This window comes from Candoia aspera, chromosome 3 (assembly GCF_035149785.1).
Source record: "Candoia aspera isolate rCanAsp1 chromosome 3, rCanAsp1.hap2, whole genome shotgun sequence".
NCBI lineage: Eukaryota > Metazoa > Chordata > Lepidosauria > Squamata > Boidae > Candoia > Candoia aspera.
The window spans coordinates 22553790-22842147 of NC_086155.1; the positions used below are offsets into that span (position 1 = coordinate 22553790).

Here is a 288358-nt window from a genome sequence, read left to right on the forward strand (position 1 = left end):
CCAAGAATCTTATAATCTTGATCGTTCTCCTGTGGATGTACTCCAGTTTGCCAATCACCTTCCTACAATGAGGTACCTAAAATTGGATATTTCAGGTGTGGTCTACTACCACAAAGGATTGAAACAATGACTTCTTTTGATCTTGACACTATACTTTGTTGAGAACTACATTTTCTTTTTTTAAAAAAAATATTTTCAAACAATAATCATTAAAATTAAATATTTTTAAAGAAGCTGATTTGGTTCTCCTTGGAAATGACATTAAATATTGGGAGATACATTGCAAATTAAATTTAATATGTGTAATAATATAATTCATATACCTTTTTCTCAATATTTATATATTATTTTCAAATACTCAAAAGGCTTTACCAATACCAATACTTACAACAATCCTGCAAACTCAATCACTATTATTGTCCACATTGCTAATGAGGTTGGGGTAACAATGAGAAGAGGCTAAGAAGCATCACCCCAAAAGCTTAAACAGCATTAGCCAAATGTGTAAGAATATATCCTTGTGTCACGTTCACTGATTCAATGTAGTTTATACATCGTAACGTTTCACATGCCATGGCGCTGACGCGCGTTTCTGTTTGGGAGGAAGCTGCTGTGAGACCTTGTGCCAAGCTCTGTATGTGAAATCAGTACAATGGAATATGTTTGGGTTATGTTCTCTGTTCAAGGCCTTTTCCCGCAGACCATCAGAAACCGTTAGGAGCACCTGGGATTGTGAACTTGAGAAGATTCTACAGGGGGAGGGATTTCATTTGCACCGAGGGTTTTTAGTTTGAATTTGGCGCGCTTTCATCATTCTCAGCTTTCTCTGTGATCCTGCATACTATTCTTTAATAAATCAGATATCTTTGAATTCCTGTTCATGAGTCTGATAGTGTTTCAGAATAGGCAACCATTACACCTTGTGCATATTTTTCCTAGATAAGTACAAGTGTCAAAAGAAGGAGAGAATATTCCAACTGCAATGGTTGGCACAGAGCAGTGATGATGACATGTCTGCAAGCAACAGACAGCAGAAGCATGATGGAATTTGCCAGGAAAGGAAGCCAGGTCAAAGTTCTTGGAAACAAGCGTTGTTAGAAGTAAGTCCCACTAAATAAATTGGGATTATTTGGTCCAAATAAGCATAAAATTAAGCTGTAAGATGTTTCAAAGGCTCAGGGCAAACCTAAGTCATGGAAACAAAATAGTCCCCAACTCTGTAGGTCTGATGGAACATATAGAAGTTTAAGAGCATGTCATGGACATTGTCACAAAATGGCTGCTATTGTGGGCATAGCTAGTCATAAAACATCAGAAGGTAATCTGGTAAAGTGTTCCTCATTACCTTCCGTAGCCAAAATGTTCTCTACTTCTTAGCATTCAGTTATTTAATTCTTTGTTCAGGATGTGGGCACACTTCCAAATAAAGTATTAGGTTGTAACTACTCACCGTTTTTATTTTCTAAGACTGTCTCAGTATCTACTTACATTATTGGAAAAGGAAGATAATGCTGGAAGCTGATACTTTGCTTTGCAGTATGTGGCACTTTTTAAAATAATAATAATAATAATAGTAATAGTAATAATAATAATTACAAGACAAAGAATTGGAGAAGATCACAAAGTATCAAGATCTGAAAACTGAAGTCAAAAGATTATGGCATAAACCGGCTGTGGTGGTCCCAGTGATTATCAACACACTGGGTACCGTACCAAAAAACGTTGGACGGCACTTAGAAAATCTGCACAATAAAATTTCCATCTGTCAATTACAAAAGGCCACATTCTTGGATCCACACATATACTACACCGATACATTACAATATCCTAGGTTCTTGGGAAGAACTCCATGCAAATGAGGGCTAACACCAGCTAAAGAACTGGCAGTTGTGATTTCACGTTGTTGTGTATATAATAATAACAATAATGGTCAGATGAGATATGGATGTGGCCAGGGACAAACCAGTTCCCTAGCCATAGGCATCCACAGCTAGTCAGGAAATGGGAAAGTAATGACATACACACAGTGTCATTTCAGCATAACCCCCACCTTAACATACATGCATCCCGACGTCTGAGGCAGACCATAAGTCATGGGGTTTGTGTTTTAATGCCATGGTGCACATTTTGTCACGTCCCCCTTGTCTCTCCTCCCACTGCTGCCTGTGCCCCTAGCTTAAAAGACTGAAGGTGGAAAATGGTAGCTTAAAATAAGAACATCTAAAGATGACTAAAGCCTATCTTACTCATGGTTTATAACATGAAGGTAATTCTACGGAGGAGAGCCAGTCTGGTGTAATGGTTAGAGGCACCAGGCAGGCTAGAAATCTGGGGACCATGAGTTCTAGTCCTGCCTTAGGCCCATAACCAGTTGGGTGACTTTGGGCCAGTCCCTCTCTCTCTCAACCCTAGGAAGAAGGCAATGGCAAACCACTTCCAAAAATGTTGCCAAGAAAACTGCATGGACTTGTCCATGTAGTTGCCAGGAGTCAACACTGACTCAAAGGTGCACACATACAGACACAAATCCAAGGAGACATAGCAAAATAAAGAGGTTGCAGGTCATGTTTGTACTGTATGATAGTGGTATCCTTACAAGCATTATGGCACACTAGATAAGAATGCCCTTCCCATGACTTTGATATGGGTTTGCCTCTAGTTTTTTCAACCAGAAACAGGATGAGTATTTCCCTTCAAGCCGCAGGTATGCCTAAAGGACTTATTATTCCTCTACAAATGGGCCACCAACTGTCAGTGCTGGATAAGAGCAGTCATTCTGCAGGTTGGCATCTACAAATGTTGATTAATCAAAAGTAGTTTAATCTTAGTCACAAAGACATGTTTATGCTCAGCCCCCCCCCCCTCCTCCCTGGAGTGGTGGTATCATAAAACTTCCAATGTGAGGGCATGACATAATAATAACGATAGCTCTATTTCACTAATCTGAGAGCTCATATAAAGAAAGGTGTATACTACCTATAGGCCTTTAGGGAAGGAACACCGATCTGTGGGACAGCCACAAACTATTTCTCTTTGCATGCTCTTCTTTTACATACATGAAACACAGTTAAATCAATTAAAATGATAGTCTCAAGAGATCTACGAAAATGTGATAGTACAAAGCATACTGTAAAACCATTACAAATAAGCCCCTAAAATTGGCCAGTTGTGGATGATAAAAAATAATTGAGGTTGTTAAAAATGAAGACTCCCTTGAGACAAGATCAGCTGCTGGGAATTCAATGCACATGTCCATGTAGTTTTCTTGGCAGCAATATAGAAATTTCTTCCAGGGCTGGCTCTAGGCAGTGTTTTATGACTCCAGATCTGAAAGCTATTGGAAAGCAAGGCTAAACAGGTCAGACCACAGTTACTGCTTACACAAGGTTCAGCACAATAGGAAGCCTTTTAGAGTCTGTCCTGTCTAGCCAGCCTGGGTAGCTGAAGTCAGGATCTTGGCTGAGAAGCTACCATCTGCCATTCAGTAGTATGCTATGCAGGTCATCTGCATACTGTTACTGACCCTGAAGTGAGAGGCTGTGATAGTGCATTTGACTACATGGGTCAGTACCAGAAGATGCTGACAACGTTTTGCTAACTAAAGGTAATAATTCCTACACTACAGTATGTGATTATTTATTGGGTAGAAGATAAAATATGTAAACAATTTTAAGATCATAATGTGTACTGTAATTATTATTGAAGATTATGATGATAAACTTTTTAAAACAATAACATCCTTTACCTATGAGCATTATTATTACAGTACCCTTTCATAAAAAAACAAAAAATCCCAGCATCAGCATCAGATGATTCTGATCTCTTTGAGTAAGTCACCAAGTCCCTCTCACCGCCACTGTGGCTTAACCCAGTTTCTCACATGCTGCACTTTTTCTTACCCAGAGTTTCTCAACTCTGCACTTCCAGCAGAGTTAATTTCTTCCCCATTTTTCAGGGGCTCTGAGTGCACACAGGCTATACTTCGTCACAGGATGTCAGTTAGCTTTAATAGAAGAAACACTGGCCAGGAGACGTAATTTTCCTGTCTTGATTAGAGTCAGAAAAGAAAAGAAATGAAATCGATAGAGATTATGGAATCAAAGGGTTGGAAGGGACCTTAGAGGTCTTCTGCTCCAACCCCCTGCCCAGGGCAGGTGTAATGCTATGTGGAAATGACCTTGGGAGAAGAGGTAAAGAGATGCTTCTCAGGGAGCCATCTGATAAAAGGAGAGAGGAGCCCGCAGCTGCATAACAGGCACAGAAAAAAAACTCAGAAATGACCCTTCCTAACTTAACAGGCTGTAAAAAGAGATGGTGGGAGATTTGTACTTTCAGACTTGCAAGATTCTGTTAATGTAGCCTTACAATAAAATAGAATTAGCTCATCTGATCGTGTTTCCTGTCTGGTCTACCTAGGAAGGCTGACATCAGGAATCCTCATACACTACCATCCCTGCAAGTTTCTGCAAATAATCTCAAGAAATTTGGGCTTATTTACCCTGCAAAGTGGCTTTATGCAAACACTGATTCTGACTGTACTAGAAAATCCACAGAAATTAAAGGTTTTGTGAAATGCAGAGAAATGATGCTACCATAAAGGCTGTGGGCATGAAAGGACACACACAAAAGTGTACGATTACCCTGGTTACATATCAGAATACAGAAGTTTAATCTTACATCATTCTCATGCTTTGCAAAAGAAATGTATTTATTCTAGAAGATATATTTTTCTTACAGGAATATGAAAAGAGAAATTTGCTTTCATGCCCTGGTGCATGTAAGCATTCTAGCAGCATCTGTCAGGCTGTCCCAAAAGCAGATTGTTGGACTGGATGGATCTTTTGCTTTGATTCAGCAGGAACAGTTGGTCTGATCTTGCCAGCTCTTGTATATTAGAAGCCAAATTGCTTTTCCTTTCAAGTACTGTTGGAAGGATTACTATTTGTATGAAAGGTCTTCCTTGGTTAGCCCAGACATTTATCTCCCCTTTGTCTTTCTCTGTCTATCTAGTCATTAGAGACAATTTGTTGGGATTTCTTCTTTGCTGACAGCAGTTTAATTGTGTGTACTTTTTGGCACACTAGAAGGTCCTCTCTACAGATACCGTGTGCTTTGGCAAAAGGGGCAGTCTGGGCTGCAGGATATGACACCTGTCAGGGATGCAAAACCTACTAATTCCTGGAATACAGATTGCCCCGGGTGTGTGTGTGTGTGCGCTCATTAGAGCTCTTTCAGTCTGTGCCTGAGACACAGCTTCATTATAGGATGCTTTTCAAGTCAGCTTGCTTTGCAGCAGTGACAGCCAGAGCTGGGCCCCTCGCAAGCCAGGTCATTTCAGTCAAATGGAAACTAAAGTATGTTTAGAAATCTAAATGGATGTGGCAGGATAGGCTTAGAAGCCTTGGTGGCATGCAGCCCCCTGCCTGAACTTCTATTGGGCCATCTCCCAAGAAAGGACATAAATCATAATTTACATACTGTCCCTGCTGGAAGCTTGGGAATTATTTAAAACACCTCAAAGTTATACAAAATGTATAAAATACAAGATAATTGGGTAGAAACAAGCCCAGGAGGATATGGGTAGAGTTAAGTTACAGAGTTCAAAGGATTCTGACAATTTTTTAAAAATCATGTAGAGTGAATGTCTTGGCCAAATGTTAGAAGAGAAAGAGTGAGCACACATATTCAGGCAAACCAGAAGGTCAGACTACAGTGAGGACAGCATATTGCTGAAGAAAGAAAAAGTAATTATAGGGAGTTCAAAGGAAACACATATTCATAATGAACATATGTCTTCTCTGGCTAATAATGGAAAGTAATATATACATCAGGATTTTCCAGCATTGCAGCTGAAAAAATAAAGCTGAAAAAATAGACAATATTGAGAATTAATTATTTAAAAATAAATCTAATTATTCCTGATGGACTATAGAAAGGATTGTTTAAACTATAATTATTCTACATAAAAATAAGGCTTGTTGATGGAAATATTAGCAACGATTCTGCAAGAAATTCTTTTAACATTTTGAGAAAGATATTACCTCATAGAGATTATCAACACCAGTTTGGTGTAATGGTTGCCTATCCCAAACACTCAGACTCACAAGAGGTTGCTAAATGAAATCTGATTTATTAAGGAAATTAAGGCAGATACAGAGAAAGCTGAGAATGACTAAAAGCGCGCCAAATACAAACTAAAAACCCTCGGCTACAAACGTAATCCTTCCCCCCTACCAGCCATAGCAACCATCCCCCTCCCAGGTACTGGTAACCGTTTTCTACACATCCTGGGAAAGCAACCTTGAACACATGAGATAACCCAAATACATTCCGACCCAGCAGCCAACAGATAAAAACTTCCCAAAGAGGAATCTTCCTCCCTTCTGAGATCAAACACGTATCAGGCTAATGACATGCGAAACGTTACGATGTACCCAGCACATTGAAACGGTGAACATGACAGTTGGTTTGTAATAAGGTTGACCTCATCCATGATTGATCACGGGTGAGATTGCTGGTCTGGCATACATATATTACCAAAACCTAGCTTGCTCAAGAGGATGGGGTCCCCTCTCAGAGATTTGCCTGGCTGGGTGTCAGGTGTGACATCAGGGTAGAGGTAGAGGTGTGGTGATTGTCATCTGAGATACTTGGGTGTGAGATCCTGTTTGTTAAGTTGGAGGCTAGGATTCAGTTTGGACATTTGCTATTGTACCAATCTTCTGCTGTGTAGCATCCTCCATGCCTGAGTTCCTTGATTCTGTTGCTGGGTTACTTCCCCAAACCTATGGGGAACCTGCCTTTTCTGGGTATGGGATCTGCAGTAGCTCATGGCCACCATGACAGCTTTGTCCCTCTCCCAGGTCATCCAGGGCACAGCACATAATAGTGGTTACATGCCTGACCTGGTTTTCATGTCAGAGCAAGGGTAGTGTGATCTGGTACTGGAGAAGATTTCTGTTTCTCCCCTGTCATTGTCAGATCACTTTCTGGTGGCCCTGCAGTTCTCTGGTGCTGCCCTTCACTGCACGGAGCCTGGGCTTATTGGATCAGTCCACACCAGATGACTAATGGATCCAGTTGGGTCTGAGAGTGAACTTGGAGTTGTTCCTGAGGGTCTTTTGCATGGTCCAAATGAAGCCCTGGTGGCTGCCTGGAAAGAGAGGGCGGCTGGGGTTCTGGATCAGATAGTACCCAAGCAGCCTATCCTCATGCAGGGTCCCAGAACTCACCTTGGTTTACAAAGGAGTTGAGGGGGATGAAGTAGGTGAAGAGATGCTGGAGGAAGATGAGTGGTGAATCTTACTAAACCTGGGTTAGAACTGCTGTTAGGGCCTATCTTATGGCAGCAAGGGCAGCCAAATGACAATATTTCTCTGCTCTTACTACACCCACTGATAGCCATTCAGAGGCCTTGTTATAGGTGACTCGAGCCCTCCTGGGTGGGAGTGGCTTTGAGGTTTGCCTACAAGGTCACTGTAAGGAACTTGCAAGGCATCTAATGGATAAAGAACCCTAAAGTTCACTCTAAGTTGGACTCCAGCCTTAGAGGAGGTTCTGTGGAGGTTAACAGTTAACTATGGTTTGTTGATTATGCCAGAGTTGACTGAGTCACATAATATTTATTTATTTATTTATTATTTTCTATCTTGCCTTTATTATTTTTACAAATAACTCAAGGCAGCGAACATACCTAATACGCCTTCCTCCTCCTATTTTCCCCACAACAAAAACCCTGTGAGATGGGTTGGGCTGAGAGAGAGGGACTGACCCAAGGTCACCCAGCCAGCTTTCATGCCTAAGATGGGACTAAAACTCACAGTCTCCTGGTTTCTAGCCTGGTGCCTTAACTGCTAGACCAAACTGGCTCTCTATGCAAAGTATTAATATGCAAAGTATTAATATGCAAAGTATTAATCAGCTTTAATTAATCATAGGTTGGAGCTACAACATCCATATCCTTAAGAATTATTGTCAGGGTTCAGAAACATGTTAAGCTATAAACATAGTTTATAAACTATACTGGCTTGATTCACAAAGCATACTAAGACACAAACAATTGTGTTGTGTAAACCCAGTAAATTAGGGATGTCAACATGGATAATTTTTACAAAAAGATGAAGCAAACAATACAATCATTCCAGAACCAGTAGTGAAGCCCTTTCACCTCAATATTATCAATCTGGAGTCAAGGGTGAATAGTAGTGGTGCCGTGAACTAAGAATGTGGAATATAACATAGATTCTCTGTTTGAAAGGCCTTACCTGAGTTTATGCCAGATTTCAACGCTTTCTAAACCTAGATGAAAATGTGTTTTGTCCCTGTTTTCCTGACCAATTTCTGCCTTCCCTAGAGTTAGGGTTTTCTTCCAAATAGACAAGTATAAGGTTGCACTGTTAGTGTATTAATTGGATAGCCTTTGCAGCTTTCCCAACCCCGTAACTCTTAAGAAGCAGAGATACGTGGTAGAAACAAAGCCATGTGTACACAGGGAAAGAGTCATAAATTGCCCGGTTGAGCACTTTTCAGTCTTTAGAACTTTCCCCAAGGGAAGAGTTCAGATGCAGATTTTGCGTCAGATTGCCATCAAAGACTTCTTGGAATTGGCTGTGTTAAATCTGTCTGCCACATGTGTCTGAGTGCAGGTTGTTCGTAAAGGTCACTTTTTGAGTTAACTGCTGCCGAAGCAACTAACATTTCTCAGCTGTTCTTGGCACGGCCTCCAAGGTATGTAGTCTGGGGAATGTCCTCTTATTAGCTTCTTTGGGAAATATCAGAAATATAAGGTTTTCTAGGGCTAAAAAAGAACGAGAAGCTGATTTTATTCCCTTATGTATAATAATATTTAGCCTCTGCATTTTCTTAATATACTTTTTAAATCTTGCTTGCTTTGCATTTTGGCTTAATTTGATTTCGGTTTATGCAGTAGGTTTGCTCAATGAATTGTGTACCTGTGAAATCTGAGGGAAAGCTGATTTGGCAGCATGCTATTAATTAGTATCACTTTAGCAGGCACGTGTGGACATTTCATATCATTTTGGGATAGACTGGGGGTGGGCATACTCCTCCTAAAGCAGCACTGATAAGTAAAATATCTCCAGAGACTTCACAGCTAATCTTAGGGATTTGATAAATTCAGATTAGTCAAATGGTTGTATTCTATTCTTTTCAAGTGTCTCTAGTGTATTTCAGATTTCATTCTCTTACCTTGTTTTCAGTAAAATGAAAAATTAAACAGTGTCTGTGTTTATTTTAGATACATAAAGCGGAGGAAGAAAGAAGGTATCTCCGTACTGATTGCACTGAACAAATAAACACTGGTTTAAAAGTGTGCAAATCCTAAAATGACTCCTTTGTACATGCAGTTATATTTTAGTGGCTTAATTTTCTGGATGATACAGAAATCAAGCGTCTTCATGCTGCCCAATACTACTGACCTTCTTTACCCCTCTGGCAGCCCTGACACCAGACACATTTCTGCCCTTGGAGTACCAAGGATTCGCAGGAAACGCTATATTTCTTCCAGGGAGATGAGTGCCCTTTTGGGCTACCACAATCAAGTGCGGGCACAAGTTTCACCTCCAGCTGCCAACATGGAATATATGGTGAGTTTCATTTGTACTTGCTACTTGTGGGTGGAAACAGCACATTGGTAACTGAGAAACATATAGTTGAATAAATGTGATTGGTGGACAGCTCCTTTGATGTGCAGTGCAAAAGTTCTGTCAGTTCCCCAAAGCTTTATTTTTAAAGTTGGTCAAACTATTTCAGTAACCTAAACAAGACATACCAGTCTATACAAAGTTACTATAAGAACAGTTAGCAAGTTCACACACCTGGTTTTCTGCATTCATTACCAGAGGAGTGTCCTGGTATTTCACTGTAGCTTGGATAACTACCCCTTTTTTTTTCCTGGCAAGATTCCTCTGCTGCAGAATTTTTTCAGAATTCCTCACTGTATCTCGGTGCAGTAGAAAAGCATCATTTCTTGACTTTTGCTTGTCAATCTATAATAAATATTATAACAGCCCTAGGAAGCTTCCTTCCCATAGTGGATATATTAGCTGTCCCAGTGAAAGCAGTTTCTTATGTTGCTATGTCCCTAAATATCTCATGGTCATTTCTGGTTCTGGTATAACTGGTTCATGCAACATACAGAACCTTTGTTTTGGCTTAGAGAATTCCATGAAACCCAGATTAGTCGAATATGAGAACTCCATCAATATACTTTTTTTTTTTTTTTTGAAGTAGTGTTTTGTGGCTAGGGTGGCTAGGTAAGGAAAAAAGCCAAAGACTTTTGCATCTTCACTAGTTGAGTAGCAAGGGAAATTTCTGAAGATACATAAGCTATATCCCATCTTTTTCAGTAATCACCAACCTTATTGTAGGAATTTATGAAATTTTTGTACTATGTAATATGGTAAAACATTATTCAGTTTAAGGTCTTAAAATGAGATCTGGAATTGTATGTTCTACTTTTTGTTTGAATATGCTGTTGATATCTGGCACTGGATTCACGATTATGTGTTTATGAGGTTTGAAGCAGCGATGTAGAATAGCCGTGGAATGAGCTGGAGGTAGAATAAGAGTGTTCTTGCAAAAGGTCCACATTGATTTAAAAGCATATGCATGTGATAAATCAATTGGTGCTCAGGTAATAATTGGAACAATAATTGTAATTGTGGTCACCTCTAATATGGTAGGATGGGCTTGTACTGGGGAGAAAAAAGGGAAAGGTTTGCATTTGTTTACAGTGTAATAAAATGGACTGGGTAAATGAAATGTGTTGCTGTTTGATAATATTTATTTTATTTATTTTATTCATCTAATTTATCCCCGCCCATCTCCTCCCATCGGGGGACTCTGGGCAGTTTACAACAATCGATTAAAACCATAACCATAAATACAGAGAGTAAAATACAGTAATAAATAATATAAATAGAGGTAAAAATAAAGAATCCAAGTGGTGAAGAATCTAAAACAGTCCAAGTGTGGGAGGAGTGGTCTATAGCAGCCATCCCCATGTAGATCTATTCCCCTCTCCACCCCAAGCAAGGCGGCAGAACCAGGTCTTCAGACTCCGCCGAAAGGCCAGCAGCGATGGGGCCAATCTCACCTCTGGGGGCAGCATGTTCCACAGGGTGGGAGCTACTGCAGAGAAGGCCTGCTTCCTGGACCCCGCCAGATGCAATTCTCTTACAGACGGGGTCCGCAGCATGCCCTCTCTGCACAATCGGGTGGGACAGGTTGATGTAATGGGGAAGAGGCGGTCCCTCAGGTAACCTGGCCCCATGCCATGTAGGGCTTTAATAATGACTCAGGCAATTGCCAGTTATGGATCAAGGCACTTCCATTAACACTCAGTAATCTCTGTAACAGGATCTGGGGCATAAAATAAAACTGAGGCTGATATTCCACCTGCTTCCATATAATAACACAGGAGCCAAGTATTCAAACTGGACTCCTTGATCAACTTGCAATTATGATTCTTTTCTTTTTGTGTTTGAACATTTTCTGCCTGCTCAAATGTTTACATTCTTCCCTCCCTCTCTCAAACTCACATATAACCGCTTGAAAGCATTTTCTTGCATAGGATCATGACTTTCATTTTTCATAGATGGGGTGTGAGTGTTCTTGGATAGATGGCATTAGGATTATGTTGTTCAATGCATAACTTCCAGTCAATTGTGACCACTTTTATTACTGTTTCTTATCAAGGAAGCATTAGCCTCATACTCTTCTGGCTTCATTTCTTCCTATAAGGTCATGACACAACCCGATTTCATTGACTGTACATCATTGTGATGTCAATCCTTCCTTATGATCTCCTATACCTGTCTAGGAAGGAGAAATATGTGGAAACAAAGAATGCACTAATTCGGTTAAGAAAACAGCAGCAAACAGGTTAAAAATCTGAATGTTCTCAGTTTTTTTTTCTTTTTAAATGAAGTACAGGTAGCTTTGTTATTTGCTGAGGTTCCATTTCAGCATAAAACTGCAGATAATAACATTGCAAACTATGAGAACATAGTTCTATGGGAATTGGAGCCTAATTCTCTTCTCCCCTGTTACTCCCATGATGATAATCTGTATGATGTACCTACATTTGCTTCTGTGTCTTTATTTACTTATTCACAATTGGATCAGCCCAATTATGAGACTCCATGTGGCTTCCTCACAGTAGCTGGCCTTGTTTTTTAGAGCAAGTCACTTGTTTGTTGATAGAGGGAGTTGTCCTGCTTATGCAAGTGGCTCACACTGGTTTTTCAGCTCCATGTGGGTCTTTCATGATGTTAGTGGAAAGGTTGCTTGCTATGTCACCAGATACAGAAAGTCTACAGATGACTTATGGCTTGCTCCAATCTCTGCATGGTCTACCATGACTGTGAAAGAGCTCCTCAGAGCAGATGAGCAATGTGAGCCATGTGGCATGAATAGGGCAACTCCCTCCATCATCAGTCAAGCAAGTCACTCCAAAGAAGGTCAACTGCTGTGAGGAAGCCACATGGAGCCTTGTTACCAGGCTGACCTATCAAGATCCACTCTGACCAAGTTATGACAAGGAGGGACACAGATACATTGTACATATGACCTAACCATTAAAAACATACTTTATGTGTGCACAAAAGCCTATCTACCATTTGGCACATGTGCAAAGTAACAAAAAGCTAGAAACCATTATTTATTTATTTATTTATTTAATTTATATCACCATTACATGTATACCAAGATCTGATATCTAATTAATCAGAGTTACATGAAACTGTAGATGAAACTGACGGTTACCTGTATCTCTTCTGTATCAATTACGTAAAACTTATGTGAATACCAAGGATGGAAACTTTCACATACTCCTGTTATAATACTTTCCAACAAAATTAGTTCACATATGGTGCTGCAGCTCCCAAATGGCTTACATAACCAAATGAAATCCTTACTTGTCAAGGGTGTTCCAGACATGAATAATTGGAGAGACTGATCATGTCCTTACATATCCTAACAGCTACATGTTTTGCCTTCAGCAAAGGATCGTTACCTTGTTGTGGTGCTGGAGCTTGAGCACCTCAATGATGCCATGAGCTAAACCGTGAAGGGCCACCCAAGACGGGAAGGTCATGACAGAGAGGTCAGACTAAATGCGATCCCTGGGGAAGGTAATGGCAACCCACCTCAGTATTCTTGCCGTGAAAACTAAATGGATCAGTACAACCAGAGATATGTCGGTATACCATCGGAAGATGAGACCCCCAGGTCGGAAGATGGTCAAAATGCTACTGGGGAGGAACAGAGGATGAGCTCAACTAGCCCCAGACGTGATGACGCAGCTAGCTCAAAGCCGAAAGGACGGCTAGCGGCCAACGGTGCTGGTGGTGAACGGCGAATCCGATGTTCTAAGGATCAACACGCCATTGGAACCTGGAATGTAAGATCTATGAGCCAGGGCAAATTGGATGTGGTTATTGGTGAGATGTCAAGATTAAAGATAGACATTCTGGGAGTCAGTGAACTGAAAGGGACTGGAATAGGCCACTTCACATCAAATGACCACCAGATCTACTACTGCGGACAAGAGGACCACAGAAGAAATGGAGTAGCCTTCATAATTAATAGTAAAGTGGCTAAAGCAGTGCTTGGATACAACCCAAAAAATGACAGAATGATCTCAATTCGAATTCAGGGCAAGCCATCTAACATCACAGTGATCCAAATATACGCCCCAACCACAAATGCTGAAGAAGCTGAAGTAGAGCAGTTCTATGAGGATCTGCAGCACCTACTGGACAACACGCCTAAAAGAGATGTTATTTTCATCACAGGAGACTGGAATGCTAAGGTGGGCAGTCAAATGACACCTGGAATTACAGGTAAGTATGGCCTGGGAGAACAAAATGAAGCAGGACATAGGCTGATAGAATTTTGCCAAGACAATTCACTCTGCATAACAAACACTCTCTTCCAACAACCTAAGAGACGGCTTTATACATGGACTTCACCAGATGGACAACACCGAAATCAGATTGATTACATCCTTTGCAGCCAAAGGTGGCGGACATCTGTACAGTCGGTAAAAACAAGACCTGGAGCTGACTGTAGTTCAGATCACGAACTTCTTCTTGCACAATTTAGGATCAGACTAAAGAGATTAGGGAAGACCCACAGATCAGCTAGATATGAGCTCACTAATATTCCTAAGGAATATGCAGTGGAGGTGAAGAATAGATTTAAGGGACTGGACTTAGTAGATAGGGTCCCGGAAGAACTCAGCATTGTTCAGGAGGCGGCAACAAAATACATCCCAAAGAAAGAGAAAACCAAGAAGGCAAAATGGCTGTCTGCTGAGACACTAGAAGTAGCCCAAGAAAGAAGGAAAGCAAAAGGCAACAGTGATAGGAGGAGATATGCCCAATTAAATGCAAAATTCCAGAGGTTAGCCAGAAGAGATAAGGAATTATTTTTAAACAAGCAATGCGCGGAAGTGGAAGAAGACAATAGAATAGGAAGGACAAGAGACCTCTTCCAGAAAATTAGAAACATCGGAGGTAAATTCCAGGCCAAAATGGGCATGATCAAAAACAAAGATGGCAAGGACCTAACAGAAGCAGAAGAGATCAAGAAAAGGTGGCAAGAATATACAGAAGACCTGTATAGGAAAGATAACAATATCGGGGATAGCTTTGACAGTGTGGTCGGTGAGCTAGAGCCAGACATCCTGAAGAGTGAGGTTGAGTGGGCCTTAAGAAGCATTGCTAATAACAAGGCAACAGGAGACGACGGCATCCCAGCTGAACTGTTCAAAATCTTGCAAGATGATGCTGTCAAGGTAATGCATGCTATATGCCAGCAAATTTGGAAAACACAAGAATGGCCATCAGACTGGAAAAAATCAACTTACATCCCCATACCAAAAAAGGGAAACACTAAAGAATGTTCAAACTATAGAACAGTGGCACTCATTTCACATGCCAGTAAGGTAATGCTCAAGATCCTGCAAGGTAGACTTCAGCAGTTCATGGAGCGAGAATTGCCAGATGTACAAGCTGGCTTTAGAAAAGGCAGAGGAACTAGAGACCAAATTGCCAATATCCGCTGGATAATGGAAAAAGCCAGGGAGTTTCAGAAAAACATCTATTTCTGTTTTATTGACTATTCTAAAGCCTTTGACTGTGTGGACCATAACAAATTGTGGCAAGTTCTTAGTGGTATGGGGATACCAAGTCATCTTGTCTGCCTCCTGAAGAATCTGTATAACGACCAAGTAGCAACAGTAAGAACAGACCACGGAACAACAGACTGGTTTAAGATTGGGAAAGGAGTACGGCAGGGCTGTATACTCTCACCCTACCTATTCAACTTGTATGCAGAACACATCATGCGACAAGTTGGGCTTGAGGAATCCAAGGCTGGAGTTAAAATCTCTGGAAGAAACATTAACAATCTCAGATATGCAGATGATACCACTTTGATGGCTGAAAGTGAAGAGGAACTGAGGAGCCTTATGATGAAGGTGAAAGAAGAAAGTGCAAAAGCTGGCTTGCAGCTAAACCTCAAAAAAAAGAAGATTATGGCAACCAGCTTGATTGATAACTGGCAAATAGAGGGAGAAAATGTAGAAGCAGTGAAAGACTTTGTATTCCTAGGTGCAAAGATTACTGCAGATGCTGACTGCAGTCAGGAAATCAGAAGACGCTTAATCCTTGGGAGAAGAGCAATGACAAATCTCGATAAAATAGTTAAGAGCAGAGACATCACACTGACAACAAAGGCCCACATAGTTAAAGCAATGGTGTTCCCTGTAGTAACATATGGCTGCGAGAGCTGGACCATAAGGAAAGCTGAGCGAAGGAAGATCGATGCTTTTGAACTGTGGTGTTGGAGGAAAATTCTGAGAGTGCCTTGGACTGCAAGAAGATCAAACCAGTCCATCCTCCAGGAAATAAAGCCAGACTGCTCCCTTGAGGGAATGATATTAAAGGCAAAACTGAAATACTTTGGCCACATAATGAGAAGACAGGACACCCTGGAGAAGATGCTGATGCTAGGGAGAGTGGAAGGCAAAAGGAAGAGGGGCCGACCAAGGGCAAGATGGATGGATGATATTCTAGAGGTGATGGACTCGTCCCTGGGGGAGCTGGGGGTGTTGACGACCGACAGGAAGCTCTGGCGTGGGCTGGTCCATGAAGTCATGAAGAGTCGGAAGCGACTAAACGAATAAACAACAAAACATGTTTTGCAGTTCTGTAAAGAAAGCCTATTGTCCAGAGCAGTGTTTCTCAACCAGAGTTCCATGGAACTCTAGGATTCTATGAGAGGTAGCTAGGGTATGGGAGATAATGATTTATTAAAAAAATTATTTCAAATTTGGGTAACTTCACATTAAAGAGGTAAGCCTCATTATTTATTTTCAGTTTAAGAACAATGTTAGTGCATATATACAGGCCTACACATGAAACAAATATAATAATTTTGTAACTTCTGGCCTATATTTGAGCCTGAATGTGCAGGGCTCCCCGAGGCCTGAAAAATATTTCAAGGGTTCCTCCAGGGTCAAAAGGTTGAGAAAAGCTGGTCCAGAGTATGTATGCCCATAGTTCTGTGGTACATATTCACAGCCTCTCCACTTTTCCCACATTTGCTGAACAGCCAAAATTATTTTAAATGAGCTATATGACCACCAGTGAAGAATTCAAAAGCTGACTAAATGGTATCCAGATAGCTTTGTGCTACTGTGAACTGCAGGTGGATCCACTTTTCTCTCAAATATAAAGTCTGCTTGCACTAAGAAAGTGAATGTGCTAAACTGATTTCCAGGCATACTAGATTTCTAGATGCTAGATGATTTTAAATAAGTAATACATTAGGGATGTAATTCTCTGCCTTCAGCCTAAAATGAAGCAATTCAAATTGGATTATATTACTAGCTATAACTGATGCTCCGATAGGCAACCTGCTACCTGCAACTCTCAGCTTAATACAGCAGATCCCCAGTTTAAGAATGTCCTTAAGTCAAATGTGTAAATCGTAACAGTTATTTAGCATCAGTTATTCAAATGTTTGTTTTAGTATATGATATATATTGTACCTTTCTATGCATATAAAACACTTAAGAAACACTTCCAAATACATTAAAACAACTTAAACATAATAATACACAAAGTAGTATTGTGTATTTATCCTGAAACATTGTACTTAACTCGAATTGTTAATATAATAGTCTTTATGGCAGTCCATTATTAACTAGGAGTTGTCCGTAAACCGGGACGTTCTTAAACTGGGGACCTGTTTAAGACCAGGAAAGAAGGAGTTTTGAGTCAGCCAACTGCAAATATTTGTCCCTTGCCAAGTTGCATCCAAAGGAATGTGGATTCCAAAAGAGAAAAAAAATGTAAATCATACTTTAGCTAACATTGTTTTCCAGGACATACTTATTTTATGTTTCCTGTACTTTCTTTGTCCTGTGGCATACATTAGTTTAAAACTAAGGCATGGGGATGGATCATCTACATTTTATCTTGAGCAAAATCCAACTGCCTGTTTATGTTGCTTTCTTTGTTGTTCTTGTTTTTCTCACTGTTCATGAGAAGGTATGGGATGAGAGGCTAGCCAGATCTGCAGAAGCATGGGCAAAACAGTGTATATGGGAACATGGACCTCCACAACTGATGACATTTATTGGGCAAAACCTTGCCATTCACTCTGGCAGGTAAGGAGTGTCTTCCAGCTATGCTTGGATGTTTTGTGATGTCAAATGGAGCCAAATCTCTTGCAGAATTCCAGAGAAGTTGCTTCATTAAAAAACAAATCAGATTAACAGTGTGGTCCACCTCTATACAACCCTATATAACTTAATGAATAAATCAACTAGGATCTTCTGATTATGTATTTCTTTGTAATCTCTGTATACATATGGGTGATGTGGCTGCACAGAGCCCACACTGTAGTCTTCCAGAACAGGGTACTCTAAGACCTTTTTGTGGGAAGCATGGCTCTAGCACGCATACTCCTATGCATGCTTCCGCCCGTTTCCTGGTTCTTTTCCTTTCTACAGCCTCATAAACAGCAGTTTGTAAACTCTTCTTTAGTGATCTGTGTGTGTGTGTGTCTGTGCGAGAGAGAGAGAGAGAGAGAGAGAGAGAGCAGGGGTGGCAGGGAGATGGGGGGAATCAGATGGCAAAGGACTTTTTGTTTATTCATTTTCCTCATTAGTCTTTTCTTCTTCATCATAAGATAGGTAGCTATGGCATGTTGCCTTTTCTACTTCTAGGGGAGGGGGGGGAAGCATTTATTTTTAAAAAGAAAGTTTACAAATAAAAGAAAAAGGAATGGTAAATTATAAATGCCTACAGCTATTGTAGAAATGAATCTTAACAATAAAACTATTTTGTTTTAACTATTTTCTGTAAACTCTTTTTTAATTTCTGCTTTGTACTTGTGTTCTGTCAAGCTCTTTACTTTTTCTTCATCTTTTCTCCTTGTTTGTTCCTGGCTGGACTTCTGGACTCTTCTCTTCTTCTTCTTCTTCTTCCTGTTGGAAGTCCTAGCAAATCCAGCATGCCTCATTAGCATATGGATGGTTGCTCTAGGATGCAAACTCTCTGTGCTATTGAGGAAGCTGTTTGTTGCCACTCCCACTTCCTCTCTCCCTTCCTCCTCCTTCCACCTACTGAGGAGGAAGCAAGCATGCTGCTCTCCTCTGCCTCCATCTTGGGCCTAAAGCCATGTGCCTAACCCTTTCTTCCATGCAGCTCTTAGCAGCTATAGGGCTAAGAGATCACTAAGTGTAGTTAAAGAACAGAAGAAACAAGGAACTTCATTTTCCCACCAGAGATGGATGTAACAGAACCAAGAATAAAAGTCAGTAAGATATTCTTTTTACTTTACTTTTAAACCTACTATGTCTAAGCATGTGAATCTTTATGCTTGGGAGGGCTGAATGTGTAAGGTCAATACCCTGTGTTTCTCTGATGTGCTCATTTAAGCTATTTAAGATAATATTCTTTTTCTGTGTGCAGCTCCTCTGCTGTGTTAAACTCTGCTGCAGTTCAGTGGTCCTAGCTGTCCACTAATTGGCTTTACTTCCCAATCTTTGTGCCATCTGAGGGAAACGGCTAGAAGAACTTTTACCTCGTGTCATTCTGAGGGAAGGAAATAATGCCTCTCTCTCCCCTGTTATCTCAGTTGCAGCCTCTTTTCCTGTGGCCTCTTCTCATCAGGGCTATATTTTCGTTTCCCTCTTTACTTTGACTCCTGGCCTTTGGCTCTGTTTATTCAGCCTCTTCTTCGCAAGGCCTGCTGTTGCAGAGCTCCTTGGAAGCCATCTTGTCTTCTCTCCCCCTTCTCACCCCCACCTCCTGTCCAATGCTACTGTCCAATTGGCAGCTGCTATTTGATTGGCAGCTGAGTTGTCCTGACAATGGGGGCAGGCCAAGAAGGGAGGGGGAGGAAGGCACCCAGGGGCTTTTGATCCTTCTCAGATCTGATTCTTTCCAGTTTGTTTGTCTGGTTGTGTTGAAACTGCAGTTGTTAGTACCGGAGGGGGAGATTCTAGAGATACCTATATCTGATCCCCTGAGGGAGAAATGCTGTAGGTATTATGTTCCATGTTTCCAGAAAGATGTGGGAAGATCTGGGGATTTAGAGGGAACTGCCATTTTCCTCTGTCAAACCATTTGGATGTTGGACTCCTTCGTTTCTTTTATGAAAAGAAATGAATAATTCATACACTGTGCATGGTCCTCTGTAGGTACCATTCCGTGGTGGACCTAGTAAAATCTTGGTATTACGAGAAGCAGCACTACTCCTTTCCTTATCCCTATGAATGCAAGCCCAGATGCCCTTCCAAGTGTAATGGTTCTGTCTGCAGCCATTATACCCAGGTAAACATTTATTTTTATTTATGTTTAAATTGTCTACATCACCTTTCAAAACCAAGTTTTCTCACAGCAGTTTATAACACATTGAAATCAGATTAAAATCACAACAGACCACCAACTGGTGTTACAATACAGTATTGTGCCTAAGGATAAAAAAATGACATTTAGATCAGTTTATACAGATCTCTTCATTCACCATATATGTGTGTGCACATATTTAAACATGTTGTAACCATGCAGGCAAGGTTGAATGGATGGATAATTTTCTCATGTGATATTAAGAAAAAGCCTTTTGGTCAGGATTGGTCAACTGCTTGTGGTATTCCACATTACAGAAACATGGTTTGTGATCTTAATAAACTGTTCTCACACAGCAGGGTGTGGATGTAAAAGGGTCTCAGTTTTATTTCCAAAGATCATCCGTTCCTCCCTCCATTGATTCACTGATTCACAATTTGCCCTCCATTTTAAATAAATGAAGTAGATCCACAGATTCAATATTTTTCAAGTTTTTTCCTGTTGAAATGTATTTTTTCCTGTTGAAACAATTCAATCCAAAAGTGTTCCATTTATCCATTAAAAAACCACAAGAATCTGTGACATAGGGGATACATTTTAATCATATCATTATCCACCTTCAACTTTAAGAGAGAAATGTCTGAGCAACAGGTTGATTGCAAAGTGGATGGATAATTAATTATCTCAGTTCAGCCAGAAAATGTTATCCAGATTTTTATAAACACAGCTTTTGCAGATACTTACGTACTTCAGGCATTTATATTTACATCTACACTGAAATAGTCATTTAGACATGCTTAAGAAAGCTGAATGCCATTTTGGATGGATCCTTATTCACGATCCGTAATCAGCTGTGTATCAGGGTCTTATCTATAACCAAAATTAGATTTAGGGCATTATCACTATTCGTTTTATGGTCCTGTTCACACAACATGGCCAATCTGGTGAATTTATTCCATAGACAATTCATTTATCCTTAAGTGCCAGGAGCACACAATCTCAGATTATTTGATCAGTCATCTGACAGTCATGTTTTTAGTCTTCCCAGCTGCTACAAAGAGGCCAGGAGGCTGTCATTTAGTGCTTTGCTTCTTATCATCATCATCATCATCATCATCATCATCATCATCATCATCATCATCATCATCATCATCATATAAAAATCTGTGGTGGTATATTCAGAATCAGCACTACTGTGGACAAGTTCAAATGGGCCTAACTTGTTTCTACCTGTTGGGCCCAGTTAGTGGCTGTAAGACTCCAGCCTAACCGCAGGATTAGGGAGAAGAAACAGGAATGCAAAGACAAACAGCAGCCTCAACAAATACTGGGAAGGTTAGTGATAAGAGGAAATCTAAATCTGTTGTTCTGAGAGAGCAGCACTGTAAGAGACCATGAAAGATTTGAGATCTGACAGCATGTAAATTCTGAACTATCTTTCCTGCTTGCTCAGTAACTGTCTGGTTGGACTGAAACTGTATAAACAATTTATAAATACATACATACATACATACATACATACATTCACATGGCTATCTTTTAAAGGAAAACAATTAAGCTATCATTTCTAGACATGATTTTTCTTTTCTCTGTGAATACCTGGAACCATTTCTATTTAAACTTTCCCCTCCCCCACTTTCATGTACCAAGCAAGGTCATCAGTCTTGCATTTGAAAGATGTACAACCTCTTTTTCAGAAAGAAGACCGTATGAAGAATAGAATTTGGAAGCATAACACACCAAAGGCACTTCCACACAGCACCTTTCCATTCCCGAAACTTGCCAGATTAGTTTAAAGTGAACCTTCCAATCATCTTTACCCCTGCCAAGCTCAGAATGCTGAAAACACAATGAGCCCTACTGACTCCCCAGGAGTTCAGTTCACGTTCTCTATGGTTGTCTGATCATTTGTAAAAATTCTGCACATTTATAATAGGCCGAAACTGCTTGGCTACCAACATGCCTTTTCTCCCATTTGAAAAATCAAGAAATCTGATGCTTTACATGCCCCCTAATCTACCAAAGAGAAGGGAAAAACTCCTGTTAATTTTGTTATGATAAATCAGCAGTCTCCTTCAAAGACCAACTACAGGGGCTGAAACTCAAGAGCTGGGAAGAGAGCAAAGCAGGAGTTCCCTCCAGTGGATAAGCAGGCTGGTCACACGTCCTGAAGAGTTTCATCACAACAAAATCAAAAGTTGCTTTTTTGCACCTTGAGAAACACTGCAGTTAAGCTGGTAATAAATTGACCAGGTACCAAACTCAGCTCATAGGATCTCAGAGGTCCAGAGATTCTTCTGAGGTGACACAGAGTTCTTGTATGGAAGTTTTCTAGGATTCAGTCCCTTGAACAAGTGCACAAATACAGAACTTTTCCTAGTAAGGAGAAATGTGTGGGGGGAAAGGAAGATCTGTTAAATGTTTTTGTATTATGGAATTAGGAGAGGAGTGGGAGCCTATTAGGAAAAAAAGTTGACAATCTCTACTAGGTTTTGATGCTATAGTCCTAGGGAGACACAATTCCTTCTGGGGTCCAGAGCCTGTATGTTACTGTTTTGCAGTACTGCCAAACACCAGCAATGCTTGGCTCATACATGTTTTGAACAGTTCCTTTCTTCCTATCTCTGCTTGCCCAGGAAAAGAATGATGTGTTTGAGATGCTGCTAAATATCCACCAGATGGTAATCTCACATTTCCATAATTTTAAGCATGGGAAGCAAGCATACTTTTTTCCCCTGGTTATCAGTGCTTTTTTTACTGAAGCTTTTAATTATTAGGTTCATCAAAGCTCAGTTAAAGAGATCAGACCTACACCAGCCTTTTCTTATTCGCATCATCCACAGTCAGCATGGCCATTGGCTGTAAATTATGGAAGTTGCTGTGCAACACATCTGGAGAACATCCACCAGGGGAAGGCTGACCTGGAGTATGACCTTTAGCAGATACCATAAAAGGAACATAAGAAAAGTCCAGCTGAGACAGATCAAAGTTCTGTAATGTAGAATCTGTATAGTCCTGATTCCTTTGCCCTTAGCAGACAGCCAAATGCTTCTTGAAAATCACTAAGTGAGGCATGGATATATAAGAAATACATTTCCTTACTGCTTCTCCCTCCCAAAGTAACTGATGGAGATGTATCATCCAGAGAATGTAAAAGTTCCATTTATGGTTAATAACCATTGATAAATAAGCCTTTTACATAATGTGCCTTTTACATAAAGACAAACATCCCATTGTTTCTGGTGAACTCAGAAGTATGTGTCTTCTGTTTTCAGATCTGCCTCTTTCTTGTAATAGCTGTACTAATGTCTTCCTAACAGATGGTGTGGGCTTCTAGCAACAGAATTGGCTGTGCTGTCCACACTTGTACCAACATAAAAGTGTGGGGCAACACATGGCGGCAAGCGGTCTACTTAGTGTGCAATTACGCCATCAAGTAAGTAACCTATTTGAGTGCCATACAAATATATTGGATGATGACCTTCCATAATTATGGGGAATTACAGGTTATCCTACTTCAACATTTCAGTTTCAGGTTGAGGAAAACTGACTTTAAAAAGGACTTATCCCTGACAGACAGCCACATTAGGGTTAGCATTAGGGTTAACATTAGGGTATAAGGGAGAGAAGAATGTGGAACACAAGGCACCAAGGAACTATTCCTGATGAAGTCCATAGTGCCTTCTGACGGCTAGTAGATATTCTTGGAAAAAATGGTAGGTTAAGGTAAGGGAGACATGCATAAACAGACAGACTACAACACTTATACAGAGATATCTGGATCTCTGTGTAGTATGTGAGGGTATGGGGGAAGAAACCAATTTGTAAGGAACTATTTAGAATTGAAAATGGCCAGAAGGAAAAGGTTTAAGCTCTTGTTCCTCCTTGTAATATCATATCCTTTCTAATGTCCTTCTTATTTAAAAATACAGTCCATGGGAATTCTTATAATTTAAGGAGGCATCAGAATAATCTTCCTTTATTTAGCAGAGGCAGAATATGGCCTCATACTGCTTAACAAAACTCTGCACATTAGTGGACTACAGAAAATAAACTCAGCAAATATTACCCAAAGTATCCCATAACTGTTTATCGCTTCTGGCTCATTGCATTTCTGAATGATGTACTATTCTGGATCTGCCTCTGTTAATCTTGCCTGAAAGTCTTTAAGTCTGTCATTCTGGCCCTGAGTAAGATCATTCAGGCCCTGTCCCCACTTGTGTCCAGTCTTTCTTGCATCCCAAGCCAAAATGGCCATGAAGAGCAAGTCCCAGGAGGGGTTCCCAGGATTAGTGACTGGAGGGGAGGGACCATGGCCTAGGCAGCCTAAAGTGGCCCATCAGAGCTGGGCAAATCCCAACCACTGACCATGTTGGCAATCACATCATTGGTGAGGCATGCCAGATTGCATCCGTGGCAAAAATGATATTGAGAAAAAAGGAAAACATTTAAAACTGGAACACTTCAGGATGATTTAAACTGCCTGAACAAAGTGATGGGGATGAGACAAAGGCAATATGAGGGCACGGAATAGGTTCATGCTGCAGTGAAGGGGAAGTTAAGAAAATCCCTTTTACAGGAGTGTGGAAAGGCGTTCAGTTATTCCTAATGCAGAGATACAGCAGCATCTCTAATCCCTGGAGAGAATTTCTGTTGCTTCTTGCTTGAGTTGCTACCCTGCCAGTCCGGATCATGGTGTACAAATTATCCTGTTCAACATTGAGGTGTAGGTATCAGAGAAGGGTTTCTCTGACAGTAAATAATTCTCATACAAACAGCAGGCGATGAAATAAAGCTTTGTAAGGGTCTAAGGTCAATAATAAGAGCCAGTTTGGTGTAGTGGTTAAGGCACCAGGCTAGAAACCAGGAGCCTGAGTTCTAGTCCTACCTTAGGCACAAAACCAGCTGGACGACCTTGGGCCAGTCGCCTTCTCCCAGCCCTAGGAAGAAGGCAATGGCAAACCACTTCTGAAATCTTGCCAAGAAAACTGCAGGGCAGTGTTGAACATCAGGCTTTAGTGACTGTGGTCTTGACAACAGATTTCTTGACATTTCACTGGCAACAGTGGCTGGCATCTTCAGAGGCAAGGTGCTCTGCTTGCCTCTGATGATGCCAGCCATAGTTGCCAGTGAAATGTCAGGAAATTTGTTGTCTAGACCATGATTGCTAAACCCTGAAGCTCAACACTGCCCAACAGATAACAGCTGTGAAAGCCTACACCAGTATAAAACTTCAGGGACTTGACCAGGCAGTCACTAGGAATCAACTCTGACTTGAAGGCACAAAAAAGAAAAAAGAGGTTAATAATATGCACCAATGTAGTATCCAGGAACAGACTATGGCTCATGCACTTTGCCTTTCTTTGTTTGCAGGGGAAATTGGATAGGAGAAGCACCTTACAAACTGGGGAGACCTTGTTCTGCCTGCCCATCTAGTTATGGAAGCACCTGCAGCAACAACATGTGTTATTTGGGACCCAAATCCAATGGAGTTGGTCGGTTCTGAATGTAGCATGTGTACTCTGAGCTCCCCATTATGTTGAAATTATGGAAGGAAGACTCACTGATGGAGATGGTAGAAGATTGGGCCCATATACCACCAATTGTAAAACAGATGTATAATTTTTACTTATGAAATCCTAAATTTCTTTCTCTAGCCATTTCCTCCCCACCCACTATCTTCTATACCTGGGTACAGCTCCAAATATAATTTGACATTCACACGCATGCTCAAGAACCAGCATTTCCCATAATTTTATGTAGGGAATAAATTCTTAGATTTTGTTTACTCTGCATCATTAATCTGCTTTCTTTATTTGTTGTGGGACTATGGCATTGTAAATACCAGAGGAAAGCCAGTTTGACAGGCATCAAGTACCATTTAAACCAAATCCAAGTAACTGTATCTCTAGACATTCCCTGGAAGTATTTAAAGAATCAACAGCAAGAGTTTCTGATTCATTACTGAGAGCCAGCGTAGTGCATATGCTGTTGGACTGAGGAGATAAAGGTTCAAGTCCACACTCAACCATGGAACACATTATTTTTCATTCCAAATTACCTTACAGGGATATTGCTGTTATGTTAAAATGAGGGAGCTCCCTTTCTTTACCACTTTGAGCTCCCTGAGGAAAGGTGTAATATAAATGTAACAATAAGTAACACCACATTTTAGCCACTAGAGGTAATTTTGATGCAAGGTTTGACCATTTTTAAAGTAAATGTAATCATTTACTTCTTCCCCATCAATGTACTTTTGCTTTTTTCTGAATCATGCAGTCAAGTTATAAAGTTTGATTACCTTTCATTCTTATTATAGTCAAAGCTTCTTCAGCTTTTAACTGACAATTGAATAAACTAATTATTTTTATTGCTCTATTAAACTTAATTATCAGTGTGATTTTTGAGTTTTTGAAAGAAACATTTCAATTTCCATTTCATTCTCTTGCAATAATTTTTCTCTTAGGTGTACTGACAAAAATCTACCTTTGATTTGCACATAGTAAATGTTCATGTGTTTCACCAAAATCTGACTCTTAGATCAATTAAGAATACCATCCCAATTATTTCATATATAGAAAGGACATAGTTCTCAGCAGAATCATTAATCTTTTGGGAAGTTTGCTTAATGGATTGCATTAAAAACAGTGCATACATTGTGTTTGCCGCATTCATGTAACATTATTTTGTCTGATTTGATTAAGCATTGTATTTCTTGACTGGCCTAAAGCCTGAGTTATGAGATGATGATTTTTTTTTTAAGACTGTATGATCTTGGAATCAGAGGCCTCTACATTTATGCCAAGCTTGTTAGAAAACTGCTGTGGGTAATTTCTAGTTTAGTTCACATCCCGCACACTCCCAGTCAATCCCTACATCCAGACCAGAGCAAGCACACATTCCACTAAGTTCATCTAACAATGATAAAGCTTGGTGTTTATTTATTAAACACCAGCAAGCATAATAAATATATATTACTGGCAAAAAGGCAAAAGCAGGAGAAAGAGAAACATGAACAATAGGCAAGAATTTACATTATATAACTCTATCAAAGGACATGTATGATTGTGTGAAACAGATGGAAGTATGCCCAAAGGTTTGAATTCCCCATTCATCCTTCAGTAACCAGATTTTTGTTCACAATGTTGTTAATAACTTGACTCTAAATGTTTTAGTATATTTTTCTTTCTTATTTAAAAAAATGTAAATCCTGTTTATCATGTAAGTTATAAAATAGGTATCTTCATTTGTGTTCCATAAAAGCATATATCAAATTGATTTGTACTGAATCAGTCTATCTAGTGCTCAGTTGACTGATCTAATGGTAATAAGTTCCAAAGGTCTCCAGCAAAAGCCTTCCACAGTTCTGCTTTCTGAGAAATATTTTAAACCAGAGATGGCCCTGCCTAACACATTCAGATAGTAAATCAACTTCAATATAAGTCTAAACTACTAACTAACCAGGTCCTAAAAGACAATAGTAAGGGTAAAGGGATTTTTACTGTAGAAATAGCCAGGCATACAACAACAAAATATAACTTGGACCAGCAGCCAAACCAAAATATAACTTGGATCAGCAGCCAAACCAAGAAACCAAGCCTTCCTGAATAGATGCATAGTGGAATGCTGTTAGCAGTGGCATGAGGACCACCATTAGAAATATCTTGCTCTGATAAGTCAGAAGCTCAATGCTGTTCATAGATGGACCATTGGCTGGAGCTTCTTCATTGTTAATGGCCATAGAAGGAAAATACATGGAGCATTCCTGGAGAAATGACAGCCGTTTAGGCTGTGTAATATTAAAAACTCCAACCAGCATTGTGCCCTTGGAGGTCTACAGTATTTATTTATTTATTTATTTATTATTCAAATTTTGCCACCGCCCATCTCCCCCAAAAGGGGGACTCTGGGGGGTTTACAATAAAATCAGTAAAATCAAGATTATAATAATGACAATTAACTTCTATAAAAACAATTACAGATATAAAATGCAATAATAAGTATAAAATCCAAGAGGTTAAAAATTCTGATCAGGTGGGAGGAGCTCTAAGGTGCGAGCCAACCCCATGGATGGTTGCCCACCTGCCTGCCCCATACAAGATGGCAGAACCAGATTTTCAGGGCCCTCCTAAAGGTCGGAAGTGAAGACGCCTGCCTCACTTCTGAGGGCAAGATGTTCCAAAGGGCGGGGGCAACTTCAGAGAAGGCCCATTTCCTGGACCCCCCCAGATGGAATTCTCTTATCAACGGGGTCCGCAACGTGCCCTCTCTGCCTGCTGGGGCAGGTCGATGTTATGGGGATGAGACGGTCCCTCAGGTAACCTGGCCCCATGCCATGTAGGGCTTTAAAGGTCATAACCAACACCTTGAATTGGACCCGGAAGCAAACTGGCACCTGGTGCAGCTCATGCAGTAAAGATGTTATATGTGCCAATCTAGGAGCACCAAAAATAACCCACGCGGCTGCATTCTGGACCAGCTGAAGCTTCCGGATACTCTTCAAGGGTAGCCCCATGTAAAACGCATTGCAGTAGTCAATATGAGAGATGACAAGGCCATGACTGACTGTTCGGAGGGCCTCTCGTTCCAGGAACGGGCGTAACTGGCGCGCAACCCAAAGGCGAGCAAAGGCCCTCCTGGCCACAACTGCCACCTGCTCTGCGAGCAGGAGTCGTGAGTCCAGGAGAACCCCCAGATTACGCACCAGGTCTGTCTGTATCCAATGTAAATGTAAATGATGCAAAATATGACCAGTAGGACCCTAAATTCTTAATATTCTACTCTAGCTTAATACAGCATATGCTTTTATTAACTACAGCCAGTTCTTCAAATGCATGAAATATTACATACACACACACACACGAGCTGATTAGAGCTGATCTGAAGAAGGAGAAAGTATTTTTTCTTGGATCATGTGCATCTGCATATTTTAAGGAGTTGCAGACTGGTACTACTTGCATGACCCTCATACACCAAGCATCTTTTTGCCTTCAAATCCAAGGTGCTGCACACCCTTAGTAGAGAGACAAGGTAGAGAGAAACACACACACTGAGCAAGCAAAGGCCTAGATAAAAAAACTGAAGTTTTTTTTTCTTAACAGACTTGAGTTTTGACCTCCAAAAACTATTTGCCAATTGTTCAGTTTATGTATTCTTTTAGTTTCCTTTTCTTCTTCCATCCTTCACATATTCTTCCCCACTTTAGGAGGGAACGCACACCCTTCCACAATCAAAAGGCAACAGCTGCATACAGTACACGAGGGAGGCACAGGGAAACCTGGAAGGACCCCAAGATTTTCAGAAGTGCAGAGCAATCCAACCCTACTCCCAAATCCAAAACTAGAATACTTGGTAGGCATGGAATCCTAACTAACTATAGGGGGAGAAAAAGAGAAGCAGATGGAAAAGGAAAATAGTGAAAATATTAAACAAGTAGAAAAAAACTATCTCATTTTCTTGAGATATAATTTCAGTGCACCCTGAAAACAATTTTTATACGTTTGTTCCTAGTCGAGGAAAATATGTAGAAAAAAAAAATCCATGATTTCACTTTAAGTCCACTCCAGCAAAAAAAAAAGAAAAAGAAAACAACAAAGACTTTATCTTAATTCTTATTTTGCAAGAATTATTTTTAAAACATGTGGCCCATGCAAATTCCAAAAGAAGTGTAGCTAACAAAGCCTACCTTGTAGCAACAATTCCTTATTTTTTTGATCTAATTTTTGTTCTTCAATCTCTTTCAGCCACAGGCTAAGGATAACATACACATACTCTACTCCAGAAACATAATACAATATTTTATTGCAGAACAACTTGCCTATGTACCATTCAGACTGTAGACAGCCATTGCATCCACTCACATATTCATCGATCAGAAAGGTGCTTTTACAGGACTTCTATTTGTGCTTCCCTACAGAACCCGTGTGTCCTGGCTCACTTGTGAATCATAGAACCATAGAATTGTAGCGTTGAAAGGCCCACAACGACCAGCGTTAGATTTTCATGTGTCTCTTTGCTACCATCTAGTGGTTGTCTGGATTTTTGAAGTCCTGTCTGGAAGCCTTGTGATAAATTTCTGAGTTAGTTGATTGGATCAATAAACTCTTGTTTTGGAGTTTCCACAACATTGTATCCTTCCACTTGACCCTTTTCAGCACACTGAGAATGGGACCAAAGGCCATCTTTTCCATCATCTTATTTCTCTGAATGCTTTTGGGAAGCACCTTCTTAACTGGCAGTAAATCACTTCTACACTCTTCATTGCGACATTCTAGGTAGGGATAAATTTGTTCTGATTCAGTTTCCTCTGGGTTGGGAAGATTACAACTGTCCCATGTCCCGTAAGCTAGCCTACTTTCGTGATGGCTGGGTGATTTATGAAGATGCTATAAGTCAGTATTGTGGAAATCACCAAAGAGAACAAGTTATCCTCTGCCTTGCTCTTATTTTATTTTATCCCAGAAAGAACTGTAAGAAGTACTACTGAGTCTTCCAATAGGAAGAGTTTAGCAACCGCTGTTGAAAAGTCAAATAGGTAGCTAACAGTGGTATATGTGCATTCAGCAGAAGTTCCACCAACACACCAAAAAAAAGAAAGAAAGAAAAGAAAAAAAGGCCAATATGGAGCTGCTAAGATCAGAACTAATACAGAGTAGGGCAGTTCTGCTTGCAGATGCTTCACCTGTTTGGAATCTTTTGAGGTTGATTTTTAAAAAAGTGTTTTGATATAAAATTTTCATTTTTTCAGGTATTTTAAGTTTAGATTGGTTTTGTTGCTCATATTTATGTGTGTGTGTGTGCATGTGTAAAATTTATTGTCGAGGACTCTATTACTACAGTATATTAGTAATATAGTATATATAGTAATATCAGTATATTAGAGTACAGTATACTCTGTGTGTGTGTGTGGTACGCATTTGTACTAGAAGCACAGTTGAAATGCCACACATACATTTTAGAAAAACTAAAATGAAAATGCGCCCGAGCACACTAATGCAAAAGTAACACCAGCCCTCAGTCATGCCCAAACACAATCAGTCACACATACACACCCTGATTTATTTACACACTACATGGAGCCTGGAGCTAGTTCATGCACCACTGTCTGTTCTTTACCTATAAACAAATGCAGCCTGGCCAGAGAAGTGGGCAGCTTATCCCCAGCAACAGTGCAGGGATCTACATTTGTCTGCACACAAAGCCATTGTTCTTCGTGTTTGTTTGGCAAGGGCAATAAAACCTCCCATGCCTCAGCAGCTGTAAAACTGACCTAATTCACACCCCCTCCCATGGGAGTTCCTTCTGCTTCTCTGTCCTGGGCTGCTTCTCTGTTGCCTCTTTGTCAGGAAGAATCCAGAGGAAAGCAATTTCTGGGCCACGGGAATCACCCTGGGGCCAGAGACCAGGTATCAGTGGAAATCCCAAAAGTTTGCCATAGTCATATTTGAGTTTCAAGCTTGGGAGCAGTCACTATAGCTACCGTGGCAGACGGCACCTTGCAAGTTGGTTTCCATACTAGCTTGGTTACTATTTAACATCTCCACCCACATTAGGCTTGATTAAGCGAATCAATAAGATAACAGGCAAGGCAGGTTTCCTCACCCTTCCTCCCTCCCTCCCTCGCCCAGCTTCTTTTCTTGTTATTTTACACTTTCCCATTTTCTTCAGAATTATACTGATGAGAAATGGTCAATGTAAGCACACAGCTAAGTGCTAAGATGGAGGGCCCTCCGTATGGTGAGTACACAGGCTCCTGTCGGCCTATCTTTTCTTGTTTTTGAGGAGAGACACTCAGAGGTTGAGCAAAGCTGTGTACACTGAGGGCCGACAAATCCTGCTGTTTGTTGTTGATCTATGGAGACCTTATGTGCTGGGCCAACATGCATTTCCTGGCTGTCCGTGGTCTCAGTTTCCCTGTGGTTGGCTTCTTCTTAGCCTGTTGGAGAAGCAGGCACTGCTGCCCATGACTTGAGGAAAGAGGGAGCATTACTGGAATTTGTTTTGATTTTGAAGTGAGGATGAGTTTGCAAAACAAAACGTAATGTAGAACCAGCAGGAAAGGAGGTTAGCTTAGCCTGATCTGAGGCTGGAACAAAAGTAGGCTTTTCAAATGCAATGTTGAAGTTTGTACTACGCTCTTGTGTGTGTGTCCTTGCGTAAGAGAGAGAGAGAGAGATCATGTCAAAGCTCTCACAAAACTTTGCAAAGAGGCTAAATGTGGGAATGCAGTTATTCTCAATGAGATTGATTTCTGAGTTGATATATATGGAATGTGCTCATTCAAATGGCGTAAGGTCACACTTACATGGGCTGGATAGTTAATCCCGTATTTATATGTATAACGCATTTGTTGTCCGTGAAGGTGAACAATAACAACTTTTCTGTCTGAGCTATGTACCCACGCGCTAATAGTGCACTTTCTGGTCCTGTTTTGCTCATGGATTTCTTGTGAATTGAACATGTGCAGAAAGGATTCTCCCAATACATGTTGTGTTGCCCATTGCCCTTTATTTACAGCAATGGCAAGTTATAAGCACCTCTTTTATCAACAGAACTAAAAAACACCAAAGTTGCAACCTTTTGGAATAAGGATTTTTTTGTTGTTATGTTATTCATAGTGTTAAATTATGACTTATTGAATAAATCACAGTGGCTACATTCAGACAGCCATTGACTACAAATCACAACATGCTAAGCCTGAATTAATCAAATCGTATTATGGTGTCCTAACAGTCGGGAACCACGCTGAGAAAAGGAATAGGTCTCTAGTGTTTTACTACTGCTACATTAAACAGAAAATCCTAACAAACTGAAGAAGCATGAGAAAAACCCAGACAGATAAACCCCAAAGTCAAGGCGGGTCTGATCTGTGTCTCTTTGAATGGCTGCTTAACTTTTCAGTACTACGCATGAGTTTTCCCCCCTGGATAGGGGCCCCCTCCTGCTCACCATCAGTATTCATGACATATGGCTTAGCAAGTTGTATGAACTTATATTGTGTAAGTGACTGGGGAAAAGAAGTGTTTGGAACTGAATCTCAGAAGCTAGTGAGTTATCTGCTGACCACTAGGACTCTATCCTTGGTTTGGTTCATATAACACTAAAACTATACTTCGCTACAGATAGTGGTCATCTGGATTTTTGTAATCCTACATAGCACATACCAATTTCTATGTGTGCAAAGCACTATTCCAGTCATCCCCAAGCACACACCATAAGATGGATTGTTTGGTTTTGATTTAGCATGCTGTATGAACCAGCCATAATTTACACCTTAGCTGTTGTGTTGACCTAGGTAAAGGTAAAGGTTTCCCTTGACATTAAGTCCAGTCGTGTCCGACTCTAGGGGGCGGTGCTCATCTCCATTTCAAAGCCGAAGAGACGGCGTTTGTCCGTAGACACTTCCATGGTCATGTGGCCAGCATGACTGCACGGAGCGCTGTTACCTGCCCGCTGAAGCGGTACCTATTAATCTACTCACATTTGCATGTTTTCGAACTGCTAGGTTGGCAGGAGCTGGGACTAGCAACGGGAGCTCACCCCGTCATGCGGATTCGAACCGCCGACCTTCCAATCGGCAAGCTCAGCAGCTCAGTGGTTTAACCCGCAGCGCCACCGCGTCCCTTAATTGTGTTGACCTAACCAATTGTAATTAGTTCACACCATGATTAAACAATGGCTTAACATAATATGTGAACTCCATCTTACTGTAAGCCTGGCAGGCTGATCTCCAAGCTTCAAGGGCTGCAATGTTAGATCTGAGTGAGCATCCAGTCATCTTACCTAAAGGCCCACCCTTCTTCTGTGCAATACAGCTCATGTAGGAGGCCTCTGCCCAACACCTGTTGTTGTTTATTTCATACCACCTTTTTTGTATATATATTTATTGTTGCTTTGGATCTTTTCTCACATAGACTTGTTTCTGGTCTTCTAGTTCTGTTCATTTATTGCTTCCTGGGATGTTGACATCAGTCTGACTTTTTCTCCACCTCTATGTTCGTCTCCTGGGTATTTGTAACCACATACTTGCTTCTGAACCATTTAGATGGGTAGGCAGTTTGAAGGGTTCTGCAACAGGGAATGTAACTTTGTAGGATTTCAGGTGTAGAGATAGTGCTATAAACAATAACAGTTACAGGTGGTATGAAGCTGGCTCTGATGGTAAAAGAGAACTTCATAGCTCCATTGGCCAAAGGAAAAGCTGCCCTGCTGTGAGAAGGAGGTATTGTTATAATTGTTTTTCTTCATCAGATCATCAACTGACATATTACACCTTTGTATTGTTCTTTTTAAATTATTTTTAGTAATTTTATTAAAAATTACAATTAAAAAGAGAAAAACTAATACAAACAAAAGAAAAAAGAAAAAATAGAAAGTGAAGAAAAGAAAGAAAAAATAGAAAGAAAAATAGAAAAGAAAGAAAAAATAAGAATATAGTAGAGAAAAAGAAAAGAAATATATAAAGAAGTGACTTCCGCCTTCATCACAAGAGGTATAAACGATTTTAGTAACCTATCACCTTCTCTTAAAATACAACAAATGATCTCTTCTCCCCATATTCCATCTCTTATCTATCGACAAATTCTTAAAGGCCTGTTGTTCAGTCCTGATCAGCAAAAGTCCATTAAAGGTTACCAGAGATAACAACATATCTGTTTTAACCTTGATCAAATAAACCAACTTTATATTCCTTCCTTTTACTTTTAACAATCTTGATCTTTATGCCCTTCAAATAATGTTGTAGAACTTGATTATCCCTTCTCACAAAATTCTTCAAAGCTTTAACAAGTCTTTTTTGTAAATCCAGTATAGGAAGGTTATCCAGGTCACTCTTTTGGTTTGTTATTTGTATATTCTTTTTAATTATTAAGACATCAGCTGGTTTCATTTGTATGTCCAGTGTAGCATCTTTTTCCATATAATTCTTGTAGCCTGTCATTTTTAAATCCACCTTCAGATCAGTCTCAGTCTTATCCAGTAAAATTTGTTCCTCTTCCATAACATCTTTTAAACACAGTCTATCTATAGAGGCAGACACTCTTAAAATTAACTTCTGGGTCCATTGTTCAAAAATATCTTTCAGTATGTCCAATGTTAAAATATTTTGCTCCATTCTGTATTAGTAAGTCAAATTTAAGTGATCAAAAAAGCACAACCCCAAAGGAAAAAATAGATGAGGGGGGAAATGAAGAAAATGTCACCATTTTTTGAAGGTACACGTAACTCATGAGCAACCGGCAAGTTTATGTTGTCATTATTCCATCATTTTGCCCGTGCTTGATTTTCCTGCACACTCTTTTCTCACATGTATCCTGTGATATAAGTCCCTCAGTAGTATTATGATTAAGTGGATATTTGAATCTGGGCCTCCTGCATCATAACCAGCACTTTAAATGCCTCACTGTACTGGCTCTAAAAGGTTTAAAGCTCATTCATATGGATTAGTACACTGTGCTGTTATTGTTGATTGCTATATTGGACCCATAGAGATAAAACAAACCTGCAAGGCGGGTCATGCATAACTTTTAATTTGTGATGGTAGAGGAGAAGGACCAGATTTATCCTATGAAATAGAATCCTGTGCAAATATGAAAATGCAGTACCTTTCCTTGTTTCAATAATACCATTTACCTGGACCACTCTGATCTGACATTGTTTGCCTGTGGCTACTGTATTTAGCCAGTGCTCGCTTTCATGCTGTATCAAAGTTGGCCTTGTCCACATGGAGGGTGGAAAAGGTAAAGATGGTGAGCATATAATCAGTCCTGGGCTTTTTTATGTACATTGTGTAAGACAGGTGTAAATGTGGGGGAGGGCGGGCTTTGATTGCATGATCAATTGATACCATTTTGACCTTTTTGATTCCCATGTGGGAACCCCTGCTGCCATGTGTTGAAAGGATAGTTTTGACAGCACCAGACTATAACCACAGTGAATAACTGCAGTTTACTTCCCAAATTTTGCATGCATTGAATGGATGATATCAACATGCCTACAAGCCATTTAGTCTGGGGTACGTAGGTGGAAGTTAGTCCAGACTGATGAAAAAATACTTTTATTGTAGGTTATAAGGGTCAGCTTTGTCTGATGTAGAGCTCAGTGGGTTTGTGACCAAGTTTCAGAAGTTGAAGGAAAATTAAGATTCTAGTGCAATTGGATAGAAAAAAAATCTCCAATTTTCTGTCAATGCACATGGAACATGCAGTAGATGTAATATACACGACTCTTGAAATGCAGTGGTGTGTCTTGTGTTTTATTATTTTTTCTGTATAATTGCTTCTTAAATCAGCCTGTTCAACCTGGTGCCTTCAAGAGATATAGGTCTACAGCTGCTGTAGAAATAAATTCTTCAGAAAGGTCATTAGAAAAATATGGGAGAAAATTTCTCCCTCATTCTTATAACTCTGGTGAAGTATATATTGTTTGTGAGTATTTGCATATAATATGGAAGGCCCAATGCACAACCCAGTATTAGATGGGGTTGCTAAGCTGAAACCTTTGGCACCTCAACACTGTGTTCACATAACACTCATAACCAGGCAGATGCACTTACATAAGATGCCAAGCTTGGTTAATATTAATCTTGCTAAGATTTTCTTTGGCTTAGCATGTTGTGAGAATCCAGCCTGTTTGGTTAGGTTACTGTTCAATGGATTTTATGAACCCAGAAAATCAAGTTAAGCATGTTGTATGAAGAGACAGCAATAAAAACAAGGGGCCTGGGAAAAGCAGTTCATTTATTTCTTTCCTTAAGGACAACAACAAAAGCAAGAAAAGAAAAAGAAAAGAAAGAAAGGAATTTTCCCAGATAGCACAGAGAAGTGGGGGATTAACCCATCCTCCCCCACTGTCCTGTCAGATCATTTATGCATTTATTTCTAATGTTTTTCTTCATTCTTCATTCAAAATGGCTCACGGAATGGCTTACGTATAAATCAGTAGGGGGTTGGGGGTTAGGAATGATTCCAGCATACCGCCAGCAATTTAAAAGACCTGACACAGGAGAAGGAAAAAGCAAACTCAGCTGCCAGTGCTTCCAGTTAAGAACTAGGTTTTAAATCATGACCACCTAGATACAGTTTGGATGAGAAGTTGGTCTTTCAGTAGGGTGGATCACTTGGCCTATTTCCCCTTTTGTGACAGTTAAGGAAACAGCCAGATGGGGATTATATCCCTTAGCATGGTCTATATTGTTGAGTCCTATGGTTGGGGGTCTATTATCTGCCTTTCTGCAGGAGGTTAAGGTCACAAAGACAACCATGTGAGGTAGGTTGGGCTGAAATAGTGACAGGCTGAAAGCCACCGAATGTGGCTCTGAGATTGAGGGTGGACTTCAACCTAGCTCAGGGTCTTCTTAGTCCTAGTCCAACACCTTAACCACTACACCATACTGGCTGTTTTTTTCCTTGTACTATTTTCCTATGGCTGAAGCAGGACATGTCAGAGGAGCAACATGCTGCATTCAACCAGCTGCAAACTTCTCTGCTCCACAGAGATAAAGTACTTTGATTCAGAGGAGATGAAACTCTTCTGTGCAACACACCACTCAAGATAGGGGAGTGCCTCCATTATCCTCCCTCTTAACCATATTGTCGGGGACGCGGTGGCGCTGCGGGTTAAACCGCTGAGCTGTCGATCGGAAGGTCGGCGGTTCGAAACCGCGCGGCGGGGTGAGCTCCCGTTGCTTGTCCCAGCTTCTGCACACCAAGCAGTTCGAAAACATGCAAATGTGAGTAGATTAATTGGTACCGCTTCGGCGGGAAGGTAACGGCGTTCCGTGAGTCATGCTGGCCACATGACCCGGAAGTGTCCTATGGACAACGCCGGCTCCAAGGCTTTGAAACGGAGATGAGCACCGCCCCCTAGAGTCGGACACGACTGGACTTTACGTCAAGGGAAACCTTTACCTTTACCTTTAACCATATTGTCATGGCAGAGGAAGGCTGTCATACTCCAGAGGAATCCTTGCAGGCCATCGCATTGTAATCACAGCAATAAATAATAATGGAAATACAGTACAATATTGTTATAGTCCAGCATTACATTAATATAAATTCAACCAGTATACTAGTATTGATTCTCACAAACTAAGATCTTACCTTGCAGCCACTCCTAAAAATTGTTGTGCCACAATCCAAAGTAGTAGGGCAATCAGGTGTACTTTGACACTGCACATTGCATGAAGCCAAATGATAGCTTATCAGAATTTGCCACAGCATGTTGTATGAATTGAATCTTGGCATACTGAAATGTAAGGCATGGTTTATGGCTTTGTGTGTTGTGTTAATCCTACAAATTGTGACTTTTTCAATATATCATGGTTAAACAAACCACAGCTTAGCATAACATGCAAACGAGGTCATTAATAGGCTTTACACATTGAATTAAGCTATAATGTGGCTTGCTTGGTTAGAGCTTAGTACACAGTATGAACTACCCACTGGAGTTTTAACCCAAGGTATATGACTTAGCATTATACATGAACCATGGCAACCATGGCTTAGTATGCGTGTGGATGACACCTGTGCATGAAATGTTCCTTGAATGAAACAATATTTTTACACTGATCATTAAGCTTGGTTTTAGTTCCATATGGCAGATGCTACTTCAAGCATCTCACTGATCCGTGAAGATACATGGTAAAGGTGCCATGTCAACTATAGATTGGCTGCCCATCTGTTTTCAAGAAGCAAGCTGGAAAACACTGAGCAACATAGGAGAGAATCACTATGTGGAAAGAAAAAGAAATTCCCATGACCAATTTTTCATTCATTTTCATTCATTTGTTTTTCGTTCACAACACTGCAGTGAAGATCTACTCCTCCTCCTCAAAATATATGCTGTATGTTGAACGACCTCAAATGGAAACAGATTCCTCTAGGAGATGGATCATCTGTTTTAATTTGGGATTAAACCAAGGAAATGTTTCACCCTAGAGAAAATTCTTGCTATAAAGTTGGCTATATGAACCAGACTGCCGAGCCTAGCTGAGTCTACTGAAAGAAAGGGGGGGGGAAGGGGGGGGACATGCTTCAGAGCCAAATACAGATTTTTATTTATTTATATTTTTGCAATACAGGAATATTTATAAAGTTACACAAACATTGGATGATGGAAAATATAGCATGAATTCAGGAAGTCCATACAACAATTTATCAAGATATATCTGGAGAAAGATTAAGGAATTATTCTGTTCAACATGAGCTAATCTTCAGTAGAGTATTTAAGGAATATCTTTTTAAAGGGGACCCTTGCCCTGGGCTCCAAACATGAAGAAGGGCCCATCTGATGTATAAATTAGTTTTAAAATTATCATATGGAGTATTTTTGCAAAACTAATAAATATAATGGAAAGCTATTTCAGATTTCCAAACATACTTCTGATTACTGAGTTATTGACTTCATTGGACAAAGCTAGAGGAGAGCAAGAAATTGATATAGGATGCAGCAGAAAGCAAATGGGAGGAGGGAGTCTTAAAAAGTTGATAAATGTAGGGCTAGATGTATATGAAAAGTGTAGGTATAGATAGTTACCTTGGAATATAAAGAAACAGCAGGAAAGGGCCACATGAAAGTACAGTGTCTATCACCCATTATTTTAACAAGCAAATTACAAAAGAAATGGGTTAATATTTCACTGGCAAAGCATGAGTCCCAACTTCAGTTCTCATCACTTCCAAATGAATGATAACTTGGATTGTCACTTCCATTAAGGGAAGACAGTAGTGTGATATTTGAAAATAAATATAATTCCAGAATATACTTTTAATGTGGAAACACTATGCTTCATTCATGAAGTCTGACAAAGATTCCACATGAAATTATCTATCTGCAATCCTCCATATTTCACTAGCATTTAAGTTCTGTTTTTTTTCTTGCTATAAGAAATCGACTATGGATGGAAAGAACAGAATAGCAACGTAGTCTTTTTTTGTAGGAAAAAGGAAAAGGACAATGTATGACTGAATCCCAGGCAGAGCAACTCCTTGGAAAAGGTGGATGATGAGTTAGCACCTCCTCTTTTTTCAGTAATAGTTACCTGCCATGCGTTTATGGCTCCAGAGCCATCTAAGAAATAAAGAAAATAAAGCTGGCGTGTGTTCTAAACAAGTTGTAAAATGTCCATCACACTGGGATCCTTCCAAAAAGTCCTAAGACAAAAGGAAGGCCCACAACTATACTGGTGAAATTGAATTTTTGATTTGCTAGTGATTTTGGCAAACAAATTATTTGACTTTTTTGCTGAAAAGATTCTGAAATAAGATCCATTTAAAATTTTTTGAAGCATTGTTCTTTCCTTGTGGATTCTCAAGACTGTCTTTGGGTTTGAAAGCTATTTCCAGTGTTTTAATGACGGGGAGCTTAGGTGGTGGGAATGAGTGTTTCCAGCCCAAAAGTAGCCTTTTGGCCTAAGTCCGTCTACTTCAGGAAATCAAATTGAATAAAAAAGGTGCTTCTCCCAGCAACACAAAAATTTGGGGATTAGACATGTCCTTCTCACTTGTCTGCACTGAGCACTGGGTAAATGTTACTAATCCTTCAGCCATTGTCAATAAGGTATTTATAGAGTATCTGTTCCTGGGTAATCCACAGATACATATACAAATGGCACAGGAAGGATGGTGGTTTACAGCACTCATTTAGAGAACTTCAAAACAAATGGTGACCCCATAGAGTTGGGTGTTCTGGAAACTAAGAGTACAACTCCATTATTTCTTAACATAGTCATCTTCTTTAGTACAGTAGTACACAGAAACACTGGGAAAGAACAGGCAAAGGAAAGCAGAGGAGATCATTTACCAGATTCTTCCTTGCCTCTGCATTTTCACAACTTCGGAAATATTGCTCCTGCTCTTTTGGAACATCTGCAGAGTTTCACAGCATATTTTCAGGAAACGTTACAGGTTTGCAGTCAGAAAGCAGGTTCAGCAAAAAATCTTCTACCCCCCTCTTCCCGGCATTAAATCTGGTTCCAACTGACTATTACTGTTATAATGTACATGCAAGATGAGATAAAAGGGAGATGTGTAGCCATCGTACCCTTTCTGTGGTCTTGTAACAGCAGTCTGCTGCCACTAAGACTTCAAAGACTTTCCATTTAATCTAGAGCCAATACTTTGACATCTGTAATTTTGGGAGAGCTTGTTGTAAGCACTGTCACAAAATGCAGGCAACTGGAGTCATTATCCATTCACAAAATGGTTGCCATTATGATGGGCATACATCTTTAATTTGAAGCTCGAGGACGCTAGATGGTTGCATCTACACTGTGTACTCCCACCCCCAAACTCTGCTGCAGCTTTCCTTAATCTGGTACTGTTAAACTATAACTACCATAATCCCCAACCAGTATGACCAGAGATACGCGATTTAGTGTCCTCCACATTTTTTAAGCTACAGCTTCCACAGATTCTTGCTGTTTGACAAAACTGATGGATTAATGGGATTTGTAATTCCAAAACTCTGGAGGATACCAGGTTATCTATCCCTGAATATGACCTTTGGCTATACTGGTTGAGAATGAAAAGTGGGGTTACTATACAGAGTATGAGTGCTAGGCTATGCACACTTCAAAAATAATTAGGAAAAATGCTTCAGATCATGCACAAGCCCAGCAAATCTCTTTTATTCATTAAAACAGCCTGTTATATTTAATCTTCCATACTAGTCTGGAAAAAAGTTGTAGTTGCTTTAAGAGTCAAATTAAAGTGGCCTCTCAAGCTTACTGATTATAGAAAGGCCTCAAATTGTGTCAATCATGCCAAGCTGTGAAATGTGTCAGAAAAATAGGAATCCCAGAACATCTCATTGTCCTCATGAGAAACTTATATAAAGACCTGGAAGTCACAGTATGGACGGAATATGGTGAAACAAACTGGTGCCTGGTTGGCAAAGGAGTAAGACAAAGATGTACACTTTCCCCTTATTTTTCAACCAATATGGTGAATATACTGTATATTAAGGGAAGCTGGATTGGAAGAAGATGAGCATAGTTTTAAAACTGGAAGAAGAAACATCAATAACCTGTGCTATGCTGATGATACTACCCTGATAGCCAAAATGCAAAGGATCTGCAAGATCTAGTAATAAAAGTCAAGGAGGACGGTGAAATATAAAGAAGACCAAACTAATGACAGCAGGTACAACACCCAGCCTTCACAATGAAGATATCAAAGTGGTAAATGGTAGTTAACTTCTTCCTTTTAGGATCAACCATCAACAGTAGATGCAAGCAGCCAAGAAATACACCAGAGACTAGCACTTGGTAGAGCATCCATGAAAGCCTTGAAATGAAATGCCATGTTGTTTCTATACCTACAAAGTTCAGAAATGGTATTCCCTGTGACACTCTAGAAGTGAGAGTTGGACTTTGAAGAAGCAGGATAGAGAGAATATTGATGTCTTTGAATTTTGGTATTGGAGAAGACTCCTGATAATACTGTGGACAGCCAAGAAAAAAAAAAGGATCATTGAACAAATCAACCCAGAGTTTTCACTCAAGGCACAAACGACCAGGCTTAAATTATCCTACTCTGGACGCATTATATGAAGACGTAGCTCTCTGGAGAAGGCTCTAATGCTGAGAAAGATGGAAAGAAATCAATTTTCTCCCAAGAACTTTGTACAACAAATCCTGGCCTTGATTAGTTTTCATTGGAAAAAAATGCATATTTATTTATTTTCTATCTTGCCTTTATTATTTTTATAAATAACTCAAGGGGTGGACATACCTGATACTCCTTCCTCCTCCTATTTTCCCCACAACAACCACCCTGTGAGGTGAGTTGGGCTGAGAGAGAGGGACTGGCCCAAGGTCACCCAGTCAGCTTTCAGTCCTAAAGCTGGACTAGAACTCACAGTCTCCTGGTTTCTAGCCTGTTGCCTTAACCACTAGACCAAACTGGCTCTCATATGAAGAGATGAGCAATTACGTTACCTTCTGAAGAAAAGGATAACTTTATCCCATGTGACAAACCTAAGGATGGAATTAGGTAGGCCACTTCCATACTGTTATGGAGATGGGGCAGCACAAACAAGGTATAAGGCTAGCAGCCATTCTGCTTCCTGAAGTAGTGTTGCTACATACTGTACCTCTTCACTTAGCCAATGTCAACAACGGATCTGAGGAAATAATGCAAAACCAAACACTATGATACTCCTCAGAACGAGATTCATAAAACCTGTGCAAACCAGAATAAGTGGCGTGACACCCTTTTTCCTTGTCCAAATCAATAACCAGGTCTTACTAAATGTATTTGCTGACATTTAAGCGGTTTGTATCGTAGATTGAGCTTCTAATGGAGAGGACTTGGCTTCCTCCTTCCCAAGTCTTGCTTTATATGAGTTCACTAACGGATCCCAGATCTGCTTGACTAGAGATCTGTAAAGATGTGCAATGCATGACTGACTTTCACATCAATTATACCTACAGTATAATTTCTACCCATAGTAAGTACCATATCTCTGTATTAGGTTGTCACTCAGAGCAGAAGAGCCTGGATACCAGAGAGGAAGGAATGCCATAATGCACATCCTTTGTTAAATTTATAAAGTGATTTCATCAATTTTTGAGGGGTTGGGAGACATACTGTGCAAAGTTTCATAATTTTAAAAGACACAGAATCTAAAATAACTCTGCACAAGAAAATCTAACCTCTAAAATCTAAAATCCAAACAATGTGCCCAGCTCATTTTCATATATTCTTGGTTTTGCTTAATTCATTTTGTTTCTGCTTGTGGTGCGTGTGTTTATGATTGTTTAAAAAAAAAAAGCTATGGGGAGCACCAAAGCCAGAATGTTTAATCAGTGTTATTCCTACTCACTCTTTTTAATGGATGGATTGATCTACTTTAATTAATTTTTGAACTGAACTGTTTCCTGAATAATAGGATCAGAATCTTGTCCACCTTTCCCCAAAACACTGTTTGTTACTTTAAAATAGACAATGCCTTACCAATGGTATCATATTTAATAAGTGGTTTAATTCAGACTGTTGTTTTTTTTTCAATTTGAAGCATATATCTTGAACAAACATGCCAGGATTCATTTACTTATCTCAAAATGATTAAAGTAATATTAAATTACAAGGCAAAAAATCAGAAAATTCAAAGTAGAAACACTAAATGGAGCCTTTTTTTCTGCTTAACCCAAAATTGCTTTCAGACCACAAGCCTATCTTTGTCTATTGTAAGTGAGCAAAGTGGAGGATTACTCTCAGGTAGCCAGTCTGGTGTAGTGGTGAAGTCATCAGGCTAGAAACTGGGAGACCATGTTTCTAGTCCTGCCTTTGGCACAAAGCCAGCTGGACGACCATGGGCCAGTCACTTTCTCTCAGCCCTAGGAAGCAGGCAATGGCAAACTACTTCTGAAAAACCTTGCCAAGAAAACTGCTGGGACTTGTCCAGGCAGTCTCCGAGAATCAGACACAACTGAATGGATAAAAAAAAGAAGATATAGCACTGCATGTAGCTTTTACTAGTAGTTAGAAGAAGAAATAAGAAACAAGTCACAAATATAGCTGGTGTTTGTAATAAAAACTCCAAAACAATGCCAAGAAATAAGGGCATTTATCTCTGATTGTGGAATTAGAAAGTAGGGGTGCCCATGAGCTATGATTTCAGTGTCAACCTCAGTAAGCAGCAGTACTTCTTACTGTTGACAATGACAGTGTCAACATTTAGGGAAGTTAGAGCTCTACAGTTCATTTATTATACTTGGCCTCATTTGGGAAAACTCTCTGTTGACATTGGTGTGGTTTCCTTCACTCTCTCTTGCCTTTGCAACACACATCATGGCAGAACTTGAATTCAAAAGTTTTAGCAGTCTCAGTTCAGATCAAACCTGAGCTTTTCCCAATGGACTGGATGATCTCTTATGTTTTTGAAAGGCATAATGAATAAATGGTACACGAAATGAGATTTAATACTTGAAAAAGAATCAGGAAAAACTGCCATGCCAGAAAATAAGGCAATCTTTTTCTTCTGTGTGTTTCAACAGCAGCAGCTGAATCTAGTCACTCTTTCTATACTGATAGGCAATGCGCTCATTTAAGGAAGTGGATATAATCCACTTCAACAGTTCTTATATCTCCAGTTAATAGGACTGAAAGCAGACACAGACCAGGTACAAGAGAGTTTTGTCTGAGAAGTGTAATGGTTGCCTAACCTAACAAAGCCAGACTCACAAGTGAACTTTACGAAATCTGGTTTATTGAAGGATTAGTATGCAAGTACAGAGAAAGCTGAGAATGAGCAAAAGCGCGCCAAATACAAATTAAGAATCCTCGGCTCAAAACGTAAGACCTCCCGCCACCCAGCCGTTCTAACCACCACCACCCCAGGTGCCAGTAACTGTCTTCACCATTCCTGGGAAAGCAACCTTGAGCATTTGAGAAAACCCAAACACATTCCATTCCCTCAACCCAGAGATAACAGTCCGGGCTATGGACGCCTCCCTTCCCTGCAAATCAAACATGCAATCAGTACATGACATGTGAAGTGTTATGACGTACCAGGCACATTGAAACAGTGAACATGACATACCGCCCCCCCAAAAAAAGACTAAGGCGCAGGTTTCAAAGGATAAGCAGAATGAAAGCGTGCCACTAAAAGGGGAGAGCACACATTGCGGGCAGCCACCCACTTAGGGTGGGAAAAATGCTTCCATCGGACAAGGTACTGCAAGGTGCCACGAAGCCAGCGAGAATCCAGGATCTCCTTCACCTCAAAGTGTTGCTGCCCATCAATCACAATTGGCGCGGGAGGAGTAGGCTGGGGATGCCAGCGATCGGAGTGGGTAACGGGTTTGAGCAGGCTGCAATGAAAAACAGGATGTAAACGCCTAAGATTGTGTGGCAGGTCTAACTTAAATGTGACAGGGTTGACAACACCCACAATGGGAAAGGGACCAACAAACTTAGGGGCTAACTTTTTGGAGGGCTGAAGAGATTTGATGTATTTCGTGGATAGGTAAACTTTATCTCCCACCTTAAAAACAGGTTGAGGGGCCCGTCTTTTATCAGCATGCAGCTTATAAGCCGAGTGAGCGTCAGCCAATGCCTGTTGAATCACTGGCCAGGAATCTGCCAAGTGAGCAGCCCAATCTGAAGGAGATGAAGGTGGAACGATGGGTTGAGGGAGGTCAGGAATGGGCATGAAGTCCCTGCCGAACACAGTACTGAAAGGTGTGCATCCTGTGCTCTGATGAACGGAGTTGTTGTATGCCACTTCAGCAAAGGGGAGGAGATCCACCCAATTGTCTTGTTGGTAGTTCACAAATCAGCGGAGAAACTGCTCAAGGGTGGCATTAAGAGCCTCCGTGGCTCCGTCAGTCTCAGGATGCCATGCAGTGGATAAGGCTTGTTTAGTGCCAACCAGTTTTAAAAATGCCCTCCAGAACTGGGAAGTAAACTGTGTTCTGCGATCCGTGACCAAACGGGAGGGGCTCCCCAATTGGGCTCTGTCCAAAGCGTCCCCACGACGTCAGGTGCCTGGGCTGTATCCTGAGGTAAGCGGGAAAGCGCATCGGCCAGGAAGTTTTTCTTTCCTGGGATGAACTTTAACTGGAAATCAAAACGGCTAAAGAACTGAGCCCAACAAACCTGCTTAGGGCTGAGTTTGCGAGGCATGCTAAGGGCTTCTAAATTCTTATGGTCAGTCCACACTTCAGATGGACATTTAGCCCCCTCTAAAAGGTGGCGCCAAGTGTCTAAAGCTGCTTTCACTGCAAAAGCCTCTTTCTCCCAGATGTGCCACCGTCTTTCTGTTTCAGAAAACTTTTGGGACAAGTACGCCCAAGGCTTGAGGCAACCAGCAGCATCAGCTTGCATCAAGAGAGCCCCAATGGAAAAATCAGAAGCATCCACCTGAACCACAAAGGGCTTATCGGGATCAGGATGTTACAGAATAGGTTCAGCAGTGAACAATCTCTTAAGCTTGTCAAACGCCGACTGGCATTGAGGCGTCCAATTGAGCAAAGCCCCCGGGTTTTTCACCCTCCGTGTGTTGCCCCACCCCTTGGTTTTCAATAAATCAGTTAGAGGCAATGCAATCTCAGCGAACCCCTGGATGAACGGGTGATAATAGTTACAGAAGCCAAGGAAACTTTGGAGCTGCCTGCGTGTGCGCGGGCGCTCCCAGTCCAAAATAGCTTGAACTTTGGCAGGGTCCATTTCAACCCCTGCATCCGAAATTCTGTACCCCAAATAGTCAAGTTGTGTCTTATGAAATTCACATTTAGAGAGCTTAGCATACAACTCTGCCTTTCTTAGTTTGCTAAGCACCTGTTTCACCAAACGCTCATGTTCTTCCATTGTTTCAGTGTAAATCAACACATCATCTAAATACACCAAAACCCCCTTGAACAAATGATCATGTAACACCTCATTAATTAGCTGCATAAACACCCCAGGTGCCCCTGCCAACCCAAACGGCAAAACCTTGTACTGGAAGGAACCCAGAGGGCAATTGAAAGCAGTCTTCCATTCATCCCCTTCCCGTATACGGATACGGAAATATGCCTCCCTCAAGTCTAGTTTAGAGAAGATTTTCCCTTTAGACAGATGTGCTAGCATGTCTTTTAAGAGGGGCAGAGGATATTTGTTTAGGATCGAGACCACATTGAGCCCACGGTAATCTGTACATAGTCTCAAAGTCCCATCCTTCTTTGCTCGGAACAAGACAGGGGTGCCAACCGGCGAATTAGCTGGCTCAATAAAACCCCTAGCTAGATTTTTGTCCACAAACTCACGCAATGCTGCCAGCTCCTTTTGCGTCATGGCATAGATTTTCGGTTTGGGCAGCTGCGCATTAGGGACCAACTCTATTGCACAGTCAGTTCTTCGGTGAGGAGGGAGTTGGTCCACCTCCTTTTCCCCAAACACATCTGCAAAACTCTGGTATTGCTCCGGCAGGCCCTCCAGGGGGGCGGCAGCGAGATGCGGGGTCGCTGCCGCCGCCCTCCCCACTGCAGCCTGTGGAGCGTCTTCTTCTATAGGGATTTGATAGAACCCATCCCCAAATGTCAAAGTCCGGTGCACCCAGTTTATGTGTGGGTTTTGTTGGACCAACCAGGGCATCCCCAGAATGACCAACGGCCCTCCCACAGGCGTCACGACAAACGGCAGCCCATCTGCAATGCCACCATACCCGTAAAATGGGTGACTGGCTTCCCCCCCGCCGTAGAACCATCCAACTGGGTAAAAATCATAGGGTGTTTTAGGGGGAACATGGGTAATTCCAGCGCATCCACCACGTCCGGGTGCATCAAGCAGCGGGAACACCCCGAGTCGACCAACACCCATGCTTCGACAGCTCTTGTTCGGGAGCCCAACTTAACTTTCACTGACAACGTAGGAAAGTTTCCACTCACCGAGGGGTAGTCACGCCCTCCCTCTTCCACCTGCCCAGCGGCACCCTTTAGAGCAGGTGGCTGGCGTTTCCCGCTGGCTGGAGCAATTCAGCTCCCCCTCCTCTACAAAATACGGGACTCCTTCTTCGCCCTCAGCTACAGCTGCCTTCATCTTCCTGGGCAAGGTGGGTGACTTTCCCGACGATCTCCCCTGACGCTCCTCAGGTTTCCCTTTCGGGCATGCCACCACCCAGTGGCCCTCCTTCCCACATCGGAGGCACTGCCCTTTTGCGTAGCGGCTCTCCCTCTCCTCCTGCCACGCCGTTCGCCCTGCTCTGGCTGCGGTGCCCATGGGTTTGGCAGCTCTCATCATGGCCATTTGCTTGGGACCTCTCTTGCTTTGAGCAAACTTCGCATGGGCCTGCTCCACATTCCCTGCCAGCTGTATCCAGTCATATAGAGTGGTTGGGTCTGCTCTCCCCAACGACCACCTCAACAATTCGGGTCGCAGACCATCCTTGAACATTTCTATCAGAGTCGTCTGCGACCAATCGTCCACCTTGGCAGCTAAAGCTTGGAACTCTAAGGCATAGTCTGCAACAGACCTTGATCCCTGGATCAACTCCCTCAGGGCCACTTTGGCTTTCTCCTTTGCCAACGGGTCAGCAAAATGTAATTTGAGCGCCCACAAGAATTCCTCGAACTCGTTCAATTCTAGGGCCTTCATTTCAGTCAATTGTACGAACCAATCAGCTGCCCTGCCTTCCAGTTTGGTGGCCACAGCATTTATCTTAGCCCTCGCAGAAGGAAACAGTGTCCCAAACTCTTCCATATAGCTCTTAGCATTTGTCAGGAAAAATGACAACTTCGTGGGGTCCCCATCAAACTTGACCGTAAACTCCCTGTATCTCGTGCCCAGCGGGCTCTTCTTCCTCTCCTTCTGCCCAGCCTTTCGCTTGGCACCCATCGATCTTCCGTCGGGGGGGGGGGGGGGAATCCGAAATCCTGACTTTGGGATGTCTCTTCTCCCCTCTTTCCATTCTCCTTCCTCGGTCGTCCGAATGCCGCGGGGGCGATGGGGACGATCGTCTGGGACTGCTAGATGGTGAACCCACCCGATGTCTCCTCCGACCTCTCATCCTCACACCCGGGGAGGGGGGAGGAGAGGGGGACGACTGTCGGGAATGGTGCTCCCTTCTCTCTCCGACTGGGTCCCACAAAGCCAACAATATTTTCAACACCATTTCTTCTAGGGATTGTAACCTGGCTTCCCACCCTTGTACTTTCACAGGGGTTCCAGAGTCCTCCGACCCTCTCTCACCGGCCATGGCTACATTCGGGGACAGCGGGTACCTCAGCTTCCAAGACGTCCTTGACGTCCCTGGTAGGGGTCCCTGCTCCTCATCCCACATCACCTGTTCAGTCGGCACCTCTTCTGCTTTCTTCACCACTTTGGACTTCACAGCCTTCTGGATTGCAGGACTGGGACTCGAAACCCCCGACAGGTCCTCCAACTCTGGAGTGGGTTCTTTCCCACTTCACTTAGCCGTGGAATCCGGCTCCCCAGCATCTGAATACTCGCTTTCCCCCGAGTAAGGAGTAGGCTCAGTCATCACTAACTTTAGTTCTTCACAGATTGCTCTGGGTAGAGGTTAGCGGTAAGGGTTTAAGATTCTCAGCTTTATGTAATGGTTGCCTAACCTAACAAAGCCAGACTCACAAGAGAACTTTATGAAATCTGGTTTATTGAAGGATTAGTATGCAAGTACAGAGAAAGCTGAGAATGAGCAAAAGCGCGCCAAATACAAATTAAGAACCCTCGGCTCAAAACGTAAGACCTCCCGCCACCCAGCCGTTCTAACCCCCCCCCCCCAGGTGCCAGTAACTGTCTTCACCATTCCTGGGAAAGCAACCTTGAGCATTTGAGAAAACCCAAACACATTCCATTCCCTCAACCCAGAGATAACAGTCCGGGCTATGGACGCCTCCCTTCCCTGCAAATCAAACACGCAATCAGTACATGACATGTGAAGTGTTACAATGTACCAGGCACATTGAAACAGTGAACATGACAGAAGAAAGACAAAACGATACTTGTCCCCATTGCAGGCTCAGAAGACAGCAGGACTGGTAGTAAGATTTGAACATGAATGATGGGAGTAGGAGCTTCTTGGGGGCACAGGCAGGATGTATGACAAATAAAAGTCAAATTGGTGGGAACTCCCACTTTTGTCTTCCCCACATCTGCCATTTGAGACAATTGTCTGATCTACCTATTGGCATGGACAGTGATGGCTTGGGCTCTTGGTGTGGCCCTGTCAAAGTAGACAACAATAGGCTCAAAAGACCAATCTGACAATATATCTCAGCTTCCTAACGATTGACCTAAAAAGTGTATTTTATATTACTCTGTATACTAGTCAAATGAATGTGTTAATTTTAGCCCCAATTGCCCCTTTGATTTCACTACCTGGAAGATCTAGCACCACCATCATGGTTGACAAATGGTTTCTTTCCGTAACATTAACATTTGCTACCTTCATTGAGATTGAATAATAAACATTACAATAGCTTAGGGTGCTTTTGAATGGACCACACAGCCAGTGTCAAAAGCTTCGCCATCACAATTGTGAGTAACACTAGTGTATTCAAAGGGGCTCATTACCAGGTCACTGGACACAGCATTATAGCTGTGCTGTGCAATCCTGTGCATTTCTTCTCAGAAGTAATTTAAATGAATTCAGGAAGGCTTTCTTTCCAGTAACAGTATAAGATTGTAACCTCAGTCTTTTATGATGCCACAAAACTCCTCATCTGAGTCTAAGTCTCACTGAACATAGTATTAGTTCCTTCCAAGTAAACATGCCCAAGATTGCAGTGTTAGGCTGCAATCCCGTATTCTAATATTACTTAATCTGGAGAGGTGCAGCAGCATTAAACTAAAATTCTCATCGTTTCCTGCAAGCAAGTTCATTGACCTGTGGATTAGAGATGAAAAGAGTTGTGGCCCAGCACACCTAGAGATCACCAGAATGAAAAAGGCTTATATAAATCCATGTGTAAATCCCACTGAATTCAGTGGGATGTACTTGAATGTAGACATACACTGAATAATGCTCTTGTATCTTAGGTTTGATATAGCATAGACTTCACTCAGTTGCTGCCCTCTGAACCAAAAATTCCTTGTTGTGTAACACATAGTTAATTACATTCATCTTCACTATATAATGTAGGGCAAATCTCTGTGATATTTAAAAAGGACAAGAGCTAAATCACAGTGGCTTGAGAACAGATTCTGGATTTAATTATACAACTGAACACACACAAATTATGAGTCCACATACTATTCACCCAAGGTCTAATGAAGTATTATTATTTCTAAAAACACTAAAATGCAAAATTATCTTCTAATAACAATATGTAACTTATCCCTAAGATTGTTCTCTGTTCTACTATAACATCGATTTTAATAAGGAATGCAGGAAAAGTACAAAATTATGATATGAATAATGGAATGTATATCCCAGTTAAATTATTGTAATGTATTATTAAACTCAAAATTATAAAATACATAGAAGGACAAATCTTCTGAAGAATTGTCAACATTTTTTCTCCAAAGGTAAATTGTTTCTCACTAATTTTTAAGGGTTCTTAAGAATTCAAGAGGCATATACATGTATACCAATGTTCTGAGCTGCTGGTGGTTGACCAAAAAGGGAATGTTGTGGCTTTAATGGGCACTTAACATTTGGATATGGTGAAAGAGACCAGTGTCAGGTTGAGGATAATTAAACTGCCCAGAGTCCTCCTGGTGGGAGGAGATGGGCGATGACAAATTTGATAAATAAAGAAATCGAAAGTAAAATTGCCAATATCCTAATGCTATTATGCAAAACCGGTACAGGTATATCATACAACCCTGGATAGCACACTTCAAAATAGATGCACTGCAGATGACTATGAAGTAAGTAAGTAAGTAATAGCCAGTTTGGTGTAGTGGTTAAGGCTTCAGGCTAGAAACCAGGAAACCATGAGTTCTAGTCCTGCCTTAAGTGTGAAAGCCAGCTGGGTGACTTCGGGCCAGTCATTCTCTCACAGCCCAACTCATCTCACAGGGTTGTTGCTGTGGGGAAAATAGGAGGAGGAAGGAGTATTAGGTATGTTTGCTGCCTTGAGTTATTTATGAAAATAATAAAGGCACATTAAAAAATATTTTTAAAAAAGTAAGCAGAAGTTTAATTCATAGGAGATTTACCTTAACCACAGGCTTGAAAAAATTGCATATTGTAAATGGCAATCAGAATACAGTAATCAAGGGGTTATAATAACTTCCAAGTAGCCAAGTTACAACCTTTTCTTCCTCCTCCCTCCCTCCCTCCCTTCCTTTCAAAAAAAGATGAGTTGTGACAGAGATACAGAAATATGCATGTGAGGAAAACTGGAGACAGAAACTTTTTTCCTCTTTAATAGTAGGGATGCTCAACTGACAGTCACTCACTCAGGGCTCTCAAGGTACAGGATGCTCCCATTCTGTCACAGGAAACATTAGAATTTGGTGGCAATTTTTACAAGGAGAAACTGTCTCCCAAGCTTTAGAGCAGTGTTTCTCAACCTTGGCAACTTTAAGATGTGTGGACTTCAACTCCCAGAATTCCCCAGCCCCATGCTGGCTGGGGAATTCTGGGAGTTGAAGTCCACACATCTTAAAGTTGCCAAGGTTGAAAAACACTGCTTTAGAGAGAGAGATGTGGTCCTAGAAGCAGAGGCTGTTTATTCCTCAAGCAAAAGGTGTCAGCCATTGTTGTTACAACTAAATATTGTAATAAGTGACGCTTATGTATATTTGCGAGTCATATTTAAAATCCGTATTAGCCTTGGATAACAGCCATCTGAAGGACTACGTTCTTCCATATAAGGCTGTTTATACACTGAGATTAGCAGCTAAGGTCTGCTGCAGCTGTTCCCATCTTTAACGTTTATTTGGGTGTCTCAACTGTGAGATGCCCTCAAACACAGGGCAATTCCACAAGAAGAGTCCAAATGGGCTAGCCTGTTTATTGCTAGCTCAGCTAAGTATATTTGAAACTGCAGTAAAACAATTCTTGTGTTTTCTTGCCCAAAAACCTTGGCTCAATGGAGCTTGTGAGATCTATTTTCTCATTTGCAGGAGTTCCTGTTTCATCATGCCTCCTGGATTTTTCATCTTTCAAGGGGAAAGTGTTTTTTAAATTATTTAATATGAAGTAAACAAACAGAAAACAATGATACATCAAAGATAATAAAGTACAAGAATTAAATTAAATTTTATATTTAAATTATTACATACATTAGATTTCTGGACCTGATTGTTTCCCTAGGTGTATCAAGTACAGGCATGAGTTATAGTTGTTGTTATTAGATGCGGGTAATGTATTTGTTCATAAAAGAACAAAAGCAAGTATTTAGAATGAAAACTTTAATCTGTGCCATTAAATGAAACATACAATGATGAGAATCCCAGAATGCTGTGGGCCAGCTGGAAAAGAAAACAAAACGAAAACCGGAGGGATCAGTAAATGTTCTACTTCATTTTGGAACCCTGACTTGTATGAAGGAGATCAAATGGCAGCAGTTTTGTTGCAGCTCTACTTGATGAGTGAATTAAAGCCTCTGATATATTGAATGATAGCATTTACCAGTTTAAGACTAAATCTTCACACTCTTACCTCTACTGTTTCCCTTGCTTTATTTTGCTTCTTTTTGCTTCTGCTTTTAGGTAAATGTCTTTCAAGATTTGTTCCCAGAAAATGACCTTTCTTGCATGCAACATTCTAGATCAGGAAATTGTCCTTGAGTCAGACATAGACCTAGGAACAAGCTTTATCTTGTTCATGATCTCATAAAAGAGATCTGTCATATTTAAAACTGAAAATTCTTTATCAACAAAACTGGATTTTAATGCTCTTGGTCATCAAATTCCTATCACGTCCAGATCAGCTAAGCCTAGATTAGAAATATCACAACATGCCTATAACTTTTGTGTTTTCATTTCAGATGCTAGCACAGTCATGCAATGTTATAGATAAACTAGACAACCCTGTGACCCATTGGGTCATCTTTTGAAAGAAAGATAATGCAGTCTGATGTGACCAGAATGAACGTTCAATTTTAGGCTTACCATATTTTTTTTACCCCAGTGCTGGAGGGTCCCGTGATCATCTAAGAAGAGAATATATCTTAAATAGAAAAATAATTGTAGTTGCACATGAACTTCATTAATAAGTCAATATTTATTTACCTAAACAGACAGAATGACCACAGGAGGGCAAAAAAGTAGTGGGAGCTAAAGAACTTCCTGCCAGCTTCCCCATTGACTTTACTTGTGGGAAGCTGGCTGGGAGCATTGGAAATCATGATCACATGACCGCAGGGACATGGCAATGGCCACAACTTTGTGAATAAAACTGGTCTGAACATCATGAAAATTTCAATTACATAGGAGAAACGGGTCCCGGATTTTTTGCACATTCTTTAAGTTAGCAGAAATACAGTAGGTACCTTGATTCTAAAATTGTTGTGGTATAATGCATCTTGGGCGAACTTGCAGGTACAAACAAACAGACAAACATCATGAGAGTTTTAATAGTATATAAATGTTATCTGAATTTAGAAAGATCAGGATTAACTTTATCAGAAGTTATTTGAGCTTAACTATATATTAAGCCTATATCATCTTCACTGGACTGAACCTTTGGCAGAAAAAAAAAACTTATTCTGGGCTACCTGTCTGTTTTCTGTTGGCCAGCAGACATCTTTGTACAGTGGAAAGGATGCATTAAGGGGGAAACATTATATAACTTTTATAAGAAAGTCTTCTTGAGGAAATTGAGGGAATAATATGATGAGAGGAAAGCCTAAATTACTTCACTCAATCTTCAGCAAAGTGTCTACAGTGTCCCTCCTCCATTATGGAGAGAGAATAAGTCATATAAGTACTCAAATGGCACAAATCAGGGTCAGAAAAGAAAAGGGTATTGAACTGAGATAAGAAATAAGTGATGAAAGTCCTGAGAATATCTATCTATCTAACTGGAGACATGTTACATAGAAACATACAAAGGAAGTCCTTTAGACCAGTGTTTCTCAACCTCAGCAACTTTCAGATGTGTGGACTTCAACTCCCAGAATTCTCCAGCCAGCTCAGTCAGTACTTTTACAGATTCAGAAAGCCAGTACACAGGAATTTAAATTTCAACACTTTGTTGCCCACTTTAGTTTGTCCCTTTGGATAAAATGAAGGTGGCAAGTTACTTTACCCATACAAGTGAAAAGGTGCAATAGCAAAACCTTCTTCCATCTCCCATTGATTCAGGCTAGCAAAGAGGAACTGCCAGATTGGAACTCAAAGATGTTTTAGCTCCAGAAAAGAATAGATGGAGCAGAAGAGACATGGATCCCCAGCTGCTCAAGATAGGATTGATAGTGTCCTCTGAAGTTTCGGGTTGTGCTTTGTTGTTCACTATCCTGGATAGCCACCTAGTGGCAAAGATAACTTTTAATAGCTTCCTGCCAAGTCCAACTCAAAAGCTCACTCAAAAAGGAGGACAAAATAGCATCTCATCAATTAAGTGTGCAGAGTGCATGTAGCAGCCATCCGATGTTTGCTTTTGATTTTACAAAATCCATAGTTCTCCTCTTTCTGCCTTAATGCCTTTGCCTCCATCTGTGATATACTCTTGCAGAGATATGGGAAAAAGGAGGTAGAGGGCAATAAAATACAAAGGATTCTATTTTGATTGATGCTGCTATTAGCTTTGCCTCTCCTCCCACTCACTCCCATATATGAAGCATTTGCAAAAATTGATACACAAAGAGCAATTGGTTTGGGCAAGGGTCTGACAGGTCATGAAATCTGGACATTCAAATATTGCTTGAGGACTGCCTTATGAAACCCGATCAGGTTTTTATGAAATCTGATTCAGCAGAATTCATTACAGCCTGCAACTTTACTGAATGAACTCCTACTTCCAATCAAATCGCATTGTGACTGGCATTAAGAGATTAGTTTTTCCCCCAGCCACACTTCAGCTGACTTTGTGTTGCTTAGTCAGACCAAATATGGCTCCCTGCTCAGAATCCTTGAGGGGTGGCTGTGCAGAAGCCTCTTTCTGGCCATGAGGCCCCTCTAGTTCTCCTTTCTTCTTCTGGGGAATCAGCAGGTCCATCTGGAACATGAATGGCTATGATCTGCTTCAGGAAACACCAGGTACTGGATAATAGGACTTTAATTTTGATCATTCAGCTTGTTTTGGGAAGGAAAAATAGTGTTTTCAAACTTCCTTGAAGTTTATGCAAGGGAATCAAGCAAGTGGCTTCCTTGCAACCTCTCTGAAGCAGAGTGGGGAACTAATAAAAGCTTCCTAGATCTGAACTGTGCAAGTAAAACCCTTTGTTGGTTACTATCTACATTGCACTTTTCAATTAGTCCTACTGTTCGACACTTACATGTACTGTATAACTTTCAAAAATGCACTTCAGTATTTGAGAGAAAAGCCAGAAGCTCTTCTAAGGGAGTATGTGGACAGTTCCATCCAAGTGGTTAAAGGTTTTCCCCAAAGCCCCCTCCTCTAATGAAAGGATAGCGGGTTTGAAATACATTCATAGCTTTAATTTCTATGAAAAGGAGTAAAACCTAGCACAGTATTTGTGAGGATAAGCATTATGGGTTTCAACTTGATTAGCAGGAAGTTTTGCAGTGCCAGTTTATTGTCTGCTAATTTCTGAGCAAACATTCTCTGAGAAGCCAATATATCACAATAATCTCTTGCTTGACCTTCAGATTTTTCCAAACATTGAAGGTTCCTGGAAATGTGGAGAAGCAACTCTTCATTTTTAACTCTATCCTGCAGAACCTCTCTACCCCATTCATTCCCAAAATAGTTCAGTGTCTTAAAGGTAATAATCTAAGGTATAAATTTAATGAAAGGTGCTATATGGTCAAAAAGGAAGATTCTGCAAGGTTTTTTTAAAAAAAAAAAGCTGTTGAGGAGAACCAAACCCTTATGTGATTAGAATCATATATGCCCTGTTAGAGTGCATTCCTATGGCAGCTGTTTTGGATCTGTACTTTAGCATCTGTAGGGCAAGTATGTGTCAGTATGCACCCAGGCATCTCTAATTTTGAAACATGGTACTAAGGCCTATTACTCTCTCCCCTCCCACCACTGATATCTGATTCCATATCACTTACTGATTCTTGCTATTGAGATGTTTTGCTATATTGCACAATTTCAAATGCAGGAAATAGTCCTAAATGGATAGGGAATATCTCTGTCCTGAGACCCCTTATGAAGAAAATGACACTGCAGAATAATACATCCAGGAATCAACTTCTGTTGCTATGGAATGAGAAGATTGGATTCATTGTTAGCATATCCTTCCAATAAGTCAGTTTCTGACATTTTGAATAATCACAGGACATAGTCCTATATGGACTATGCTACTTCAAATAACATATGAGAGCTTGCTTAGTTTGAAATATTCTGGAAAGTTTTTCCCTGGGGTGTTAAGCTTTATGGAAGAAATATTTTCTTAATGAACTGTAATACAAAAGGGCATCTAAATACATCAGAGAAAAATGCTGAAGATTAAACCTCTACATGGTATGTTAATATGTGATGTAGAAGACTTCTTTCCCACATGGAACAGATATAAACTCTATCTACTAGTTCAAGGGATTACAACTCCAATTTAGCTATATTGCATGATTATCCTATATATAAATTATTTTTGAGATTGGGAAATCACTTTATTAGCATTTCCCTGGTAATGTCCTTTTAATATGTTGGACTATAGCTTCCATTACTCACAACCAGTGTGATATGAGGGGTTATGGAAACTATAGTCTGATACATCCGGAAGTACCAGGTTGTCAACTATATTTTGTTCTCAGCCTTTTTCTCACAACTTTTTGGGATTTCATGGCACAGTCCCATCCAAATGACTTGTTCTCCATTGGAGTTACCTTCATTCAGTTGTAGTTTAGATCTCACCCATGTGATCGCTTAAATGTAAAACAAAATTTTAACAATGTAGCAGGGATGTGTGGGCACTACAGAACATATAGCATCCATTCCACTGGGCATTATAATGTTTGCACAAATAGTTGCTTGAAAAAGACAGCTTCTATATGCATCCACCCTCATGTGCAATATTCAGCTGATAGAAGTCCATGCAAAACTTTGTTTTCCGAGCATCTTTGAATTTGGGCGAAAGCAAAATCCTCAGTGGCACAATCACACAGTTAGCACATGAAGCATTTCAGGTGTGATTTACATAATTATTACTATCCCAATGAATATGTGAAGATCTAATATCTAGAGTTGCTGAGCCTAATATAAAGTTCCCATAATATACCAAAGGTGAAACATTACTGAAATTTTCCCAGATGAAAATGTATTTCTGTGGTCACTTCCTGCAGACAGGAAAAAGAGCTACTACTGATGATCTGAATGCATTTTTGGATCATTTTTCCTCTTCCTTTTTTCAAAATACTTCTTAACTAACAATTCTCTTTAAATGCAATCTAGATTCAGGCCTCACCAGCTATTCCCCCACCTTAATTAACTTACCCAATATCATCAACCCTCAGCATATTTCCATGAAGCCAGCTTTGGGGACACCAGTTCTGCAAGTTAATCATTGTATTGTTTATCAGTTGATGATTGATTTATAAAGATTCATGGCTTCAGCATGCCACCACCCCTGATACAGTTCGTTGAAATGCTCCATTAACTTAAATGATGCATTTTATGTTTATAGCATAATTTAATTATTTTATGACAGAACAGGGTATTAGCTTAAGATGCTTGCTTGGAGAATCAAACAGCAGGAAAAAGCAATATTATTCTCTTTAGATGGTATTACATTAAAGCAGGCTTAGCAATTTTTAATGACCTGGGTGTATTGCAAATTGTTTCGATAGCTGTTCTTTATCTGAGTGAAAGTGAAAAGATCTTAATCTAAACATTTGATTCTAAACCTTAAATTATATATTTTAAAAAAGAAAATTAATGAATTAATAAAATATGGTTGTATTATTAGAGGAGGGGGCATTCTCAGTGCATTACATAAATACATACTGTCTCTCCTTACAGTATTCATTTATATTATGATTTAAACACATACATACCAGCTTACTTTGGAACAGGACTAGCAATTTCAGTGAATTCTAAACTATGCTGTCCTTTTACAGACAACAAAGCAGTTAGTAATGTGTCCATCTCAGTTCCTGTCAGTTCTGAATGGCAAATAAGCTATTCTCCAAAATTAGAAAATAGACGCAGAAATATGGGGACTTGTGGTCATCCAGATATTGTTGATTTAAACTTGCTACAGTCCCAGCTTCCATGATCAGTGGTGAAGGATTCTGGGAACTGCAGTTATGAACATCAGGAAAAATATAGGTTCTCCATTTCCGACATTGTATATAGCTTTGTTCTTTCAGAACTATCTGTATTATATTTTTCTTCTGAGAGTCCTTGAAACTCTTTCAGCACCTTTTCAGTTTTTGACATAACCCAACCATATCTATTCATTTTGGAAAGCCCCAAACTCCTCTTCCCTCCACCCCACAGTTCCCCAAATTCTTTCTTCTCATTCATTTACCCCGACTTTATTTAGGGATCCTCTTTGGTATGAATAAAAAATAAAATCTGAATTTAGGCACTCAGTCTTTCTTATCTAGTCTTAGTGACCAGTCGGCCTATTATATGTTTCAAAATTCAGGAGGGAAAAAAGTTACTTTTAGCTTGAATGTTTGTTAAAGTTATTATTAATTATTTTTAAAAGATCAGTAGTTAAAAAAAAATAGGTCCCTCTTCTGGACAGTATTTTTTTAAACCCAAAGTTGCAAGCTGTAGTGAAAGCCCTGACAGTTAAAGAGGCCTAAAATTGGGCTCAGTTTGAAATGCTTTTGTATCTACTTCAAGAAAAACTGCCAAAGTAAACAGTAATATCAGTGGCTTTCTTGGTCCCTCTATGACCTTAGTTCTTGATGCAGTTGAACTGGCCCAAATGGAACTGGTACATAAAGTGAGGGATCTCCTAGATCTGTACGTCTTGCTGAATGAACAATTGGCAGTTGTGGCGAAGAGAGCTTTCCATAGATACATCTCATGCACCATTTATGCCCTTTCCTGAATCAGGAGTCACTTCTCACAGTCATTGTATGCCTTAGACACTTCTTGTTTGGACTACCAGAACATGGTCTACATAGGGTTGCTCTTGAAGACCACTTGGAAGGTTCAGATGGTCCAGAATGCAGTGGTCCAAATAGTTATGAGCTCATCTCAGTTTGCCCATGTGACACCTCTACTTCACAAGCTGCACTGATTACTGATTGGTTTCCAGGAGTAATTCAAGAGATTGGTTATCATCTATAAAGTCATTCATGCTCAGGGCTTGGATAGCTACAGGACTCCATTTCACCAACTGATTCTCTCCGTCCTATAAGATCTGGCAGGGTTGGCCTGCTACAAGTCCCAATAACAAAATAATGGCATCATGTGGGACTTTGGAGGCATGTCTGTTCTGTTGCTATCTCACCTTTTGGAACAGCAGTCATCCTCTGTTTTCAATGTTTGTATTTATGTACCTATAACCAGCACTTTCACCCCAGAAGCTGTCCAAGCAGCTTACTTAATAATAAAAATCAAACATTCCATGCCTTCAGGGACAGACTGCAGAAGGGAAAGACACAGCACAGAAGTAAAATAGCCTCTGGCAGCAGTTTCATCATTGCCCTTATAATCATGTGAGGAAAAGGGGGTATTCAGAGAATTGCAGATGGCATTTCCATTCCTAGCGTTAGTGGCTCTGTTGTTCTTCCTTAGAGGGCAATTGGGCATGATAATTTCTGCAGGGAAGGAGAAGGGTCCCTGGTCTGTATGGTCCTGGCAACATCACACCTCTTGCGATAAACAGGAACCTTCTAGAAATAACTGGTCTAGACACCCAAGGCTAGATCAATAGATAGTACTCAGGAAATCAGCACTGGAACAAACAACTGTGTGAGACCCCAGTGGCCAATCATATGACACAAAGGGTGGTTGGGGGGCAGGGAATAGCTAAACATATGAAATCTATGCTCCCGTTTCTAAATTCCTATCTTTACTAAAAGCTGTTTTGCTGTACCTGAATGAGGATAGGTTTTTTTTTTAATGTAACTTGGCTGAAGACCTTTCCCCATTTTGTTTTAACGTACAGGCCTCTAAATGTCACACAATAGGGCTGTGTATACTTTGAAAACTATCTGGAAAAAAAGTGTTTTGGACCTCACATAAGTGGAAGAAGAGCACTTGTACACTACTCACTAAAGTAGCCTGAAAAAAAAGATGCCCCTGCTTTAAGGAATCCATTCATTAAAGTTAATGCTAGGTAAAGGTAAAGGTCTCCTTTGACATTAAGTCCAGTTGTGCCTGACTCTAGGGGGCGGTGCTCATCTCCGTTTCAAAGCCGAAGAGCTGGCGTTTGTCCGTAGACACTTCCTCCGTGGTCATGTGGCCGGCATGACTACACGGAACGCTGTTACCTGCCCACCAAAGCGGTACCTATTAATCTACTCACATTTGCATGTTTTCGAACTGCTAGGTTGGCAGGAGCTGGGACTAGCAACGGGAGCTCACCCCGTCACGCGGATTTGAACTGGCGACCTTCCGATCAGCAAGCTCAGCAGCTCAGCGGTTTAACCCGCAGCGCCACCGCGTCCCACTTAAAGTTAATGCTACTTTGTTCTTAATAAATAGCAAAAAGATGCTATCCTTGTGTAGGCTGGAAGCATGTCTTACAAAACATTTTCAAAAAGTGCACAGTCCTATTAGACTAGGGGTTCCTAAACATTTTGCCATCACACCTTAGGTGTGTTACCTAATGTAACCTTAATGTACCCACCTCCCCTAAAAATCCAAACACCAAAATTAACACAAATGAACAATGAAAACAATACAATGAAACTTTGGAAAAGGTGGATTCATTGTAACAATGCACAACTAAAAGGTTCTTCACTCCTCCCCTGGACTATGTCTGACCCTCCCCAAGGGAGGTACACCTCACAGTTTGGGAAACCCTGTATTAGACGATATATTATCTGGTTGTTGCAACCTGGTTGTTAAAAGGGGCTTCAAGACAAGGCTTTTATTGGCAATCGCCCTGCTTCACTCAAGGACTTTTATAGTAGTGCTCTGTGCAGTTCAAAAATATTTTGGAAGAAGAGTTTGTGACTGCACACATGCACAGAGCTTCCCTGTTATTCATTAAGGCAGCCACATCTTTTTTCCAGCTTCCAGGCAAGCCTTCAAAAAGATGCTGCTGCTTTAAGAATTGCATGGAAGCCAAAAACAAGACATGGCTGCTTTAATTAGTGCCAGGGAGGTGCTGTACATACAAACTCCAACACATTCCTTTTTAATAATTTTCAAAGCATGCACAGATGTGTTTTATACCAATCCAGGTATTGTTCACCCATGTTTCCTACATATCTTCCATTAGATTTCTTTCCACGAAAAATACATTAGAAAGGATAAGACCAAATCTCTGCACAATACTTTTGGAACTTTTCATCTGAAGGCACCATAAAAGATTGATTTAAGAATTAAGAAGCCTTTGGTTCAAATTAATTGATTTGATTTGATTTGATTTCCATTGCCACCCAACTCACAAAAGCAGTTCTGGGTGGTTTATAATTCAACAGAAGCATTTAAAGAAAGGCATGAAAAACAAAACACAACAAACACCCAGAACCCAAAAGACAATGAAATAACAAAATAAAGGGAATAACAGAAAAACAAAATAAAGAGAATAACAGAATAATTAAAGACCACCATTGTATGGAACATTCAGAAATCATTCATTCTGGACAGGTTCATCTTTTTATCATGCATTTGCCAGGTCAGAGGCACACATCTTTTGCTGCATCAAAGACTGCATTTGGCTGTTGAGTGGCATGCCAATAACTGCACTCCCCAAAATTGTGGGCTTAGCAATAGACAAAAAGAAGAGTTCATTTTATTTAATTTAATTAAAGCCTTAAAATTGACAATATGATTACTCTTCAGTCATGTATTGAAAGGCTTTCCCATGTGGTACATGAAAAATTAGTTGGCAATGTTTTGAGGTTTCTGGAGACCTCAGGCACATGTATTCAAGATGGCCTTCAATCCTTAGCAACTTGTTACCTTTCAGATACAATAGACTGCATCTCCCCTAATCAACAGCATCATGCTGTCTGGGAATGATAGAAGTCGCAGTCCAACATATCTGGAGAATAATAGCTTGGAGAAAACCAACAAATTACATATTACTAATCTCTTCTCCCTTTCCAGAGAAGTGAGAAATTCAGAGCTAGTGCTAAAGCATTTATTTTCTTTTTAACAAAAGGGAATGTTGGAGACCAGATATATCTTCGTTAATATGCAAGGGTTTTTTTTAAACTCTAAAAGTGGAGCTCTTTGAGAACAAAATGGTAAATAGCAAATAGCATAAAAGGATTACTTTTGAATCAGAGAGCAATAGCTACTCATTTGTCAAGTTATTTCATCCTAGTTAATTCCTGATGAAAATGCTATGCTTGTCTTCCTCTCTATCCAAAATCAGACTCACTCTTTATCTGTTTATAAATGTGTCCAGCTAAAACTCTGACTGCCAGCAGTTGCCCTTCCTCATTCACACAATTTTATAATTGACTTTTACTTGTTTTGCAAAAAATCTTCAATTTTGCTTTCCATAGAAACAAGTAAATAAAATTGGTTGATAACTATACAGTGTATTTTTATTATCATTGCCCTACTACCTGGAAACATATCCATCTCAAACTCTGAAGGATGTTTCATTTCCAAGATTGGAGTGAAATTTTGGGATAAATCATAATTTTGGCTGAAATGCCTTAGCCATTGTATTTTAGTGCCTCCAGATAGTAATGAGTTAAGGTGACGCAGTTTAGGCTTTTTTTTTTAGTCTGTATAGATTTTCCTTGATAAATAAAAGCAAGATGTGATGGTAAAAATATAGGAGAGTTACAAATGGAGGATGCTATAGTCTGGACATCTCTGTAAAGAAAGCAGGGTAAATAAAAAAACTCTGGAAACAGCCAATGGCTCTCCTGAAGGACAGGATTCCTAATATATTAATCATTATGACATCCCAGAGTAATCACTGATTGTGCCATCAGTAAATCACAGTACATGATAATCAAACTTGGGGTGGCAGGGGATGGTTGACTATAAAAAAAATAACAAGTTTTATTTTTGTATTATTATTTTACACTCTACACCTTTCTATCTATTGCAAGTGGCCATGTGAATTTCTGTTAAAACTCTTGATGTCCTGCTAATTTATATCCATGTCAAGTTGGTAATATTGGCTGACTGAGAACTTCCCACAAGACCCAGCCACCTACTAATGTTTTATTAGCACAAAAATCCTGTTGTGGTTAAGATTAAGGGAACCCTGACACCTTGCCTCCAACCTGGGAGCTCTCCAGATGTATGGATCTGGGGCCATCAGAATTCTCTCTCAGCCATACTCCACCTGATACCCAATAGTGAGAGATGGTCCAGACATCTGGAGGACACCAACATTAGGAAAAGCTGCCATGAGGAGATGCTGGTTGGCAAATTGTACTATTATCAGAAAAGAATGTGAAGATCTTTGTGCAGTCTTGATAGCTTTGGAGCTTTGTCTTAAACAGCTGCATTGCACAAATGACATTTATGGGGCCAAGTGAAGGAGTTTTGATTTGTTGGGAGTTTTTTAAACATGAAGATGAAGGGAAAGGGAAGGTTTTACTTATTGGTTTCCTATCTATCTTGCAGTTTTATTAAAGCCATGGGAACCCCATGAACTTTTTTTCCCCTATAGGCATCTTTCTTGAATCTTTTTTTTCCCCTAAAGGCCATCTTCCTTGAATTTTTTTGAGAGGTCTAAAACTATGTGTCTATTAGGGAAATTGAAGTTTTAAAAAAATATGACTTCAAATGTTGCTTTGTAAGAAATTCCTAGCTTTTGGGGTTTAGTATTTTTTTTTTGAATGTTAATCCCAAGTGCAAGAAACAACCTGTAGAAATGTGGATCTAGTGACCCTTTGCAAGGTTTACCCCACAATTGCTGTATCACCACTGTCCCTCAGAAGCCAAATGCTAAACAGCATGGCTAGCCTTGCAACAACTTCTAGTTGTCATTCAAAGGGCCAGAAAGTAACACAGTTTGCAAGCTCTGTGTGACTAGTGGGACAGATTCATACACCATTTGCATCCCTGACCCCTTTATGATCAGCAGTGTGGATGTTCCCTCTGACATCTATTCCTGTTCCTTCCACCAAGTTGGCTAGTAACCCATAAATGTCCTGCACCCTTCTGATTCAGCAGAATTCCACAGGGGTGCTTATTAACACATGGGGGAAGGGGAGGATGGCTCTGTAATTGTTAAGACATGAATTTAGGCAAAAGGCAAATGGGATTTGATGGTGTGGAAAGACAATCTCTGTTTACTAAAGTCTGACAAAATACAAGCTGGGGAGGGAGGGGGTATCATCTCCATTTGGAAATAGCCAAAAAGCAAATATATCCTCAGGTCATGGAAAAGGGGCAGGAACAAAATATTGACTTTATAGGGGGAGGGGGAAAATCTTTCTTTAAAACCCACACACACACTTTAAACTTAGGTGTCTAGGTTCAATGCAGGATCTTCAAGAGCAAACTGGTTGAAAATTTTGCTTGACAGCTTTTGGTGTCATTTCTTGCTGTGGTGAGCAAGTCATGCAGTAAACTATTCTCTGTTAATTTTTTCATCTGAGATAACTTGGCCAAGAAATGATTAGCACAAAAGTAAGTTTGCCCTAATCTGGAGGGAATCGGAAAGGATGAAGAGTGAGAAAGCTGTACTGGAGTTATCTGTTAACTACATCAAGTACCTCCAATTGGAAGATTTCGTTCTTCCTATCTCTTTGGCTTTCAGTACCCTGCCCCCTTCACATTGTCTTTCTTTTTTTAATCTTAAGGTATGGCCCAAAATGACTACTTCAAGCACAATAGATGTTTTCATCTTTCTCCTTTGAAATAGAGCCATGAAGTTACTGCAGGCGTCGGAGATCTTCCTACCTGCTTTGTTACTGGCAATCAGAAGGAATCCTCTTCCCCAATGCTTGACTTTGAAGTCACCCAAGTAGCCAGAATCCATTCTTTCAAGGTGCACAGCAGTTCAGGCCGAGGCGAGCTGATCTGCAATCTCCCTGGTAGTTCCAAACATTGAATGTCAGAGCCTGGGGAAAAGCATAACTAGGTTGTCACTTGGAATGGAGTTTGGTCAGTGGTCGGAGATCTATATTCTCAGATAGGTAGGACTTTGTCCACAAACTGGAATTTGAAATTTCAAAGGGGGGGAAAAAGCAGAAGGGATGGTTTGAGAGATGATTGTGCTGGCGTGGATTCCCCTAGGACTTTAGTTCTTAATCTTGTAACTCAGTGCTGTGCCCGAACGAGCTTACCTATCCCATGGCCTGGTGAATTGAACAGTGATAGGCTGTTCCTCCACACGTACAGTGTTTTGTACATTGAGAATTGTGACCGGACGTGTGCTCATCTCTATGAAAAGAAGAGGAAACCCAAATGATTTTAAAGCAAGGGAGGCCTCATGGTAAGCCATACTCTTAGGCATAGTGAGGTGGCTGCCAGCAGCAGGGGAGGTTGGATGTTCCATAATGCCTGCACCTCTAAATTCATTTGCTGCCTTCAGATGCCATGGGGGATTCTCTGGACTTGCCTTACAATTAAGTCAGGAAGAGTCAGGTTAGCAAACCTGGACAGATGGCAACAACTTCATTATGCCTAAAGCATGCAGCTTTCAAGACCACCTTTGACTTGTGCTGGCCCTGTTTGTGTAACACAAAGTGTTCCTCAGAGCGATGCATGGTGAGATTGCTAGACCATCTACCGACTACCTCTCTCTGTGTTGCTCTGAGGTTCCCCAGCAGGGAGTTAGTGGGGAATTGGCGAGATCATGGCAGGTCACTCTGGTGCCATGACTAGCAAAGGAAGTGGGAAAATCTCAAGGGCCCAGGAGGTGGAATGAAGCAGGAGTTCCTGCCTAAAGAAAGCTGTCTGCCCTGCAGTTCTAGAGTAAACACTGAAAATCTGTCTTTGCAGCTTTTCTTCTGAAGCAGGGAGTGAGCCATTGGTTAGTCATCTCAGCTTCCCAGATCCCACACAAGTCCCAAAAAGTTGTGGAGAAAGGGACATGTATTATTCTTCCCTCAGTGCAGCCCTTGCAAGTACAAGGGGCCTTAATATTTTTTCCTCTCTGAGCACCCCTGAGATGTGGAGTTTAGACCTTTAAAGTTGCTTCTGTCTTGTATTCTGTATCAGAGGATGTCATCAGAATATTCTTTTTTTTAACAAAGTAGCAAATATAAAGACAGACAAGCTTATCTCTTCACACTCTTACCCCTCCCTATAGAAACAGCTCTCCAATTTCATGAGCATTTTATCTTTCAGACATTTTTATCTAGTGCTCTGAAGACTGTACACTCCCAGTTTTCCAATTTTTCAGGCACATCTTTCCTTCATTAAAACAAAATAAGAACAAAAGTATAAGTAGTTGCAATAACTGGGGAAAGATTTTCTCTTCCATAAAACTGAAGTAGGAAATAGCCTACTGCTACCAGGCCATGCCTCTCTGCATAGAACTGCCAAAAGGTTACCTGAAGACAACTATTCTTGAGGACTTCAATTTCTCAGTGCATCTGAGTCATCTTCAGTAGAGGTGAAAGGCTTTATGATTCATTGTCAGTTTCCAAGCATTTAATCCTTCAGTTCCCCTTAAAAAACTCCCTGCCTTACTAGCCTTGTATATACACCTTTTCTTTGCTATTTCTAGTAACTTTAATCCTTTCAGACCTTGTATGAGAGGAAACTATCTTTTTTTTTTTTGGCCTTACCTAGTTAGGAGCTTGTTTGAGTTAAGGTTTGTTTTGCTAAACTGAGCAAAACATGCTGGGTTTATGATATTATACTAGACACTATAGCAAATCCTGTGCATGTTTAACTTGATGTCTGTACACATTTATCTAATCATAGGGATCATCCTATCCAGGTTTGGACTGGCATGAAAGATTCCCTCAATGAGGTTGTTGTTTAGGTTCTTTCTCTACCTTTCTGACCCTCTTATATTCCATTGCTTCTTTCTGTCAAGCAAATGAATTATTGGCTCAGCAGGCTCCTAGCTGAAGAGGAAATACCACGATATGTTCTTTCAAGGAGTAACCATTGTATGTTTAATGGTCACATTCCAGAAGCCTGCTCCATTTCCTCAGAGAAGCTCAAGTTAGAGATGTGCAAGCTAGTGGTCTTCCTCTCAAGTCAACAGTGGACAATCTAGAACAACGAGATTGACAGCCATTAATGTCACCCAATATGAGTTCCTGGAGAGCAACATCAGGGAACAGCTATTGCCTTCATGCACATATCCTGTTTATGGGCATGAAGAGAAACATAGCTCCTGTGAGAAAAGGGGATATTGTAGACTGGGGAATCTTATGGGTTCAGACCGAAGATCTACAGCAGAAATAAAGAACTTCTGTCTATCCAGATGTTGCTGAATTATAACTTCCAGTATCTCACCATTGGTCATGCTGGTTTTGGGGCTTGGTGAAAGCTAAAGTTCAGCAAGTAGAAATTTTTCACCATAGATCTAACCTGGGTTATAGTATGTAATACATTATTATTATTATTATTATTATTATTATTATTATTATTATTTACATTTCTGTCATGCTATTCCCGCAGGTGATAGGTGATCAAGATGGCTTCCATGGGGATCTCTCTGCACTTTATCCCCACCAGAACAACCCCATGAATTAGGTTGGGCTAAGAGAGAATGACTGATTTATTCCCAAAGTTACATAGTGAGTTTCCATGGCTGAGAGTAGACTTGAACTGGCCCCCTTGGGACCTCATCTAACATCTTAACTACCATGCCATAAAACCTCTATGCTTGTATGTTGGAGGAGTACTATCTCTCCTGAGGACATAAGCTGGGATGCAGAAGATAGGTGCATGTTGCTTCTACAAGTAGAGGAATCAAGTCTGGTGGATTGTTATACAGGGATTGTGAAATAGACTAACCACTGACTAAAAGTATTAAGATCAGGTTCATTGATAACTTTATTTATGTTCTTTCCATTGGAAGTTCCATTGCATAGAATTCTCAGCTAGGGCTTGCTTACAAAGCAGCTGGGAGACATGATGAAGTAAGAGCAGAGCCAGTAGAAAAACAGACCATCCATATGTCCAGTGTTGCAAAGCAAATTAAAAAGTCCATCTTTGCTTTATCTCAAATACCTGACAGATAGACAGAAACATACTGGCCCAGCAGCATCTGTGGAGGGGCAATAGCGTCAGTCTAAGGAAAGCAGTGCAACAACACAATCCCCGACCCTTTTCTAAGTATGTTGTGACATCACAGACATCACCCAAAGGGGCAGAGTTTGTGCTGCAACAGTGCTTTCATCCTTCTGATAGAAGTGGGAAATAGTAGGATCCTGTGGATGCTTCTACCCTGGACCAGTTCTTAAAAGGTGCTAACATCATGGGGACAGTCATCTCCAGAGCATGTCCAGGAGTGGTGCAAAGTGGGTGTGCATAGGGACCCTCTACCTGCTCTGGTGACAGGAGGTGACTTTTAGCCCCATCTACAAGTGCTGGGTGTTAAAAAGTAAGGGTGCCTTTCTCAGTACTGTATTTTATGCATTTGTTAGATTTATATCCCATGTTTTGTTCAGGAGTTCAAGGTGACATACATAATGCTCACTTCTCCCATTTTTCCTCACAACAACAACTGCAATAGAAAAGCATTAGTAACACAGATGTGAATTAAATAGTGCAGTGTGAGATACCTTCTGTCTCCAATGCCAGTTCTCAGCACTTAGAAAGATGAGCATGTATTTCTTTGTTCTGTTCTCCATTTGCAAAAGCAGCTGACTCTTGGCTTCATGGCCACTTCTCACACTTCTAGTATTACGCTGTTTCTCCCTTCAACATTTCTTCTGACCTCTATTTAACTCTTCTCTAGTGTTATATATATAGAGAGAGAGCCAATTTGATGTAGTGGTTAAGGCACCAGGCCAGAAACTGGGAGACCGTGAGTTCTAGTCCTGCCGTAGGCACAAAGCCAGCTGGGTGACCTTGGGCCTTGTCCAGGCAAGGGACTTGTCCAGGCAGTCTCCAAGAATCAGACATGACTGAACAGATTTTTTTTTAAGAAGTGTTATATAGAGTCCACGGCTGCTGTCTTTCATGTATTCCTTTTTTAAAAGATTTTTTTATCCAGCCTTATTATTTTTATAAATAACTCAAGGTGGGGAACATACCTAATACTCCTTCCTCCTCCTATTTTTTCCCACAACAACCCTGTGAAGTGGGTTGGGCTGAGATAGAGTGACTGGCCCAGAGTCACCCAGCTGGCTTTCATGCCTAAGGCGGGACTAGAATTCATGATCTCCCGATTTCCAGCCTGGTGCCTTAATCACTAGACCAAACTGGCTCTTTTTGCTTCTGAATTGCCAATTGAAGGGCCAGAGAGTACCCACTAAGATTTATATTAGACATTAAATCATTGGTTGTTCCTGAAGAACAGTTAAAACTGCCTGCAGAAATTTTAATTTACTATCTGCAGTTTAAATCATAGAGGTTGCAAAAGATAAGATGTTTTCATTATGAAAGGAACAGGCCATAATCATTAATTATTACTGGCTCTTTGGTGCAATTCAGCTGATATTCAAAATGATAAGATTGATTTACTATTATTAATCTGGTTTTGCAGAACAGAATTTATAGTACATCATAAAACCCCTCCTCAGTCACAGTAACCAATTCATTGCATAAATGTGGATCTAAGATCTGTAGCTGTAGAATAACTCAAAGTTGTACCATTGCAGAGGATGAATTCATACAATAGAGTCACACAACTCTTTTTAAGCATTTAAGGCACTGGGCTGGAAACTATGAGTTTAGTCTCGCTTTAGGCACAAAGCCAGCTGGGTGACTTTGGGCCAGTCCCTCTCTCTTAGCCCTAGGAAGGAGGTAATGGCAAACCAGTTCCAAAAACCTTGCAAAAAAATGTCAGGGACTCATCCAGGCAGTTGCCAGGAGTCAACACTGACTCAAATGCAACAACAGCAAAAAATAATTAGCAGAGAACTCATCATATTTGTGTCTCACTCTTCATTTAAGGAGCTAAGTTTCCATGCATGGGCTTATCGTATTTTGTTCTTGCAGCAGACATAAGATAAGGTGGGCTTGGGAGAACGTACTTGCCTAATACCATGAAGGCTGGGGCTTGGCAAAAATTTATGCTCAGCTCTCCCTGGTCTGGCATTTTAACTACTACAACACATGGCCTTTTTAGTTCATTTTTAACATCCTACCATGCCCTCCCTCAATATTATTAAATGTGCATTTCCTTAAATTCCACAACATGTACTCATATGTCCATTACCAAGTATCTCATTCTCCAGATACTGAAATATTGGGGATTTACTACATTCCAGAAAAGTTGTATTAAGTAAAATGTACTTTGCCAATCAAATAATTACAGTTGTAGACATAAATCAAGTACAAACCTCATTGAACAGTGTTAGCTGCATTATACTGAAAAGCTGGCAATAATTATAATGGTTAATACTTTGTAAATTAGTACTGTACTTATTAAATATATGTAGATAAAAAGTATGAGTTTGATGTTTTATCTGGTTCAGATGAATTCTTGGAATTTAAAAAAAAAAAGAATTCAAGTGTGATTTCATAACCAAAATGGGCACTGCATAGTGCAGAGAAAAAGCCCAGTTAGAGACCAATAGGTGAAATCTGGCAAGCAAGTTTTAAGAGAATAAAATAGGTCATAGAGAACAAAGCAAAACTTTTAAGACCCAGAAGGTCCCAGTTAAATTAATTGGAAGAAGCTTAGCTGGATTATCCAAAATAGAGATACATTTCTTTGGACAATCAACTTCCTGGAACATAAATTAGTGAAAGCCAGTTCTAATAGAGTACAGATGTATATGATTAAAGATACATTGAATGATTGGGCGTTCTCTCCTTTCAGGCTTTTATTACCTGCTGTGAGTTTTCGATTTAGGACTATGGTCCTATAAGTCCATTATTTTTTCAGCTTTGTTCTAAACTGGTAAGGGACATGAAGTTAAAACATTTACAATACTGCCAATTGGACAAGCTGGCACTATTCTGTAGATCTGATAGACAACCGGCACATCACTGCTATGTCCAGGTCTTTAGGGAGAAAACAGTAGAAAGGCAGCAGATAAAGCTTACGAAAGACCTGTGGGAAGAGGATGTGCCTGCATCAGCCTAAAATGACAATAAGTACCACTTTGATCCCATCCATTTATTGGCTATCTAACTTCACCCCCAATATAGTAAGTGGGGAACTGTAGAAGATTTTGCATACCTTGTGGTTTTTGTCGGCTGCTGCTGGCTTAAGCAGGAAAACACAACATCAGTACTAAGGACAACTTAAGGCTGCTTTTCTTTCATGGGCTCAGGAGAAGATGAAAGGAACATCATAGGAACATGGCAGAAAAACGTTGTAGCCAGGGCATATTGTACCAAGTGCAAGTAGGGAAACACCCTGTGTTGAGTAGTAAAAACATAATCAATATTATTTTGTAGGCTTGGGTATAGATATTTTTGCCAACAAAAGCAAGTGGCAAAAATTGATTAGAACCTCAAAAAGCAGTAGTACCTGGTAGTAACATCCAACTTTTATCAGTCTAGAATTATCACATTGTGCTTGGCAAACTGAAAAACTAAAAGAAAATCCATGATAGGATCTCTTGCTGTCGTTTTTACCATTTAAAAATGGTAGTAGGCCGAGGAAAGTAGTGCTGGAAGTGGAGCATTTTAATTTCTCACCCACACCATACCTGTGATTCAACCTGTCCCCTGAAGAAGCTGCTACCAGCCTAGAGGTGGGAATTTTTTTCTTAGCAGAAGGTTTTAATTTTTTCAGGGAATAAATCTGATACAAGTGGGCAAATCCATATCACAAAAGGTGGGACTGGGAGATAGATAGATAGATTTTAAGATGTGTATCTTTAAATGTGGGAAGTCTATTTTAGGACTTAGGCTACTTATTTGTGTTTGCCATCTGAAAATGGTGGAAAGATTGACAGTGGGGTTGCAAAATGATTAGGAGGTCTGTGTGAAGACTTGGGGCTGCAGGATGCCAACCCCTGTGTAAGTCCTAACCCAGAAAAAAAAAGTTGGAGGGGAGGTGTGGAGAAGCCAGACAGCTTCCTGTGTTATATTGCCCAGATTCAAAGCAGTTGGTCAGCTTGTTCAGAAAAATAATTAAGGAGAAACAATGGATACCAAGCTAATCTGGATCTCTTGCAGCTGTTCTTACATCCTAAACAAGAATCTTAAGCTAATTTGGTCATTCTGCATCAGATGTCACCTGGCCCAAACACTGTGTACTCTTTGAGCTGAGACGATCACCAAGAAAGTCGGGTTTGGGGACCCATGCGCATAGTCAATGCAGCATTTTTGCATTTACGTGCCTGGCACGGAAAGATCTATTGTAGGTAAATGCTGTGGAGAGGAGTTGTTGATAATGAAGTCAGAGCCTGTAAAACATGGTTTTATAGGGAAGTAAAATGAAAGTCCCACATTGTTCCTGTGTATGACAGTATGTAATTTACCATTCTGATGACCTTCATCCAACAGAGAAATGACAGGGCGTGGGAGAAGAGAAGAGGAAGAGCAGGATAGATGGAGGGACGGGACAGCAGCTCCAGAAGGAAGACAGAAATGGCATTCTACATTTCAGAACTAATCCTTGCAGCTTGTGCTATCAATATAGCAATCTTAACAATTACATCTTAGGTACCACACCGCACTGGGGACAGCTGAGTGTAGACTGCAGGGCTTTCTATATGCTTTTTCACCTGTCCTGGAGTAGAAATCAGCAACTATCTGGTGACGAAGCCAGTCATAAACAATCGTCAACAGGGAATAGAGAGGGAGAAAAGCAAAGCAGAAAGAAGTAAGAAGCTGAGTGCAGCAGTGTTCACTAGTGGGTGAGATGATTAACGATTAACCCCCCTTGCCTCCTGCCTCCACCCATCTGGGTAGTATAGGCCTTGAAGTGCAGCAGATTCTTTCAGAGAAATATCTGAAATAAAGGCCAACAGATAGGGGACGCTGGCAAAATCAGTTGGAGAGACTGAGGGGGCCAATAACCTCTGGCTGTGGAATCACTGCAATCTGGCCCGTGTTTGCAGATGATAATGCGCCTTTCCAAAGCCCTGATAGACATGGAGATGGCAGATTACAGTGCAGCCTTAGATCCTGCATACACGACACTGGAGTTTGAGAACATGCAAGTCTTGGCAATGGGCAGCGGTAAGTCCATTTCAGAATGTTGTTCTTCTCTGTCAAAGTTGGGGTTGGGGACATGAAGGTCTCAGAAGTCCATTTTTCTGACAGCAGCAGCAGCAGCCAGGTGGTGTGGAGCAGACATGATCACAGTATGCTTATTTCTTTCCTCCACCTATGGAAAAGCCTGGTGGTGGAGGAGGTTTTGCTCTCTGGCACAAATGTTTTCCCCATAAGATTTTGTTTGCCTGGGAGTCTGCTTGGCTTTGACCAGTTGACATTTCACAGGATGGTTGCGGTATAGGAACCGAAACCATATTATAGTTTCACACTACACCAAATCTGGCTGTGGAAAACATAGGAAACAGCCCCAGAAGGAGGCATGGTTGGGGAGTATACAAGGAAAATAAATGAAATTGGGGGATTGTTCCTGTGTAAGTAGGTTTTAAAAGGAGGAATGCAACACTTAACTTTTTCTTGTTCAAGGAATGGTTGAAGTCCAAGAGCTCATTAGGAAATGAAATTATACTTTTGGTAAAGTTATACCAATGAAAACCCTTCATATTGTCTGTACCATAATAGATTGCAGTTAGAATAAGCAGAATCTGGGATCTGCCACTGTGACCCTATGCATTCATATTTGAGAATAAGACTCCATAAACATAATAGAATTAAATTCTGAATGTGCACACAATTCCACACAGAATTAGGAAATATATGATGAAATATGATTATTATGATTATTACTATTATTACTATTATTTCACATAGTAATGCTTATATCTAGTGCAACCCCCCATAATGGGGGGGTTGCATTATTATATTATTGCAATGTTTATGATCATCTTGGAGTCATTTAAGCTCATATTATTAATGGGAACAAAGGCTTGCAGAATTCTACTTAGTGATTTTGTGTCTGGGGACACATCTAGACCAGATACTTCCTGCCTTGAAGATCAAATGTTTAGATAGGTTCACCGTGCTCCAGTTCCCAGATTTTTTTTGCCAAGGTTGTAAGTAACCTGGTGAGGTGGTTACAGATAGTTTTGAGAAGTTTTGTAGGAAGGAATGGATGAGCACTATAGGCTGCACTTTGGCTTCCTTGACCTAACTTTTCCTTCAGGAGCTGTTATTTTATTCCATTGCTGAAACTTCTAAAATTTTGTTTTTGTTCAGAAGCTAAACAAAAAACAAAAAACTCTTTGGCACATTTACCTCCAGTCTCCAAAACAGCAGACTAAACAATACTGCTAATGTAGTTCTGTAATTCAGAAAATATTTTCTATACTCTTAATATGGACATTTTCACACTTTATGTCGAATTTTACAAGAAGTTGTCATTACCACTTCCATTATGATTAGGTATAAGCTCAGTCTGTTTTCTTGTATTACAAATTTCTAAAGGCTGTGGTCTTTCCCTTGACCCTTTATTTTGGTTGGTACAACACTGCGTACCTTATTGCCTCAATGAGTCTGATAGCTTCGCATGCATTGAAATTCGGAGCATACTAATATTTGGAAAACAACATGCTATGAAATAAAAATGGGCTCATTTATCTTTGATTTTCTTGTTGTTAGAGAGATGTATTCTACATTTTCTGGAAATGGTACCTGATTTCCTCACTGTCATAGAACAAGGTTTTAGGACATTTTAAATCACTGCTTCTCAAACTTTTTTTCCTTCATTACCCAAAACTGCTTATCAGGAAGTCCTTTTTACCCAATGTAGATAAAACACTTCAAGTCAGTTTAATGGGTTATGTGTCATTACCCAAAGAAAAAACACTTTTGCCAATTTTGGGTAATTTACCCAGGTTTTAAAGCAAGCACTATTTTAAATGAAAAGACAGCTATATGCCTGTACATAAACATGGAACTCTGGAAGTTGTCTTAGGGAGAAGCAAGGGAATTCCCAGCGCTTTCTCAAAACTGCAATTCCCAGCATTCTTTGGAGAGTAGGTTTAGTGATAATACCTGGGCAATGAAAATAGAACCAACCTGGGTGAAATTAGGATAAATAGTAACTTGATCTCGTTCAACCACTGGCAAAGAAGTATTTTAAATAAATAAAATAGATAGATGCTGCTGAAGACTAACTCATCCTCCCATTCAATATTTTGTTTGGAATATTGCTCCCAATTCTTTATTCCTATATTTTTCAGGTATTGCTTTGAAGTTAATGTCAAAAAGGTAATAATAAAGAGAGGTGACTAAAGTGAAAGTGATGTTTCTGAACGGTAGTGTGCAGAAAGTAACTTTCCAAACTACTAAAGGTAGTAATGAATGAGCTTGTATTAAGTATGTTCATATATTTTTTTCTGCCTTTAGCTATGGTCAGACTGTTACAGGTTTTGAATAGACGCTTGGGTGTAGTATCTAGGGCCACCACAAAGTGTATTGACATTTGGGTGTGGCTGTTGCTGACACCTGCTGGAAATTGACCAAAGTGAGGAAGAGTCCTCACTCTACATAAATATAGCTTGTGTATACAGGGAGGTACATACACCATGTTCTTCATTTTGTAAAATTTTACTAAACTATTAAAATGCTATTAAATGCAGAAACCTATCACATCCTGAATGCATGTTGCTGCTAAAAAGATAAATGCAATTATAGATGCATATAATTATAAATAATATATGCATCCATTGAAATGTAATTTTCAAGTCAAAGGAAGTAATAGTTCTGCTACTGTCTACATTGGTCAGACTCCATTCTGTTCATTTGTCGTTACTGTGTTTTAAGGAAGATTCGTAGAAACTGCAGAAGGCAAAGTGAATGGCAGATAGATAAATAAAATTAATTCTTATGAGGACAGGCTAAGGAAATTGGATATCTTTAATCTTGAAAATATAAAGGGGGAGATGTTGAGATATAATAATCCTTTCCAAGTTCTTGAAAAAATATCATACCAACATTCATGACTCTTGTCATCCAGGAGCCTGGGACACAGAATAACAGTCTTAAATTATAGAAAGGTGCATTCCAGTTGAATGTTAAGAGAAACTTCATCAGAGTAAAAGAGCTCAACAGTGCAACCAATTACCAAGGCAAATCACTTTGGAAGAATTAAATAAGGCAACAACTTTCACAAGAAATGATCACAAAGCACTGATCTCACCAGGGAGAGTCTGCAATCTATTTATGATACAATGAACTCTTTATCTTGCTTTCTTACCCCTTACCAGTATCATTTAATTACTTGGTACAATTTGTTGTATAGCCGCTTGGTTACACAGGTGACCAAAGAGATGCCAAGTTGGCTATTATCAAATCCTTATCACACCTCTTTGTTCACTGCCTTCTTCATTTTGCAGCTTCATATTTTTCTATCATGGCTTCCTTTTTCTGTTGGAAATGTTTGCTGGACAAGTAGGGTCAATTGGTACAGGGAAGGAGTAGCTACTTAACCCTTTTAACTTTTTATTGTGAAATGTTGTGAAAAATTGTGCAGTAATCAAATGTACACACTTGTCATTGCTAGCAGCAGCACCCATTAGACTACATCACTTGCTATTCTAGAAGAGCAGAAGATAACTTTTATTGATAGGTTCCAATGTGGAATCAAGAAGAAAGTATGTTTGCAGGGAAGTTCTATATTACAAACTCAACATACACAGAGAAACAATCTTCAAGGTGCCCTTCTGCATTTTAAATAAAATACAAATAAGTCACTAAGAAGACAATTCCTCACTTTGTTATGTTTGTTCACTAATGCCAATGCCCTTTACTCTTAAAATGTTGAGTTAGCAAGCATCCTGGCCAGCAGCAACCGAAACACAGTCAAGAAAATCATGGATTAGTTATTGTAAGGATGGAGAAGTCTGAGGTAAAGACCTAATAAAGAACTTTGCATATCCATCGTGGCTTGTGCTGTGAGTTTCTGAAATTAGGCCTTAAAATAAAAACCTCACAGTTATTAATAGTGATATTGCTGATTATATATGGCATCATTAATGTGCATGAGGAAGCAGATTATTTGGACCCTGGGCAATCAGGGATGGATACAGCAGAGAAACTGCATCAGTCACACCTGTGGATGACCTTTGCAGAGGCTGGATTGGGGGAGTGCAATCCTCCTGGTTCTCCTTGATCTCTTGGAGGCTTTCAATATCATTTACCCTAATATTTTTCTGGACCACCTTTGAGGGACTGGAGTAGAGGGCACTGTTCTGTTGTGTTGCTTCTCCTTCCTGAAGGGTTGGTTCCAGAACATTTGGAAGAGTATGGCTGGTACTGATTGTGGTGGCCTAGGCAGTGATGGGTGTATTCCCATATACTCACTTGGCCTTCCTGCTTTGGAAATCAACCTAAATTCTAACATTGCATTTCATGGGAATAGGCTAAACTGTGGAACAGGAAGCCCTGCTTGGAGCTTACCTATGCTATTAGTTTCTCTCTCACCTCTCTCTTCCACCCATACTATCAAAATACAGTAGTGACTCACTTGGCAAGGCTGTTGGAACAATGTGAGTGAAATGTTTTCAATACTCGAAAAGCACTGAATGAATATGTTACATACACAGTGTGACTTTAAGCCTAAAATAAGATCCTTAATGAAGCTTCCAATATAATAATAAAACATTCTATTATACTATAAATGTCAGTTGTAATAACTTCAAGACTGATTAGCATATATATATAATTTAAATTAATTTAAATATAGGTTGGGTCTTGGAACTGGAATAGCCTCAGTCACCTTGTTAGATGATTCCTGCTGGAAACTGGGCAGAAGATGCATGTCTCTTAGTTTTGCTAACCACTTAGCTGCTTTCAGCGCTGTTGACCATGCTGTCCTATATTACTTGGCCAATACAGAATGAGAGTTTCTGATGGGTTTAACTCATAAAGTTATGGTAGGAGACTATTGCTCAATCCCTTGGTGTATGCAGTTCCTCGATACTGTGCTTTTTAGTTTTGACATGGAACTGAGTGGTTCGTTTGAAGTTTCAGAGCGGATTCTATGTTGATGTAACCCAAATCTGTCTCTCTTTTTCAAATGAGGGCAAGGAGATTGCGGAAATGCTAAACAATTATCTGATCACAGTAAAGAACTGCATGGGGGTGAACAAACTGAGGTTCAGTCCAAACAAGATAAAGGGCCTATTAGTCAACAGGCAAGCCATTCCAGGATTTGGCACCACGCCTCTTCTGGGTAGCAGCCTTTGTGTGAACAGACCAAGGTTTAGAACTTGGCACTCTCTTCGCTTTTGGAAAATAAGGTGGAGGCAGCAATAATCAGGGATACTTCTGTTGCTGAAGCAATTGCATCCCTTTCTGGAGAAAGAGAACAGATCTACCTTCAGTGATTCAGACCTTAATTACTACGAGTTTAGATTTTTGTTTGGAAATTACAGCTGCCATAAAATGTGCAGTAGTATTCTCAGTCATGTATTTTACTAGGACTGAAATAATTGCATTGGCTTCCGCTTTATTTCAAAACCTAATTCAGGTGTTGCTTCTTTCCTAAAAATCTGAAATGTCTTGGGAGAAGAGCACGTGTGAATGACCTCTTTCTCCCATACGAAACTGCCCATTTGCAGTTGAGTTGCATATCCCACTACAGTATCTAGAGAGGTGTGGATTTGTACATAACTACAAGGTAAAATGCCAGGGCAGTAAAGAGGAAAAATGTAGACACAAACTTCTTTATTCAGTACAGTTGAATTATAAATAAGCCATGAAGAGCAATAAATATTTCCTCACACAATATTTGCTGATACAAATAAATATTCTTAAAAGTGGCATTCACTATAAAAGTATAAATATGCCTTTTAGTGACAATGGCATTTTTATTGGTTACTCTACTTTAGGGTATTAAAGCTCTCTTTCCTTTTCGTTTCTGTTTTTAACTGATATATTGATTTTTATCTTGTTAGACATTCATTTTAATTGTGCACTACTTTCTCAGCATTGACGAAAAGGATTATGCATAAATATCTTAAGAGATTAGTTAACATATTATTTATGATTGTATTAGGACCTAGTTTGAATCCCAACTCTGCCACTCATTTGTTCCCCTATCTATAGTAGCAGGGATAACGTACCAACTTACCATACAGGGCTGTTTTAAGGAATAAAGCTAAATGAAAGTATAGTAAGCATTTCAAATGCTCTAAAGTACTAGACAGATAATGAGTCCTACCACATAATGATTTTATCAACTCCCTTCTAATGTACACAATCCTGCTCATTAAACAGTGCCTATAGCAAATCACTGGTAACTGTTGCAAGGAATGAAAACCTCCATGTCCTGGTAACCCTTGAAAATATGTCTTTCTGTCTGTCTGTCTGTCTGTCTGTCCACACACCCGTGCACCCTTATTTCAAGATTGAATGGAACACATGCTTGTGGGCAGATATTTTTCTGTCCATTGGAAATGCCTCTCATGCCTCTGCTTCCCAGCTTGCATTTCATGCACACGGCAGCCTGGAGGGGAGCCCCAAAATGGAGTTTTGGTTGCTTGCAAGATTGCCTCTACAGCACAGGATTTGCTTATCTGGTACCATGTTGAAAGGAAGGGCTTTGAAGCTTCTTTGTTTTGGTAATAGTTAACAAACTTCATAGGCTTACTAACTGGTGCCATGGTGAAAGGAAGGCTCCTTTGTTTGGTAATAGTATTAAATTTGAACCTGCCCCTACAAATGATCCCATAGCCTGTCAGGAAGAACGCTTCCGCAAACCACCAAATGCACATGAATACAGGTGGACAAATGCCTAGATCATGTTTTTGGGGCAAGGAATGCTAGAAACTTTTCTTCCCCCCCTCCCCCTTTCTTGAGAAGGAAGGGATGGTACTTCACGGAGTTTGGAAGCTGGAGTAGTTCTCACATCTGAAGTAAGAGCTGATTGGTTTGTGTTCTCTGTGTTCAGCTATTGGCTAGCTGGGGTTGAACAATGATTGGCTGAAGATGCTGTTTGTGAGCTACAGACTTAAAAGCTGTGCTGACTCAAGGGTATATGGTGGCCCTAGGCCACTTTGACTGATAGGGCAACCTCCCATTGATGTGAAGGCTTGCATTTTTAGAATGATTCAGAAGGAGGGCTGGTGCCCTAAGCCAGTGCCTACTTGGCCTTAGTCTAAAGCATATGTTTGCAAGCATATAGATAATACTGGTTTCAATGCATATTTGATTGGCAGATGGTAAATACAAAAAGAGGAAAATGCAGGTTTGATTTAATAAGTCCTAGGACAATGTACTGGCAAACTGAATGGATAAGAGAGCTTCTTAAAGCTTTACTACTGTTGGTTGTGCATGAACTTTCATACCCCTAGTGATTGCTTGCTTCAGTTCGTGTCCTAGTTAGTTCATGATTGCTTCCTGTGTTTCTTCTTGAACAGACACATCCCCATCTGAAGCTACAAACCTTAATGCTTCCAACAACATTGGAGCCAGTGTGTTGTGTGCTATTTGTGGAGATCGTGCTACAGGGAAGCATTATGGAGCATCCAGTTGTGATGGCTGCAAAGGATTCTTCAGAAGAAGTGTCAGGAAGAACCATATGTATTCTTGCAGGTAAGGAAGGCAGAATCACCAGGAATATTTCTAAAGTGATGGGATAATTTGTTAGCATTTAAAGGGTAACAAGGCTCAACTTTGTGAGATGCTCTTTCTTGAATCAAGAACTATATCAAAGAGAAATGAAGGAGGGAAGTAAATACATTTAGCTTGGAAAATAGAAGAAAAAGGAATTGGGAACATTATCATCCTTCAAAAATATTAAGTGTTGTCCTATAAAAAAAGGCCAAAATATTGTTTTTGGCTGTTCTAGAAAGTTAAATCCAGATCCACTGGGCTTCAGGAGGGTAGCTTTTGGTTAGGTGTAAGGAGAAACTTCATAAATAATAGCAGTTTTGATAACAAAACCAACTAGCAACTAAGAAGGGAATTTCTCCCTTGCTCTTATAGAAAAGGCTGAAGAGCCTTATCATGGATAGATTTCATGCATCAAGCAAGGGACTGAGCTACAAGGCCCCACCAACTCTGATTCTGGACTTTATGAGATGAAAAGAACACCCCTGGGTCCCATTCTCTGTTTTTTAACATCCTTTCATTTTAAATGTGGCCTACCCTTTCACTTAGTCCAGAAGGCCTACAAGAGCATCTCAGGTACATCTTTAATTTGGCTAAGAAAGGTCCCTGTCTGGAAAAAGGCAAGATATAGAAGAAATGTAACAAAAAAGAAGGATCTTTTCTGACATTTGGTATATGATGTACAATATCAAAAGGCTGCAATTTGTACCTCATTTCCTACTGTATTCCTGCAGCAAACTCAATTTATTCTGTGTTAAAATTGTAGATTGATTTCTTTTTAACTCATGTCTCTCTCCTTCCCTTTGCAGGTTTAATAGGCAGTGTGTTGTAGACAAGGACAAAAGGAACCAGTGTCGATACTGTAGGCTAAAGAAATGTTTTCGAGCAGGAATGAAGAAAGAAGGTGAGATCATTTCAGGAATCACCAACTGAACTTGCTTTTTCATTGTGTGACTATGTTATAAACAGTTTTTAAGCCTGAATTGTTGATTATCAGATTCCACAGAAGGTAGCCATTTTTTCCCCTGCACATCTGACAGGAACTTTGATGATATATCTGAGAACAAGTATGATACAATAGCTAAGGTGTTGGACTGGAGCTGGGAAGATCTAGGTTCAAATCACCACTTGATCACAGGTTCACTGGATGACTTTCAACCAGTTTCTCAAGCCAGTCTATTTGCTGGGTTATTGAGAAGGTAAAATGAGGTCTCCTATAAGTACTGCCATGTGGTCCAAAAGGAAAGACAAAACTAGACAGCATGGGCGAAGACCTAAGTGTGCCTTAATTGGTGTATCACAGGTAACAATAGACAAGTAATCTGTTTAATTGAGGTAGATGGATTTATAACTGTCACCAGCTGCATTATAATCCCAGTTCTCAAAGCAATTAAGACAATATTGTCATATCATTGGATAAAAATGGTTGTTCTGCACTTCAGCTGGAAATTCAATTTCCCCTTTTCTCTGTCTCCAAGGATACAGATCAGAGAAGAAAGAGTTTTTTCCAGTTTTGCTATCAGATGCCATTGTACCACTGGGAAGGACTACCTGGATACAACACAATTAACAGCTGTTCTTTGCCTCTGAATTATTATCTGGGAAAAAATAGGAATGTAATATTTGGAGGAAAGATATCATTTGGATTTCCAGAAGAAATTGATCATTATTACTGCAATCACAAATCTAACGAAGTACTTCAAACAGTTAGAATATAGTATCCAAAGTAGAGGAGGACAATATTTTTGCACTAAAGATCACATGTAGTATCAAATCACAAATTGAAAGTTCTCATACACATGTATGTGCACCTAGAAGCATAAAGGTTGTCACTGCTGGGATGGTTATGAGGGATCTTGAGAAGACATTGCTGGAAAGCTCTCCCAGTAATCCTAAACTTAATTCTTTTCCTCTTGATTTGCAATTTAGTTGCATTTAGATTGTGGGGAGCAAAACTTCACACCGCTCTCCCTCTTCTGCCCAAGAGTGCTGGTAGTAGCAATGACAGCTACTGGTAGTACAATGGCAGCAGGGAAAGGGGAGGTCTGGGGTGTCCTGGGCACCTGGAATAAGCCACCCACAGCAAAAACAAAACAATAAAACTTCAGAGGCTGCAAATGAGCTTCCATTGTTTACCCCTGGTATAAATGCTAAATATGAATGATGATTTAGAACAGAAACAAGGAAGCATTTCATATACTGTTGACTTATGGAATTTGCTGCCAGACCATGTATTTATGGCTACCATTTTAGATTGCTTTAAAGGCAGGCTCAGGAAGAATGCCCACTGTGTGTTTCCTCCAAGATTAAAGACAGTCTCCCTCCGAATTGCCAGTCACTAGGAGGAAAAAGTGTGGAAGCTGGGCTCCCATTTTCTGACTTTGAGCATCCCTTAGGCCTCTAGTTAGCTGTTGTGAAACAGGATGCTTGCCTTAATATTCTTACCTATATGTGGCTGGGCTATATGTAGCCCAGACACATCTGATGAAATGGATTCTTGTCCACAAAGCTTGTGTGCTAGTGAATGTGTGATCCTCTAAGATGTCACAAAATAGATTATGGTGGCATACATTTTCTGGGATGAGAATTGAGTTTAGTGGGCAACTGTGCTTTTCCAAATGTGCCTCACTGCTCTTTAGGGGAGCTGTCCACCTTGTTCTACAATAAAACCTTGCACTTTTAAGTGGTCATAAGGCTTCGGGTTGGCTTTGCTGCATCCAGTTAACATGGCTAATGCTTAGATGCTGGAGGTGCATAACATTAGTAGCAGAAGAACTCATGGGCACAAGTGTCCCTAAGAATGTGACTCCAGTTTGCCTGAAGTGTAGTGAAATCCTCCTCTCTGTCCAGAGTGCCTGCTTAACTTGTATTTTCCTGTTAATATTCAATAGAAGTTACATTAGGTCCATGACCAGCTAAATACTGAGTAAACATTTAGAATACATCATGCTGTGGCTGAGCTCCAGGGTTCCTGATAACACACAGGCATAACCTTGAGTCCTCCTATTAATAGCTGCTGACTGCAGAGTTTTCATTTCAGTATAGCCTCATTATAACACTATTATTGAGCTGATTGGAAAATAAATCTGAGAGGTACTGCTTGTAACAGTAACAATCAGATATCATTTAAGAGCAATATTCTTGTGATTAGTCCTGGAGAGGAGTGAAAGGTATCTGATTACTAGAGCTGATAACTTGGGGTACTTCTTGGACTTGTTAAGGTGATCTCTTCCAGGGCATTAGCAAATAGCCACAGCCAATCACAAGCCTGATCAGGAAATACTAGAATACATTTTCCCTGGGTGAAAAAAGGAACACTCCAAATGATCAAACTGTTGAAGCACCTTTCCCGCTATAACTGAAGACTGAAATGTTTAAATATTTTTTAACATTGACAAACCCCCGAACAAAAAGAAGATTCAGAGGAGCAATAGTAGAGTTTTTATAATATTTTGTTTAGTATAAGATAAACATTGTTCATTTTTAATTAAAGTATTACCCTGATGTACAACAATAAAAACAGCTTCTCCCTAGCTTCTCAGTGCAATAACAGCTTGGGAAACAGGTGGAAGAATGAAGTTCTTCCTGCACTGCTAAAGTCTCAGCCTCAGCATCATGACATTGGCACCAATCAAGGAAAGCTACATTAGTGAAGCTGAGAGGGAATCTTCTCCCCTTTGGGTGATTGGTCAAGCGGTTAAAATGTAAAAAGAAGTCCATACCCATTCATTACAACTGAACTTACTTTCTTGAAAGTGCACAACAGCATAGAGAATATTCCATACATACAGTTAATTAGATATTATCTTATTTCATTTAATTGCCCAGCTCAAATCTTTGTGATAGTTCAAATCAGCAGCAGCAGCAGCAGCAGCTGCAGCAGCAATCTATGTTCATTGCTTTTTTATGGGGTGAAATCCAACTTTGAATAAAACTTCCATTAAGCCAACTTTTGTTATTTCCCTTCCATCCCTCACTTCCCCATGTCTGCTCTGATAGGACTTCCAACCTTCAGGTGGAAATAGGGGGGTGCCCAAAGGAAAAGAAAATTGCCTCTTTCCCCATTCTTATACATTTAATTTCTTCCCTTGGGAGAGAGACTGCTTGGATTCAAACTCCTATCTCTCAAATGTAGCATATATTATGAAAAGCAAGAGCAAAATGTCGTTCACATTTCTACTGATAATGTAAATGGGTTAGGTATCTTTAATGCTCGGTTTTTATTTCAGCTGTACAAAATGAGCGTGATCGAATCAGTACTCGGCGATCCAGCTATGAAGACAGTAGCCTACCTTCCATTAATGTTTTACTGCAAGCAGAAGTCCTTTCACAACAGGTACTTGTTTCTATTTTGGAAAGAATCAATATAAAAGTGATTAGAAGACCCTCATATTCCATTGTTATTTCAATGCACATCTTAACCTGGAAAGCATGCCTATAAATCTTTAATAGTGCTTTTCCAAGTACATACACGCAGGGTTCTGTCACCAATAAACGTAGTGCAAGCTTTTGAGTATAGGATTTCATGGGTCCCTAACTTTTAGTTATACAGTATTATTTTTGAGAAGAGTGTTAGAGGAGAGAAGAAAGATCAGGAACTTTCCAGACACACACATACTGTTGTTCTCTAACTTACAGTGATGTTTATTGTTGCAATGTTTTTAGATGATAATTTCTTATTATTTCGAATATATATAGTGGCCTTCGCTTAACAAACTATACATATACAGTTCTATACAGATACATCCAAACTGTTAGCCCAGCTGTTAGCTCAGAGGGGCAGAAATGGATCTCAGAGAAAAGCAACAGATATATCTCCTAATGTTCCTGCTTCTGCTTCTGGCATCTTCTCCTCCATGCCACCAGCTTGTCAGCTAGGGTAATTTTGGACCCAGGTTTAGCAATCTTCTGGAAGAGCACTAGCTCTGTGTTCAGACCTAGCCTAAGTAACAGGTTGGAGATTTGGAGTGACTTTGCACCTGCAACCTGTCACTCAGGGAACATGAAAAGAGGCCTATCTCTCCATTTTAAGCTTCTGTTTAAAATTGTCTAACCCTTATGGATTGACTGATTATCTGCCATCAAATTAGTGTCAACTCTTAGCAACCACATAAATAGATTTTATCCATGAAGATTTGTCCCAAATCTGGTCCTCCAATGATGTACCCATCACCACTGTAATTGAGTCCATCCACCTTGCTGCTGGTTGTCCTCTTCTCTTTCCTTGCACTTTTCCCAGCATTAAAGGCTTCTCCAGGAAGCTAGATCTTCAAGTAATGTGTCCGAAGTAAGATAATTTGAACCTGGTCATTTGTGCCTCAAGTGAGAACTCTGAGTTCATTTGTTTCATGATCCACTTGTTTTCTTGGCTGTCCATGGTATTTACAGGAGTTTTCTCCGACATCAAATTTCAAAAGTGTCAACACTCTATCTGGTTCTTCAAAGTCCAACTTTTTTTCCATAGAATGTCACAGGGAATACTACCATTGCCTGTACTATTCTGATCTCTGAAGTATAGACAGATCAAAGGATCTAATCAAGGACATCATGGCTGCTCTACCAAATGTTAGTCTGTGGCGTATTTCTTGACTACTCCTTCCTTTACTGTTGGTGGTTGATTCGAAAAGGCAGAAGCTATCTACCACTTCAATATCTTCATTGTCAATTCTAAGGTCTGACCCATACCACAACACATTGGCGGTTGCCTTTCCTGCTAGCACATGACACTGGGTGGGAGAGGAAATTCAGCTGGTAGAATAGCTGAAAATTCGGTTCTGCCCACTTGGTGAAATAGCTGCCCTTAACTTGTTCCAGATGGCCATGTTAATCAGGACTCAGCAACTAGGGCAGAGCAATTCATGCCAGCATAATCTTATGCAGAATCAAGAATTGGAGGGATGCTCATTAACATAGCTGTGAGGAAAAGCCCTAGATCTGTTATTAATGATGTCATAATGTCATTGCAACCACATTTTACATCACAATGATAAATTAATTACCTCGGTACAAAATGCTGTTCCTTTGCATACTTTCCTTTGCATACTGAAAAAATGCACTCAGACTGTAACCTTAAGGGAAGATGATTAGGTTCTATTTAGTTGTAACCAAATGAGCTGCAGCTATGAATTTACTGCATTAAATGTTAAAAGAAGTCTTGGTAATAAGAGTGTATACTGATAAAAACTACATTCTCACCAATCCAAGTCCCTCACCCAGGACTGATATTTATGTTTGTTAAATTGTTTAGAGGGAAATAGATTTGTGCTGCCTTCAAAAGGATTTTGAGGGTTCCATTAAGCATGGCTTCCTTTCATCTTTCTATTAATAATGTTAGATGGAACTTCTCTCCTTGTTTTGCAGATATCATCACCAATTTCAGGGATTAGTGGCGATATCAGAGGGAAAAAGATTGCAAATATTGCAGATGTGTGTGAGTCCATGAAGCAGCAGTTATTAGTGCTTGTGGAATGGGCCAAATACATCCCAGCCTTCTGTGAGCTTCCCCTGGATGATCAGGTGAGCCACCTCTTTGGACTCTTATTTCTACTTAAAATGTTGCTTCCATTTTCCATTTTGAAAATTATTGTACTGTAACCCTTTTGAGCTACTCATCTGGCCAGCAGACATTATCATCCCACTGTTGTTTGCTGATACACGCTAAGGCTGAATTGGTTGGCAATAACAGCAACAATAACAACAACAACAAATTCCCCCCAACAAGTAAATGCATTGAATTTAATGACATTAAATGGACAGTTACGTTTTTACGGTTGTTGTCCTCTGCACTTTTAATTAAGTAGGCTTCCTTGATCCCAGTGATACCTTCAGTCAGAGGCATATCAGACTAGGCTAGAAGTTTATTGACTTTCAGAATGGATCTATTATTGGATATGATTCTGGCTTTCATAACAGGGCATGGGCATCCTTAGGCACTGGTGCTACAAATGGACATATGCTAGCTGAGCAAAGATATGTATGCTTCCCTTCCACTACCATAGGGGTGGACAACTTGTGGCCCACAGGCTATTTGTTAGCCCAAGTCCCTATTTTGCAGCTCTGACAGCATCTTGGATTGTGGGCAATTTGACCTCTCATTCCAAAACTTTTTTAAAAAATTCGGTTCTGCCCACTTGGTGATATCATTATATAAGAAGCATGCTTTCTGCAAGCTTTGGATGCCAGAATAATTCCTTCCTTCCTTCCTTCCTTCCTTCCTTCCTTCCTTCCTTCCTTCCTTCCTTCCTTCCTTCCTTCCTTCCTTCCTTCCTTCCTTTACAAATGCAGTCCCCCCCCCAAAAAAGATTGCCCTTTGGCCAAAAATGTTAGCAGCATCCTCCAAGCATCCTTCTTGTACATTCCAAAGGGCAGGAAACAAATGTTGTTTGAATTCTCATGTATGTTTTCCTCTTTTAAAATCATTAAAACCCTACCTGCAATAAATCACAACATTGTTCATCTTAAAAATGCTGTCCCTCAAAAATAACAAGCACTTTACCAGTGTTTCCTAGCTAAGGGATACTGAGGTTCATCTTCTAAATGTTCTGCTCGTTATATGTTGAACTGGAGAATCTTGCTGCAGTGCGTTCCTTCCTGGCTCCACTCTACATGGTTCCGTGTTTATGGTTGGATGATAGTCACATATCTGAATTCCTTAGCACCAATTATATTGTAAAAACTCCTTCCATATAGACACACACATATTTGACCAATTCATGCATAATGGAACATGTGCACCCTAATTATTTTTTCCTTGCTACTATTTTTGTTAGAGTCGCTTATTCAGTCCCTTATTTTATTAACATTCATTTAGCATTAGGATACTAAAATCAGACAAATCCACCATACTCTACTTTGTCTCAAACTTAAAACTGAAGCCTTTGGAAAACAGCACTCTCTTCAGCTCTTTCGTTACATGATATTTCTCCATGTTTGTTCAGTGCTTACATGTTGGCCCATCCCCATAAAGACAATCTTCCCCAAATCCTCCAGTTAATGTTTAGAGACTGTTTGCTGAAAAGCTGAAGTCCCAGTCGGACATTAAAAAACATCCATGTCATACAGCGTCTTGGTGTTAACCTTTGTTTCTAAAGACTTTTTTTAAAATAGCTGAGAGACAGGAGATTCAGAACATTCTTGAGGATCATTGAAGGGTATAAAGTGACACAATGCAATCATTAACAACATAGCAAGCAGGATTTTTTCTTTTTAAAAAAAAAAACCTGCCTGTCCCTCACTATAGAAAAAAATTCAAAGTCACTAGAAAAATTAATTATATCAGGGCAGGAATGCTAAATCTATTCCTAATAGATCTGTATGTGAGTAAGTGCTGAATGCAGTGGTCAGACCACACCTGAAGTATTGTGTCTCCAGTTTTGGCCGCCACAGTAGAAGAAAGATGCTGAGGAACTAGAGAAGGTGCAAAGAGCAACAAAGATGGTGAGGAGCCTGGAGGCTAAATCCTATGAAGGTTAAAAGAATTAGGTATGTTTAGCCTAAACAAGAAAAAGGGAAACATGATAGCAGTCTTCCAATACTGAAAGAGTTGTCATAAGGAAGAGGCTGTGGATTTATTATTCACAGTACTTGAAGGTAGGTCAAGAACCAATGAGTGGAAGCTTTATGGAGAGAGACTAAAAATCTAAATAAGGAAAAATTTCCTGACAGTGAGATCTGTTAAGCAGTGGACCAGCCTGCCTCCTAAAGTTATGGATGCTCCATCACTGGAGCTTTTCAAGCAAAGTTTGGACAGCCATTTGTCTGGGATAGTCTGAGGATTCTTGCCCTGCATAGGGGATTACACTATAAGACCTAGAAGGTCCTTCCAGCCCTATGATCACATGATTCTGTGATTGGTTACAAGCAGCTAAATATGGGGACCAGTGTACTTTTACTTGCTTATTAACTAGACATAATGCATCCTTAACTAGGAACAGTGCATCCACCTAATATCTTGGCCAATAGTGACGGTGGAAATAACTGTTCTGGAAAATATTGCACTCAGCAGCATTGGATCTGGCACTGTCACTGAAGGCCAAATGACTCCTGGAATTCAGAATACCTTTTAACTATTTAGGCTGATATTCCAGCTATAATCCTAGCTGGATGCTGCTGCTGCTGCTGCTGCTGCTGCTGCTGATGATGATGATCATCATCATCATCATCATCATCATCATCATCAGCCTTCAAGTCAACGTTGACTCCTAGTGACTGCCTGGACAAGTCCCTGCAGTTTTCTTGGCAAGATTTTCAGAAGGGGTTTGTCACTGCCTCCTTCGGGCTGAGAGAAACTGACTGGCCCAAGGTCACTCCGCTGGCTTTGTGCCTAAGGTGGAACTAGAACTCACGGTCTCCCACTTTCTAGCCTGATGCCTTAACCACTACACCAAACTGGCTCTCATAGCTGGATAAATACAGCTTTACAATAGCTATGTATTCTTTGGTAATTTCCCATATGGACTATTGCAATATATTATGAAGGAGACTGCCTTAAAAATTACGCAGAAACTTCAAGTAGTCCCAAAGAAGACAGTGAGATAGCTTACTGGGACTGCCTGAGATACCAGGAATAAATTCCTCTTGGTAAGAGCAATTCAAGAATGGAACAAACTACACCAAGAGTTAGTGGACTCTTTTCAACTGGAGGTGTTTAAACAAAGGCTGGGATGTAGTGGATTCCTACAATGGACTGGTAGTTGGACTAGATGATTTCCAAGGTTCTACATCCTAGGATTTCTGACTATATTGCATGATTACTTTGCCATCTGCACTGGCTGTCAGTCTACTTCCACTCCAGTTCAAAGTGCTAGTATTAATCCATAAAGCTCTAAACACCTGAAGGAGCATACCCACTCATATTCATTGACCAGGACCTAAGATTCCCACCAGGTACCTCTATCCTATGAGGCAAAACCAGTGGCTATTAGAGAAAGGGCCTTTCTGGATGTGGTGCCCCATCTCTGAAATGCCTTCCCCACAGTCATGCTTGGCACTTACATGATGGTGGTTTTGGCTCCAGACATTTAAAGAGCCATTTTGGAGTTTTAGCACATTAGTGCTTCGTTGCTATTTTATTGTTGCTTGTATTCCTGCTTCTGATTTCTATCAGAACTTAAAGTTTTTTTGCTGCCTTATGTAATTGTCATATAGTTTTACTTTTCAAAATACGTTATTAACTGATTGTTTACCTCTCAAGAAACTCTGCAGATTTTTTTTTTTTTAAATGTAGTCACTCTTTTCCCTCACTGCAGCCAGCTGAGCCTGGGAAGCTGCATGCTCTGAGTAAATAAGAAAGAGCTTCATATTTCTCCCCAAAATGTGCCAGCTGACAGAAACACAGTCGCTTTGGGGGTCATGATTACAAGGGCTCAGCTCATACTGTGTTCTCTCCAATAACATGTTCCTCAAAGGGGAGATGCTTTTCTGTGCTCCTCCTTGGTGGGGACCCCTTAGCTCTCTGGGGTGCCTGCTATGTCTTCCTTTATCAGACAGTAACAATAAATCTTTGTTCCGGCAGGTGGCTTTGCTACGGGCCCATGCAGGGGAACATCTCTTACTGGGGGCAGCCAAACGATCTATGGTGTTCAAAGACATCCTTCTGCTAGGTAAAGAGCTTCACTTACCAGGATACTTCTCCCATTAAAAGTTCAGTAGATTTTTCAATGTGGTGGGTTTTTAAAAATGAAACATTTGTCAGACTTCTTGGAGTGCAATCCTTTATGTTTACTTGAAAATGTCCCACTTGCTAAAAGGGAATTATATCTAGTAAGCCTCTATAGCAGTGTGTCCCAACCTCAGCAACTTCAAGAGGTGTGGACTTCAACTCCCAGAATTCCCCAGCCAGCTGGGAGTTGAAGTCCAACCACTTGGAGTTGGCTGAGGTTGGGAAACACTGGTCTACAAGGTTGTACCTTTCATCATCTGTTTGCTATCAGCTATTGTTTTAATGACAGGCAATGATTTTAAGAGAATAAAATGTGTGTTGAGAGAGGTATTACTTCCTGTTCCCTTGCCCTGTCGTCATCTCTGACTTTACAGTTACTGAAGCAAGATATCTGCTTGTTTATAGAAGTGAAAGAAGGCTATTTGTGTGTTGATTCCTGTTCTGTCTTCTGTTCTTTAAAAACAACAGCCTATCCTCTCTTTCCAGCTAGACATCTATCTGTATGCAACTGGTCTTCCTCACTGTGATGGGAGATCCAGACAATGTTGTCTTTAACTTTTAATCCTTTTGGTTTTTCCTAGTATTTCTTCTAATGAGAAGGTGGATTAATTGAACAATTTCTTTAGATTGCTAATATGGTACTAGGAGGATTAGCAAGCTTTGCATGGGCTGCTGCTAAATAGAGATCATATTTTATTAAAAGCTCCTAATGTTTTCTAATATTTTACTTGCTGTAATAACACTGTTTTAATATTTTACTGATTTTTATACATTTGAATGTATTTTATTAATGTTTAGCCACTTTGTGCAGGTTTTATCTTATTTGTTGCGAGTGATGGTCAAAACAATAAAAATTAAATTAAATTGAATTGCTACTAGGAGCTATCTTATCTCAGAGCTCCAGCATTTAAATATTGTTTTGTGGTGGAATTGAGAACTTGAGAAACCATTTTCTTCAGGAGAGCCATTTATTAGCCAGAAAAGTTGATATGTAACAAATAACATAACACAAACATCCTTAAACTCTAGTTTACAATGGTACTTACATATCAGCAGAACAGTTCTACCACAAGGACTTTATTAGCAATATTTTAAAAAATGATTTGCTACAATTACCTAATTACAGTGGTTTTGGTGGAGAGGAATTAATCCCCTGTTTGTGTGATTGGTTCTCTGATTTTAAGGAGCTAGCATAAGAATAAGAAAATATTTCCATTAGCTTAAAATATTGAACTGGCACTTATTTTTAGGTGGAAAGAAAAAGGATCAGCTGTTGTTATATTGATGGACAGCAAATTATAGAACAAATGTTCTGTATGGCAATGAATGAAGAAATTTGAATGAATTAGAGTTTAAATAATCCCATTTTCCTACAGGAAATGACCATATAATCCCCCGAAACTGCCCAGAATTGTTGGAAATCAGCCGCGTAGCTGTACGAATTCTAGATGAGCTGGTGTTAACATTTCAAGAGCTGCAGATTGATGATAATGAATATGCTTGTCTGAAAGCCATTATCTTCTTTGATCCAGGTAGATGCTGATTTTTGAGTAATTAGAAAAGGAATCTAAGGATACTTCCTTTAAAATTGTAGTCCTCTAGCACTGCTGAGGAATTAATTGCTTCAAACCAAGTCATTAATACTATTCTGTTCTGCTTGCAAATCACAGAGAACTTCCAGCCATGGGGGTTTTAATTATATTTATTTTATTGTGTATTACACTGTTTTACAGTTTTATATTTTTATTTAAGTTTTATTGTAAACCGCCCAGAGTCCCTTTTGGGAGATGGGCGGTGATAAATTTGATTAATAAATAAAAATAATAAATAAATAAATTCTGTTATTTTATTCAGCAATGCCCTTCTCCATGGTCAAAGTTCTTCTAGATCAGCAGTTCTCAAAGTGTAGTCCCCAAGACCCTTTCAGGGGGTTCCAGGAACTCAAATAAATATTTTTAAAATTCTCAGTTTTAATTTCTAATACAGTAAATATTGGTGAGAATAACCCTCATAAACCAAAGCTCTTTGGGGTCCTTAATCATTTTTAAGAATGTAAAAGGGTCCTGAGACCAAAATGTTTGAGAACTGCTGTTCTAGATCAATCTGCCCAATCTGGTGCCCTCCAGGTTTGTTGGACTTCAGTTCCTATAAACCTTTACAGACTGGTTTGGTCATACTGGGTGTCAGAGAAAGGGAACTGAAGCTCCTGCCCAAGGATGAAGACCCTCAGGTTGGGCAAGGTTGTGTTACAATGAATATTCATAAGTAAGGATAATTCAGGAAGTATTTCCACAAACAGCAACCTGGGAATGAGCAACAAAAAGCTTATTATGTGGTCTTTGAATTAAGCATCATACTGTCCTACCATCGGTTTCTAGCTTCACAGGAGAGGGCTTTCCTTTCAGTTGTTTCTTTTCATTATAGCTAACTAGCACTGCTGCACTAGAACAAGTAACAGTGGGAAGAAAACAGTATAGTACAGGTAGTCCTCACTTACTGACCACATTTGGGATTGGCAACTCTGTCGCTAAGCAATGTGGTCATAAAGTGAAATGTTATGTGACCACGCCAGACTTATGTCAGTTTGTCAGTTCTGGCTGCGGTTGTTAAGTGAATCACCATGGGTCATTAAGTGTAATGTCACATGACTGTGACTTGCGACTTCCTGTTAGCTTCCTCATTGACTTTGCTTGTTGAAAGCCAGCTGTGAAGGTCGCAAATGGTGTGACTGGGATGCTGCAACCATCGTAAATGCATGCCAGTTGCCAAGCACCCAAATTGCAATCACATGATCACGGGGAGCTGTGATGGCTGCAACTTTGACGACCAGTCACAAGTCTCCTTTTTCAGTACCATCATAACTTCGAATGGTTGTTGAACGAGTGGTCAGTAAGCAAGGGCTACCTGTAATGAAAGTCTCTCACTTTCCACAGGAATAGAAACTCAGGTACAGACGATCAAGAAGATTATTGAAAGGACAATTGATAGGCATTTCATTGCTGACTCCCCTTCTATGATCAGTAGCGAGAAATAAGCTTCAGCAGCACTTTGTATTAATCACATTAGATACTTGCATACTATTAATTTTTAATTGCCACAGATATGGTCTGGAAAAACGTGGGAGGAAATATAGAGAGCACTGAACTGGCATATTGATGCCAGGATGCTCTGTGAGAGAGAGGAAAAAAGATCGCAATTCCAAATAAAATCTCCACTGAGGGAGTAATCCTGTTTCACAGCTTAATCCAAACTTCATCAACCTATGCTGCACAGGTTCCATTCTGCCAGCCCCCAATAAATTAAAAAGAAATGTACAGATGTAAAGAAAAACATATTTCATACTTGATGCAGGTTTTATTCCTTCCCCAGCACGGTCACATGACCAGGTTGTTATAGAAGGCCCAAGAATAATTTCTTCAGCGTTGTGTTTGCTGGTGCTGTTTCAGAGACCGGAGTTGTTTATGAAAGTTGTTTCATAAGCCATAGTGCCCCTGTATTAATTTCTACCAGCCTTTATACCTGGGAAGGTGAACTCATTGGGGTCTAACTCCCTCATTCCTCACAGTTGCCCATGCCCATCTGGAGCTGATGGCCACTGGAGACAAAGGCCATGTGAGGGGCCACAGTTCCCCACCACTACCTTATGTAATCTGGGCTCATGCGAAACAGGCATAAAGACAAAATAATGGGAATAATGCAGACACAGCCTTTTCAGTATCTAGCTCAGCAGCAAAATGCATGAAGAAGTCCCAGACAAAATCCCTTTCAGCTCCAAGTGTGTTAGGGAAACTCCTGCCAGAAACTTTGAATTGCTGCTTTCAATCAGGATCAGCAGTATTGGGCTAGGTAGATCGTGACCTAGCTCACTAGCTAGTAACTTTTTTTTTAAAGAACAACATTCTACAAGAAGCTACCCCAAATCACCTGAACCAGTGTTACTCACTCTTTTCAATACATCTGTCCTTGAAAATTGGCATAATATATAATATCTTACCTTTTATTCCAGATGCTAAAGGCCTAAGTGACCCCATCAAGATCAAACGAATGCGATATCAAGTCCAGGTCAGCCTGGAGGACTACATCAATGACCGGCAGTATGACTCACGAGGACGCTTTGGAGAGCTGTTGCTTCTCCTGCCTACCCTCCAGAGCATCACATGGCAGATGATTGAGCAAATCCAATTTGTTAAGCTGTTTGGCATGGCCAAAATTGACAACCTGTTGCAAGAGATGCTGCTTGGAGGTGAATATTGTTGCAGAAACTTTCCTGCCATTGGGCATCAGGACTCTTGCTCCTAGAATGAAAGAAAACTGCAGAACATACCATGAACCTCACTTCAGTTGGAGGAGAAAGAAACATAAAATCAGTGGGACATCTTGCCTGAGACTCTGATCTTCCTCCCAGAGCAAGATTTCACTTAGTCCTTTGTTTTTATTTAGTGGCCAAACTTTGCAGTTCATGTACAGTAAAGAGATTACGGTTTTATGAGAAGGAATACTTTTTTTCATACTGTTTCCACAGTTTCCGTTGCCTGCTTGAAAAGATGACACATTGACAGATACTTACTCAACAGCCTTCAAACTCTCTGTCAGACAATGAACAATTTTGGCTTGCTTAGTTTTATTAATAACAGGGAACCTATGCCTGTAGCTCAGCCAAGGACATGCTAGAGTCTAGACCAATCTTTGCTCAACTGGCACCTACCAGATGTATTGGAATTACACATTGTGAGGTGGTGTCAGGTTCTTTACAGTAAAGAATTTGGTAAAATGAGTGTCTTCAGCCTCTACAAAGCAGCTGAAGAACTGCTAAAGGAGAATATGACTTGAAGCAGAGAAATTGTGGGTCACAGCCAATTGTAGGGGAGAATTGCACATCTCTTATTCCTTTCCAGATATACACAGAGGCTGTAGCCCAGTTTTCCACCAAATTCTAAGTTGCCTAGGATACATACTTAGATTGCATGCTGTATACATAAACTATTGTATATCTTTTTTTCCACCAAGATATAATTGATTGAGTAAAATGGAAAACAGTCTAGTCAATTAAATTAATATTTAATTAGTTGGGCTTAATTAGTTTTGATCCTTCCAAAATGCATCTCTGTGATTTGGGCTTCACATATCCAGGCTTCTACTATTAATCAACAGAATAATTTAAGTCTAGCCTGGGAAGTCAGGATGTAAAACCTGACCTACTCCCTGTCATGAAAATGGTTATTGACACTGAGATCATTTCAAGGATTAGAATGGAGTATCATTTTCTGCACTGAATATTGTGCAATACTTAGATTCCTATTAATCATTTTAGGGTCATCAAGCGACACACCACATGCTCACCATCATCCTCTGCATCCCCACCTTATCCAGGAGAATTTGGGAACAAATGTCATTGTGGCCAACACAATGCCTCCTCAGATCCACAATGGACAATTGTGTGAGTATTCATGCTTAAAAGATCCATCTGTCTAGGAATGCTGTGTTTGTTCTTAGCTACAGTAAACCAACTTTCAGCAAAATGATATATCCCAGTTATGTTCAATTTCTATAGACCATAGTAAATGATAATTGTGGGAAATGAAGTCCAATATTTCTGGAAAACATCATCTTGAATAAAGCTACACTATCTAGTAGCAGCTGCAGATAGATACTAAACAGCATCATATGTATTATTTTATTATTTATTTGAGGGCAATATTCTACCGCAGCTTCTGTAAGAAAAATACCCACAGACCTTCACCAACTTCGTTATCATGTGAGGAGGCTATACCTGGTAGTCTTGCCCTCTTTGACTAATACGCCCACCAGTTATATCTCTGTAGAGATTAAGGGAGGTGCAAGAACCTTTAAGAGGGCTGAAGCATCCTTTAAATCCTGGAAAACAAGGAATATTTGGAAGTGGATCAGGCAAATGCCTCCCTGATTCACTGTGGTATAAGAAGGAAGAGAGGTACAGCACAATCAGTGTAGTTCTAGTTTTCCTGTGGAGTTGATTTTCCAGTCTGGTCTACCTAGTGGGGCTGAGAACCTCAGTGGCTGCATATTTGGCTGCAGTGAGAACTAGACGTACAAGTAAAAAGTTTTTCTTGGTGAAAAATATTCCTGGTTGAGTGAAGAAGTCTATCTGTAAGCATTGATTATGAACGTTTGGTGAATCCGAATCCCTCATAATGCAGATTTTGTGGGGGATTTTTTAAAAAAGTTTCTGTTGGATTCAGTGTGTTGGAGATTATTTAGGACTATTCTCAGCCTGTCTAACTTTGAGTTGGCATTGTAGGCATCTCCCTACTTTGGCTGTTTCCCTGCTTCTTTTATTTTCCCTTCTCTACTTTGCCTGACCCATTTTCTATTACAGGTCAGCCATCAGAAAGTATTTTAAACTGGCAGATGTAACAACCCTCATCCTTATCCTTCCAATTGACATATTTTGTAATCAGGATTGAATTGAAACCAGTAAAAGTATGCATGGTTTTCAAGTTTGCTAAACCAAACTCAGCCAAACTACAATGTACTGTAGCATGATAAGAGCCAGTGCTGTTAAAATGCTGTACTTGGACTGAAGCCATTTAATTTCTGTGGGTAACTCTAAGCTAACACTCTCTCAGCTCTGCCTACTTCACAAATTGGAGGAAGGAATACTGTATATATTACTTGAGCTGCTGGAGGAAAGGTAGGGTATAAATCTAACAAATAAATAAAATTTAAAAGCTGGCAATGAGGGCATTTTGTATTAGGTGGACATTATCTGGCCACACTGGTTGTAGCTGATGGTAGTCATAGTCCAAATGACATGAATGGCCACAGACTCTTGGCCCCTGCTTGCAACATAGTTTTTAGCACTCACTATGAAGACTACTTTTTCCAGTAATAAACTCATGAGCTTTATTAGTACTATTCTATATTCATTCTGTCTAGTAGACATCATACTTTAGTATAGCAAACATATCTGAAAGCCAAAACCTATATGTAGCATATCTTATAGGAAATTACCCTAGTGCACCAAATGAAATTATTTTCCAGCTTTGATGATCAAAAGACTTTGAGGGTACTTTAATTCTGCCCTCAGCTAAACCAGATGCTGGTATAATTCATCCTTGCCAGAGATAACATTAGGAACACCTAAGCTAAGTTGATCAGCCATTATTCTTTGTCAAAAGTGTTAGGCATAATGAGATTTCACCAATGCCACCTCTGCCTAATATATTTAATCTGCAGTTTCCATCTACTGTAGACCTCATGGCTGAAACATCAGCTTAGTTTTTGGACTTTTCTGCTTCTTGAAATATCTTGTTTGATTAATAATCCTGAAGAACCTGAAAGCTTGCATACTTTTTCATGCCGTTTTCATTGTAATAAAGGCATTGTCACATTATGTACAGTACGTTAGATTTTTCCCACATGGTACATTGTAGAAGGTATTTCTGAATTAACATACATAGGCTTATATATGAAAAATAATTGTGCCTTGATCAAGTCTGTCCAACGGTTTATTTTGTAACACAGTCTTTTTCCCCATAGCCACTCCTGAAACTCCCCAGCCTTCTCCCCCAGCTGGCTCTGGAGCTGAACAATACAAACTGCTTCCGGGGGCCATTGCAACTGTAGCCAAACAGCCCAGTTCAGTCCCTCAGCCCACCATCACAAAGCAAGAGGTCATCTAGCATCCAACTGAATGAGGAACTGATGACTCATAGACCATGGTATGGAGAAAAATCATCTCAATCACTCTGGAGGTGGAACATAGATGGAGATTTCCCAGGGCAAAAAAATGTGTTATTTTCTTATTTGGAAATTATATGGGAAAAATAAGAAATGATCTTCACATGCAGCTGTACCTAAGTGCTGTGGAACTTACAGACTAGCCTCAATGGAAGCCTCACCCTTTCCAAAGAGAGCCAGATGTCAAACCTTAGATCTGTTGGCGACTATTTCAAAAATTGCACTGACTTGCCTGTTTTGTCACTGCCTCAACTTTTTTCCCCCCTCTTTCTCTACAATCTGCTTTTTTTAAAGAAGGCAGCTGACTGAATGGTAGAGAGAAACCAAGCCACATTCACTGGAGCATCTCTAAATGGTTTTTTCTGTGACATGGAGATACACATTTCCAGACAGGCTTGATCCCTGGAAAAAGACAAAGATGCAGAGACTCTGAACCTGTTGCAGCTGAAGTACAACGATTTTACTGCCTGCTCCAATACCTTGGGGAAATACTACAAGTCAAATCTAGGCTCATATGCTTCCACTGTCTCTAGCAGTCTGTAGCAATGCATGATGAAAATCTGCTCTCTTCAAGCACAGTTGTTTTATATTGATAATTTGTCCATCTGGTAGATTAGTGGTTTCTGTGAGGAGGCACCCTCATGCTGAACAAAGTATTGCCTTGCTGCATCTAGTTTAGCATTCTTTCCATCTAACAGTGTACTGTATCTTTTAGATTCTTTTCTAACTTCAGGATCTATCACTCAAATCCACTGCCTCTGCATATGAAGACTTTGTGACTAATGGACCTTGACAGATCATTCCTTCATGCCTTTGTCTAATGGTTTTTGAGAGCACAAGGTTTGTCCTTTGCTAGGAGGGGAAAGAGAGAGAGCATGCCGCTGGTCAAAGTGCTCTGTTGAACTTGGGGCTCCCCTTTCTCTGTCCAAGAGAGAATTCCATTCAGTACTATTCAAGAAAAAAACTGGATCCAAATGGAATTTAGTGATGATGGAAATGCATGTTTCAGTGAGCATCCTATCAAATGAGCAAATGGCAATTTTTTTTCCCTTCCTATTCACAATAATATTGCAAACAACTGAGGGGACAATAATGAGATGCCAATGAACCTGCACCTGATCTCAGCACTGCCAAACAGGTTGGTCTCTATATGGACTGGCTGCATTTCTTTGCCAGAATTTGCAGTTTACAGAAATGGCTCTATATAGGAACCCAAAGATATACTTAGATTGCTATGACATTCACCTGAAATTTTCTTATAGCTGACAGCTGCCACAGGGGGCAGACAGAAATAGACCCTGGGATGATTTTGTCTTCAGTTATCATCATTTAACAAGCCAGGACTTGACATTTAGGAGTTAAATTAAAGAAGCTGAAAAAGAACTAAAAGCCACTCAGATGATAAGGGCCCCATGGTTTGTTTCAATTTATCTTAGGATAGCAATAATCAAACAATTCTCTCTGATGGGTAGCCATTTCAGTTTCTTAGAAAAATGTAGTGTTAACTCACAGGACAAGTTTAAAGATGCCATAAGGTGATTCTACCACCGTCCTCAGTGTTTACCTGGCAACATTGGACTGGGTATGAATTCAGACTTGCAGAATATGATTGCATTTTTTAACTACTGTACTATCCTGAAATCCACCAATTGAAGCCTGATTCCAAACATACATACTTAGAATTAAAGAATCCTGAGATCCCAAGTTGTTTTGAGTACCAGTATCAAACTGTGCTCAGCTTTTTGTACACAAGGTTACTCCGATCCATTTTACCAACTTGATTCCCTCCAAATATATTGGGACTGCAACTCCCAGAATTCCTAATCAGCCTTCTGGGAGTTGCCGTCCCAATATATCTGGATGGCATCAAGTTGGGGAAGGCACTCCAAAGCTTTCTTCATGTTAGTAATATAATGGGAGGGGTTGTTTGGAACGTGTTTTGTTTTTTGTGCCTTCAAGATCGCTTTGACTCCTGGCAACTGCCTGGACAAGTCCCTGAAGTTTTCTTGGCAAGATTTTTTGGAAGTGGTTTGCCCTTGCCTTCTTCCTAGGGCTGAGAGAGAGTGACTGGCCCAAGGTCACTAACATGGGACTAGAAACACGGTATCCTGGTTTCTAGCCTGGTGCCTTAACCACTACACCAAACTGGCTTTGGAAGTTACTATTATTAAATGTTTGAGAGCCTCAAATACTGCAAATTCCCTTATTCTGAATAGCATACTACTGGGATAAAGCAGATCCCAATCACACCTCATTGGTCCTGTCACCCCGTGTGAGTTGAGAATTCATTCCATGCTTTCCTGATGCGCAGTACGGGGTTGCTTTGTAAGGTATCAGACTAATGTTGTATTGAATAAGTTTTCCTTTCTGACTAGTGTCAGCTACCTTGAATTCAAGGCAGTATTTCCCAGTTCTGCTACCCTTAAAACATCTAGGTCCAGATCCTCCTGCATGTAAAGTACATGGTCAGGTACTAAGGTTTTGCCAAATTTAAACATCTTCTTAGAGCTGTGTGTGATTCCTGGTGACTTCATGAACATATCCATCTACAGTGGTTTCCTTTTTTTTTTACTCCCCAAATCTAGCCTACAGCCCTAGTATTTCAACAGAAGAGAATATATGTAGCTCGGGGTTAAACTGTGGAGTCCTTGGTGCTCTCTGAGCCTGGTTGTTTGCTTGTGGACATTTCATTACCTGACTAGGTAACATAATCAGTGCTAGTGAGTGTGGGGTTTGCTTCCTGTTTAAATACAATAGCTTGTCCTGAAAATGTTGGTGGGGATATAGTTTTCTCCTTGGTAGTTCTTTGATTAGGGTATTGTTTTCTGCTTGATTGTTTGTCTGGTGCTAATCCCTGCTTATCTAGGTGTTGGCTGCTGGAGAGGATGTGTTCTGGTCTTTTTGTTTCCTTCTTAGCTTTTTTATTATCTCCTTTGAACGGTGTGTAAATGTGGTTTATCTCTATGTGTCTATTGATGGCTGGTTTGTCTGAATTTAGCATTCAAGGAGCACCAAGGACTCCATAGCCCTAGCATTACCTGATGTGCTCCATTCAAACACTGATCAAGCCCACTCTGCTTAGCTTTTCAAGATCAGCCAAGGATGGCTAGGGGTTGCTAAAGGTAGACCTCCTCCTTTATTTCAACTGTATAGAAATTTGCTTACAATTCTAATATGTTCCTTGAAGAATCATATAACTTCCCAGAATTGTTGGAAAGACATTAGTTGCTTTAGAGAACATGGTAGTAACCTTGTGGCATTCCAGTTCTTGCTTTTAAAAAGTAGAAGGATAGTTTGGAGAAATACTTGTTTACGATGAACACAAACTAATTTTGTGGAGTCATCTCTTCGTCAGCATATAAAGGACAGCCAAAGTAATCCCTGCCAAAAAGGGCTGAAGTCAGATTCTTGCTGGAAATAAGCCAATTTACTGCTAATCGACCATCATTTATAGGCTGCTGCTTAGGATCTAGTCCTTTTATGTCAGATACAAAAATAAATACCCTGCCAGCACACAGTCAGTGTCCAAGTATTGTAACGTTTGCCAAACACGACCTTGTTATGCTATGTAATTTATTATAATGATGGGCTGAATAATTTTTCTTTAAATTATTGTGTAAATAATAATGATTCCATGAAATCACATTTTATATGAACAATGTAAATTACAGGACTGCTTCTCCAACTTCACCAATGTTTTATGTATCAAGGTTGGAGGAAGTTATTTTGGATGTAGATTTACTACATGCCATCTTTTAGTACAGTATATTAATTTTTGTTGACTACTGCCTTCCAATGGAAACAGAGCTGTATTTCTTTTTTTGTGTTTAAAAAAAATAAATACAAAAATATTTTCTAACCATTCACAGACAGATGTTATTTATAAGATGAAAGCAGATCAATTCATGTTAAATACAGGGATTTTAGTTCCTGTACATTTCTTCACTGTCAACCAGTGTGCATACTGGATACGGTTATGGATTCAGAGAGAGGAAAAAGATGCAGAAATGGGCTGGATTCACACGGTGAATTCACTGTGGATTCACACTGGATTCACACAGTGAATTCACTGTGAATTCACACTGGACTCACACAGACTGCTTTCTTTTAACCATGGTGTTCCAAATAAACCACAATTGGCTTGGTTCATCCATAATGTTAAATAAAAAACTAGGGGATAAAAAAGTGGGTTGCTCAGCATGTATAAAGTATGAAGCATGAACTTGTGAAGATCATATATGTAATTTACATGTATATATACTTGTGTACATCAAGAACAAAGCTATAAGCAAAAGTTATTCAAGGCTGTAACATTTGAAATATATAACCTATGCATTCAAATGTCTCAAGAGGGATGCTAGTTGATTACATATTTATAAGAAAAATGGTTGCTAATGCTCTAAATAATCAGGTAACTGATTGTGTATGTTCTTAAAGCTGTTTTTAATACTAATGCTGAAGATTTGTCACACATTTGCTGTGCTGGAGAACTAGATCCAAGCAGATGTTTGTTGTAACATAGACCTTGTCTCATCTAAAAAAGTTTCTCCCTTCAGTACGATTGATTTTCCTCATAGGCAGATTTATAGTCTCAGTCAATTAAAACTCATATGTGTAAGTCTGAGATGTGTCTAAGATTTCTAACAAACTACAACGAAAGTAAAATATATAGGGCTCATTGCTTCAAACTTAGCTAGAGCCACTAAATTATTAGCATTTGCATTCTGTTCAACTTCAGCAGAACAAGTTACTTCTAATTTAAAGGCCACCCTAGCGCTAAAAACCATGTCAGTCTGGATTCATGCGACCATCTGATATAGAGGGCTCCAGAAGTTTTCAGGTGTGCTCCCACAGTTCCTTGCCATTGGGAATTGAGGCCCAGAACATCATGTTCTTATCCCCAATAGCATAATCCTTAAAACAATACTGTATTAAAAGTAGCAGACTCAGAGTACTTGTGACTTTATCTAAGATTACCTTCTGAAGTAAAAGTCTGATTTATAGACTTCCTGAGCTTTGGTTCAGTTACTAAGTCACTATACTACTTGAGTGACAATTGCACTTCATATATTGAATTCTTTTTACTAAGTATTTCCATCCTCCCACTTAAAGTAACAATGCTGGAAAACACTGGAAATAATTCTCTAGCCTAAGTGAATGGTCTTTGTTAGTTGACGGGGGTCCACAGATTTGGGTTTGGCTGATTTCACCCAGAAATCTCCTGTCGGTCACCTTCAACTCCCAGGAATAAAAATGGGATGTAATAATTTTCATTTTCAAAAGCATTCATCCTCATGTAGATCAGAATCTAACCTTTGAAAATGCTGACCAAAACCAAATAGGTTTTCTCTCCATCCTAATTCTCTGTAAGTTAAACAAGTGACGCCAAAGGCAGGACAGAGCCACTAAAGCACAAAAGGAAGATAAAGTGAAAGTTAATTTGTTACTGGTTGTAAAAGTGAAGAAATAGCCTGAAGATTAGGAAAGACTGTAAACAACTCCTCCTACTCCACCATCACTGCCTCTGATCACGAGACCTTTATGTGTTGGCCAGGCATCTACAGCAGTCAGGGAAGAGGGACAAAGAGGGACCAAGCGCTGAAGATTGCAGCTTCCTTCACACGAAGCCTCAGAGCCTCTGGGCAGCCAACGACAGTTCTGTGCTTGGACTTGCTGTGTGTAAACAGCGTTGCGATGCCAAGATGGGGATAGTGTTTTTGGCAGGAGGCTAATTTCAGCTTTCCCGATTGGCCACCCGAATGGAGTGTCGGTCAACTCTGGTGAAGGCTTACAAGAACTGCAATGGGGACAACCATGGGCCATTGGAGACAAGACCTGAGGGACTGGGTAGTGGAAATGCTGATGATGTAGCAGTCCCTGGATGTGCTATGGCAAATTTCCAGGCATGGTTCTGTAACTTAGTTGGCTAGTAATAATTGGATCTGATAGACTGACCAGTAAAGTTACTGTAGTTTCTCTGGAGGGGTTGGAAAAAATTTTTTTCTAGAGGTGGAAGTCTTTCCCAATATCAGGATGCAGACAGTGTGTGCTACCAAGTAATCAGCACAAGCTTTCCTTTGTTCTCAGCATGGGGACAAAATGTACTGCAGAGATGGACAAATCAACTGTCAGTCTAACTACAAAAGGCTGGTGTGTGGCTGCATCTCTTGGGTGGGAAAGGTCAGGGGCAGGGAGGCAGTACTCAGGAAGAAAGAGTGCAAGTGGGTTGGCAAGGAGTAAAAAGAATTTCCTTACTGGCTCTGTCTCCAGCCATTACTAGCCTGGCTGTGACCTTTTAAATTATCCCCAAGAAAATGCAGCCTTTGTCAGAAAAAAAAAATTACCATCCCTAATAGAAAGTAATACAGGTAGTCCTCGACTTATGACCATTCATTTAGCAACCATTCAAAGTTACGATGGTGCTGAAAAAGTGACTTACGACCACTCCTTGCACTAATGACCACCACAGTGTCCCTAAGGTCACATGATCAAAATTCAGCACTTGGCAACCGGCATGTATTTACGACAATTGCAGTGTCCTGGGGTCACATGATCACAATTTGCGACCTTCCCAGCCAGCTTCCAACAAGCAAAGTCAATGGGGGAAGCCGGATTCACTTAATGACCACATGATTTCACTTAAAGACCAATGGCAAAAGAGGTCATAAAATCAGGCATGACTCACTTAATGACCACTTCGCTTAGCAACTGATGTTCTGGTCGCAGTTGTGGTCATAATGTGAGGACTACCTGTAAGGTAAAATACAACATATGAACAGTGGATCAAGGGTGAAAAGTAAAAAGGGAAGGAAATGGGTTAGCTTTGGTTTCAAACATGAAGTAGGATGGTGAAATTGGATCTTGGTCCCTTTAGTGAAGTCCCAGTCTCCACAGCTTAAAAACAATCTGTGTGGCTTTAGGGACAGGACCTAATCATATCATCCAGCCTAACCTGAGCACAGCAGGTGGTGATACAAAATCTGCTGAGGGAGGGGCAAGAGTGCCATCATGACCTGTTCCAGTCAGGTGGGTGTATTGTAAGATACAGTTGTTGGCATTCAGGTGAAGCGGCCACCATAAAGTGAGGCTTGGCTGGCTATAAAGCAGGGCTGCGGACTATCTGAGGAAGTCCTAAGGAAAGGAGATAGGCAGTTGATTTCTTTTTTTTTTTTAACAGATGGCAGGAGTTCTGTGATGTAAGAGATGGAAGAGAGGGAAGCCTACTTCCTTTTTCCCTCTCTCTCTTTCCCATAGAGAGCTGGACACCTAACTGGTCTACGCTGGAATTTGCAGCAAAACTCTCTTTGCTTTGTTTGTGAGTGCGTCTCTAAGACTTTCTCAAAGCAAAAAAAAAAAAATGGTCTTCAACTATTCTTCCTCTACCCCCTGCCTGCTATTGACTCCTTAATTATTTTTTCCCTTATGGATGGATAACCATTCATTGAAAAAGGTTCTCTCATTTTCAAAGTCTGTTGTCCCTCTCTTCACCCTCCCCATAGAAAAGGTTTCCCAAACAGTTCATGCAATTGTTGAACTTGCAAACAGGCCTTCTCAGCTTCTAACATTGGCTCATCCCACTGCAGTTTGAAAACTACAGGGAATAAAGAGGAGAGTCATACTTCCTATTTTAAGCATATCATCCTGACTTGCTGCTACCGGTCCACCCCCAAGGTCACTTCTTTCATAAATTTCCTTTTCAAAAAGAACACAAGGCATTTGCATGTGATAGTTAATGTGACATTTCAGTTCCTTGCATAACAATAAATCCAGCAGTCTGGTTCCCTCTCTTAAGAGGGGTGGTTATTAGATGAAAATGCAGTTCGAGTTCCAGTAATCAAATGACAACATGATTAGGTGCTTGCAATTGTGCAAAATCTCAACATATCCCTTCCTTTGAAGGAATTTCCTTCTAACTATATATAGTTAATAGGACTTTTCTCTGTAGCTTCTAAATGCAAAAACAAAACAAACAACTGGACCTCAGCCAACTGCTAATGATCGCTGCTCAATTTTACTGCTGCTACTTTTGCCTGGGCTACCATAAGCAAAGATAGAAGGGCAAGGAAGGGATGACGCAGAATAGATCAGCTCTCAGAAAATTGGTCTCTGGTGCAAATTTCAAGTAAAATCATACATTTTCAAGTCCATCTGGCATCTCCAATCTTTGCAAAGTGAACTGAAGGAGCCCTAATGGGGCTCATTCCTCATTTGATGTTGCCCATGGAGTATAGGCTATTGTATATCACAGACTTTCCCACCAATCCCACTCATAGTGGCCTCCATATGTGCTGAATTACAGTGCTTATCCCCAGTCACAGATATTCTGATTGGAATAATGGGGAGTGCAGTCTGATATATATGGAAGGTCTAGGTTGGGGAAGGTTGGCATAATGAAGGTTTTTCATGTTATTTTTCCTTACGTATACCTCAATTGAGAGCCAGTTTGGTGTGGTGGTTAAGGCATCAGGCTAGAAAGTGGGAGACCATGAGTTCTAGTCCCACCTTAGGCACAAAGCCAGCTGGGAGACCTTGGGCCAGTCACTTTCTCTCAGCCCTAGGAAGGAGGCAGTGGCAAACCACTTCTGAAAAACCTGCCAAGAAACTGCAGAGACTTGTTGGACACAACTGAACGGACTATGAATATATATATGTGTGTGTGTGTGGGTCAAATGGCTTTCAAATTCCAACCCACCCCCATTTCATATCTTACTGGAAAATGTCCTGGTGAGTAAGTTTTATAGCCCCATATTTATGCTGGAAAAAGGCAGCTATTACTGCTATAAAAACCCGCAGCATTTCCAAGGCCTTACAGTCATAAAATTGAGAGAATTCAGGGTCAGGCTGGAGACGTGGCAATACTGAGACAGCATTTTCCTGTGCCAGGCAGTGTTCAGTTCCTTCAAGGTTGAGCACAGTTCATTTCTGTGTACTTCATTTTGTAATATCAGATGGAATCAAGTTCTTCTGCTTGTAAGATTTTGAGCTCCTGTCTAAAATCAATTTTAGGCATGATGCTCTCAAAAGTAAATACTGCTATTGGGAAAGGAATCACACTCCAGACCAATAAAATCTCAGTGCAAGATTCTAATTTTTGTTTTGGGTGTGCACATAATAAATTATGCCCAACACTTGTCACTCACACAGCTGTTAACAGATTTCAAATGGTTTAATTGTCATTCCTTTCCTCTAATGCTCTTATTTATTTATTTTTATTTAATTTTTATTCTGCCTTTATTTGTATTTTTTTTAAATAACAAGGCAGCAAACATACGTAATACTCCTTCCTCCTCCTATTTTCCCCACAACAACAACCCCGTGAGGTGAGTTGGGCTGAGAGAAAGTGCCTGGCCCAAGGTCACCCAGCCGGCTTTCATGCCTAAAGCGGGACTAGAACTCTCAGTCTCCTGGTTTCTAGCCCAGCACCTTAACCACTAGACCAAACTCATATCCTGGGAGCTGTAGTTGAATGACCAAAAAAAAAAAAAAGGGACTTAAGGGACTCTCTCAAACTGCCTCACCAGACTTCAATTTCCAGAATTATTTGGGAGATGCTATAACAGAATTGTACAGAATCCTGAGTTGTTTGCATAGTAGCTATGGGCTGAGGGTGAATTTTCAGGGGAGAACCTTTCACTGAACAGGTTGAGATGCTATGGAATGCCAAATAGTGTGTGTGCGCATGCGTGTGTGCAAAACCAGAGAAGTGGGATGGACATACTTGGCTGAAACCCCGAAAACACAAGTGCTCCTAACTGCAAAACCATGTTGCAAGTCCTATTTGAAAGAGCCAAAAGCCAGCTTTCTCACCTTGAACTTAGATATTTTTTCCTTTTGGCACAGCTCCACCATGTGGTTAAATAACCACTTTTCCTGACTTGCTAATATCACAATATTCCTTACTGGATTTCCACACCCAAAAGTTTTAGCACAATCTTTTCCAGTAAGAATCTGAAGTAGGTTTATTTTTACATTTTCTCTCATTTGAGCAGAAATGTTTAAAGCACTTTGGTAGAGTTAGAGAGAGAGGAAACTTGTTTGTGACATGGTGTTTTGCAGGTAATGTATCCTTTGGATCAATTCTTAATTCAGCTTGCCTTTGCCTTGAGTGCTTGTATAAACAAAAAGGCAGTATATTTAATATTAAATTCAAAATATATTTTTTCCTAAAACACTTTGTTTTATTCTGTTCATTCTCTGATTCTTCAAAGTTCAATTTCCTTTATTGTTGCTATTGTTACTCTGTCTTGTGTCTTGCTAGACTCAGTTGTCGTTTGATAAGATTAAGCTAGGTTTTATTCTGAACTGCATTCTTTATTTTACTAGGGTGTGCATGTATTTGTAATACATAGTTTCTTAATATGCTGTTGTGTGGACATTATTTTACACACAAGTACTGTACTTTCATAAGCATTCCTCTTGTAATAACATGCATTTTAATATATTATTTATCAACATAAAACCAGCACAGTATTTGCAAACCACATGGAGAAGTAGTGGAAAGAGAGATATATCCAATATATCATCTGGGTGGGCCCAGATTAATTCTTCCTCTTTTTTATCAATATTAATAATAATAGGAAAACATTTTCTATATTCTGAAAGTGGTATTGTAGAAGCAATTCTAGTTGCTGTTTATATAAAAATTTCCCATCAAATAGGTCTGAACTGGTTCTTCTCCAGAATTTTGAATTGTTGTTGCTGTTTTGAAAGTATTATGTGAATTCCTAACTTAAGATTCCTAACTTAAGCACAAAACTATATTTCCCAAGGCTCTGAGGGTAAGCCATTGTAGTTAAAGATGCTTTTCAGATCCATGGAATTTTTGTGCAGACATAACGTTGCATAGCATAAATCAGAATGTGGACTAAGATTTTTCATCAGCAGATTATGGCAGTTATTCTGCTTTCTAAGACTTCAGGAAGATAACACTTAGGAATACAGCCCACTGGATTCAGTAACCAAGGCCGGGCAATGTTGCTTGTTTCTCTGCAGAGATATTCAGTGCCCAACCGGGGATCAACTGGCAAGATAGAGGGGAGGAAAGGTACCATTTGCTCTTGACTTCCTTTCCCCAGCCATTGTTTCAAAATAGGAATTCACTCAGATTTAAAATAGTGGGAGGGAACAACCCTATACCGCCTTGAAGTAACTTCATACCATTCGGGTCATATGTAAGGGATCAGGAGGACTTTGAATTTGGCAGATGATGGCCTCTTCTAGGGTGTTCCTGGTCAGGCCCTGACTTCCTTTTTTTTCTTTCTTTCTCCTTCATTGAAAAGCTCTGTATGGAAAACTTCCCTGCCTTATTCTCTGGATGGGTATGAAACAGAGTAGAGTCAAGAAGGTTAGAGAAATTCTAGGCAATAGTCTTCCACCCCACAGTCTTCTGATTCGATTTTAATAACCACCCAATTTATATGGATGGCATGGAATATTAACATGGTAGTGAGTCTAGGAGCTTCCTGAAAACCACCAGCTGATTAATACTTGCTTTTCCTGGCCCCAAACAGGCCCAAATTGCCACCCAACCTGTGATTGATTGCTGCCACTTTTATCCTGTCTTCCCACGTCTGAAGGGAACCACAAATACTTCTACTTGACAAAAATAAAAAAATAATAATAATTTTTGTAGTTGTTTCTGTGTTTCTCAACTATTGATGCTGGATGAGTTTGCATTTGGACTCTGTTACTTAAGCCAGCATATGATCATGATAGGAACAGGGGAACGGAAGGTGGGGAGAGCAATTCCCCAACAGTCAGAGCACTGATATTAGCCGAAGCTAATGACAGCAACCCGCTGCTATTTTGGAGGTGGCATGTGCTCACTTGAAACTGCTTTTCCTAGCCATGGAAACCATGGGGATTTATCAGCACTGCTTGTAGTGGAAATCCCTGAGCTATGGCAGTTTCTGATAAGCAGGGGACGGTATCTCATACTAGAGCTACACTTCCATTTGGAAGATCACTTAATCTGGAATTTTTAAAGAAACATAACGAAGAAATCTTTCCACTCTTCTGTAAGATTTCAGTACAGTGGAATCTTATGTATGTATCTAAGTAGAGTTATGATAACCTTAGATATGGAACCAGTAAGGATCTTAGAATAGCCTTCCCCAACCAGCCGCCCTGTACCAGGAAGTAGGGAACTGCAACTCCCAGAACTCCAGCTTTTGGAGAACAAACCTTGGGCTGACTATTTCCTACTAACCTGGATTGTATCTACAGCCATTCTAGTCTTGTTTTGCCTCTCTGAAAATTAAAACCTCTGTTAGGCTTCTGCATTCACTGCAAAGTTTGTCAGTTATCTTTATTGCTAGACTATTATATTTGTTCGGCAGTGATTAAATATCTTTTTCCAAGCTTTTTCCCACAACTCTTTGAAGTAGTGCCTCATGTGCAGCGCTGTTCTGCAAACCAACCACCTCATTTGGGCTGTAAAAATTTTAGTACTAACGATGTTGGAGAAAACATTTTTTTTTAAAAAAGGAAAGAAAAAGCCACCATGGTTTTGCCAAGTGAATTCACTGGAACCCATACAATATAAACCATCCCCAACTGCTCACAAGTTGGAAGGGGCCACTTAGGCCACTGAGTCCAAACTCCTGCCCGTGCAAGTATCTGGATTAAAACTTCCTTGAGAGATGGTTGTGTAGCCTCTACTTTTATGGGCAATTGGTTCCACTGCATACTACTCTTACTGTTACAAAGTTTACTCTAACATTTAGTTAGAATCTACTTTCCTGTAACTTACATCCATTGTCCTGTTGCCTGCACTCAGGCCCAAGAAAGAACAAGTCTATTTTCTTCTATGGGACATCCCTTCTGATATTTGAAGAGTGATATCATATCCTCCCTCTGCAGGGGTGTCTGCGTGGGGGATCAAAAGAGTCAAGAGGGTGAGCATGATCATGCAATCAAAGCCCTGCCCTCTTTTGATCCCCCCACTATGAATGCCCATCTCAGTCATCTTTTCTCAAATATAAGCATACCAAGCTCATTCAATCTCTTTTCACAGAACTAGTTCCTGTGGGACTGCTCCAGTTTTTCTAAATCCTTCTTAAATTGTATTACCTGCGACTAGAAATAATACTTGAGATGGGGTCTGACCAATTCAGATTACTGTAAAATGTAATTACTTTCTGTGATTTGGAAATTATACTGTTGTTGATGCAGCCAGATCTCACCGCTGACTCATTGTAGTCATCTCCTATTCCAAGATCATTTTCATAACATGGGTTTTGTTACACACGAGCTTCCAGGTTCAGTTTATGGTCACTCACTCACACACTCACAGCCTGTTGAGGCACACTTGTCAGCCCCCCTTGCTTTCTACCTGGGTTTTCCAGATAGGTGTGGCTTGAGCAGACGAGACACACAAAATGTTGAAAGTATCAAGGTTAGAACTGATCATTCCCCACAACATCTCACTCCAGTTTGATGAGAAACCATTAATGATACTTGTTGAGGATGACTCTTGATGTAGCTATGTATTTACTAAATTGTCAAGCCATCCAACTCACACCTAAGTAGTCTGAGAATGCCTTTTTTCCCCTTGGCCTTGCCCCATTAACTATAAGCGATGATTTTCAGTCCACGTGGAAGCAGGCAGTGGCAACTAAAATCTCAACCCTGGGCTTTTCTCAGCATGGAATATGATCAGTCCAAAGCACTCATTAAACAGCATGTAGCAGACACAGAGCACGAATTGGATCTAGCCAGGACCCCAACCTTTATTGCCAGTGAACACAACAGGTATGTACTCTGCCTCCCCTATGGCATACCTAACTAAACTTGAAGTACCTAAACACTGGATGGCCTTTACTCTGGCACAATGTCATGCCCTCCCCCCAGCTGTCCTTGAAAGCTGATACAGAAAGTTTCCTTATCTGGAGAGACAATGCCCCTGTGACTCTGGACACACAGAAACAACAGCACATGTGCTTCTCCAGTGTCTGTATTACAGAGACATTCATACTAGCTTCATCTCACCATTACTGCCCAGGGCGCAGGACTATTCTATACCTCCCTGCTGCTTTCAGATACCAAACCTGCTACAACATATAATGTTGCCAGGTTCTGCACAGCGGCGCTTAAAATTCATCAGATGATGATCTGTGCCATAAACTAGACTTGATGGACATCTAGTTCACCATACTAGACTACTTTGTAATTTCATATAGTCTTCCACATACTAACCTTTATGCTCGCCTAGACCCATCTAATGCTCCTACCTTCTTTTAGATTCTTTTAGACTCTTGTTTTTATATATACTTTGTTTTAATACAAATCTTTTTGTATCTTCTTTTATATATTTTTATATCTTCTTTTCATAATTTTTTTAGACTCTGATGTACTGTATCTTCTAGGCTTTTTAATTGACTGTACCCCACCCCACTAACACTTGCCTATGACTATGATAAAGTTTTGATTTTGATTTTTTTGCCTTGGGTACTTTTCTTGACAAATCCTTGCTTAGAGAAGACTAACTTAGATTTCCTAATCTGTAAGAAAATTTGATGGAGATAATTTGTGGGTTTAATGCTTTCAAACTGTGGGCATTATCATATGATTTCACATGAGGTCATGGGCAGCAAAAAAGATCAAAAGGACTGAAGCAAATATTGTTATTTTACATATTGTTTTACATATTAAAATTCACCAAAATTTCATGAGATTTGATGATGTGATCACACTGGCAGTCCAGGGCTGGGAGCCACAGGGGTGCTATACAAACAGCTTACTCTCTTGAAATCCCTTCCTCTCCAATCTCTCACTTTGTGAGGGTGGTAGGAAGTGAGTGAGGACTACCTGTACTGTAGTTTTCATCTGTAAGGAAACCATGACGTTGATTTTCAGCTGTCATAGTCAGAAGGGCCTGCTGGTACTATCTTAAGATAAAGGGAAACTCTTCTTCATATTATGTAGATTTAGCTTAGGAGATGAATTTTTGAAATGAAAATTTTTAAAAAATTAGATACATTCATTGGCACAATTATCAAGAATTACCCCTGGACAGTTGGAAAAACCCTCCCTGTTGAATAAAGTTGACTCCCAATTTTTGCGGACAATGTGCAGCCTAAAAGCCACTTATGTGCCTTGGCCAGATTGCAAACAGAAGGCATAACCTTAGAGCAGGGCTGCCAAATAAAATTCTAAGCAGCGGCATGGCTGGAGTCACTCACCCTGTTTATTAACTAAAAAACTAAGTCTAGGAGGCAGAAGCATCATGCTGGAGCAGGGTTTCTCAATCAGGATTCCGTGGAGCCCTAGGGTTCCATGAGAGGTCGCTAGGGGTTCCCTGGGAGATCACAATTTATTTAAAAAATTATTTCAAATTTGGACTTCATATTAAAGAGGTACAGTAAGTTTCATTCTTTATTTTTAGTTTAAGAACTCTGTTAGTTCATATATACAGGCCTACACATGCAATGAATATAATCATTTTGTAACTTCTGGTCTATATTTGAGCCTGAATGTGCAGGGGCTCCCCAAGGCCTAAAAAATATTTCAAGGGTTCCTCCAGGGTCAAAAGGTTAAGAAAGGCTGTGTTGGAGGATTCCAATTCTATAGTAGAAAGAAAAGAAGGGGAAGAAGGCTGCAGGGGAGGGCAGCCAAAACAAGCCAAGAAATGAAATGAAAAGGGGAATGACACAGCTGCCTCTCCAGGGAGCATGAGAAGAGGACAGAGTGGTAAATAGAGAAACACGGAGCCTTTGCATGCTGCTGACTGCAGAGAATTCTAATTTCTACTGCCAAAATTCCATACATGTTCTGCATTTGGAAGAACTTGCAACATCTTAGACTTAACACTGAATTTCAACCCTTTCTACAGGAAAAAGCAGGCAAAAGAACTCCATTAGAAGAACTGAGGTATCTTCTGAAATACGATTCACTTTGCTAAGTGTATCTGACTCCCTCTGTTGACTGAATATTTGAAGCACAACTGTGCTTTAACAGAATACCTGTGGGGGAGGATTGTATTGGTAGTAGTAATAGTACAGTAGTAGTAAAAAGATAAGCATTCCTTTCCTGGGTTTCTATTTTAAAGAAATGAAGACCAATATTTCTTTGTGCATACCTACAGAGAGATGCACTGTATGATTATATATTAAAGCCTTCATTGTTACATCAAGCCAAACCATTAAAAATGACTTTCTTATTGAGAGTTGTACAGGTTAGCAAGACTCCAAAGCCAATCTCTCAATTATCTTACACCGTTGTTAAAACAATACACTACAAACTGTAATTACATGACACGTTTATTCGTGGTTAAGGGAAGTAACACACTGAACTGTAAACTAAACACAACAAGGCTCAGAGAGCACCAAGGACTCCGCAGTTCAACCCTGAGCTACAGATATTCTCTTCAATTGGTACAACAACGTGACTCAAACAACACCTTAGGAGAAAATGGGGTTAGCCAGTTTGTGTTTCGTTGTGCTGTGTGAACACGGATACAGGTTAATAAATACGTAGACATAAATACGTAACCTCGATCGAGCACTAATTCTTACACGTGTCTTTCAACTCGTGCCCGGCTGCTTTAACGAAAGGACTCAATTGGAAACTGGTTTTTCAACTGAACTGAGGGGAGTGGTTCCTCTTTCCCATCTTTTTTGCACAAACTCTCGCCACCGCAGCAAAAAGTTTGATTTCAAGAGTTTCATCAAAAACGCCTCTCTGTCTCTACCCTATTCTACCTCTCGGCGCCTAAGCACTGACATTGGGAACCGGAATTATACCTCCCAACCTAGAAAGACTATAACCCCTTGAGTTGGGCCGATTCACTCGGGAAATCACGCATGCCCAGTCTTCTTTTTCTCCTCGACCGGAAATAGACTTGGTGAGGTTGACTGGGCATTTCCGGGTTATGGTCCGGTTCTCCTGGAAACAGTCTCTTCCGGTTAGTGGGGTTGGTGTTGTGGTGAGTGTCGGGGTTTGTGAGGTGATTGTTGGTTTTGCTTAAGACGCAACTGTGGTTGGTTCCTGCTGCGTCCGGGACGGAAGCGTAGGGTTCACTGTCCCCGTCTGCCTCCTAGGAAATAGATGACCGTCGAATTGTTGAAATAATTACAGCACCGTTCTGGGCACGAGTGCTTAGCAGTCATCCTATCGAGTTCAATGGCGCTTAGTCCTGGATGCTGAAATAAACTGGTCAGCGATCAACTAACTGGAGGGCGGGCTTTTGTGGCTTTGTTTCTGGCAGCGTATGATTCGGGGCTTAGGCGGGGTTGTTTCCTCCCATTATATTAGGACTGTGGAGGTGCGGGGAGAATCACCTCGCCCAATTGCTGGGTAGGAGATGCCCTGAGAGAGAAGAAACGGACTTTTCACACCACGCTGGCTAGCACAGTATGGACTTGGTCGACTTAGGAGGTCGTGGTAGGCCTCTGTCATCAACAGTGTATACATTTTTATGGATGAAGCATCAGAGGTTTTTCAGACTCAGCCGACTAAGCGATTTTTGAGAGCGACAGTTACACCCATATTAGATCAAAGTGTTTACAAGATAGGCTATGTGTAATTTTCCTTCCTTCAAATCTGCCAGCAGCCTTCAAATATCACCTTAATGGGATGTAGATATTCTAAGAAGCCCACAGGCTGTTGATTTCAGGGAAGATCACTGACAGTTGAAATTTCCAGAAGCTGCTGATGAAGAATTTGCCCACTTTTTTTCCTATTTGGCCTGCAGATCAGTATAAGTCAAATAGTTGGAGAAATGAGAGATTAACTTTTTGATCATGCAAGATAAGCAGATGAACTCCAAAGTTCAGTTTAGGAATCCCTGTTGAAATTAAGCAGAAGAGGGGTGGGGGTTGTTATAGAAAAAGATGAACAAAAATAATATGTATGAAGTCTAACCTACAGAACTACAAACAGGCTTTCCAGAGTGATGTGCTAACAGCAAGTATCTCCTATGGATGTCCAGTTGAAAGCAAACAATGAACTGCTTTTTCTTTTCAGGATTATCAGGAGAAAAGATGTAGATTAATAGATTGTAAGAATCCCTTCATTAGAAATTGTTTCTTTGGTGTAAGCCTCACATTGCTAAGGATGGTAAATTATCACTTCCCTTCTCAGAAAAGAGAAATGATAATTTATTTACTAAAACTTAGGTGCCAATCCAATCAAATATTCTGAGCAGTTGAGAATTTAGGAGAAAAATTCATTTCCCTGTGGCCAGCCAATCTCTCTCTCTCTCTCTCTCTCTCTCTCTCTCTCTCTCTCTCTCTCTCTCTTATTAAATTTTTATACAGCCTTTATTATTTTTATAAATAACTCAAGGTGGCGAACATACCTAGATGTTATAGACATTGCTGATGAAGGAGAGGGGGGCCCTCTCCAAGGGGAAAAGCGCACAGGCAGGACTGATTCTCTTCACCTTCCTATCAAGAAATCCAGAAGAGAAATGCCTTAGCTTTCTGGGCTTTTCTGGTAAGAATTGCTGGTGCTTTCTCAGTTAAGCAGGATTTTGTACTGTAGAGCAGAATAAACGCTAGAGCTAGAGCTTATGGTCTCAGCATGGTTCTTTGCTCTGTATCCAGACACTAATACTCCCTCCTCCTATTTTTCCCCACAACAACAACCCTCTTTTTGATAAATTCATAGAATTAAACTTGCTGTTAAAAAAATATTACTGGCAAATGGGAATTAACTGCTATTTGACATATCCATGTTAGCATAGTTGTGTATTCCATTCTTTATTTGTAAAGGTGATCAACTTGTTCATACTCTTTGTTTGCTTTTTGTTACACTTTTTTTCCAGGTATTTCTCTAACCAATGTCAGGGGATAGCGATGGCACCATTAGAAGTCCCTCTGAGGGATCTCTGTCAGGAATTGATATCCTGTCAGTTCAGACAACATATGTGTGCACTCTGTCTGCTGAGCTTATTGCCAAAGCACGTGAAGAGCTGCAGGAAAAACCTGAGTGGCGGCTTCGAGATGTTCAAGCCCTCAGAGACATGGTGTGCAAAGATTATCCTAACCTGGGGACATGCCTAGAAGATGCTTTCTTGCTTAGGTTCCTTAGAGCAAGGAAGTTTGATTATGATCGGGCACTTCAGCTTCTCGTGAACTATCATTGCTGTAGGAGAAGTTGGCCTGAGGTTTTTACAAATCTGAAGCCATCTGCTATAAAGCCTGTCTTGGAATCAGGCTTTGTCACTGTGCTTTCTCACTTAGATAATGAAGGACGCCATGTTGTCTGTATTCACCCAGGTATGATTAACTTTTTAAGATAGAATTGCTTGTCTTTTGTTTGTTTATTTATTTGATGTATATCCTGCCTTTATTTTGTACAATCAAGGTGACATACATGATGTTCCCTCCTCCTGTTTTCCCCACAACTATTGAATAAAGTATACATGTTACTATGCCTTCCAATTAATGTCATATAATCTTGTTTACTAGTGTTTAATTAAATAAGATAATTCTAAAAATATATTGTTCCAGTAGAATCACCTTTGTATAATCTTTGTATATATCTATAGGACTGTAAGTCTCAGCTTTCATTTTCTTAAAGGTATTAATTCTGTTTGATCTTAGGAGTCCAACCATGAAAAGTATTAAATGTTCAATATAACTGTTCAGTTATTTTTCCTAAAATAACAGGCTTTTTCTGAAGTAAGAGGTAATGTGAGCTCAGACAGAGACTTTTACAGGATTATTAATTATTGTAAGGCAAAGAAAACGTTCAGCTTTGTGATGTACTTTGGTTTTCTATTTAGCTTCGTAACATACTGTCTCTGTCTTATTAACTATAGACAGATGGACACCAAGTAACTACCCAATTACTGAAAATATTCGTGCCATATACTTAACATTAGAAAAGCTCATTCAGTCTGAGGAGACCCAGGTGAATGGAATTGTAATTCTTGCAGACTACAAAGGAATCAGTTTATCGAAGGCATCTCACTTTGGCCCCTTCATAGCGAAAAAAGTGATTGGAATTCTTCAGGTAAGATTTAAATCATTAGAGGGAAATTATTCAATATAAATTACTGATTCTCAGTGATACAAATGTAGGTGTACCTTCTTTGCCCCAAAGCACATCCTATGGGGAAAAAAATCACTCAAAATGTAAGTGCTTTGGTCATTTTTTGCAAGGGAAATGATACAAAAATAAAATCTGTGATTCTTGTCACATTTCATAGTGCTAACATCCTCTCACTGTCAATGTTGGAAGGTGAGAAAAGGAACAGGAACTCTCCAGGCATACCTACACACTGTTCTTCTATAAATTACTGTGATGATTGTTTGTTACAGTGCTTTTAGATAAGTAAGTTGTGCTTATTTATACAGTGGCCTTCGCTTAAGAATCTATAAAGACTCTGTATGGAGCCTTTTACTTATTCCTAATTGCCTTCTTCCTTTGTGTTCCTTATCACAACTCTGATAGGCTCTTTGGTACTTTGGAATGGAAAGAGGGAAACATAACTCTTTCTTGAGCTTCTTGGAATTTCAGTGCCTTTGGCAAGCTGTCCTCACTGATGGCTGTCTGTCCTTTCCAAATGCTGCAGTTTTTTCCATGAGCCAGTCCATTCTGCAGATCTTTCAAGTCCTGTTTGCCACTATCAGGTTCTCAGCTGCAGATCTCTCCTCCAGCTGTGCCTGGATTCACGTAGCACAACCACTGCATACAACCTTACAACACCAGTCATATCCAGCAATCTCTGTTGCCTAACACTTCTGTCTGTTTATATGTTTTCACCAAGGCAGACATGCCCACTCTCAGGGGTCTTAGCTGGGCAGAAAACTTCCAGGTTTTTGTGTGACAGTTTGCTTGGTGCTGACAAAAAAAAAGAAAGCTGAATAGTCTTGAGTATAGCAATTTCTTGCACATGGCAAGAACTCTGAAAATAAATAAATTTCAGCTAAATAGTGAAGCATAATGTATTTTATCTGGGGGCAGCCTATATTTTTTATCCTTTGAAAAGCCATTTTTAGCTGATAATGTTACATAGGAAGTACCAAATAGTAGATAGGAGGCCTGCAATGAGTGTTGGTCAATCTAGTATAAATAAGAATGTTTTTGTTTGTCTGTTTTTACTGTGAAAAAATACAGTACTTTAACTTCTTTTTACTATTTATCAGTTTGGGGCTTATGTTATGTGGCAGGCATAAATAGAAAGGAAACTAGTATTCTGTTACTGGCTTTGATAGAAAAAGTTTGATAATACATTGCTTCAGAGTGGCTACAATTGCAGCAAGTGCCATGTTACTTGCCTATGGATGTGATGGCTTATTTTTCTGCATTCTCAGTTCTGCTGACTTTCAAGAGTAACACAAGTTTTACATTTTTCCTGGGCACAGTTACAGTAAAAAGGTTGATGAGTTTATGGTGAAAATTATGTCATTCTCCTTTATAAGTTTCTTTCTTTTTTTTAAGCCAGAATCCAGGTAATTGGTTATTAGGAATTATGTATCAGCAGGCTCTTCCCCACACTCCTGGTGATGTGCTTTCCTTGCATCCTTGAGGAAATTGGTGCTCTCAGGTGGGGGCAGCAGCAGTATTCTGTATAAGGAAAAGTTTGATTTATTTAACAGTTTGATGCAGCAAATGTTTGGCTACTGCTCATGTGCTTGTGTGTATGCATACTGTTCTTTGTGTGCTGGTTGGCTTTATTTCATTGCTTTGCTTTTTGTTGCTCAGAATTCAGCAAGATTCCCACTAGCTGTGCCAGATGCCATCTCCATTCTCTCCCACTCCATCTTCTGTTATAAATAGAATAGGAGCCTACAGTTGTTTATTAAGGAAGCTGCTTGGCAAACCAGAGGTGCTGAGCCCAGGACACTTCCATCCTTATGCACTCACATGTGAGGGAGACAGGTTGGCTAAGCCCTTCTCCCATAAGAGTAGATGTAAGAGTAGATGAAAAGGTCACACCCTCAATTGTGGGGAGGAGGTGGGAGCCAGGCCTTATGAAAGCCAAGGATTTCCCCAATGAGAAGTACTCCAGGGGGCACAATGACCAGACCAAGAATGCCTCCAGAATATCAAGAAGCAGGGAGGTATGCAGGGCACAAGCCGGTCTCTTACCTTTTCTCTCTCTTCACCCTTACCTCCGCCCCCATCTTTGCAGTAACTTCCCAATCCCCATGTCATCTTTGATCCTATGCCTGATATTGCCTGCTATAGCAGTGATGCCTTGGCTTGCTGTTGGCCTTTGATCCTGATTAGCATACTTTCCACACATGTGCTATTGCTATTCCTAACTGCACCCCCCCTCCCCCAAGAGGAAAGCCTTGGCTGCCAAGTGAGGCTGAGTTCTGTGCAGCAGGCAAACAAGAAATGGCTTTCGAGGCACAGAGCCCCATGGCCGGATGGGAGAGAGTGGCTCTGCAGCAGGCCAGTTGGAGCCTTCAAGTCACTAACCTCCCTCAGGCTTCTCTGTGTGATGTAGCGGGTTCACATCAAGGAGGACTTGTTCTATTTTCCACTGGAAAACCTCCACTGTCCTGCCAGATCTCTTTGGTCTGGCATCAGCCTGCCTCAGTGTCAGGCTGGCCCCAAGATGGATGCTGTGTTGTGAGAAAATGTCCTCCACAAATGGTAAGCAGCCCATCTTGGAGCCAGGGCAGGGAAAGCATGGATGAACCTAGTGTTGTGCTAATATCCTTGCAGTTATGGGTGTGGGCTGGATATAGAACAATGTTTGGGAAAAGTACATATCCAGAACTCTTGTTTTCTTTTATTAGTTCCAGTGAGAACAGTATCCTCTGTCAAGTGTGAGGCACATGGAGCTTCCAATTTGCCAATAAATAATGTAGACACAATGCATGATTATTTTAAGATACAATCTCTACTTCCAATCCAAAATTAAATTGCATCTAAATTGGCATATCTAATTAACCTGTGAAAATATTTCAGTTGTATTCCTTGATTTACAACTAAGCAAAAGATTGGCTGCAACTTCAGAATAGCTTTAATTTAAGTTTAACATAAAAAGGGGAGAAAAACTTCATTTAATGTTTGAGTACTATGTATGTCTCTTTGTCCGCAAGATGGGGATGAAAGGTTTTTTTTAGCAGTTTGGGGTATTGTGTGATCCATCACAGGTGAATACTTATGTTATAAACATGCTGAGTTGAAGCTATAGGTAGTCCTTACTTAGCAACCACAAATGGGACCGGCAACTCCATCACTAAGTGCTGTGGCCACTAAGCAGAAAAATCACATGACCATGACATGCTTACAATCTCATTTCCTGTTTGTTAAGCAAATCACTGCGGTCATTAAGCGAGACATCACATGACCGCAACTTGCGATTTTACTTCCACGTTCTCCATTAACTCTGCTTGTCAGAAGCCAGTTGTGAAGCACACAGATGGTGACTGTGGGACACTGCAGTGGTCGTAAGTGCAAGGATTGGCCACAAAGCTGTTTTTTTAACACCATCATGACTTTGAATGGCCATTAAATCAGGCAATTGGTAAGCAAGGACTACCTGTATATGCTTTTCAATTACACTCTACATATGAGTGATTGAAAAGAGGAGGAATGAAACGTTCTACGTTTTATACATGCATGCTGTTAGACATTCCCTTCATCGATATTCTGTATTCTTTATAACTTTGTGATGTATTAATTGGTGCTCATTAATGCAGACAGCTACTGAATAATATTTTTAACAAATTAACCCTAAAAGCCTTGCACTTGAACAGCAGTTTATGGAATCAGATGCCTTCAAATTATTATTATTACTATTATTATTATTATTATTAAACTTTTGTTATCGCCCATCTCCCCCAAAGAGGGATGCTGGGCGGTTTACAATAAAATTAATACAATAATAATACACGTGAAAATCCCATAAAAATAAAAGCAAGTTACAAATATAAAATATAAATAAATATAAAATCCAAGTGGCTGTAAAGATTTGTATAAAACCTTTATAAAATCAAATAACATTTGTATATTGTATATGTCTCCAGATACACACCCCACTTCTGCCAACATAGGGTAATATTTCATGTTTTAGATGAAGTGAACTCTGATCCATAAAATGTTAAGCCATAATAAATTTGGAAATATTTATGGTGACGTGAGAAATGTCCACCCTGTGGTGACTTCTCCATGAAAGAAGGAATACCTTATTTGTACAGGAAAGATTTGTGCTAAAATCTCTGGTTATTCTTGAGAAATACACATTCTGCCAAGAATTTCTCTTTGAAACAAACAGTTTCTATCCCACTCTGTGTTTATAGTGGAAATGTGTAAGGAGCATAGTGGTTATAATTATTTTTATATAAATAAAATAAGACTGAATGGATTTGTTTTGAAAACCGATAGTTATTCATAAACACTCCAATCTTTATAATTTTTATTGGCATTTCTTTGTTCTAGGATGGCTTTCCAATTAGAATAAAAGCTGTCAATATCATAAATGAACCTCGCATATTCAAGGGCATTTTTGCTATCCTCAAACCATTTCTGAAAGAAAAAATAGCAAATCGGGTAAGTAGTGATAATGGCTGTATGAAACAATATAGTGCCCATAGGGTTTGGGGGGAAGGGCTCTAGGACCCATGCATGACTTATGGGCTTTCCATACCCCCTTAGCTTGGCCCTGTAAGGAACAGCAAACTGTACTAGAGAAGCCAGTGTGATCCAGCAGGGCATTGCTTTTGGAGAAAGTGTGGACTGTTTGCAGAGTGAACTTAATAACAATTCAGAATGTTTATTCTGAACTAATAAAACATACGTTTCTGATTTCTGTAGTAAACACCATCTGGAAAGAAAAGTCTTGTTAGTTCTGTGCAAGCCTTAGCTGCAGCTAAACCATAACCTTAACTGCAGCTAATCAAGCAGCCGAATCCATCTGCAGCTAAATTTGGATCTTCCTTTTCTTGGATTTTGTAGATAAATTCCATACAACTCTGCACAGCAAAGCCAGAAAAGACCCATGATGTCTTCTCTTTTAATAAAATTATTTAAATATCCTTGATATAGTAAGGTGGAGACTAATAGCTGTTCCTGTGTAAGCAGTTAGGCATATAAAGCAGTATATTCCTTACAAACTGAAAGAGCTAGTGTATTTTATTATTAACTATTATTAGCTAGTGTATTTTATTATTATTTTATTATTGTTATTTGTATTAGACACAACTTTGAAGCTTATATAACCACTGTAGAAATAGAAGTGTGTAGAAATAGAAGTCTCCTTTTTATATATAACTGCTGTGTAAAGGTAAAGGTAAAGGTTTCCCTTGACGTAAAGTCCAGTCGTGTCCGACTCTAGGGGGCGGTGCTCATCTCCGTTTCAAAGCCTTGGAGCCGGCGTTGTCCATAGGACACTTCCGGGTCATGTGGCCAGCATGACTCACGGAACGCCGTTACCTTCCCGCCGAAGCGGTACCAATTAATCTACTCACATTTGCATGTTTTCGAACTGCTTGGTGTGCAGGAGCTGGGACGAGCAACGGGAGCTCACCCCGCCGCGCGGTTTCGAACCGCCGACCTTCCGATCGGCAGCTCAGCGGTTTAACCCGCAGCGCCACCGCGTCCCTTCAACTGCTGTGTAGTCATTTATATATTACATAATTATATATGTAATTATATATCCATTTCTATAGGACTCAAGGCAGTTTACAAAGAACAAAGGAAATGCATTCAATAACATCAGGAGTGCTCAATCTTAAGAGCTCTCTAATAGGTGATCTACACACCATTAAGTTTATTAAGCAAGAATCCAGGAGATGCAGACATTCTGAAAGGGAGATAATACACTTGAATATTAAGCTGCCTCAATTTTTGGAAATGGACTCCTTTAGGGCATGCTTTCTCTGAAGAGTAGTCCAAATCTGAACTGATTTCCTTTTCATCCAGCAATAATCATCTTTGCTTATTCATACAGTTCAGTGGCTTGTCCAACTAAAGTTTATCCAACTGGATATAGCTTAAAGTTCTTTGGGACAGTGTAAAGAAAATTTGTCACAAAGATTGTGAGACTGTTTGGGATTTGTCCTATGATTCTCAAGAATAAGAATATCAGCCTAGCCTCAAACGTTGCTGCAGTCAGTGGGACATACAGAGAGATACTGTGAGCCGTTGTCTAGTCTTGACAAGGAAACCGTATCATTGTTTCTAAATTAACATTTAATTTGAATTGGAATGGTGTTGAAATGTCTTTTTCTTTTCAGTTTTTTCTTCATGGGTCAGACTTGAGATCTCTTCATCACAACCTTCCACCACGAATTCTCCCCGAAGAATATGGTGGCACGGCAGGGAAGCTTGATATCTCTGTCTGGAACGAGTTACTGCTGGCATCAGAGGATGACTTCCTGTATGATGTCTCATATCTGCCTCTCTCCAGTGACTATTCACCACATGACCCATTAATGAGTGGAGAGATTGAAGAGAAGCAGCGTGATGACTCTTTGCGAAGCTTCAAAACCCAGCTCTATTCCTGCTATTAGTATAGCAGATGAAGCTTCCAAAATGTCACCTTGCTGTTTACAAAGGGAATATGAATTCTCTCGTGCTTCTAAGGCTACAACAGATGGCTGTTGATGGATGTCACTTTAGTTTGGAACCAAAGCAAATCTAAATAGAAGAGTTAGAACAAAGTGAAATTCTGTGGTACGCTGGCAAATGGAAGTTCTTTGTGCCAGCAGGAAGTTATTGTGGTAACTGACCCAATTTCAAAAGCAGATCAAATGCCACAAATGAATGCAGCTGAAGAAAAGCTGCTGCTAACAAGGTCCTGAGCACAATTACTTGGAAGGAAGTTGCACTGAAGTTAAAGGGACTTGCTTCCAAATAAGCAGGTTTAGGTGCAAAGCACTAGATTCTTTCTCAGGCTGAAGGGGGCAAAAATGGTATACAAATTTGGAAGTGCAGTAATATAGTGCTAACTCTGTGGAGAAATAAATGTGGGTTATATGATACAAGGATAGTTGACTAGAAGCTTTATCTGCCATAAACTAATCTAAGAGATACCCAACTCTTTATTCTGTTGCCATCTGTGAAGTTCAGCATTATTCACAAACATGCAGCTTTGTATACTGTAGGGAGTGTTAACACTTCAAAGTTGATTCTTGCAGAAAGAATTAGCTATTGAAGTTCTGTTGAAAGCACATAACTTTTTTTTTTTTTTATAAAGAAAGCATCAAACAACCCTTGAGCCAATTTTATTCTCCTACTTGAATTTGCGTAAGACAGGACCAGCTGAGAAGGCACATAGTTTTGCATACAGCTATAGCACTGTTGGTTAGTACCCTGCCTGATGAAAGTAGGTCTGGGGAAAAACACAGATGATAGTTGTAAATGTCTGCCTGTTAAGAAAAGAGGTAAGTTGTTTAAATAACTTTATTTTTGGGAGAGAGAATTTTTGAAATGGTCTCTGCAAACCAAACACAGGGTATTTTACAAGCACAATATTCCATTTGTAAATAGTTTCTCCCCATTCACTGTTATTTTGTCAGTGGGACCTCAGTGCTGTTTTGATCTTGGTTTCCTTTCCTAAGGCCAGTAGTCTCATCTCTAGGATAAAATGTACTATATAGGAAAGGATCTAAAACCCTGATACATCTTTAGGTTGTCTGTACCAATGAGTCCTTTCAGAAGGTAACAGATTTTGTCTTTGAATTACACATTTAACTAAAGTTTCAAATACTTTGAGCCCATTCTTTCCATGCAAGGCTGAAACTGTAATGGGACTGGAACTTTGTACCCACTGCTGCTCATAAGGTAGTAGCTCACTTATAGCACTTTTTAAATTGTTGGAATTATAGTGGAGGCTCTTGCCTAGTGCCAAGTAAGGCTAGAAGCTGGTGCTTAGTGTAAATATAAGATAAGGTGGTCTGCAGGTTGACATTTTATCGCCAGTGCCAAAATTGTATTCATTTTTAGTTTTTCTAAAGTACAGCGACTTGCTTTATTGCCAAAAGGTGAAGCAATTTAGTCATGTGACTGTGCTTCAATTCAAGTTCTGATTATACAAACCCAGCATGGTATTACAGCTATCTACAGACATGGAACTGGTTTCTAAGCCTACTACAAATCTCCCTTGTCTTGCTAAGTTTATTTACACATTGGGGTTCTTTTCTACATGCACAGTTAAGGAAGGAAGTTTAAGGTGTCAGTTAAGGCACAAGATAAACTTTTCTGCTTATGTATTCTTATAGGAAAGTGCTTGGCAGGTTTGCATATGAGAAATATGTTAAATGATGTTCTTTTCTCTATTGGAAGAAATCTTTATGCAGAAAAATCTAAGTTGCCAGGCGTTGGTAGCTGAAATTGAAACATGGTATTTATAAAGGAATGGCTTGAATCTCAAAATATTTTAAAGATCAGTGTAACATGTCAAGGAAAAGCTCTTTCCTCACCAAAACTTGGGAGCTCCTAATTTCTAGGGCAGCTATTCTAAAATACACCTTATCCGTTCTTTTTAATTTCCCCCCCTTAAATGAGAAGCCAGTCTTTAATGACAGTGAATGATAGTGATTATTATGATATGGGAAGTTAAAATTCCATGGTTCCTTTTTTTTCCCAGTGTTAAAATTGCTTGTAGCAATCTTAAGGACTTATAGACCCTTGCCAAGAGAAAAAATGCTGGATTCTCCATTGTGTCTTTCAACAAGAATAGGTTCTTGAAGAATGCCAATTTAATTTAATACTTATTCAATGTTTGTCTCCTTGTACTTAACATTTTGTTGCTATACTACACCTCTTTTACCAGATATACCTGGAACAGTAGAATCTGTAAGATTTGTAGCTATTATTTACCCTCTAAAATGCAGAGTCTAAATTGTCCTCCATGCTCTTGTTTTGTTGCTTTTCTGTAGAATTGGTTTCAGAGGCAGTGCTGACCGAGCTAAGATATTGAGTGTTGTGCCTATAGTTAAGCATATATGGTTTAAAAGTAAAGAAAGTAGTTAATATATCATACATATTGTCTGGCATCTTGGTTTTAGGGATTTTTTTGTCAATATTGGTACGTCTGTAAACAAAGTCCAAGCAGATGTAGTGGAAGAGTACCAGGCCTTAAGTAAAAGACATTGGCAATTCACCACAAATTTCAAATTGCCTTTGTTTATCTGTATCTGAAGTAGAAAAATTGTAATAATAATTTTCCAGAGGGTAATTGAGGTGCTTTGTTTCTATGTCTGAGTTTTGGCATTTTTGTTCATGGATCTGTTTTACTCTCCCTCTCTGTACAGAATTAGAGTATATACCTTGAGAATTTATTTTTATATTGCACTTTATAAAATGAACTGTCTGACTGTCTGCATGAGTGGATATTAAATCTTACTAAAATATACGTGCTGTTTCAGTGAATGTTTGATGCCATTAAAGCCACTGTCCAGAACTATTAAAGCGTAATCCACTGTACCTTGAGAATATGGTAAAGAAAAGTATATAAAACTGAATTACGCCTGTGAAATGAAAAATGCAGTTCCTGAATGTTTACAATCCTAGAAAACCATCAAGGGAAACTTGTTTAACAATCATAAACAGGAAGAAAGCTGTCTCTTGCTTTCCGGCATGCTGAAGTTCTGAAAATGATGGGCACCAGTATAAAGGACTGAAACTAAGAATAGGAAATCAGTTGAGCACAGATGTCTCTGCTACTGGCAAAAGCACATGTACAATCACTGGCTAAAAACTGGACAGGTACTTTATGTGCTTGTGCCAACTAAAGATCTACTGTAATATGAACATATAAATCAAGAGCCCCACATGGAAGTTCTGTGTGTATCACCACAAATAAGTTGTATGAAGACTTGTTTTCAGACATAGACCAACTTCACTGCTTGGGCTAGAGGGTAATCACATGCAGAACTGCTGAAACAACCATCCAACAGAAGTGACACTAAAATTTTAGTTTTAATCAAACATGTTTATAGTGCAAATAATTGCAAACTGAGCAGAATGATGTACTAGCTTTAACAAGCATTGCTTATTAAATCGCTTGTTCAGAAAGCAGGACTTGAACTTGTTTAAAGTAAATCAGATAACTGGTAAAATATTAAAAGTTTAGCAGTATACTAGATCCCTATAAAATTTGTTTTCTACAATGATCCCAAAAGTTGCCAGTTATAGGCATGCTATATTACATTAGCATGCTGTTCTCTGTTAAGAAAAAGGCTTTATCCATTATTCAAAGCTCCATCAGGTACATTTTTCTGAAGTGGAATGTAGAGCATTGCAGCAATGGCATTCATTTCCATACAATGAAATATCAACAACTTTAGAATATATTACTTTCCATTCACGCTTTCTTCCAGTAAAGATAATGTTTTTGTAAAACTACAACAATTTTGTAGTTTTACAAAACACAAGCTTTTTACAAAATTCTTCAACAGCACAGCTGTAGAAGATTATAGGAATGCTAGTTTTGAATTTAACACACCAATATGTACAGCATTTAGATTCTGCATTAAGCATTATATGAGTTAGACTTCTATTTGTCTGCATGTTGTAGGAGAGATGACTGGAGCCTTAGCTCCAAGAAGCAATACAGAACTTTCGGCTTGCAGCAGAGTAGAACATCGTATCTCCATGCTTTCACAGAAGTTACCATTTAACTGAAGTCTCGATTGGTAAGGATCAGGGGTGCCACTAAAGTCCAGATGTAAAGAAGAAGACAAACCCAGCTTGAAGAGATCTTCACCCAGACAGCTGGCCATTTGCTTTCCAGTGTTTTGGTTTCAGCATCAGGACTGTAAAATTAATAAAAATGATATATGTCTCAATCCATGGGTAGAAAGTCTTCAGCTAATTTATTGCACAACTCAATTATACAGCCTTTTGATATGCTTGCCAGTTATTTGGGGTTAATTACAGAAGCATTCTTACCCAGAAGTAATGTTTAACCCAACATCTTTCCTAGCACATACAGCAGGAAATGCTATTCAGTGTTACAAGGTGAATCCTAACTTTAGTTTTGTGCAGACTTAGGAAAACTTCTTAAACACACTAACACTTGAGGTGACAAAGTCTGCCAAGTTTTAGAGGAGGTGTGGGAGGTTTGCAAATTGCCCTTCATGTTCTACAGCTTCTGAGACAACATGCTGTATTTCAGACGGTTATCTAAAAGGTCCACCATAGACTCATCTGAGGCAATTTCACAATGAAATCTCTGTATTAGGAATGTAAAACATTCCATAGACAGGATATCTGGTTTCTATGAGCTTGTCTCCAGAATGAAACAGGTATTTGGTCCATCGGGTCAGCAGCAGTGGCTAATAGAAGGTAGAGAAAGGAAGGCACTGGGAACATTGGGGAAATAGTTGGATAGCTGCTGTAGATGTCCTTGACTTCAAGCCAGGCATGAAAGATCTGGCCCACCTCTGATCTTCAAAGACCTACTTTTCCCAAATCCCCTTAGCCACCGCAGCTGATTTCTTTGACCTCAAGCCAGTCATAAGAAAAGCAAAACACTGGGAAGCCATTCAGAGAAGGAGAGGTAGGGGTAAGATAAACCAGCCTCACTTTAAGAATGCTCAGGATTTTGTCTCAGCTGAAATCTAGACGATCCCACCTTTCTGGACTGGGTACTCCTGAAATGTGGCCAATCCAGAATGGTGTGGCAGAAATAGGCACAGTGAGCTTAGTTTCTGTTTCACCATGGGTGGAAGGCAAATTTACACAGCCATTATATAACAGGGATGATTAGAAATAGTTCAAGTTCAAAATAGCTTTTGGGATTCTATGCTCAGAACAAAGCATGCTATAATCAGGACAAGATCTGCCCATCTCAGACAGTGGTGTTTCAAATACTCTGGCTCTTGTAAGTGCTATGATTGGACTTTTGTTTTGTAGCTGGCAATTGGCTTCAGTTTTTCCTGCCTCACCAGTAACAGAAGAAATGATTAGGGCCCTGCAAGTACTGGCTTTAAATGGATAGGATGACTTTGAGAAGGGGGAGGCAAAGCAGCACTTATTGGCATGGTTTTTAAGGCCTGAAGAACCACTGAAATCTCTAGTCTGTTATTGCTCCTTTGCATACAGAAGACGACTTTTTGCAGTAGCATGTTTGCCTAGTAAGTTGCTATTACTGTATCATCATCATCACCAAAAACCACCATGCAAAATTAAAAGTTCATGTGGCTGGGTTACATCTGTTTTGTGTTCTGCTTTCTTTTGCAGGGAAATATGGGAAGAAGCATTACAAAAATGAACTATAAATTGAATGCTTCCAGGTTCAAGTTATGACCAGCTCATGAGCTTACTAGTTGGCTTTAGGTAAGCTGCACATCCCACAGCCACTGACTTTTATTAGAAGACTGAGAATGAACATACTGTATTTTAAGCACTCCTAAAAATCAAGTTAACATTAATATTAATATTTAATTCCCTTTCTATCACAAGCAGGGCTAGAAAAGACACCAGCATGAAGTTCTAAAAAGGTGCTGGCAGTCAGTGCAGACAATAGTCTTTTATATGGACTGCTGTCCCAACTATATATAACCAGCTTTTTAAGTTTCTACTTTTTGAAAAATAAAATAGTTCTTAATATTTAAACAATTCCATGTTGAGTTACTGAATCTACAGCAATAAGATTTTTGATTAAAACTGTTAAGAATATTCTCACCTGTACCAATTAGTAAGAGTCATCATTATATAGAGGGAAGCAAGAGTTAGCATGAAGTGGAAGAAGCTATAGTTATACTGAACACCATCCTTTTCATTGTCCAAAACCCTGCGGATTTCTCCATCTTCTCCATCAGCTGTATTTGGTGCATCATCCAGAATGACACTGTCACTAACTGACAGGGTCAACTTGTTCACTTGGCTATTGTTAGAAGATCGGATGCTGCAAAACAAGAAAGGAGAATTCAAAAATCTAGATAAAAAAAAAAAAGGAAAGTTGAAACTAATCACAGCTATTCAGCTTTATTCAAATTCTGCAAGAACTCCTTGAGGCACTATTGGTTCTGAAAACACAGCATGTAGGAAGCAACTATATGTCCCCTCCTCCAGAAGCCATCACTCCACCCAGCAATCAATCAACCAGTCTCTAACCTTCCCTACATGGGAAGGTTGTTGAGAAAATGGTGGGTCTGCATCAAAGTTCTGCAGGAAACAGATTATCTGGACTTTTTCAGTCTGGTTTCAGGTCCAGGTCCAGAATTAAAATCACACCTACATTCTTGTGGGCAGCCTGTGGCAGGATTGAGATGTGGGAATGCAACCTCATGCTCCTGCTTGATCTCTTGGCTCCCTAAAATCATCAATCATGGCATCTTTCTGTATCATCTTTATGGATGAGAGTGGGAGGCACTGTTATAAAGTGGGTTCGCCTTTCTTGGAGGTAATTCCATTCAGGGGGGGGGAGTAAGAAGCCATGGCTTGAGCCCTCTGTTGTGAAGTGCTGCAGGACTGGATTTTTCCCTTTTATTTCATATCTACATTGAGTTCCTGGGAGAAATCATCTGGGACAGAGATTCGGGTATAATCAGTGGGTTATATATCTTGGTTGCAGCAGGCTCAACAGGAGATGTGGTTGCCCCAGTGCCTGGAGGCGGTTTAGATCTGGATAGGGACAAAGACTCAAGCTTAATCCTAGCAAGACAGAGCGGCTTGGATTTGGAATCTTCTGATTCCAGTAATATTCCAACTTTGGTCACGCTTCCCTGTCAGAGGTGGTCCATAATCTCAGAGTCCTCCTGGATTCACAGCTCATGCTTGAGGAGCAGGTAAGCTGGGGCTCACAAGACCTTTGCACAAATGCATCTTGTGCACCAGCCATGGCCATTCCTGAATCAGAAGACTTTTTGCAGTTACTCTTGCTCTGCTCACTTCTCATTTGGCCTACTGCAATGCCCTCTGCATGGGATTGCCCTTGAAGAACATTCATATGTTGCAATTGGTCCAGAATGCAGTAGCGGGATGGTTATAGGTACCAGTCAGTCTACCCACATAACACTACTACTTCAAGAGCTGCACTAGTTACCAACTCACTTTCACACACAATTCAAGCTGCTGGTTGTCACCTTTAATGCTCTTCCTGACTCAGGACTAGGTTTGTTTTCTGTCAGTAGTTTCTACCCATTCAATAAGATCTAAGAGGGTGGGCTCCCTCAGGATCTCTATGGAATGACATTTATAAGAACCTTGGCAGCAAGCCTTCTCTGTTATTGTTCCTTCTTTGAAATAATATTTCCTTCCCCCCAAATCAGATTGTCCCCACTGCTTCTGGTATTCCATAAGCCATTAAGACCTGGCTGTTTGTTGATTACAGGATTTTCCAGCACTAAGGGGTTTTTTCCTTTTTGTTAGATTACTGTGGTTGTTACTGTTACCCTGCTTTGTATCTTTTATTCTGATTACTTAACAGACTCACCTCTTGACTGGACAGGCATGAATAAATAATTGCCACTAATACTAACTGGGACCAGATATGTAAGCTGCTTGGGAAGGTAAGCTATTGGAAACATTATGCAAGCTCTTTTGAGCTCATTAGAGTGCTTTACCCAACCTGGGTATCCTCCAGTTGTGTGGATCTGATCTCTTGAAATGTATTTATTTTTTTGATTTCTATAGCTCTCAAGACCAACTCAGCAGGCCATTGCTGAAAGTCTGGAATTCCACACACCTGGAGGATGCCATGGGTAAGGAAGTCTGATACAGAATAAAACTGGACCATTGGTGAAGCATATTTTTAAAAAAAACAAGGATCTTTTTTACATCAAGATCAAAAATGGTCAAATTCCAACTAAAATAAGTTGGGTTTTAAAAACTATTTCGTTAATTAACTCTCAGACCTGAAAGAGTTTAAGAAGTATGGAATTTTACTACAATTAGAAGACTTGGTAAAGTACATTTAATCAAATTATTAATACTACTTCAATCAAAAGTAATTTCCCTTGATTTTAAGAGAACTAAAGCTTCTCTTTTCCATACATCCAAATTTAATGTAAGATTAAATTAGATTAATTAAACTAGATCACTCTAGGATTGCTGGTGATTCAGAAAACATAAATCTTTTATCTTACCTGGAATACAGGAGACAAAGTACAAAGATAATAAGCCCAACAATGCTCTGGGCATCCCACCACTGAGGTGATTTTTCTGGCGTCGGGGTAGGAGGAGCAGTTGAATTCAATGGGATGGAAGTAGGTGCAGATATTTGACTGATGATGTTCAGAAGGCTTGGGTTACAGTGGCGGTCTAAAAAGACACATTTTTGAGAGCAAAGATACATATTAAATAGTGTTCTGACAATTACTAAAGAGTTTGTTGTTTAGTAACATAAATAAGGATTTGACACGTGTTACAGTAAAGACTCTCTATAACGAAGTGGTTGCGAGATGTTTTCTGAGGAATTTGCAAGTCTCTAAAGAGGAAGCAATGTGAAATATACAGCGTAATAGTTTTTGTTCCTCATACTATTTGCACTTATAGAAGCTTACCAGGCTCGTTAGACATGGCTGACCAAGTGAGGTACATGGTGTAGAGAGTAATCACAGAGGACTGGAGAAGACCAGAATGAGGCTGATGTTCCTATTTGAGACAAGCAATTTTTAATAATATAAATGATTTTGATCTGAATCATGAAGGTTTATGGTTAAAAACTACAGCTAGAAATGCTTCATTTCTGCTACAATATCAGGCTATTCAGCATTAAGCACTGTCAGAGGCACAAGAATTATTTGAGGTGCAACTGCCCACACCCTTTTTTGCAGCCTCCAGAACACTCTCTCATCAATCACAGTAGCAAAGTATCAGTGATGTAATTCTCACCATTCTGAGGAGGTAAACACATCCAAAGTGTTGTATATGTCCACAAATAAGTTTAGTACTTAAAAAGAAAACACCCAAACATCCTTCTCGACACCCCTCAAAATTGTGTGCCTGGCTTACATCAGCACCTCCACTCCAACCTTTCCCCAATCCCCAATGTTAAATCTACTCCTTACATCAAAAGGCCACTTACCTCTGAGCAAAAGGATTTGTGTTGTTTCATTTGTAACCACTGATTTATTCCTAGAAGCATTTGCAAGGTAAATATACAATCTACCAATATGATATATAAAGCAAAATAAGTCAGCTGAGTTTGTTCATTTGAAAGCACTGCTTTATCTCCATACCTGGACTTTGGGAACGATTGATGTGATAGACACAGCAATGCACGCAATCATATTAAAGCTGATGAAGAACTTGTTCTCAATACAGCCATCTGGTTTTGTGTAGAAGACATAGAAAAGCACAACGGCAATGAACGAAAGAACGTAGTTCAAGCAGGTGCATGACAGCAGGGCTGAAGGAAAAAAGCATATCCCCATTAGAAATACTCAAGTGCTAAACTGGACCAATAATATTGTTTAAAGATGCAGCACATCTATGAAAATAACTATTATCAAGAAGGAAGATCCTAGTCTTCTCCTCCACAGAGAGTGTCATTTTATCCTGAGGTGTGCATAACACCACAATTTATAAAGCAAATGCTTGCCTGTAGTGGCTGGTTTTGCATTTTTTCAGTATTAAGCCACACTTAATCTTCATTGCATTTTACAATCACAGCAGCCTCTTCAGTGTTATCTCATACAGTCAGGAAGAAAAATGAAGAGCAAGACTGTCTGACATGCTCAAGGATGGGTAGAATACCCAAAAAGCTGGATGTAAATGGGAAAAAAAATCTATACTCAATTCATAACATTATTTTTAGTATGCAAGCACTGCTTGCTGTGGGTGTGGCATCAGATGAATAATTCTGGCATAATTTTTTATGCAATCCCATTTTTTCCTATGTAGTAGATCAGCATTTTTCAAACTTGGTAACAATATGTGTGGACGTATGCTGGTAACGTGTGTGCAAGCATGCTGGGAATTCTGGGAGTTGAAATCTACCACACATCTGTAGCAGATAGTTCTATCAATACAGTCAATAAATTGCCCAATGCAAAGTGTAGCCCTAAGCAGCGCGCATTAAAGCTGCTGGTTCGTTTTGTTATTCATCAGCTAAATGCCACTTACCAACATACCAGCACCTGGAATTTCCCTCTTCCATCCGTTCGACCCAGGATTCATTCCAGGAATGAGCAAAATCCACAAGCAGCACCAGCTGGATAAGAATGAAGATGAAGGCACCTCCAGTTCCAAAGAAGAATAATACTAGAAAGAAAGAAGGAAAGAAAGTTACCATCATGACAGCATCTGGGTAAATGTATTTCAATGGAGGCAGGGAGCAAAGCAGGTGCCCTCCAGATGATGTATTGAATGGGGGTGTGAATGACGGGGCTATAATCCAAATTGGGGAAGACAACTAGAATGTCCATCAATAATGATCTCTTCGCATATAGATACTTTAATTGGTATGCCTTTTAAAAATCATAAAGCTATTTCAGGTGTTACAAAGATGGTATAAAAAGCCTTTCTGGCTGATGTGTGGGAAGAGTTCACAGAACAGTGTAAGAATCTACTTAAACCAACTCATGAGAACATTTTGTATACAAATTCAGGTGCATGCAGCACATGAGTGCTTCAAACTGCATTTAAGAGTAAGCCATGCTACTTGAGAATGATGAGAATTGTCATCTAATATGGATTTGGAGATACTTGGAGAGTGGAGGGCCAGCTTGATGCAGCGGCTAAGCAGCTGAGCTAGAAACCAGGAAGCGTGAATTCTAGTCCTCCCTTAGACACAAAGCTGGCTTGGTGACTTTGGGCCAGTCACTCTTTCTCACCACACTCTGCCAGGTTATTGTTGTGACAAAAATAGGAGGCAGGGACATTAAGTATGTATGCCACCTTGAGTTGACAAAAAATAAAGACGGGCTAAAAATCCAATAACTTAAAAAAAATACTAGGATAGCAGATTGGGAAAGGCTGTATACATTGCAGAGTTTACATTTGCAAATTATTTGCAATTCTGTTGTATCTCTTGGAGTGATAACATACTACTGGAGTATTAATCCTGAGGTCTGATCCCCTTAAAAAGAAAGCGGAAGCACACTCCCCCCCAAAAAAACACCCCTTGCTCACATCACCCCCTTTCTCTCAGCACCATTCTAGAAGCCAAGCTTTGCAGCCCAGTGGGGTCTTGAACTTGTCTCCCCAGTCTAACACTTACTTTTGCTTTCTTAGGGTAGATGATTATCATGAAAATCTGCATATGCACAGATTGTGGGCTTGTATACATGAAAACAAAGGAGTGGTTTTCTATTACACATCTCTCTTTCTCAAGGCCATTATGATTCTGTTAGCTTGATGGAGCACTGAGCAGCAGCCACAGCGTAGCACACGTCCATCTGAATCCCCCTCTTGTAAATGCTTGCTTGGACTATCAACAACTCTGTCTATACAAGCATTGCATTCACTGGATATAATTTGGCCTTTTGAAAAAATAAAACCTACTAACTAACCACCAATGATAGTTCAATAAATGATGACGTTTCCTGTTCCATGCACACTTGCCTCTTGTGAAAGACCCTTCTGGAATATAAAATGCCCCAACCATGATTCCAACAATTGCAGCTACTTTGAAGAACCAAAATCTATTAAAACATGAAAAAGACAATTGAAAATTATTTCTCTGTCTACATTAAGCTAACAAAAGTATATACTTCTAATGAAATGCATCTAGCAATAGGAGTAAGACTCGCTGGTGATTTTTAATGGAAGAAGGAATATATTAATAAATAAGAGGCAATTTTGAATATCTGAGCCCTGAGAAAATGAGCCAAAATCTGGATGTTGGGTATTTATATAATTTGTATGCCATCATCATCTCCAAAGACTTTCAGCAATTTACAAAACCTTACAACATTCACACTACCAATATAGCCAAGAATAAGGGACTGTTATTTGCAATCTCTAGATCAGTGTTTCTCAACCTTGGCAACTTTAAGATGTGTGGACTTCAACTCCTAGAATTTTCTGGAAGTTGAAGTCCACACTTCTTCAAGTTGCCAAGGTTGAAAAACACTGATCTAGAGATTATCAGGTTACCTTCTCCTGTTAAATTTATCTCTAGAATTATAAAAGCTGAAATTAGTAACTATACAATTTCACTTCATGGGCATGCATTTATTCAGCTTTTATGCTTGGAACAATGAATTTTTCCTATTTCACTTAAGTGTCTGAGTCAAACTGATCACTTTTGGAAAGGTACCGTTTCAGGATGTGGGCAAAATAAGTAAGAGATTAGTCCCCATTTCCCATTCTAACTCACCCATTGTGGATGGCAGCCCGTGGGTCTTTACTTGATTTCACTTGTACCATAAGTAGTGTAAAGAGGCAGAAAAACACAGCCATAGCAAAACTGACCCGATAGACGGCTCGGTATCCAACCAAAGCTTCGCAGTCAAAGCCATCACAAAAACCAGGCACCTGAAAGAGAACAATAAATCCAAAAACCTTAATTATATTCAAGTGGATTATACATAGTATTCATCTTCCTCAAGTCCTATTCTTACAGATGATGGCCATGGTTGAAAACCCATGATTTGTAAATTGTTCTATTGTACCACTCTTGGTTAAGACAAGTTATCAAGCTGACCTTCTACCTGGAATGCCAGCACCTGCTAGCTCATTCTAGCCTAAAATAGCTGCTGCACAATAAAGTTCTTGCAGTATATTCAAGAATCACACTAGGTGAAAGTAGTCAACACTTTTATTGGGCCACAGGCCAAACCTGTTCATGTATAAAACGCAGGGTGAGAAATAAGTATATAATTTATGCCTTGCTCACATCACACCCTTTCTCTCAACATCATTCTAGAAGCCAAGCTTTGCAGCCTAATGGGGTTTTGAACTTGTCTTCCCAGTCCAATTTTATCATCAAAACAAATCAGTAGTTGAACACAAGATATTTTTTCCCACTGCCTAATGGGAAAAACTGGAGTCCAGGTATGGAAGCCTGAATCAAACGCAAAGGACAGAGGTCAATCTCTTGCTGGAAGGCAAAAGATTACAGAAGACTCATACAGGAAAAAAAAAAGGCAGAGGAGGATTCACATCATTCTTATGTATTTTATTTGTTATAAACAGTATTTATGTATTACTGATCCGTAAATATCAAAACAGTGTACCACAAATTAAAAATACATGTACACATAAGATATGTTAAAAAATTAAATGTTAAAGCATTGGTTTCAAACCAACTATTCTTGATTTATTTATGTGACTCTCAATGTCAGAAGCAGACATCCCCAGTTGAATTTTCATACAGAGCAAAACTATGAATATTTATTGTGGAGCTCTATATTCACCCCGGAATTCAGGTAGGCTGTTATCCCCTTTTTTAAACATGAAATTAGACCTCAGGAATCAATATTTGACACATAAGCTGGCAAGGTCAACTAAAACCCCCACAATTAGCTCACAAATAGCCTTATTAAACATTTACTTTTGACTAATTTCCAATATTTCATGTACTAAACTTCGACAAGAATAATATGCATCCTTTCACTGAAATGGCCATTAGTTGTCCAACCCATTAAATTGACTATCATTTTCTGTTGTATTTGAGTTATTTTTGATACCTTATCTCAATTCAAGAGTGGCAATTCATAGTTGAATTAATTAATTTTAAGAAGTAGGCAATTTTCTACCACCAAAAAATATCATAAATATCAGGACATACAATTATTCTGCATGGTTTAAATACTTCTGCATTCAATTTGCATGATTATACTGGTTGTCAAGGCACACTCTACTGACAGAATACTCCTTTTGTGTTTTCTTTATTTGCACATAAAGCAAGCTTGGATTTTATAGAAAAAACAATTAAAGCATTTTCTTCTTGTTGAGTTGTCAAGTATATGCTTCAATTTCTTTTTAAGATATATTTCCATAGTTGACAGGATTTTCAATTTTAAATAAAAATTGAAAATCTCTTTTCACTAATAAGCCCACAAGTGTAATATGCTCATTTATACTTTAAGAAGACTGCAGGTTTCAAGATGCAATGAGATGGAATAACAAACACAGTATACTACATTAGAAAAATTATAATTTATTATGACCAAAGGCCATATCTTAAAATAGCCCACAAGTTCTAAAACTTCCAACAAATAAAATACATAGCAAAACAATGTCATAAAAAGCAGTTATGAAATTCATACCCACAACTCTAAGATTATTAGTTTTGGTGACTGCACATTATTTGTTCCTGCAACCTACAGACCACTCCTCAAAATAATTGCCACCCTATAGGGCAGTGTTTCTCAACCTTGTCAACTTTAAGATGTGTGGACTTCAACTCCCAGAATTCCTCAGCTAGCAAGGTTGAGAAACACTGCTATAGAGAGTAGCAGACATCCTGCCCACATGTAAAAGAATATGTAAGCATTCATCTGGGTGCCTTAAAAGTTTGCTGACAAAACGCTTAAGTAGTTTACTGTGTAGATCTTTATCAAATTTTCAGTATAGCATGTCATGTCTCACTGTATCAACTACCCCCAAGCCAGAAAGGCAGATGCTCTCCTCACATAAGTGGGGTCTTATTAAATCTGCCTCCCAGCATATTAACCTGAGCCTGTGAAAAGACTCTGCAATCATTCACAATTCCAGGGAGATAATGTATTTGATTGGCTGCCGATTCAGATTCAGGACTTCACACTGGTAGAGACTAGAGTCAACTCATTTTGCTGTTCAAGGTCTAGGACTCACTGTTTAAGAAACACCCTAGCTTGGTCATAGCCCATGGAGAACAGAACAGTCTGGAGAAATGCAGTAAGTCCCAGTTTCTCCAAAAGTGTCCAGGTCCAGTGCAAATCAATTTTATCAGAGATTGTTAGGAGGGAAAATTAAGCTTTAACAAAGTTTGTATGTATATGGACATTACAGGACCATGAAGATCTGCATATTAATCTTTACCCCCTCCGGTTGCCAAAATATGAGATGCTTGTTGAAGAATGCAACAATAAGGTTTTCTGACTGTAGTGCTTGAGAAACATGGAGACCAGTTCACTTTTGTCACTTCAGAAATATCTTTTCCACAAAGTTCTGACTCAAAAAAACAAAAACAAAAACCAAAACAATTTTTAAAAAATGCTTGCTTGCCCCAAAAAGGAAAACAGATTTTGAAATCAGGCTGCCTATAAAACTGACAAACTCAGCAAAAATTCTACCAAGTTCTTTAGCTTAAATTTGAAATGCTGATCTTTGGTATTAGTCTGGACCAAATCTGAGCCTAATAAAACTGTCTCCTTATTAATAAAAATCCAACAGAAGTTCCATTGTTTTTTCTTTCAGTGTTCAGTGTGTCTCTACCTTAAGTGAAGGAAATCAGAGCCCAGTGATTTGTGTTATAAGCAAGATTTAAAAACATTAGTACCTTTTTGAGATGGTTCTCCATTCCTGGTGCCAGCATGATACATGCAACAAGAGTACTAAGAAGAAGCAGGAAAGCATAAATAAGCCGAGTCACTGTAGAATTCTTGCTGTTGGGACAACAGTGACATAACAAACATGATGCGCCACTGCAAAGACATGGAATCTATAAAAAAAGAGGCATAAATGAGGATATTTAATTTTAAGCATTAGCAATACTATACATCCTTTCAAAAATACTTATTTATAATGGTCTTAGCGTAAACTATTCTGTCTGCCACGTGTGGCCAGGGCAAAAGCCATGTGAAATGCATTGTAACACTGAATGAAAAAAAAGAGGCCAATTTAGAAATGTCTTGAAGTTAGGAGAGACCTAATTACCACAATTTGCATAAAATACTACAGTCCAATGCAAGTTTAACACTCTGATTAGCATGAATAATCCATCTGCACACCCTACAGAACAATGGCAAAAATACTCATACTAAGGAAAAGCTGTCAGAAGCAGAGCCAAATGAACAAATCATGCAGATTCTCTGCAGGCAGCCACCTTAACAGAAGGGTACATTTTGATCTTAACTGAAAACTTCAATTAAATTTATTTCTAGTAGTATATTTTTACTTTCTCATGGCATAGCATATTTAGTGTGCTCTACCACTCAGGGATTCGCTTTAGCAGGCCGTATTGAACTGCTGTAATATAAGACATAATAGAAATGCTGTTTTTTATTAATGTGTGTATTGCATATGCTCCACATCTTAATTCACATACACAATTCATATGCTCATCCCAGAACATTCTTGAGCACTCCACCTTACCTGTATCAACTCTGGGCAATAACCAACTCCATATTATTGAAGTACCAACCAACTTAAGAGAGTAAAGAAAAATATTTTTATACTGAAAGGATGACAAGTCAAGAATAAATGTGAATATCAACACTGAATAATAGAAAAAGTATCATTTCCCAAATGGTTGTATAGAGTGGATGGAACTGCTCTGTAAATCAACGTCAGTAACTTTGGTTGTTTTTGAAAGTTTAGCAATTCACAACATAAATTGTCCCTAAAAGGAAAGTTTAGCAATTCACAACATAAACCACCCAGTGTCCCCCGATGGGAGGAGATGGGCAGGGATAAATTTAATAAATAAAAATAAAACAATAAATAAATGCTGTATTTTACTATAGTAAAAGCTGAATTAGTCAACCAGTATAGTACTTTGTACTTTGAATAAGTCTCAGTTCAGCTCAAATTCAAGCTGCAAGCAATTCACAGGAGCTCATGGAAGCTTTAGCCATCCCCAATGCTTAAAAGTTTTAATGTGAAATACTTCTCTGAAGAGCAGAAATATGAAAGCTGCCTTTGTTCCCTTTGCAATCTCTCCCTTCTTTAAAGAGTTATTCCCTTTTTGTCAGTCTTCATTGTAAGCTTCCTTGCTCTAAATGCCTCCAAACCAGTGGAGATGAATAGATGTACTGTCTCTCTCATCTACAGCCTGCATAGATATCCAATCTTCCAAACTATTTTAGGGAATAAGGATGACCTTCTAAGCATATTTAGAATAACTCACTGGGTTTAGAGAAATAGGGGTAAGATAAACCACCCAGAGTCACTCTTTGAGTGAGACGGGCAGGGGCGAAATTCAAATAAATTTATTTTTATTTATTTATTTATATAAATAAATAGTGTTATTTATATATATATATATATATATATATATATATATATACACACACATATATATATAAACATATTTATAAATATATATATATTTGTATATATAGTAAAGGTAAAGGTTTCCCTTGACATTAAGTCCAGTCACGTCTGACTCTAGGGGGCAGTGCTCATCTCCGTTTCAAAGCCGAAGAGCCGGCGTTTGTCCGTAGACAATTCCGTGGTCATGTGGCCAGCATGACTACACGGAACGCTGTTATCTGCCTGCCGAAGCGGTACCTATAAATCTACTCACATTTGCATGTTTTCGAACTGCTAGGCTGGCAGGAGCTGGGACTACCAACGGGAGCTCACCCCGTCACACGGATTCGAACCGCCGGCCTTCCGATCAGCAAGCTCAGCAGCTCAGCGGTTTAACCTGCAGCATCACCACATCCCTATTTTTATTTATTTATTTATATATAGGGTTAGGAACACTACAATGGCCCCAGTAACACTTGGTTACTATGTGGACAGGCCACCTACCTCACTCAAAGGCTATGACTCAGCGGCCATTTCCTGGCTGAGGCATAAATATCGTTCTTGGAGATGAAATCACAGGCCACGGGAAGCAGAGGAAGGAAATTTAAGTATGATTCAAGTCTCTCCTCCCCTGGCCATAAACAAACCACTTAACAAAATTAAAGCTACAGACATCCAACATTTACCACCATCGCAATAGTTATATTTACATGAAATAAGTAAGTATATACGTTTTCACAACTTGGTAGGGCTTGATCTTTCTGATATAACCCCTAACCCCTGCTTCAATGTGTTTAAATTATTTAATAATACGTTACAGCCTTGGTTTTAGAGTTTTTAGAGGTGTCTACCTCGAATCATTCCTGATTCGGGTCAATAAGGTTCGCTCCCAGGTTTAGGATTACTACCTATCGAACCCCTTGGTCTCGTCTGTCTCTGGGCGGATACCTCAAAAGAAGACAAGACGACCCCGCCCCCTTGTTTATGTATCCTGTTTTAGAGATATACTGCCCCCGGATCTGCAGTATTCATCGGGATATCCGAGTTGCCTGATTTTTCGTAAGAAACCATAGCAGGCTTGGCTCCCTTACAGGATGAACCTACGGACGCTCGTCTTTCGCTTCCCCCTGGCGCTGTAATCCCAGTCCCCGCTAGCGCGATCCACCCGACCTGGCCTGGAATCCACCTCGGTGTCTGACCGGCCCGCTGACCCCGTGCCCCCGGACTCACCCAACTGGCCAAAGAGCAGACACCGAGCACTGCCCCCATGGTGACAGCGAAGCCCCCACGCAGATACTTCGGACTTCCTCCCACCTCTGGCGCCCAGCGCTATCGCGGGTACTGCTAGTGCCGTCGCCACCCTGTAGGTCCGCGCTGATTGGCCGCGCGTAGGCGGCTCCCCAAGCCTGTCATCGAAGAGGGGTGGGGTCTAATGAACAGACCAATGGAGAGATTCGGTGAGGTGTCCCGCGAAGCCAGAAAGAAAGAGAAATGGCGACCATCTCAGCCAAGGACAGTGGGGAGGGGAAACCTAATAAAGCGGAAGTGTGCTGATTGGGTGGATGGTTATTATGGGTGGGAGAGTATTGTCTGAATTGACCAATGGAAAAGCTAGGACTCCCGGAGGAGGCGGGAAGGAGATAGAATAAGGGACAGAAGCTCTTCCGCCCGTCTTCTGTCCCGTAGTGGAGAGTATTTGGGCTGACTGTTGCTAAATGCGCGGTTGTTGAAGAAGGGACAGACTGATTTGTGTGGTAGCGTTGTTTGGTGCGAGTTCGCCATTCCGCTCGGCTGCTCTAGAAAACCTTGGCGTGTAGTTGTTTTTAACCCCGCTGTAACTGGGGTTGTTCGTACGTGCAGTCCACACGAGCAATCCAAGTGGAAAAATCTCAGACGGGAATTGGAGCACAGTTGAGGTCTTAAACAATCCAATATTATTGCCAATGCTTTGGTGTCACTTGAAGTGTTCCTATCCTTTTTGAAACAAGCAAAAAAAATTAACATAAGCCATAACCCACAAATTATGTCACTAGCAACTGCCAACATTTTATTAGAGTGAGAGGCTTGATCGATTTGAGTGCATTGTTTCAGCAGCTGGAAGGTAGGGGCGAGAAGGAAAGCTTTTATTGCTGTTTCGTTATTGGGATTAGAAACGACATATTCACCGTAGCAACCATTTTGCAAAAGGATCCATGATGGTTACTTAAATTCTAAAGGATCTCACTGCTTCAAAAAATACATATTTCTGCTCTGCCCAAATGGCAGATACTATGATTATCAGACTGCGGAATCCTCCAGCAGGTATTTATTTAGCAGTAAATCTCTCTGGGTTCAACGGCCCGGTTCAAAATTATGATTTCATGAACACTTGTCTGGGAGTGTATCACAGTAAATGTAGTGGAATTTATTTCTCAATAAATGCATCGGATTGGATTTTATTGCTAGGGTGAGGTGGTTTAGGGCTTTCATGTTCCTCCAGGTGATACAGTTTTTATGTTTCAGAGTTTACTGTTTTAACCTTGGGTGTCATGGGTTATAAATTGTTATTGTGGTTTTAATCCTTGTATACCATCTAGAGGCACTGTTGTGAAATAAGCAGCTATATGAATCATATAAATAAATTGATGACATTCATTTGCTTCAGTGTGTTACAAGAAACTTGTGGTCCCAATAGTTTTGTTCAATGTCATTCTTAATTCCATGCATTTTAAAACAACTGAGTTAATGATAAAAGTAGCTCTCCTGACTGTTGTGGGAAAAGAAACAGAATATGCCAGAAGGTTATCTCAATCAGCTGAGTGTGCAATAAATAGCTTGGGTCAGACATAGATTCCCTCTTGACAAAGTGAACTAATCTACTAACCATCCTCTATAGGGTGGTTTAGGGTATAGAGTAGGAGGGTACAAAATGCAAACATTTGGATTTTGTTAATATTCTGTCCTTATCTTTAAAGCCATATAGTTTTTCCTAACAGCTTCATTGAGAAAATGCAAATGTTTTTCATTTTAATATGTTAACAACAAATCAAATCATTAAATGGGAATCTTTTGTAACCTAAATTTAGCTAGACAAATACATCAGCTGACATTAACTTGATAACTGTAGTCCTTGCTGGGGGGAGGGAGAAGGGGCAGAGATGATGACCTGCAGCTCTGAATCTTTCAGAGTGGAGGGCACATTTGCAAAATGCTGGAGGGGGGTGTCTATTTGTGAACAGCAGCTGCATCTGCGGTGGAGGGGTTAAAATAGACAAGATGGCAGTCATGACAATGCAGTCAAAACTGTGCTCTTTTGTTCATGCAAGTTGGCACATAGATATTAAAAGTCCTATGCTCATTATATACAAAATAGTATAAAATATAATACTGACTCGCAATTCTAATTGCTGTAATTCTCACTATGATGACAAGCCTAGATCTGATCTTTACTATTTCACTGGGCAGGGAAAGAAGTGGCTTGCATAGCAGAATGTTTCATTTATAAAGATACTGATTGCTTCAGAAAGATTTAGAGATCTGATAACTTTTCACTAACATTTAGGTTTTTATATATATAATTTTTATTAATGGTTTTTCCACAGTTTAAAAACAATACAATTTTTAAGTTAAGAGAAATAGATAAATAGGAATAGAAAAAGGAAAAAGGAATAAAGAAAAAGAGGTAGAAAAGAAGGAAAAAGAAAAAAAAACAATAAAGTGGCTTCTGATCTTCTTAACAGCAGTTATAAGTACATTTATATTTTATTCTTTCTAAGGTTACCATACATAAGTTTCCTTCTTTCCATAATCTACCCTTTCTAATCATCGAATCCATAAATCATCAGTTCATTCTTTTCTTTTTTCAGCAAAAAGTCATAAGAGGTTTTCAGTCACTGCTAAATGTAGTAGTTGAACTTCCTTTAAGCAAGCAAGTTAATTTTTCAATCTCTTGCTAGTTCCATTATCTTCACCAACCATTCCTCCATTGTTGGTATTTCAGAATCTTTCCATTTTTGCGCATATAGTTGTCTCACAGCAGTGATCACATATAAAAATAATCCTCCATGGTCTAACATTTATTTTTTTTAAGACTAAATTACTACTTTAAGTTCAATGGGTTTCAGCAAGTGGCACTCACTTGGCTAGGATCCAGCTCATAAATTGTCTTTTCTTTTTGAGATAATTGCTTTTTTGTTTGTTTTTCAGCTTACTTACACCTTTCCAAATACAATGAATGTATTAAAGAGTTAATAGTTTTTCCTTTAAATAACATTCTCCTTTGCATCCTTGCTGATGTTTTTAGGTTCCAGATTTTTATAGAACACTAGAAAGCACTTCAGATGTTGTATTGTTTACACAATTTTGCAAATGAGTCCCTCAGGCTAAGAAATAGTTTCACATGATCTCCTCTGTCTACAGCTCTCTTCCCATGACTTTTTATTTGCTGAACTGAATAATATTTGTCACAGGGCAGATCATGTAAGTTAACTGCATTAGCTGACATTCTCAATTATTTCATTTAGCAACTTCAGGGCATTCGGAACAAATTAGCAGCCATATTTTGGACCAGAGCAGCAACATTTAGCTATTTAATTTTGGGTTTATTTATCCAAAGTTACCTTGGTCCTAAGGCATGACTTCCAGAAGTCTTTCTAATAATAAACCTTTTTGGACCACCAGAAGTGTGGATCATGTCTGCATTTCTATTCATAATGCCATTTTAGCTGCTCAACTTTATTTGTAAAGAGGCTAAAGTAGCTGCATTAAGCCTGTGACAACCAGCTTCAAAATCCTGTCTTACCATGAAGATTGCTGGGTGATCATCGGCCAGGCATTGAGCCTTATCAGGAGAAAATGTATGCAACCATGAGCTCCTTGGAAGGAAGGTACGATACTAATAAAATGCATAATAATATCTTAATAAAGGTTGTTTGGGTAGGAATAAACAACTTATTTTAAAGTTAAATTAATCCAGAATAAATGAATAATAAATGGCATTCAAGAGCTCATAGTAACTTAGTTGTGTACCATCCAATTACTAGCAAGCCTTCCCCTCTTGGGCAAGTTTGAGAGGGGGATTTCAACTGATCAAGCTGTTTAGGAGGAAGGGGTTCACTCACACATCCAATTTCACCCTCCACATAACAGCCAATTAATTAGGACCAGGTAGAGACTTCTTCCAGAAATTTTTTTCAATTTCTGGATTGACCTTTGAGTCAAAATGCTATGCAGATCTTAATCTTTACTATTAACATTGATATGACAGCTGCCTTTTCATTCCTTTTAAATTTCTCTGTTTGCTGTGCTTCTTCTATATCATGAATTGTTATGGAGTGGAGGGCACATTGCAACAGAAGGTCTGTGCATTCCATCTATTTTAGGCAACAGTTTGATTTCCATCAATCCTTGACCATTGTCCAGGCTAGTTAGGGCAGATGAGAGTTGTACTCCAAACATATGGAGGACACCAGAGTGCATCTGAGCATATAACTATATTAAAGAATACAAATGACCAGATTCAAGTTACCATATTTTGGACATATAGTGCAAAGATCTAGGTCTCTTAATCTATAATGCTGGGAAAGGAGAAAGGAGAAAAAGAGGACAACCAGCACAAGGTGGATGGACACAGTGGCAATGGGTACACCATTGGATGATCTGAAGGACCAGGTTGGGGACAGATCATCCTGGAGAAAATCTATGTGGTAACTAAGAGTGGACACCAACTTGATGGCACATAATTCTCTCTGTCTCATAATGGAGTTAAACTATTTTTCCTTCCTCTACTCACATCTTACTAAGAAAATAGCCTAAATATAACCTCAAAACTATAAAATGAAACATTTAGAACATGTGCATGTTTTACTTACATACTTTTAAAAGATAAATGCACTGTTTATACTTCAAGTATAATTTACCATGAGTAAGTGATTAATAAGGTGACAGACCCTATTTCAGGAACAGACCTGTTGCTAATTTTATAGAGTATGATTTTTAAACATGTCCTGTACCATGAATAATAACACCAATGAAATACTATCAATAGAAATTCCTATATCATGTGCATATTTGATATCAAACAGGGCAATATTATCATTGACCAAGTCCCAAATACAAAGAAAAGAGAATTCCATACTTGTTGAAAAATCACTGAGATGGCCTTTCTTGGCCTCATGTCATAGTAAAATATACAATACGTGTAAATCTAAAGAAAGTGTTCTGAAACAAAGGCAAGGTTGTATGTGCTGTTTAGACAAAAAGATCCATGTGGAAAGATGTGCTATGTTTATTTGAAGCTGGGACAACTTTGGGCTTGGAAGCTAAGAGTGTGCCTCATTAACACTTGGAGTGAGGACCAGCAGGAAAAAAAAAAGTCATGGTTGAATTTTAGGAGGTCCCTGAGCTTAGTTTTCCATTGGCTGACATTTTATTACCACACAGGTAACAACTTCAGTGCTGCTCACTTCTCCAAGATCATAGCACTGCAGATATTACCCAGGCAGGTAATGAAACATTTGGAAATGAAAAACCAAGCTCAGAGAACTGTTACAATTCAACTTTTCAGTTCTGAGATATATTCTGTATGATCTCTACAATTGCAAAAGAAGAGAGGGGCAAATCGCTTCCATTTGCCAAAACACACATGGATGTTTTTATGTAGTCACCAGGAGATGAGCTCAACTTGAGAGCATCTTTACCATTCTGTCAAGTGGAGAAAGTAAAAAATACGTTTTATTGTAGTCTAATAATTACATCCTATCTGATGAGAAAAATCTTTCCCCACTACCTAATATGTGATTGCAAACTTACAATTCTCAATGATAAGGCTGTTGATTAAAACATTTGTTTCATATCAAAGACACATTCTACCAAACCTAGGGGAAGTAAGCATTATATAATATTTAGTTCTTGGAAAACTTGCATCTGTATTCCAGAGCTTGTGTCTTAAGTATAAAATACTTTTTGTCTTTTTATATTGTTCTTTGTTTTAAAATGTTTTAAACAATTGTAAACTGCCCAGACTCACTGGGAGTTGGGTGGCATATAAATTTAATAAATTATTAGTAGTAGTATTCAGACTTATTAATGATGATGTCACTTGGATGTTCTATGAAATGTTTCCATTAAGAGGTCTGTTTGCAAGCAACTACAGAGACTTGCTAATTCTAGTGAAAGAGACTAAGAAAAGCCGAATAAAATTGCATAAACAAAAGGTAAAAGTTCATTAAAATATATTAAATACACGCTTCAACTTTCCCTAGAATATATGAATAAAAATACCTGTGAATAAATCTTAAATACCTTTCCAATCATTTCTTATACCAGTGTCTTGGGTGTCTTCAATACCAATACTTTACTAAAAACTGTGCACAAACCTTAACCCTAATCCTGATTTAAAACTCAAGCTGTTCACAACTCTTCTATCAGAATGTAATAATCTACAGGCAGGGAACAGTTTTTGAAGCAACTGCAATTCAAATAGAGAATGTATTCCTGCACATAAGCAGTGTTGGAAGAATACTGAGTAATTAAGAAGCAGAAAGTCCTATTTAAAAAAACCCTCAGTTTTCTTGGGTGTATATACTGTATAGACAGTTCAACTATCAAAGAATGCTAATAGATACTGTATTTGAAGTAAATGCTAGATTTATTAAATGCATAAAGCTAGAAAAAACTTGCTTCTGTCTAACTGCATCTTGAAGAGGGAGAAGATTGTAATGAAGTCCGAAGCAAAAGAAGAGACAGGCTCATTTATCTAACAATAGTCCAGATGAGAAACAGACACAGTAACAGCATGTGAAGACCCTTCTGTCTATTTCTCACATTTGTCCTAGAGGTCAAATAGGCTCATCGGTACAAAGAGATTGTGCAGTTCCCAACAGTACCAAATTCACACTTCTGCCCTTTCAAAAGCTTTGTGCAGCGTTAGTGTTAGGCTTTTTTTTTAACCCTAAGCTAATTCAGATCATGTTAGCAAAACCTGTAACCATCCTGTCATCCAAATTGGAAGAGGCATAGCTCAGTAAAGAACACATGCTTTGCATGAAGGAAGACCTAAATTCAATTCCCAGAATTTCCAGGCAGTGCTGCAAACTCCTGTGAAACTTTGGAAAGTGTATGTTGGTCAGTGTCAACAATACCAGGTTAGATGAACCCAGTAGTTTGACTCAGAATCTGGCCACTATGTCTATTCCTAAATCATGGTCCAACTCAACAGTACCAAGAATTAAAACATCTCCTCTCACCATCCCAGTCTGGAACCTCCTGTTTACCAAGTCCATTAATAAAAATCTGGTATGCAATACCTATTGCATAGTTACCATCAGGTCTAGTTTGGACCTCATGCATGTTCATATTTGGAGCAAGTGCTTCAGTTCATACAGATCTATAGAGAAATCTTTTAAGAGCTTTGTTGATTTCCTCCCATCACTTCCAGCCAACATGCTTTTCACAAATTTCCCAGAGTTACCGCTAGTACTGCTGGACTGGAAAAGCAGGGAGTCGTGTTAATTATAGGCAAGAATTTGTTGGAATCTCTTTGCAATATAGTTTTGTTAAACTGAATGTTTTGTGAATTCTCCAATTTCAAAGCAAACATTTAATAAGCTGTTATTTACCAGTATGTCCTTTATTCCAACTTCAACTGAAGGAATAATGAGGAAGTCCACATCTGCTAAAAGATGAGGGATTCAGTTTTCTGATAAACACTACATTCAAGAAACATGTTTGCATTTTTCCCAAATAAGTGTTCACATTCTTATTCCTATTATCAAAGAAACAGATTTAACATTTTAAAACAGATCTGTTTATGCAGTACAGGACCAGAGAACAGTTTTTCTTTAGAAGTAACTGGCTACACTAACAGAATGAAATCCCAAGGGACAGAAAAAACAGCACTATCTTGCCTCTCCTCAATAGTTTATCATTTTAGTGCAGATTACTACAGCTATAAATAGCTAGCTGAGCATAAACATTTGCCTTGGTCTTCAGTGCAGTTTTCAAAGAACCATGTTTTCTCTTTGCACGTTCACACTTCTCCAGAGACTAAGAGGTACAAACCCTACCAGTTAAGACAGTGTGTTTGTTAAGACACTTTTGTACTGTTGAAGATCACTCTTAGACACCTGAGTTTCCAGAGCAATTTAGGTTTGGTGGCTGACTGGATAATAATAACAGAATAGCAACATCCCAGGGTTTTGTGATTTTTTATTTTGCCTTTGGGAAAGTTTCCAGAAAAAAAGTATTAAGGGGGATTATCTGTAGCTGAAGACTAACTGCCTCCCAGTCTGGTAACCTCAAATTGTGTTGAACTATACTTTCTACTGTCCCATGTTTTGTTTTTAATTGTGAAAAATACCTCATTGTCATTTATTGCATTCTGTCACCTTTGTAAGTCCCTATCTGTAGATACATGGATGGATGAATACACTTACATACAAACATGTTTTAAATTAGTAAACTAATTTAAATAAGATGGCTCCAGGGTATTATTGCTTCAGTCAGCTTGCCAAGACAATGTACCTTACATAAGTAGATTGTGATGTACTGCTGAAAGGCAATTGTCAATTGTAATTTTTGGAAACGTTTACCTCAGGCACCAAAATATCTGATGGTATCTCTGAATTGCTAATTGACAAATAATAATGTTGAACCTTTATCCTTGCTTAGAGAACACTTGCAGGAAAACTCTCTCCCCACTGTTTTAAGGAAGTTTTTGGCAATTCTTCTGGTTACTAATCTGACTTACTTTTTTTTTTTACTTACATTGGAAGTTTCCATTGCTAATGGGAGTCTGTATTATGTTATCACAGTCCATTTCTTTCCGTAAAATGGAAGAATCAAATAGATAAGGAGTTGAAAAATCTACTTTTTTCTTCTTCTAACAGAAGAAGGCACAGGAACATGGCCTGACTGGGTTGTCTCTTCTGATAGCTTTCTTGGTAGGAGGGGAACAGAGAATCTTTTGTTGACTTTTGTGAGGTAAATTGAAGGTAACTGGCCAAACTATTACTGGTGATTCAGTGACAAAGCTACCAGGTACACCTTTTGTTAGGGACATTAAACATCTAAGAAGGCTAAGGTATGGTGAAGACATCTCTCCACATGCCACCCATCCACCCGTCTTCATTCAATTAATTATCAGTGGAAAACAACAAAGCTGGGTTCAATAGATACCCATAGATACCAGATGCCTACCTATTTTCAGACCTACATGTAAAGCTATATGTTCCTTAGGTATGAAAACTCAAGATTAATACCTACCTACTTACCTAGGAATAACACCCATTGAATGTAATGGATTACTTCTGAGAATAAATGTATAAGAGTGTCCTATTAAAATGCTAAATTCTTCATTCACTGTATTATATGATTAGTAATTGCAGACTATTTAAGCATCTAATTTGCTCTTTAAAACTTCCCTCCCCACAAAAATCTGAAAAGGTGGGTATTGCTAGGTACACTCCATGTAGCCCTTACAGGCCTTTTTTTTTTTTTTTTTACAAAAAAGTAATCCCTACCTTGACACAAAAAAGTTGCTGTTCTTTTTCTAAAAAAAAAAAAAAGAAACAGCAGGTTTATTAGAACCAGGTATTATAATCCACTTAGTATTATATGAGTTTTGGAATTTCCTTGAAGACAAAAGTTCATATGTTCTCTGCAATATAAATCTATGCTCACTCCTAGAGCACTGACATGAAACTTGAGAAGTATAGTAGTGGTTGAATTTGCACTCATAATATGGTTTGTTTGGATTTTATTTGTGTGAATACAACAATCATAGTTTGTTAAGCATAATTTATCACTTAGTTAATTATACAAACCCAGCCAACTATTGTTGATTCAATAAACCACAATTAAATTAAATAAACTATTTTGTGAACCTGTCAAAGACCACCTAGTGAATTCTACAGTGTGCCATATACAGAAAACCTAGATAAAATACCTGTAAAATAGCATCAGATAAATTACAAATTTTAGGCCCTGGTTGTGTTTTGAATCCAGTGACACAGTTAGAATGGCCCAGGATTTAATACACTACTTGCTAAACAAGCAAAATATTCCATGTTTATTTGGCAAAAGTGTTTGAACCTATACAGTGACTTATGTCTCAAGAAATATAGGTTACTCTAAAGAGTAAAGGGTACTCTAAAACTTCTGATAAAAGGCTGGTCTGTGGTAAACAGTCGGTCTGAATACTCTTTCATGTAACATCAGGCTTACTACATGTTTGTACTAATAGCTTAACTGGCAGTTACACCATGGAGTTGCATGTGAGAGTTGGACTAGAATATTTCCCTGTGGAAATTGGTAATCAAATTTTCCAACATCTAAGCAACATTCTGGTTCTGTTGAGTCATGATTCACATACATTTGGCCCAAAGCAGGACATTCTTGCACAGAAGTGGTTCTGCACCTAAATATTTGGTGGGTGCATTAACTAGGAAGCCCTGTTGAATAAAGAGAAAATCGGAGGAAGGATGTTTCATTGCACACAGCTGTTGGGAGATGAGGTTACAATGCAGCTAAACAAAGCAAAGGAAATAGATCCCTCCTGTATACAGTGAGATGGAAGCAAGAAGCTCTTTGACATCACCCAGACTGAGCATTGGATTACAACAAACAAGGACTTACTGACAAAGGAGTGAGGAAACGCCTCCTAAGCTCTAGAAGGGCAACTTCATCAATCGGCGCTTAGAAACAGAAACAGCAAGTCTGAAGCGAGGAATACTCTCTGGCCATTTGCCATCCCAAGCACACATGTGGGACTGAACTGTATCTGAGCCTTGAATTTTAAGAGACCTTAACTTGTTGGTCCGAGAGCTGCTGAAGCCATTTCTGTGAGTAAGTTGTGCAGCATGCTAAACCGTGCTTGATAACAACTGTAGAAATGAGTGATTTTACCCCACAGAGTTAAGGGAGTTACATTGAAAGGACAGGCAAATTCTAACAGAGGCATGTTGGACTGATGGCATCAAGTCTTCAGGATATTTGTTTCAAATGTATTATTGTACGAACTTTTTCCATAAATATTTGTGTCAGCCTCTTGCTAACATAAATTTTAATTAGGGGGAAATGTATGCTTCCTACCTATCAGTGATATATTATGGGAACAACTTTGAAATAAAACTATGAAGTATTTCTTGGGGTAAAAGAGGTGTATAGTGAATTAAAGTTGTTACAAAGCCTGTTCTTCAGAAACAGCAGTGATATATGTCATTATAGTGATCTGTACATAATTGCTTGGCTCTGAAGATTATTGCATTCTGCTGATGAAGGAACTGGAAAAAGAGAAGCTATACATTGTTATCTAAGTGATGTCACTAACAATTGTTAAACTGATTCATTTATTCTGCAACATGTTTAAGTTTACTGCTTAATTTTTTTTCCTAATTGACAATTTATTATATAGAGCCAGGATTTTGTGATGTTTATCCTTACAATTACAATAAAGCATTGAACAACAACAATGAAAAAAATTAATTTGGGATACATTTGCTAATGTTTCATAGCAAGCATTTGAGTTTTAAAATAGTGGCTATATGATCAAGGTACAGTTTAATGGCCAAAATAGGAGGAATCTGAAATCTGAAATGATAACTTGGCAAAGCTTTCTGGTAACAAACTCATATGTACTATTAAGTTGTCTCATGCTTAGATCATTGATTCATCTAGTCAACTATTGTCAATTCTAAATTGGCAGCATTCATCCAAGATCATAGGCAAATCTTCTTAGCCTGTATCTGAAGTACTTCCAACTTGAATTTTTTAGGGGGTGAACTTAAAACTTTCTGCATTCAGAATGTTTTCATACAGCAAAGTGTAGCTGCAGTAAGATGATCCTTTTCTCCTACCTTTACAAAGAAATGAATCAACTTGAATAGTCCAGTCCAATGTGAGTAGATTAATAGGTACCGCTTCGGCGGGCAGGTAACAGCATTCCGTCTAGTCATGCCAGCCACATGACCACGGAGGAAGTGTCTACAGACAAACGCTGGCTCTTCGGCCTTGAAACGGAGATGAGCACCGCCCCCTAGAGTCAGACACGACTGGACTTAATGTCAAGGGAAACCTTTACCTTTACCTATTCCTGTTTAAACTACCATAAACTTGTCTTTAACCAAAAATTATTTTGTGCTAAACTGCTGTTTTCTGCTCTCCTTTTTAATGATGCATTTTCTCTAATTGGTAAGGCAAGCAAGCACCTTATCCTATTATGGCTGCAGTTTAACAAAGTTCTGACCAGTCACATCTTTTTTAAAAATATATCAAATAAACCAACGAAAGCTGTATATATCATAGCAGCACAAGAAGAGGCACTAAGCACCAGATCCATAGAAGCAGGGGTCTACTACACTAGACAGGACCCAAAGTACAGACTGTGCAGAGAGGCCTCAGAGACAGTCCAACACGTAGTGGCAGGCTGTAAGATGCAGACAGAAACAGCATACACTGAACAACACAAGCTGGAATTGTGTACAGGAACATCTGCACAATGTATGGGCTAGACCCTCCCAAGTCCAGATGGGAGATTCCACAGAAGGTTGTGGAGAATGACAGGGCTAAGATCCTGTGGGACTTCCAGATCCATACAGACAGGCAGGTACTGGCCAATCAACCAGACACTGTGGTAGTAGACAAGGACCAGAAGACAGCGATGGTGATGGATGTAGCAGTGCCAAGTGACAGCAACATCAGGATGAAGGAGTATGAGAAGCTGGAGAAGTACCAGGGCCTGAAGGAGGAACTAGAGAGGATGTGGAAAGTGAAGGCCAAAGTGTTTCCAGTGGTGGTACGGGCACTTGGGGCTCTGACTCCCCAGCTGGGAGAGTGGCTCCAACAGATCCCAGGAACAACATCAATGTTCTCTGTCCAGAAGAGTGCAGTGCTAGGAACAGCTAAGGTACTGTGCAGAACCTTCAAACTCCCAGGCCTCTGGTAAAGGACCCGAGGCTGAGGAAGACACATACCACCCACAGGGGTGAGAAGGGATTTTTTTTTATTTGATAGTAGTGTGATGTAATATAGAAAGAAAAAGATTAAAAAGCCTTGGAAATTTCCATAGTAAACAAAACATGGCTAAAAACATTGACCAAATTACTGAAAAGCATAGAAGGCAAATGGCCAAATATACATCATGATGCAACTTGTGGCAGTTATGTGTGACATCATGATAGAAGTACAAATGGGTGCAGCTTACATTGTGATGTCACAATCCACATTTCATCATTTTGGCATCATTCTGTCTGGCTGTGAATGGCTATGTTCAAAAGCCATTTTTCTTATCAGTTAAATGAAAAAGCAGCAATCTACTGCTTAGTCTACTTCACACAGCAATCTACTGCTCAACATTTCATGCAGATTCATCCTTCCAATGTTGCATAATATTTTTTTTGACTTTCCCCAAGATGGAAAAAGTCCACAGTTTCCCTGTATTAGAAAGTTATAGCTAAGAAAAACATTTCCATCCAATATGCAGTTATGGGTCTAAAGTTATGTTAATGTTCATTCTGAAAATTCTAACTCAAAATATGACATCATTAGCCTTAGAAAAGTAAGTTTCCATTATTTCACAATTACAGGGCCATCAATCTCATTATTCCCAAAGTCATATAAATAATTAGTATGAATTTCATCTATTTCCTATATAATGGCCTACTGGCTTTGGAGCCACAACTGGTTTTTCCAAAACCTTTAACAAGTATGGAATTTCAGAAGCAGCAATGACCTCATGTCCAAATAAAAATGCTTAAATTAAATAAACTTCTAAAAAGCACTCCAAGTAAACTTAATGTTGAGTTCAACAAATGTTTTAAAAATTACTGACAGAACTCAGTTGGCCCAAGGTGAATAATATTATGATAGTCCCAGTTTATTCCTCCTCAAAATACTTATTTGATATTTTTAATTTGAGATTATTCCATAAAACAATTCCCTAATGAAAAGGTTTATTCTTTGTATCTCCAACCCAATGGTTTCCATATATATCATGCAGCATTAAAATCAGATATTCAAACATATCCCTAATCAAGAAAGGATCCTAATACTTTCCATGAATTCAGTGCAGTTAAATAATCACTTTCAAGCTGAGTCCAAAGCGGAACTGAATTCTGAAATCCCTTGTTTTAGCCTGACCAAAGCTAAAATAAATGCATAATGATAGAACTGCAAATGGGGAAAATTAAACCTACCTTTCCCAACATGCAATTTATATAATGAAAATCTCAAAGGATGTTCCTGTCAAAAACGTTATTTAACAGCGTATAAATTCATTAAAAATAATGTGAAGGAATAAAAATAGGAAGAGCTTTTAAAATATAAATGAAGCTCACAGTTAAATTCGTATAATCAAATTATCTTACCTCTAACACTCAACAGAATGCTAGACCATCTATCTAGATCTTGTTTAATTTGTGTAACATTGGAGATATGTTAAAATTTAGCAGGTTAGGGATAAAAAAAGGAATCTATCAACATAAATAAATCAATCAGAGTAGAACCTGGAACATGAACCCTCATTAGTTTAAGTCTTATATCACATATATATATAAACACACACATACATGCACATACACATACACACACATACACACTGTGTGTGTGTGTATAGTATTTTTTATCCTGCCTTTTTTATATATACTATAACTGAAGGCAGTGAACATACTAATACTCCTGCCACCTATTTTTCCCTCAACAACTACCCTGTGAGGTGATAAGATATATGTTATATCCTATAACTTCAGCAGGTGTTTTTTTTTTCAGTTTTACTGCATGTATCTTCAAACTACAGGGATGGATAGGAAATTTGTTCCATCCCAAATTTTATATAAATGCATTCATTTTGCACTTCTGAATGCAAATGCATAGTAAAATCTATACTTTTCAAAGTTTTCAATGCAATTCACATCTCAAGACATCTTAAGAAAAGTCCATACAAATAAATGTACGTATTACTGGAAGAATATGTTTGAACAAAATGGCATTTAATTGCAGAATCTTTTGAGCATATTCTCATGATAATTGCATATTGACTCCAATACATTTTGAATGTGATGATTCTGAGAACTATAGTTCTATGCAGGCAATGAGGGCTCTCCATGCGTCCTCAAGAGAGAGGTCATGTCTATTAAATCAGTCTACTGCGTAAGTCTGTCCTTCACAATGAAATGAGCACCTTTAAATTAGGGATAGTGAATGAGATTATTACTGGGTTTACCCACACTGTTGCAGGAGTGCATGCTATCTTCTGGTTTACTCAGTTTCAAAAAAATGTGAAGGTGAATTTCAAAGCGTGACATCAACTTGATTTGCCACATAAAAGGATTTCCTTTCTGGAGCAAACAATAGCCTATATACATTTGCTTAGCAGCTGCACTGTTAGAACATCTGGACTGACTTCATTGGTGTAACTCAGATAATAATCCTTACAACCTCCATCTCCTTCCATATCAAAATTGTATTCTTTTACAGTATAACCAAAGTCTCATAATTTGATTCCTGGTGTCTTCATAGATATGTTTGTATAGTTTATTTGGCACAAATATGGAAGTGGTTTGCTATTGCCTTATTCTGGGATGTTTTTTTATCTTCCCATTCTAGTCTTCCAGGCTGGCATTTATTGATGGTCTTCCATCCTAAGTATTGCCTAGGTCCAATCTTGCCTAACTTCTAGAGAACAGCCAAAGGTGGCTAGGTTCTGTGACTTTCCAATTGGGAAACCAGATATAATTGTACGTAGCTAGAAATAAGATTACCTAGTCTAAAACTAATTCATCTTTTTGAGAAAAAATTATACTCGGTTCTGAACAGGTTAATGCTTTAGGGTTTTGATACTGTATGTCAGTGAAAATATGTACATTTATGAAACCTAATATTTGCTTTCTGGGTTATAGGAAATTAAGATTTTAATTAAAAAAAAACTACTTGTAGGACATAGGCCAAAATCTATCTACTGAAATTAATATGCATCATGACATATTTAATAAAAGGCACCAAAGAGTATGCTTTTGGGCCTATTGATTTTAACAGGCCTTATAGTGTGAAACTAGTTGTAACTAATCTGATGAAAAATCTGCTAAATTCATGGTTAGTTGTCTCCAACAAAATAAGCATACAGTCGCAAATCCTAAGAATAAAAGACTATTCTCTACACAACATCCCACTGGATAGATTGGGAACTAAGGCTGAGATAAATCTGTTACTTTAGCTCTTTACCCCAGAAAAGACCTATTATAGCCATAGAAGACAAAACCTGCTAGATGGACATCATCTTAGAGAAGCTTCCCATACCCTGGCTTTACTCAGATGTGTTGGATTATAGCTGTCATCATCTCCATTCGCTGTAACAGTGTCTGGTAGGCCTTATGGTCCAAGACATCTGGATGGCAACAGTTTATCTAGTGATTAGGAATCCAGGTTTTTTATCAGTGGGATGACAAAATGCTTTACTCTCCTGCTGAACATCTGGGTCCTTTATAGTTAGTTTTTTCTTTGTGAATGATGAACTTGGCTCATCTCTTCCCAAGATCTTTTGATCTTTCTTGGGGGAGTATAGTTTCCTTTTCAATCCTCTTTAATTTTTCTGATTCCCTTGAATATAAATACAATATATTCCCATGAATATAAATCTCTTGAATAGAAATATTTGTAAATAGGAATAGAAGTTAAATTCAGGATTTATAAAGAAACTACAAAAAGTGAAAATCCCATATGAGAGACATACAGACACATACACACATACATGTGTGTGCATACCCACAAAGATAAATACCTGACTACCAGAAGTAATTAAATCATAGCAGAAAAAAGTAGATGCAGTATAAGATAAAACATACCCTGATATTCCCTTATCCTGGTGTTTTTAGAACAGTTGATAAAAAGTGACTGGAAGTTTGTAATGTGCAACAAAACTCAGTCCAATACATGACTTCCGGTGGGGATATGGCAGTCTGAACAGCTGTGCCCATGGGCTCTGTGGACAGAACTGACAACGCGGCAGGTTTTTTGGGGCTCAGGCAGGTCTTTGCTGAAGCCCAGGAGTGTTTTTCTGGAGAAAGGAAAACACTCGGAATCACCCCATCTGTCTTCTGGATGGTGGCTTGTGGCCAGAAGATCGCAAACAGAGTTCGCACTTGACTGGTAAAAGTAGCTGGGAGGCTGGGATGTCACCATTTTCCAAGCTGCGCTGTAGTCTTAAAAGGACATTAAGACTGGCCACCCCATTTCTAAATCACCCATTTTATATTTTTTTAAGTACATGTACCCTAAGAGAGGCTTTCTACAGCAAGGGGAAGTGGTTTTCTTGGTGCTTATTGTTATTTTTGGGATTAATTTTTTAAAAATTCTTTTTAAGTTTTGGACTTTGCTTTCCATCCAAATATTAAGGAGAGTTGAGACTATGTAATTGTCTCCCTGTTATTACTTTTGTACTAAATTTGAAGATTTTAGCATTTTCCTACACATTGAATCTGCTGTTTTGAACTTTCAGCTTTCTGCTGCTACTTTCCCTGGGGAATTGCCTGTTAGCTTACTTTCACTTGTGTAAACACATTCAGGAAATTCTTCTATTATCTCCTACTTTCATTGGTTAAGTACCTAGGGGGGCACCATAATCTACTGCATGAGACATGGAAGATTTCAATCAGACTTTTTCTGACCTTCACCGAGACTTTAAACAGATGCTTTCTGATTCCTGCCAAGCTTTTATGCAAGGTGTTCAGGACACTGTAGAAAACATGAGGGTTAAAATGTGTCATCTGGCTGGGGATGTTGTGGAAGAAACTGAAGAGCTTAACAGCGATAGAAATGTCTCTTCTAATAGTGAGATCAGGGCTTCTGTTGAAATGCTGGATGAAGATCGGTTAGTCGAGTTGAAGAAATTAAATGGAGTGATTGAGTTGCAAGCTATCAGTGAAATTGACTTTCTGATGGAATGCCATGGAAAAGAAGGGGTTATTATGTATGGAAGGTTTTCTGAAGAGAAGTCAGAGTTTTTAAGGGGGGCTGTTTGATCTCTTTATGAAAAAAGCTGTGTGTGTATTGTGGAGATATGTAAATGCTTTGGTTTATTTTGAAGTGGGGTAAGGGTTTTAGAATATTTATCTGGATTGCTTTTAACGTTTGGTTGACTTCACTTATCTTTAATGATTTGGATTAAGATTATTAAGATATATATATATATATATATATATATATATATATATAATAAATGTTTGATTTTAGGATTACTATGATTGAGATTATTATAATTGTTGTATTATTAATTACAATGGCAGACACTTCACATGTTTTTTAGTTTGATCTTTATTATAGTAGACAGGAATGTAAAGAATAGTAGTAGGAAGGAAGTAATTAAATAAATGTTATCCTTGGGGAGGGAAGTTGATTAGGAGGTTTATATATTTTTTCTTTTTCTTTTTTAACAGGGGAGGGAGCAATTAGATTCAGTGATTTTTATATTGTGCCAGTGGAATGATTTATAGAAATAATGTGATTTTGGTTTAATATAGGGTAAGGGATTGATTATGGAGATTGTTGTATATCCTTGCTGTTAAAAGTCGAAAGTCACCTCTTTCTGTAACCTTAAAAAAAATTTTTTTCTTGTGTTTTCACTTTTTTTAGTTTCTTTATTCTTTGTAGTTTTTTTTGTTTTTCTGTAGCTTTTATCTTTATCTGAAATCTAATAAAATTCTCATTAGAATAATTTAGTCCAATACATTATATAGGTACTGAGAATCAGATGTAAAAAACCTCCTACAAGTTTTAAAACATACTTATTCAGAATGTGATAAAAGTGTTAATTGCTGCTTTTCTCTATTATAAAGGGTACCCAGGAAAACAAAATGTAGGAAACCATCAGTTCTGATACACAGCATGAACTTGGAGGGAAGGAGCTAAAGCTCACTGGAGTTCCTTTATTTGTAGCACCAACACAGCCTATCCCAACCAGGGTCCTTCCAAATATGTCATATTATAAAGCCCATTGATGGATTGATTATGTGCCATCAAGTGGTGCCTCCATCAGTGCTGTAACTGAGTCCATCCATCTTGCTGTCGAAATCCCATAAACTTTGCCAAATATGGCAAAATCTTGTGGACTGAGGACTTTGGGAAATGAACACATTTGCTCAGGTTGGCAAAGACTAAACTACATCAAAAAGATTTTTACCTGAGAGCTTAGTCCAAATCGACAGTACTAAACCAAATAGAAAAATTGTTTCAGTTTTATTTGTACCGAGGAGTTCAGAAAATAAATTAAGAAACCCTATATAGTGTAGATGAGTTTACTAATTGCAAAACTACCGATTTATTGTGATACATTAATTTTTTTAGAATTTGAAACTTTCTATTGAAGATACAACTTCTGATTCAAAATCTGGTGTTATTTTGCCATTTGGGATCACAGATGGTTGGTCTAAAGAATCCAGAGGAAGAATTTGCTAAGCACTAACTGCCTTAGGAATTTTTATCATGTTTATAATATCCTTTTTCCATTTGCTGAAATAACTTATAGGAACCTTGAAGTGTTGACACTAGACAAAAGCCAGTTTTGTCTAGTGGTTAAGGCAACGGGCTAAAAACCAGGAGACTGAGAGTTCTAGTCCTGCCTTAGGCCTGAAAGCCGGCTGGGTGACCTTGGGCCAGTCACTCCCTCTCAGCCCAACTCACCTCGCAGGGTTGTTGTTGTGGGGAAAATAGGAGGAGGAAGGAGTATTAGGTATGTTTGCCGCCTTGAGTTATTTATAAAAATAATAAAGGTGGGATAGTAAATAAGTAAATAAATAAATTTGTGAGCTGTCCTGTACAGAAATAAAATTAATTAAGTCAGTATGTTTCAAGTGGTTAGCCATCTTATTGCTTTAAGGGCAACTTCCCACTGTGTACATTGTAATGGAATCCACACAATGCAACCTCTATACTATTAATAGATTGTTATATGATCAAAGTAGATGGAGAAAGTGCTAAGAAAACAAGAAAATCCTCTATTTCCTTCATGCTGTATCAAACCAGGCTTGTTGATGCAAATCTGTCCCATTGGTCATGAAGTATTATAGAAAACCAACTGATATAAATATAGCCTTAATTCTCAGCCTTATGAATAATTGATTATGTGATGACAAGATTGGAGTAAATTGCCTGAATATAACCTAACTAGGCAAGTATATATTTTGCATTCTTGCCACATAAACAATATGTCTGGAGACCTTTCTAACAGCTTTCTAACAGTATATTCCAAAACTGGAATTGTTCAGTTCTTTCAAGGCAAACTAAGAGAAAGATTGCTGGCTTATATATTTTTTAATCAAGAAGATAAAGGAATAAAATTAATCATGTCTTCAGAGAATAAAAATCTCCCTGTTGCCTATGGCAAAACCTCTTTCCATAGTGATACCCTCCTGGGTGCTGTTTTATTTCTGTTTACTAAGAGCTATAGACTGAATGAAGGGAGTTTCCTACTTTCCTACAGATAACATGAAATTCATTTTCTGTCAGGGCAAGGGTAGGGTAGGGGAGAAGAGATTCATCCCCTTACTCATGAAGATGAACCCCCTTAGTCTACAATGGGAGTTTAATATGAGGCAGTTCTAGGTCTCTTTGAAGGGAATCACTGGGGATTTAGTAGAGAGACCCAAAATCTGCCAGACTTCAGTAATGAAGTTTGTAAAAGCTGGATAATATCACAAAAGTGAACAAACATTTGTCTGAGAAGGAAAACATCAATACTGAGATACAAGAGAGAGTGGAAGAAAAAGTGACATGATTAATTCTAGTTCAGAGGTGAGCAATTTTGTTTTTAATGTTTGCAGCCAAGGGATGCATTTTACATAAGTTGTTCTCCTCCTCCTAGGGGTGAGAGATAGCATGGCTGCTGACATCACGATATCACAGTAATGAGCAGAAGCAACATTTTGGGCCCATTTTTGGTTTTAAGTGGGGTGAGGTTGGGGGTTAAGGGGCAAAAGCCTTGGATGAATTCAGCCTGAATGGTGGTGATTTTTAAGGGTGAAATGACAGAGTTCCAAGCCACCCTAGAAAAAGTAAATAAGTGGAATACCCAGCTTTGGAGGGCCTGTCATGAGCTACTTCAAGCAGCAGGGGTGGCCAAGTATGAATGACAGTGTTTCCTGGTAATATAAGCTGTCTCATACTTAGATAATTGATGCCTGCTGAGAAACTTTTAAACTAAATTTCAGGGATTTCAATGGGAATCTTCTGCATACAAAATACTACATGTGTTCTTCCATTGGGCTGTAGACCTCCAAGACAACAAAGGAGTTTGTATAAAGTAGAACTCTATCTGAAGGGCTGCTTAGACAAGGTCCAGGCAAGGAATAGCAGTAGGAGCTTTTAAGTTACCACCTGGATAGCAGACTGAGCAGTCATAAAGTCACCGCTGTTCACTGTTGGTTTTATTTTAATTAAAATAAATGTTTCCATGTGTGGGATGCAGAACACGATTGGGCCCAAGGGTTAGATCCTTCCTTTGTGGGTCAGATGACATCTGTGTTGGTAGGGCCAAATTCAAATTCTACCCACAATGATCAAATATCAGGAGCCCTTTGAAGCTGCTGCTCCCGGTGCTTGCAAGCACTCTAGCCAATTTGCCTGCAAGTAAGGCTTTGTCTGATCCTTCCCATGAAAGCTGTTTTCATGGGAAGTAACAAGCACAAATTCTGTTTTGGCTGCTCCAAGTGTGGCTATACTTGATCTTGGAATGATGGAGGGAGAGAAGCTTGAAGGAGAAGGTAGAGTTCTGAGGGGAGACTGATGGGCTTCACCTGAGGTATGCAGGATGGCCCGCAGATCAGAGGCTGCTATTTCTGAGATACATATGCAAATAAGCACATACAAATGATATGCAAATCTGTCTCCTCTTACTACCTTTTATGTGACACATTTCCTTTTGGGAAGGATAGTGCATACTTGACCACTTAGTAGAAACCTAACCCCAATACAACTTAAATATTCTTTTCAAAAGCTACAAATGTCTTCCAATTCTGAGGGATTATCTGTAGAGGAGGGGTGGCAAGGAATATCCTGACCAGACTGTATATGCAATGGCAGGAACAAATCTGTTGTTCTGCCTTTATGAGAATTATGAGCATTGAAACTACCTGTCATATAAGATCTGACAAGATCTGGAAAAGAGCTAGCTTTTCTGCTGGGCATTGAGCTAGGGTGGTGAAGAAGTCCACCGGTAGTGGTTGATAGGGAAGGATTGTAGGCTGGCATAGAAGGTAAGGAAATGACCTTGATAAAGATATGCAAGATCTGCCTCCAGGGTGATGGTGGGTGAAACATATTTTGAATTCACAATAGACAGATAATATTCCAAACAGACACCTGCCTAATTCACTGATCCATAAGAATGAGGAGGAGGAGATACAGCACAATCAGACTTGCAAGATATCTGATGTCAGCCCCACTAGGTAGATTAGACCAAAGGATTGATCCACAGGAAGTCTAAAATTACTTTTTATTGAGATTGGCTATAATAACACAATCTTGCAAGTCTAATTTTGCTCTACCTCCTACACTTATAGTTCAGCGAATTAGGGAGGTGTCTGAGCCACTTGTGTTCTGGTCTCAAAATATGTTTCACCCTGGCAATGGAACTTGCATATCGCCATCAAGGTCATCTTCCTTATTCTCTACAGCTGGCCTTGATTACAACATGCTGTTTTGTTGCTTCTTTTTTTTGTTGGTACTTTGTGCTTGGCCATCTAGAGTCACAATTTGCAAGTCAGGTAGCCATATAAATTGGTTTAATAAATTTATTTATTTATTTTATTAGTAAATTTATACACCACCCGTCTCACTATAAAAGTGACTCTGAGGGGCTTACAAATAAAAGTTATAAAACCATTATAAAAAATAGAAAAAGTACACAAATAGAAGATTAAGGAAGGAAACTAAAAGGCAGAGAGAGTGTCTTTAAGCCACCAACCATGGCTGCCTACCACTCTTCGATCCCCAAGCTAGTTGGCAGAGCCAAATCTTGACACTCTTCCTGAATAAATAAATGCAGGCAGAAATACAACATTGTCAGTATACTGACACAAGAATTAGAAACAAGGAGACCACTCTTTAGAAACTACTGCTTTCCAGAAAAAATGCTTTCCAAAAAGGAAGTTCTGGGTACCTTCAAAGACTGAGGCTGCAATCTTATACAAAGTACCTGGATGTAAGCCTCATTAAAATCAATGGCACTTCTTAGACAGAGCTCTGAAACAACTGTAAAAGATGTGCTATGGACCTTGAGCACCAATGATAATGAAATAGCACCTTTAGGTGAAATATATAGAGAAAGAAATAAGTTGGCCAAGTTGATGAAGTTAAAAAGAAAAAGAAATATAAGACATATGTTACACAAAAGTTCATTTAAGTTGGAAATAAGTTGTGTGCAACTTTTTTGGTGTTTCTTAAGGCTCCCTTCTGTGCAATGTGTGCAACCCTAAGCCAGATATGCCTTGTTCTAACGAGAATGTTGCCCAGTTATGAATCAGTGGTCAAAAGGTCAAAAGAAAAAAAAACAAATATATACAATTCCAGAAATATGTTGCTAAGTATACCAAGTGGTGGGAGGCAAGTCTACTGCTGTAATCTTCCAAATGTCTTGAGTTGAATTGTGGGCTTCAGTTTGCTTCTTGTCTCACATCCCTGGAAGTGTCAAATTTTAAAACTTGATGAGAATCCTCTGTTATATTACCCTTGGGAAGAAAACTGTATACTATGTATATGTATATGTATATATGCATATGTAGACACCCACCCACAGACAGACAGACAGACAGACACACACACACACACACACACACACAAACATGTCTCTATGTGTATATATCTATCCAAGAGGTGGCTTATCACCATCTTCTTGGGCAGCAAACAGGGAGACCTCACAGCCTGAGCTGTTCCTTATTCGTACCACATTCTTGTTTTGGCACCCATAAAACCCAAGGCAATGCCCCTAGTCCTGCATTTTACAAAGTTAAGTAGTAAATGACTTCATTTCGACCTCGCAGAGCCTCAAGAATCAAGTGTGCACTTCAGTGGGCCTCACCATTGAAGTTATTGGAGCTTAACTGCCAGGGCATTTGAAAGAGGTGCCACATGGGGAAAGAGGTTGAAGTCTCCTGTTCTCTATGTCTGAAATAGGATCAACAGGATGAGGAAGGCTGTTCCGCAAAGGTATTTCCCCTGAGGCTGGCGTGAGGTCTAACTTGAGGCCTGGCTGGCTTTGAGTCCTGTCTCCTTTGGAACTAGGCCCCTGGTTGCCATGGCACTCCCTTTATTCTGTAGAGGGGCCTCTGTAAAGAGCAGGGCCTCAGACCAACACCAGATCCTGCAGCAGTCAGGCCCCCAGGTGAGAGTAGAAAATACATCAGGAACAGAGGGCATGCGTTGACAAGGGACACTCTGAAGCAGAGGCTGGAAGAATAACATGCCCTGTTAAGAGTAAATAGGCAGGAGAATTTTAGAATGAAATGCTCATTTTATTCTATATCTGTGTCTCTGTTGCTGCATTTACTAATAGCAGGAACCTGGGAAAACACTGTTTTTTGCATGGTTGTTTGGTCCCTATTTTTACTGTAGGGGAATCTAGGAAAAATAGCCTTGATGTGGCTTGCTGCAATAATTCTTGAACTTTAAACCCCTCTGAGTTCATGAATTAAATCTGCAAGTGGGGGAAGACCTTCTCTTAAACTCTTATGAACAATAAGGCAGAAGTGTGCTTCCTGCCATTTCATACATTTTGCTGCTGTGATTTGCTCTGAATTGCTAATGCTCTCCAGAATGATTGTCTTTTATTTCTTACATACCTGTCTAGTAAAAGAAAAGTAGCTTATTTTAGTAAAGAAGGCAAGCTGGTATAGAAACACACACAGACCCCTAACCCCACACATGAAAATGTTAAACTTGCCTTTGAAAAAGGGTGTTTAAAACAATGACTTAAATTTTTGAAGACAGAGCAGAGGAAAAAGTCTAGTTTCCCAATAGAGTCTTAAACAGTCTTTTAGTGTCACCCAGCCATTGTTAAAGCAATATAAAGACTGTCTTCAGCATTGTTACAGTGGCACAAAATGGGTGAATGATTCAAGAAGACATTATTAAATCACTAGTTGGGTTCCTGCCAGGGTGAACAGTAAAGACTTAACTATTTTACTCAGTCTCAAGGGCAGGGCAGCTATGACTCCCTAGATGAGAAATTTATTTTTAGTTGTGTTCTTGGAATGTTTGATTCCCAGTGCATCTTGCCTTTAATCTTTGATTATTATTTGTTTTATTTATTTAACTTAAATTATGGGTTGGGGGGTTGTACACCACTCAGAGTTTTTGATTAAGGTAGCTTATAAGCCCAATAAATAAATGAATAAACAAGCAAATAAAAGAAATGGTGTCAAGGAAAAATGAAGATAGATTTCAAAGTCCAAAGATTTGTGTGCCTGCACTATGGTCTAGCAAGTAGACATAAGCATGCTGAACTGTGATATCTTATGGGTCCTGACTATAACAATAGCTGTAACTGCTTTGACCAAAATACCTGCTCTTGCTAACTTGATAAAAGTTTTCCACATTCCCATTCACTGCAGTAAATCCAAGAGTGCTGAGCTGACCAGGTTAACATTTAGAATGTCTGAAAACAGAAAGGGGACCTTTCTCAAAAAGTGTCAGAAATGCCATGTCGACATGAATGGAGACATGTTAGATGCACAAGGTGTTTGTCTTCACTGCAAAGCTGGGGCACGAGAGGAGCACCCAAAAAATCAGAAAAAAAGGTAAGGTAGAGCAAAACAGTAAGCTTGGATTATATTACAGAATTCATTACAAGAAGAAGGGTGATAGCTAGTGATCAGTTAGAAAGCCTTTAAAATAAGCAAGCAATAAACAAGCAAACCCATGGTCATGTTGTCTTTCAATAGCTATTGGCCTTGTTAAGATAATGTGTTGATGTTCAAAGGCATTATAACTCTGAATCAGGGATGGACAACCCACCAGCATGCAGACCCAAAGTCCCATTTTTGCTATCCCTGGAATAAAGTTTAAAATCAGGCCACTAAAATTCTGTGCCAAATCATTGAATAATTGTCACAACACTTTCCACTGATTTTGGATGGAAAATCAAGTAAAGTAGATGTTAGTAAGCATACAAGAAAAATTGAACCCACCCCATTATTCAATTGCTTTTAACTCTTCATGTCACCATGGACATAATTTCATCAGGATTGTCTGTCAGTAATTACTTCTTTGAGTTCTTGTAAGGTCATTCTTGTGTCATCAGTGATGGTATGTAGCCACTTTGTCTTCTTTTTCATTTGACTTTAACTTTTATTTCTTTTCCCAGCGTCAAGGTATTCTCAAATCACTCTTGCCTTCACATTATGTGTCCAAGCTAAATAGTTTTATTATTTATTATTAGTGCTTCCAGTAAGTAGTCTGGTTTTACGTTATCTAGTATCAAATGATTTGTTCTTCTTATGGGACAAGATATTCTCTAGTAACAAAATACAAAGACATTGTGGGCAGGGTGGTAGTGGTTTGTTTGGCCTTTTTGATAGTCCAGCTAGGAAAATTATGACCTTGACAGTACATAATTTTGTTGTCAGATTGGTGTCTCTACACTTTAGTGTTTGGTCCAGATTTGCCACAGTTTTTCTCCCAAGTAACAAATATTTCATGGCCACAGTCACCATCCCTGTGAATATCTGAGCCTAGGTAGATAAGCCTATTACTACTTCAACACCTTCCCAGCATTGGGTCAGCAATACCTGTGGACATACTTTTTGTCTTTTTAATATTGAGCAGCAACCAGTTTTTGCATTTTCTTCTTTTTCCTTCAACAAGGGGTTTCTTAAGTCTTTCTCGCTTCCATCTATCAAAGTAGTATCATTAGCATATGAAGTTGTTGCCCAACAATTTTAATTCCAATTTCTATTTCTTTATATCTAGCGTTTCTCATAGTCCATTCTGCATATTAGTTAAATAAATAAGTTGCCAGTATACAGCCATGGCACATTCCTTTCCCAATTTTAATCCACTAAATTGCTCTATATTCCTTTCTAATTATTGCTTTCTGGTCATCATTCAAATTCTTTAATAAGCAGATCTGGTGGCTTGGTACAACAATGTTTTTAAGGACTATCCTAATACTCTGCCAAAGGGGAAAAATATGGACCAAAATTCCCATCCCCATCCCTACTGTTGATATCATTATATTATTACTCCAATCCTTATAGCCCTTGGTAGATGGGAAAAAAATATGGTCCCTGTCCATTAAAGTTTGCTTTTCCCCTCTTTAAATAATATATTTCTATATACTGTCTCTAAATTCAAACAGTGAGGGAGAATAGTTATTTTCTAGCCCTATAAATCTCTTGAAATCATTTGGAATGACTAGTTGTTGACACACAGTGTTGGACTCGAAGCCTCTTTTGTCTGATCAAGGAGCGGCCTTATTTAAGAACATAAAAAAGAATCTTGCTGAATGAGGCCAAATGTTGATCTGAGAAGTCAGGTTCATGATAGAGAGAAAATTGTCTACTGTTACTTAGTTGATCAGCACCTAGTGCAAATGCTATGCTCTTTGCAAGAATTTGCATTAGCGCTGACATGAGGATGATGATGATTTTGGAGTAAACGCATTTTATATTGCATACTGGTTGATATAAGGTGGCTTTCCTATTAGATTTTCAGATGACAAAAAGGTTTTATGAAAGCATCTCCATTTAAAAAAATAGTATCTGAAAATAGTTTTCTGCTGATACTTCAAAATGGATTAATTGAGATCTTATCAGATGGGAGAACTCTTCTAAATAAAGGTGGGAGAGAAATGTGATCTTAGGCAGACATTCCATCTCTTAAAATAGTTTTGTGAATTAATTGCTATAATCCACATTTATATTGAATATTAACAAGACAGTCTATCAAATTCTGTAATCTCAATCTGTTATCAAATGAGTATAGCAACCACATCATATTTAAGCATTTTCTTAATTTTTCAATCTTTGGGTTCAGTAATTTATAGTCATTCTCTAGGACCTGCTCTCTCTATACCAATTTTGTTTGCCATCATCTCTGCCCTCAGGAAAAAAGAGCTATTTCTATAAAACTTTATCAGCTGTTGTCATATGGCAATGTAGATTTTCTTCCTTCTCTGCTTCAGAGGTTACTGAGCCCTATGTGTACATTCAGTGTTTCTGCTTAAAAACAAAAAAATATCAGACACCATTTCATGTGGGAATCTGTTTTCAAAACATTTCCATCCAGTTCAGCCAGACCATTTATTCTGCTTGTCAAGGGTAACCAAAACTGTTCTATGAAACACTGAGATTTTGTCAAGACTCCACAGTATTGTCTGTAAGGGGGAAAAAAAAGATAATCGAAGAGTGCCATCTGCTGGTCAAGCATGCACTAAATGTAACATGTAAAATTGTCTTCACAACCACAATTTTAAAATCAAAGCCAAGATTCCAAAGTTGATCCCAACAGTTACCCTCTTAATGAGCTCATATTTAAGAAGTAACAAAGATTCTGTCTATCTTATAAAAATGTTGTACCCAACAAAATAGCCCATCAAAAGAAATGCATTAGTCTTTAAGATGCTACTGGTTTCTCATTTTCCAAAGAGCACAGTTGTCACATGAATAGTATTATCACATATTTTAATATTTTTTTTAAATCTATTGATAAATATTTAACTCTTAATATAATTAATATCCAGATACAGGTTCACCAACTTTTTAATACTACATTCTATATTACCTTGAGAAGGAAGTTGAGTGAGGCTTCTCAGTTTCATTAACCTGTTTCTCTTCATATTCCAATTCATATTTAAAAATGTAAACAAAAATAACAGTGTAACTATACAAAACTCAATAAACTAAGCTTGCACATCAGTATTTCCTTATCAAATTGGAATGAGATACTGAATGAGATGGCACAAAATTTAATGCTGGACTCCATAAAAAATAAAGACTTTGACACTTAAGTTCTTGTGAATATATATGTCCATTTAGTTTTCCTGGCAGTATTATAGAAATGATTTGCCAGTGTCATCTTCCTGGATAAATTCATCAATGTTTTAAATTAGTGATATGGATGAAGAAGTAGAAGGAAAACCTAATACATCTGTAGGTGATTGTCACCACTTCCACTCTCTATATTTTCAGGAGACCTTCAATGTGCCCCTCCTGGAGCCTGGACCACTTTAAGTAGGCCTAGCAGCCCCTTAAACTCTTCCCTTCGGCCTCTCTCTCACTCTTTTCCCATACAAATCCATCCTTCCTCTCTCCCTCCAGAGCCGCTCTTCCTCCCCTTTTTTAATTAATCGAAGCCCTTCCTCTTGCTGTTGCCTCAACATTTCTAACATGATATGTTAGAACAAGTATCTGGGCCTAGCCCCTTTTCTGGCTGTTCTACCTTCTTCTTCGTTTTAACTACCGGCTTAGGCTGGGCACCTGTCTGTACCAAAGTTGTAGCCTCCTCTGTGTCCAAAGGAGAATCAGCCCCTTCTACCTTTTCCATCCGTTTGTTTGGTGTAGGGGTCTAGTGAGAGGTCTGGTTTCTGCAGCCAGAAGGTTGGCTCATGGCTGCAAAGTCTGAGGTCTGCAAGGGCCAGATTCCCTCCGTGAGCAGCTAAGGGTTTTTTTCTTTTCATACACAGTACTTAATGAGTCCTTCGAGCATGAGCCAATCCCACTGTTGCCACTAATTGTCACGGGTTCATTTTTTTAAAACTGTGCCCAGTTAGATTGACCCAGACTCAGAAGAGTGACAAAGCACCGGACTGGGTAGATGTTTTATTTTTTAAAAAAAACAAGTTACAGAAGTGTGTTTTTATAGTTTTTATAGTTTTAATGATTGTTTTATATGTATTTATTGGTTTTTTAAACGGAGCATTGTATGCCGCCCAGAGTCATTTTCTTGTGAAATGGGTGGCTATACAAATATGATCAATCAATCAATCAGCATACAAACATATATGTGTGAGTGCTTTCTATTGCTATTATCTTAGCCTACACTCTTTTTCTATTACTATTGCTACTATGCAATTACAATTTTCTCTACATTATATTCTACTACTATTATTTCTATAACTATTTCTATACTATATACTATTACTACCATAGAGCAATGTTTTCCTCTTACAGACACTGCTCTGTCTTTCATTCCTCTATCTGGGATTTCTTCTACCATATCTATAAACAGCCAGCATGTGAAGCTCTTGCACCTTCCTACGTTGTGCTTTGCTTTGCTTTGCGCTGCCTCTTTTTCCTCTGGACCATCCAGTCCCTGCGAAGGAAAAATGCCTTCATTTATTCAGCTGCTTTTCTCCGTTTGCTGCTGGCTGCAGAGCTTCCAAAACAAGCATCTCCTCTGTACTCCTCCCACACCTGTTTCAAGATTGCAGCTTTATTGGCAACTCTGTGGTGGTGACGCTGAGAAGGCTCAAATAGGAGGGGAGGAAGGCAGCACAAGCACTTGCAATTTTTCTAAGCAACCTGCTCTTGCATAATGATAAAATTGGATAAGATACTTAATATCCTAGAAGACAAAATATTATTTTTAGGTCATGAATAGTGCGAGTTTGAATAGCACAAAATTTGATTTAGTGCGATTTATAAATTGATACGAGGTTGCATTTAATGCGAGCCAAAATTCAATTAGTGCGAGGCTAGCATGCACGTGGTTGAGGCTAGCATGTGTGTGGTTGAGGCTAGCACATGCATAGTTGCTGTTGGGGCTTTAGACACTAATTGTCATTTGTGCAAAATGAAGAAGAAGGTTCCATTTGAGGAAAGCTCAAAATAGTAGAGGCTCTTTTTGAAGAATTACAGCAGAATACAGGAGATAGCAGTTGTGTTTTGGATATGGGTTTACCTTCTTTTACTGTTATACAGTATTTCATTAATGAACATATAAAACTTATGTTTAAAAATTTTAATTGCCTATTTCCGTCAAGATGGAACCAATTACCCTAGTTCCTATAGAAATATAACTTTGAATAGTGCGATTCATTAACTGCACTGATCAAGAGCTACCTGTGTTTATTTAATTTCATTTTTAGCCTGCAGTAATTGAAAGCAACTCTCAGAGCTAGACAGAATACAATAATAGGCTCAAGACAAATCCAAATCCTTAAGATAGGAACAATGATCAAATGCACAAGCTTAGGAGGGGGATGCCTGATTTGTTATTGAATTTGTGAAAAAGATATTAGAATTATAATTAATTACAAACTGAATATGAGCCAGCAGTATGATGTGGCTGCAAAATAAATAAAATAAAAGAGAACAACTGCAGTTTTAGGCCGCATCAAAGCAATCGTTTTACTTTATTCTGTGTTAGATAGATCCCACTTTGGGTTCTGTGTTCAGTCATGGGCATCACACTAAAATAGATTCAGAGAAACTGAAACAGGTTCAGGGAAGGATAACAAGGATGATGAAAGGATTAAAAACAGTTCTAAAGAGAGATTGAAGAAACAGGGAATGTTCATTCTTGAAAAGATTGAGGGGGCAATATAATAGCACACCTCAAATTCCTGAAAGGATGTCACACAGAAAAAATAATTCTTTTCTCTGTTGTTCCAGAATGCTGGATCAAGTGTGTTTGGATAGGAATCCAAGCCATCAGGAAAGCTTTAACTTGAGTTCATGCATTAAAGGAGAAGTGATGGACTCAGTGATTTACGTAAATGGCCCCTTTCTATAATTGTATAAATCTGGTATATGCTTGGTGAGATACTGTATTTATCTGAAAGAAACTCTAGGGTTTTTTCTCCTCAAGTAATTACACCTTAGATTCCTTGACAATATATTAGAGGCAGGTGAGTTGTTGCTGTTACTACTACTACTTTGTCTAATCCTCCTTTTGTAAGTCATTATCATAAATGTGGGGTCACTTTCCTTTCAGATAAATATGGGAATTATGTCTCATCTTAACTCCAGAATTTAAAAAATACATTTCTCTGGATAGGCTCATCAACAAGCTAGAATGAATTAATTCTTTATCTTGCAAATTCAAATTCTCCATCAGGAAGAATTTAGGATTGAAAAGGAAGTTGGTTTTTTTGTATAATTATTGTTCTAGCAGAATGTGGATCTATGCTAAATTTACTTTCTGTAGTATACAGACCAATATTAGTACATTTTCCCCCCTTATTTTTCCCTGCTGTGGAAAATCCAGTTCTAACTCAAAGATCATCTGTGCCTGATATCACTCCAGTGTCCATCATTTTGTAATGATTTCCAGTCCTCAGGGGTGGTTTCGCCATGATGTTTGTCTAAGAGTGTTTTCTTGCTATCCTTCAGGTTTGTTTTACACTTCTTTGCATACCTGCCCTATAATTTCTGCCCTACTCAGAATTAATGGACTCAGATACCTATTCCTGAGAATTGTTTCTATGATTTCCCAGTTTAGAAGCAGCCTTAAAACATTCATTGAAACTATTGCTCACCTGCTCACTAGTGGGATTGTGTTCACTTTATTGTTGAACAAGAGTTTCTTTTTTTCTGGATTAGTTCTATTGGTTCCACTATTTTGTCATTGCAGGGTCTGTTTAGGGATCACCACTTCACCTTTTTATATACCTAAACCACTGGATATTTGTACATGTAGATCACGTGTACTCCAATTCTGAGTGGTGACATTTCAAGGACTCTAGCAATTATTTTGGATTAGATTTCCTTTGAATGAGGTCATTTTGAAATTAATTGGCATTTTGTAATAGTTACATTTGTTTCCATAGGCCCAATGAAGATTCATAGGATTAGTACCCTAACAGGTATTCTAAAGTTCTGTTTGAAAAACTGGTTTTTACATCAGTGGTGGTGACCAAGCAGGGAATTTAGAGTTTGAGGCAATTGCTGCCAACTGGTCCTGAGCCAATATTTAGTTCTAATCATAATGTCATACTTGACACAGTTGCTGAACTGTGGGGGTTGTGGGGGGGAGGGAGATGCATATATATTCATTCCACTATTAGAAATAGTATAGCTGGGTAGAACCAGGGTATTAACTAAACTGCTTTTTACTTTTTTATGGATGTATTTTTCTTCTATGCATATATTAAAAATGAAGTTTGTTTGGTTCTGAATGGCTGTTTGAATTATTTATTTTCTGTTTTAGAAATAGTAATTCTCCACTGTCTCCAGACAATTTCCCCCAACTCAGCACAACACAGCTAGGGGAATTACATTTTATTGCAATCCCAGAAGTCAACCTATTTCTATCAGTTGATTGCCTCTGACTGCTAAGCTATTGCTTTACATTATAACTTTTTGGGTTCAGTTTCCGTGACCTTTCCTCTCATCTTTTCCAGAGGTTAAATAGAAAGCTTGCTTTACATTTTTCACAGCACATGGTAAGAGGTCATATATTGACACTCTCTATATTACCACTCTGAGAAATTGTAGTTCCCAACATATTTCCCTTCACTGAAAGCCAGTATATTAATCTGCTATAGTGTGTCACACCTCCAGAAAACATGTATACTAGTTCACATGTGATTGTGAGAGAGAATGCATTATAATAGTAGCCATTTCTAACTATCTTTGGTAACATCTGAAGCAGCAGCCAACAAACCATTTCACAGTAATTGTGTACCTGTCTTAGCGTAGAATGCAAATGATTCTTTGATAGGCTGTTCTTTATTTAACTGGGTCCTATGACAGTTTTACCTTTACCTTTACTATGACAGTTGCAAAATATTTTTATATTCTATCTCTACGTGACAAATTTTAATTTTGGAAACTTACTGACATGATGGTATGCAGTGCAGAAAACTTATTTTTTAATTCTTAATTTTTTTTTAAGTAAAGGATATTAATTAACAAGTTCAGACTGTGCTACCTTTTCATTATGGAATCTTTATGGAATATTATCTATGTTAACAAGTCGTCCAAAGCATGAGGAAAGGTGATGGTGCTAGTTTAATGTGCACCAGAGATACCCTACACTTTTCTCTCTTCTGCTGTCACTCACAACGATCTAACACAGTATCAACTTTGGTATGATGAGCTGATAAACAGGTAGTAACATACCATAAGGGAAAAGACAGGGATGCAGGATTTAATGCTGACCACAGCCAAACATCTCATCCTTTTTCCTTCCATCAAGATTTTATTTTTGTTAGATGTATAAATAAATTACTTATTTAGTGTAAGTAGTTTCATGTGATTAATATATTTCAATAAGAATGTGTCTTATACCCATTAACAGTTACTTATTACTGCACATCTCTGCTACCTAGGGATGCTGTCACATACAATGTCAGTCATATGATGGAGACCGAGCCTGCGTATTCTGACTTCATCAGCTGCGATCGGACTGGTCGGAGAAACGCAATTCATGATCTTCGAGGAGATGCGTCTGCCCTTAAATTGGATAAGCTAGCAAACCCCATGGCTATTTCTTCTACAGATGGAGGTGAGCTGTTCTCTGGTCAGGATCATTCACAGCTTCCCAAGCAGCAAGTATCATTCAAGAACCTCAGATGTAGATGCTCTTTGTAGTTCATATTATGCCTGTTGGAACGTTTATGCAAACTCTATTATGCGATATCATATTGGCCAGCATGTCACTATCATGACTATCGGGACATTCCTAAGCAAACCATTCAGATTCCAAGGATCAGTGCCACCCCTTCCTGCTTTTATATAAAGGGCCGGCTGTATCTTCTGTAGCCTATTCTGTGGAAGATTCTATCCCTTCGTGGTTTCTTTTGTCAGCATACCTTCTTTGAAATTCTGAGTAATGCTAGACTATTCTTCTCTGTGATAATAATCTGCTGGTTTTTCTTTATTTCATTAGGTTTTCCCTATGGCCAATATGTAAATAATATCTTTTAAAACTAAGCAATCAAATTAACATATCTTGTCTTGGACTTCTCCCATTAGCATATAAACTCCTATATGACAACTTGTACAGCTACTGGCTCACTATTAAGTTGTCTAGACAATATAAAAGATCCATAACCTTGCACCAGGCAGGCAATTCGGTATGCAATCTTCATACTTGTCACAAACACAGTTATGTTAGTTTCTAAATAAGACTTCTCTCTTTTTTGCACATGGAAGTCCCATACTGAACTAGCCAGTCTGAAATAAAATGATTCTCCCAGTGCAGATAATTATAGACAAACAACACTAAGGTTCAATTTTTTTACTGGATGCATTTATTGGATCAAAAATATTTTCTCCACAATAACTTTTTTTTTTTTGGCAGAAAACCAAAGAAAGGAATCTGCTAATGAGAAGGACCCTGGAATGATTCCCGAGAGGAAGAATGATAGCTCAACCTTCTGATTTAGGATGCAGAAGGTGGAAGACTGGATAACAACCCTTGATACTCCTCTACATGCTAAGAAATCAAACTGCAGCAAGGAGTTCTTTACTTAAAGATCTCTGCAGAGGCCATCAGGATGTCATAGTCACTTTGTGTGGCAAGTAACTGGTACCTCCAAAGTTATTTCTTTCTATAATGCTACAAAACAAGATCTGTTCTGGTAACCTGAGCCACTCAGGGAGCTTAAGCAGCTATTTTCTATATAGATCAACAAAATTTCCGTAATATGTACTTCAGGTTTTATTGTATAAGGTACATTTTGTTCACTTAGTAAATATAAACTATTTATTTCTATGTCCTGTAGTTTATTAGATGACTTGTTGTGTCCCCCACTATACATACATCAGATCCCAGACACAGTTGATCTTTTAGGCTGTGCACATGGGAATTATAGGATATAATGTACCAAACATTTCTCCAGTATGAACCTCATTAAATAATTGAACCAGCAGTGCTCTTGAATAGCTCCAGTTCAGTTCATCATATTCTGATTGAAACAGATACCAATGAAACGTCACCACTTCTGCTATATGTTATTAACCCATAGGTGTCACTAAGTGATTCAGCATTTCTGAACAGGTACACTGAACATTTGGTTTGTTTGGCTTTCAAAACAGGGAAGGTGACACAAGCTAACACATAAAATTTGTTGTACAATTCAGATGACTCTGATAGATTTGCATCCTCTATTAACAGTCATTTCTTTTAAGGTGAAGATAAAATCTCCCTTGAGCTGAGCTTGACTCCTGGTGACTACATAGATGCATGCATGCTGTTTTCTTGCAACAATCCTTACATTTTTGCCATTGCCTTCTTCCAGTACTTCTTGTAAATATTATGCAAAGCTATAAACTTTTTTTTCAAACTGAGTATTATGCACTTTGCTGTTTCCTACATTTATCTCCGTAGGCTTGCGATGTGCTCTGCTGGTTTTATAATCTGACATTAAAAATAACATGACAACAAATTTATTTGCAAAATATATTCTGGGATGTTAAGATTGGCATGGCAATCTGCAGGAACAAATATAGAAAAATAGAATATGTACTGTAGAAGTATTTAAAATCAAAGTATCAATCCTGTCTATCCATGGAGTATGGCAGGGTTCTCAAACATCAGAATGCTGGTCTGTATGAAGACTGGGGTAAGTTACATTTGACTGCCAGCTTACTACAATATGATTTTAGCAGTGTGAATATTGACAATTTAAACACATAAAAGCGCTGCTGGTCAGACTGAGCCTATTTAATTCAGCACCCTGTTTCCCAAAGGGAAACCTATGAGAAGCTGCAACAATACATGAGACCAATCTTTCCCATTGTTGTTCTCTGGACACTAATATCCTTGGTCAGCAAGTGCAACATTCAGTGACAGATACATCCATTAATGCGTTTACTTCTTAAAGTTATGTAAACCAGTACATTCTATGGTAGCAATTTTCCATAATCTGTGTACTGTGTGAAGAAATACCTCCATGCATGACCCCAGGATTTTTAGTTTTAAAGGGAAAAAACCTATTAGCTTTCCCCCACAGTTGCATGTCCCTTGTCTTTTTTTAAAAAATAAAAGCCATCAAATGCTTCAGACCACAAATCATTGTAGTTGCTATCTGTATCTTTCCTAGCTCCACAATATCCTTTTTGAGGGGTGAACAACTAGGATTCCAAGTGTAGTCACAGTACAGAGTTATATAAGACATTGTAATTTTTCTAGTATTATTTTTATATTCCTTTTCTATTCACTCTTCATACAAGATTCATCAGCAGTTCCACATGGGGGTCAATGCTTTCATTAAGCTATCCACCATGATTTTAAGATTCCTGTGGTTAGATATTGCCAATTTAAACTACATCAGTGTATAATGCAATTAGGATACTTGTTCTCCTCCTCCTATTTGCATTTTATTGTCTGTTCACGTAATCTGAACACATCTTTTAGATGCTTATAATTCTTTTTTAAACCACTCAGAATTGGTGTTATCAAAAAAATGTGGATATTCAGTTGCCCATCCCTGAATCTAGAACTTGAAAAAAAAATTAAAACTAGTGGCCCCTACAAGTTCTTTGTAGGAACTTCTCATCTCCCTTCATTTTGAGAACCCTCCGTTCACTCAAATTTTTGTTATACAATTAGGTAGTTACGGAACCATAGGAATATCTGTCCTTTTACACTACTGCTAAACATACAGATGTCTTGAAGGATTTTGTAAAAGTGGATTATAAGTCAGGTATATAATAACTATTAACGGGAGAAGCTATCAATGGGTTTACATTACTCCTCATAAAAGGAACCCATGGAATAAATTAAGACAGCACCCCACCCTGGGAGAACAGGCAACAAAAAGTCTCCTGGGCCAATCCATCTATACATTTTTTAGAAAAAATCTCAATTAAACAATTAAGCAGGGGCTTCTTTTTTCAGACACAGTTGATTCTGGATAGTTTCATCTTCATACGCCTTTTCCATTCATTTATTTGAAATAGGCATTAAGCAAAATACCTATTAAATTCCTGTATTCAAAGACTGCTCATCAGTAATTCCTCATCAAATTGGCCTAAGGTATAGTATAGAGGAGGGTGCAAAAAGATTCTGTCTTCAACATTTTTATTTGTGACTTTAATAAGGAAATGGAGGAAAAGCTTATCAGATTTACAGATGACACAAAAGTTGAGATAGCTAATGCTCTAGAAGTCAGAAATAAAATACAAAGTAAACTTGTTAGGGTAGAGAAATGGACTGAAAATAATAGAATGAAATTTAATGAGACACATGCAAAATTATTTATTTAGAAAACAGGGGTCAAATGCACAGACTTAGAGGCACGACACCTGACTGGGTAATATTACATATGAAAACTTTGGATTACTGTCTGAATACAAATGGTGTGAGTCAGCAGTCTGATGTGGCTGCAGAAAAAAAGCAATTGTTATTTTAGGCTGCATCAACAGAAGTATAGTTTTCAAATCAAAATAAGTAATTGTTCCTCTGTGATAGTCAGATCCCACCTCAAATACTGTGTCCTGTTCTGGGCACCTCAGTTTAAGAATGATACAGTATAGAGAAATTGGAATAAATTCAGAGAAGGTTAATAAGGAGATGAAAGTATTAGGAACAGTCCAGAAGACAGATGAAGAACCTGAGAATGTTTAACCTTGAAAAGATTGAGGGGCTCTATGGTAGCAGTCTTGAAATACTTCAACGGTTGGCACATGATAGGTCAAGACTGTGCTTCCAAATTGTAGACAGTGGCATCTGCAGAAGCCTTCTGCTTTTGTCAAGAGGAAAGCAGTATTGTGATATTGCACTGACAGCTCCACTCCTTTTCTATGTGCATGCAATGCCATGACACATGCATAAAAGGGGCGAGGGCTTGTGTTGCAATGTCTTAATGCTGCTTTTGTTCTTATGTCCCTTCTGCCTCTCCCAACAGAATAATTTAAACTATGGGAAGGTAGATGCCAACCGAATTCGAAGAACAGTTAAAATGCATAGATTAGACTACCAGCTGTCATGGAACCATTAACATTACTTTGTGAATATAGTCACTTCTTATTGCCACCTTTTAATCTGGTTTCTTAAATTATTGTGCTGAAAATATCAGCTCAGGCAAGGGTAATTGCCCTACATTTTCTGCAACAACAACAAAAAGGTGGAAGTTCCCCTGTGCAAGCACTGAGTCATGTCTGACCCTTTGGGGGGAAGCCACTTTCGCGAAGATACCACAAATCCAGTTTCTCTGCAATCTCTTTATCATCTTTTAAAATAAAATCTCCTTTGAGCTCTGAGCACTGCTTTTGGAAACTTTACAGGTACTCTCAGTTAACAGTAGGCAAGTGGTTGACCATTACCTTCAATATATTGTTTCAAATTCCCAGTCTAAACTGCAGCCCTGCTATTTCCTAGTGCTTCTCTTACAAGTACTAACCTGGTTCAGCCTTGCTTAGCTTTTTGAGATCAGCCAAGGTTGGCTAGTGGCTGCCACCTAAGTGGGCTATCATCCCTTGATACTCTTTTTTGCCCTTTTGAAAAGTTGATTTATGTTTCACTATCTGATCTCTCACTCTATCTTTTGCAGTAAGAAAAACATCCTAAAGTTAGTAGGTGTATTCTAACCACCTAGCCTAATGCCCTACTTGATCAGGAAATCCAAGACAAGAGCATATCTCAGGAGATGACTCTTTAGACTATGACAGAAGACCTTCAGTGAGGGACAGTTCACCATTCCTCACAGTTATTTGTTTTCTCCTAAAATTCAGCTGAAATGCATCCTCTTGTAAATTAAGCTAATTCAACTCTAATTCTCCTCTCTGGGGCAACAGAGAACAGGTCTTGTGATAGTCTATATGTATCAAGAATGGCATTGTGTTGCTCATCAGTCTTCTTTCCAGGCTAAATATGCTAATTTCTTTCTTAATTTGCATATCACTGCTTTTAAATTGTGAGAATTACAACTGATTTAAGGGATGGACAAGTTTTCAGAAACATAGCAATTGTCTTGTTTTCTTGTCTCTACTTTTTGCATACACCCCAAAAGGGACAGAGTCAGTGTAATGTTCCCTGGTAACTGTAACATTACAGGATATATCCTAAATTTAGGACTTGTAATCTAGAAGAGCTGCTTGAAAGTTACACTTGAATATGTCAGCATAAAATTTCACCAGGATTACTAAACAACAACCTATAATACAAAGCTCCTGTTGAATTAACTGCAACCATTATTGTATGAGATATACAGTAATAACATCCACATTTCTCCTATGGTCTAATCATTAAAAGATGGCAGATTATGACTTGCATATATAGCTCCAGAAAAATAAAAGAATATATAGTTTCAGATGCTACTTTAGACCAATCAAGACAGTGTAAAGCAAGTTCCATTTTTCCTAAAACCAGACCAACTATTACCTCTTTCACTTTTGTGGAACCATTTCTCCATTTTGTAAAAATCAAATGGCCTTCTAAGGACCCAATGTGACATGATGATAACATCACTATGAGGGCAATACTAAAAATTTAGGCCCTTTCTAGCTTAATGAAGACTTTTTTTGCTTCTTGTTTTGCTAAAAAACTATGAAACATCCACTTATTTTCTATTGAAAATTGAAACCAAGATGGACTACCACATCCTCCTTTTCATTTAATGTTTTTTCATGTTTAATTATTGTATTTATTTATAGAATCATAGCTGATTTTGGCTTGGATGTTTTTCTGATATGCCAGAGACAAAAATGAAACATACATGTAAGTGAAAATGGACTTTATTTCATTAAATGAAGAGTTACAGTATAGTTTGCCCTTCAGAATGCCAGCTATTTCCTCAGAAAGAATTCTGAAGATATATTGTGTTATACAGCAAGAACATGGATCACAACATTAGAACCATTTACAAGCAGGGTAAGTTTTTACTGGCACTACAAAACTATTAAAACAATTCCTTTACATAATTCTGAATACAGATGATGTGTCCATTGACATTAAGACCATATTTATTTAACATTAATATAAGCCACTATTTACTGGCTTGCTGTTTTCGAAATAGGTTGTATACAAAACTAAGCCTACACCTCCACACACATTTGACACTAATGTAAAAACTATACTTCAGAGGTAAACTTTTGATGTTTAAAACTGCCTTTATAGTCGCCCACAGCATGGTACCACAAACATGTATGAGTTTCTCAGCATTAATCGCAAAGTTTAAAAACATATTATCAAACCAAACCACAACCATTTCTATAGACAAAATAAGTAATACAGTGTCAGTGACAGTTTGTGTCTGGAGACAAGCTCTAACAGATCACAAGAACCACTAACTAAAGATATAGAGCCACTTGTGAGAAGAACACGAAAGGCCTCAATCTTGTTGAGTGATAGGAAAGTATTCCATATTAAATGTTTTAAGATCTGGCAGCACTATTAGATTCCTACTTTCATTTTTCCCCCAAAAACTTGGCTTAACTTTTTAAGTAACCTCTATGAATTATTCATTTATTCACTACACTTTCATAATGTCCCAAGCACATGCACAAGTACTCAAGTCTAGAAATGTGGAACCCAGACAGTAAATAAAGCCCTATTTTGTTGACTGAGAAAAAAAGAAAAATTAAGCAGATTACTCTTAAGTGTGCAGCTGCTCCTGAAAATGGCAGTTGAGTGTTTAGCTATCACCCTCTCTTCATTATTAGAAATAACTGTGCCTTGATGTTGCAATGACTTCCCACCCCCAGCTTCATGTTGCTGCTACTTGTAAGGGATAGAGAAACACGTAACAGTACAATTTGCACATAATACTAAACTGAAATCCAAGCACTTAGACCTTTTATTTGGGGTGTTCTACAACAAAGAATGTAAATCAATCTAAGAGGCAAATTTTATGGTATACTAGCTTAATCCTTGAACGTACAAGACTTCCATACTGTAATATAAAAACTTGGATCTAAGTTCCTGAGCAGATAAATGGGGACTTCATGGATAGTTTTTAAAAAAAAAATTAAATGTGCAAAATAAAAAGTTACAATTGCTAAAAGCATCCAGCACATTTATTTGGGAAGGAGAATTCTTGGCTTTAGCTTTGCATTTGGTACTGAATTATTTCATTATAGTACATATAAGGTATTTGGTTACAGCCTTACTCATAGTCCAATTAAACTGAAGCACTTACATTTAAACCAATATTTTTAGTTTCCTTAGGGAACAAAATCCAGCAAAATAGCCAGTTTGGTACTAGTTGTTTTGTCTAATTTATTTGGGTATCACTTTACTAAGCAGCTGTCACAGTTAAAGCAAGGTAACTGAGCACCATTAGATAATGTTACCTTGCTGTTGGTCTCAACAAAAAACAAACAAACAAAAAATGTCAATATGCTATAGTTTAGCCACGTAATTCCCAGTCAAACTAAGTATAGTGCAGGTAAGGAACAAGGCAAATGGCTCAGTAAATATGTGGGAATACATACTTTAAATCTTCATTTTTTATAAAATCCAAAAATAAATAGAAATTCTGTGAAATTCTATTTCTTAAAATACTGCTTTTCCCATGGCACATCTCCAGCATAAGACATTTTAGGCAAGACTGGTTTTGAGAAGGCAAATGCTAAATCAGTATTATAAGCATTTCTCCCACACAACTTTCTCTGGATGAAAGACTATTTTTACATTTTGACATCACAGAAATGAATGAATTTTTTTTAAAAAAATGAATTGATGTTTAGTGCAAGTAAAATAAAATCAATCTAATCAAGTTAAATGATAAGGTAACATGTGTTTTCATGAGATTTTTGAGCACAATGTGATGTTCTAAAAAAAATTCATTGATAATAGATACTTATGATTTTTCTTCCTTCCACTAATGTAGGCACAGAACACAACACTTGCAGATGAATTAGTGAGGCAGATTATTTTTCAAAATGATTTAAAAAACAGGTTGAGATAGGCTTTGTCTGCTGTTGCATATAAACAGTTCATTTGACCTATTGGTAAGTTTTTGAAATAGTAAATTGCCTGCAAAATTGGTATACCAGAGTTGGAACTTAAATGAATGTAATGACAATAAATGTATTCCTATTTCCAACCTCCAGATGTCTGAGCAGCTTATATTCCATCTTTAAAACATTAAAATTAAAATTACAGTACCCACCATCATAAGAATACTGTTTTGTATATCTATAGTACATGCCCCAGCCTGTGGATAATCGAAGTAAATAGGTAATAATACTAAGTTTGCACATTGTCTTCCAAGAAGCAGAACAAAGATCTTGGACAAGCATAAAATTGGTCAAGAAAAATGTTCACACCAGCTGGCACAGAAGAGATCAGAATTCTTTGCTTTTTACCATCCCATAGGCTTCATACAGCTTGTACAGAAGCTCCTTTTTCTCTTTCTCTATCAAGAAGCTGGACTTCGCTGCATTTATATTCTGTAAAAGGAAGAATAAACTTGAAGGTGTGCCTGATTATATTCAGAAAATATTGTATTCCACTAATGTTTGCTGTACTGCTATTTTAAATGAACAGTTGACAATGATGATTCTTAGTGTTACACTTTTATCTTTGAAAATGAAAAGTATGTGTTTTCACAGAAGTCTAAAACGGAATTAACAAATTTAAGGATGTCGCAGATGGGGTTTGAAAGCATGCCCCCTTTCCACATAAAGCTCATATGAGGTTGCGCAAATACTGAGAAATGTATATATATATATATAAATATAAGGCCACATGCTGCAGATTTGACTGCTTTTATATTGGTACAAAGCAAGTAAGTAACCTAGTATAAACTTATAGACTGGCAGGGTTCTTCAGTATCCAGCGTGTTGTTCTTCTGTTATTGCTATCATTTAAGCAATTAGAGATTTGCTGGCAGCAGCCCGAAACAATAGAAAGTTTGAAAGTCCTATTATTCAGTGGAACACTCAAAGACTGCAGTAATGCAATCTAATCACTCAGTGACAGTGCTGACATGGGATATTAAACCACAAACTTCCCAACCATATTTTAGCCTAACATGTTGCACAATCCCTACCCATATGTTTATAGTTCAATGTGTTGTGCCAACCCAGAAAATTGAGTTAACTGGTTAAATCAAAGTTAAGATAAGGGAAGGTGTTAACGAGTTACATCTTGTAATTTTGAAAGCAATTTAATTGGGGCCAGACCTAGCCTTTCATCCATTGTAGAAACCCATGCAAATTGTAAAAAGCCATGAATGATGCTGTATAAATAACTAATTTTCTTGCTGAAAAAAATAATCCAATATACCAAAACAAAACATTTGTGAATATGCACAGATTTATCAGAAATAAGATATTATTGCTCTAAAGGAACAAAAATCTGAATGGTTAGCAAAATGGAAAAACAGAAAATCAATGAAAAAATTTTAAGGAAGAAAAAAAAAATCCCAACCCACCTATCAAGTGAAAAGATAGGGACAATGACAACAATGAAGTATATTATGTTCTGAAATTAACAAGAGACAATAGCATGTTAATGAGCCTACTGTTTTCATAATTTTCTTAGCCTTAATTTCTTAATTAATTCCTTCTGTTCTCCACAGAAAGCTCTTGATGTAACCACCATGTTTGGTGCCCATATTACCATTTCTAGAACCTTTGAAAAGATTAACCATGTCTACACCCATAATTTCAATTTACTTGGAAGATTTTACTTTAACAGAAACAGATCAAAACAAGCTGTACATTACTGGAAGGACAAAGTATTACCAATATACAAATGCAGACCAACCTACCAATCTCTTGAATTCCTCTTCGGTAAAGTTCATGGAGTCCCGAGCTATTTTGTAATCTGTGTCAATTGTGGAGTTGAAAATGAGTGGATCATCTGTGTTCAAGGAATAATTTGCACCATCCTTCATAAATCTGGAAAGACAAAAATAAAAATGTTAAAGTGATTTATCATCCATGGATATTGCAAATTCAAAGAGTAATACAAAGAAACCAAAAGTGAGCTGTAGAATGATTTATTTGAAATAGTTATAGTAATAGCAACAAAACTTACCTTATTACGGGATGTTTACAGAAGGTGGTTTTACATGCTCCGGTGAGATAACTAGACCAAGGACAGAGCTATATATTTAAGCAGAGAAAAAATAGAGACTCAATATAGATTTCCTTTAAATGTTTATGTGAATATTTATTAAAATAATAATTGAAAATGCACATCAGAGTTTTTTTCCATAAATAAGCTCATACAGCTGAGAGTAATTCCATCTGTAAGGCCAAATAATCCATCTGTCTTGTTCATCATTAAATATTGTGCTTATGAAGTTACCTGAACCACTTCATGTAAAATGTATGCTGGAACTAAAAAATGCACACGATACACTTATTAATGTGTACCTCTGCAGTCAGTTTCTACAGACCCTTCACAGAAAGATTATGGAACAAACCACACCTATCTAACTAAGAATCAACTGTTGTGAGTTATAAAGAGAACAGTTATTAAATCCAGATAAAAATAGTTACTTCAAAGGTCTGAGTCCATTCAGACACAGACCAAGGACCAAATTTGCCAAAAGAGCTCATTTACAGTTTCTAAAATGCAATAGTATGAATGTGACAGCCATCTTATCATTCTAGTTATGGTTATGACGACTCTAGCATATGGATTTGTCTCTTGGTATCAAGATTTAGAGACTGATACTCCTAAGTAATGTCTCCAAAACCAAAACAATAAGACTTGAAATGTTTAGAGTACAGATTTTTCTTTTTTAAATATTGTTTCATTGGATTATTATGGTTTTTCTTTCTTTAAAAGCTGAGCAGTCAGGTTTACACATTGGACAGTATATTTATAATTTGCATCATGACAACTAAGAATCAGGCTTGTATTGTGTATATCATATTCTAGAGGTGACGGACTCCTCCCTGGGGGAGCTGGGTGTGTTGATGACCGACAGGAAGCTCTGGCGTGGGCTGGCCCATGAAGTCACGAAGAGTCGGAAGCGACTGAACGAATAAACAACAACAACAATTGTGTATATCTCATAATGCACAGTTGCATTCACAAATTTAGACACCCCCTGCCAAGTTGTACGCTTCAGTGTATCCCTAAATGAACAGGAGCTGACACAACCTCTACATAATACTGTACAGAATTAAATGCAACATCCTGTCTATGCAATTGTGTTCATGTGGCTAACTGCAGGCCTAACAAATCAATCACCTTTTGGGACCTTATTAAAAACTTTTTAGTTAAAAAAGACAGTGAATCAACATGGAGCAGTGTACAAATTTCTCCATTTGCCATTTTCACTATTTTCTTATTTTGAATCTGTGAACGACCAAAAATGAATAGTAAGTATTCCAATTTGTTGAAAGATGATGAGTTCGAAGTTGTAACATGTAGAGGTTGTATCAGCTTCTGTTCACTTAGGGATTCACTGAAACATATAACTTGACTGGGAGCGCCTAAACCTTTGCATGCAACTGTAAATACTAGTTAAAATAGTTGGTTTTACACAGAATTTCCACAACCATAACCACAATTCTGACTTCCATCAAAAAGGAGAGTCATTTCAGCATTACAGACTTAGAAGTCTCCTTTTTTAGGAAGACTCGTGATATGAATGGTGTACTGCAACAAAAATTTCATACTAATTCAGGGTAAAAGCACAAGATTTTATTTAAAAGTTCCCCATTCAAGCTCCAGCATTTCCAAGAAAGGCAGGGAAACAGCACAGAAAAGCAGATTGATTAGTGTTCTGACTCAGTAAAAGGCAGTTTTCTACTTTTCTTTATCCTTAAAGGTTGTTAAGGATATAGATACAGAGATTTGCAGCCTGAAAGATATTCCATTACCTCAAAATGTATATTTTGTTTCAACAACTGTTTGTAAAGCTGTTCATCGTCAAAGATGTGATAGCCATGGCCAATTCGTTCTGCCTTAAGGATGTTGACTGCCTATAATGACATAAAGGAGAAAATATGAAGAAATGACTTACACAGATTGTCACTTACACAATTGGCACATCAATCCTAAAACAGCAAAGTTAGATGGTACTAATTAATTAATATAGTCCATATTATTTAATGTATATCTAGCACAATGTGATAAAATCAAGTACAGTGCACATAAATTTACAACATTTCAAGAGAGTAGAGTTCAGGAATACATGGTCATTCCTTGGATTTACACATTACTTCCTTCTATTGTGATTTCCATGCATATTTTTTTCTGACCAAACCTCAATTTCTCTTATGCAGGAATTAACAAACCATAGAGTTTATACTCCAGACCAGAACCTCAAACCATTTTCACACAAACCACTTAAGAGAAAGCACAGTAAAGCTTGATTAGTTTAGAACTAAGGGAAATCATTAACTGATTTCAGGAAAAGGTCAACATTGTAGGGAGTGGAGATCTCTCTCTGTCTGTGCCAGTAGGACTTGGACATTTATAGCTTGCTTTGTCCTGTGCAGCTGGATCTTTTCTAGTTCATATTTAGACAGAAAAGAATTGAGCTACAGTGTTCTGTAACTGAATACACTTTTAATAACAAAAAATGATGGCAGATTTTGTGGCAAATATCTTACATTGTTTGCAGTGTGACCCTAGAAAGTCAGAATATATTACTTGATTTTTTTTTTAAAAAGCAGGATTTTAATAGAAACTAGAATTATGGAAGGAAAGGAAAAGAGATGAGGATGAAGGGGTACTATTTGATTAAAGATTAAGAAACAATTTGGGACCAAGATTGAATTTACTGGAGGACAAGAAGTTTTGCAAAAATATCCTAATTATTGCTGCTATATAAATCACCAAAGGACTTTTTAAATTACCTCTTCTTACCTGTTACCTCTTCTAAAATGAACTGGAAACAAACTTGTTTTTTGTGAGCATTACTCACAGGTTTTTACAATTTTCTACATTAGTTCTACCTAGCAGCTTTCCTGATGACCTCCAAGTTTATTGTTCTATGGTACAATTTTTTACCTCTTTGATGACCTGGGATTTTCCAACCTCTCCAGCATGAACAGTCCGATGAATACCACATCTTTCAGCTTCCTGAGCACCAGAAAATAGAAACTGCGATTAGCAATTGTTAAAGAAGGCAACACATTTTTGAAGAAGTTATCTGCTATTTCATATTCCGTTGGTGGTAAACATGGAATTGTACAAACAAATAAATCCTCCTTAGAATTGTTTTTGCTCTTAAAGATGAAAAAGTGATTATCAAAATGAATGCAAAGCTCCGGATGTTGACATTTTTAGCTGAGTTACACACGTTCATATATACAAATATACATATACATGGTGTACCAAATGTAAGATTCTAAATTTGGATAGTTCATGTCAGAAAATATCAACACATTTGAATGGAAAAGAAAGAAGAATTATATTATTATTTAGTACTTTGGGGAATTAAAAAAAGATAAAAAATAACATGTGATTCAACTTTTTTCTACAGGAACTGAACAAGAGGAGAGGGATATTGCATGCCATGAAATCCAAAGAAAAATAAGAGTTTATGTCAAGGAAGTGTTTTTGAAAGGATGGCTGTCTCACCCTGAATAATCTTTCCTGGAAGAGCCTGGCCAATGAGAAGTATAGTAGGTTACTCCAAAGGTGGGAAAGGAGTTTTGAATAAAAAACCTCTACCCCTCCCAGTTCAATAGATTAGGTTTGTCCTAGGTTCATACTGATGATACATACTATGGCTATGCAGTACATACTATGGCTATGCAGACTTGGAAAAGGAAGAGGAATCCATTCATTAAGGATAATGTAACTCTAAAACAGCAGAGCTTTTTTCAGGCTCAGCAGAAATCTAAGAAAAGTCAGTCTGTTTTAAGGAACAGAAGGGAGTGAAGTCATGTGAGAGCCAAAGGATTTCTTCCAAATCATTTTTAAAGCAAGCACAGCCCTAATACAAATCAGTAATAGGCATAACTAATAATATAAGTGAAGTCTAAAACAGAGGAGCAACCTCATAAATCCTTTCCTCAGCGTTTTAACCAGAGATCTTTCAATTTGTGGTTGAAAGTTTGCTTGCAACTGAAATCTGGATATTGTATTCCAGTGTTACGCATGGGAAGTAGACATTTTGATCTGAACGCATGATTTGGGAACATTAAATGTTGTTGAAAAATAAGAGCATGATTGGTTCTGAACTACCTCCTTGCAGTGAACCACAGGCTGATTTTCTCTATAAAAACTGAACGTACTTCATATGCTTTTCGATGTTCTGGGCAGGTCTCAGCAATTATTGATTCATCTCCAGCTAAGTCTATAGCAACCACTGAATCATTCCGATACTTCTTACACAGTTCCACTACTTCTGGTGACCAGCCTGGAAAGAAAAGCATAAATAAGGGTCGAAACTGATTTTTTTTTCTTTTTGGCAGAACCCGAGGTCTTGCTTAAATAAGACTTGTAATCATTAATCAACAATGGTTATAAATAAGTGACACTTTTCTTTTGTTGACTTTCCCTTTGACAAGACTTCTGTGGAGATCAAGTAGACGTTGTAGATAACAGAACAGCCACAAGGAATTGTAATGTTTAAAATATATTTATTTCTGATTGCTTTTTGTCACTTCAGTATGTTTATTGAAACTTCTAGAAGGATTTGAGGACTCTCCATAAACTACAGTGTGTTACAGTGTAAAAGGACTGCCTTGCACCAAAAGCAAGCTTTCTTATCCTTCATGACCAATGATAGGAGTCCTAAAAATATAAAGGTAATTGGGACCAGAAATTCTGTTGCTAATTGATGCAGTTGTAAAGTGTGATGTCACATGACTGCGCTGACTTACGACAGCAGTTCTGGCACTTCCAGTTGCTGTCATAAGGCAAATCCCACGCAGTCACAGCATCCCACAGTCTTGTGATCACCATTTGTGATCCTGCCAGCTTCCCCGTTGACTTTGCTTATAGGAAGCTGGCAGTGAAGGTCGCAAATGGTGACCACATGACTGTGGGATGCTACAACATTGTAATTGCGAGCTGGTTGCTCAGCACCCAAATCGCTATCACGTCACTGCGGGGACACTGCAACGGTGCAATAAGTACCCCTCGTTCAGCCCTGTCGTAACTTCAAACAATCACTGAACGAGTGGGCATTAAGTGAGGATTACTTGTATAGCATATGCTTTCAGGGCCATAAAATTATCAAATAGATAAAATATTAGTCTCTATCTTACAGATGTGGGAAAAAATCTGTTCACATTTTGGTGAGGGGGAAAAGGCCATATTGTATGTGGGAACATGTTGCACATTTTTAGGTGGGTCGTACATTTTGAGGGAAATTGGGAGATTATTTTTTTGTTGATGTTTAATTGTAGTGTGCCTATTTAAGGACTTAACCACGATTTCCATGTTCCCCATCATTAGTCATCAGGAAACATGGTAAGAGGGGCTTCCAAGGGTCACAAAAAAGACTCAAGGGTTGCTTACAGCCCTGAAACTGCAGGTTGCCCATCCCATGCTAGAGGGTTATGTTTGTTTCTTTGTTTGTACACTGCCACAAACCACACAGTCCCTATGTTCGGGAGAATCAAGATAACCTAACAGAGAATAAATGTTGCTGTGCAGTAACGTTAATTATATAAAACAATATTTAAGCTATTAATTTGGTTGCTATTTTACTACTTCCTAAAATTTCTAGCTAGGCAATTGTTCAAAGAAAGCGTACCATAAAAACCAAGGAAACTGAGATTCAGAATTGTGAACACTTTTTTGCATGCTATGTAAGTTTGGTGCATACAGGATAGAGTCAAAAAGGTGTTCTATCAATCGAAGCGAATATTTGTAGCTCAGGGTTGACCTGTGGAGTCCTTGGTGCTCTCTGAGCCTGGTTGTTTTCTTGCAGACGTTTCACTGAAGATGTTGCCTAGTCTGTCAATGAAACGTCTGCAAGAAAACAACAAGGCTCAGAGAGCACCAAGGACTCCACAAGTGTTCTATCAATTACAAACAGTTTGTGTATCCAAGCATATGCACTGTTGTCAAAACTAAACTTTTCCTCCACTGAAAGGCTATTCATGTGTGAAGATGTTTTATATATAGTCTTTAAAATAACAAATTTATCTTTTCTCACATCATTTAATCTTCAGTTAAAAAATTATTTCACCAATACTCTGAAACAGAAGCCAACAAATTAACAGAACAGTTTATATGATGGCTAATTATAAAAGAAAAAAAATGCTTCACAGAGTAATGTGGCCAGTATAAACTACAGACCTTTTATGACATTTCACTGTACAAATGAAAAGGAATACTTTACTTCTAGAGAAATAATTATTTGAGCTGGAGTTCACTAGAAAATATTCCCTCAAGAAAACATTTCTGGGGATTTTACCACATTCTACTACAGAAAAATGTAATACTTATTGGTCAATTGCAGTTCTTTTATGCTGGTATGATTAGCCATTTTTTCAAGTTTGGGTATTGCATTATGAAATTTTACTTTTATCTCATCTAGGGATAAATAATTATTCTTTGACAAATTACAGAAGGATTTAAATCTGAAGAGTCAATGTGAGGAGGCAGGAAGATAGGGAAGAAAACACAGAGAGCAGAACCACCAGTGAGCTGTTATACATTACTTGGCATGTGGCGCATGCAGCATAGAATAGACCTGGCTTTGATGTTGAAAGCCTTTTCTCCAGCTTTTAATCCTCGATTAACAAGGCTAACCACTTCATCTGGAGTAAGGTCTCCCCTGTGTAAAACAAATAATCATTTTATTATAGATTATATCATTAATTATTAAGAAATTGTTTATTAACTTATTAATACATAATAAGCAAGTAGTAATCATAATTATTAATATTAGTTGGATTAATTTGGTAATTTAATTATTAGATTATTAGACTATTCACTGTTCCCATCACCACTGTCAAACAAAGGAGGAAGAGATAAAGAATGGTTCATAATTACATTGCCAGTCCTTCCAGGGTCAAATTTATTTTACCATCCTCTTGTTTATTGATACATTGCTTACAAATTTTTGTATTTACTAAATTGCTATTTTCATAACTATGGAACTGAAGGTTTATTTAAGCTTTCTTATTATAGGGTAAATAGTTTCTTTTCTACTTGGAGATGGCATTCACTGCTTCTGCAGATAAGCTAATTAGCATGAAAATATAGCATGCCAGGCTATCCTGGCAGCAATTTACAGCCATCAGGTGCAGTAAATCTTCTAGACTCCTTCAACAATTCATGAAGTTCTCCTACAAAACTGTTTTGAAATACAGTATAAGTTTGCAGTAAGTTGTCAAACAATGCTTCAATTCCATCTAAACAAATTAAGTGCTGTAAAACAATCCAGGAGAGTCAACCTATGTGTAACAGCCAAAACTACTGTTAGAGATGGGGGTGGGTAGCAGATAATGCTCTTGCTTTAAACTTTGGCCCCTTCCTTGAGCAAATGCTAATTACTGCTAGACTGCTATGACTGCTTCTGACAAAATGGATGCAATATTCAGAACAAGAGATACTAGTAAGTTGGATATATTTTTCAGAGTAACTGTAGAAAAGATATATCAAAAACACATAGAATACATCGATGTTTCTCTTCTGGGATATAGGGCAGGCTTGTAAAAAGATTGCAGCCCTACATCCCAAAAGAGAAACATCAATGTATTCTATGTATTCTTTAAATACAAAACTGTTAGATTTTATATTCAGAAACTGACACTGGGCTGCAATCCTGTAATGTATTATTTTGACTGGACTAGTGAAGGGAGGGCAACTTTTTCCATCAGGTCCTACTTTTTTGCAGGTGGGGGGAACTGTAAAAACCATGGTGCAGAGAGTTGAAAATCTTGGGTGTCTTTTCAGCTCAGGGGTTTTAAAAGTTCAATATAGATACAGTAAATGTCAGGGAGATTTGACTTATTTGGATCCCTTGAAGGGCAAAAGAAAAAAAAAGGCACACAACTAAATATCAGAGCTTTCACCTCCAAATTTTACCAATATAATCTGGGAATGCTCTTGAGGCTGCAAAACTTATACTGTCAGGATGGGCAGTCTGCCCATCTGCTGAACTATAAGTAGAACTTACATAGTTGAATTGTAACATTTGATGATGCTTATGTTTATCTTTTACTTTGACACTTTATGTTTTTAATTACTGCATTTTTGTCTTGAATAGTTTTAAGGGGTGGAAGAGCATTTAAATAAAATAAACAATAATAATAAACCAAGGTAGCTGACAATTATTGGGATGCACATTGAAATGATTACTTTGTGCTTTTGATGACTTCAGAGCTTCTATACTGGATGTTTACCCTCTAGATTAGATTGTACCAATTGCACAGTGCAGTTGTAAACCCAAATGAAATTTTCTGAAGTAATCTTTAAAACAGAAGATAATCTAACCTGGACAACTACAACTAGATAATTGGCTATCTTTATTTCTTCATTAACTACAAGTCCACTTTATTTTGAAACATACAATGTAAAGTACAGTTAGAGCTCCAACAGAATTGGTTACAACAGTGATCCCACAAAGCGAGATACTTTAATTGAAGCATGAACCAGTTATAGCCTTAAGAGTGCCTCTGATTTCAACTGGACAGTGAAGCAACAAAACACCTCCCAGTGATATAACAACATATTAACAACACAATATCATGCATGGATACATGGAACTATATCTGGTAGGTTTTACACTTTAAAAAATATTCACAAGATTGGAGCCTAAAACGCTCAGTCTTAGTTGCATTGTGTTTGTATTTTTTTGTCATTCTCTACAAAATGATAAAACAAATAAACTATGCAAATCATTGTTAATCAGAGCCTCAGTACTACACCAGAAGAACAAAATAGTAAAGAAATGTCCACTTTTTTAGTGAGCAAAGTAATGTATACTACACTGATCTCTTATATGGCATGAACAATTAAAAGATATGCAGAGTTGTTACACTGTCAACATCACTACTGCATGTGCACTTAATGCAGATATGCCATTAGTTACAAAATCACATATCCACTGACATCCAAAAGTACTTAATCATTCCTCTTAGAATACTATAATTTATACCTTTTTACTTGTGTTTCCTGGGGTGTGGACTTCAACTCCCAGACTTCTTAGCAATTGCCATACTAGCTGAGGAATTCTGGGAGGTGAAGAACATTAGGAAGTTGCCAAGAAAAGGAAGTACCGCCTTATACATTTAAAAAAATTACTCACTTTTTTTGATCCCATGGAATAGGATGTACTCCACAATTGGCGAGGAGATGAGGGCTGTACCTCACCTCAACATAGATCATACCCTCCTTTGCTTTCATTTCCACAAACTCATAAGCAATTCTTTCCACAGCTTCTCGGTCACCTCTGCAAATATAAAAGCTTGTTTTATAATAGTTTTGGCTAATTCCGAGTCTGTAAAACATGGATCTGCAGAGCTGTAAGAGTAAGTGGTTCCAGGAGACAAAGTTCTAAGCTCTAGCAACATACTGTTTACAACTCTGATCTGTCCTCAGTAATAAACAAACAAACAAACATTCTGGCTGTTCAAAAAAAGTTTGGTGGCATATAAAAAAGATTGTACAAAAATATCAAGCACATTCTGATTCAGATCCAGTCCCCAGAATGTGATGTAATAAGCTATATTTATCAAAATAATGCATGGAAAATACTTTCCTTATTTGAACTTGAACTAAGTAGATTCTGTTAAAGGGGAAGTTCAGAATATTTAAATTTCCAGTTAGCTAAAGAATGGAATCTTTCCAGTCCTTTTTGCATCCAAGTCAAATAATTTTACTCTAATATATTCACAGGTCTTCTGTAGATAGGATTGAGGAAAAGTAGTTTTAGCTGTAGCTGTGCAAAGGAGCAACACACAATCAGGAGTTACTGGATATGGTCCCTGAATCAGTTCTGATCTGGAACCAGCACTTTTTGTACTTGCCAATGTACACCTACTATTCATCAAAATCTGTCACTCATGATTGCTTAAATTCTAAGAATGGTGTCCATAATCTGTTTTAAATTAGTACATCGGAAAAAACGATAAGCCAACAAGGTCAGCACAAAACCAAGCAACTTATGGAATGCCAAGAGGTTTATGGCCCCCAAAGAAATAAGCCACTCGTTCTTTCCAGTTTTTAAGTACTTTGGCTCATCTAGTTCATTATTAGTATTTGTACCCAGTGCTTGTGTTAGTTCAGATATAACCAAATACATGGCTTTGACCTGTTTGTATGAGATTCACAGTCATGTGTTTCCTCTTTCATCTCCTTTCTCCCCTCCATTTCTCATCTTAGGTCTGGGTTCTCAAAAAGTCATAGTTTGTCTATTGTAAACTAGGAACAAAACCTAGGTTTCAGCAAACATCTGCCCCATACAGATGAAACAGACTATAATTAACTGAAAATCATGATACAAGTCTGTATCAGGGCAAAACTGAAAAATGCAACCCAAAAGACATTGTTTGATGTTCTATCTAATTTGATTCAATACAGACAGACTAACTTTTATCAAAATGCTACTTTTCCTACCCACTAGTCTTGCCAGTCCTTCATTTTGTTCTTAATCTGTGAATGAATTAATTTAACAAAGCCTGCCTTTCTACTCTGGATTTTCATCTTCAAACCCCCATCCACCCACCAAGATTGTCTTAAACTTTATAGCGTATGAATGCTAAATTCAACACTAAGAAATAATTGCAAATTACAAAGAGCACAGAAGGATTCAAATGCCATGGAAGCTTCAGATAGAAAATGCAAAAATGTACAGTCTTTACTGAATTAATTTATTCAATAAAAACTGCAAATCCTCACAACTTCACCTCCAACAGAAAAGTATACCTGAGTAAGTATGGGGAGCATTCTAAATGTCTGAAATGCTGTCTATCAGGCAAGATGGTGCTCTCAACAGATTTTGGACTTTGAATCCATCAACCCCAGCCAGCCTGATCAAAGATAAAGATTGTGAAGATTAAAGTCCAAATATCTGGAGGACACCAGATGGCCTATTCCTGCTGTATATACATGCCAAGCATATTTTTCTGTTTGCTACCCATTTTTGTAATTATATCTTCTAGCAAGAATAAAATGCTACAATATGCACTTTGGAGCCAAGCTTTAATCTGCTGTTCTACTGTACCTGCTATATGAATTGATATGTACATGGACTTAAGCCAAGAACCCAAGTTGTTGAACATTCACTGCCCACATTGGAATCCAGTCCATCCAGAGGTGATAGCAGTATTCCATTGTCACTCCAATGGAATTGCTATCACTGGATATGTACTGACAGATGTGAACCAGTAACTCCAATTCTCGTTAACCTCAACCCCCCCAACAATATTCACCCACTTTCCTAAAACAACACAACACAGATAAAAATGCCATGTAAGACAAACTTTTCACATTGGCAATCCCTATGGTAGGCTTCATAACAATGCAGCTAAGTATAATAATTCCGACTTGTCATCCAATTATAACCTCTAATATTCCAGTTGCCAAGTATTACATTGCCAAGTATTACATTACATTGTAATGTAAAAATGTAGACTACCTTCATCTGGGAACCCAGTACTGCAAATAGCCAATTATGGACCAAAATTTAATTAATCCCAAACCTAAAAATGCAAACAATTTGTTTACAGGAGGATATTCCTCCAGTGATACAAATTCGGAGATTATACACCTTAAAGCAAAAAACTTTGTAAGGAGCAGGCATGCAATTCTTTTTAAGACTGCAATGATCTCAAGATCAGAGCAAGTTGTGCTGACTGCACATTATGCTGATCTCAATAAATCTCTTGTGACAGCAGTTCTAGAAGTGCCACAGGGCTTCAAGAACTGGATAAGTTTCACATGTCATTAGAAACTGTTCTGCTTACTTAGGGATTGGTAAGCATAGAGGGTTACCATTTACCAGTAAATCATGTACATTAGATTGGTACTTTCTCAGTTGGAATAATGTCATTGATCTTTAAGCAGCCTTACAAATTTATTTGTGTGTGTGTGTGTGTGTGTGTGTGTGTGTGTGTGAGAGAGAGAGAGAGAGAGAGAGAGAGAGAGAGAGAGAGAGAGAGAGAGAGAGAGAGAGAGAGAGAGAGAGAAAATGCATGAATACTAATACGTAACACACCCATAAACGTATATGAACAAGGGCAGGGAATAAAAAAGGATAAATATGACATAACAGATTGCTGAGCTGACAAAATGAATTAATAGCAGTTCTAAGATACTGAAAAAAGATTTCACAATCCGTAAATTGGAACAAATTAATTCACTTACGCAATTGCTGGCATGTACAAAGCAAACTTTGAAAGAAAGCCAGTGAGATTGAGTGGCGTATCATAACTAATATGTTGTAGAAGGCCTTCTTCGGTATCCGCAGGGAGACGTATTCCTCTTTTCCTAGAAATTTTACAAAATGTGTATATCAACTGCTGAAATTAATTTTGGGTTACTTTTGAACAGAATCATTTCTTTTGTGTGTGCATGTGCTGATAAAGAAACCTACTAGTCAGATAGCCCTGGATAACTGTTAGATACTAAAGTTTAACGTATCCCTAGCTAACTTCTAACTTTAAAAATGAAACATCCAATAAAGTACATATTTCCTTTCTTGGTGTAAAGTTGCTGATAAACTATATTCCTGCACATCAGATGTTTCCTGACTCTTACTTCTAATTCTATTGTCCCATTTCCTTAGGCCATAGAAACCAGTGCCTTGGTAAACAAGCATCTTACTATTGACTCACAAACAGGAATTTCTTATGCAACAGCATCAATTTCCATTGGAATGGTAACTTTTTAGTTACTGAAGTTACATTGTTATGCAACAGGTCCTATTGGGATATGAGCCCTGTTCTTACTGTTTTCCATCTTTCTAGCAATTTGTCATAATTTTGTCATACAGTCTGTTTTATTCACAAATGCCCTCTAGCTTTTAAACAGATTTTCATGTTCAGAGGCTTTGAAACAATCAGATATGGTGGAGGGGTCAAGCCCTAATTTTTTGTGCCCTTCCCTTTCCTGACTTTCAGATTTCTCCATCTGTCTTACTGGGGATCAAGTCTGAGAAAGTGATAGAAGGGATGATGCATACAGTGGGAACCGTGATGTTACAACTGTGTTACCCACTTTCAAGCAGGGGCATACAGTTGAGCAAATGTGGATATTTATTTATTTATTTTGTATGGCATAGCAGAATGCAGCATTGTGGATATGACTGCACCATTAATTTACTTCCTGAAATAAAACCTGCTTGTTCTAGAATAGCTATGTGGAATATTTATTTTGAAATTCACAAATCAACAGAATTATAAAAGTCAAAATCTTTCACATTTTAAATATAAATGGAATAATTGAGAAACAGTCTGCAAACAATACTGATTAATGATATGGTACCAATGGAAAAACTACCAATGGCATGGTATTTTCAAAAAAAGAGGACCCAAAGTTATTCACTTACTTGCCAAAGTATAGAATAGTTTCTGCTTTAATGGCTCCATCCAAGTGGACATGAAGTTCTACCTGCAACAGAGATGAAAAGTTATATAAAGCTATTGTAAATGGCACAGTAGCCCTCTAATTTACACATCCAGGTGTGCTTTTTCACTCTCTTATAACAGATGTGCTCTCTACCCCCCCCCCTTGTCAAAATGCAAGCAATTTTAAATCTTGATGAAAATTCAAATCAGCATGTGAAACAACATAGGAAATTTCAGGTTCAAAACAAAACAACAATAAAAAACAAGACTGACTTAGATACACATAAATTGCCTTGCTTGTGTTGAGGTGTTTCGAACAGAGGCTGATGACTCTCCATGACTATTTCTTATATGGCAAAAATAATACGTACCCAAAGATATTAGCAGCACATATATCCTGTGAAAGATCTTTGTATCCAATATATTATTTTTATTTAATGCATTTTTAATCCTCTGAGGAACTCAAGGTAATATATGTGATCTAAACTTCATTCTTACAATAACTTTGTGAAGTACCTGATCACTAGACCAAGAAGATACATCTCCCCATAGCTGATCCTGTAATTAAGGAATCAAGCTACCATATTTTCCTATCTGGCACCTTGTACTAATGTAAAGAAAGCTGTATTGACATACATTATTCACAAAATGTCTTTTTCCCTCCTTTCTTTATTGATTCATCATTGATGCACAGAGTACTTGCAGACTAGAGAAAAAACTGATGAACATCCAATCTAGATGAATTCATTTTTTTCCTATTATTAAAGTATATTAGTTTCCCATATGATAGCAGCAAGAAACCTCTACAAAGCAGGAGTAGTAATGATAGAAATTATTTTTCATAGCAATGACAAAGACATAATAAAATGTACAGAATTCAGAATTATAAAAGAAGCTTTCTGGGGAAAAAATCCTGTGTCTGTAGATCTCAGATTAACATATACAAATCAGAACTTTTATTTGTCATGTCATAAGAATAAAGAGACTTTCCAAAAAATAAAAAGTATATAAAGTTAAAAAGAAAAAAATATGCAAAATGAACTGAATATTGCATGTATGTATGTATGTCAGTAACTCTATTGACTTTGGTAAAATAGTTGAGACATGCAATGTTTAATGGACTGCATTTAAGAAAACTGCCCTTTTTCAGAAAGTCATTCTGAGACTTCCTAATGATTTTCTTTCAAATACTCTTGCATTTGAATAGTACGACAAATATACAAGGATTTAAAAAAAGTAGAATGTCAAAATATGTACGCATGTAAGAAAAAGGAAGAAATGGCAGCACATTTCACAGAGCATTCACAAGTGCTACTGAAGAAAACTACTTTCTCTGTGATAAATTGTGTGTAGAGAAAAATGTAGCATGCCTATGACACAAGCAGTACCTTGACACTCCTGGGTGGCCTGCAACAAATTAGGAAAAAAGTTATGCATATATTGCATTTCATAGTAAATGAATGGGCCTTTTGGAATATTGAGTGAATAGGAACTTAGGGTCATGTTTTTTCAGATCACCAAATAAAAACTTGCTCTACTGTAGTTGTTGTTTTTTTGCCATTCAATTGTGTCTGATCCTCAGTGACTGCCTGGACTAGTCCCTGCAGTTTTATTGGCAAGATTTCAGAAGTTGTTTGCCATTGCCTCCTTCCCAGGGCTAAGAGATAGTGACTGGCCCAAGGTCACCCAGCCACTTTCGTGCCTAAGGTGGGACTAGAACTCACAGTCTCCTGGTGTCTAAGCCTGTTGCTTTAACCACTAGACCAAACTGGCACTAATTATAGCTACCAGCAAATAGTAAGCAATTTCTTGAATTTACTAGAATTACATGGAATTATCACTAGGCTTTCCAGCTTGTTGCTATCTCCTATCTGAAACTTCTACCAACTTCTGCACTGAATTGCAGTGATAATCAAATCTCCTCATATGAATGAGATTTGCTTTGAGTTTCTTTACAGTTATATCTAATAGAATACCCTACTAAATTGTTTACTTCACAGAGATCCATAACACCTCATACATTAAGCTGTACATAGCTTACTGAAAATTATCATTATTCTTTCCAAAACTGACTTAAATTTTTAATCATTGTTACTATCAGCTTCCAAACTCACCAACCACTTGCCTCTGCTTCCTGATGCTATTATAAAAATAGCATCTGAGTTTCAAGACTTGGAAAATATTATTATTTCTTCAAGAAGGTGTAATTCTCTAGCCTCTTATCCTTGAATAATATCTTCTTGCACTACAAACAATTTAAAAACAAAAGTGGCTCACAAGAGGAAAAGGAGGCCAAAGCCTATCAAATTTCTTCTCTGACTCCATAAAGTTTCTGTTATGAAGTCATTTTATGGGATAAGCTGCACAGCTCATTATGGATCTTTGAACAACTTTCTCTTATATTGTAAACAAGTCAACATTCTCCAGGGTAACTAATTAACCCTCTTCTGTTTCCTCTTGGACAGGAGAGGGCTAATGAGGCCAGAATAACAAAATCTATTAATTAGTAGTCCAATGCAGAAGTACCAGATATATCAATCTGTTATAAAAATTACATGACATTCGTTTCCCCACCCTAATTATTCTAAGTGAAGGAAACAAAGAGGATGCTGCGGCATGGACAAGAAAGACTAAGAGCTGGATTTTGGGCTGTGCAAGGTAATGGCTTCCTGGTTTCATCTGAATGGACCTTTGCTACTGTACTGTTTAAACTGTACTTTTAGTTGCTATATTGTACTGCAGCATCCAGACTGGAGGAATTTATTTAGGTCTGTCCTCCAGATTGTTAAATCTTGAAAACAACAGACACTCCTACCATTACACCCTACTATTGAATCAAGTTCTGTATTTCAAAAGTAGCTTTGATCAAGCTAATTTATACATCCCATACAATACTTAGCATGATCCTATATGTAATTCTTTCCTGAACTTCAGTGCTCTACAATGTTGCTGGATAAGCTCCTGCCAAGCACAGTAAGCAGAGACGCTATAGAGCAGTGTTTCTCAACCTTGGCAACTTTAAGATGTGTGGACTTCAACTCCCAGCATTCCCCAGCCAGTGTCAATACAAGCTGGCTGGGGAATTCTGGGAGTTGGTCCACACTTCTTAAAGTTGCCAAGGTTGAGAAACACTGTTATAGAGTCACTGAAGACTGAAGCATTCCCCTTAAAGTTGACATGGCTCAAACACTTGAAGGGAACACTTGAAGATCAAGCTTTTTCAACAGCCCTAAGAAATGGTGATATATGCTGATTTGTACTGATGCTTCCCTGATCTGGTGTTTTTTCTTCTTATCGTTGGCTATGTTTATGCCTGTTTTAAATTGTTTTTTAATGCTGTATGTCACCTACAGTAGCTTCAGCAATTGCAGTGGCTAATAAATTAAGACAATCAGGTGTTCTTTACACCTTATGAAATAAAAGCAGGTATGTAAAATCATCCCCTAGTTTTGCTTGATACTGGAACTCTCTTGCCAAAACAATATCATCTTGAATTCAGAATTCCTGTGAGCTGAGTTCTGCTAACGGGAGAATGTCAACGTTGCAATGGGAATTTCACATTCTCCTTTCAACCTCATTTCTCAGAAACTGCTGTTGGGACTTGGAGATACTTTGGAAAGGTAAAGAAGATAATGTGGGAACTGTAAGAAAAAGGGGAAATTGGGGGGAAAAGTCTACTTTTCCCTTATTCAGAAGGAGTTCCACTACATCCCAGTTCTTTCTACAGACAAAAGGGATCCTTTGTTTGCAGAACATACACTCAAAACACAATTGAGAGTTAATGGTCTTTTGCACTGATCAGCACTGAAAAAGTCTCCAATGTTTAAGATGGAATTTGGGACAAAAAACAAAGTCTCTGCTTAGAGAAATGTAAAGAATGAACAGGACTGCAGGGTGAAATAAGGGCAGACAGATACTAGGGAATTGTGATTCCTTTTCTTCTCCCACAAATCAATGCTTGTTTGTATTAAAATCACCAGAATAAAACTTTCACAATCTGTGCTACATGCTGCACGCTTAACATTTTAAGAAGGTCAGTTTTATAACTGAAACAACTGCCCATTTTTAATACAAGTTTGAAAGTTTCAATATATGATTTTCATGATTCAGTTGCTGGCAGTGAACAAATCTTTCAATGAACCAATATGGGGCCAAGAATTAATAACATGCTTAGATCTTATGTTTATATCCGGAGGTGTAACTGCGGATCACATGCACAAAGGGGTGAGGCTTCAATCTATGGTAGCACCCATCATTTTAGCCTCTTCACTCCATGCCCAGTCAGACTGCAAGGGATACCAATGTCTGAAATCTGCTCTGGGCATATACTGATTATCAAGAATTTTCTAGCTGATGTTACTGAATCTGTGTGAGACAGTATTTGTTTGCTTCCAGGGCACATAGGCAACCACAAGGACAAGTCCATGTAATTTTCGGGCAACATTTTCGGAAGTGGTTTGCCACTGACTTGCTCCTAGGGCAGAGAGAGAGGGTGATTTGCCCAAAGTTGCCCAGCTGGCTTCTGTACCTAAGGCAGAACTTGAGTTTCCCTGTTCCTAGTTCAGTATTTTAACCACTATTCTAGTCCTCCCAGAATAGCTAAATCCATAACTTGGGTTAAAACAGATAAAATCAATATAACAGATCATGCATTTCATAAGGCATTAAATCACAAAAATAAAATCTATTTTTTAACTTTATTACTCCTTATTATTGCAAGCCAGATTATATAGATAACTTCTTTCTGCCATAATATAAAATCTTAAAGCCCAGAATGTTCTCTCATTCAAAATTAAACAAGGAATATGTCAGAGCTAAAACTCATTTATGAAACTGAGATATTCTTGATTTTTGTTAATAATTCCATTTGTTTCACAAGAACCTTTTTGAATATATATAAGCAGGTTCCGTCCAGCAAATGGTTTCAGCCTTATCAGTAATGCATTACATGGATTAGATCCATATATTTGGCAAAGAAACATATAATGTTCAGTTATGCATATAAAGCTTTGAGCCATGTACCCATACAGTAGTTTAGGAGTACAGTTACAGAAGCTGCTAAACTATACACATGCACCCAACTATGGGTGTACAGTATTTATACTGTGAAATGTAAATGCAAAAATCCTTACACACACACGTTTTCTAAATGTCTAGTCATTCAGGTAATATCACTGGCCAAAAAGAGTTCAGCTTTCCCCAAAAGTGAATTCTTAACACTTGCCATTCACTTGCATTTTTCTGACAAGGCCAGAAAAGATAAAGTCAACCCTCACTCCAGGTGACTTCAACACCCCACTCTTGGCAACAGTGCGCAATATCCTTCTGTGATTTTTTTTTTTAACTTCCTAGTCTAACCTATAACCATGAAATTTCCTAGTGGTCTCCCATACAAAACTGACCATAACCAGCTTCAGTTTAGGAGCATACCCAAGATCATCTAGACCTTGCCACCTGGCTGGACAAAGGCTAGAGATCACAAAGACAAGACTTCAATTAAACAGATGCAGAACTACTGAATTAACAACTAAGAAACTGCAGCAGAGTAAAATGATGGATAGCTGTGGGAAGGAAGAGACAGAAGAAAGATAAAAGAGGCAATAAAGACAGGAAAGAGATGAAGTGTCAAAGGGTGAAATATAAAATGTAAGTAACTCAAGATCTAATTAAGGCAGGATGAGATAGCAGCAATCTTATGGCGCTGTGTCAAAAGGATGGGAAACCACGAGTTAGGTTGGCACGACTGGGTGCAATCTGGATTACCTGTTTCAGACATTACGACCCTTGAGCTGCATTTTCTGGCCATCAATAAGTGGCTGGGAAGGGGCTGATCAGGAACGAGGGAAATACATGGCGGGAAGGAGCCCCTCGGAGGTGGGGAGTGGACCGAGGCAGGGGAAGCGACGGCAGCTGAAGCAGTTCTCCAATTACAAGGAACCAAGCCCCCGGCGCGCTCCGACCCAAGAAGTCACCGGAGGGCAGAAGGGGAGGCGCCCCGGCTTCAAGGGAGGACTAGCGCGGGTCTCGGCGGGCGTCAGCCCTTCCAACTCCCCGCTGAAGAAGGAGCGACTCCTCGGCGTCCGGGGAGAGGCGCCCGGCCAGACCGCGCACCAGCTGCTCACTCACCTTGGGCTTATCGAAAACAGGAGGGCTGCACTCCATGCCGCCGCCGCCGCCGCCGCCGCCTGCTGCTGTGTTAGTCAGGACTTTGGCGGCTGCACCGGCCCGTCCTGTCAGGCTCCTGCAGGGCTAGCTCCGCCCAGCCCCAGCGGTCGCTTTCGAGGCCCGCCCGCCGGGTGTCTCTCCGAGAGCTGCAAGCGCGGTTGGGGTGAGAATGGTCTCCGCGCTCTTGCTTCCCCGCCAAGAGGGGTTGTCCCAATTCCAGGCTCAGCCAAGGCTGGATTGCTGCTGGGCAGATTAAAGTTGTAGCTGTGCATGCACGGGGGTGTGTTTTGGGTGTGTGTGTGTGAGAGAGAAGGAGGCAGACGGAGGAACTTTAGGGCTGAATTCGAGGCAGGGCTTTAAGAAGATAAGAGGAACGCAAAATAATGGTAAAGGAACGAGGGTTGCCCTGATGGGCACGTGTTGGAGCTCATAAGTCTCACCAGGGATCCCATCCAGCAATGCGGTGGATAATATTAGAGTAGACCTCGTGGTTTCAAGCATTCAGTGGTCCTGGGGAATAAGCACCATTTGGGTTCAGGGAAGAATTACCTATTTTAAAAACTAGAAATTAAAACAGAACAGTATCTGAAACTATGCAGGTGACCTAATGACTATTTTGCCCAAGCAAAGGGCTCTTATTCATCCTGGTGTTCCAGTAAGAATTGGGTTTTTAAATTAATTCTGTTCCTACAAATGTCACGCTAAAAAAATTATTTATTTATTTATTTATCAAATTATTTGACATAAAATCTTGCAGGGCGGAGAAGTGTAAGACACTAATGTTACTGAAAGCATTCTACAAGTATGTCACTTGTCCAGGTACCAGCTGAACAGGTTTAAATTAATCTTTGTACACAACTCAAAATGAAGTGTTTGAATTATATATTATGCAGTGCATTTAGTACATAAAAAGTAGTACTCTTGAACAGACAGCCGAGAATGTAAAAAGTGATTAACTCCACTATTAACTGCTGTCTACAAGCTTGTGTCATAGGGCTTTGACATACAATGTGTAAATAAAATGGAGAGTACTTCAACTGACTCAAAATTATAAATTGCCTTTAGTGGGTTTTTCAATATTACATTGGAATACTCCTCCGGTTACTCATTCTCTGTGTTAGTAAGATGTAATAATGGTGATGTTGCTATTGTCAGAGTTACATGACCTTTGTGTTAATTATACAGCTCTATAAAAAGTCTTGATATTTATAAAGTTTTGTATCTCTGCTTGTCACTGTTTATTTTATACTGTTATTTAACTTATGTGTAAATAGATTCTAGTCTCTAGATTAAAATGTCTCTTCAAGAATATGCTGCTGTTTGTCTGCTGAGTCACCCTAGGGCCTCTCCCCATGTGCAGCTAAGAACAGCATAGTCATGTTCTGGCAACCTCTAAAGTCATCCTTAGCTATACAGTACCAGAATTAAAATAGTATTTTCCCCCATTCTGACACCAACCAAAGGTAGCCTCCGCATATGCAAGACCTGTTAGGCATTTCACCCATTTCCTTGATGAGAAGTCGGGAAATTGGCTGGGAACAAAGGCAATAAAAGCAAGATAGGGATTAGTAATAGGAGAGCAGATTTCATGCCTATCAAATTGTGTGCTGACTCAAGGGATTTGTAAATAGCCTTGTAAATTCATAAGGCATTATACCTTCCATTAGAGCAGAAGTAAGTTGGAAACTCAAGATATTGCTGAAATATAGGTTCCAATGCCCCAAACCATATGCTCAATGGTAAAGGATACTGGGAGTTGTAGTTCAACTAGATCTGGAGAGCCATAGATTACTTATCCATACATTAGAGTTTTAGGAGACACATATCTAGTGTCGGCTTTATCATGCAGGCAAGCCAGATCTTGGTATTCACCAGTTTGGGAGCTCTGTCTTCTTCATGTCCAACATGGCTCACTATAGTTGAGATATCAATTCATGACAGAAGCAATCATATTCAGAAACAGAATTGTTCCATGTCCCCATGCATTCCCCTGTTTTCTTTTCCTATTGTCTTTATGCAAATGTATTCATGCAAATCTGTATTAATACATAAATTAATGCAAAACTCTCATGTTTGCTACATTACAATTTGCAGCGAGGTCTGAAGTAGCCTTTTTTGGAGTTTGGAACTAGCACCAAACCATTGTTTAATATAAATGGTGTATATTCACAGTGACATACTGCCTTGTCTGAAAGGTCCTTTCAAATATTATGGCCATTAATAGAACAATCCTTCATATTATGCATAACTTCCTTTAAAAGTTATTTTAGCCCATGAAAATAATGAGATTATTGAGACCGTGAAATTCATGATTATTTTGTCTGTTCTCAATCTTTTGCAAATCAGTTTTATTCTGTGATGTAACTCCAAGTTACTAGTATTGTGAGACTGGAGGAAGAAACTATTTATTTACAAAACAATTGTTTGTAAACCTCATATGCCCCCCCTTTTTTCAATTATAAAATACCAAAAGTTTTAGCTTTCCTGTGCAGAAAGATGTGTAAACCCCCTAATCATTTTCGTTGTGACTTCCTTTAGCTTTTCAATTTCCTGCATTCTATTTGCTAGTCTGAACGTTACCTTTTTAGCATTATATCACATGTTGTTATAGTGTCAATGAGACATCTGTGATCTCAAGATTTCCTCGTTTAAAATACGGAACCAGTTTATACTAGTAATAAGGCCTCTTAAACTAGCTTATATATAGGAAAGGAAATTTTTTAAAACTCCAAAATGTCTTCATTCAAAAGACTGGCATTGATAGCACACTTATTAGACCGCTTGTGTTACCTGTGGTTTCCAGATCTTCCAACCAAGAAAACATGTGATTGAACAAGTCTGCCAGCGATAAGTAAAAAGGATACGGCTTTTAGCTAACTTTTTCTAGTCTCATCTTCTAGTAAGAGAGTTTTCTATTATCCAACTTCTAGATCTAAAACGGAAGAAGAGGATCTTCTTGCTGATGAAATTATGTTAGATGAACAGAATATAACTTCCCTTCAGCCCTGTCTAAACATAATAAAGATGAAACATGTTTCTTATGTTTTTATTGTCACTCCAATCAAAAGACTCTAAGTAGCTCACACATAAAAAAACCAAACCAAAGTAATACAAATGATAGACAATAAAATCAGACACTACAAAAAACAAGCAGAGGATCAGTAGCCCAGTATCAGCCGCCACTCCCTGAAAACATGGTGGGAGAGCAAGGTCTTAAACAGTTTCTGAAAAATTAAAAGAGGATATCATCTTGTCATCTCTTCTGTCCATCTAAAGATGCTTTGCTAAAACTCTCCAAGTGTATAGTGAGCATTTTGTTTCCAACATATTAACATAATTTTGAAACCTTTTTAACATTTATTTTGGTGTGCCCATTCTATTTTCCCTTTTGAGTAGTTTTGCAGCAATCTATGGTTTATTTGATTTTGGCTTAGCATGTTGTGCGCTGCAGCCCATTGTGGTATATTCAGTAAACCATGATTAAACAAAGTATGACTGGGTTCCCATGTGTAAACTATATTGTGTTTTGAGCTATTGTTCCTTTTTGGTGTGCTGAAAACATTTTTCTCGGCCAGTGAGTTTCACACGCCAATTGAATTATGTTCACTTATATCGGCTGTCTCATGTGTTTTTTTCCTGTCAAATAGGTTAGATTATTGATCAATGGCTGACAGTTACTGCTGCAAATTTCTGTACTCATACCATAAATATAATAAAGATATTGCACCAATCTGTTATGTCCTCAGTGACCATGAGTTTTTAACATTAGTGGTGGGCAAAAAAGGAACAAGAGCTGTGCTTTGTTTGAATGTTGCTTATTTTGTTGTGTGAACCCAGTGGTATGTAGTTTATCAGCATGGTTTTATGGCTTAGCAGAACATGCACTTATCATATTCCTAACTAAATATTTTCTTTCAACTGGATTTAGGCTGGTTCATTAATTTCTGACAATCTAATGGGGACTTGTTTTCTTCTCTGTCTAGCTACTTGGCTTCATCTACTTAAGCCAGCTGGGAGATAAAAAGACAGCAAGAGACCGGGGACAGGGCTCTAAATGGTCATCTCCTCTCTAAAGCAGAGGGGATGGCAGAAACTACTACTCAGGAGTGTGCACAACTGGCCTATGTCACAAAACAGTAGCAGTCTCAGTCTCTTGCAGGTGTAAATCATATAGAACCTTTAAAAACGCATGTTTCTGAACCATACATTTCTGTACAGCCACATCTTGAAATCAAGCAGAGAAAATAGCAGAGAGTCAAGGAGGGCAATGGAGGGGGAGGAAGGAAAACCCTCTATCCAGTGTCATGGTGCAACTGAGAAGGCAGCATGCTACACATCGCACCACCAATCCCCTCATCGACCGTCATGAATGATTTCATCTTTGGCAGCTGACTGCGTTGGGCACAGTCAGCTCCGCTGCAATGCTGAGAAAGATGCCAAGAGAGTGGCTGTACAACCTTATACCTCGTTCCAAACGTTTACAGCTGCATTAATTACAAAATACTGGATTCCAGTACAAATGTGTTCTCGACTGCTTTTAATCTGTCTGTTTTTAATTTAAATACTTAATATGTTGCCCTGATCTGATGCTGTCTTATTCTGCATTTTCTTTGAAAAAAAATTTTTTTTTTCCCAGTGGCCTTTGATTCTGAGGATGTTTTCGCCTAGTAGAATATGCTGGATACTGATTTTGCTGTTGCTTCAGGGTGAAGCAAGGATGCTCATAGTCTCTCTGGCATATTATTAATGTGCTAATTGTAAATATAAACGCTGCTTTGAAACATTTCGTTTACTTCGATTTTTTATTGTTGAAATTACCATGTATTTTCATTATTCATTGGGCATTTGGACTATTCTGTACTTGAATCTTTATTTTGTGATGTTAGTTGGGGGAAAACCATTCTGGGGAAACTTGATTATGAAGGATAGCAAACAATTAAAAATAAATAGATAGCATCATATATTGTGTGTTCAGCTTTTGGCTTAGCACAATGTGTTAACTGGTGTGAACCAGTTCCAATCTCTGATCATAAGAATACCAGGACCTCCCTTGACCCTGGTCATTTTCTATTGATGTTATTCATTGCTTCATTTGCTTCTTGTTTCTAATTCTAATGAAAACCTAAAACAAGAACTATTGCAAATTAATGCTGATGTATACAGGAAAGCAAGTGCAGACAAGACTAAGGAGACCATCCTGGGAAAGGAAGTATGTGGTTTTTCTGCTTGCCTCATTGGTGCAACTGTAAATACATACGAAAAGCAGAATAAGAAAGTCCCTGGAATGTTTTTTTTTTAAAAAACATGATTAATTTGAAGAATACTTCATAACAACCAGGAAGCTGATGTCACTCTAAATCTTAAATAAGCTTCTACTCCATGATAAAAGTTTCCTCAGAAATCTTGTTGCTGATAAACAGAGACACTCTTTGGGATGTGGGAGGAAAGTACAAGTGAGTGGGTGGAGGTTGCTGCAATGTCTCTGTTAAAGAAACAGGTCTTACGCTAGGAGTAAGCAACCTGATGCTTTCCAGATACTTTGGAGTTCAACCCTTATTCAGAGTCATTTCTAACTTGGGTGACCTATCAAATCAAATCAATCAGCAAGCAAGTCCCACGAACTATACCAAAGGTAAGGGATTATGACACTTGTGGTCCCAAACTTCTGAAAAACAGTAGGGTTTTTTTTAAGTTATAGCCATACTACTATTGCTGTGATCTAGTTTTTTTTTTCTTGGTACTCTCAAACAGGGTTTCAGAGCCCTGTTAATGAGGTAATACTTGCCCTGTGCTGCCCTACACACCTTACTCCAAAGGCCAGCAACACAGAACCACTCCAAGTAATTACCATGTGTTTAATTTCATCATTCCACCAAGCATTCTTTTTCATAGTTCAATCCATGTAAGATTCCATTCATTCTGTTGGGAAATCAGTCCATCATTTCTACTTTTTTTCATACAGTATTTGTGCTCCCTTTTCCTGCAGACTACTATCATTCTCGCTTCTTGATGTTTGTTGTTGTCGTTATTCTTTCACTTCTTTTTTTTCTTCCATGTTCCTTTCCCTCCAAGAATCACCTTTAATACTACCAAATAATGGTCAGGACTTCATTTAGAACCACTCATTGCTTTTGTACCCCTTGGGGATTATCCTGATGATTTGGGAGACAGCTTTTTCTCAAGCCTGGCGAATCTCTGAAATAAGGAGACAACCAGAACTCTGGATGAGATTGCCCATGCTAGTTCTGACTGGCTTCCTGGTTTTCAGAGCAGCTATGAGAGATGAGCAAATGAAAAATGCCTGGAACAATGATGGCATAAGTTCAAAAATGAATATAACCAAATGTTAGTATGTGGTCAAGTTCAGGTCTGCACAGTGGCAAGAATAAAGTGTGTGTCCTCCACAGCTATTGCATCTGCAGATTCCCCCCAGCAATCGTGTACTGGATGACCCCGACCATTCTGGGGGAGGATGGCAGGAACAAGATGCTTGCACAGTGCTCTGATGTTTTAACAGGTTTATCTACAAATGAAGTTACTTGTATTCAATCAGGTCTGGATGCCAGTTGAGCAGATCATGCAAGAAGAGTGGGGCAGCATCTTGAAATGTGAACTGAGATTCATTTGAATTGTGGAACCCAAGGAAGTAGATTGGTATTTTATTTTATTTTTATTTTATTCATTTAATTTTTATCCCGCCTTTATTACTTTTATAAATAGTATAAGCTCTGTCATTTGGGCTGAATTCATGCCCAAACTGGTTCCTTTGGGCATCCAAGTGCAGCTAGATTCAGGAGATGATTAATATTTTTCTAAGGAAGGACAACTTGCCATTGCTTTGAAAGAGGTGGTAATGTGACTCATCTTGAAAAGACCACCTCTCTATTCAACTGTATTGGACAACTTCTGCCCAAAGTGCTAGTTATTACATATAACCCCCTACCCAATAGGTTACAATAGGAAATCTGGAAATTGATGTCCACAGATTTTAAGGTTGCTGAGGTTGAGGAACTCTGAACTACTTTATGGCTATTTGACTGTATTAAATATAAATATAATTGATTTATTAGTAACCCAGTACGTGGCATTTATCAGTCTGAAAAATGGAAGATGCAAGCAGGTTTTATTTACTGCTCTAGAGCAAAGTTTCTCTTTATAGCTTTGTGCAGAAAAGGAGGCCCAGCTTGGCAATGTTCAGGTGACCTTGGCTGATCTCAAAAAACTAAACAGAGTTGAACCTGGTTAATACTTAGGTGGGAGACAATCAGGAAATACCAGTGCCAAAGGCCTGAGTTCCCTTGTTAAGAACGTAAACAAAAAACAAACAAAAGTCAGCCCTGACAAAACTAAATTTGATTTAATTTAAATGTAAACTCAGATTAGAAGAATATTGCCTGTTCAGTTATTCTGTGAACATCTAAGGCTTCCTGTTTCTCTTACATTAAACACAATATGATGGGAATTTGGAGAGTCTCTGGCCTTACCCAAGAACTTTGGATGGTACTTGTACCTCAAAGGCCTCCGGTTGTGCACAGCTAAGTTACAAAATAGAAAGCCAAGAAGGGGCTGATCTTTGGTTCTAAGTAATTTACTAAGAAAGCAACAGATGGATATGTTTTTGATGGTGCTTTATGAACTCAGTTTAGCAACCCAAGTGAGATCCATTCAGAGTCTGGCTGGCTGCCAGTCAGGGCCTCTCACTTGTCACTCAGGTCAAGCAGGAGATCAAGTATCCCTTGGATGTGATAGACAGCCTCTGGCATGGGGTAACAAGGAGAGCTAAAGTTTTCTGCCAGTGCTTTGTCACAGGGAGAATTGTAATTGACCTATGAGACACATTAATCCATTCTTTTTTGCAGTTCAACCACCCTGTCCTTTGCTATAGCTGCTGTTGAATCTGACAGAAATGAGTTGGACCTATCACTATTTGCCAGCCTTCCACAGCTGCTTCCTGTTCAGATGTGCTGGACTTCTTCCCAAAAATCCTATTGCCCATGTGGGAATTCTGGGAGTTGGTGTCCAGCCCCTGGCTGAGAATGGCTGGTTATCACACTTGTCCCATTCAGGAATCTGGTGAGAACCGGGAGAAACCAGTGTTGGGACTGTTCTTAAAATGCCACTGCTAGCTCTGTAATTCATTTGGATAGCAACACTAATTTGTACTCTATAGAGCAGCGTTTCTCAACCTTGGCAACTTTAAGCAGCGTGGACTTCAACTCGCAGAATTACCCAGCCAGCATATGCTGGCTCCGGAATTCTGGGAGTTGAAGTCCATATAGCTTAAAGTTGCCAAGGTTGAGAAACACTGCAATAGAGAAACTTCATTTATAGCAACAGGGAAAGATCATTGCTATTAGGAGAATGATGCAGGACTCTGCTAACTGTAGCACAATGATGCCTCACTAGCTGATTTAAAAGGACCCACTCTCAGGAGGTTACCTTTGTCTCATCCCCAGCCTGCTGTGGAGATAGCCTATACTGTATTGGTTCTTAGCTGTTCACTTTGAAAGCATTTTTAGCACATCCTACCACTGTACCTCACTGATGATACAACTGATGACACACTCACATAGTAGGATCTGCCTGGCACCATGGCTTACTTTAGACCAGCGTTTCACAACCTCAGCAACTTTAAGATGTGTGAGCTTCAACTCTCAGAATTCCCTACACTGCATGCTTGTAGCAGCCTAATTTTTCAATTAGGCTGCTGCAAGCTTCAAGAGCTGCATCTCTGTCCCTCAACCCTAGTTCATTTGGACCACGAAATTAACTAGAAAGAGAGCAAAACTGATCACTGAGTCCTACTCTGCCTGAGTAATGAGACCAAGGTATAGTGCTGTCCTTACCGTTTGATGCAGGACTTGAATCATAATTTGCTGTTTTACATGTTGCACTGAATGGAAATTTTGTCCTTCATGTGCAGACCAGCATTAGTATGTACATACAGCAATATTAATTAGTGGGTAGATGGTAATTTATTGCAGGTTATATTAGGAGAAATGAGTTAAAGCCACTTAAACTCTTAAAGCCATCACAAACTTTTACTTGGCATTTATTTGTGGGTGAGAGCTGTGTTTCTTTTAAAAACAGCAGGACAAAAAAAGCTGAGTATCAGCATGCAGGATTGGGCTGAATCACAGATTGGACAAAAGCGTTACAGCAGTAAGTTAAATGTGTTTGTTCTACTGAGTCAGCAAAGCCTGGGGTACTTTTCCAAAAGAATGTAAACACCAGTATTCTTGTTTAGAAGGGACACAATTCTCTTGTGCAGAGCTTTGTCTTTAGGGTCAGGGTGCTTTAAACTGGGCTTGATCTTGATCCAGGGCGTCTATTTTTATCCTGACTTAAGCAAGGGTTGCTGTGGCTTCTAAGACCAAGCTATTTTCTTTTTAAACAAGGGGGTTTCCCTGTCTTAAACAAAAGTGGGAATGTCTGCCAATGGCATTAGAAATAGGTTAACAAAATTCTTCTCAAATGGTATTATGAGGTTACTTTCATGGGTGTTGGGGAATGCAACAGGAACAAACAATGATACCCATCTGATAAATTTAGCATGCAAATACTGTGACTTACTGTATGTATTTATGTCAGATGTTGGGACAAAGGAAGTAAGGTTGGTACAGTATTTGTCTGATGACAAATTGTGTGTCATGATTTTTGCATCTTTGTGTTTTGCTGAAGACCCCATTGGTCACTCTTTGATTACAGGAAATAAATCTAGGGTTTATTTGACTGAAGACAATGAATGTTCCTGAGCTGTTAGGCAGTTGTCTCTTTAAAAAGCTAAGTTCATGCTCCAAGCTAAGTCTTGGCTTGTTTTCAGCACAGTTCATTCAACCACCAGAAGGTATATGTATCAATCTAAGTAAAAATTACAGTATACAAACCATAAAGCTGGGTTAGGCCGAAATAAAACATACCATGTTCTGGTTTACTGCAATATGCTAATCCAATTACATACAGTATGTGTATGAAATAAAGTCAGTGCGTAAGCTGTTTTAACTACAGCATTGTTAGTTGAACAAGCCACAGTTGGCTGGATTTATGCAACATGCCAAAATAAAACCAAACAAACCACATTATGTATGATGCATATGATGTATAAACCCAGACTAACTACTAGAAAGAGTTTGGAAATGCAGAAAAATGGTGACTGTGTATGTATGTGTGTGAGCAAGAGGAGGAGCAGGACAGGGGCCATTTTTACTGGAAGACCAGATTGTTTGCTCAGATTATACTCCAGTGAGGAGAGCTGCCAAGAGGTGGGATGGCTGGTGATGGGCAGAACTACTTCTCTGCATTTTTACTCCTTCAGCCATACCCTTTATCTCTTTGCCCTGCAAAAACCCAGACCAGCATTAGATATCACCAGCAGATACAATTCCCCTAGCTTGTTGCCCATCTAGTGGCCATCTAATTCTGCAGCCCCAATCAAATCATCCCCATTTTGTTTGCTTTTTCTGTAGCATGATATATTGAACCTCCACTAAGGCTTGTACAATCCATAGTTTAAGAAAATGCCAAGCTAGTGTTAATGAGTGATCCTAGCATGGAATTAATTGATCCCAAATACTGGAAATCATGTTCATCTTTCTAACATGTGAATCCATCATGTGGCAAAAGGTGAAATAATGTAGTTAAAAAATCTCCCATCCCTGGTCAAATTATCCAAATTAGCCTCTCCCAACCTGTTGCCCAGATATTGTGAACTCACATCATTTCTGACCATAAACCATTCTGGCCAGAATGATGGGAGTTGTAGCTTAAGACATCTGGAATTTAGTGGGTCTGATGTGGGTTCCTGTGTGATGGATGGGATTTTTTTAAAAAAAGGAATTTCGTTCTTATGAGTCATCATTATATTGTGATAAGTTCTTTGATTCTGAGCCAGCACTATGACTTGCTTTCAGTTAAGGATGTGTTGGATTAAATAGTGATACTTCATGCTGATCAACAGATTTTCTGACTAACTACCTGAGCTCTCCCTTTTTAATTTGGCCCAAGGGATATGACGGTGTGTTTTCTCCTTTATGAAACTTTTTTCGTCTGAGGGAAGGTCTTTAAAATAGCTGCATATTTTTCCACGACTGCAGCTGGTAGAAATCTGCAAGAAATGCTTTTCTTCAGCGTTGAGACAGGTGCCATGTTCAGATGCCATTCTATTCCCTGGGAAGAGCTATATTTATCTGGATGTGGAGTCTTACTGATCCTGAAAGATTAAATCAGGCTGAAATCTAGAAAAGATTAGGGAAACCCTTTCTCCTGACTTATTTCAGGGCCTAAGTCATTATTTCTGAGGAACATAGAAAACTGTCTTTTGCCAAATAGGTTATTTTTTTTTTCAACAGTTTAGGAGTTATCCTCCAGCAGTAGCTCCCAGTGAGATATTAATAAGCAGTTTATTATCCACAGGCAAACATAAATTAAAGCAATCAATTGAGCATGACTAATGATCAGAATTAATACAGAGATAAGGCTGATTAAAAGCTGATTAAAAGCTGTTGCAATATAGATGCAGCAAATTTAAATTAAAAGTTAAAGGCTGGTTGGTATTTGTATAGCATGAAGAAGACAATAGAATAGGCACCAACCCTGGGATTTCCTTGACATCTTCTATTTGAATTACTAACCAGGTCTAATCCTGCTGAGCCTTTTTTTGAGATCAGCCAAAATCAGTTAGGTTCTCTGATCTACTTTATCCATATTAGAAATAATATTTACCCCCTGTTGATTTAGTGGATACCATTTTACAAATTATTTCATTACCTATTTACAGATAATTTTCACAGAATCATAGAATGGAAGGATTGGAAAGGACACTGGAGATTATCTAGTCCAATTCCTTGCCCTTTTCCTTGCTTTTTAAAATGTGTGGTCATTATCCTTTTTTTTAATTATATTTTTCACTTTGAGGGACACTTTGGAGATCTTTTAAGGGAAAGTGACGTGATGGATAAAATAAATGACATTTGCTTTCATTATATAACCATTCTTTACAATTTGATCTTGAACAAGGCTCAGTATTTTTCAGTTTAATCTTGAACAGAGCCATGAACAATGGAAATGTTTGTTGACTTTAGTATAGTTTCATTTAGTTTAAGGAAAGGATAGGTAACCATTTGGTGATCAAGAACTGTAGTTTGCATACTTTTGGGGACTGATGGCCACAAATAGGTAGGGCCACATCAGAAAATTGTTCAAGACTGGTTTGAGAGGTGAGTTTGGGGAAATGTCTTTCTCTTCCTGTGATATCTACCTACCCACCCACCTATCCAATTTATATAGCTGTCCATCTTACTAGATATGGCTATTTTAGGGCTTATGCTACTAGTTCTTAGTTGTTTCCTACCTGAATTTTTGGCAGTCATGGTAGAAGGACCTCCAAAGGTCACAAAAAGCAATCCTGGAGTTGCAGGTGTCCCATACCTCCATTAAGGTATTTTGCACAGGTTAGGAATTGGTACCAGATCCAAATGTTCTCATTGTCTAGAAATGCCTTTAATCTGCTCACTTGATGGGCAAATCCTGAAGGCTATTTAAGACACTTACATGCAAATGTCTGGATAATGCTTGTGGATCCACATTCAGACCCACATTCTACAGTGGCAGCATGAAATGAAGTTAATTTTGTTTTTCTTTTCCATTCATTTCTTTCAAAACAAGAAGAAGAAGAATAAAAAAACAGCCAATACAAAATCTACACATGTCATACCTTTGGAAACTCTTGCTAGATTGAGGCTTTTCTTCAGTGAGAAAATGAAATTTATCAACCTTCACCACACCGTTACAGTTTTCACTGATATGGCCTTTCTTTTTCTTTAGGAGAGAAACACCCCACATAATCAGTTAGTGTAGCCATTTTCCTATGATGCGACCCCTGGATAAGACCTTCCATCTAATGTATTTATTTATAATTGATTTACTGCATTCTCCCCTCTCCCTGCAAATTTTCAGACAATCATGGGCTCCAAAAGTAGTTAATTGTTCATTGGTTTTCTTTCTTTACTCTCTGCAAAGAGCACTATCTGTTCAATTTTGTTTTAAGTACTGCTCTTTTTTCAAATAATATGTGCAAGAGATCTTTTGTCAATGATATTGTCACTCAGTATTAATATAGGTAAGAAAGATAAGATTCAGCACATTCCATTTGTGAAGGGAAGGCATTCGGCAAAACCCTCCATAAATATACTTTCTCTTTTATCCCCAGAGCCAGCATGGCCAAGAGACAGAAGTGATGGGACCTGTAGTCTAAAACATCTGGAGGTCACAATTTTGAAGAAATTGTTCTAGGCCATTGCATCAGAGAGAGGGCTTTTAAATAAAGATGTTTGTTCCTTCTTTTGTGGTTTTGTTTTATTTATTTATATATTCATTCATTCATTTTAAATGGCTGCCCATCTCAAACCAGTGACTTTGGGCATCTAACAAGAATAAAAATGTTGTTAAAATATTATTAAGCACACCATCACTAATTACATAGCTCCATCCTAATCTCACAAACCACAATATGACTAACTTCTGGAAGTTTAAATGATCATACCTGATTTTCATCAACTGCTGTTGTGAACAATTATGCATGGCTCCCAAATAACAAAAGCCTAGTTTACACTGTTGTGATAATGTTATGCAGTATTTGCAAAGCTGGAATGAATGAGCCCTTTTCCACAACTCCTAGGTGCTGCTACCAATCTTGGGCTAGATTATGGTTTGGCAACCTGCAAGCTGTCCAGTTGTTGCTAACTATAACTCCAAGCAACTCTCATCATTGGTCCGGTGGGCTGGGGTTGCTGAGAGAATAAATTCAGCAACATCTAGAGGGCTGTAGATTTCCTGCCCCTGGATGACCTGTATCACTGGACTGAGATTGATTGATTTATAAAGTTGTTGCTGATGTGTCCTTTGGCCCAGAAAGGGTGCCTGTGGAGATATACGGCTTGAGAAGTTCAACCCCTCTTCTTTTGTCCTTTCTCTTACCAGTGGTAGAAGAATATTGGTGGGTGGGTTCCAAATTCCACAAATGAGGCAAGGAGACTGTGAAATAAAAGCCTCAATTGGAAGCGTCCTTTGGAGAAGGAGGAAGGGAACATGAGTATAATGTCAACAGATTTCTAAAACCTGTGAAGGAAATAAAGAACAAGTAGACCCTTGTTTCTCAACCTTGGCGACTTGAAGATGTGTGGACTTCAACTCCCAGAATTCGCCAGCCATGCTGGGAGTTGAAGTCCACACATCTTCAAGTCGCCAAGGTTGAGAAACACTGAAGTAAGCACTACAAGCATTTCTGAAAGGATTTTTGGTGACCCTTTCTGCACCTACACAGATTAGCCACTAGGGGACACTGTATGCTAGCTGCATCGGCAGTAAACAAACACATTGTCATATTTTATGGCCACATAATGAGAAGACAGGACAGCCTGGAGAAGATGCTGATGCTAGGGAGAGTGGAAGGCAAAAGGAAGAGGGGCCGACCAAGGGCAAGGTGGATGGATGATTTTCTAGAGGTGACGGACTCGTCCCTGGGGGAGCTGGGGGTGTTGACGACCGACAGGAGGTTCTGGCGTGGGCTGGTCCATGAAGTCACGAAGAGTCGGAAGCGACTAAATGAATAAACAACAACAACTCTTTGAAGCTCTCCAACCCGCACAGCTCAGAACTGAAGCTTGACTCCAACTGAAGCTTGACTCCAACACCTTTTTAGGCAAATATGGCAGGCTCTTCTCCCAGTTCCTTTCTTGGGGGCGGGCAGGGGTTGCCATTATGTAAAGCTTTTGAGAGTTCCCACATAAGCACAGCAGCCCCTGCAGGCATCCTAACATCTGTGGGATCTCCAAAATAAATAAATGTATTTTTTTTTAAAACGGTCAAAACCACAAGTGTTGCTCTTCCCTCCCTGAAATCATGCCAGATTTTGTAAGATCAAATTACCAATTCATTTTGGCACTCTCACCAAGATGTGATACTTTTATTGACTATCAGTCCCAGGAACACACTCAGAATCAGCATATTTTTGTGATGCTTTTAGTTCTGTTTCTTCTGATACCACTTTATTTAAAAGGCATCACAGATGAGGAAAATAGAAAACATGTTGATTCAAAAGTTTTTTCTGCATTTATTTATTTATTTGATTTATATTACCGCCCCTCTCCCCCAATGGGGGACACTGGGCGGTTATTGCTGCTCATGGTCCTCTCTTTCTCCATCTTGGTAACAATTTAGAAATCAGTGAAGTGTAAGAATGCTTCATAGGTTGAGGCTATGAAAATTCATTATGTATTTTGCAACTTGAACCACAAAGAAACAAGCAGAGCAAAACTTGAGGAAAAGGTTGATTGCAGTAAAGATGTTCACATGACAAGCTTCATCATAGTTAAGTTACCCAATTAGCCCAGTATTATTTTTATAGGTTCATGTGACATTATGAACAATTAACACACGGCAGTGTTTCTCAACCTCAGCAATTTGAAGATGTGCGGACTTCAACTCCCAGAATTCCCCAGGCGGCATGGCTGACTGAGGAATTCTGGGATTTGAAGTCCACACATCTTCAAGTTGCCAAGGTTGAGAAACACATGCAGTATAGGCTAGTTTAACACAGCCTATACTAAATTGCAGAGTCATAGGGATCTTGGAAGGGATCTTGGAGATCATCCGGTCAAACTCCCTGCCTAGTGCAGGAATCCACTGCAGGTAGTCATCACTTAAAACCACAGTTGGACCAGCAACCCTGTCACTGAGCAATGCGGTCATCAAGCAAAATATCACATGACCGTGCTAGACTTATGACATCATTTCCACTGCAGTCATTAAGTGAATCACCAGTTGTTAACTGAAACATCACGTGACCACGACTTGCAATTTTACTGCCACCTTCTCCATTGACTTTGTTTGTTGGAAGCTGGCTGAGAAACTCACAAACGGTGATTACATGACTGTGGGATGCAATGGGGATGCTTGGGGATGCTGCGGCAGTCGTAGGTTTGAGGACCAGTCATAAACTCACTTTTTCAGCACCGTCTTAACTTCAAACAGTCGCTAAACAGGGTAGTCATTAACTGAGGACTCTCTATACTATAGCACCCCTGGCAGATGGCCATTCAAACTGCCACTTCCCAAGACAGTCTCCCATTGCTGAATAGCTCTTACCATTAGGAATGTTTTCTTGATGTCTGGCAGAAGTCTGCTTCCATGGAATTAAAACCCCTTGTTTCTGATTTGTCTTCTGGAACAGTTCAGCTCCATCTTCTACAAGACAGACCTTCAGATACCTAAGGACACCTGTCATGACTCCCCACAGTCTTCTCCAGGCTCAATATAACCAGCACTAGCCTTTCCTCATAGGTTTTTCTTACCAGGGCCCTGATAATCTTTGACATGACACTCTCCAGTTTTTAAGTATGAATATTCTTCCTAAATGTAGTGCCCACATTGGATGTAATATTCCAGGTGCTGAATGATAACATAGTATAGAAAGGAATGATGTTGTCTAATGTGTTCTGCAAACATTACCCAAATGTGATTCTGGATATTATGAGAAAACTTCTTTGCTAATGACATAACCAGCAACCAGATTATTAATCATTTAGTTTGTTTCAGATGATCAGCTGTATAGCTGCTTCTTTATTATCACTTGGCTACTTTGTGAACCTATATTCTTTAATGTATGTAATCATTGGTTTGGCTTGGCTAGGTATCATTCTTACTCTTTTGAGTTTAACTTTGTTTGTTAGCCACTATAGTCCTTGTAGATTGGGGCCAAGTATAAATGCTGTGAAATAAATAAGTAAATAAATAAATTTTAAAAAATGGTCTTTGCAAACTAGGAAATATGATCACAAGCAAATGTATGAAACAAAACATCTGAAATGCACTTTTTATTTAAGATGCTGTCTTGTGATACATGGGGAAACAGTTGGTTCTTTCCTTCTTCTAATTCATACAAAGCACTTCTTCAGTAAGTGGGAAAGAAACCCGTTGGGTGAATTGCTCCATACAGAGTGAACGAGGGCATTCTCTGCCTTATCTACTGGGCCTATTTTTCTCTGAAACAAAAGTTATGGGGACCAATGCTTTCCCTTGTGCTGCCCCTGCATGAGGAAATAGATTATGTGGGAGGGGGGGCTGTGGGACTGGATCTAGTTCCCTATCCCTCCTGAGGTAAATAAAACAAGCAAGATTATTCATCCATCTACCTGGCTAAATATTGTCATTCCCCATACTGTGGCCATCCAGCTATGATGGAATGGCAACTCTTAACCAGCATGGGAAGATCATTTTGCCTGGGGAATTCGGGGAGTGATGCAGATGTAATCACCTTGTTGCAGTCAATACATCTGGAAGGCATCTAGCTGTATTGTACTGACTGGAAGAAGGTTTTCAAAGTTTTAAACTAAGGTCTTTCCTGTTCCTGTCCTTTCTGCACCTGGGTGTCTGCAGGAAGATGACAAGAGTGGGGGCAAGGGATGAAACACACATCGTGATGTCATGATGCAAACTCTTTCCCTTGCATCCTTTTGGGTAACATTGCAGCACAACTACGAAAGGGCAATGCATATTTCACCATTTTGGCGTCATCGTGGTTAGGGACGGACGCTTATGTGCCCATAGTTGCAAGAGATTAAAAACAAACCCCAGGACACCTCCCCCCAACACACACACATTCAAAGCAGGTTTAACTTCACTTATTTGTTCACCTTCTCTAAGGGAATGAGAGTGCTAGCTGCTCAGCCTCCTACTGCAGAGGCAGGCGTTAATGTTGAAGGTTTAAGGAAGCAACACCAGAAAGGTGTGGGATAATTTTTAAACTAAATAAAGGTGAGATATCCTTTTGGAACAGCTGCCATCTGTGTTTGCCATGCATTCCGGTAGAAGGCAATGGCCAACCACTTTCCTATTGCTCCCAAGAAGACTACTGTGATACTCAGGGGTGGAAAGCGCCTCTCATGATACTAGATCTATTTTATCCAGAGACTGACGGACACATGGCAAAAGAAGTTAGGGTTACAATCCTTTAATGTTAATTTTCTGAACTCAAAGCCCCATTCATTCACATGTTCCTCGTGGCCAGGCTATTCAGCATCCGTGGAGGGCACTGCAGAAAGACCTGCTCCTCCAGGACTGCTGCATAGACAATTCTTCTTGTAATGGGCACTCACACTCCTGCAAAATAAATATAAATAGAGCATGTATTCATTCATTATTAATTCCATTCATTCATTGTTCATTCCATGTTCATATTATTATTCATGTATGTATGTATGTATTTATTTATTAAATTTATCCCTGCCCATCTCCTCCATCGGGGAACTCTGGGCGGTTAACAATATAATCATCAATTAAAACAACTAACAGTATAAATATGTATGTATATGTATTTATTTTTACATGTTGTGTGCCGTCCTTCAAAACCTCTGGGTGGCTTATGATACCTTCAAATTAGACTTGGAACCTTAGTTACCGTATATAGTAAAATAAATACCCTTGTTAAAATGCACTATAAACTAATAATAAAAGCAGCAGCCAAGGTAGTTGAAGATGTCTATGCAGTGCCTACATATAAAATCAGCATAAGGCTTTATTAGAAAGGCTGAGAAGGGTTTCTCCCTGGCCCAGACGGTAGCAGGTCACAAGCAGGTATTTCTCACTGGAGAGAATATTCTGGAGACAGCGGGCTACCACCAAAAAGGCCCATACCTCAGCATGCAAACATACCAAAAGAAGGGCCTCTCAGGATGATTTTGGAGTGCCAGGAGGAACATACATGAAGAGACACTCTTTAAAATACAGGTAGTCCTTGGTTAATGACAGTAATTGGGACCAGAATTTCCATCACTAAGTGATGTGGTCATAAAGCACGATGTCATGCGACCACATTGCTTAGTGACGGCACTCCTGGCACTCCCCATTGCCATAGTTAAGCGAGGATCACAGGTTGTTAAGTCCCAAGTAGCTTGCAAGCTGGCCGGCAGGCAATTAAGTGGCTGCTGCCAGTGGGAGAGGGTGTGAGCAGCTTACCAGAGTGACTTGCAACCTTCCCTGCCAGCTTCCACATTGACTTTGTTTGTGGAAAGTGAGCAGGGAAGGTCGCAAATGGCGGTCACATGGCCATGGAGGTGCAGGGACAGCTGGAACTTCGAGGACTAGTTGTAAGTAGCACTCATTCAGTGCTGTGGTAACTTCAAACAGTCGCTGAATGAGTGGTTGTTAAACGAGGACCACCTGTACTGTGTTCCCAAGCCAAAGAGGGCTTTATAAGCTAATATCAGCACCTGAATTTGGAACCAGAAACAAACTGAGAGCCAATGATATATTCTCAACATGGTAACTTGCACCTGTGGAAATATATTTATACAACAGAGAGAAATTAAAAATAATAGAATCATTCACAGAAGGATTTCTGGAGCTTGGGTTGGGGTAATCCCTTCCTTCCTTCCTTCCTTCCTTCCTTCCTTCCTTCCTTCCTTCCTTCCTTCCTTCCTTCCTTCCTTCCTTCCTTCCTTCCTTCCCAAAAAGTATTTATTAGACAACTACATTTGGACATAAAGCCTAAATATTTGATCTAAGAAAAAAAAAATCAAACTCTGTGTGATCTGTTAGACCACATATCCACTACAGTACAGAAAAAAAGAGAGAGAGAAACATTGTGGGGAGAAGGATCAGGAACTGGAAATGCTTAAAGCTCTGCGAATATCTGTCAGTGTTTCTCAAACTTGGCAACTTTAAGAAGTGTGGACTTCAACTCCCAGAGTTCCCCAGCCAGCATGCTAGGCAGTGTCAAAGAGGGATTGTAAAGGAGTCAAATAAATTCCTATACTAATTTTAACTTTATCATTGCCTATGGACTGACAAATTGTAACAAGACAATGCACAGAGAAGTAGATCTTCTAGCACTACTAATTGAGAACACATGGCAGCACTGAGTTACTAGGGCATGGATCACTGTAGTGAGGCTGTCTTTATCCAAGTACTATAAGTCTATGTCTGACACATCAGCATAAGTGCTTTGTGCCACAGAAGACACTTATGTCACTAATGACAGAGATGGATCTAGAAACAATCCCAAGGTATGAACTTTTGGGGGGCTGGATGCAATTTCTTCCAAACTAGGTTGGATACCAATCACCTGAACAGATAAACCAGTACCTCTGTCTTGTCTGGACTGAATGTCAGCTGGTTGGCCCTTATCTAGTCCATTACTGTATCCAGTCATTGATTAAGCATTTCCTGGATCTGAGGAAAAGGAGAGAGCTGTATGTGATTAGCATTACTTATTATCTTATAGATCAGATAAATATCATGGGGAGAAAGTGAAAGCTAATAAAACCCCACAACACAAACATCATGAGGTTGAGCAGAAATCCACAGCACCGTCTTCTGAAGAGGGCCATTCAGATGCAAGCTGAGTCACAGCAAAGCTTTTCTGCCCACAAATAACTGGACAATTTATCCTGAAGGATGGCACAGCTGGTGGTATTATAAGCTACTGAGAAGTTCACAGGGATCAAGAGGTTTGTCTCACTCCCAGCGAACATCAGCAGGATGGCCATAGCAGTTTCAGTGCCAAATCAAACCTTAAATTCTGACTGAAATTTCAGCCAAGACAGTTTCCATGTGCTTCAATCTATTTTATGTACATTAGAGTTTGCCAGCCTTGGTAACTTCCAAAATTCTCAACATGGCCATGCTGGCTGAGGAATTCCGGGAGTTGAAGTTCACACATTTAGAAGCCGTCAAGATCAGGAAATATCTTTAAAACCTTGAGCCAGCAGTTGCTGAACTATAATAACTTTGCCATTCTCATGTTGGCTGGGGCTGCTGGGAACTGTAGTTAACATACACAGGACCACTGTCCATTTTCACTGTATTATATGGACAGTTTTGAAAGCCAATGATACACATTCCTTCCCCAGGAATTTTCAAGAGACCCTGTCTTCAAATTGTTGGCTACTCTGTATAGAAGCACGAAAAGCATTCATTTTGTGTGGATCTTGGCAAGGAATAAAGTGTAAAGAAACTAGAAACAGATCATCGGGGAATCATCAACTTCAGTTTGCAGGCGGCTGACCGTCTCTTAGGAAATTGGCACTCCTTTGAACCATTCCTTGATTGTGATGCAAGTCTAGGCTAAAATAAGTTTTTTCCCTAAAGGCAGCACAACAGTTTGGATTTTGAAGGAAATGTAAGTGAAAATGCATGTCCCCTTTCCTCTTCTGTAATACAGAGGTGTGTGCAGATGTATCCTGGAGAAAGTATTTTTTAAAAAAAGTCATTTCTATCCAGCTGCATTTTCTTGAATAACTCAGAGATTCTTCAATTTCATGGAACACATTCCCCCAAGCCTATTCCTTCTTCCACAATATTTAAACTTTTCAGCAGCTCTGAAGATCATGAAATAATAATATCACACAATGGGGTGGAACCAATATTTTCAGACGGACTTTTGGGGGAGTGGTGATTACTTTAAAGGTATTAAGGATATCTGAATATGTACATACTTTTTTCTTAGCTTCATCTTTGAAACGTGCCAGAAAGTTACATCTAAACAATATGACATACTGAGTCTCCTTGACGAGACACAGCTTCAAAATAGAGTTAAATATGTGAGCTACAGAAGGCTGTGCTTTGATTACACAAAGACTCATACTCAAATACTCATAATCCTCCATGTTCATGGTATCTCTGAGGCACTGACAAAAGTCTTAAGGATCTCTGAAGATAAATATTTCCAGCCAGCTGGATTTAGGGCTCTGTGTAATGGCCATTGGAACCAAAAATATTTGCAGATGCCCCTAGCCTTAATCCCTTCTCCCTGCTCACCCCAATCATTCCACTGCCTCTTTTTGCAAGGCAATTTTCTGTTTCTGTTTTGTTTTTGTAAGAATTTGTTTTTAAATCCGAAAAACAAAGCCGTGTAAACACTCAATGTAGGAATTAAAAGTACCCAAATTGTTATTTTATTCTCTTAGTAGGTTTGGGTAAGTATAACAAGTGCACCATGTTCTGCTCAAATTATGTCTTCGTTGAGGTCAAGTCAACAGACAAAGGGATGAAAATGTGCTCTTTGAACAAAAAGAAGAAAACAGAAAAGAAAAGGAAGCAGTGGGAGAAACATCTCTCTCCCATATTTCAGTTTTTTGTTTGCCAAATTACAGTCAAATTACTCACTCTATCTGGGAAAGGTTTACTACAGCCATCAATATTTGATCATGTTGTTTTAATTATTTGAATGATTAATTAAAAGTTGGTCATGGGCTTGCTTGGAGACTATCCATTTTCAGTGAGGCCAAAATGTTTGCAAAATGACTCTCCTTTTGACTCAGATTTCTTAAATACCACTGATTTCAATAATACTGTTGTTAAACATTGGCTGAATTCAACCACCTCATAAACCCAGCTAGGAATACTTCACTTCACCTTTACTTCCATGTATGTTGCTTTGAATACTTTTTTCTAAAAAAGGGGTTCTAAGGATCTTGGATGTGAGTTTTTACAAAAAAGGCAACATAATTGCAAGAAAGGGAAGAAACAGCTGGTCTGCAATTGAATATTGCAAAATCAGTTATGATTAAAAAAAACACCCTACCCTTTGAGAGCTTATGGACAGATGCAAATGGATGAAGAAATGCAGTTTGATTTGCCCATTCATATTTGCCCTGTTCCCTCTCAAAGGTTCTTAAATACATGTCAAGAAATGGCTGATGAAAATACTGGGGGGAAAGGCAGGAAGCCCTCAATTTTCTCTTCTAAATTTGCTGCAGCTGAAGATGTTTGCAGTATTTAAAAATAGCCAGGAAAGGTAGCTAGTTCCTGTTTGTTTCTATCTTCCACTCCCTCCGTCTTTTTTGCCCTTCTCTGTGCTGCTTGCAGGTATGAGAATTAAACCTCAGCACATAAACACAAATGGGTCTGGATCACATTCCATAGCATCTGAAAGCAGAGTTCGCTGCTCCAGTAGCTGTGCTTAGTGGTCAGTGTGTTCTGTGTTTTGTAAACACTTGACTCTAACATAGTTCATATTCTGCCCCAATAGCCAAGGACACCGTTCTTTTCCTGATCCAGATTCCAGGAACCCTGCATGCACTCATTCAGGCATCGGAGGACCAAAGAATGTGTTACAGTTGAGGTACCTGACTGCATCCTTGTTCTACAGAATGTCTGCCAATACATGAGGTGGGAAACCAAAGCAAGGACTTCAACAGGGGTTACTATACCCATTAGTAACATTTGTAGGTATTGTTTAATAATTCTAACTACTGCATTGGGTAATAGGCCACTATGTACATTACCTTGAGTTCCTGGCAAAAGCATGAGATACAAACCTACAAGTAAATGCTTGATAATGGGAAGGATGCAGGACTGGGTGTCAGCACCCTGCTGACCTCAAAAAGCAGAGCAGACTCAAACCTAGTTAGTACTTGGATGAGTACTAATCATCCACAGGTACTGAGTATAAAGGCTAGACTGGAAAGTTGAAAAAAGATCCCAGAATAAGGCAATGGCAACCACTTCTGTATGGTTGCCAAACTTTTACACAGGAGTACCCATAAAGCCTACCAAGTCATCTTGTCTGCCTCCTGAAGAATCTGTATAATGACCAAGTAGCAATAGTAAGAACAGACCACGGAACAACGGACTGGTTTAAGATTGGGAAAGGAGTACGGCAGGGCTGTATACTCTCACCTTACCTATTCAACTTGTACGCAGAACACATCATGCGACATACTGGGCTTGAGGAATCCAAGGCTGGAGTTAAAATCGCTGGAAGAAACATTAACAGTCTTAGATATGCAGATGATACCTTGATGGCTGAAAGCGAAGAGGAACTGAGGAGCCTTATGATGAAGGTGAAAGAAGAAAGTGAAAAAGCTGGCTTGCAGCTAAACCTCAAAAAAACCAAGATTATGACAACCAGCTTGATTGATAACTGGGAAATAGAGGGAGAAAATGTAGAAGCAGTGAAAGACTGTACTTCTGGGTGCAAAGATTACTGCAGATGCTGACTGCAGTCAGGAAATCAGAAGATGCTTAATCCTTGGGAGAAGAGCGATGACCAATCTCGATAAAATAGTTAAGAGCAGAGACATCACACTGACAGCAAAGGTCCGCATAGTTAAAGCAATGGTGTTCCCCGTAGTAACATATGGCTGCGAGAGCTGGACCATAAGGAAGGGTGAGCGAAGGAAGATAGATCCTTTTGAACTGTGGTGTTGGAGGAAAATTCTGAGAGTGCCTTGGACTGCAAGAAGATCAAACCAGTCCATCCTCCAGGAAATAAAGCCAGACTGCTCACTTGAGGGAATGATATTAAAGGCAAAACTGAAATACTTTGGCCACTTAATGAGAAGACAGGACACCCTGGAGAAGATGCTGATGCTAGGGAGAGTGGAGGGCAAAAGGAAGAGGGGCCGACCAAGGGCAAGGTGGATGGATGATATTCTAGAGGTGACGGACCCGTCCCTGGGGGAGCTGGGGGTGTTGACGACTGACAGGAAGCTCTGGCGTGGGCTGGTCCATGAAGTCACGAAGAGTCAGAAGCGACTAAACAAATAAACAACAACAAGCCATAAAGCCACTAGAGTTTAGGGTACCTCAAACTGTTTAAGTACTGTGAAAGATTTAAATCCGTTTCTACGCCAATATCCACACTGTCCACAAATGTGGTCTCAAGCCTCCCTCTCACATCATGGTTTCTACTTGGGACCTCATGAAGCTATCTGCAAAAACATTATAGAGCAGGGCTATATTCGTGTGTCTCACATGCAATGTCCTCCTTGTCTACTGCCATTGCAGTCATTCCACTTCAACAACAACAACAACCAGCTTACAGATAAATAGGGAGATTGCTGGATGGATGCAAGCCAGTCTCCCACAAAATTGGTGTCCCCTCCCACAATCTGACATCCTTGCTGGAAGTCTAGTGAATAGAAAATACATAGACATCTGCTTTCCATAGTAGCCATGTCTGCCTGATGTTAAATTTTCTCGCCATCTCATATTATGGATATCCAGACAGTGGAAACTTCAGCTGCTGCCCATTCCACTAGGAAATTCCTCAGATTCCACAGCTTTCCCAGAGCCTTGTTTCAACTATTTCACATTGTGCTCTTCCTATCTGGAAAGCAACTCCACTGAGAAACAAGATAAAAATTGGATCAAAAAAAATTAGCAGATCATAATAGTCATTGGAGAAGAAACAAACTGACTAATGGGCTTAGATGAAAATTCAAGTTCTTTTATCTTACTACAGATGGGAGAAAAATGACACTAATAAAGGATATATTGGTCTCATTTGTTTTCAACAGAGCATGTTGTTCTGATCACTTTCCCAGGCTTTCTCTATTAGAGAGAATGTTGGCAGATAAGAATATGGAATATAAAAAAACAGGAACAAGATGAGTTGAGCTACAAAAGGGAGTGAAAATCTGCACCAAGAAACACCCACGCAGGACTACCTGATTCTGAGCTTAATGCTACCCATCCTCTCTTGAGTTGGCAGAAAACTATACCAGCATAAAATTTATTGTCCCTGTTGTAATTCTTTTCCTGTCCCAATTGCCTCTGTTCCTACTCATGGAGCATTTTCTCATGCTACACATATGCCCTGGCAATCTCTTTTTTTCTGCCAGGTCCTCATGATTGAGGTAGCTTCAGACTGTCCTTAGCTGAATCAGGGTTAAAGCAGTGCTTTCTCTCTTATTCTAACATCGTCTAAGAGCAAACTCAAGATGAACAGAATCTGTTAGGCTTTGCCACCTGTGAACTTGGAGAAAGTCCTCCAGATTAGACTATTGTAACATGCTCTACATGGGGCTGCCCTTGAAGAGTATCCAGAAGCTTCAACTGGTGCAGAATGCGGCAGCGTGGGCAGTTATGAATGCTCCTAGAAGAGGACATTTTACATCTCTGCTTCGCAAGCTGCATTGGCTGCCAGTTTGCTTCTGGGTCCAATTCAAGGTGCCAGTTTTGACTTTTAAAGCCTTTCATGGCATGGGGCCAGGTTATCTGAGGAATGGCCTCTCCCCAATTACATCAGCCCATCAAGCAGGAAAGGCATGTTACGGGTTCCATTGGCCAGGGACTTGCATTTAGTGGGTCGCAGGAGGTGGGCCTTCTCTGCTGTGGCTCCCTTCTTGTGGAATATTCTGCCCTTTGAAATTAGGCTTGCTCCTTCCCTGCTATTGTTTAGGAAGTCCCTCAAGACCTGGTTATGTTGTCAGGCCTGGGGTCCTTGGGAATGGGAAACATTCTTGCTCCCTCTGTGGGGTTGGTATATTTTAAATTTTTTCAGTAATATTTTTATTTTAATAATTACTTTTATCCTTTTATAGTGATTGTTTTTTTTACTTATTCACTGTTTTTATTTAATTGTTGTACACTGCCCACTTTTGTGAGATGGGCAGCCATATAAATGTGAGCGATAAATAAATAAGTCAAGTACTGCAGTAAGTGTGTGTGTGTGTTCCTCATGACTAAGTTAATATGCCATCCACTAATCCTGGAACCAGCAGAAAAGTATGGCTGTGTAATATTTGCTGCCCCGCTGCTGATCCCTATTCTGCCATAGTAATGAGGCTGGCAAATGACACTGTCCTTATTTGCTTACTGCAGGCCAAAGTTAGTAAAAGTATTGGTAGATTTCCTTGGCTTTGTTCCCCCGTCCTCTCATCAGTTGTCACTGGGAAAACCACCACCCAAGGTTGGGTGATGCTGTGAAGACATTGCACATCATTAGTGTGGAAATAACTAAAGCCCATCTCATGCACAGGATGGGGACAGGATAGGCAACATCATGGAGATATGGCAGGAAAAAAATGTGTGTTTAAGGGTAGGTGAGAATGTGGTCTTTAAATGTAGCTCAGAATTTGAGCAGAGAAAACTACCAACAAAATTATAGTCAGAAATCCTTTGGTAATTGTGGGATTGCTTGAGCAAAGTGATCTGAACATGATAAGTACATGATTCAAAAGCATACCTACAGTAGCTACATCTTCACTAAGATGCACAAGATTCCTCAATCAGGATTGGAACTACAGCATGGAGACAGGAATTAATATTTCCCACCTGATCTCTTTTAGAGGGCTGGACACTTTTTTGGATTTTAAGGCAGAAAGTCCTTTGGACCAGGCAAAAATGTGCAAGAAGCACCCATCTGCTTCTCCATAAAACTGCTGCATCTTTTCTGGGATCACACAGCTACCCTCTGCAACCCCAGCACAATCCTGGGGAAAGATGCATTTGGTTTTAGGAGTTGCAGATGGGTGCAATGTGAGCATCCCCATCATACTCTGAAGTATCTTCTCGTCTTTGAATCTAAAGCATGTGTGTAATATGTAAAAGAGGTAGGGCTTCAGTTGTGTGGCCTCAGCCATCATTTTCACTCTTTGGCATCCCTGCTCTGGCAGATGCTCCTGGCATGGATAACTGAATGATTCCTGAAGCAGTTTGTGTTGGGAATGGCTGTCCTAGTATTGTTTTGCTCATTGGTGGTTTTTGCTTGTTAGGCTTAATTGTTTAAATCTGATTACTGGGTTGTGGATCACTGACAGAAGCATAGTTTTGGTCAGGGGTAGCTATCTTGTGAATCGATGTGCAAAGGATGGTGATAGGGACTTCTCCAGGCTAGATTTGAAATGGATGGATGGATAGATATGTAAAGCCATCCTGATCAGGTGCAGAATAGATTTCCACCACTACTGAGTGTTTCCGTGCACAGGGATGATAGGAAACAGAATCCTTTATTAGAGAATCCTGTTTCTAGAGAAAAACATGAATCCCATCAACATAATCGTCATCATCATCTCTCTCTCTCTCAGTATTGTTTCAATAGCTGAGAAACTGCCATCTGCTCAAAGCTGAGTCCGTCCAGCATTACATAGCAAAAGCAACAACATGTTTTAACGCTGAAGCCAAGCACCTTTTACAAATTACTCGGCATACCCTACATTCTCAGTCTCTTTACAGGCACTTTAGTTCCTCAGATGGATCACGGCTGGAGCCAGAGCAATTATATTTCCCAATGATTCCCACTGATTTTGAATCCATCGGACTCCTCCCATCCCCCTACGCCCCCAATACAGGATGTTTTTTTGGCCTTACATAGTTTTTAGGCGACATCGTTGCTTTCATAACCCGACTAGACCAAAAGTTTATTTTTCTCAGCTGAATCACACACATATAATAGAGGCACATTCACTGTCTCTCTCACACACACAGGTTGCAGCTGAATCTTTATTGAATTTATTGGATCCAGATGCTGAAAAAATTACTCCCCTTATTAGCTTCGTTTACAGTATATAAATTGTGCCAAGTGGCAGCACTTGGCCAACCTGATCTGTTCAATATCAGAAGGCAAAATACGTCAAGGACAGTCTTTTGAAACTCCTGTTAAAAGGCTCTGAGAAGCAGGTAATGGGAAAGGTCTATGCCTTAGGACCTAGAGCAGGAAAAAGCAGCCATTTCCAGCTAGGAGAACATTTTGAAGTTTGAGAGCATGTGATGGGTGCACTCACAAAATGACAGCTATGGGAGTCTTGTTTACTGTCATTATGAGCACGGCCAGTTGAAAAACACCCATTTATTAGAGTAGAAAGTCATCTGCCAGCTTGCAAGGCACAGAGGTTCATTTTGCTGCTGTAGGGTGACTTCCTATGTAATACAATAAAGAGATCTCAAAGTACACCACACACACACTTTTTCTTTTTTTCTTTTACTTTGGTCAAATCACATCAGATATACAAAAGTGAAATTCCAGACAATTCCAGAGGAATGAAGAATTCATTCCACAGGATATATCTGAAATGGAGAAGCACATATCAAAAACATGTTTTTTGTTCAAACTTAACCAAATGATTATGAGATCAAGTTGTACTTATTAAAGAGTCTGTATTTACATTATCTGTAAAAGGGCTTTTAAAAAAAGACCAAGGGAAGAAGAGACAAGATAGGGCCCACTCTCTGAAGTTAGGATAAAATCAGGAGTATCTGGGGAGGCGGGCAAAAAGGTCAAGATGATGGGGTGGTCAAAGCCCCACCCTTTTTTTATATGCACTGTGCTTGCAATGCATGTTAAAAATTAGCAGGGCTTCAGTTGCACAGTTGCAGTTGCTACCTTGATATTTTTACACACACACACACACACACACACACACACTCCTGATTAAAATTAAGGGACAGAACAATTAATTCACTGAGCCAGAATATCACATAAATCATGGCTTTGCAGAAAAAAACACTGATCACCAAACTAGCCAATCACATTTTAGTCTAGCATACTGTGCAAACCTAGAGATGGAGTTGACTGATGATTCAGTGGGTTGTGCAAATCCAAGAGAATTAGATTGAATAACCTATGTTTAGTTAATCATGGGTAAGCATGCTACACGATCACTGCCACTGTGGACAGCGTCTTCTGTGACTAGTACAGTGGCTAACAATTTGGTGTAATAAGTGGCCATTTTACTTTCCAACTTTAGGGGAATTGAGTCGTTTATATAGCCAAATGGCACCTCCATTTTCAAGAGGGAAATAGGGCATGCTTGGGAATGCCCAGGTTTGCAGAAATACCAAGCTGCTGATTCCCCCACCACCACCTCATCTCCCCGAAGTATTCTGCTCAGGGCCACTGAACATGGGCTGATTGCTGCAAAATGGCCAAGCCAGCCTCAGACATTGTGATGTGGGTGCTCATTCCTCCATTCCCAATTGCTTGTACCTAGTCCAGCCAAGTTATTGTGCCATAAAATCCCACAAACATCTCTCCTCATTCATAATGACAGCATACCACAATAACAAAGTAAGTAACAATTTGCAGATCTTTCACAAAATCCCAAATCTAGACTATATTATTGTTGGGTTGACTAGTTTATGGCTCACTGAGTTGTGCAAAGCCAGGCCATATCTAATGATAGTGAAAAATTGAACACACACACACACACACACACAAAAGGAAAGGAAAGGGAAAGGAAAGGGACTACCCTGAACAGCAGTTTTTCACACAATACTCTATTGCACACCTCATTTCTAATGTTTATTATTTTTTATTTCCTATATCATAATGTTTCACATAAAGCTGCCATTAAAGATGGGTCTGATAGGCCTTATATTTTGCCTTTATCCCAGTCAGATGGCTCTTCCAATGAGTGAGGATTTCAGCATGCAGAAAATGTTAATTGGTATGCTAGTAATTCTCTCCTGGCACTTGTCACCAGTCCATTTGCCAACAGGCCAAGAGGAAGAAAACGTTTGATCTTGGCAAGCAAATAGCTCAGGGAGGAAGCTTGTATTACAGGGACTAAATCAGACTTCCAGAAATTGAGAAGGTAGAATTCTTCAGACGGGGGAGGTTCTTCTCTATTTCCAGTAGATACTGGCAAGGATTTCTTTTTCCTGCTGCTGGAATGGCATGGGCAATGGGTACACTTGGAGCTAGTCAAATCATTTTCTCTCTCTCCCTTGTTCTATTTAGTACTGTAGTTTTGTGCTCCTTCTCCATGTTCAGACCTGCTTTCCTTACACAGTCTCTTGTGTTTTGCTCCCATAGATTTATCTTTTTCTCAAGCCCCCTTGGGAATCTTTGCAGCTACAGCCTTTGCCTCTCACCCTGACAAGCTGTTCCTTTTAGATCAGTGTTTCTCAAGCTCAGCAACTTTAAGATGTGTGGACTTCAGGTCCCAGAATTCCCCAGCTAATCCCGAGACTCAGCCCATTTTATTAACTGCTTTCCAGAAATTAATGAAAACATTTGCTTTTAAGGCAGGCTTCCAATCTATAATCCTTTTGTTCTTTTAAATTTAGGTGTCTGAATTATGTTTTCTTGCTTCTGTAGAAGTTCCTCAATTGTTGTGTTGTTTTATTCTTCTGTGTTTTCAGTGGTGATGTGATGCACTTAGAACTATAGAAAGTCTACCTTGAGTCAAGCTTGACTCCTGCTGACTTCATGAATATGTCCATGTAGATATTTTCTGGCCCCAGTACAGAAGTGGCTTGGCATTGCTTTCTTCAAGGTTGGTATTTCAACTTCTTAGTCTAGTTTGTGGATAGGGATTTTGTGGTGGTCTCCAATCCAAGTATTAACCAGGTTGATGCTGCTTTTGAGATCAGCCAAATTCAGCTACGTACTACCACCTGCTATAGACAGAATTACATAAAAGGTAGATGGATAGATAGTTTTTTTTTCCTATCATATGGCATAGCAGTTTGGTGTTCATGCTGCTTTTTTTCTTGCTGGGAGATCCTTGTGAGGTCCAGGCTGAGAGGGAGTGACTGGCCCAAGGTCACCCAACCGGCTTTCATGCCTAAGGCGGGACTAGAACTCACAGATTCCTGGTTTATAGCCCAGAACCTTAACCACTAGACCAAACTGGTCTAGTGTGGGATATCAATGTTATCAATAACTTTCTGTCAAGATACAGTTTCATTCCAGCTAGAATGGGGTTTTGTTGTTGTTGTTAGCTTACTTGGTTAAAGAACAGAAAATTTTGATTTGTAAATATGGTTTGACTAGATGGCTAGGGGAAAAAAGTGGGGGACCTGCTGCAAAGAAGGGAAAATATCTGGAATGGATTTTTAACCCTGATTTTAGAACCAGAAGCTTGCTGTTCAAAGATGGAGCTAGCTAGGGAACTCCAGACAATGTTTGCTTAGGAGCCAGGACTTCAAGGGAACAATGCACCTGGACTGTTACTCTGTTTTCTTTATTTTGAAGGATAGGCAGACTTTCCACTTGAAGAGAAAAAGGCACTTCATATATATTAAGATAAATTTGCATATATTCTTGTTAGATGGTAGAAATAATTCCTGGGTGCTGTAATGGGTCTATGAATCTGGGAATGGGATGGATGATTTGTATAATATTGTAGGGCTAGAATATCTCCACATCCCTTCCTTATTTTGCAAATGGGTAGCAGTAACTCCCCTGTGCAAAGAGGCACTTTGAAAGAGGATTAAAGAAGTCAGGGAAGCTTGTTGAAATACTTGTTGATAAATGTTAAAATACTTGTTGATAAATGGAGCACAAAAATCTACCTATTCAATTTCCAAGATCCTGTAACCTGACCCCTTTCCCGTTCAACAAATCTGAATAAATAAGACTTGATTGTGAGCGGCTGTTAGGGCATGACAGCTTCTGAACTCAGGCATAATGTGCTGACTGCCACCTGGGTGCCCTGGAATACAGGGAATAACTCCTTAGAGGTTGCCTTTCTTGTTTCCCAAATCCTGTGGCTGACCTCTATAATGGATCCCCAAATAACAGTTGACATCTACACTCAGATACTTTGCAAACAGAAGTGGATGCAAACTCTAACACTGTTGCTCCCTGCAAGGGTGCATCTAGCCAGTATGGAAAAATTATCTTCTAAAAAAAAATCCAAGAAAAGTTTCTGAAATGGAAAAAAAGGAAGGACTTCATCCCCCCACCCCAAAAGGGTAATGAAGAACAAACCAGCCCTACCACACTTTCCTTCAACCTGGTGGTCTCAAGAAGTGTTGGAAGCTCCAGGTTTCTAGTAGTCCTTGACCATGTTGACTGGCAGTTCTGAAGGTTGCAGTTCCAAAATGTTGGCTTGTGCCTTCTCGCCACAAAAATGCTGCTTAGTGCAAGAAGTCACTCAGGTAAAGGAATTATGTTCTATGTCTGATATTACAAAACCTACTTCTTGCCTGATTTATATTCTCATTTCTTCCTTTGTTCATAATTCAATATGCCAGCTGAGCAACAATGCACCTTGCTTTCCCTATGAACAATTTTTCCAGTGTATCCACTAGATGGAGTATAATGTAAGGAACAAGTTTGGTTCACTGTTTGCTAATACATAAATAAAAGTATACCTCTGCACACAATTTGCACAAATTCAGTTACGCTGAGTGAAGCATCAGTCTAAGGCAGTCTTCTACACTGAAATTGCCCAGGAATGTGGACTTCAACACCCAGAATTCTCCAGCCAGCATGGCTATACCAAGAATTCTGGGAGTTGGAATCCACATATTTGGAAGACACCCATGTTTGGGGAAGGCTAGTCTAAGATTATTCTGAAAAATATAGAATGAACCACTTAAAGTCTTAAAAGCTAGGGGGAAGAACCATAGCTTAGTGGTAGAATACATGATTTCTGTACACTCAGATAAGTGATGGGGGAAGCTATCTACTCACACCTAGTGTTAAATCATATAATTTTTTTTTGTTTTTGTTTTTGTTGGTTTAACATGTGATTAGGGCTTTGAGTTTGGAACTAAATCCACAGAAATCCAGATTTATATTGCTACTCAGGCATAAAGATTCTGTGGGATTTGGGGGATCCATCATTAATCTCTCATCTTAACGTATCTCACAAGGCTATTTTGTTGGAGCTCAATTTTTCCATGTGTGATAGTGGATGTATGCATGTTTGGGAGAGAACTGGGTAGGAAAAATTAAGTGGTTAGATTTATGAATCAGATCCAAGATATCTAGAAATCTGTGGAAATACTGTGCTAAAAATCATATAATCCTTTATTCCCTAGATAAGTCTTAAGAGTCTTTCTAAATTCCTCAGATCACTGAAGTTTACCCTGACTGTAGCAAGGGCATATTACAGTGAGTTGCACTGGTTCCCTATGGACTTCCAGAATCATTTCAACCTGTTTGTCATGTTACAAGCCTAAAAATGACCTAGATGTGATTGAAGTTTCTCTAGATACTTCTCCACATGTTGCTGAATTATGGCTCCCAGCATTCCTCACTCTTGACCACAAGGGAATGCTGGAGTCAGTGCAATATAATGTATCAATAGAAGAGAATATATGTAGCAGTTGAACTGTGGAGTCCTTGTTCTCTGAGCTTGGCTGTTTTCCTGTAGACATGGAGTAAACCCCACTCTCTTCTAGCACTGAAGATGTTACCGAGTTGGGTAACAAAACATCTGCAGGAAAACAACCAAGCTCAGAGAACACCAAGGACTCCACAATATAATGTATACATTTTGGAAAGTAGATGAGAGAGAGGGTCAGTCCCTGGTGAGTCATTCTGCTCTGCATGGGTGTCATGAGCACCGTTGAGCTGAATGCATAAGCACAACAGCACACATAACAATACCACGGAAACAAGAGCAAGGGATTAAAAGATAAGCAAAGCGACGCACAACAACAGACACAGACCCCGAGGAGAAGGGAACGATCCCGGCCGGAAAATCCAGTCAAAAGAACACAAAGGGGGAAGAAAGAGCGACAAAGACAGGGCGGATCACGAGGCACGCCTGGAGCTGTCAGCAGGAACGCAAAGGATATCGCCCAGCTGAAAGCAATCACCGGCCGGAGGAAGAAGACGATTACGAGAGAAGCCCGGGGCACCAGCAGGGGCCCCGCAACCCCTCACCTACCGGCAACGAAGCATACAGGACTTGGGGGGATGACACAACCCAAGGTGGGGGGGGGGGTGCTGACCGGCGCGGGCTATTTAAACCCCGTACCGGCGCGCTCCCTTCACTCTCAGCTTTTTCTAGCTATGCACTATGCTGAAATAAACCAGAACCTGATCTTCCCTAAATTAGTGTCTGTGTTTTACTCAGTAGTAGGCAGCGCATGACAATGGGTTACTTTCAACAGTCATTATTCCTGAACCTATCTTATCTCACAGGATTGTTGACAATATTGCTGCATTAAGGCGGGAAGGTGGGTGGATTGTTTCTATAAATAAATTAGAAAGGTTGCCTGAGTTGGAAGATAGGAACCTTCTAATGTGGTGTTGTCTGATAACTTCTGAAAGCTGTAAGGAGCTGGAAAGTTGGAAAATAAGCTCTCCTCCTTCTGATGTGCAGAAGGGCTGTGCTATCACACAATGTTTGCTATTTACCAAAAGGGGGAAAAGTTTCGCTGGTGGAAAAAGGCTGACTGAGTCACACTTTTCTGATCAGAGCAAATTTAACAGTTGAAATCCTGCACAAATCCCTGAGGGTTCTTCAAAAAAAAAAAATGAAAAAAGACAAAACATTTACAGAACAAAACTAATACATCTTCATGTTTGCAATAGCCATAATAACACTTGAAAAGCCCTACTTTTTCAGGATTGTGCTGCTTGATGTTTAATGATATCCAACAGACTTTATCGAAGTTTGATATTTAAATGATGGCAAGGATTAGGAATTAATTTGTGTCCAGACTCTTGATGACCACGCAGTTTAGCAGATCATGACCATCAATTAGTACCTGGAATTTGAGTCAGTTGTTTGAAAGCACAGCTCAGGTGACTAGCAAATTGATAGAACCATCAATATTAAAATAATTGTCTGGCATTTAATTACAAATCCTTTCTTCTTTTAGGCTGAGTTGCTGCCAGTACTCAATTTAATGTCCTCCTTGGAATGTCTTGCTTCTTCCTGGCTGTTGGGAAGCTGCAGGGAATCAAGCAGTAAATGAAGTCTGTTCCTTACAATAGATATATCATGTCTGTCCATGGTTCAGGTAGCAAGGAATGATCATAATCCATGCAGACCATGAGGCAGGTAAGAAGGAAATGAAGTCTCCTTCAATCCTAGACCTTGAGAAAGGACTAGGCGGCTGTTGGCTCATTTGAAAAGCTGAAGGAAATATCCCCAAAAAACACAGTGACAAACCACTTCCGTACTGGTACCATGAAAACTACATGAACACATCCACTAAATAATCAGGAGCTGACTTGCAGGAGAGTTTATATTTAAAGGACACATCCATATAGTTTTCTCTGCAGCAGTCTTGAAATGGTTTGTAGTTGCCTTCCTCTAAGATTTTGTTTTAAGTTTAGCCTAAAACCCAGTCTTCCCTGAAGGTCTCCCATTCAAATAATAACCAGGCTTGATCCTGCTTCATTTTCAAGACCAGACAAAGTCAGCCAAGTCTGAACCTGCAGACTTGAAGCATTAAAAACAAAGATCTTGCTCCCCATCTGATAATGGTACAATCTGTCACTTTTGGATTTTACTAGCTAACTTATTTACATAGGTAGAACAAATTTCAGATGATTCATATGAAGTAATTGCAAAATTTTGCATATGAAGTGTAACTGGAATATTAGCTCAGTGTCAGAGCTAACAACTTTGGTAATATATCTAAAGTATTTGAAAATCTGGATTTATAATGTTTGAAAACAATATCTGAAAAGCTGTCCAATTTGTTTATAGGGGATGTCTCAATCACAAGCTCTTTTTTATACCACTCTCAATAAATTCAGTAAATGTACTCTTCCTTAACATAGAATATTGATTTTCATCTGGCAAACATTAGAAATTCTGTTGAAAACCTTCCTTGAAATGGAAACAGTGTTGTTATCCAATGGCATGCACTTGTAAACCGAGTTACTACATCAAACTTGTACCCATTGCCTCTATTTTCCACTTTCTATAGTAACAAACACCCACTTGCCAATTCCCAATGCAAAGGAATTTTATTTTGTCCTTATGTCAACTCTTTTCTTACACAACTGTCCACAGGAAGACAATCCAAGTGTTGCACACCATGGAAAAAAATTGTAACTAACATCATGATTTAATTAAGCAAATAATGAAATTCTATGCAAAATATAGAACACATTTTGGGCATATTGTGTTATAAAGGAGAATTAAAAAGTACTGCTCTTTTACAAAAATCTCGTGGTGGCTGGGTTTAAAAAATGAGGTGAGCAACTGTTGTTTGTCCTATGGCTCTTATTTTCAGGCAATGTGAACTGGTTTCTTCTAATTACAGCCAATTTGCTCAGAGTATATCAATAAGGGAGCTGGCTTGTTTCTAGGAGAGAGAGAAAGGGAAAGCATCATGGAAGAAACATGATGGAGAATGGTGGGACTACCCCTCCAGGTGATCGATTGGCTTTTATTGTTTTGATCATCACCCTGGATTTTATGTGATTACAATGGATGGTGTTGTTTTTAATTTGGTTTGTATCTGTTGTTTTCAATTCCAGTTACGTAGTGCAGAACGGTATGCAGCTTAGTGTCGGCTGATTAGAGTAGCCTATAAGGCTTAGAAGTAAATAAACAAACAAATGGCAGCACACTGAGAGATTAGGGGCATCTGTAGGGGAAGTAAAAAAAGTCAAGATGGCAGCTGGGACCATGCAACTGTGGCCCTGCTCTTTTTTCACATGTCCCACTAATCAGTGGAACTGAAAAGTGCTTTACTACCCAAAGGTGTTGAGCTGGCCTTTGCTATTTAAAGATGGCCCAGAGTTTTTTCAAGGACATTACCTTTAGTCTTCCATCTGGAGTATGTGGCCCTTCATGTAGATATGCCCTTTGTTCCAATGAATAAAAATCCCATTTAGAAGTTTTTGTTTTGTGTCTGCTCATAGAATCCCTTGGGGCCCTTTCTTGCCTTTGTCTCTGACACCTGGGGTCAGGAAGAAATAATGCAATAATCCAGCATTACTCACTCCTGCTTGGAGAGAGACAGTGGAATCTCTCTGTGGTGGAGACACTGCCTGGTTCCCAGGCTATTTCCCCTAGAGATGCTATGAAATCTGATGCAGGCAGGAGCAAATCCTTCTGTGGGACACTTAGTAAACAATCTTGATAAAATCTTAAGTATGGGCCGTTGGCTGTTTTCTTGATTGTGGTTTTGGCCTCCTTGCTTGGTATTTTCAGAAAACTGTAGTAGCTTCTTGACTTCCTGAGCCCAACTTGGTGGTGCCCATGGTATAAGGGTTTTCATTGATTTCTGATGAGCGATGCCTAAAGGATATAATTGTTCCTTATTGTTACATAGTCCCCATTTCTGCAGATTCTTGAAGCAGTGCTGCTGGGGTTTGATTGCTAGAGCACTGGAGACTTCTGGGATTTTTGTAAAACCCTTGTTATATAAAAGTATGCCTAAATGGAACCAGTAGAAATTCTCCTCTTTGGAGAGAAACATAGACATCTCATTCTAAGACTGCACCATCCAGTTTTAACTAACTTTGGTTAATAATGCTCCCTTTTTAAAAAATTCCTTATGTGTGATCATGTCCCCACTTGCACAAACATGCCCTGGCAGCCTCTGTTTTCTGCCATGTCCCCATGATATTGCCTTTGTCTAGTCCCCAGACCATGAGTGAGACAGCACTAAGTTGTCCTTAGCTGTTTCAGCATTAAAGTATGGAATATGTTCCCCCCTATTCCAGCACCATCCAAGAGAAGCCTTAAAGTTTTGTCACCCTGGAAGGAAGTCAATTGACTGCAGTGTTGTGAAACAGAGGCAAGATAGGGTTCAACAACGAGGACAGCAAATTTCATGCTGGTACAGTTTTCTGCCAACTCAAGGATGGGTGAAGAACACTATAACATAGTAGTATGGAAAGGCCCTTAGATTTGTATGTATTCTGTGCATGCTTCCTTGGAATTAAATTGCATTGAAACAATGAGATTTATATCTGATTATGCATGCATAGGATTGCAATATTAATTAACTGGGCAGAATGTTATTTCTTGAAGCAGTAGCTTTTGCATTACTTCTATTTATTGTATAAAAAAAAAAAAGAAAATACCCCGTCCTATCTTTTTAGCCTGATCAAATATATAAATGATAAAACTAGGCCATTAAAAGTTGGTTGGCTTGTGCCAGCTAGCATCTTTCTGCTTAATCTGGCTCACAGGATTGTTGTGAGCATAACACGGGAGATAGAGGGGAACGTTCTGTGAACAACTCTTTCCTTGAAGAATGAGTGGCATTTTTACTGGCCAGTCATTCAGCTGTTTCCAGTACTTTGTGACCTGATGGACATCAGTTTCCCAGTAACTGCTTCTTTGAGTTCTTGTAAGCCTGTGCTCATGACGTCAGTGTCAGTTACTACTACCGTTTGTTCTACTGGCTGCTTTTCCCAGTGTGTTAAGTTTTTCCAACCATCAGGGTCTTCTCCAAAGGCTCTTGCTTCCACAGTACATGTCCAACTTAATGAAGCTTTAGCCTCAATATTAGTGCTTCCAAGAAGCATTCTGGTTTTACTTCATCTAGTTTTGAAGTGAGTGTATTAAATTAAATTGAATTAAGTTAAGTTAAATTAAATTAAATTAAATTGAATTAAAATGATGTTCCTATATTGAAGAAAGTTGTTGCTTCTGCCACAGCACAGGATTACAACTTGCTCACCTTCAAATATAAATGTTCTGGCTAGCATCTTTATTACAGGAATATAAATATGCCTTCTGTTATACTTACCATTATCATAGAAGGATTAGGCTTGGAGAGCATTATGCTTTGGAATTGCTAGACTCAATATATTCCTAATAGTTTGGGACTTTTGTCTATGCTTTGACTATAGGCTGAAATGGATTAGGGTTGATTTTCAAGAGGGAGAGGGTGGTCAACCTGGAAGATTAGCAGTTAAAAAAAACAAAAGCAAGATGTGGAGTCCTTGGTGCTCTCTGAGCTTGGCTGTTTGCTTGCAGAAGTTTCATTATCCAACTAGGTAACATCATCAGTGCATGTGAGTGTGGGGTTTGCTGCTTGTTTATATATAGTAGCTTGCCTTGCCAGTTTTGGTAGTAGCGGTGGGAGTTTCCTTCTTGGTAGTTCCTTAATTATTGGTTTTTGCCTGGTTGTCTGTTGTTGATCCCTGCTTATCAGAGTGTTGGAGGGGATGTGTTCAGGTCTTTTTGCTTCCTTACTAGGTTTTTATTGCCTCTTTTGAAAGGTGTATAAATGTGGTTTATCTCTATGTGTCTATTGATGGCTGATTTGTCTGAGTGCCAGGCTTCCAGGAATTAACTAGCATTTTGGATTTGGCTTGGTCTAGGATGCTCGCATTCCCCGTTGAAACTGTGGTTGAGTCTGTCCATGTGTTGTGAGATTAAGGAGTTCTCATCACTGCTAGTTTGTGTTCATGGATGTGCTCTGCTAGTCTTCTGCCTGTCTGTCCTACACAGTGGCTGTTACAGTCCTTGCAGTGTATTTTGTTGATGACTCCTGTTTTTCCTTCTGGGGTTACTGGGTCTTTTGGTTTGTTTAAGATATTTTGGAAGGCTTTAGTTGGTTTGTGTGCTACAGTGATGCTGTGTGGTTGTAATAGTCTGTTGGTTGTTTCTGAGATGTTTTTGATGTATGGGAGTGTTATCCTTTTCATAGGTTGTACTGGTTGTGCTGTAGCGGGTTGTGTGGTCAGGCACTTTTTGATAAAGTTCCATATGTATCTATTTGGTTGGAAGATGTTGTGTAGGCGGTTTGTTTGTTTCCTCCTTCCAGTGTTCTGCTGCAGAAAGTCTGAAGTTGTGCTGGTCTGAACAATGTTCTTATACAGCTCCTCTTGTAGAAGGTTAGATTGTTACTTTGTAATGGAGCCCTTGGTTAGTGTTAGTGTGAGTTGTATAGGTAAGTGTGTGTGTGTGTGTGAGTGAGTGAGCAGAGATGCCATGGTCTGAATTCTTTGCAAGGAATTGGAAAGGTTTTGAATGTAAGGCTGATGAGAGTAAAAGTGCAGGTGAACAAGGGAACATAAGAGCTAGATGTACACATGACATGGGTAGTGTCTTGCATTTAATGTGAAAACGGAGAGTTGAGTCTGGTAACTTTTGGAATCACAGCAGACACAGCCCTGCCCAGAAATAAAGATGTAAATCGAAACATACCAGCTTCAGTGGAACAATTTGCTTCAGGAGTACTTTTTGTCCTCCACATCCTCTCTTTCTGTCTTTGTCACATACACACATACACACACCAGTGTTATTATTTGATTTAAAAAAAGAAAAGAAAACTTGCATGTTGAATACAATGATATATTTAATTGTTTGGCTTAGTTTGGCTTTTTGACTTTAGTCCAGTTTTTGATTGCATATGGAATTGTATCTAAGGCTGATGGAGTAAAGGAACAGTGGTGCAGCTGGAAATCACCAGAGCCTTTACTTGAATGTCTGCAACCACATTCCAATGTATAACTGCAATTAAATACAGATGCTAAGAGTCCAGTACAGGCCAGGTCCTCTCCCTTCGCTGAGTTGCTCTTGCTTTGTTTATCTTCGAGCCTGATGGAAAGTTCTAGAGAGTCTGATAGTTTGCAGACTGTTGACCAATTCTGGGATTTATTTGTTGATTATTGGTTATTGTTATAGCTAATCTTGTACATTTATCACAGCCTTTCCCAATCAGATGGTCTTCAAATGTGCTGGCAAGGGATTTGGGTAAATGAAGTTTAACACATCTGAAAGGCACTGAGCTGAGGAAGCCTGATTTAGCCTATGCACATCAGGCTCTGATTAAAACAGTAGGGGTCAGTTGACTGTAATGTACTTTCCAACATGCATCATGAGGCAAGGTAAGCAAGGAAGACTGCAAATCAGTAGAAAGACCACGTTACCTGTCTGTGTTGACCATGTGATGACTATAGCAGGAAGAATTAACTTTTACTGAGACATTGCAGCTGAGACACCATGACAGAATATTCATATTGACCAGACATGGTGCTTTTCATCTGTGTTCTAATACTTCCTTACAGAGATGTTGTTCATGTGTTATTTGTTTAGGGAAAAGGCAAGGGATGATTAAAGTGCTTTTCTCATTGTATCTAGCAAGCACAGACTTTTCTGTTTGCATTAAATAAGCATCCAACAAGACATTCCTCCATGCATTTTGAAGCATGTCTCAAAAGGGATTTTTTTTCCCCAACAGGCAGGATTGGAGATCCCTTGGAGAAAAGCAGCTTTTCTCTATGTATTGGGTAAGCCTGAGAGTGATTTCCCATCATTGCCTGATGCAGCAAAAGGATGGGCTTCTTTTTGCCACACAGCCTGTAATGACAAGCTGAAATTAACATCCTTAAGAAATGTGGATTTTAATTTGAAGGATTCCCCAAACACCATGACCCTTGCTAAGAATTCTTGGAGTGGATGTCTATGCATCTGGAGGGCACTCAGTCTGCAGAGGGAAATGTAAGACTTACTGTGTTAAACCAGGAAGAAGGTGACACTTTTGGCCCTATTCTCATGTTATTTGCTGACATCCATGCCCTGAACACAATTGTTGGCAAGCAGCTGTTCACCTGTAGGGATTTTACAAGATTGGGATTCCATCCCAGGTCACATACAGCCTTTCTACACAAATAGCAGCTAAAACATTATGGTCCCTTTGCAAACAACCACATTTAATGCGTAGATGTCAAAGGGGTGCTGTTAGGATCAAGGATAGAAATGTGGCCTTCCTCCTCCTGTTTCAATATGACAAGACCCTTTTCTGTGTATGTGTGCCTTCATGCAAGTGTTGACTCCTGGTGACTGCCTGAACAAGTCCCTGTAGTTTTCTTGGCAAGGTTTTTCAGAAGTGATTTGCCATTGCCTCCTTCCTGGGGTTAAGAGAGAGGGACTGGCCCAAGGTCACCCAGCTGGCTTTGTGCCTAAGGTGGGACTAGAACTCACAGTCTCCCGGTTTCTAGCCTGGTGCCTTAACCACTACACCAAACTGGCTCTCTGACAAGACCCTACAAGTAAGTAATATTGCAATGCTGAGCCTCTACTGGTAGAGTGAATATAAGGAATGGGAAGAGGACCATCCATACTATTCCTCCCCCTCCCCCCAATTTCTGTTCGTTTTAAAGAAAGCCTGCAAAGGAAAGCCTTCACAGGTATAGCTGGGCCTACATTTAAGTATTTGGCATTAAGGACCCTATGCAATCTGTTTTTTTTTTCAGCCCTAGACACTGAATGCACAGATTTCAGGTTGGCATATGTGACTCATAGGATGTTGGAAAGATGGGGCTTCCTGCATTTAGATGATGTGTGTAAGCCATCCTATGGAAGATATTCCAGAATTCAAGTAAACAAATGGATTGCAAAGGTTAGGAGCTCATAAAATTGGGTTGAGGGTAGTAAGTGGTCTCTAAACAGTTTACAAATGTGAAGGAAGAGTAAGACTTGACCAGGAAGCTCAAGCATGGTGGTTGCCCCACAGTTTCAGCATGGCACAGATGATGATGATCCAAGAGCAACTATTATCTCCATCATCCATCCATCCATCATCTATCTACTTATTCATTCCCCTTTTCATCTCCAGTCATGGAGGCCACCCCTGAATATCCACTCTTCCTTACAACCTGACACTGGTATTAATGAGCTTCCCTTGTACAAACTGTTGTGGTACACAGAACATCCTGTCAGCACAAAAAAATTCTTATTAGAATATGTATTTTATCTATTTGCTATCATTCTTTTTCTTCAACAAAGGTCTGCAGTCAACATACAACAAACTCTCTCCCTTCTTTGCTTTCTTGATGGGCTGCATGTTCTCACCTTGAAGTGTGTGGAAATGTTAACTGGAATGTTGGATGGGAGGGAAGAGAGAGAATGAGAGAGAGAGAGAAACTCCTTGATTCTTGCCCAGACCAACTTGTGTTTATACTGGAGCTTAGGAGTGACATCAGAGCAGGGAAGAGTATAAACACTTGCAGGAGTTTACTCGCAGGCTCTAATAACTGCAGACATACTGCTGCTTCCAAACAGCTTGGGGAGGGATGTGCTGAAGTGTCAGAATGAAACTCCAGTTTCTCTTGATCTCCTTCCTCTGTCTCCTTTCCAAGGTAAGGAAACTGGAAAATGTTAACTTAGACAATAAGGAATTTTAAAAATAATGTTCAATGTGCATGTTCAGTTTAAGTATCACATGTAAGCAAAACTGAGGAGAACATTTTGCTTTGAATGAACTATGGAAGTCCAGCTTTTAAAAATTGATAGGACAAAGCAATTCCTTTACAATGACTGGTCCCATATTTTGCAGCCACATCTGTGTCTTATTTGTTAATTATGCCAGTATAACATGGACTCACGTTGGCTGAGAGTCCTGTGTAGCAATCAATTAAATAGTTTTCTCCTTCATAAATAGTTTTTGCTATTACAACATAGGCAGAAAGCCAACCAGCTGGCATTCTTTTTCCAGATTGCTCAATTGTCCAACTTTGGCTCTATAAAATATCTAAAAGCACATGTTCAATCAATGCTTCCTGCAGGAATGTGCAGGAGGAACAACATGGTACATTTAAAACAAACACAGTCTCTTTCTCACACATACACCCATATGAACAAAACATATATGGAAAAACAAACATTTGGTAGATGTCCCAGTGGTTTTGGACTGCTCCTTGAATTCCAAATTTTGGACTTAGTAAAAAAGTTGAGATTATTGCAATTGCATGTCTCTAAACTCTGCTTTGCAGCACAGAGACTTTAGATATGTGACCATAAGGTTAAATGTTACACAGAAAGCTACAATAGCCCAGGCAGAGAAATAAAATTAATTAATTGTCCTAATCTTTCAGGATCTAAGAAGAGCAGGTACTGGACAAAAGCAAAACAATTAAAAATAATAACATGTTGAATAGTTCTTACCAGCTATTCATTGGGCAGCTCTCTCTTAGTGCTTGAAAACTTTTATTGATTCCCTGATAAAATGATAGCTCCTCGCCTTACTTACGTTACCATAGTCGAAATAGAGAAGTTTCCTTTACTACATGCTGTTATTAAGTCTTGATATCAGGAATAATTCACCATTACTCAGTTATTCAAACATCCGAGTTGAATGAAACTGGGTAAGTTTGCTTCTCAGTTCTGACTTTTTTTTTTTTAGTTACTTGGATAAATTCAGGAATCAGGAAGTAAGTTATTCGGAAGCAGATGGATTATAAGGGGAAGAGAACATTGTTGCATAGCTCCCCTTGAGCAGGTTATTAAGCAAGTAAAGTCTAATTGTTGCCCTTCATTGAATGTCAAATATGTGTTTCCTCGCAAACTTTTTAAGCCACACCCAGAGAGGAACATGTCGAGTGGCACCCACAGACCTTATGTTTTTTGAAAAACAAATGTGTTCATTCTCTACCTCGCTTGGAACCTTAATGAGTGCATTCCTTCTCATTTGCACAGGGTGACAGGATTGGCTTTAGTGCAAAGCAGCCCTAGCTACTGTTGAACTATTAGAGCAGTGTTTCTCAACCTTGGCAACTTGAAGATGTGTGGACTTCAACTCCCAGAATTCCCCAGCCAGCATGGGCTATGCTTTCCTTGTACCTGATCATACCACTTCTTTCTTCTGCCATTTCCCATGATGTTGCTTTCATCTTGTTCCCAGCCCATGAATGAGACAGGTTTAAGTCATTCTTAGTTGTACTAATGTTAAAGTACAAGGGTGTGTTGCCCCCTTATTCTGACATTATTCAAGGGCAGCCTCAAGATATGTAAAATCTTTTAGGCTGAAGGTGGGTTGACTGTCAATGGCTTTGAACACAGGCAGCAAGAGCAATGGGGACAGCATTCCTCTTTGCTGTAGTTTTCTGCTCACTAAGGTAAGTTGATTGCACTTCAAACTCAGCAATGAGGAAAAACTTGTAGGATCATCAAACTGGGAGGGGCTTTATGTTTCCAGTGCTGGAATCTGAATTAAAGCATCCATGGCAGTTAGTTATCCAGCCTTTGTTTGAACACAACCAGTGAAGAAGAGGCCTCTGCTTCTCTTGGTCATTCGTTCTAGTGTTGGACAGCTCTTTCTTACTGCTTGGAATTTTTTTTCTAACATTCCGAGTAATTTGCCTTCCTGTAATTTGAATCTATTATTCTATGTGCTGCATCTAGAATGATAGGGAATAGGTATTTCTTCTGTGTGATATTCCTTAAGGATATCATCCATTTCTGATATTTTTATCCTACAAATGACTGAAGACAGAGTACAAGTTCAGAGAAAGTGACTAACCTAACCTAAGGTAACCCAAGAAGTTGCATCGTCAGGTGGAAATATGAACCTAGGTGTTTTTGACACCAGCCAATTCTAACCTGGAGAGCTACTTCTGTATACAACCCCCCCCTCAACATTGTTCATCCACATGCAGACCATATACAGTATGTGATAATCAAACTTGGATCCACATATGACATGAGTGCTATAAGAGGTCATGGCATAGCCCAGGACTTCATGGCCTCAGTGGCAGCCATGGATCTTTCCCAAATGATGTCTAGCTGTGGAAGTCAGCAGAGCACTTCCTAGAACTAATGTTTTATGTTGGGTGGGATAATGATAATATGGTATGAAGGAACTTATCATTGTCAGGTCATCATGAATAGATCTCTATCTGGTGGGGTTTAGGCTGATTGGGAACCAGAGCTACCAACTTCAATATATTGGAAGTATAAAATGATAGAGTGGATGCTAACATATGTGGTGTGGGCTAGTCCACCTATTGTCCCATTTTGATTTATTGTCCATATGTTAATATGGTCTGGGAAGGGTGATATAGTTTAGAGATGTGATTCTGAATTAAATATCAAAAAATTGGAATCTACTATTATATAAGAAACTATGGCTTTTTCAAGCATGGGGAATAGCAGTAAATATTACTCTTTTACAAAGAAAGACAGTGCCATTCTGGATTTGCATTCTCTCAGATTATGAATTCATGTTCTGTTGAAATACTGATCAAAATTTCTCTGTGTGATCAAGGTTTAATTCTGTATTTAAAAGTAAAGTGTTTTATTTATATTTATACACACACACACACACATATATATATATATTGTAATATGTGGTTTGTCCCTTCTCTATTTTTTCCTTCTCTTTCTCTGTTTTTATTTTTCTTTTTTTTTGTATCTTTTTTCTTTCTATCTGCATATGAAAGCAAATACATGAATAAACAAAGATAATTATAAAATTGGACAACTTAAAAATGGTTTTGTTTTGTTTTTTACAAGAAACTCATATTCTTCCACAAAAGTAGGTCCTCTTATCTCAAGGCTGTGAAAAGAATGGCCAAACATTGGTTGACTCAAAAGGGTGGGAGGAAAAGGCTTAAGATTTATACCCTGGAGCTGTCATATATAGAAGTAGGGTTTGTTTATTTATTTATTTAACGTATTTGTATGCCGCTGCAATCAAAAATTACTCTTGGTGGCTTGCATAGAAAAATGCAATATAAATCCCACACAAAAATTTAAAAAACAGCAGTACAAGAACAGAAAGAAAATAAAAGATGGCAACAACAACTCAAATCAGGGGAAAGTTCTCCAAGAAATCTCAGTTTTTAGGAGCTTGTGGGAAACCAGCAAACAAGTCAGCCTGTTCTCCACAGGGAGACTATTCTACGATGTCTGTGCTGCAACAGAAAAGCAGTACCTTCTTGCCTTAGCCCCCCAAACCTCCCAAATGTGTGGGATTTAAAGCAGTTTCTCCCTGCTAGATCTAACAGGTCAGACTTAAGCCAGCTGGAGAATGTGGCCCTGAAGGGTTTCATTTCTGCATTCTGCTGTAGACAGATCTTCTGCATATATCTGACTCCATCCTTGCAGTTCTAATCTAGCAATTCTCAGTCTATTATAAGAGTAAAATCAGCCAGCTCACTTGAAGTGCTAATAATAAAGCTAAAGTTTAAATATTTTTGCACATATAAAGTGGAAGCAAGAACGTTTAAAGACCTCGAAGTTTGGGAAAATTGAAGGAAACAGAAAAGGAAGTCATCAGGAAACAAGATGGCTAGATACAATCACTGATACTATGAGTATGAGCTTACAAGAACTCAAATAACAATTACTGATGGATAATTGTACCTGGCTATTATTCATTGACTCGCAAAGATTTGGAAGCAACTGAACAACAACAATCTAAGTCCTTCAAGTTTCTGCAGTTATCTAGTTTCTAAATCCAGCTGTCATGCGCTGCCTACTACTGAGTAAAACACAGGCACTAATTCAGGGAAGATCAGGTTCTGGTTTATTTCAGCATAGTGCATAGCTAGAAATAGCTGAGAGTGAAGGGAGCGCGCCGGTGCGGGGTTTAAATAGCCCGCGCCGGTCAGCACCCCCCCCCCACCTTGGGTTGTGTCATCCCCTCAAGTCCTGTATGCTTCGTTGCCGGTAGGTGAGGGGTCGCGGGGCCCCTGCTGGTGCCCCGGGCTTCGCTCATAATCGTTTTCTTCCTCCGGCCGGTGATTGTTGTCAGCTGGGCGATATCCGTTGCGTCCCTGCTGACAGCTTCAGGTGTGCCTCGTGATCCGCCCTGTCTTTGTCGCTCAACGGTGCTCATGACACCAGCATTGAGTTTTCTGGATGAGTAGAAATTTATAACTGTGCTGGCCCTGGCCTGAAATGTGACAGCAAGATTTGTTTACTCCTACTCTGGAAGGATTACCTGTGCTCTGACCTCAAGTTGCTACTGCCTTGGTGTCAGGGTCAGCCTCGCTCCGAATAAGTCACGGACTCACTTAATAGGGATTAAGGATTTCCGGTTTATTGGAACGGCATGCTTGACAGAACGAAAAATGGGAATGGAGGCGTGGGGGCGTGGTGTCCTGTTTTATACCCCCTTGCCAGACCCCGTGCTCCTCCGCCCTCTATTGTCCCCATTCCCCTGACTGGACGGGAGATTTAGACGTTGATGGGATTTGTGATGGTTGTTTGGGCGTTTTCCTGGCTGCCGTCTTTGTCCTATGGGTGCAGGTGCGTCCTCCGGGGCACAAGGCGTGAGTCCTTCTGTGTCTTCGATGCTTATCTGAATTACCTTGTGATGTCCTTCTATGAAGCTGTAGATCAGTTCATGGGTGTGGGTGCTTGGGTGATTAGTTGAGCATTGATTTGATTATATCCTTCCTCTTTTCCTGATGATCATGATCCACGTTGTGAGGCTCTTGTGTGCCTTGCAATGGGGTCATGACACTTGGTCCAGTATCAGAAATGGGGGCCTAGATGATTAACACAGATAATGAACCAACTGGTCCAGCAGGTGGGACAAAATTTGTCACATCCAGTGGCTACAGCACCACTCCCAGCCTTAGACCAGCAGCAGCAGTACTGTTGTAACAGGAGCTGCCTGGTGCTAAGCACCTGCCTCCTTGTGTGGCAAGTATAACAGGAATCCTGGCAGATTTCCCACTTGATGATAGATAGATAGATAGATAGATAGATAGATAGATAGATAGATAGATAGATAGATAGATATCTCCTTAAGACCTGAGTGATTTCTTGCAAGATTTAAGATCAGTCTAATGACAGAGGGAGCTATATTTGTAAATAATAATAATAATAATAATAATAAATAATAATAATATATGTAGCTCAGGGTTGAACTGTCGAGTCCTTGATGGTCTCTGAACTTGGTTGTTGCACTGATGATGTTACCTAGTCAGGTAATGAAACATCTGCAAGCAATCAATCAAGCTCAGAGAGCACCAAGGACTCCATCATCATCATCATCATCATCATCATCATCGCCACCCCACACCAGGAGCTTGATTACTGTTGGGATTGCCTCTAAAGAAACAGTTTTTGCAAATGTATTAGACTTCTTCAGGTGTCCAGTTTTTTAACATGTGAAGAGGTGACAAGGGTCCTTCAACCTGATCTTCCTGTGTTGATGGGGGAAGTTTATCAGTTGAATGTGTTTAGTGTATTGGTCAGTCAGGATCTTAGGCAACTGGATAGAGTAGCCATCCGCAACCTTCAGATAGGTTGGATCCAGAATCTTGAGTCATTTTGATGTTTTGAAATCCAGCACATCTGAAAGACAAAAGGTCAGAGACTTACCTTTTGCTACAACAAAGGAATCTGTCTTTTCTATATTCATGGAAAATTTAACCAGAGAATGGTTATTTTAAGATCTGTCTGGAGATTAGTGGGCTTCCAGGCCCTGAGCAATCAACTACCCCCACTCTTTCTCAGAGCTATTATTGTCCACCATTTTCCATTTATAACTCTCCCCTATTTATCTATTTATTCTTCCATATTTTCTCTCAACACTAAAAATTATTAAGGAAGGAAAGCTGAGATATCTACACATTTAAAAAAAAAAAAATATCAGTATTACTAAGAAACATCTCTCTATCCAAGAGCTGAACCCATTTAATAGGGAGATGATGTTCTAGTGGCAGATTTGCTAAATGTTAACCTTAACAGATATGAATTGAACTGGGCCTTTTGTTATAGCTTTATTCTCTCTCATTCTCCCAGGTGGACCCGCAGCACTGTCAAACTCCATGTTACTGCCCATGGCTCCCTCCCCGCTGCCCACCTGGGTCCCCCTTGGTACTGGATGGATGCGGCTGTTGCAACATATGTGCTCGCAGGTTAGGGGAGCCATGCAACTACCTCAACGTCTGTGATCAGAACCAGGGGCTTATCTGTGACTACAGCAATGCTCCTACACGAAGGGCAGGAACCTGCAACTGTGAGAAATCTTTATCATAATCGTTTTTCAAATATGAGGGGAACATCAACCATTCCTAAAACTGGATGGAGTTATCTGAGTTTAATGCATGCCAAAGTGATGCACTGTGATTAGGCAACTCATTTGACTAAGACCCCAAGAGCTTAATTCCTAAATCTGCTACAAAATCTCCATAGGGGATCAGTGTCAAACTAGACATGGATGTTATTCAGGAATGTTCACTGTTTCAAAAGTGTCAACAGCAACTGACAGAATGGAAAACTGGGAGAGATCATGTGATGAGAGGAAGCAAGTCTGTTAACTCTTGCTTCTTGCTTTTTATCCCAGTTAAACTGTAAGCCTGAAATTGGGTTGGGCCTAGATTGTCAAAAAACATACAGGAATTGTATTGTGTTGGAAAGAAGGGAACAGGCTCACAGTCCTTATGGAGACTTTCTTTCTTCAACCTGCCAGCTATTATTGCTTAACAATAACACAGGTAGTCCTCGTTTAGTGACCATTCACAGTTACAACTGTGATGAAAAAGTAACTTTATGACCAATCCTCGCATTTACAACCTTTGCAGGTCTGTAAAGCAAAGAAAAGCTGAAGTAAGATAATAAGCATGGTTGTAGTTTCACTGAGTGATCACATCACTTAACGACTGAGTTGCCAGTCCCAGTTGTGGCTGCTAAACAAGGAATACCTGTAGAATTGTCATCCTTACTGAATCTTCAACCTGTCACATCTAATAGGCTGCTCAGTATGCTGCTTTGCCTACTTTTTATTATCTTATTTATTTCATATACTGGAGTTCTCACAACCATTGTTGCGTAAAACCTCAGTAGTGCAATAAATAAATAAAATATCAAATCAGCTACAATAAACCAAGCTGCAGCATGATAGCCATCATCAAAACCAACCAACCACAAAAACACCTCAAAGGCCAGGTTTGTGGAGGAAATGTATTTAATATGAAGCACCAACAACCGAAAAGTTAGAGATGCCTCTTCACTGAGGCAAGAGGGACCGTGGGATCCCACAGCTGAAGGCTTACCTGGATTCCATCAACATGGCAGCCATTTAGGCTTCAGCCCAAAAAGAGGAAATGTGTCACAAACAAAAGACACAAAACAGGAGACAGATGTGCATATTAGTTTGCACGCACTGCTTAATTTACAGTGACACCTATGAACAAATAGTTGCTACAATTTAAAACAAAATTCACCATTGACTGAAAACACTAAATCTGCCATTCACATACTATATCTCAGCACATTCAAAGGCCCTGCTCCTCAGATGATGACTTCTTGATTTCTGAACAGAATGAATGATATTGTTAAAAAAAAAAAAGTGCCTTCAGGTATAGTGCATTTGCCCACTAATGATTTTAATGTCATCTAGTCATCCCTCCACCATTTTGCCAATATAGCAGTAATGAGAACAGGCTTTAAATCACCTCAGCAATGGCTGGAAGATGCTAGAAGTTGCTAGAAGATGCTTGTGGGGAAATGATCCTAGAGGACTGTCCTCTAAAGGAAAATAGATGTCTACCCAGTGGGCTACCCTTCTGGACTGCGCTTCTTTTTTGGGTCTCCAGATATTGATGAAATGTCTGGTGGCCTGATGATGTCATCTGCAGCATGGCCTCTTGGTCTCTTTGGGGAATTCCATGGGAATTCTAAGGGTGATATGGGTACCCTGAGCCTCACCGAAGCTTAGCACATCCAAATAGACCTTCTCTTTATTGGAAAATAAGACATTCTCCTGCTTAAAAAAATGGTAACTTTTCTGCTGTAAATGTGGCAATTCTGCTATCAGAATAGGAAGAGCCCTGGAGACTGAAAATTTGGGACTGGAGCTGCAGTATGCATGTAGCCCCCAGGTTGCACACCTCTGACCTAGCTTGATGCATATCTAAAGGCCAACATATAAAAGCCAGAATCAAAGTCTGGAGCAGATTCAAAATTTCTTGCTGAATGAAGAAGAAATCAACTACTTCCCCATATTAAATAATATAGTAATGTGCTGCTATGCAGTTTGAAATACTGTAATAGTGCTTTGTAAATCATAAATAATTTAGTTCATACTATGAATAGCAAGCCTGAGAAGGAACAAACCCAACTAGCTGCATTCATGTCCATGGCAAGAATAAAGTATAAGAGGGGAGTGCCTTGTTGATAGAGTAGTGAGAGCAAACCTTGCCCCTCCATAATACTACAGTAGATGATTTTGACTACTACAAGGAATATTTCATGGTTCCATGGTGATGGATATAAAAAAATGCATTAGCATGTGTGGAATATTAGGAGGGACATTATTTCTCTACCACCTTCTTTCACATATCATCCTTTTTTCTATTCTACTATCAAGAAGGGTCCTTTCAGTATTATTGTTTTTTTAGTCAGAAGTATCTCTGTCATAATGTCCCTAGTACTGTAAAGAAGATTACTGTGCCCATCTTCTATTCCTGAACTGATTTTTTATTGCAGGACAGCAGAGATATTTTCCAGGAAGCAGAGAGGAAGGAAAAGATAATAGATCAAGGTAGAGAACCTGGTGCCCTCCAGAGGTATTTGGATTAAGAATCCAACAATCCCTTGCCATTAGTTATGCTGGCATTGATTGATGAGAGTTGAAGCCCATAACATCTACAAGGCATTGTGTTGTTTCAAGTAATGGATACTTGAAGAAGAGCTCCAAGTTCTACCATCTCCCTGGGATTTAAGGGAATAGTCAGACCATTATGACATCAGCAGTGGACTTGGCTGATACTCTCTTTTTCCCATATTTCCTTATTTGTATGCTTGAGATTCAAGTGGCACATTAAAGTCATGTTCCTGATGTCAAGCATTCCCATTATTTAATAGGGATCTTGCGAGAAAAGGAGTATTATAGTTGCAATCCCATAAATCAAGGTGATGGTTATAGTCCAGGAAGTAGGCATGCAGTGTTGGCTTGGTTTTACATCACAAAACTTCTTTTCTGTTCTGTCTCTGATGCTCCCATGGTAGCTGAGAGGAATGCGAACAAAGTTTAGCAAATATGCTCCAATTTCCTATCCTACTTGGAGAGTGCAGGCCAGCTGACAGAGATGTGAGCTAAACAAATATCAGCTCCCCACAAAGTAAGATCTAACTAGGAGAAAAATCCCTCTCTTCCTTAGGAAACCTTTGAGAAAAAGCAGTATAACTATGGTCAACACTTGGACATTTATGCTATCGCCATCTAAGAAAGGCTTGGTTGTGTAATTATTGTATCGTACTGTACTGTACTATATTAAATTATATTATATATTATTATATTTTGATGAATAAAATAGATATATTGAAGGTTTCTTAAAAACAAATAAGAGATAAACAGCTCAGTATTTTCTGCCCTCACTAAAAATGATGCCCCAGAGTCTTAGGCAGATATTTTCATATCCTGTCCTTCACTGAAAATGAGAGAAAGCAGACATTGGCACTAGTTTCCCTTTTGTATGCAAGTTATTTGATCTAGCAGAGATGTAGTCCTTACCAGTCAAAGAGGAATTTTATTATTGCCCCTCCCTGTAATATTGACATAGTCTTACAACAACAACAACAAAAACCCAAGTAATTACTGATTTAATTGTTTGCCAGTCTCTACGTCTGACTCAGTCTATGATGCCTTTCCTTTTTGCCTATGGCCTCTCCTCCTAGGTGTCCCCTCTCTTCAGTCACATCCCTTCTTCCTGGGTCCCACTGTGATTTTTTTTTTTTGTCCTATGTTCAGAACTGCCAGTGTCTTCCCAATGGTCTTGTGTTTAGTCTATGGATGTGTACTGTAGAGTTGAAAGGGCATTTAGGCCATTAAGTTCCACCCCATACTTAGTGCAAGAATCCAAATTAAAGCACTGGAAATAGATAATTGTCTGCAAATTCTGTAAAGAGGAGTGCACCACCTTTCTGGTTCTACTATAAAACTGCTTTCACCTTTGGGAAGCTTTTGCTAACATTCACTCAGAATCTTCCTTCCTTTAGTTTATGCCAATTGCATGTTACACCCGTGGATAATAAAAAACGGATAACCTTCTATGTGACACTCCTTTGTGTACTTTGTATCAGATCCCATCTCAATCTTCTTTACTTAAGGCTACAGATACAATTTCAGAATGTAAAATCATCATGGTGAAAGATGAAAGGTCCCCTGTGCAAGCACCAAGTCATGTCTGACCCCTTGGGGGGAGGCTGCTTTCGCGATGTTTTCTTGGCAGACTATAGCGGGGTGGTTTGCCATTGCCTTCCCCAGTCGTCACCTTCCCCAGCAAGCTGGGTACTCATTTCACTGACCTTGGAAGGATGGAAGGCTGAGTCGACCTGAGCTGGCTACCCAAGAATCCAGCTACCACTGGGATCGAACTCAGGTTGTGGGGAGAGTTTTGGCTGCAATACTGCCGCCTACCACTCTGCACAACCCGGGGCTTCCCTATAATCATAGTCCAGTGTTAATATTAGGTGTGAACTCTATCCCAGTTCTAAATACTTACATTTGATTTAACCCATTGACTCCCAATGTTGGCTGCAGATGAAGAAGATGGCCAAGACAGTTGTGAAGTGAACGGAAAGATTTATCAAGAAGGAGAAGTATTCCAGCCAAGTTGTAAGGTCCAATGCCGCTGCTCAGGAGGAGGATTTATATGCATTCCTCTCTGCAGTGAGGATGTTCGTCTCCCCACACCAGATTGTCCATATCCAAGGCGTGTGGAAATCCCGGGGAAGTGTTGTCAGGAATGGATTTGTGAAAGAGAACCCAGACAGATCTTGCAAGACAACATGGCAGGTGAAGTTCATAGATCCAAGCTTCCTTTTTCGGTGTCTTTTTATTGGCTGAGCCACAGTAAAAACTTGGTAGCTGAAAGCATGTGCCTGGAATTCCATTCAGATGAATGGAGGAGCAACTGGGTATTCCAGTCTTTCCCTGTATGAGTTGCTGAAGAAGGGACAGAGCCCTTCTTTTCTCCTGGCTTTCAGCAACCAAGTAAAATGTTTTTCAGTCTAATATGTTTCATGGAATTATTTCCCAGACTGGCTCAAATGCAAGTCCTTTTTAAATTTTCAGTTTGGTGTAATGGTTAATGTGCTGGCCTAGAAACAAGGAACCTGTGAGTTCTAGTCCTCCCTTAAGCATGAAAGCCAGCTGGGTGACTTTGGCCCAGTCACTCTCTCTTTCCCAACCCATCTCACAATGTTGTTGTGGTGGTGAAAATGGGTGGCAGGAGCATTATGTGCACCACCTTGAATTGTACAAAATAAAGGTGGGATGATGATGATGATGATGATGATGATGATGATGATGATGATGATGATGATGATGGATGATGATGACAACGACGACGACGACTCTCATGCCTTACATGGTGAAAGGATAAGCAGAGCCAAGCAGATATGCATGTGGTAGAGTGTGGCATTATGACAGCTGGTTTTAACTCCTACCCTGGATACTTCCATACCACGTCTTGCACCAGCTCAAGACCAGCTCCAGACCTGATTAATCTCACAGTGTTGTTTGTTTTGGGGAGCTGATTTTATTTCTGACATTTTCCCAGTTTATTTTAAATTGCAGCAAAACCAGCATATTCCTTTGCATTCTGCAGAATGTGTGGGTGGGAATTCTTGTCTCACCCCATCTCCCATTACAGCCTTCACTTTCCCTCAGAGCTGCAACATCCTGTTCCTGGAGCTTTTTCTTTTTCTGTTTGAGCTGGTTAGAACTTGGCTCCCTCTTCCTCCAGAAAGGCTGCTGCAACAAGATACAACTATGCTTGCAGCTACTGGGAACAGCCCCTCGTTGCACTGTTGCTGTCATGCTAATATTTCACCTTTGCAACTTGCAGTAAGGTAGCTGGAAAATCTTTGCTGAATGCTAATGTTTGCACTCACATTGCTTCCCATCACACCAACCTCTCCAATTTTGGGACAAAGGACAAACCACCAGATACATTATGAAAAACAAGGAGCGGGGTATGGCACTTTTGTTACTCCACGTCTCTGAGGGTGAGATGCTAATTGAATGGCTTTCTTTTGTGCTCTCCTATTGGTCAGCTGAAGGGAGACCTGCTTGGCTCATAGCATCTTATATATATTTTCTGCATTTCAAGGTCAATAGAAAGAAAGGTATTGTGGTTGGGTTTTTTTACATAAATTTTATTAAATGTTTTACAAAGAACATAAAAACTAACACAAACTAATAAAAAGTAAAGGAAGGAAGGAAGGAAGGAAGGAAGGAAGGAAGGAGCAGAGGAAGAGAGAACAAAAAGAAATAGAAAGAAGCAGCTTCTGATTTCCTTTGTAGCAAATATAAGTACTGTTACAATACTGGCTCTTACTCTATGATTACAAAAGAAAAGCTATATTTTTTCTATAATCTAGTTTTTATCTAATCATCAAATCATGTGCATTTTTTCTGTTTCATGCAAAAAGTCTGTAAGAGGTTTCCAGCCAGCCGTAAATGTAGATACTGTTTTTTCCCTAATCAAAGAAGTTAATTTCGCCAACTCCGCAACTTCCATCATCTTCACCAGCCATTCCTCCATTGTGGGTAGTGCCAAAGGAATATTGTGGTTGGTTTTGAACAGAACTGCCTTCTGAGAGATTAGGGGATAGACATTCTGATGATGTGAAAGTGGCACCTGAACTACATCCATCTACAGGTAGTCCTTGCTTACTGACTGCCCTGTTTAGCAACCGTTCAAAGTTAACAATGGCACTGAAAAAGTAGCTTTATGACTGGTCCTTGAACTTACGGCTGTCGCAGCATCCCCAAAGTCATGTGACCACCATTTGTGTGCTTTGCAACCAGCACACATTTACAACGGTTACAAACTTCAGGTGACTCCCTGCACCTCTTTAAGTCCCTATGAGGCCCCCAAGGTTCTTAGGAAACTGGTATATATGCTATGTCTAATGTTTAGACTATTAAAAATGAACAGCTGGTCCTACACAAAATAATAGTTTTATTATTTGTAAATAATAAAACATTTTGCATTTTGTTCATGAATTTAAGCAGTTATGTAGAATTTGACAATATGCATATAGTTTGGTATACTGAATGATGAAGCAAATTGCTTAGTTTTAAATAAGCTAAGTTGAAGTCACAACTTTGATTCTCCATGAAACTGCATCAGTTAGTAACTCTAGTCCTTGAAAATAGATGCCCTGTAGTTTGGTTAGTTCTTAGCTGCTATAACTTTTGCTACTGTAGCCACTGTATGTCTCTGGAAGTTCTTATGACCATGCATGCCAATGTTTAACACTTCTTCTTCCTCGTTTTGTTCCATGTTCAGCAGCAAGGTTACCTGGGATAGCTTACCCCTTCCTGTGTGAAGACTGGAGCACTGAGTGGTCTGCATGCTCCACCACCTGTGGCATTGGGATTTCCACACGGGTGTCTAATAAGAATCCCTACTGCAGGCTTGAAAGTCAGAGACGCTTGTGCATCCTTGGACCTTGCCCAGCTATCAGGGGAATACCCAGCATGGTAAGGGATGGGCTTTCTTAAAATGTGAGGCAGCTCCCGGACTTTAAAACTGTGTGGTAAAGAAGAGAGTCTTTACTCAAATGAGATGGAGAGCATTGTTTCCTAGTTGAGAGGTAAAGGCTTCTTGAGGATCAGGATGGACTGAATCACAGTCACAGGAAGCAGTTCTGGGAAACAGAAATTTGTGAGGCAATATTTGTATAATCTATTCAGATGGGAGAATACAATACTGTATACAGTATTTCTCAACCTCAGCAACTTTAAGATGTGTGGACTTCAATCTTCAGAATTCTCCAGCCAGCAGACTGGCTGGGGAATTCTGGGAATTGAAGTCCACACATCTTAAATGTGTTGAGGTTGAGAAACACTGCAATATAGGCTTAACACAATTTTAAACAACAAAGAACCCCCTATAATCCCGCAAGGGGAAAAAAAAGATCCAGGCTCTGTTCAGATATATTGCATTGCCTCACATTCATTTTTGTTGGCCTCAAGTCCTAAAAAAGATTAAATGTGCCATCATTTGCCACCAAAGCTTTGGCCCACCTGCAATGATCATCTAATTATCTCAGAGCAATTCAGCACCAGTTCTTTCCCTTCCTCCCTAATGCCCTGCCAGTATCTTGCTACAGGAAAAAAATGTAATGCGGGCACAGATATGGCAGAATTTACATCAAAGAAGAGGTGAGTTTTGACTTAGATATTAGATTTCTGAAGGACAAATAACACAGGCTTTACAGATTAAATGTTCCTCCTCTGAACTTATTTTCTCTGAAGAAAGCCTTAGGGATTTTGAGGGAGTTGACTTGTAAGGGAACATACTTAGGATTGCAGCTTTATTTCTGAATTGACAGTTTATAGAGCAGTTATGATTAAATGCCTTGATGCCTTTTCCATCCACAAGGATCCAGAAATATGGGAAATAGGAGAGCAGCTATTTATCTGGAGGAGTCTTTTGGCCCCCTGTTCTACTCTGCTGCTACATATTATGTTATGCATTTTCCTACAACTGCCTCTTTAGATGCTCTTAGCAAAAAAAAAAAAGATTACCCTGATTTAATCAAACATTTACGGAAGAAACCTTTGACACAACTTTGCCTTTTCAGCAACATCTCCTGCTCTTTGTGACATACTTTTGTAGTGCTCAGGGTTTCCCCAAACTCTGACAATTCCTACATCAGTCTAGCCCAGTGTTTCTCAACCCTGGAAACTTTAAGATGTGTAGACTTCAGGTCCCAGAATTCCCCAGCCAGGCACTGAGTGCCAAACACCAGGCTAACCATTCTATACATCTGATAAAATAAGCTACAGCTCATGAAAACTTATGCCTTTTAATAAAATTTGTTCTTATTTTTTGCTAAAGCTCTGGCTCTGTAATCTGTCTCAGTCTCTTTTCTACCTTCATTCTGTGTGGACCACTAAGCTGTGCAATAAAGGGCAGAGCATGTCAAGAACAGTAACTCCTTAAGTCAGGTATAAATTCTTCCAACAAAATAAATACCTGCATTTGGACTGCCAAGAAATGTACGCAACTGAATCCCAAAATAGCAAAGGGCCTTTCATGACCCAAAATATGGCAGCATGATTTATTGAAGCAGCTTCAACTAAATGAGCTACCTGGCTGCATTTGAAGTGGGCTGTTTTGTTTAAGGAGGTGATTTTGTTGTTACTTGACCAAAGGATTCTGGCTTTGCCTAAAATGGTATGCACTTCACAGATTCCCTGTAGGGGAAAAATGTAGAGTATGAAGAGCTGAAACTAAACTTACTTTGCAAGGACTAAATGTGCCTATTTTAGCATCCCTGTTGAGAATCAAAACATTCTTACTGCTCCTCAGACATGCTGTTCCCAACAAAAGGAGGTAGGAGATAGAGGATGAAGAAACTCCAGTTCATACTATGAAACTGACAGAAGGGCGGTATCAGATCTGGGTAGAAAAGGGGCTGGAGGAAAATAGCAGGAGAGAAACCTACTGGTATCTTGAAGCAACGTCATGGGAAGATATCATCCAACGTGATACCTAAATGTACTCTAACCCTGGTCACATGATATTGGTCCTGTCTTGTCTCCAGCTCTTGATTTAAAGTTTACATTTTAAACAGACTGGTCCAAAACACTTGCTTTTTCTTTCTTAAGCCCCCACAGCACCATGGTTGGAAAATGTCATAGCACTTCCAACTCTGCTTTGGACATTTGTCCAGCCCAGCCTTGATTAGTCCTGGAAAATACCAGTGTGTGTATGATATTAAACATTGGGACAGTAGGAAATTGGCTACTCATATACCCCCAGGATATTTACATGTCCATTTATATGCACTTGGTTTACTAGCTGTAAACATGAAAGCTCAGAACAGCATTCTCCTATTTCACAGGACAGCATATCACTGCAGTGACACATTCTCCTATTCCTAAGGACCACATGTCATTACAGTGAGAGCTGGGTGATGCTCTTAGTCACTATCAGGAAAGGCTTAAAATGATGAAAAGCCATTTTCAGAATTTCCGGTTACTTGTTGGTTGGTTGGTTTTGGCATTTTCTGTTCTTCTAAAGAACTTGAGCAGATGTCTTAGCACTGCTATATCCTTGGTCATGCTTGCTGGGAATGCTGGGTGTTCCAGTTCCACCACATCTGGAGGGTATTGTGTTGGAGAAAGCTGGTGAAAGGAACCTTTGAGTAAAATGTCCATTTTTCAGATTATATTGGGCAAAGGATAAATATATCAGCATCATTATCTGGAGAAACATGGAAAGATGACTGTCAAATCAGACATGGTGAAGGAGATGCAAACAGTCTTTTAATGAGAAGCTACCAATATGAGCATGGTGCAAAGCTGCTCACTCGTTTATTGTTCTGTCTCTGTTGTATCAAATCACCCTTCTTTCCTTTGCAGGGAGGAAAAAAATATGAGGATCTTTTGCCCAGCTGAAATACAAAAAGACCAAAAGGGAAGGGATGAAATGGTGCTCCTGCCCCCGCCCCTCCACTCATATTGGCAGCTTTCTCTGGCTCTTTTTCAGCTTAAAATAAATTGGAAGATTAGTTTTCTTCCATGGCAATGTCTAATTTGGCTGCCTGCCTCTTGTTTGGCTGCACTTTTCCAGACAGGGTTGGAATTTACACTGAGTGTTTTATCTCTCCAGAGTGGAAGAGGAAGCCGCTTATAAACCCCAGTCCGCTCCATTCAGAAGTTGACGTACTGGCTTTAATCCAGCAGCTGGAACACCAGAAGCCCAAGCTGATCTAGTTTCTGCAGTGATGAGAGAACCACTGAGGAACGGAGAGAGAAAGCCACTGGCCTCAACAGAGAGGGAGAAGCATAGCAAACAAGAGGCCCCACATCCAAGCTGACAACCATCTTCCTCCTCAATACCACCCCAATGACACTAGACAGCTTTACTGTTTGGTGGAAAAAAACTCCAGACCACGTGTTCTAATGTTATACAATAGTGATGTCTTTATTGCCAGCTTGAGGCTACAATTATAAACCCATCCACTTAAGGAAATGATGCTTTGCAGTTAAAGTAACTCAAAGAACCATGTTCTGTTATTCTCTCTTCATTACCCCTTCACCAAATAATAGTACTAGGAACCTAGCAAGTGAGGCCACCATCCATAGTTCAGCATAGGTTATTGTTTATGTTCTTGTTAGAAATAAATAAATCATTGCGATGCTCAGTTGCCTGAAGATGGATTGACCAGTTTTGGGGATCACAACAATATGTAATGTTTGGAGGCAAATGTTAGTGGCATACAAAGAACAAAGTAGGCATTGCTTACCATTATTCTCTTCGTGTGTATGAAAGAGAATATGTCTTCATAACAACATTGTTCATAGATCAATTTGTAACTTGACAAAATGAGATGAGTCTTTAATAACTTACCAGACTTGGAGTAAAGATCAAAGTTTTCTTTGAAGCTTGTGTCTTGGTGATGCTGTGGTTTTTGCCTTTGTCTGATGGACGAAAATGATGAGAAATCCCAGTGAAACACTTTTACAGAATGAAAACACATGTGGTAGATTGCAACAGAACACTAATATGCAGTCTTCTGGAGCATAGGTGAAATACTGTAAGTCTGATTGGCTGTATACTCAAAAGCCAGTGAAGATGAGAAAATCCATTCCTGGCTAGTCACATGAGGAATCTCAACCTCCTTCGTTTCCCACTGGAATTTCTTTTCAACAGTACTGAAAGTGTTTGTGTGCCCACATTCATTTTGGCCTCTTGGAAGCTTTGTGGAGGGACTACCAAAGTTGAAATAGATTTTAAAGGGTACTGTATATAAGAGTCTAAAAAGTAATGCATTCTGGTTTAAACATTTATTACCTCCTTTTCTCATGGACACATAGTGTAGCATATGTAGCACCCACATCATTTCATGATCATTTCTCATGTCTCTAATACCTTAAATACTTCATACTCAGAAAGCATTTCATTTCCTAATAGCTTATCATCTTTATGATTCCCATTTATGGATGGGAAATAAGAAAAACTAAATGTTAGTAATTTGTCCAGGGCTGCACAGAAAGTACAGATTTGACCTAGGCTGGGATAAAAGCCAATATGTAGAAGTTTGCAGTCTGGCAGCTGGATACAAACCTTAACTGTAGTCTTCAAAAATCTTTAAAGGTATTTCCATGCACCATCTACCAGAGCGCTGTAGGATAATGGTAAGATTTGCCAGATTATCTCTATCAGTTAGAACCTGGCACGATGTCCTGAACTAGTCAGTGGTACTATGTACTGTAGATATCACTTTGTTGTTGTTTATTTGTTTAGTCACTTCCAACTCTTCGTGACTTCATGGACCAGCCCACGCCAGAGCTTCCTGTCAGTCGTCAACACCCCCAGCTCCCCCAGGGATGAGTCTGTCACCTCTAGAATATCATCCATCCACCTTGCCCTTGGTCGGCCCCTCTTCCTTTTGCCTTCCACTCTCCCTAGCATCAGCATCTTCTCCAGGGTAGATATCACTACAGCTGGATAAATAATCAGTCTGGAAAAAGTGATTCTGAATCTTTAGTGAATCAGATCCCATCCAGAAAAAGCCAACATCCTGTCCCACAATCAAATGACCCATCTACCCACTGCCCTACTTTCTTGTCAGCCAATTTCCAAAATTGGAATCTCTTTTAAACACTACTGAAAATGTTCAGCCTCACCCTTGGGCCTCTATGGAAACTTACACAGGAGGACCAACACTGTTCGGAGAGCTGAGATCAGTTAATGCTTCTTGTTGCAAGTTTGCTTGGTTTATAAAACCATGCTTATTGTTGAATAATGTGAGAAAGGATCTAAGTCAATTTATATAGAGTCTATTTATATGGAGCTCAGTCAATGTATATCTGCCCCTGCAAGCTCATAGATTTATGCCCTTGTCTCTTTTTTCTGTCTTTCCCTGGTAAGCTTTCCCCTTCAGCCAATGCTGAGACTGAAGCAGCTTGATCAGAAAGTGTCCTCTTCAGGGTCATAACCTCAAGAAAAGCATTGCATACTTGATACAGTACTGGCTTGGGAATACTTAGGATACAAAGCAGCACAACTATACACATTTCACAACACTGAACTAAACCTGAACAGAACATATTTGCTTGTACGCTCAAGGAAAGAGCCGTATTACTGAAAGTTTCATTGTCTTCTTTCTATGGAAAAATCAATTATTTTTGTGTCAACTCTAGAGAATAAAACAACAAATATCCTGTTATAGCCAGCAGATACCAAAATAAACAGAAAGTGGTCAAGCTGACAGCAAAAGGAACAGATTTCTTTTTCTCCTGTGCCTTTAATCTGTCTTTCTCCTAATACCCAATGACAGTTCTTCTCCAACTGGTAAATTTCTTTTTTGTGAGACATTTTAAGATGTACTTTAAAATAACTTGCATTTATGTTTAAATGCTAATTCTATTTTTATTTCTGACTGTTTTTGATTAAGCTTTCCCAAAAGTACAAGAAGCCCACACAAAGAACTCCAGGCAGACAGTGTAGTGGCCAAATAAGCCCAAATGTTTTATAGGCTTGGGCCAAAATAAAAGAATGAAACAAACCACCACCACCCTTTATAAAAAAAATTAGAGATGGAAAGTCTTTTCTTTTTAATTGATCTTGTTGCTTAATTCTACAAGCAGGAGGTTTTCCCATTTATAAATTCCCGTTTATCTGGGCTTAAGAATGAAGTCGACATGCCCTCTAATGGCCTGTCTCTAGATTGGCAGGCAGAAAATTGTGGAACCTGAATAGCAGTGAAAGATTGACAGTAAACAAAAGAAAAATAAGGAGATCTGTACTAAAAAGTAACAATACATTTATTTTCAACGTTTGTATTAGAAAAAAAATTAATGTTAATACTAAAAGGAGTATGTTGGTGGAAGGATTAGAACATCCTACTACATTATCTTCCTGTACTTAGTACATAACCACTCTCAGCATGATTTTGGAGAAGTTAGGAGAAAGGTATTGCTTTCATAACCTGCCTGCAGACTTCCAAGGATTATTATGGGCAACTATGGAAATAATAGTGTAGGGTAAGTGTAGACAATCTGACCGCCAGATAATGCTAAGCTATAATCCCCAGCATCCCTTGGAAGCTTGGCTAGAGAAGAAGGATGCTGGGAGTCAAGGTTCATCAACATCTGGAATGCCACCAATTTCCTACCTCTGATGTAGGATTACATGGAACTGAAAAGGTAAAGGTAAAGGTTTCCCTTGACGTAAAGTCCAGTCGAGTCCGACTCTAGGGAGCGGTGCTCATCTCCGTTTCTAAGCCTTGGAGCCGGCGTTGTCATAGACACTTCCGGGTCATGTGGCCAGCATGACGACTCGGAACGCCGTTACCTTCCCGCCGAAGCGGTACCTATTGATCTACTCACATTTGCATGTTTTCGAAGTGCTAGGTGGGCAGGAGCTGGGATTAACAACAGGAGCTCACCCCGCTGCGCGGTTTCGAACCGCCGACCTTCCGATCAACAGCTCAGCGGTTTAACCCGCAGCGCCACCACGTCCCTATACATGGAACTGAACCAGCAGATTATTTCTTACTTCTGATCTTGAAAGTGAGTTGGAAAGAAAACTGAATCTCTTTTCTATGTGAACAGAGGAGACATATGGATCAAACATATGGCTACCACTGTTGTCCTTACTTTGCCTTTTCTCTAGTTGTAAACAAACATATTCTTCAGCCTGCAAAAAGAACTACTGTTCTTCAGCATTGATCCCTCTTTGTTGCAGGTTCTTTGACTTGGGCTAAGAGGGAGTCACTGGCCCAAAGTCACCCAAGTAGCTTCCACACCTAAGGAACTGCAGGGTCCCCTCTCCAACTTCTCAACCATCACACCACACTGGCTCTGTGGTCTGCAAGAATAGTGAGACTGTGATTTCTATAAAAGGGACAGCAGAACAAAAATATAGCCAGAGCAAAAGTACAAAAATACAATAGTTCAATGCTTTTTTTTTAAAGGAGAAAATTAATATATGTTGAAAGATGGGTTCCTGTTATTTAGTCAATGGAATCACAGATTAGGATGAACAGAAAGTAATACTTCAAATTGTCTATGCCACGGCAATAAAATATACTCCTTCTTAAGAAATCTGCTGCAGCCATCGACAAAAGCTCAGTTGTCCTGCAAAAGAGCTCCGTGGAACCCAGCAGGCCGAGACGAAGCCGAACTGCAGAACGTTTTTACATTCCATAACAGTTTGAGAATGGAAGTCTGTGCTGGAATATGCAGCTGAATTTAAATAATAGGGAATACTGCTCATCTGGCAACATAGCCTAGGAGATATTTTGAGAGATAGTTTTTTGGGTTGTTGTTTTTTTTGTGGTTTGTGGACTCAAGGATGAGAAAATTGAAAGGCAGCTGCTGGCAAAGGGAAAGGAATCAGAGCCAGGAACAATGGGACTGGCATCAGCTATGGAGCTAGACCGAGAAAATTAAAAGGATTTATATTATGCTAAAAAAGAAAAGAAATTCAGACTGATTTCATGAACAAAACGCAAAGCCCCAGTGAATGCTTTAAGCCATTTTTTCTGCTGTATGTTTGTGTATGTGTGTGTGTGTGGACAACCTGTGTCCACCTGATACCTTCATCCATGATCCTTGGAGCTTAGTGGTATCTGTGGCAGTGGGTCAAAAAAGTCAAGATGTCAACTGCAACATGCCATCAAAGCCCCATCCGTTTTCTAAATGTGCAGAGCTTTGATGGTGCGATTGTGGTTGACATCTTGACTTTTTTGATTCTAACTGTAGATACAGATGCAGATCTTTGATGAAACTACTGACACAACTGCCAAAAATCAGTGTAATTTAAACAGGGTATCTGTTTAGAGCTGAGAAAATTCAAACTGCTGTGTAATTCTTAAAAATCGGCTTAGCATAGTTTAAAAAATGAAAAGAACTGTCGACCCTAAAATGGGGGAAATTGAAGGTTTTGGCTGTGGCAGCATGCTTAGTTCCATTCAATCACTTTGTGGCATGCCTACGTGCTCTTGTCCCATTTCCCCAAATGTTAAGTGTGGTCTCTGGCCACTAAAAGATTTGTGGGTGGCAAACATTCAGTTTCAGTTTTTCAGCATAAAAGCTTCCAGTGCCTTTGGATGTGTTCAAAGCCTTCTATCTAGGGATTTCACTGATACCAAATTAAAGGCAATCCATGGTCATCTTCACATGATGGTCTTCATGCCTGCTCCCCTCAAAACACTGGGCACAAGGAGCAAAAAAAAATAATCATATTGCCTCCATCCTGAGTTGCTGCAAGTTGCAGAGGAAAAACAAGATCTCACTTCTACTTCACAGAAAAGAGAAATAATAAATTGCTCATGCAATTCTACAGAAGGAAAAATGAATAGGAAATAAATAAGAATAAAGCCAGCCTAGTTGAATGAGCCAAAACTGATTAAAACAATTCATTGTTTTAGGTAGATATAAGCATGGGGCCTGAAGAAAGTTCCAGCAATCGAGCAGATCCTGGATGTTCATCCAAGGAGAGTTTAATACCTGGAAGAAGAGCATCATTTCTCCGTGTGCATTTTTAAGAGAGAGCAACATCCTTAGAACCTTTCTCTAAGCCTTACAGGAACGTGGACATTTGTGGCAACTACATAATATCCCATGCCTCAAAATCTGAGTGCCATTCCATTTAAAAGGGTTCTTCTTGCAACATTTAAGAGGGCTAGTTAATAGTAGTACAGCTCTTTGGACATGTCCAAGCCCTATCGAGAAATGGAATGGGGGGGACTGTGAAGAACAGAGCCATTATTAAGCTTAATCACTAGGTGGTGCTGGACTTAATTGTACAGTATCAGAATGAAGTCAGCGGCTTCCTAGATCTCTTCTTTTCTTGTCTTAGGCAGTCAGTGAACTTTCTCTGTGGGGTGTTGTTTTTTTTTATTTTTGTTTTTTGACCTTATGCAAAAGAGATCAAAACAAAATCTGATTTACTATAACTTCAGTCTGTTAAATGCAGATTTCAAAAGTCTTAAGGAAGTAAAACAAAAAAAAGAGTTTAAACATTCAGAAGAAGGGGAATTCAAAGGTACTGTTGCATTCAGGAACAATCTACTATCCCAACATTAGGAGTGGGTGACCTGATCTTCAGTGATTCTGGTCCTATAGAATGATATAACAGAAAACTGAATCTTCCCTACACACATATGGGTGTATAACAGCCAAGTCCGTAAAGTGAAACTGCCTTTTCTGTTCAGGAATCTATTTCCTTCTCTAGCTAACATGGATGAGAAAAGGAAGACGTATCAGATATCAGATATCAACTCCTTAGGCAAAACAAAGACATAGTATTATGACTTGGTATGATGTGTGAATGTTACTGAATGCAATATGTTCCAGATTCTTGGCACAGCTATTTAAAGAGACTGGATAGCTAGAGAAGAGAAAGACTTCTGTGTGTTCATCAACTGTAAAGCTCAACTATAAGCTCCTAGCCTGCATGCTTTTAAAAATTATGGCTGATCTTCACAGGGTTAGAGAGGCAAGGCTACAGAAGAAGCCAGTTTCCAAGCTGTAAGATCTCCTTAATTTGTTTTTCTTTTACTACAAACCCAAGATCCATGAATTGGGACCTGACTGAAAATACTGTCTAGAGGCAGGGCTAGATGCAAAATGGTGGTTCACGGGCTTCAAATATCTACTGTAATCCACATGCCAGATACTGGCATGGTGTAGAAGGAATAGGGAATGGCCTTGAAGAACAGGAGGAAGAACTGCTATCAAGGCAGTTAAGTCAGTTAAGCGGGGCTTGAGCCCAGGCGAACAAAATAACTTGAGAAAACATTTCAGACAAGCCCCTCCTAGTTCACACAAATAAAGTGAAGGAGGGAGAAGCACATTCAGACGTGCAAGATTCTGTTACTACAGCTGTTACAATAAAAGTAGTCCTTACCTATATGACATTAGTTTCTTAGTCTGGTTTACCTTGTTGCGCTGGCACATGGTCTGTGTAGCATAATATTACAAGTCCCAGGAGATACTGCAGAGGACAAGAGGAGGAAAGACATAGAAGAGAACTGGAGAAGAAGATAAAATACATGTCCGAGAGAGTGTGATGTCTCAAAGTGTCACGTAATAAAGAGTTTTAGTGACAACTTATTCTGGAGTTTGTCTTAAGAACCCTGGGATGAAGAGATTAACAACTTGCCAACATGAATACAGACCTGCATCTAAACTGATAAGGAATATAACGATAAAGAAACATCATTGTTATGATGGTCAAATAAGTGAGAGAAAAAAATCCCTTGTAATCTCCTGTATTTAGTGGAGATTTACTTTCCACAGCCAACTTCTCATTAGGAAGAAGCAATCAGAAATTGCCACTGGTGGGGAAGGAGGGGAGAATGGACAAGAAATGGGGCTCCCATATTTTAAAGTTGTATGACAATTTGCACTACAGTGAGTAACCTAACACTTGGCATCTTCATCCAGGAAAAGTTTATCTGTTGAATTTCTACCTTGTGTAAAGCAAGGGAGTTGGGGATAGGAAAAAGCCAACAACTCTAAATCAAAAGGGTTGTACTTTCCTAAACTAACATAGGTCAGACACTTCTAAATCCTTGTTTCTCAACCTCAGCAACTCCCAGAATTCTCAGAATCACACAATCTTAAAGTTGCTGAGGTTGAGAAACACTATTATAAATTATGTTCCATCAATTGTCTGATTTTACCAGCAGATACAGGGAGTCTGCTGAAAGGAGATTGCATTACAGTAGGCCTCCTCTTCACTATCTAACAAATCCAGCCTGAGAAACCATCTGGAGCAGAGAGAAGATCCCTCACCATCCCCACAAACTGTCATGGCCCAGGACTCAGAAGAAGCTGATCCAACTGAACCAGTGGAATGTCAGCCTCGGGAGGCACCAAGCCAGGAATCACCTGAGGCTGATCAAACACAGGCATCATCAGAACAACTGGAGCAGTCAGATGATGATGTGCTGCCCCCAAGTCCTTGGTGAGTAGAACAGAGAGCAGAGCAAAGACGCTCAATGAGGCTCCTTGCCAAGCAAGGCAGAGCCAGTTTGTTCTAGTGGTTAAGGCAACAGGCTAGAAACCAGGAGACTGAGAGTTCTAGTCCCGCCTTAGGCATGAAAGTTGGCTGGGTGACCTTGGGCCAGTCCCTCTCTCTCAGCCCAACTCACCTCATGGGGTTGTTGTGGGGAAAATAGGAGGAGGACGGAGTATTAGGTATGTTCGCTGCCTTGAGTTATTTATAAAAATAATAAAGGTGGGAAATAAATAAAATAATTAAAGACAGCTGCCTGCAGCCTGATTTAAGAGGCCTCCCTGACCCATGTTTCTTCATTGGAAACAACCATCTGATTTCCTGCTCTGGTATGTCAATCTTGCTTTTGAAACTCTGCACTTGGACTGGCTGACAAAGCTGATTTGGCTTTTTGAGCAACTGGATTTTGACTATTCTTCCGTGTGTTCCTGTTGAAAGCAAAACTACCCAGGTAAGCTTTCTTTCTAAGAGACTTTGCCGATTTACATTTCTTCCCTTGTCTGCTATTATCTGCTCAGCCTTGAGTAAATTGCTTTTGTTGCCTAGCGACTGTGTGAGTTTGAGACCTGAAGCAGGACACAAACTTCTTCCAGGCTACCTAAGTAATGTGGCCTTCTAACCACAGAAACTGTTGTCCAGAGTAGATGGATGACATCACATGAGCAAAGGTAGGCAGCTTTGGGTGTGCCTTACATGCTTTTATAACATCCTGTAACCAAAAGGAGAAAAGCCCCATCAAAACTCACAAAATTGCTTCCGGCAATGGCCAGGCAGCTCCTTCCTCAGCTCTAAGCAGGACTGCTGTCAATATTTCCCATAGGAGGTAGGTAAGGCTGCCAAAAACACTAACCTGCTCACCTAATTCATCATGGGTACTCCAAAGTGCTCTGGTGTCATTACAAATTGCAATAAACCACATTAATGTACAGAGGTAGACATTTCACAAAATGATAGTAAACTCTCTGAGTCTACCTTTATACTCCCAACCCAGATCTATAGACTTGGACTTCATCCAGTTGCTGCCCATCTGCCCAGAGATAGAGAATTTTGGTCACCTTTAAACATGTCATCCTTCCACTAAAGTTCAGTCATATCTACAAAGTGGAAAACTGCTAGAGTGTTTAAGGATTGTGTAATGGAGCCATGATCAACAAAAAAGGTTCTTTTGCTTTCTCTTTAGAGTGACTTTGGAGATAATGTTTCCAATGAAAGAAGCTCATAGTCCAGCAAACCATCTGGAAATGGCCTTACTGAATTCCAGTAGTCTCAGAAAACATTATGGTCTGGAGAGAGTGAAGAATTATAGGTACAAGTTCTTGCGGAAGTGAGGAAACTACTCACGGCTGTTCAGGACCAAGCACGGCCATGTACTATTGTTTTCTTCTGCTCAGAGACCTTAAGGCTACAGACAATGATATGGGCACCAATCCCCTTCAGGCCACCCCCAAAAGGACTATAATTGCATAACTGTCAATGTCCTAACAATCCAAGAACTAAGGCTGCAATCACAGCCAGATCAGACTTCAACTCTGATTCAGAGGCCAGTGATATGGAAATGGGCTCTACTGAAGCCCAACCCCACAATGTGTCAAACCCTTAACAGCAGTATACAACCAGGGAAGCAATATTTACACAGACTCTCATTAATCAGGTTTAATACTAGGAAAAGGGGGTTAGATTATAGAATCTTAGAAACTAAGGAAGCTGCAGTCCTCATTTATTTATTCAGTTGTAAAAAGACTCTGAAAATAGTTCTCCCAAGATTCTGTGGATATTTGGCAGATTGGACCAGAGTGTTGAGGGAGTTGCTAACTAAGCATCAAAACCAAGAAGGGTTCTTAACTTTAGCAGTTGTAATTAAGCTTCCCCACTCTTTGCTCTATAAGTAATTGGAATGTGCCTGATGAGTTATTAAGTGGAAAAGCATTCAGAGCTGCCAACAAGGCTCTTTTTTTGCTTTGATACAATTATTATCAAACCAGGGTTTAGATCTCACATGGGGGAGACTAAGACATTCTGAAGTGGTCTTGATAGAGGAGCCCAGAGAATAAGGATAATAGAATGATAATGTATTATTAGGGGAGTCTGCTAGGCAGATTTGGGAGTGAAACTGAAGGAGGAATCCGAGTTCAAGAGACCAAAGAGGTCCTTTGCTGCTCTGAACATGCCCTTTTGTGATTGAACCAAAAGTACAAGGTGCTTTATCTGGGAACTTGCTTTAGAGTCCAGCAGGCAGATTAAAGAGAAGTGATTGCCCAAGGCAAGTTCAAAAAATGAGTCTTCCCTGGCAGTGCTGTTTAGAATGACAAACCTGTTATGTTACCATGATTCTCTTGGGATTGCCAGACCTGAGAATAACAATAAGCTCCTTCTTGGGGGCAGAGGGAGAAGGCTACTTCAAAGGAGCTCATAGGGAGGCATCATTATCCCCAATACGTACATTCAAATTACTGGCACTAACTACTGGAACATCTGGGTATAAAAGTAGTAAATTATTAATTGTTGTCAAGGAGATTTCATAGACTGTCTACAAAGTGGATGGAAGTATATGTTAATAAGCAGAATATTGCAAAGCTTGAATTGGAAAAGAAAGGCTAGGACCATGTTAGCACATACCTCTAACATAATCACAAGAATATGGAATTTGGTAGAAACCATTATACTCAACCCTCCCAAGAGTCTCCTGTTTTTCATACCAGGTAATGATCTAAGGGATATGTCCAGCTATAAATAGATCATCCATTACCCAGGTTTCTTGGGAGAGGACAATATCAAAAGGAGTAATGTAATCTAAAAAATTAGTGTCCAGGTTCTTAACTTTCCAGCCAGTGATGTTCCAGGAGAGAATGGAAATTAAATCATGATTATCAGGGACCTCAGCTGATGACCTGACAGCCTTCAGGAAGGCATGAAACTAATTGAAGAAGGGAAGCTTTGGAGAACAGTTGAACAGTGGGGGCAATCATAATCCCTGACAGTTGGTTTATTTGGCTTTGGGATCCAATTAAAGCAGGTGAAGAGGAGACAGGAGATTGGGAAGGACCTAAGCCCAATTGGGGACAGCCTCAATTACTACAGAGCTTGAAACTGGTGGTAGCTTTCAATAAACCGACTGTATGTGCTTCTGTGGGGATATCCAGTTAGGAGAGTAAGACAGGGCAGAGTGTCCTGACAAGCAGGAACCACGCCGAGATGAGGAATAAGTCTCTAGTGTTTTATTACTGCTACAGTAGACAGAAAATCCTACCAAACTGAAGAAGCATGAGAAAACCCATACAGATAAACCCCAAAAGTCAAGGTGGGTCTGTTCTGTGTCTCTTTGAATGACAGCTCAAATTATCTCTACTATGCATGAGTTTTCCCCCCAGGATAGGGGCCCCCTCCTGCTCACCATCAGTGCTCATGACACAGAGGGCCTCAATGGAATTGGGGACTAGGGTTCCATAGAGCAGGGTGTCAAAATTTACAAGACACTGTTACAAGAGGCAAGAGGTTCATCCTTCCGATCAGAAGGCATGGTCTGAGGCCTGGAATGGCTTAGCTCTCATTCCTGAAGAATGTTGCTTAAACAGGTCTGTCAGATGGGGAGCAACGTCTCTCGTCTTTCTCTGAGCTTCTGAGCAAAAGCCTCAAAGATACTTTTTAATGAGCCCAAATAGGGAAGCCAATTACTTGAACACCACAATGACAGTTTCTGCTGTAAGAAGACATTGTTTACCCGTAAACTCAGCTGAGCCATCCTGAAGGAACAGACTTTCCCTGTCCTGATTCTGCATAGTCTCATTTTCTCTACGACTGATTGGTGAATTAGAAAGGGGAAGGGGCTGAAGATGCATGAAGGGAGGCTGGAGTGGGGCTTAGACTGCTCAATTCAATTATCTCTGAAAGAAGCAGAGAGCTCTAGCTAATGCTGTCTGTCTAATTCTGTTAGGAGTCCTATTCAAGCACTTCAGATCTATTAGAAGTAGAAGTTGATCTGCTTACAACTTCCTCAAATAATAAAAGTTGCTCAATATGGGAGTGTTTCTTTAATGTAGATGGAGGTTGAAGTCCAATGATTTAGTGTTTCTTCCTCTTGCCCATTCTGCCAGGCAAATTTCCTCTGGCAGCTTCTGTTTCTCCTCCCTGTTTTCTTCTCAAGAGCTGCCACCCATTTAGATATTGAATAGCCTGCTAGACTACATCTTAAACAGCAGAAGAGGCAGAAAATTAAGGAGCTCAAAGAAGTTGGTGCTGACTGATCCCCGTTTTACTGCCACCCCTGGAGATTTAAATTCAGCAAGAGCCCTTGTTAGAGGATCTGCTCCTGAACATATCCAGAGCACTAAAAGGATACTGAATAATTAAGTAGCAGTCTCATTCAAACAGAAAAATGCTTTTTGTCTTGGACACAGAGCATGTTCTTAGCCCAGCAAACAGTGCTACCAGATATTCTATCTATCTGAGGTAAAAAATGGATTTATTAAGAAGTACATGGAATGAGAAAGCCTCATTTCTATCTAAACTACATCTTGGAAGACAAGAGAGAAGCAGACAGGCAAGTACAGCAATTAATTTTATTAACAATAGGCCAGGTGAGAGATGCATAAAAAGACTGTGTATAAAGAACCTTTCTTTTATCTACCTCTTGCCCTTTGCCCTTTGCCCTCATGGTCAAAAGGATCCTGAGTGCAAAGAGATGATGCAATCCCCATCAATGTTCCCCTTCACTAGAAGTCTTCCAACAAAGACTAGAGAGCCACCTGTCTAAAATGCTTTAGCAGAACCTGCACAAAACAAGGGCTTACTAGATGGCCTCTGAAACCCATTCCAACTCTGTGATTCCATGATCTCAAGTCTGCATTTGACTCCATCTTTCAAGCCAAATTGTGGGACAGAATTGAAAGCTGCTTCAATCAATTGATTTCAGCCTTCCAAGCTAGACCAAACTTGGAAACCAAAGACACACAAGCTAAAACTACTTTTATTATAAGGTTACAGTAACAGAATCTTGCAAGTCATGTTTTTAAGCATTTTAAAATGTTTACATATTCTTGGTGAAAGTATAGAAGCTAGAAAGTATACTAGTATGTAACATACATGCTGAAGAGTTGTGACTTTAAATCATTTTTTTTACTCCGGGCAACTGCCCCTGCAATTTTCTTGGCAGCATTTTTTGGAAGTGGTTTGCAATTGCTTCCTTCCTAGGGCTGAAAGAGAGTGACTGGCCCAAGGTCACCCAGCTGGCTTTGTGCCTAAAGCAGTACTAGAACTCAGTCTCCCAGTTTTTTGTCTGATGTCTTAACCACTACACCAAACTGGCTGTACACATACACACTTACAGATTATAATTTAAATTTTAATCATTAATTTAAAAATTGGCTTTTTAAATGAAGGTAACAATGATCATGGACTTTGTATAGCCCAAAACTCGAGGTCTTAATTAAATCTTTTTTGAAGGGAAGAGGGGGGCAAGACAAGGAGGCTGTTGGGAGCCCCTTGTGAGTACAGAGCAGGGCTTTGGCGTGGCTCCTTTGTGTACAGGAGGCTCTGTGGTTATGCCCAGAGTGTTTCCAGCTGGCTGTAAGGCCAGGAAAGGACCATCTGCCTGCTGTCTTGAGCAAAAGGCTCCTCTCCCTGGGGCATCTGCTTGGTCTGTGGCAGCTCCGAACAACCCCCTGGGCTGCCATTAAGCCAAGGCTTTCTGAGGTGATGAGTTTGTGCAGGACTCCTCATCAGCAGGGAGGATTATTCTTATTCTGGGATGATGGTGATGGTGATGGTGATGGTGATGATGACGATGATTCTGGGAAAACTTAATTTTGTGTGTGCTCAACTTTTTACCCTGTGCACAAGTTTGATGCACATGCACACACCTGAGAGGGAACATAGTATATCACATGTTTGCAGGATCTTAAAGCAGCTGTGTCATTTGCAAGGATCATGGGGCCGTCCTTCACAGCTGCTGTGAGATTCCAGGAAGGTGCGCAGCTATTTTCATGTATTGCAGACTATGTGCTTTGGATACATTTCCCACATACTTCAAAGTATCTTTTTGAGACTGAATTCAAAGTGCAACACAGCCCTAGTGAGGACACATTTTCAAGTACTGCTACAGTGCAATAGTATGAAAATACTACTCTTTTCCCCAAGCTACAAGAGTGGCTGTTTGGTCGTATCAGAATTGCAGAAGCACCATTAATGAAATGTCAATTATCATCAAAATCCTTTGCAGATGCACCAGCTGATTAGCTCTATTTTAAAATATGTGTTTTCCTTCCTCATGCAGGAAGCATATGTCATCTGGAAACCAAAGAAATATGTTTCTTGTTTCAGAAATACTGAGGGTGTTAATGTAAATTTGTGTACATTTCATGGATGGATAAATCAGGTGACACTCATATATAAATTGATTGCAGTTTCCTTGCATTTAATAAAACAACCATAAGACAGTACAACCTTGGAAATGAAGGATGTACTTCTTATACATGTAGATCTGGACTAAGGGTTTTTTTCCACAGATTATTTATGGTGTCACTGGAACAATATGGTAACCCCAGTGTTACTCCTGTCACAATGATGTTTTCTCCTGGCCAGGCCATGATTTACAGAGCTTTAGCCTTCTGTCTCTCATACTGCAGAACACCCAGCAACCCTCAAAAACATTGCATAGGAAAGAGAGTCAGATAGTTCAGCATTATGCCATTAGCTCTATCACCACAACAAGGGCTGAGCTGCACTAAGGTCTGCCCAGTAAAGCCTTCATCACTTCAAACACAGCTCCTGGTGATGTTACAAGGACATGTCAATGTTAGCAGTTATAATGTATGTTTACTTATAATGGGAGCTCGTCAATGTTTTAATCAGTGACATCATCAAGTCAACAAAACCCATTTAGTGCAGATGTCACCAGGTCACCAACCATATCAGGTATGATGTTACTTTCATCTTATCAAGAAAGGATGCTTGCCACCCCTAAGATTCATGATTAACATAAACCTCCACTTGCCTGCATTGACCTCAAGTAACCCTGTTTTGAAGCAAATCCTATTTTTAGCACTTCTGAAATAAATAAAGCCCTAATAAAGTTTTTTTTTAGTTTTAAAATGAGCGACTGCTAATGCAAATAGTGAGGTCGAGAGATTCTTCATGAGGTCTGTGCAAGCCCACTTAGATTAACCAACTGTATAGCTGTGGATGTTTGGGGTTCACATTTCTGAGCCTTATCTGGCTCTTCTAATTCTCATAGGCTGCTTTTAGAATTGATTCTAGGGATTTGTCACCCTGGCCCCCAGTAACAGTCACTGGAGTAAAGCAGGTGACAAATCAACTGAAGCAGGGGAAAGCCCTCAGTTGAGACTTTCTATTAGCAGAATTAATCACCTCGATTATCACCTTGATTGACCAGACTGTCACCAGACAGAGTCCTGCTGGCCACAACTTGCTTTAGCAGAATTAATATTGACCAATATAGATGGGTGGGTCCCAGTCCCCTCATCCTTATTTACCTATATTAATAACACTGCATACATCTGAGAATACTGGGGTGTTGCAGTAGTGTCACAATCTTCAAAAAAAGGAGATAGAACCATGCCAGCAAACCACAGGCCCGTAAGCCTCTTAAATGTAATTAGCAAGTGCAAGGCATTTATGCAGGAAGTTGCATGGATTGATGGACCAAAAACACACCTTAGGGGACAAACAGGTTTCAGGGAAGAGAGATCTACAATAGACCACTGCCTAATTCTGCAATTCTAGCAGATAAATATTCACATGGCACTAATTCAACATTGTATGTGGTCTTTGTGGATTTCTAAACTGCCTTTAATTCCATTTCTAGACCACAGTTATGGGATAAGCTTAAAAACTCTTCCACTGAAAATCATCTTCTGTTGTTGATGTCAAGATTATAGGGAAGCACCAACCTCAGAGTCAGGTGCGATTGTGTTGGCCAATTGTCCAATGCAGTTACCACAAAGAAGAGTGAAAGTTGCTTGTACTTTACTCCCTTGTTGTTTGATATTTACATAATTTCCCTGGTAAGCTGTTTGCAAAGTCCAGAACTTTTAGATCTTGTTTTAGATCTTGTTAGCAGACTCAGGTAAGAAGTAAAATAGATCTAATTGGTCTGTCTCAAGCCCATATTAATTTAATTTTGCCAAGACAACTCACTCTGCATAACACTCTCTTCCAACAACCTAAGAGACAGCTTTATACATGGACTTCACCAGATGGACAACACCGAAATCAGATTGACTACACCCTTTGCAGCCAAAGGTGGCAGAAATCTATACAGTCGGTAAAAACAAGGCCTGGAGCTGACTGTAGTTCAGATCACGAACTTCTTCTTGCACAATTTAGGATCAGACTAAAGAGTTTAGGGAAGACCCACAGATCAGCTAGATATGAGCTCACTGATATTCCTAAGGAATATGCAGTGGAGGTGAAGAATAGATTTAAGGGACTGAACTTAGTAGATAGGGTCCCGGAAGAACTCTGGACAGAAGTTCGCAACATTGTTCAGGAGGCGGCAACAAAATACATCCCAAAGAAAGAGAAAACCAAGAAGGCAAACTGGCTGTCTGCTGAGACACTAGAAGTAGCCCAAGAAAGAAGGAAAGCAAAAGGCAACAGTGATAGGGGGTAGGTAAAGGTAAAGGTAAAGGTTTCCCTTGACGTAAAGTCCAGTCGTGTCCGACTCTAGGGGGCGGTGCTCATCTCCGTTTCTAAGCCTTGGAGCCGGCGTTGTCCTTAAGGACCCGTCCGTGGTCATGTGGCCGGCATGACTCACGGAACGCCGTTACCTTCCCGCCGAAGCGGTACCAATTAATCTACTCACATTTGCATGTTTTCGAACTGCTTGGTGTGCAGGAGCTGGGACGAGCAACGGGAGCTCACCCCGCCGCGCGGTTTCGAACCGCCGACCTTCCGATCGGCAGCTCAGCGGTTTAACCCGCAGCGCCACCGCGTCCCTTTTGATAGGGGGTGATATGCTCAATTAAATGCAAAATTCCAGAGGTTAGCCAGAAGAGATAAGGAATTATTTTTTAAACAAGCAATGCGCGGAAGTGGAAGAAGACAATAGAATAGGAAGGACAAGAGACCTCTTCCAGAAAATTAGAAACATCGGAGGTAAATTCCAGGCAAAAATGGGTATGATCAAAAACAAAGATGGCAAGGAGCTAACAGAAGAAGAAGAGATCAAGAAAGGTGGCAAGAATATATGGAAGACCTGTATAGGAAGGATAACAATATCGGGGATAGCTTTGACGGTGTGGTCAGTGAGCTAGAGCCAGACATCCTGAAGAGTGAGGTTGAGTGGGCCTTGAGAAGCATTGCTAATAACAAGGCAGCAGGAGACGACGGCATCCCAGCTGAACTGTTCAAAATCTTGCGAGATGAT

The 288358-nt window shown here is 39.4% G+C and overlaps 7 protein-coding genes and 1 long non-coding RNA gene across 14 annotated transcripts; 5 read left to right on the plus strand and 3 right to left on the minus strand.

The window, feature by feature from the left end:
- The first annotated feature begins 8528 nt into the window (after window positions 1–8528).
- R3HDML (R3H domain containing like) lies at window positions 8529–26277 on the plus strand. The gene is made up of 6 exons (XM_063297116.1): window positions 8529–8727; window positions 9257–9605; window positions 17583–17701; window positions 19742–19874; window positions 23210–23325; window positions 25263–26277. The coding sequence occupies exons 2-6, from the start codon at window positions 9345–9347 to the stop codon at window positions 25393–25395; spliced, it is 762 nt and encodes a 253-aa protein (XP_063153186.1). The 5' UTR covers window positions 8529–8727; window positions 9257–9344; the 3' UTR covers window positions 25396–26277.
- Window positions 26278–31542: 5265 nt separating this feature from the next.
- Window positions 31543–104917, plus strand: HNF4A (hepatocyte nuclear factor 4 alpha). Of its 3 annotated transcripts, none has more exons than XM_063297119.1 (10): window positions 31543–31625; window positions 82001–82175; window positions 83003–83097; window positions 86423–86529; window positions 88554–88709; window positions 92707–92794; window positions 94230–94385; window positions 96860–97096; window positions 98165–98290; window positions 100372–104917. In XM_063297119.1, the coding sequence occupies exons 1-10, from the start codon at window positions 31574–31576 to the stop codon at window positions 100512–100514; spliced, it is 1335 nt and encodes a 444-aa protein (XP_063153189.1). In that variant the 5' UTR covers window positions 31543–31573; the 3' UTR covers window positions 100515–104917. The 3 variants fall into 3 exon arrangements, with proteins under 3 accessions (XP_063153189.1, XP_063153190.1, XP_063153188.1); XM_063297120.1 differs by lacking the exon at window positions 31543–31625 and adding an exon at window positions 66696–66903; XM_063297118.1 differs by lacking the exon at window positions 31543–31625 and adding an exon at window positions 73864–74684.
- On the minus strand, window positions 63269–66824 carry LOC134492941 (uncharacterized). Its single transcript, XR_010067535.1, has 2 exons — window positions 66369–66824; window positions 63269–63545 (listed from the first exon to the last, which is right to left on the minus strand). It is a non-coding gene; the product is annotated as an uncharacterized LOC134492941 (long non-coding RNA).
- Window positions 104918–117435: 12518 nt separating the features above from the next.
- Window positions 117436–129838, plus strand: TTPAL (alpha tocopherol transfer protein like). 2 transcript variants are annotated; one of them, XM_063297131.1, is made up of 5 exons: window positions 117436–117496; window positions 119339–119792; window positions 120338–120531; window positions 124921–125031; window positions 126717–129838. In XM_063297131.1, the coding sequence occupies exons 2-5, from the start codon at window positions 119354–119356 to the stop codon at window positions 126990–126992; spliced, it is 1020 nt and encodes a 339-aa protein (XP_063153201.1). In that variant the 5' UTR covers window positions 117436–117496; window positions 119339–119353; the 3' UTR covers window positions 126993–129838. The 2 variants fall into 2 exon arrangements, with proteins under 2 accessions (XP_063153201.1, XP_063153199.1); XM_063297129.1 differs by lacking the exon at window positions 117436–117496 and adding an exon at window positions 117503–117726.
- A 547-nt stretch (window positions 129839–130385) lies between these two features.
- Window positions 130386–145972, minus strand: SERINC3 (serine incorporator 3). The gene is made up of 10 exons (XM_063297132.1): window positions 145729–145972; window positions 142805–142966; window positions 139697–139854; window positions 138940–139019; window positions 137500–137637; window positions 136614–136783; window positions 135936–136026; window positions 135519–135693; window positions 133115–133336; window positions 130386–131240 (listed from the first exon to the last, which is right to left on the minus strand). The coding sequence occupies exons 1-10, from the start codon at window positions 145765–145767 to the stop codon at window positions 131102–131104; spliced, it is 1374 nt and encodes a 457-aa protein (XP_063153202.1). The 5' UTR covers window positions 145768–145972; the 3' UTR covers window positions 130386–131101.
- Window positions 145973–179705: 33733 nt separating this feature from the next.
- PKIG (cAMP-dependent protein kinase inhibitor gamma) lies at window positions 179706–181116 on the plus strand. The gene is made up of 2 exons (XM_063297122.1): window positions 179706–179904; window positions 180703–181116. The coding sequence occupies exons 1-2, from the start codon at window positions 179757–179759 to the stop codon at window positions 180780–180782; spliced, it is 228 nt and encodes a 75-aa protein (XP_063153192.1). The 5' UTR covers window positions 179706–179756; the 3' UTR covers window positions 180783–181116.
- Window positions 181117–187496: 6380 nt separating this feature from the next.
- Window positions 187497–209982, minus strand: ADA (adenosine deaminase). Of its 2 annotated transcripts, XM_063297128.1 has the most exons (12): window positions 209865–209982; window positions 203720–203781; window positions 202537–202659; window positions 199478–199621; window positions 196884–196999; window positions 194502–194626; window positions 193270–193341; window positions 192135–192236; window positions 190333–190400; window positions 190064–190193; window positions 189725–189774; window positions 188632–188738 (listed from the first exon to the last, which is right to left on the minus strand). In XM_063297128.1, exons 1-12 carry the CDS (start codon window positions 209898–209900, stop codon window positions 188732–188734), a joined length of 1035 nt encoding a protein of 344 aa, XP_063153198.1. In that variant the 5' UTR covers window positions 209901–209982; the 3' UTR covers window positions 188632–188731. The 2 variants fall into 2 exon arrangements, with proteins under 2 accessions (XP_063153197.1, XP_063153198.1); XM_063297127.1 differs by lacking the exon at window positions 189725–189774 and having other exon boundaries at window positions 187497–188738; window positions 209865–209967.
- Window positions 209983–253261: 43279 nt separating this feature from the next.
- On the plus strand, window positions 253262–271387 carry CCN5 (cellular communication network factor 5). Of its 3 annotated transcripts, none has more exons than XM_063297123.1 (5): window positions 253262–253377; window positions 259775–259991; window positions 264519–264773; window positions 267277–267470; window positions 270613–271387. In XM_063297123.1, exons 1-5 carry the CDS (start codon window positions 253330–253332, stop codon window positions 270634–270636), a joined length of 738 nt encoding a protein of 245 aa, XP_063153193.1. In that variant the 5' UTR covers window positions 253262–253329; the 3' UTR covers window positions 270637–271387. The 3 variants fall into 3 exon arrangements, with proteins under 3 accessions (XP_063153193.1, XP_063153194.1, XP_063153195.1); XM_063297124.1 differs by having other exon boundaries at window positions 267280–267470; XM_063297125.1 differs by lacking the exon at window positions 267277–267470.
- The last annotated feature ends 16971 nt before the right edge of the window (window positions 271388–288358 follow it).

Coding starts and splice junctions, on each gene's coding strand:
- R3HDML (XM_063297116.1), top strand. CDS start 9,345: ATGACTCCTTTGTACATGCAGTTATATTTTAGTGGCTTAATTTTCTGG. Junction 17,702..19,741: donor CTTGCCATTCACTCTGGCAG/GTAAGGAGTGTC, acceptor GGTCCTCTGTAG/GTACCATTCCGTGGTGGACC. Junction 23,326..25,262: donor GTGTGCAATTACGCCATCAA/GTAAGTAACCTA, acceptor CTTTGTTTGCAG/GGGAAATTGGATAGGAGAAG.
- HNF4A (XM_063297118.1), top strand. CDS start 74,564: ATGATAATGCGCCTTTCCAAAGCCCTGATAGACATGGAGATGGCAGAT. Junction 74,685..82,000: donor AGTCTTGGCAATGGGCAGCG/GTAAGTCCATTT, acceptor CTTCTTGAACAG/ACACATCCCCATCTGAAGCT. Junction 94,386..96,859: donor CATTATCTTCTTTGATCCAG/GTAGATGCTGAT, acceptor CTTTTATTCCAG/ATGCTAAAGGCCTAAGTGAC.
- TTPAL (XM_063297131.1), top strand. CDS start 119,354: ATGTCAGGGGATAGCGATGGCACCATTAGAAGTCCCTCTGAGGGATCT. Junction 120,532..124,920: donor AAGTGATTGGAATTCTTCAG/GTAAGATTTAAA, acceptor TCTTTGTTCTAG/GATGGCTTTCCAATTAGAAT. Junction 125,032..126,716: donor AAGAAAAAATAGCAAATCGG/GTAAGTAGTGAT, acceptor TTTTCTTTTCAG/TTTTTTCTTCATGGGTCAGA.
- SERINC3 (XM_063297132.1), bottom strand. CDS start 145,767: ATGGGGGCAGTGCTCGGTGTCTGCTCTTTGGCCAGTTGG. Junction 135,694..135,935: donor AGCCATGTCTAACGAGCCTG/GTAAGCTTCTAT, acceptor GTGTCTTTTTAG/ACCGCCACTGTAACCCAAGC. Junction 133,337..135,518: donor CTTTGTCTCCTGTATTCCAG/GTAAGATAAAAG, acceptor CTTGTTTTGCAG/CATCCGATCTTCTAACAATA.
- PKIG (XM_063297122.1), top strand. CDS start 179,757: ATGATGGAGACCGAGCCTGCGTATTCTGACTTCATCAGCTGCGATCGG. Junction 179,905..180,702: donor TATTTCTTCTACAGATGGAG/GTGAGCTGTTCT, acceptor TTTTTTTGGCAG/AAAACCAAAGAAAGGAATCT.
- ADA (XM_063297127.1), bottom strand. CDS start 209,900: ATGGAGTGCAGCCCTCCTGTTTTCGATAAGCCCAAG. Junction 194,627..196,883: donor CTGCATGCGCCACATGCCAA/GTAATGTATAAC, acceptor TTTTCTTTCCAG/GCTGGTCACCAGAAGTAGTG. Junction 188,739..190,063: donor AAGAGGAATTCAAGAGATTG/GTAGGTTGGTCT, acceptor TTCCTTTTACAG/AATATAAATGCAGCGAAGTC.
- CCN5 (XM_063297123.1), top strand. CDS start 253,330: ATGAAACTCCAGTTTCTCTTGATCTCCTTCCTCTGTCTCCTTTCCAAG. Junction 259,992..264,518: donor AAGGGCAGGAACCTGCAACT/GTGAGAAATCTT, acceptor TGTTGGCTGCAG/ATGAAGAAGATGGCCAAGAC. Junction 267,471..270,612: donor TCAGGGGAATACCCAGCATG/GTAAGGGATGGG, acceptor TTATCTCTCCAG/AGTGGAAGAGGAAGCCGCTT.